General features: G+C 42.4%; 5 protein-coding genes and 1 pseudogene across 11 annotated transcripts in view; 4 read left to right on the top strand and 2 right to left on the bottom strand.

Moving 5' to 3' along the window:
- The first annotated feature begins 54,522 nt into the window (after positions 1-54,522).
- Positions 54,523-139,454, top strand: LYST (lysosomal trafficking regulator). The gene is made up of 51 exons (XM_066617076.1): positions 54,523-54,714; positions 57,369-57,459; positions 58,556-60,647; positions 66,555-67,527; positions 68,271-68,432; positions 68,973-69,129; positions 71,058-71,284; positions 73,260-73,326; positions 74,014-74,123; positions 75,979-76,402; positions 79,303-79,444; positions 81,287-81,460; positions 82,763-82,923; positions 83,410-83,600; positions 85,399-85,644; positions 86,778-86,951; positions 89,268-89,417; positions 91,026-91,163; positions 92,456-92,654; positions 93,220-93,351; positions 95,177-95,813; positions 96,840-97,017; positions 98,101-98,270; positions 99,204-99,434; positions 100,041-100,207; positions 101,949-102,101; positions 103,710-103,901; positions 104,773-104,939; positions 105,468-105,674; positions 106,651-106,827; positions 107,594-107,670; positions 109,581-109,769; positions 111,143-111,288; positions 111,371-111,467; positions 113,757-113,818; positions 115,043-115,098; positions 116,122-116,274; positions 117,549-117,793; positions 117,925-117,991; positions 120,018-120,174; positions 120,791-120,931; positions 122,224-122,441; positions 125,790-126,020; positions 127,287-127,476; positions 128,970-129,106; positions 130,123-130,221; positions 132,940-133,079; positions 133,359-133,456; positions 136,248-136,404; positions 138,001-138,072; positions 138,944-139,454. Exons 1-51 carry the CDS (start codon positions 54,523-54,525, stop codon positions 139,080-139,082), a joined length of 11,352 nt encoding a protein of 3,783 aa, XP_066473173.1. The 3' UTR covers positions 139,083-139,454.
- A 10,224-nt stretch (positions 139,455-149,678) lies between these two features.
- On the top strand, positions 149,679-168,831 carry GNG4 (G protein subunit gamma 4). The gene is made up of 3 exons (XM_066611459.1): positions 149,679-149,924; positions 159,364-159,472; positions 167,622-168,831. Exons 2-3 carry the CDS (start codon positions 159,374-159,376, stop codon positions 167,748-167,750), a joined length of 228 nt encoding a protein of 75 aa, XP_066467556.1. The 5' UTR covers positions 149,679-149,924; positions 159,364-159,373; the 3' UTR covers positions 167,751-168,831.
- Positions 168,832-186,371: 17,540 nt separating this feature from the next.
- B3GALNT2 (beta-1,3-N-acetylgalactosaminyltransferase 2) lies at positions 186,372-222,319 on the top strand. 3 transcript variants are annotated; one of them, XM_066617039.1, is made up of 12 exons: positions 186,372-186,609; positions 194,004-194,151; positions 195,410-195,510; positions 195,974-196,167; positions 200,968-201,063; positions 209,489-209,599; positions 212,081-212,159; positions 213,375-213,558; positions 214,847-214,972; positions 217,698-217,857; positions 218,405-218,461; positions 219,856-222,319. In XM_066617039.1, the coding sequence occupies exons 1-12, from the start codon at positions 186,498-186,500 to the stop codon at positions 219,988-219,990; spliced, it is 1,503 nt and encodes a 500-aa protein (XP_066473136.1). In that variant the 5' UTR covers positions 186,372-186,497; the 3' UTR covers positions 219,991-222,319. The 3 variants fall into 3 exon arrangements, with proteins under 3 accessions (XP_066473136.1, XP_066473120.1, XP_066473129.1); XM_066617023.1 differs by lacking the exon at positions 200,968-201,063 and having other exon boundaries at positions 186,405-186,609; XM_066617032.1 differs by lacking the exons at positions 200,968-201,063; positions 209,489-209,599 and having other exon boundaries at positions 186,405-186,609.
- LOC136637099 (5S ribosomal RNA) lies at positions 196,327-196,439 on the top strand (annotated as a pseudogene).
- Positions 220,926-251,609, bottom strand: TBCE (tubulin folding cofactor E). 3 transcript variants are annotated; one of them, XM_066617012.1, is made up of 17 exons: positions 251,154-251,370; positions 248,787-248,926; positions 245,937-246,021; positions 244,260-244,454; positions 241,688-241,776; positions 240,394-240,493; positions 238,634-238,736; positions 237,798-237,874; positions 233,306-233,401; positions 232,524-232,588; positions 232,379-232,443; positions 231,854-232,006; positions 230,978-231,131; positions 229,507-229,575; positions 228,984-229,043; positions 221,454-221,545; positions 220,926-221,205 (listed from the first exon to the last, which is right to left on the bottom strand). In XM_066617012.1, the coding sequence occupies exons 2-17, from the start codon at positions 248,884-248,886 to the stop codon at positions 221,113-221,115; spliced, it is 1,596 nt and encodes a 531-aa protein (XP_066473109.1). In that variant the 5' UTR covers positions 248,887-248,926; positions 251,154-251,370; the 3' UTR covers positions 220,926-221,112. The 3 variants fall into 3 exon arrangements, with proteins under 3 accessions (XP_066473109.1, XP_066473100.1, XP_066473092.1); XM_066617003.1 differs by lacking the exon at positions 251,154-251,370 and adding an exon at positions 251,539-251,609 and having other exon boundaries at positions 221,126-221,545; XM_066616995.1 differs by having other exon boundaries at positions 221,126-221,545; positions 251,154-251,373.
- Positions 251,610-254,890: 3,281 nt separating this feature from the next.
- LOC136641323 (geranylgeranyl pyrophosphate synthase) overlaps positions 254,891-261,942 on the bottom strand; it is a 15,726-nt gene continuing 8,674 nt past the window's right edge. For all 3 annotated transcript variants that reach the window (XM_066617065.1, XM_066617050.1, XM_066617057.1), the window contains exons 3-4: positions 257,860-257,930; positions 254,891-256,762 (exon numbers count right to left, since the gene is read on the bottom strand). In XM_066617065.1, coding sequence (XP_066473162.1) covers positions 256,001-256,762; positions 257,860-257,930 — 833 coding nt within the window. In that variant the 3' untranslated portion in view covers positions 254,891-256,000. The remainder of the gene's footprint in view (positions 256,763-257,859; positions 257,931-261,942) is intronic.

The following is a 261,942-nucleotide window of genomic DNA, read 5'->3' as shown; positions in this document are numbered from 1 at the left end:
TATCTTTAATAATTTTGTGTATGAAACAAGGTTTGTGCATGAAACGAAGTTTGTGATAATTATTTCTTTAGGTTAAAAAGTTTTAAAAAGTCATGCTGGTGCTCAAAAAAGTTCCATATTTTGGAATATTCTATATTTCAGAATTAGAGAGACTCAACCTGTAGTAATATTTTAATATAAGGAAAAGAAAGTGACAAGACATGCCAGATATGACATTGACAAGAATGCTTGCCTTGGGTTGGAATTACCTAGGGGCAACTGGGTACATAACATAGAAAGGTGCTGGACTATGGAATTGTTTCTGCGTTTGCAGAGCATATTGACCAACATCTAGAACAGAAAGTGGGGAAGAGTCTTCTCCCAACTAGCTGAAGTAGTGTGTGGCAGCATTTAAACTGGGATAAAAAAATGTTGTGAAAGATGGTAATGTGCATTAACTGAAGCAGGGGAAGATTCCTAAGGGGTAATTAAAGAGCTTTAAAATGCACATGTGAGTTTGGCTCTAGTTCTTACATTGCATGATGACTTTTTTTGCATGAATTTTTAATATTTAGAAGCATTTAGCAAGAAATTACATCCTGTCCATAAATAAGACATTGTCTGGGTCTTACAATGTGATTCTAAATACACTGCCATTAGAAATCAGTATGTACCTATTGTGCAGAGCAGACATAAGGCTCATTTTTACCACTTTTGAATTATTCAATAAGACAATATAGTTGTCTGTATAAATGCATTATATCCCCCTTACTTTTGCTTTACTCCACCCCTGTGTGAATGTTCCTTTCGTGCAATGCATACAACAAAGAACCCCTGTGAAATAATAGCAATGCCTTTGAACTTATGCTTAAGTGAATTACCATATACTCAGATTGTGTACAGTATTTGTGTTATGCTCATAAAAAATTATTTTAAAAAAAACACTATGAGTTTTATTTGTATATAAGAACATAAGAACAGCCACACTGGATCAGGCCATAGGCCCATCTAGTCCAGCTTCCTGTATCTCACAGCGGCCCATCAAATGCCCCAGGGAGCACACGAGATAACAAGAGACCCCATCCTGGTGCCCTCCCTTGCATCTGACATAACCCATTTCTAAAATCAGGAGGTTGCACATACACATCATGGCTTGTAACCCATAATGGATTTTTCCTCCAGAAACTTGTCCAATTCCCTTTTAAAGGCATCTAGGCCAGATGCCATAACCACATCCTGTGGCAAGGAGTTCCACAGACCAACTACACGCTGAGTAAAGGAATATTTTCTTTTGTCTGCCCCAACTCATCTTAGTTGCTCTCTTTTGCACCTTTTCCATTTCCACTATGTCTTTTTTGAGATGTGGCAAAGATTCTATCTTTGATGAGGCATTCCACCATCTTACTCAGTATAGATGTTAGGCTGACCGGCCTATAGTTTCCCGGGTCCCCCCTCTTTCCCTTTTTAAAAATCGGTGTAACATTTGCTATCCTCCAATCCTCTGGCACCATGGCCGTTTCAAGGGACAAGTTGCATATTTTAGTCAAGAGATCAGCAACTTCATTCTTCGATTCCTTAATAACTCTTGGGTGGATGCCATCTGGGCCCGGTGACTTATTGATCTTTAACTTATCAATGAGGTCTGAAACATCTTCTCTTTTAACCTCTATCCGACTCAATTCCTTGCTCAGGAGGGGCCATTTGGGCAGCGGAATCTGCCTGAGGTCTTCTGCCATGAAGACAGATGCAAAGAACTCATTTAATTTCTCTGCCATCTCTAAGTCTCCTTTTATCTCCCCTTTCCCTACCTCACCATCTAGAGGGCCAACCACTTTTCTGGCGGGTTTCCTGCTTCTAACATATTTGAAGAAGCTTTTATTATTCCCCTGAATGTTGCTGGCCATGTGTTCCTCATATTCCCTCTTGGCCTCCTGTATCACCTTCTTACATTTCTTTTGCCACAGTTTATGTTCCTTTTTATTCTCCTCATTAGGGCAAGACTTCCATTTACAGAAGGAAGTTTCCTTACCCTTTACAGCCTCTCTAACTTGGCTCATTAGCCATGCGGGCACCCTCCTGGACTTAGTTGAGCCCTTCTTCCTTTGCGGTATACACTTCTGCTGGGCCTCTGTTACTGTTGTTTTAAGCAGCCTCCATGCACGCTGGAGAGATTGAACTCTTTTCACCTTCCCTTTCAACCTCCTTCTAACCAGCCTCCTCATTTGAGAGAAGTCAAGGGTTTTTTGTGACAGATTTGCCCGGTATTCTTCCCCCAACGTGCATGTCGAAACGGATCGCAGCATGATCACTGTTCCCCAATGGCTCTGTAACACTGACATCTCTAACCAGGTCCTGAGTACTGCACAAAATTAAATCCAGAGTCACTTGTCCTCTGGTGGGCTCCATGACTAGCTGCTCTAAGGCACAGTCATTTCGCATGTCAAGGAATCCGATCTCCTTTTCGTGACCAGAACACAAATTGACCCAGTCAATATGAGGATAATTGAAGTCCCCCATGATTACAACCCTGTCCCTTCTTGTCACCTCCCTGATCTGTTTCCTTATTTCAAGGTCCCCTTCCGGTTTCTGGTCTGGAGGACAATAGTATGCCCCCAGTATTTATTTATTTATTATAGAATCATAGAATTGGAAGGGAACTAATAGGTCATCTGGTCCAACCCCCTGCCTATAATCTTCCTAGATAGGTGCTTGTTGAGCCTCTCCTTGAAGATCTCCTGTGAGGGAGAGTCCACCACTTCTCTCGACAACTGTTCCACTGCCAAACCAGCCTTACCATCAGAAATTTTTTCTTGATACCCAATTGGAATCTCTTCTCTTGCAGTTTGTACCTGTTGAATCTAGTTCTGCTTTCAGAGGCAGGAGAACAAACGGGTCCTTTCTTCCATATGACAGCCCCTCAGGTATTTGGAGAGAGCTATCATATCCCCCCTCAACCTTCTCTTCTCCAGGCTAAACATAAGTTCCTTCAACCTTTCCTCGTAGGGCTTGTTCCCCAGCCCTCTGCTCACCCTAGTTGCTCTCCTCTGAACTCACTCCAGGTTGGCTGCATCTTTCTTAAAGTGAGGTGCCCAAAATTGAACACAGTATTCCAGGTGAGGCCTAACAAATGCAGAGTAAAGCAGAACCACAACTTCTCATGACTTGGAAGCTGCAGGTCTACTAATGCAGGCTAAAATTGCATTTGCCTTCTTTGCAGCCACATCACATTGCTGACTCATGTTCATCTTGTGATCCATTGCAATTCCAAGTTCCCTCTCACATGTTGGGCAGCCAAGCCAGGAATCTCCCATTTTATACCTGCATCTTTGGTTATCTTTGTCTAAGTGCAGAACCTTGCATTTGTCCCACTGAGCTTCATCTTATTCATATTCATTATAATATTTTATTGTTTAGCTTTAACACATTTTATGAAACTATTAGATTAATTTTTCCCACCAGGATTTTTCTGTCTTCCAGTAGAGAGCTGGTGCGGTGAGGTTACAGAGCTCTGAGGAGTACAAAGTGAACAACTTATTATTATTATTAGAAGAAGCTTAGTTTGTTTGTGCTTGTATTTGTATTTCACTGTTTAATTTATTTGTCAATTGTTTGTTGCTTCTGACACTAAGATTTAAACCAAAATTTCTGACACTAAGAAAGAAACCAAGATAAAAATCATGCCCTACATATTGTGAACACAGTATACCCTCTTTACTTTGAAGGACAATCCTTAGATTGTAACAGATAATTAGATAATAATAATCAGTGCAAAAGACCAGTGCACACAAAAAAAAGATCAGTGCAAAAATTAGATGATAATAATCAGTTCAAAAGACCACAAATAGTTAATTCATGCTGCATTTTTTTCACATAACTTGGGGTGCACTAAATGTTCTCATTTCCCCATTTTTTGCTTTTTTCCCGTTATGTCAACAAAAACTTTACACTGAAAGCAAAGAAAAATAAAACATTTCTCAAAATAGGACTATCATTTTGTAAAAGGTAGAAAGCCTTTCAACACTTCCAGTTTTGTGATTTGGGTCTTGCAGGACTCAAAACCTGACAGTCTGTTACTGTTGAGATGATCCTACTCAAAGCAGTATGCTATTTTGGGGCTGTCAGCTACTGGACCAATACACCTACAATTTTTTTTTCTTTGGATGGAGTATCTCTTCCCTTGTATTTCATAGCAAAGATTAAAGAAGAGAATAATGCAAGGACAGATTTCTTCTTTCTGGGTTAATAGGGACTGAATATCTTTAAAAATCAGTCATTACTGTGAAATGGGAATGGATGGTGGCAGATTTAGGGCCCAATCCTAATCAGCATGTGCCAGCTCACTGCTGGCACACACTGTCACAAACGTGCCATAAGGCACCAGTGGAGTACCAGTGCTAGCCCAGCTGACCAGTGCTGGGCTAGTACCAGCAGAGCCTCAAACCCCACTGCTCTGCTGTTGCATGGGCCGCTGGGCAGTGGAGAGGTAGGAGGGGGAGGTGGGGAGGAGGCGTTCTGGGCAAGGGAGTGCAGTGGGAGGGAGACGGAACTGGTGGAGCTTTGCGCCACTGGATCCTGAGCCTCTGAGTCAGGCTGTCTGCTCAACACTCAGGCTCAGAATTCTATGCCACCCTTTAGGTCGGAGTTGAGTAGCCCCATTGCGGGACTACTCGCTTTACCTGGGGGAAGGGGATAAAAGTCTGCTTCTCCCAAGGAGGCGTTGGTGGCTGCCTGGGGCACGCTGGATGCAGCTGCAGCCATTTTCAGTGCCGCTGCAGCCCTGTGCTCCGGGCAGCTCAGGATTGGGCTACCTGGCTGCAATCCTATCCATGCTTACCCCAGAGTAAGCCTCACTGAATATAATATGACTTACTTCTGAGTAGACATGCATTTTCTTGGGCTCTTAATTCTTTTTTCTTCCATCTGGATTCCTTTTTGGAGTTTGTGTGTGGAAATGCCACATTTGTTTATGTTGAGCTGGTCACATTCAGCCTTGGATAATGAAGCTTGCTTTTTGAGTAAATACATTTTATGGGGCATAAAAACTATGCAGGCTTAGCTTCCTTCCATACATGATTTATGAGGACAATCATGACAATGGTTATCATGAAAACCAGCATTCAGATCAGCACAAAAACTCAGATTGAGGGCGCCCTCCTATCAAATTTTCCAGGGCCAGTGTAGGGGTGCCAATGGGGCATGTGCTGCATCCTTTGGTGGGGTGGCAGTCACAGAAGCCCCCTCAAGATGTTCCTTACCTCTGGGCTGCATTGCAGCTGCACTGGTGCTGGAAAGTTGGATAGGATTGGACCCTGAATCATGTCCCTTCAAATTGTCTGTTGGCCTCATTGGGACCATCCACGTGACTTGGTGTTACCAATGTAAAGGTATTGAGGTGTTAAAGTAAACAATTAAGGGCAATTATTTTCAAATGTGCAATAAAACAATGCATTTTTTCATAAAAATGAAAACCGTGAGTTGCCTTACCTTACTTATAAAACGTAACAAGACAATTTGCCACTCTCCTTCAGAAATTAATTCAGAAGCATAAGCAGAACTGCAGTGGGTCATAGAACCCAACAGCATCACGCAAGGCTCAAGTTGACGAGATACATTTCACTTGGCCTGCATGAGGCTTAGTGGTGACATCACTGTAGGTCTCCTCAAGCCAGGTTTGACTGACAGTTCTCAACTGGGAATGCTGCCAGCTGGTGAGCAGGCTGGAAGCTTAAATAACCCCTGTGCCAGGAAAGAGAGGCAGGTACCAGGGGAAGCAGGCCTGAGGGGAGGTGGCTTGAAGAGACATCTCTAAGTGGGCACCCTGAGAGTGGAGGCTGTGTCCAGAGTGACACAATCTAGCTTTTGTTATTTCCCAGTGATTTGTAGCCTTTGTTTAAGAATAAAGGAACCAGCCACAAGCCTACGTGCTCTATGTCCTACCCTCAGCCCAGAGATATGGACTTACCCCCTTGGGATGAGGGAGGGGGAAGGAGGGCATGGACCCAACATCAACAAACCCACAGAAGCAGCCCTTCCACTGGTCTAGAACCAGCAGTGTCTGTTGTATTTTGTTTGCAGTCTGGTCAATGACATTGTTGGCTCAGAACCCGATGAAGCCAGCAGAGGCTCATCTTTTTCACAAGGATTCTGCTCTATGGAGCAACTAACAGAACCAGAAAACTGTAAATTGTTAGCACTGGTTATTAGCAATTATTTTGTTAGCAGTTAGGAAGGAGCTGTTTGCACCATCTCATGTCGCCTGTGCAGCTGAATATATCTCTTGTATATCACCTTGTTCCTCATACAAAGGATGCATAATTAATTGTAATTGAAAACTGGCAAACATGACTTCTTGTTCAGTAAGCTCCACCAATCAACACACAATTTACCAGCACATTTGCAGATGAATAATAATTAGTTTAATACAATATTATCAGGCATAAGCCGCAATCAGTGACAAAATTCAGCAAACAAGATCTCAGCTAAATTCAGGTTATGTTTTTCTTTTTATTATCCTACCTTCTGAAGCACAATACTTCAGTAGAAAAGTATGATTGATGAGCAGAGTACTGTTGTTTGCTTCCCTATTTCCCTGTTGTTCAGTGGCATTTATTTTGTCCTTTTACTATCTAATGTGTTTTGGAAGTAGATGTCAGGGGGTTGTGACATCTGATGCAGCTACTGTACTGGAAAGTTCAGAAACTCAATCCAGATGACAAAAGTGATGTCTGATTAGTGGATATACTTACCTGTCTTTGTTACAGTTCTACAGGTCAAATTACAACTCAGAGACACCAGATAACAACATAGACATCAGTAAAATGACATCCAATATAGGTTGAATGCCCATGACAGGTGCAGGCATAAGAGCTGGTGGGTGCTTTTATCTGCTTTCCTGCCTGTACTCTGTAACTTACGAGTCAGAGATTATTATGTTTTGTATGTAGACATGCAAATACAGGCAAAAAAAAAAAAAAAGGCTTCATACCACTTTGTTAAAAAAAATCAACAGTCAGGAGGGCAATTTTGAAGAGAGAAGGAGCAAGGGGTGAGAGTTTACCCTTTTAATTGCCCACTGTTTCTCTGCTCCAAATTGCCCCCCCCCCGCTATCTTCTCAGCAGCATCAAAATAGATTGCTATAAGAAAACATGAGCAAGGTACTTCATGACAGCAGTTACCAATTCCCACCAAAATCTTTTATAGAAACATTAACTTCATGGTTGGCAACCTTCAGTTTTGAAAGACTATGGTATAAGCCTACAGCACCCAGTATTCCCAGGTGGTCTCCCATCCAAGTACTAACCAGGCCTGACCCTGCTTAGCTTCCACGATCAGACGAGATCCGGCATGTGCAGGGTAACAGTTGCTGCATAGTTTGCCCCCAAAGCACATTTGAATATTTAAATGCAGCAAATATTCACTTTTATTCTAGAACAATTCCTGAACTGGAGGAAGAAAGCACCATCATCTTGCCACTAGGGACCACCATCCAATGTGGCAACCTACAGATTCTGAGATTCATTTATTTTCTAAAGTTAATCTCCAGTGTTACTAATATAAGGACTCCACTTTTTATATTATACTTTTGTTTTGTTTCTTACAGAATCTATACATTTTGAACCCACAGACAGATTGACAAATAGCCCAATACATTGGGCTAGTTATGAGCACAGATGTAACAGGCCATTTGGCTGAGCGCACAGAGCACCGCTGGTATTTTGGAGCCACTGCCACAAATGATGGCAGCCTGCTACCACAGCTGACAACCTGCACCAGAATAGGTAAGCTGGGGTATGGTGTGGATTGTGGGTGGGAAGGGGGTGGAACTGGGTGATCTGGGGGAAGATCAAGGGAGTAGGGGGAGGGAGGGGGTGGATCTGGCTGTAATGGTGCATGCAGAATTGTATCCCCTCTTTCAAAAACCTCCCTGCCTTTTTTCCCTCCTCAGACCTATGCCACCAAAATAGATGGCATATGCCTGAGATGACCCATAAGTGGTCTGAGGTCTTACACAGAGCCCATTTGCCTTTGGGCTGCCCCCACCATAAGATGCAACATGCACCTTTTTTTGGATTGGAGCCTTAGTGTTGGTTTTTGTATTCCAAAGGGAGGTTCTCAATTTCTCAGCATGTATTTGTGTTCCTGAGTTGTGCTGCACAAATTACAGTTGTAACCTAATTAGTTTACAAGGCCTTCTATCATTTTGGGACTGGAACAAACTGCTGACAGAGATTAACAACACCATTTCCACCATAAACATATTTTCTCCTTTTTAAAATTTAATACATAGTCTGTGTCAAGGTGTTCTGAATAACTTAAGTGGTTGCAGATGATATTTCCTAATAAAAATATAATTTTATTGCCCCTATGAGTTGCATTTTTACTACTAGCTAGCTTTCATTTAATAGCTTTCATTTACCAAATACCTGCCAAATATCACCAATGTGCACATTCAGAATTTCAAGGCTTAGTATATACTAGCAAAGTGGTATCATAATTCCCAACAATCTCCCTCCCAAACAGGTGCTTTCTATGAATATCGTAATGGGTACAGAAGCTTCCGTTTCTAGCCAAAACACTACATCCTACTTGGGGTCAAAGTGGGGATCAGAGATATTGCAAACACCCCCACAGGTATTGGTTCAGTTTTGAAAAGTGTATCTAATGTTTAGTTTGTCTACTAAGTAATTTTCACCCACTATACTGAGGCACATTGGTATGCTGCAAATGGTGCACAGGTGTGCCACGGGAATTAGGGGCAGGGTCATCTAGTTGTAAGGCTATTGGGGCATGTGAGCCCTCGGTCAGCAGTGTGGTGTGCCTTGTCAATTGCCAAAAGAACTGATGATGTGCCTACAATTTTAGCACCTTCTCAGTGTGCTGTGAGATTAAAAGGTTGAAAATAGCTAGTCTAGACTCAGTCTAGAAGCATACATATACCATTTTTAAAGATAATTGATCTCAATTATAAAAGTGTTCAATATTTTGACATTCTCTTTCATTAACAAAAGAGGTTATTGTTTCAGCTTTCATATGGAAACTACTACAAAAATTTAAGATAACAGATGGTTTATCTTTTTACAGAGTGCCATTTCCAGTAACTTGTCAACAGTCATAATCTAAAAGTGAGAATCAATAAACTGTATAAATATAATTTTCATGCTGGTGGTTTGAATTTCCATGTTGATAAATGTGACCAAAATGCTATTGAGAAATCCTAGCATTTATGCCTGTGATGGATCAGGAGAGAGATCTTGAGGCCCTGGTGAACAACTTGATGAACATATCGACCCAGTGTACAGTGGCTGTGAAGAAGGCCAATTCCATTCATGGGATCATTAAAATAGGAAATGAGAATAAAACAGCCAATATTATTATTATGGTAAGGAACATTTGGAATATTGTACCCTGGTCACCACATCTCAAAAAGAATATAGTTGGAACTGGAAAAGGTGGAAAAGATGCAGAAAGTCATCACAACATCCTGTGGCAAGCTGCATCTGGGGCTCTTTAGTCTAGAAAGAAGGTGCCTGAGGGGAAACATGACTGAGTCATATAAAATTATGTATGGGATGGACAGAGAGAATAGAGGGAAGATTTTTCTCCTCCTGCACAACACCAGAACCAGGGGACATTCACTAAAATTTAGTGGTGAAAAAGTCAGTAGAGACAGAATGAAATATTTCTTTACTCAGAGCGTAATTAATCGGTGGAACTCCTTGCCATGGGATGGTATGATGGTACCAGGCCTAGATGTCTTTAAAATCTACCTTAAAAATTAGATAGATCTATGGAGGAAATGTCTATCATAGTTTACAAGTCATAATGACTGTATGTAACCTCTGGGTCTTAGCGGTAGCCAATCTTTGAATGCCAGAAGCAAGGGAGTGGAATAGGTTACAGGTATCTTGTTGTCTTTTCTGCTCCCTGAGGCATCTGGTGGACCACTGTGAGATACAGGAAGCTGTACTGGATTGGCCCTTGGTTTGCTCCAGCAGAGCTCCACCAGTCCCACCCCCTGCCTTCCCCCCGCTCCAGAATGTCTTCCCCCTGCCCTGACTAACCCAGGGGTGTCAAACTCATTTCATACCAAGGGCCGAATGGCATTCATGATGCCTGCTGAGGGCCGGAAGTGATGTCATTAGGCAGGAAGTGATGTCATTAAACAACTCATAACCAAAAATAAGCCCTTTTTCTCACTTAGGAATTCATTAACTACAAATGACAGAAGAGAAAACACGCAAATCTTTAACATATTTCAAGATATGGGAGAGCCCAATTTTTGTGGGGGCTGCCCTTTTAGCAGTAACACCTCAGCATTGCTCAGCAGTTGAGAGCCTGAGGGCCAGATAAAAAGCTTCTGGGGGCTGCATCCGGCCCCACGGCCTTATGTTTGACACCTCTGGACAAACCTCTCTGCCACTTGGAGCTCATCCCTTGCACTGGGTGACGGGCTTCCGACTGGTACTGAGCTTAGCAGAAGCTGGCGCTGAGCCGGCACCAGCACTGACCTAGTGCTGAGTGTTGCAGGTTCCCCTTGCGGCATATTTACAACACTCAGTCCCTGCATAGGGCTGGCACAAAGAGCTCAGGATTGGGCTCTTTGATTGCTTGTCATATGACCCCCACCTTACTTTACTGTTTTTAAGATTTCCGTGGTTAACTTCTAAGGTAATACAACTGTGTCAAAATATCAGCTGTGAGCTGGACTCTGCATTCACAGACTAGAAACTGCCTTCTTACTTATTACTTTTTCCTCTGTGTTTGGAAATCAGGGTTATGTTGTTTAGGGCTCAATCCTAACCCCTTATGTCAGTGCTTTCCAGCACTGACATAAGGGCAATGCAGCTCTGAGGGAAGGGAACAAACATTCCCTTACTTTGAGGAGGCCTCTGTGAGTGACACTCAACTGCAGGATGCAGCACATGTCCCATTGGCACCACTATGCCAGTGCTGGAAAGCACTGACATAAGGGGTTAGGATTGTGCCCTTAACCTACTAGTCGATTGCTCTACTCCTTACCTCATGGGTTCTCAAAGTTTGTTACTGTGATCCCCTGAAATAATATATAAATGTATGCAAGCCCCATGTTACAGCTTGGCACAACCTATGCTTTGAGAACCCTTGGAGTCAGACAGTTGGACCATCTAGCCCAGTATTGCCCACACTTACTGGTAGTGGCTTTGATGGGGGAGGGGTCTTTCCCAGCCTCAGTTCTTCATAACTTTGCAACCCTCTTCCAAGCTGCTCGTGACATCCCTGGGGGACATGAATACCACAATGAGAACCCCTGCATTACCACAACCAATTTAAGGCCCAATCCTATCCAACGTTCCAGCACTGATGTAGGTATGCCAACAGGCCATATGCTGCACCCTGCAATGGAGGAGCAGACAAGGAGGTCTCCTCAAGATAAGGGAATGTTTGTTCCCTTACCTCAGGGTTGCACTGCAGCTGCATCAGCACTGGAAATTTGGATAGGATTGGGCTCTTAGTCAAGCCATTTTTGTTAAAAGGAAGGTTGACTGCAAAAAATTAGTCAAAGAAGAAGCCATGGAAGAGAAGCAAGCTATTCTGTTCAAACCAGATTACAGGATGACATTCATCTTTGGTGCACTTCTGAAAGCATAAGCTGCATTAAACAGTTGTTGAGTTGTGTATTAAAGCAACTTAAATCCAGCATTGTTCCAATAAGTCATTCAGCAGGGTGCAGTTTCCAACTATTCTTTGTTGTGAGAACAGAGAAGAGGATCCCTTGCTGCCTCTCCTCAGTTATAATCTGGATAGCAGCCATTTGTACTATTTGCATGTTACATGTTGATCCCACTTGGTGTTGATGCAGGGGTTGAATATCCATCTTGTATCTACTCAGAATCTCCTCCAGGCGTGATGTCTCATTGCTGTTGTGCTGGAAGGTGGTTGTGAGTCACATTCATTCTTCCTCACTTGGTGTGAGAGGCCAAAGCTCAGTGTGAAGTACATGTTCTGCATGCAGAAGGACCCTAGGTCAATACCTGGCATTGCCTGTTAAAAAGAAACTCAGGTGACAGTGCTGGGGAGGGAGAAACTCATGACAGGAAACATCAGTAAGCAGCTTTCCCAGTGGTGTCTGAGCAATTACTATCCAACCCCCACCTGAAGCTACTAATAGCCTCCTTGTTGGAAATATAGATACCTGTTATTCCACCCCCCCTCCCCCAAGCTGGGCTAATAAAGGTTTCAGAAGGAAGACTTGCATCAGAGAAGTGGCACAAGGATAAGGGATTAAATACCCCTTCCTGCAGCACTGTTCCCCCATCCATACACACACACACACCAGTCCTCCTGTCACTTTTCATAGAATAAGGAATGTCCCCGCTCCAAAGGGCTTACTTACAGTCTAGAAATTGACACAAGGGAGCTAGAGGGAGGCAATGGGATGAAGCGTAAACAGGGAAACAAATGCCATTGTTTCACTTACATGTTTTTAAGCATAGCTACAGTAGAGAAAGACGATGAAGGCATGTTGCCAAAGATTTCCCGGAAAATAATTAAATTCACCCCTCCCAATCTTTTAGTTTTATAAAAGACATCAGGAGATCTGACCATATGCTTTGACTCTGAGACCTTCCAGAATCTCTTCCAGTCAGAGCACAGAATGGCTTTGCCAGATGGGCCAATGATCTGACTCTCTCACAACTTCTTATTGTATATGCAGTTGTAAAATAAGTATTTGTATCCAAAGCATTACAGGTGATGTTTAGTACTGTACACTCAATGTATCTTGTTGGTAGTTTACACATGCATTCTTCCTTATACTTATATGCCATCCAGTTATACCATGCTCAGGTTAGATCATTACAGAAGTAACCAATTAACCAATTCAAATATTTAGAACATGTCTGTCAATAAAGACGTAGCTAACCATGACTATTAAGCATCAGTGATATCCTGGTGAAAAAGCAATATTTAACAATGCTTTCTAGAGGGCAGTGGGAGTTCTATAGCTCCAAACTTTAAAAGGAGAGCAATTTATGCTGCCGATCACAAGTTTTCTAAAAATCAAAATGATACAATTAAAGTATTAGATTTTGGGGGGAGGAATTTTAACCCATCTTTGGGGGGGATTATGGGTCCCGGTTTCAGTCCCTGAGAGTACAGGGAAAGCGAGTACAGGGAAATCCCCAGCTAAAACCTTGATGATAGGGCTAGCTATCCCTTCAGTGAAGCCAATTGCAGCCAACAGACAGCAGATTGGCAGGGGGAACCCAACTCTGTCCCCATCCATGGGGAGGAGCAGAAGCTGGCACATTCCCTGGTAAGGGCAGGGACAGCATTTGGCACACTGCCTCAGATGCCAGGAGATCTCCGGCCACCCCTGCCTAGTGACCTGCTGCTTCATATGATCGTGACAACAACGTATATACGCTTCTGAATGTCATGCATTCCATTGGTAATTGACTTCGCTTGACCTGTTTTTTAGTGGTAGCAGCAATCCTGCTCATGACTACCATCTGCCCATTCAAATTTATTGTGCACTACATAATATCTGTGAGACCGGAGCTTAGAGTTTTAGCTATCACATGATGCTGAGTCTCATGCCTCTTAATCAGAGCATCAAGTGATTCATTCAATGTGCTTTTTATTTCCTGACAACAGCCTGTTCCCTACAACTTGTGGGAGGCAGCTTGGGCTCACTATAAAGCCCCCCCCCCTCCCACATCTTGGGTAGTTGATTTTTGCTGCCCCGTCTCAGCCTGCTTCATGTTTTTCTGATTAGTGTTTCTACAGGCTGTTATTTGGTAGTAAGACAAGTCATTTATAGTACAGAAGCAGAACCAAAAGATGTTTTCCCCTGAACTTGAAACCAAAGCAGGCACCTACATGTTCAAAGGTTAAAGAAACACAAACCGCAGTATCACAAGACGTAATTGTGTGTGTGTGTGTGTGTGTGTGTGTGTATGTATGTATACGCCCTCAATTATTCTGGTGTCAGATTCCTTAAATTATACTATACCCATAATGGAAAGCAATTACAAAGCTTATGTGCATTTCTAAAAGTATAAAGAGGAGATTTATTGCAATGTCATTATTCAGTATTCCAAATTCCAAGTTTTGTGATATCAGGGCAATTGGCAACTCCTGCTGTATGCTGGGAGAGAAGTCCAACCAGTCCTGCTCATTGGACAATGCAGGATATAAATACACATGTCCTGCTCCCCGTCCTAGCATGCTGTCCTATGGCCACATATTTGTGTATGGGGGGACGGGGGACGGGACGGACTGATTCATTTGGATCACTGCACACATGCAATTTATATACTGTATTAAAAGAGTATAACAGTAGTGGGGGCACTTTATCCAAACCATGTTTCACACAGGATTTAAATCAAAGCAGAATTTCAAATGCATGATCATGGTTATTAGGCTTCAGGACAGGGGCACCTGGAGGGGGAGAGTGGGACTTGTGTAGTCATCTTCCTCATTGCATGTGAACAGAGCTGATTGGATGTATCTTCCAAACTGGACCAATCTTCAAGACCTCAAGAGAATCATTGTAGCAGCTAAAGTGCTGGACTTGGACCAGGGAGATGTGTTTGAATCCCCACTCATCCACTAGATGACCTTCAACCAGTTATAATCTTTCAGCAGAGGCAGAGCCTACCTCTCAGTGTCTAGGGGAGAATAAAATTGAATAATGCAATATATGCTTTTCTGAACTTCTTAGAGGAAGGATGAAGTACAAATGAGATGTTAATTTGCTTCCGCTGCCTTTCAATTTCCTGAGTCCTTAACTTGTAAACTACGCAACTCCCTTGTAAATGTGTATATTTTAAGCCTACCAGCAGGACCTGTTCAAATTTTCATCTTTGTAAAGTGCCTAGTCTCTTTTCTTTTGGTATTTAATAATATTGTGTCTCAGGAAACATCTTGTATTCACTTTCAGCACAATCCTAGCTATGTCTACTTCGACGTTAAACCCATTAAATTCAATGAAACTTACTTCCAATGAATTCAGTAAAACTTACTTTGCTGCCTAAGGTCTACTAAAATGTTACTGAAATAGGGATATGTAAGGGCAGGGCCCTTTCTGTGGTGGTGCCCACATTGTGGAACTCCTAGCCAGAAACTCTTGCCTGGATCTCTCCTTCTCATTCTGTTCTGAGGGCTTTCTGAGGTTTCCTGAGGGCTCTGGGGGATTTTCCCACTGCCGAGACTGGCACCTCATCTGAGGCCCTGGTTGACCTCTGGAACGGGGAAATGTCCAGGGCAGTGGATGAGATTGCTCAGGAGCAACCTCTGCCACGTCGCAGACTCGGAGCAGCTCCTTGGTTCACTGAGGAGCTGCGAATGATGAAGCGGCAGGGCAGGTGTCTAGAGCGATGGTGGCAGAAAACTCGTGATGAATCCGATCGGACACGGAGTAGAGCTCATTATAGAGCCTACTCCGTGGCGGTGGTAGCAGTGAAGAAATCATTCTTCTCTGCTACCATTGCGTCTGCTGATAGCCGTCCGGCAGAGCTGTTCCGTGTGGTGCGGGGCCTCCTCCATCAGGCCCCGCCAGTAGACCAGGAGGAATACACGGTCAGCTGCTGTGACGTGTTTGTGCAACATTTTGCAGATAAAATCGATCGCATTCGTTACGACTTGGATGCCACATTGACAATATCTGATGATGTCCCCCTGGCAACTGCTTGTCCAGTGTTGTGGGATTCTTTTCAGCTTGTGCAGCCTGAGGATGTGGACAGACTCCTTTGGAGTGTGAGGCCGTCTGCCTGCCTGTTTGACCCTTGCCCGGCTTGGCTGATAAGAGCTGCCTGGGGTGGACTGGCTGAGTGGACAGTGAGGGTGGTCAACTCTTCTTTGGGGGAGGGGACATTGCTGCTTGCTTTGAAGCTGGCGGTGGTTCGCCCCCTCCTGAAGAAGCCCTCCCTGGATTCCACTGTGTTGAACAACTATCGGCCAGTCTCCAACATCCCATTTCTGGGCAAGGTAATTGAGCGGGTGGTGGCGGCCCAACTCCAGAGGGTCTTGGATGAAGCGGATTATCTGGATCCTTTTCAATCTGGTTTCAGGCTGGGCTTTGGGACGGAAACTGCCTTGGTCGCCTTGGTGGATGACCTACGCCGGGGACTGGACAGGGGGAGTGCGTCCCTGTTGGTCCTGCTGGACCTCTCGGCGGCTTTCGATACCATCGACCATGGTATCCTTCTGGGCCGATTGGCCGAGTTGGGAGTTGGAGGCACTGTTTTGCGGTGGTTCCGCTCCTACTTGGAAGGTCGGTCCCAGATGGTGGTGCTGGGGGATGCCTGTTCGACACCCTGGCCATTGAGGTGCGGGGTGCTGCAGGGCTCAATTCTGTCCCCCATGCTATTTAACATCTACATGAAACCACTGGGAGAGGTCATCCGAGGGTTTGGAGTGGGGTGTCATCAATATGCTGATGACACCTAGCTTTATCTCTCCTTTCCTCCAGACTCCAGGGTGGCGGTTGAGGGCCTGGAGCGCTGTCTGGAAGCAGTGAGGATCTGGATGGGGGCTAACAAGCTGAAATTAAATCCAGATAAGACAGAGGCTCTCCTGGTTCGGAAATCCTCGATGCAGGTGCTGGATTATCAGCTTGCTCTGAATGGGGTTGCACTCCCTCTGAAGGAGCAGGTCCGCAGCTTGGGGGTCCACCTGGACTCGCAGCTGCTCCTGGATTCCCAGGTGGCGGCTGTGGCTAGGCGGGCCTTTGCTCAGCTTCGGCTGGTGCGCCAGCTGCGTCCGTACTTGGATCGTGCAGACCTGGCCACGGTGATCCATGCTACGGTGACATCGAGGTTAGATTATTGTAACACGCTTTATGTGGGGCTGCCCCTGAAGACGGTTCGGAAACTGCAACTAGTGCAGAATGCGGCGGCCCGTGTGGTCACTGGAGCTAGGCGGTTTGACTCTGTCAGCCTGCTTCTCCGGGGGCTACATTGGCTGCCCATTCGTTTCCGGGCCCAATTCAAGGTGCTGGTTTTGTCCTTTAAAGCCCTATACTGCTCTGGGCCAGGTTATCTTAGAGATCGCCTACTCCCGTACAATCTGGCTCGTCCTCTCAGGTCATCAGAGAAGGCCTTTTTACAAGTGCCGCCGCCTAAGGAGGTACGTGGGGCAGCGGCAAGAAATAGGGCCTTCTCAGTAGTGGCACCAACGTTGTGGAACTCCCTTCCCCTTGACTTGAGAATGGCTCCCTCCCTTGAGACCTTTCGGCGAGGCCTGAAGACCTTGTTGTTTAACCAAGCCTTCTGACGTTATGGCCTTTTTAACATCTTTTATATATCTTTTAGTTTTTTACAGGCCCGATTCCTCTAAGAACTGCTGTTTTATGCTCTTTTATTCTGACTCTTCTGACTACTGTTTTTATGGGTTCTGCTAATGTGTTTTTTAATATGTTTTTATCTGTTTGTGAAATTATGTTTTAATCTGTTTTATATGTTGTTAGCCGCCCTGGGTCCCTTTTTGGGAGAAGGGCGGGATAAAAATAAAGTTTTATTATTATTATTATTATTCTGCTGACAGGTATAGTCATTTAAGAAAACATCAGGAGTCCTCCTTTGCTGTAAACTAACTTTTTTCCTTCTGGGCAGAAAACTATTGTTTTAATGGTTGTTGTTGTTTTGGTACTGTTTTTTAGATTTTATCTTGTACTTTTGTCCCATTTGACTTGCTTGTTATACCTCCCCTATATTACAGAGTGGTGACTCACCAAGTTATAAATATTGCAATGAAACAAACTCCTATTTACTTGAATGGGCTTTGCCTCCTGGATTTTAATTATGCTTCTTCTCCTGCATTAAGTGGAATCTGGCAACGTGAACTTCAATGTCTGCCAGCATTCACCTTGGAAATAAAAATCACATGTTTATTTTCAAAAATTCTGGATTCTGGAAGATCAGACTTCCGTGTAAACAGAGACCTGGCCTACCTCTTTTCTTAGCATGGGTGCAAATGGTATTTTATAGTTTGCCCTTTTGCATTGCATTCTTTACTCCCTTTAATCATGAGCAAATTAATTGTAAAATCTTTGCTGTGAATCAAGAGCAGCATTAGGATTTGTGGGGCCCATTCCAGGAAGGAGGAAGATGGCTAGCTGCTGCTTTTCAGTAGCAGGAAGAAGTTGCAAGTAAGGCTGCTGGAAGCCTCAACACCAGCAATTTTCAACCTTTATCATCTCAAGGCACACTGCCAAGGGCACTAAAATTGTCAAGGCACACCATCAGTTTTTTGACAACTGACAAGGCACACCACACTGCAGGAGAGGGGTCCATATCCCCCAATGGCTCTAATAATAAATGACCGTGCTGCAAACTCCTCAACATTCCTTCGGATAATTCACGGCAAACTGGTTAAAAATCGCTGCTCAACACACTGTTGGCTGACAAGGTGCATGGAGGCTTCAGGAGCTGAGGGACTGCAGGGAAAACTGAGCAAGGTTGCAGAATCCTTATGATCTTTAGCTATCTAGCAGTAGGCAAATGCAGGAAAATCCAACAAATGAAGGTGCAATAATGGCCCAATTCAAAAGCAGCTAGCACTGTCAGAACTAGTGTTCCAGGCGGTGGCGGACCTACCATTAAACGAATGGGGCAAATACCCTGGGCACGGAGCCTTGCGCAGCTCTAAGAACACGCAGGCACTTCCCTGAGGTTCCTGATGCAGTCGGAAACTGTGCTTCTGGTTTCCTGAAAGCAGTTTAAAGCATCAGGGAAGCTTCAGGAGGTTTCTCAGACATGTTAATCGCGCAAGGCTCCGTGTGCTCCAGGTAAGTGGGGGGTAGCATCCGGTGGGGGGTGGCATTGTGGCCTTTTCCCCAGGGTGCCTCCCAGGGCATGGAGCTGGGGAGGTCCGCCACTGGCTTCAGGTGTGGTAGGTGCTTTTCAGCAGTTGCAAAATGTGACACACTGGAGAATGTGGGCTGGCTGCTGCCACAAGTGGCCAATGGCCAGCTTCATGTGCTAATGGCCTCTGGATGCCTACTGGCCCTGGTAAGTAAGCCTAGGGGGTAGAAGGGAGGTGGGGAGAGAGTGGAAAGGGCCAGGTGGCAATGGGGGCAGGGAGGAGTGCAGATTGGCACTGGGAAGGGTGCCATTTTGGAACCGGCAGCATCCAATGAATCCAAACCCCCTTCCTGAACTTGATCCCTTCCACAGATCAATACAGACTTGAGCTAGCAGTATTGTTGCCACAGGTTCAAGCAGACCCAGCAGGTTGCCGTGGGCTTACTCATGTTCCCTTACCTGAGGAGGCAGCTGGAGGCAAAAATTCCACTGCAGAATACAATAGGCGTTGGCACCACTGCATCAGCAAGCAGGGGTTATGAGGGATTGGGCTGCCTGTCTGCAGTCCTGTTCATACTTATCTAGGACTAGCTCCCATTGAACTCAGTGAGACTAACTTCTGAGTAGATATGCCTAGTACTGGGCTCACAGCCCCCTATGTACATACTGGTTCGATTCTGAAGGTTTGTATGGAAGTCAAAACATTCAGCTTTGGCCAGCCCAGCACTATTGCAAATGTGCAAAAGGACTACTGCGCTTGTGTTAATACACCATTGAAGGATGTACTGCACTGGTGCAGAAGCAGTCATCTGTAACTCAGACAACCACTGTATATTAACATTAAAAGAAATGAAAGAACTCACATATAACCATTAACCAACTATATAACTCCACTGGACTCTTCCCTTCCCCTTATATAACTTCTCTTGTTTTGCTTAACCCAACATCCTGGTTAAATATATTAATGTGATGTAATTAAGGCCAAACTCTCTTAAAGCTACAGGACCACAGGATTACTGTATCCAGAAGAGGGTTGATTAGGTGGAAGGATGGGTGGGAAAGAGGGCATTCAATCTCTGGGGAGTTCAGGGGTGCCATTCTGTGCCTGCCCCTAGTACAGTGGCATCGCTAGGGGGGTGTGGGGGGTGCGGGCTGCACCGGGTGACATGCAAGAGGTGGGTAATGCTCTAAGATCGTGGTGGTTAGGAGTAATACTATCATGTTATATACCATTGGATGTGGAATTTCGAGCAGAATGCAATGCAAAAAATGGGAGTGAAATATCTCTTTCTATCAAAAGTTATTGGCAAAAAACTGGAAAACAAAAAATGCATGGAGCCCGGTGGAAAGAGAAATCAAGGGGTATTGCGTGTTTACTCATGAGTAGGTGGACATGCCTTAGTCCATCTGAAAGGGCAGGCTGAGAGGAATCCAACACCAGAATGGTCCTGATCCAATGAATGTAGCCCCAAAAAAACACCTGAGAAGGACGTTCCTCCCTCCAAGCTGTCAAATGTATTGAGCCCTACGGAAAGCAAAACTAAGCCACATGGTCACTTTTACTTATGAGTAAGCAAACGTGCCTTGGCTCCTGGGCAGGTCAGGCAAAGGTCAGGTGAGGCCACCAGAATGGTCCTGATTTGATGCAACTGGAGCTCAACAAATGCTCCAGAAGGCAGCCCCACCCATAAAAAGAATAAAACAGGCTTAACAGGGTAAGGTGAAATTTTTTTCTGTTTTAGGCTGCAGTCCTATCCACACTTCCCTGGGAGTAAGCCCCACTGACTATAATGGGACTTACTTTTGAGTAGACAGGCATAGGATTGGGCTCTCAGACTTGCAAAGCCAGGTGGATCCTGATAGTGATATGCTTGAAATATAAGAACTTAAATTGAACTGGGTACTGGGTAGGGGTGAAAATCTTACTGATTCTTTTGGGGGGAGGTGTTATTGCAGGCAGGCTACAGAGAAAATTCACTTGGTGGAACAGGGCTGGCTTTCCCTTATTTATTGATTTTACTTTAATTTATTTATAATTATTTATTTTAATTTGCTTTATGATGGGTCCTAGATAGATTGTCATTCTAAGAAGTGGGTCCCAGTCCTAAAAGTTTGAGAACTGCTCCAATAAGGTGTTAGTAAGTTGACACCCTGGGTGGAGGTGACACCACTAGTGACCAAAATCACTAAAATCAGAATTTGGAGGAATAATACCATCATGTTATATATCAATCAATGTGTAATTTCATGCAGAATGCAATGAAACAAACTACATTGAAATATCTTTATTCTATCAAAAGGTACAGCCAAAAAACCAGTGGGGGCAGGGTGATGGTAGACCACCACCCTAGAGTGTTGCCCCACCCACTGCAGGGGGGTAACATGCTGGCCTCCCACTCTGGCTGACGCAAACCCTAGTGACGCACTGCCCAAGTATGATGAACCCTGAGGCCAAAGAAACAGAATGGAAGAACTGGGAAAGCTGGAGTTCTTATTGCAAAAATGGAGGTCACTTAAAGGCAGACAAATGATTGTGTATTGATGCCATGTCAACAATCTGCTATGTTGTTTGAGACGTGCTTAAGCAAGTGTCCACATTCATTATTGGGGGGGGGGGTTTTGCTGCACGTTTGCTGAGCTGAGCATATAAAGAACCAGCCAGGAGAATCACCAGAAAAACTGAAGAGGCTGTACAGGTGGCAGCCTTTATGACATCAGCCATAATCTGGGCAAACTGCAGCTGAAAGAAATCAGCATAAACAGGCTGTGCTGGAGGCAGCTGTTCTTTGCAAAGCACAACCACTCTCTGCAAAACACCTCGCTGCAGTCAGGCTGAAGAGGAAGAACAGGCGACAAATTGGTTCATGTGGTCTGCTAGGCATAAGGTAAAGGGCCTAAAGCCCTGGTCCCTGTACACTTCTTTAAAAGCCACTTCCCTATACCAATATCACTCTACCACCCTGACAGGTTTGAAATGATACCCTGTGACATGGGGAAGTGACTTTGGAAAGAAGGGGAGCTTCCAGGGTAAACATAAGGGTGCCACCTCAGTTTCTCTTCTTATATTCACCTCTCTTTCAGAGGGGAAGCACCCTGGCTGGAAGTTCTCTTTCTCACTGTGTGTGTGCATGCAAACATGCAGGCAACAAATGCTTCCCCCTACTGGAGTTCAAGTTTCTCCCCCTTCACTCTCCTTCCCTGGCCTTCTTTGACCTGCCTAATGAGGAACTGGTCAGGATGTATTTCTTGAGGAAGTCAAGGGAAACTGGTGAGTGGATGAGAGGACAAATGGGGAAGCCTTGCTGGTAGCTACTCTAAGCCACCAGATCAGGCCCGCAAGAGATAGTCAGAGCTATTTTTTTTTTTGCCATGTCTTGCTTTCTTTCCCCTTCTACTCTGTTTCCTCCAGCCCAAACTTACCCTTAGAGAGGAGGGACTTGGGGGGATCCAAGGCTGAGGTTGGCGCTGAGGAGAACGATTAAGTCCAAGGGCATCACAGCTCCATGACCTGATTGAAGGAAAGCAGTGGAAAGGGAGATGGACAGGTGGCAAAAGTTGAGGGGTGCTCAGGCAGCTAGAACCCTAGTTTGAACCCAAACAGCTAGTTTGAGCAGCCAACAAGGGTTGTTGTGAAGGTAAAGAGATTATACATTTACAGATACCACCTCAAGTTCCTTGGAGGAAGGGTGAAATAAAAATGAAACAAGCTCTAGCTTCAGATCTCCTTAAAAGATGGCAATACTCCTGATGCCAGCCTTGCCTTCTTTTCCTGACCTGCCTTTGGCTGGACTATTCTTCTTCTCGTAGTACCGCCCAGAATGTTTATGAGCAGGAGAGAGTTAATTTGTATAGCTGTTTGTATAGCTTTGTACAGCTATTGTGAAGACAGTGGAAGGTAATTTTGACTAGAAGAGCAAAGGCTCATTCAGAACCAGAAGGTTCTGTAACTTTGTAACTCTATAGTAGTTACAAAGCCAGATGCTATGGAATCCAAAAGGACTGGGAAGGTTGCAGACCAAAAAGACAGGAAAGAGATGAGTTTCCTCCGCACTGTCTGACCTTTAAAGTCATTTAAAAATGCAGGCTGGGAACCAGGAAGAGGAAGAGAGAGGTGGGAACAGCAGTGGTGGCAGCAGCATGAGCAGGCTGGTTGGTAGAGATAGTTTCATCCCAGCCAAAGTCCTGCCAGGGACTCCAGTGACCACCAAGTTCAATTATTGGGCCAACCCTGAGGGTTGCGGTCCTATGCACACTTATTTGGGTATAAGTCCCAGCAAACAAAGAAGGACTTGTTTCAAAGTACATATGTATGCATAAGCAGGGCCTAGGAGAGGGGGGTAAAGGCGGTAATTTGTACTCGGACCCAGGGTCAAAAAGGGGGCCCAGGAGCCAAAAGAGGGGGCCCAGAACTTTCCTGGGATCTTATATTTTACTGTCTACTCAGACTTTTGCCCACATGGGATGCTGGTGACACTACCACGAGCATGCAGCTGCAGTTATGGCAAGCCATATATGCTGGGCCGAGGAATGCATACATGACACTCCTTAACACAGTGTCAGATCTGGGAGGAAACTGACCTGCTACAGTAGCTCTTGGGCTTGTGGATCTGCTTGCCATGAAGGAGTGTAGAGGAGCTCAGGGACACAGCTGCAGGGCTACAGGTGCTGCAGGAGTATGCTTTGGTGCAATCCTAACAGTTTCCATTCTAGTGTGAGCCTAAATATGATGATGCTATTTTTCTGCATAATTTTCTATATTTAAAAATTTTTAGAGAGAGGAGTGTGTTTGGTTTTCCATATTACCATATCTAGCTGCTGATGTCACACAGGTGGGTAAACCTAGGCTCCAAAGACTTTTCCAGCTGTCTGCACCGCCCCCTTCACCCTGTTTCGCCCCTCCCTGCCCCCATTCTGCTTGCCCGACACCCTTCCCCCTTTGGGAAGGGAACCAAAAGAAACTTTGTAGCCCCTGATAAAATTCCTCTCAGAGGCCCTGTGCATAAGGTTGGCCTGCTCATCTAATGTCCAACAGTGTATTGATAATCAAGTATCAATTACTTGATTGATCATGATGATGATCATGATTGGTAATGGAATGTGTAGGTTCTTGCTATAATTCTACCTATATTTACATAGTGATCAAATCATAGTTCCCTCTCATTAATCGTTTAAAGTGAAATGTGTTGTCTTTCTAGTTCTCTGTGTGACCACTGCCCTGCAGGAACAAAAGGGAGGGTTTTATGCTTCCAAATGTGCTACTAATTTCCATGGATAATTTGATGAATTCAACCTTTAGAGCTGCCAATGCTTGCAGCCAGTGCTAAATACACTGCAGCAATTTAAGTGTTTAGAAATGGCAAAATTGAACAGTTTACAGTGAAGTATGCTGCTGGACAGCTGGGTCCAATGTAAGATGTGATTTGAACTCTTTTGTATCTCCTCTGCTGTTCTTTGGACCAAAACAATAACTGCACCTCAGTACAAATCAAAACATTGAACAAACAATTTCAAGATGATATAGCCCTCGCTGTATGGATAATTGAGTGGCAAATGCTTTTGTTCTGTGCACAATTAGGCAGCTTGAATCTCGATAAAATCAGTGCCTTGTAAGAATCCTAAAGGGATGTAGAATGAGAGTCACCAACATCAATATTGCAATTGCAAGAAAACCTGGAGCTCAATCCAACTGAAATAAATTAGACTTACCAATACTTCTGAATAAACATGATTACAACTGGAGTGTTTTCATTTTAAATTTGAATGTGTCTCTATATAATCCTTAGGGTGCAATCCTAACCAATTTTCCAGCACCGAGATAAGGGCAATGCAACTCTGTGGTAAGGGAACAAACATTACCTTATATTGAGGAGGCCTCCGTGACTGCCCCCCCCAACTGCGGGATGCAGCACATGCCCCACTGGCACAGCTATGCCAGTGCTGGAAAGTTGGTTAGGATTGCGCCCTTAGACAAATAAACACACTTCCCAAACTTTTTAGGTCTATGGCAATTTCAGTCTACCACTCCAGGAAGGGCTCCTCCTCTCCTTGCTCCCTTGTGCTCCCACTGCCTGGCCCACTCAAGCTCTTTTGAAAGTGGGCATGGCTGGTGTGGCAGGGCTGCATGCCTGCATGGGGCTGCAGCCTGCTAAACACTCCTCTGGGTCCACAACCCACCAAAAATTGGCTCACGACCCACTCTTTGGAACCATTGCACAACTGGCTTGTAGGTTCAACCAGTGGTTCACATTTATATCAGACTGTTATCTGAAAGTGAACCCTGTTTGCAGCAAAATGAATACAGCATCAGTGGGGAGAAAGCTATTAGGCCCTAATGTATTCTTCATACGGTCTGAGTAGTAGGATTTGAAGTATGGCCTATGAACATTTAAAATGTACTAGAATTATTGAACACTATTATCTGTAGGTTAGGATCACAGGCAAAAATCCCAGCAAAGTGCAAAATGAGCAATGGATACATGTAACTCCCATTTCAGCTGGAAGAGGATGAGTTTGTCACAATTTCTGTGGGAATCTGCTCCTAATATTGCAGGGCACAGATCACATGAAGACATTTAGAGGACTGTTTTTGCCCATCCCTAGGTTTTTTACATGACTCTTTGCAATCTTCCTCACTATCTGCATTGGCTACTTTAGCTCATTGCACAATAGATAAGAAGAAACTGGTCCTTTGTATGTTGTCCCCCCCCCCAATCTTTCCCTCAGTACTGCCTTTGCATGTTCACTGTCCACATAAAACTGAAAAGGAGCCAGGTAACTTTGACAAGAAACTATGATTTAATTGGTCCAAAGAAATATTGTATAGAAACCCTGCTGCAGAAGGTAGTGCTGTTGTAGCATCAAAGTCAAATAAATGGTCTGTATCAAGTACAGTATATGACTAACAGATGAAGAAAGCTAGGACTCAGATTCTTGCAAGAGGAAGCCAGGACGCCAGGAAGCCTTTAAAATTTCTGATGCCTTATGATTGAGAGTCAAATATGCAGTTAAGTATGACACTGAAAACATAGTGCATATCTTAGTAACAAGTCATAGTCAATCCTGCTATTTCATAGAACTAAATGTTGGTGCAACTCCGTATGCTGTCCAGAGGGGGCAGGAGGCTGTCCAGAAGGGGTCAAGCTATGGCCCAGTGACTCTGACCTTTCTACCTGTTCTCTCTGTGATCCTTGTGGGGTGTGGCCCTAACCCTTTATCCTTCCCTTCTCCTTTGAGCACTTCTTCTTATCCTCTGACCACCAACCTGTTAAGATGCACACACCAAGACTCTGATGCCCAGGCCATCTTGAGCACAAGGCATGCAGGGCGAGGCAGCTCCAGGGCCTTGCTATCTCTTAGTGTTAGCTGAACCTCTGATTTTAATCAGATGCTATAAATATACACTCAATGGAACTGTAAGTAAATAACTTCTTTTTTGCAACTTTAACAAGCCATTGCCTCTTTGTCTTTTTTATTGAATAGCAGTCAGCCGGGTAAGGGAGGTTCCCTGGGGTGATACCCAAAGGGGGGTCCGCTGCTTAAGCTACTCTGCTTCCCCCCAAAGAGGAAACTATTTTTAATTTCCTCCAACACTAAAGATGGACGTGTGCTGGGAGCACTGTTTTCCATGAAGTGCACACTCTTCTCATTATGATTACAGGTTTTGCTGGTTATTGCAGTAATTTCAACATCTATTTGATTAGAAACAACCATTGGACTTGTGGAATGACAATAGGAAACAAGACCTCTGTAGTAACTCTTTAAATGCTTTAAAAAGCAAGAGCCATAGAGATATGTTTCTCCAGGTACAGAAGTTTAGACAGAGTTAGGCTGGTTAAGGCTACAATCCTATGCACACTTACCTGGGAGTATACCCCATTGACTAAAATAGGACTTACTTCTGAGTAGACATGCATAGGCTTGGGCTCTAAGTTAGAGTTGTGATGGAACCACAACTTGATAAAGAGGTTATGATGACTATTATTTAAGCATTTAAGATTCAAAACACTGTATAAATATGTCCCTACCAGACTGAGAGCCCAATCCTAAACCGGACCAGTGCTGGTACTGAGCCTTTGTGCCTGCACTGGGTGCCATAAATGTGCCATAAAGCACCTTTACGGCACCCAATGAATAGGGAGCACTGGCTCTGGGACCGCACCAGTCAAGCGAAGGAAGGAGGATGCACTGCTGCCAGGGATAGGTATGCCTGCTGAGCGGTGGTGCGGCCTCTGGAGGGCATGGGGAGATGGCAGAATGAGGCAGAGAGGGCAGGGGGAGGAATCAGGGCATCTGGCGCCCAGGCTGGGGTTTGGAGACCCCTGCTATAGAGCACGGGTTCCCAACCTATGGTCTGCAGACCACAGATGGTCCGCGAAGCCCTGAGAAGTGGTCCGTGGGGTCTCAGAAAAAGATCACCTTCTATCATTTTCAGTGTCTTGCCAAGTGTGCGCTCCCCCACAGACTACCAGAAAGGGCAGAGAACTGTCTGCCTGCACCTGTCACTGAAGTGCCAACTGTGGCTGTGGGCAGTCAGTTCTTTGCCCTTTATGGTAGTCCTTGGAGGAGCCATTGTCTGGGAGATGCTTCACCACAGACCACCAGAGAGGGCAGAGAATGGACCGCCCACAGCTGACAACAAAAGCAGCAACCGACAAATCTTCACTATAAATAATAAATCTAATAAATATTCTCTAATTATTACAAATTTAATTGCATTATTTTGTGTGCAGGGGTTGGGGTGCATAAGGTGCATAAGGTCCAAGGCAGTACCAGTTTTTGTCTCTGTGGTTCACGTTCTCCTAAAGGTTGGGAATCACTGCTGTAGACAGTTGCCCTACAAACAGAGCCACAGAACCTGGATGAGATTTTCAGTTATTTCATCTGCTGTACTCCGAACTTCCATGGTATACCTGAGGACCTTTCACAGCAAACCAGTTGAAAATTGCTAGTCTAAGCAGACATTAAAGGGGAGGCATGTTGTCATGTCGTCATGCTTAGCTTTTCTCTTCCTACTGAAAACAGCAATCAATGAATTAGAACGGGGTGGGAAATGCTGAATGTAAGGATATTGGGTCTCACATTAAGTTTCTTACATGTTTTCAGGGAGATTTGCAGGGAGAAACTGGCTCAGCGGCAGCCACACCTCCCTATAACTACTAGTTAGTTCCTATTAGACACATCAGAAATACAAGTAAAAGCACAGGTGCATTCATAAATGCGTTTGTATGGAATGTATACTGTCATTCCTTCTTCAAGCGAACTTTTAAATTATGCAGCTGTACAGAACAAGATAATTATTAAATTGGTGGAACAGCAAAAGAAAAATTGCAAAAACATCTTGAGAAAAATGTATATAATGACTTTAAAACGGTTCATGTAATCTTCAGCAATTTAAGAAGGTATCTAAGGAATGGCATAACAGTGACACATTACATCTTACTTAGTACAGTAGTTGCTTTTATATGAGCATGAACCTTGGCCTGCTCTGACACTGACAAAGAGAGCCTCCACTGGTAAAGATACAGCCTGCCCTTTCTTAAATCTCCTAATACCTTTGTTCCCATTCTCCCTCATTCCTTTTATGGTATTTGAGTGGTCCATATACCTTGTAAGGAAATCAAATAAGCCCCAGGTGCCAAGTTCAGTAACCTGTTGTTGACAGCCCACAGGTGTACCCATTTGTGCCCTGTTGTGTATATGCAATGTTGGGCAGAAATTTAAAATGGGTCTGCTTCCCTCCCCATTGTGTTGGCATCCTTCAGTCTCAGACGACTGGTGTCACGCTCTGAATGGTGGTTCTGGAACAGAGTGTCCTCTCCAGTGCGCGAAGCCTGGGTAAAGTAGGTATGGAGGATAGGCTGTTACCCATGCAGCAAATCCCCCCTCTCCACATCGCTGAAATGGTCCAATGGAAAGGCAGAGGCCAATACGGTTGGTTCCAGCGGCATCGCAGGAGTTGCCAGAACGTGACTGTGTTCAGCCATGAACTGCCTCAGGGACTCCGGCTCCAGATTTTGCCCCATCTCTGTTACAGTAATGGACATTTCCTGGCTCAACATTCAAGACAATATGCTATAAAAGCCCCCTCAAAGGTCATATGGAGCACAGAATCCTCTAGTTTCTGGATGTCTGGAGGATGTCTGGCTGCAGTATGCTTTCCAGTATGCTTCTTGGGAAAAGCACACAGTCATTTCTCACCTAATAAACCTCACAGAAATACTCCTGTGTTTCTTATTTTATTTCAGTGCATAGCCTATGTACGTTCAAGGTGATTTGGGGGCAAGTAACCAATGGATAAAGAGCATGAACACTCATGAAATAGAATGAAGCAATGACAATCAGGTACTATAAAAATGAATAGTGACAATCACATACTATATTACAGTACAACTCCCAATTCCTCTTCTAAATTAACCCTGGCCTTTAAAACCTATATGAACCCAAACTAATACTAATAATCTTTTTTATGCTTTCAGATGGTCCTTCTTACATGAATTCATTAGATTCAAAAACTACTACGCAAGAGGTATGATGTGCGAACTCTTTTGTGGCCTTCACACCTTGATGTCTCTCATTATGAATAGCATAAGGCTTCCAAACATGTAATCATGGGAAAACAAAAAGCATACATGACAGCAATGTAACGTATGTGCACATTTTCCCCTATACAAAGATTTCTATTTCTGTGCAGGAGAAATAGCTATGAAGTGACTCTTGGCAATACGGTAGTGCTCAGAAAGCTTATTTTTGTGATGTGAATGGTTAACTTGGACCACCTTGAGAAAGCAAATTGAGTTTAAACGAATACGGTCCCTAACAGATCTTTCTGGATCCTAGCTGAAACTGCTTAGTCACAAAAACCTACCATTCCAGTGGTAACGTCTGTGTAAGAGGCAAGGGACTATTCCTAGGAAAAAGCAAACAAGGTTGCTTATTGTGCAATGATGTACCGTCATAGATTGTCCAAAGATTATGGGTAAACTTGCTCAGTCATACAAGATAGGCAAGATAAACGGTCTGTTCTTGCAAAGCTGGAAAAATCTATATCATTGAGAAAGACAAGAGAGGACAAGTCTGTTTGGAGAAGCAATAGAAATTACGGAACTGCTGCTGGCTTATGGTAAAAAAATAACGTGAAATAATGTATTATCAAACATCCACACATTTACCATTCTTCTTCTTCTTCTTCTACAATGTGTATCGATTTAGTTAAATCTGCCTCAACTAAAGAAAGCTGATTTGCTAACAATGCACCACACAAACAGTTGTGACAATCTAGATAAATTTACAATAAATATATTTGCTACTTGCATACATTAACTTACAATCTTTGATATAGGAATATTAAGGCCCAAATCCTAATCAACTTTTCAGCACTGGCATAGCTGTGCCAATGTGACATGTGCTGCATCCTGCAGTTGCATGGCACTCACAGAGGCCTCCTCAAAGTAAGGGAATGTTTGTTCCCTTACCTCAGAGCTGCATTGCCCTTATGTCAGTGCTGGAAAGTGGGTTAGCATTGTGCCCTGATGGCCCAATCATATCTAATTTTCTATCATATCTAATCAATGCAGCCCTATGATAAGGGAACAAATGTTCCCATACTTTAAGGAGGCCTCTGGGACTGCCTCTCCACCATAGAATGCAGTGCATGCCCCATTGGCACAGCTGCACTGGCACTGGAGATCACTTTAGGAGCCTGTAATTAATTCTTACCACACTTTTGCAAGATCATCAGATATGTTCAATGGATGTGTAAACTTACAGCATGGACCTGTAATTACAATTCAACTGTTTAGATAGGGATTGCTATGTTTAATGTTGGGTCTGTTTAGAATTCTTGAGGCTGGAATCCTTTACACATTTATCTGTGTGTAAGCCTCATTGAACATAATGGGGTTTATTTCTGAATAGAAATGCACAGGATTGGGGAAAAAAATTACTGAAATTATTAGTAATGCACTGCAGAACAGAACTTTACCCCTCCGCTAATTAGAACTTCACAAAATGATGGGATCTTTCCGTTGTAACTTTATCTGTAGCAATTCTTTATGTGGAGATGTTGTTTACAATCTACTTCAAACTGAAGTCAAAGGCTAAACTTCCATTGAGTATAATGGAGCTGGTTTGCTTGTCTCTTTCATAAGACCACCTCTATCAGCTCTTTATCTAAATTCTGTGCAGTAAAGAAACCCACACATTTTGGCACACGGTGAAGAAATTAGTAGGACAAATGCAACAAGAGTCTTCTGGCACTTAGAACAACTTTTCTCAAGCTGTCGGTTGGGACCTACTAGGTGGGTCATGAGCTAATTTCAGGTGAATCTGCATTCATTTCAATATGTATTTTAAATATCAGATGATATTTCGGTGGGTCTTTCTGGTGGGTCCTGACAGATTGTCATTCTAAAAAGTGGGTCCTGGTATGTGATTGCAATTGGGGAAATGTTACAGATTTGTACTTTTCACAGGCTACTGGCTTACTCCCAGGTGAATATGCATAGGACTGCACATCCTTTAGGATGTTCGGGGAATTTTTTTTAACAGATCAGCAATTGCTTAGGAAGGTTAGGAGGGTTCTTTCCTTTAAATAAATTTTTAAACTTTCACTTATTGCAAACTTTTAATTGTCTCACTTAGGGCGCAATCCTAACTTGCAGTTAGGATGGCCGAAGTCGCTTGGGCTGGCCTAAGTGGGTCGCAAATGTGCTATAAAGCACGTTTGTGCCTCCTCGAGGGGAAGCCAGGCCAGCGCTCCAAGAAGCGCTGGCCTGCGGAGGCTAACATAAGACTCTGCGCCTGTTTCCCCTCAGTTGCTTTTGTCGGCCCGCTGTGCCGACACAAGTGGAAAAGGTAGGCATGAGGGAGGCGGGGAGGAGGGAGGGAGATGTTCCTGGGCAGGGAGAGGGCGAGCAATGGACAGCCCTGGGGTGGGTGGGCGGGGAGTGGGAGGTGGGGCGTTCTCCCAGGGAGAATGGAGTGACCAAGCCGCTCTGCTCTCTTGTGACTTGTGCCACCTCCAGAGATGGCGCAAATCTGAGGAGACCCATTGTGGCCAGCAGCCGTTACCCAGGGGTAAGGGAAAACATTTCCCCTTACCTCTGGCTGAGCCGCTTCTGGCTACAATCCTGCACTGGATACAGCGCAAGCCTCCTGGCTTGCCTGTTCCAGCACAGGTTAGGATTGCACCCTTAATTTGATTTTGATGTTGTCCTATGGGGTGGTAAAAATTTTCCTGCTTGATGATGTCATTTCCGGCTATGACATAACTTCCAGATTAATGATATCATTTCCTGTGGGTCCTGACAGATTGTCATTCTAAAAACTGGGTCCCAGTCTAAAATGTTTGACAACCACTGACAGAAGACTCTAAAGACTCTTAAGACTCTAAAGACCTATAAGACATGTTTTTGCTGCATCGGATTAGTGTGACTAGTTCACTGAAGACAGTACAGATGCTAACATTTGTAGGGTTATGTTGACGATCAAAGCAGTAACACAGTGTTGTACTTTTTCTTACATATAGAAATAGTAAAGGAATGGGCAGGAAGTCTGGTCTAGAGGGTAGAGCCTCCATTAGCCCGAAGATAACATCTGAAGGTCACCAGTTTGAGGCCACCGGCAGCTCTGTGATTGGCAAGACCTTGAAGCAACTGACAAGCTGAGTTATTCCACCTGCGCTTTCGTGTGAGTGGCTGCCCTTCAAGTGAGAGATGAAGGAGCTGCTTGTCAGCCAGCATGGGAGGCAACTGGGGGCCAGATGTGATACCAGACCATGAAAGATCCATATAAAATGTTGTGCAGTTCTTGAAAGATACAACCTTTCTGTTATTGTAAAAATCCTCTCGGGGGTTTAGAAATAGCCTACCTATGTGAACCGCCTTGAATAAAGTCAGAGGAGATGACCAGAAAGGTGGTATATAAATACCAGTCTTATTATTATTATTATTACTCCTACTACAGACATGTCACTTGTGTTCTCTTTGTGGCACATTCTTTGTGGACATTTCATGACCAACGGTTTATGACATTATTTACATTTTCTGTCTTCTCACTTGGTAACACACCAGAGTGTGTACAAGTTAAGGTGCATAAAAATCTCTGGCAGGCTGAAAAACAGAATGCAAATGTCAAAGTAAAATAAAGACATTCAACCTGCCACTAAACAACTTTGTTTGTTTTATCTGGAGGTTCAAAGGTGGTTGCTAAACTTTGCTATTTCTTCACTACATAGCTGTATGCTAAATCATTGCTATTGTTTGTGGAAAAGCAACATGCAAGGCAGGGCAAAGCCCTCCTCCATTCTCATAGTTTGTACCTTGATGAAGTCTGAGTCACAACTGAGTCACTGCTGCATTTATGCTATATCAGGATCAACTTCACTAAGCATTGCTCTTTTGGGAAAATATGTTATTGTTTCAGTTACAATAATCAAACTGACAATTCATGAGAGTAAGGGCTCAATCCTAACTTGCGCTGGAACAGGCAAACCAGGAGGCTTGTGCTGTATCTAGCGCAGGATTGTGACCAGAAGCGGTTTAGACAGAGGCAAGGGAAAACTTTTCCCCTTACCTCTGGGTAAGGGTAAGGGCTGGGTATAGATTACCCAGATTTTCCCTGGGTAAGGGCTGCTGGCGCCTAAGGGTCTCCTGGGGCTGGTGCCTATGGTGGCACATGTCCGAGGAGAGAGGAGTGGCTTGAAGCCGCTCTGTTCTCCCTGGGGACGGGGGTTGGGATCCAGCATAACTGCTGGATCCCAGCCCCACCTCTTGCTCCCTGACTGCCTGCCCAGGGGCTGCCATTGCCCTCTCCATGCCCATGAACACCACCAAGACCCACCAGAAGTGATGTCATGGTGGAAATGACATCATCAGGCAAATTAAAATAAATAAGTATAAATAATTAAAGTAACATAAATAATTAAATAAGCAGAGGTCAGCCCTGTTCCACCAAGTGAATTTCCTCTGTAGCCTGCCTGCAAGAACACCCCCCCTCCAAAATCAGTAAAGTTTTCAGCCCTACCCAGTGCCCAGTTAAATTTAAGAACTTCTGTTTAAACCAGATCACTGTCAGGATCCACCTGGCTTTGCAAGTCTTAAAAAAGTTCACCTTATCAGCTGAAGCCTCTGTTTTGATCCTTTTGGGGGGGGGAGCCTGCTTTCTGGAGCATTTGTTGAGTTCCATTTCCATCAGATCAGGACAATTCTGGTGGCTTCACATTCTTCTTTGCCTGGCCTGAACACCAGCCAAGGCACATTTGCTTACTTGCGAGTAAATGCAACCGTGAGGCTTAGTTTTGCTTTCCATAGGGCTCAATACATTACTCTGCTTGGAGGGAGGGACTTCCTTCTCAGGTGTTTTTGGGGGCTGAATTCATGGGATCAGGACCATTCTTGTGTCGTTGGATTTGTCTCAGCCTGCATGACGGACTAAGGTATGTTCATCTACACATGAGTAAGCGCGTGATACGGCTCAGTTTTGCTTTCCATAGGGCTCTATGCATTTTTTGTTCTCCAGTTTTTTGGCCATAACTTTTGATAGAAAGGAGTTTTTTCACTCTGGGTGTTTGCATTGCATTCTGCTGGAAATTCCACATCCAACGGTATATAACATGATGGTATTACTCCTAACCACCGCGATTTTAGTGTGTCACCCCCCATGCGCATCACCTGGTGTGGCCCGCACCACCCACACCTGCTAGCGATGCCACTGGCAGAGGCCTCCGTCGGCTGGCGCTTCTGGGAGTGCTGGCCTGGCTTCCTCCCATGGAGGCACAAACATGCTTTACGGCATGTTTACGATCCTCCCAAGCTGGCCCAAGGGACTTGGGCTAGCCTAATGTCAGGTTAGGATTGCGCCCTAAGTCATTTGAGAACTACAATTTTAAATGAGTACAATTGTACTTAATCCAGATTAGGATATTTTACCATCCTTCCCTAAGCATGTTCATTCAGAAGTCCCACTAAGTTCAAGGATTTACTTGGAGGATTTACTCCTGAGTAGGTATTCATAGGCTTGTTGCCTCAATTGCCTCCAAACCAGTTTTGCTTGTGAGTTTTTTTTTTGCACTGTATGTCTCCCTTATTTTAATGTACCACTAGACACCTTGCCACATTTTCTTTTCTATCTTTCTTGTATCTGTAATTCTTTAAATGATTCAGTGATGTGCTATCTGTGCGCTGTGAATGGTCTGCAGGTGTGCTCTGGGAGTTTGGGAGAGGTTCATACGTACGCTAGTAGGGCCATTGGGAGCCCCCCCCAAAAAATGGCAGCATGATGTGCCTTGTCAATTGCCAAAAAACTGATGGTGTGCCCTGAAAATTTTAGCGCTGTGAGATTGCTGTATAGCAAAGGCCCCAGATCGACCTGGCTAATCTTCTACAATTGCAAAAGTCTTGGATATAACACAGAATTGGTTACCTCCATATCACCACCATATGTTCCTCTACCTCAGTAGGTGGCCCCATTTGGGACACCCTCATCAAAAAAGGACAAGTCTGAATTTCCCAGTCCACAGTTCAAATTCTGCAGAACATCTTGGAGACTGTCAGTTTATCTGGAACCAGGAACCAGGAGCCACCTAGGGCTACGAATAAAAAAGAGGCTACAATCCTATCTACACTTTCCTGGGAGTAAACCCCATTGACTATTGGCTTACCTCTGAGTAGATATGCATGGGTTTGGGCTCTGAGGCTTTGTAGCAAACAGTCCTATGCCTGTCTACTCAGAAGTAAGTTCCATTATAGTCAATGACAAAGATGTACCATAGTCATCGGACCAAGTCTTGAGTCAAGTCCCGAGTCTCTGCCCCCTTGACTTGAGTCACCCATGATGTGTCACAAGTCACCCATCGTGACACATCCAGAGCTATTTTTTGAGTCGAGAAACAAGTCAAGTTGTGGAAGTGGCAAAAAAAGCAAGCAAATTCACACACAAAACAGAGTCATAAGCACTCACAAAAATGAGTCTTGAGTGTATTCAAGTCTATTCATTTTTAGGGTAAAACCCGAGTCAGTGCCCAAGTTTTTGACATGGGACTCAAGTCTGTGCAAATAATGAAAAAGTGTGTTTTTGTGACACCAGTGTGAGTCATCTGAGTTGCCACCTACCTCTGCTCAGTGGGACCTACTTCTAGATAAGTTTGCATAGGATTGCAGCCAAAGTTCAGTCTAATGTTAAATGACTTTAGGAGACAAGAGTCATAAGGAAATACAGCTATGTTCCAACATATTATGCAGAACTAAAGGGCAGGAAGGAGTGGATTGAATGAATGCAGGACGGTTACTATGTGTTCACTGTCAGTAACTGATGCTTGCATGGAAATTTGCAAATTGCACATCCGCAACATAGTTTATTTCAATAGTACACACATCTTTTATGGAAGCAGGAAGCAGGGGTGGGGGAGAGGGAGAAAATGCTGTATCCAAGACATGATGACCATGTAGAACTGGCTGCTTTGAGGGCACTGTGGACAAGTATCATGGATTATAAAATGGGCAGGAGAGAAGCTGAGAAGAATGTGAGAATGTCACGCAGACTAGCAGCCCAATCCTGAGTTGCATGGTGTGCGGGGCTGCTGCGCCGGCAAAATAGCCTGCAGTAAGGCTTGCAAAGGGTTGGGCCCTAAGGCTGCCATCCTGTCCACACTTTCCTGGGAGTAAGCTCCAGTGACTACAATGGAACTCACTTCTGAGTAGACAGGCATAGGACTGGGCTCGAGCACAGAGCAGAAGCTGCCCAAAGAAGTGCTCTGCCCCAGAGGCTGGCAGCACCAGCAGACTCTGCTACCGCACTGCCACGAAGGAAAGGGTTTCCCCAACGCTCAGGCCGAGGCTCGATCTGACGTCACCAGCGGTTCTCGAGGCGCACGTGACCGCACAGGGCTGGTGCGGGGAGTGCGCCTGCGCGGCCTGAGTGGGTCGCTGGTGCGGCTGCTTGCCTGCCTGCCTGCCTCTGCTGGAGGGGGGCGGGCTCTGGGGTTTCCTTAGCGACTGAACGTGGAGCGGGGACGGCTCGAGGCGGCAGGATTCGTCTCTGCTATGCCGCTGCTGTCAGCCAGATAAGCGCAGGGCTGCTGGACTGGAGGAAGGCCGGGCCGGGCCGGGCTGGGCGAGGCGGCTTTGTGCATCCGTGCGGGCGGGCGGAGCAGGTGAGGAAGTGGCGGTGCTCCAGTGGCTGCCCGTGCGGGGCCCAGGAGAGGAGGGAGGGGTGGGTGGTGCAGGGGGGCTCTGCCCCGCCACGCTTCCCCCCCCTTGCACTGCTAGTCGTCCTCCTTCCCGGTGCTTTCCTAAGGCGCGCACCCTTCCTCCTCTCCCCAGCCTCTGTGGCGGGGCGCCTTGCAAGGGGGAGGGGAGTGCCAGCCTTGCCTGGGTGTGGGGTGCAGCTGCTCCCCTTCCTTCCCTTGTGGTGCCCACCTGGGCAGTTCTCCCCTCCCCTTCCTTTCCTCTGCTGTGGCACTAAAGTGCAAGGCTGCAAAATGCCTGACTTGTTTGCAGGAGGTTCTTCCTCTCCTTAAGAAACAAAACTCTTGTTCCCCATGACAAGATGTTCCTCTCCCCCCCCCCAACATGACCCTCCAGGGCTACCAATGATTCATCGCACAGCAGCCTTTGTAGGGTTGGGGGGGGGGGATGGAGGGATGCTCTGATATGGTACCCTGGGGCAGATGCTAACTTTCCCCCCTCCTTTGGCAAAAGGGGAGAGCCAAATTGCTTGTGTCTGCATGGATTGTAGAAAAGGTTCTTTCCCCCCCCCCCAATTCTGTGTCCGCAAAACACTGGTAGACTGTTACCAGCTCCGGTGATTACGGTAGTAGTACATGCCAGGAGGTTGATACTCTAGCCTGGAATCAACTGCGTCTGTCTCTGAGCATCAGGCTGACTGTGGGAGAGTGGACGGGAAGCAGTAATAGTAATTAGCCTACAGCACTAGCACCCAAGTTGTGTACCGAAAGAAAACAACGCATTATAACTCTGGGCATGCATCTCATTAATGCCGCAGCACTATGCCCTTGCCAAGTGCAGGAAGGGACTTCATTATAGTAGAGAGGATAAACAAGCTTTGCTGGAAGCCTTGCATCTGATCTGAAATGTCTCTGTGTTCTGTTTTTTCCAAGCCTTGTTGAACAACTTCCTCATAAAGTTTGTAATTGCCACGGTTGCTGTCAGTTTGGTTACCCTTCATGCCAGACTTGGGTGCTGCAGCAGTGTTTTTCACATGTATGTTCTCCTTGATCAAGAAACACACAGGGAGGCCCAAAGAGTCTAATGTGATAGAGGTGGTTCAGTCTGGGAGGGCTCACCTCTGCTGCTGAACACAGGTGAGTTGGAGGAGATGGTAGGGATTAGGACTAAGGAAGCTTCCCACTCAATTTAGGTGTCAAACAAGAAGTAAATCTACAGCAATACAGGGCTGTCCCAGTGCTGTCAGTTTAATATTAATTGGGACAAGCCTCTCACAGAAAGCAATTGGAAGGGGGGTAGGCTAACATTCCTCTCTCCAGACCCAATCTTGATTCAGCTTCAGAAGAACCAAGCTGAGATAGGGTGAAGAGAAATTTTTAGTTCCCCTGGATAACTCTATGCCAGTGGTTCTCACACATTTAGCACTGGGATCCACCTTTCAGAATGAGAATCTGTCAGAACCCACCAGAAGTGATTTCATGACCAGAAGTGACATCGTGAAACCGGAAAATTTTTAACAGTGGTAGGCTGCAATCCTATCCACATGTACCCAGGAGTAAGTCCCATTGACTTTCATTGTTAAAAGAATATAGATAGTAACTTGTTAAAAGTACCGGTGTGTAACATTTCCCCACATGCAGTTGCATACCATGGTACCATCATGTCTAATATATTAAAAATAAAATATTGACATAAATGGGGACCCACCTGAAATTAGTTCGTGACCCACCTAATGGGTCCCAACACACAGTTTGAGAAACATTGCTCTATGCAGTTGTTCGGGGGAGGCCTGCTTTATAATGAACTCCAGTTCCTTGAGTGACATAATGATAATTCATTGTACACATTTAATGATTTGTCTAAGATTTTATAACTCAGATGTGTAGAAGAAAAGAGATGCTGAAGGAAATCCTTGGAATTTTAACCTTACAAAAGTTGCAGTTAGTTTTGGGATTTATCAGCTTGACAGATTGGTACCATTGTAGTTTGCTCTGTTCTTGCCTCAACTCTGTGTGGTGGGTTAGACTGGGAGATGGTGATTTATGCGAGGCCATCCACGGTTTGTAACTTGTCTTCTTGCTAGAAAGTATCCTACGGGTCCTCAAATTTTACTAGGAACGTTTAATATGTGAGGCATATTGTTATCCAGATAATATCTATCACTGTATGTCAAATGTGTCCTGTAATTTGAGATTCTCTGCACTGATAAAACTGCGTTTAGCCAAGTCCTGGTGTTTCATTTTTTCTTGTGGGAATTCAGTGGGAATTCCTTGCATCATACAAACACACTTAAAAAGAACATGGTTTTGTTTGGTGCCTGCAAATGCCAACACTTAAAAAGTGTTGTTATTATAAAAGTATTATTATAGTCTGTATTATTTGTAAAAGGGACTAAGGGCCAATCCTTTCCAATTTTCCAGTACTGGAGCAGCTGCAATGCAGGCCCAAGATAAGGGAACAAATGTTGCCATACCTTAAGGAAGCCTCTGTGACTGTCTCCCCACCACAGGATGCATGCCCCATTGACACAGCTGCACTGGCACTGGAAAATTGAATATGATTGGGCCCTTAGGCTGTATTCATGTACTGTACAATAACCTGGGAGTAAGTGTCATTAATACTGATGAGCCGCCCTGGGTCCCGTTAGGGAGAAGGACGGGATAAAAATAAAGTTTTATTATTATTATTATTATTGATGAGATTTACTTCTGAGTAGACATGTTTCAGGTTGGTTAGTTGCTTTTAGCACTGTACATTCATAAAAACAGTTGTCTCTGCTTGTAGATGCACATACTAAATAGCACTCAAATAGGATTTTCCAGTACAATTTTTGTTTAATAGATTTTTCTAAGATGACCTGCCGATTTTTGTAAAATTGTATTGGCAACCTTCAGTCTCGAAAGACTATGGTATCGCGCTCTGAAAGGTGGTTCTGGCACAGCGTCTAGTGTGGCTGAAAAGGCCAATCCGGGAGTGACAATCCCTTCCACACCGGGAGCAAGTGCAGTCTGTCCCTGGTCTGTCTCCCTGGCTATGGGCCTTCCTTCTTTGCCTCTTAGCCTCAGACTGTTGGCAAAGTGTCTCTTCAAACTGGGAAAGGCCATGCTGCACAGCCTGCCTCCAAGCGGGCCGCTCAGAGGCCAGGGTTTCCCACTTGTTGAGGTCCATCCCTAAGGCCTTCAGATCCCTCTTGCAGATGTCCTTGTATCGCAGCTGTGGTCTACCTGTAGGGCGCTTTCCTTGCACGAGTTCTCCATAGAGGAGATCCTTTGGGATCCGGCCATCATCCATTCTCACGACATGACCAAGCCAACGCAGGCGTCTCTGTTTCAGCAGTGAATACATGCTAGGGATTCCAGCACGTTCCAGGACTGTGTTGTTTGGAACCTTGTAAAATATGATATTTAATACCTGTATTCACCTTAGTGGCTACTTTTTTATAGTTTCAGTATATATATATGTCATTTTTCAGTTACAGTGGGATGTTACTGATCGCTGCTTCATTGTTAGTATGTTGCAGACAACCAAAGCTGGAAAGGAAAAAAAATGTGCTTCATGTTTTTCTTTCCCCTTATGTTGTTAATGTCAAGTTAGTGTTTCTAACTATATGTTACCCTCACACATTGTTTGTGTAGAATCCTGGGTGGGGTGCTTTAAATTACAGACTTGCTCACTTTTTTATACTAACCTCAGAAATTTTTATTATGTTCCAGTCTGTATGAGGATTGTTGAATCCACATTCTAAGTTAGTAATGGGATGTAGAATATGCTGACGTTTCACCTGGGAACAATGTGAAAGTAGAAGTGAACAGAAAATGTCATTTAATATAACGTGTGCTTATAGTATGTGTCAGTGTTTCTCAAACTAGGTGGGTCATGAGCCAATTTCAGGTGGGTCCCCATTCATTTCAATATTTTATATTTAATATATTAGACTTGACACTACCATGGTCTGTGAATGCATTTCGGGAAAAATTATAGACCTGTACTTTAACAAGCTACTATGTATATTCTTTTAACAATGATAGTCAATGGGACTTAATCCTGGGTAAGTGTGGGTAGGATTGCAGCCTAGGATTGTTAAAAAATTTTCCTTCTTGATGATTTCGCTTCCGGTCATGACATCACTTCTGGTGGGTCCTAACAGATTCTCATTCTAAAAAGTGGTTCCCTGTGCTAAATGTGTGAGAACCACTGGTATGTGTTATAGCAGGGGGAAAAGGTTGAATCAAATACCCCAATATTCAGCAAATGCTGCAGAATAGATTTAAATAGGGGGAAAAGTTTGTCTTTTTTTGCCTGTGTGCTGTTGGTAAGGAAACATTAAATGGAGGTACAGGTATGTGCAACTGAAATGTATAGGTAGGTATAGTAGTTTACTCCAGTCAGGCAGTTCATGAATTTTAACTGCAAAGACTTGAAAATACTTCTGAATTGCTACAGGTGACAAGGCAAGTCATTCTCTCCTGGGTTTCAGAAGAAACAAAACTGTAAGCGTGGTTGGATGCTTGGGTTCAGGTTTGGTTCAGCTCTCTGATTTCATGGAACTGATTGTCTTGTGAGTTGTATGTGGCAATGGAGCAGTAACTTCGGCAGATTTTTTTGTAAGGTGGGTTTATTCCAATGCCATCTTAAAATCTAGTTTAATTTATTTGCTCAGGAGTGAGAGAATGGGGGGGGGGCTGACGACTTTCCAGCTTGTGTTCCTTTTAAAGACAGATGTTCAAAATCATTTTTATCTGCTCTTTTTAGTACAGTATTCATCTTCTGTTACATTTGTGTAGCACTATCTAAGAGTTCATAGCTCTTCACATGTATTATCTTGATGTAATCCTTGCAACGCTCATGTAAAGTGTGCAAATATAATTATTCCCAGTGATTCTCAAGTTCTCAGGGAGAGTTTGTGATGCTGTATGTAATATGTGGAGGAGGAATGACATTGTGGTTGCCGTGATTGCACCACTGCCGGTGACAAAAAGATTTTTTAAAACTTACCTGAAGGGTCCAAGGATCCTGCAACCCCCCTCTGCAGGGCTCCCTGTACCTCCAAACTATCTCCAAACTACTGTGAAAGGCGCAAAATAAAGGGGGCAGTTTTGCGACAAAAAATCAGAAGTGGCATTTTACAACTATTCGGAGGTGTGGGGAGGCCTGCAAAGGGGGTCGCAGGCTCCCCTAATCCTATGGAGACCCATAGTGACCCCCAGGTAAGTTTTTTTTATAAAAAAACCTGTTGTCCCCAGCAGTTGCATGATCATGGCAATAACGTCATCGCTGTTGCCCTGCTCCTTAAGTGGCAGCGACAGAGGTTCCCTGGTTTGGGAACCTTTGCCATCCTGCATCTGGGTTGCTGAGGCTTAGTGCATGGCACAGGCAAGTTTTGAGCAGAAGCACTCTTGAGTTGCAGCTTGAGGGTCATAGCCACTGTGTTACACCAGCTCTCTGGCTGCATCATGGCATAATTCTTATTGCAGTATGGTTTATTTTTGTGTGTGTAAGTGTTGCATTTGAAAGATCCATGCCTTTGGTATCCTAATATTGTCTTCTGGAGCTTGCAAGTGACTGTTCATAGATTTTACATACTTTCAAATTCAGATCTGTTTCCAACTTGTCCAATATAGATTTGCAATGTTCAATGTGCAGTAGCTAATAAATATTATTGATGACCTGTAATTTGACCATAAATTATTAAGCCATCCCTTATGAATGTATCAGAACTACCTTATACGGAATGGCCTCACTGAGCCATCTAGCCCTGTAATGCTACTCTGACAGCAACTCTCTGTCTGAAGCAGAAATAGTTCCCACCTCTGCTGTGTGAGATCCTTTAACATTCAGGTGCCAAGGACAGTTGCATTCAAAGCATATGCTCCATAATGGACCCTCAAACTACATGTACTGGCCTTTGGTTAAACTTGAGTGTGCTTCAATCATGTGTAATAAGGTATGCTGCCTGATTCTTGGCACCCTCATTTGTCCCTTTTGCTCTTATGTTCCCACAGCTTCTCTCCTGATGTTATTTGCTCCCCAGTTGGGCTTCAGTGCTGGAAGTGGGAGGACTCAATCTCCTGAGCACCCCACATGTTTTAAGATCTGAACTCCCTCCTCGCCTGCTTTATAGATAACTGAGGCAGGCCTACATTTAGGTGAGCTGTAGTTGCATGTTATTTGAACCCACTATTGCCTCGTTGTTGTTGTTGAAAATGACACAGCAGTGCAGTTCTCTGAACTATTTAGATACATTTTGAAGGATTTGCTTGCTACTTTTTCTTGTCATCTAGGTGTTTTGCAAGCACTAGAACTTGCTATAACAATTAATAGATGTTTAAATCTGTCTTGGTTCACCATGGTTGAACTGTATGGTCTGTGTTTGATACCAGCAGGTCTGGTATAGCTGATTCAACAGAGGTGACAATGATGGATGACATTATAGATGCTTGTTGTGCTGTTAAATCTTACAGGTTTAGAAGTTACGTGTCTTGGAGGTTGATATGTAGTGTCCTTTGGTATGTTTGGCTTAAGAGAAATGACAGAGCAACCTCCTGATTTTAGAAATGGGCTAAGTCAGAATGCCAGATGCAAGGGAAGGTACCAGGATGAGGTCTCTTGTTATCTGGTGTGCTCCCTGGGGCATTTGGTGGGCCGCTGTGAGATATAGTAAGCTGGACTAGATGGACAGTTACCTAGTTTATTTAGTGTTACTCTGCTTCATGAAAGAAGTCATCAGGAAATCTTTGGGATAAGAGCTCAATTAAACAAACTATTACAATACAATGGTTGTCTATTGTGTGTGAATATTGGCAGTAAGGAGAACTAGAGCTCTGTAAGAATTACACAAGTCCTTTCAAGGGTTGTATAAAGCAGTGATATAAATATAGTAAAATTAAGTTGGCAATGTCTTTTTAATGGAATTTTATAAATAGCTCTATTCTGTCCAGATTGGGTTAATACACACACTGTAGTTCACTTTCTGCTCAAATGGGCTGTCAAGTTATGTGCCTGGGTCTTTAATGATCTTTTTTTATGTTACTGCAGTGTGACTTACCTAAAGGTGTTAATTAGTGCAGAACTACCTCAGCTTCATGAGCAGTGAAGGAAGCCTTATTGCAATCCACTTTGGTGTTCTCTGGTGCCGTGATGGAGTCAAAAGTAATGTTTTCGAGCTGAGTCATAGACTTAAAAATGGTTAGACATCTGGTTGCTTAAGAGTCTGGTTGCTTCATGTGGCATAATGCCACAAATTAGATCAGAGGTCTGCTGAAAGATATTTGAAAGGATGCTGCTGGCAGGGTACTCCACAAAAGTTTTATAGTTTTCTTTGATCCAAAATTTCATCTTATTCTTATATTTTAGGACGAAGTAATATTACACTATAGTTCCTTTTTGAAATTATTTAAGTGGATGGAAAAAATTATTCAAGTCTTCTGGGTATTTAATCATGGAATGCTTGGAACCCCTACTGGCTCTGCAAATGGACATTTTTTTTTAAAGTGCCGAGGGAGAGTTCATATTCAGCTCAGCACAGTGTCCTTTCTAGTGTCTGTCTACCGGTATTTCTTCTTTATCTTTTTAGATTGTGAGCCCTTTTAGGACAGAAACCATTTATTTGATTCTCTGTAAACTTGAAAAACACACTCTGTGTGTGTTTGTGTGTGTTTGTGTGTGTTTGTGTGTGTTTGTGTGTTTGTTTGTTTTTAAATAATTACTCAGACACTGCTTATCTTCATGTAAAATTCAAATCAACATTTTCCTTCGGTTTTCATTTTAAATGTGTATCTTATATGACAATGGCCATTGGTAGATTGTTCCTCTCTGTCTGGTGAGGTCCTTTTCACAGTATTTTTTTTTTTAGGTTGCTCTTCTGGTCAATTAACAGATAGCTTTGGACTACAACTTTTTTTGTGGGGTTTGTAACATTCCCTTGAGGACTATTTTCTAAACTGCATTCTAATTGCCATTACAGGTGGGGCCCCCATATATGTGGATTCTGCATCAGTGGATCTGGCTCAATGCAGGGTCCCCCAGACTCATGTGAAGCCAGATTTGGCCCTGCCTGAATCCTCTGAAGGCAACTAGAGCTATGCTCCGGTCGCCTCCAGAGGTCTTTCAGAAGCCCTCAGAGGCAGTGTATATTTGCACGCTGCCTCTTTTGGGCTTTAGAATGGCCGTTTCTGGCTGAAAAACACAGCTTCCTGGAGGGCTCCTGCATGGCTGCCTGGTGGGCTTCCCCTGATATTAGGCATTCTGGCCTTATATGGTCAAAAAATGTTAGTTTCCTGAGGGAAACCGGAAGTTGTGTTTCTTGCAGCCAGAAACAGCTATTCTGAAGCCCACAGAGGCAGTGGGCATAGGGCTTCAGAAGGCAGAGGGTGGAGGGCAGAAGGCCCTCTGGAGGTGATGGGAACAGAGCTCTGGTGCCCTTCGGCAGCATGAAGGAGCTCATCGTGGATTTGTTTGTCTGCAAATTTCAGCATCTGTGGGGGGTCCAAGAACAGATCCCCTGAGGGTACCAAGGCCCCACTGTATCTCTTCTATGCACTAAGGATGATAATTATTTCATAAGAACATAAGAACAGCCCCACTGGATCAAGCCATAGGCCCATCTAGTCCAGCTTCCTCTATCTCACAGCGGCCCACCAAATGCCCCAGGGAGCACACCAGATAACAAGAGACCTCATCCTGGTGCCCTCCCTTGCATCTGGCATTCTGACATAGCCCATTTCTAAAATCAGGAGGTTGCACATACACATCATGGCTTGTAACCCGTAATGGACTTTTCCTCCAGAAACTTGTCCAATTCCCTTTTAAAGGCATCCAGGCCAGATGCCATCACCACATCCTGTGGCAAGGAGTTCCACAGACCAACCACACGCTGAGTAAAGAAATATTTTCTTTTGTCTGTTCTAACTCTCCCAACACTCAGTTTTAGTGGATGTCCCCTGGTTCTGGTGTTATGTGAGAGTGTAAAGAGCATCTCTCTATCCACTTTATCCTGCCCCTGCATAATTTTGTATGTCTCAATCATGTCCCCCCTCAGGCGCCTCTTTTCTAGGCTGAAGAGGCCCAAACACCGTAGCCTTTCCTCATAAGGACGTAATCATCTTAGTCGCTCTCTTTTGCACCTTTTCCATTTCCACTATGTCTTTTTTGAGATGCGGTGACCCAGAACTGGACACAATACTCCAGGTGTGGCCTTACCATAGATTTGTACAATGGCATTATAATATTAGCTGTTTTGTTCTCAATACCTTTTCTAATGATCCCAAGCATAGAATTGGCCTTCTTCACTTCTGCCGCACATTGGGTCGACACTTTCATCGACCTGTCCACCACCACCCCAAGATCTCTCTCCTGATCTGTCACAGACAGCTCAGAACCCATCAGCCTATATGTAAAGTTTTGATTTTTTGCCCCAATGTGAATGACTTTACACTTACTCTTATAACTCTTGGGTGGATGCCATCCGGGCCCGGTGACTTACTGATCTTTAATTTATCAATGAGGTCTGAAACATCTTCTCTTTTAATCTCTATCTGACTTAACTCCTCAGGGGAGTTAAGGGGAGTTAAGGAGGGGCCATTCGGGCAGTGGTATCTGCCTGAGGTCTTCTGCCATGAAAACATATGCAAAGAAGTCATTCAATTTCTCTGCCATCTCTAAGTCTCCTTTTATCTCCCCTTTCCCTCCCTCACCATCCATAGGGCCAACCGCTTCTCTGGCGTGTTTCCTGCTTCTAACATATTTGAAGAAGCTTTTATTATTCCCCTGAATGTTGCTGGCCATGTGTTCTTCATAGTCTCGCTTGGCCTCCCATATCACCTCCTTACATTTCTTTTGCCACAGTTTATGTTCCTTTTTATTCTCCTCATTAGGGCAAGTCTTCCATTTACGGAAGGAAGCTTCCTTGCCCTTTACAGCCTCTCTAACTTGGCTGGTTAGCCATGCGGGCACCCTCCTGGATTTAGTGGAACCCTTCTTTCTTTGTGGTATGCACCTCTGCTGGGCCCCCATTACTGTTGTTTTAAGCAGCCTCCATGCACTCTGGAGAGACTGGAGTCTTTTTACCTCCCCTTTCAACCTCCTTCTAACCAGCCTCCTCATTTGAGGAAAGTCTGCCCGTTGGAAGTCAAGGGTTTTTGTGAGAAATTTGCCTGGTATTCTTCCCCCGACGTGCATGTTGAAATGGATCGCAGCATGATCACTGTTCCCCAATGGCTCAGTAACATTGACATCTCTAACCAGGTCCTGTGTACCGCACAATATTAAATCCAGAGTTACCTGTCCTCTGGTGGGCTCCATGACTAGCTGCTCTAAACCACAGTCATTTAGCATGTCAAGGAATCTTTTTCATGACTAGAACACAAATTGACCCAGTCAATGTGAGGATAATTGAAGTCCCCCGTGATTACAACCCTGTCCTTTCTTGTCACCTCCCTGATCTGTTTCCTCATTTCAAGGTCCCCTTCCGATTTCTGATCTGGAGGACGATAGTATGTCCCCAGTATTACATTGCTCCACAGGCCTGGTAATTTAACCCACAGAGATTCTACAGTGGAGTCAGACCCACCTTCAAACTCTACTTTGCTGGATTCTAACCCTTCCTTAACATAAATGGCCACCCCACCTCCAACACGCCCCTGCCTGTCCCTCCTGTAGAGTTTATAGCTTGGGATTGCGGTATCCCACTGATTCTCTGCATTCCACCAGGTTTCCTTTATGCCCACTATGTCAATGTTTTCCCTTGTCACCAGACATTCCAGTTCTCCCATCTTTGCTTGTAGACTTCGGGCATTTGCATAAAAGCATTTGTACATGGAACGCCCCAGGATGGGCTGCTTATTTGCTCCTTTGTCTCCACATCCTCTCACTGTGCCAAACCATCTATCACATCCCATCATGCTACCTTTCCCAATTTCTTCTCCTACTCTGCCTTTGTCTTGTTCTCTAACCTCCCCATCCTCATCCCATAGGGATGAGGAGTCCCGAACTCCTGTCGGGACTGCCCCTCGGCTCCTGTCGGCCTTCCCCCAGGGATCAGTTTAAAAGCTGCTCTGCCTCCTTTTTAATGTTATGCGCCAGCAGTCTGGTTCCATTCTGGTTCAAGTGAAGCCCGTCCCTCTTGTACAGGCTCCACTTGTCCCAAAACGTTCCCCAGTGCCTAACGAATCTAAACCCCTCCTCCCTACACCACCGTCTCATCCATGCATTGATGAGACCCCTGCCATGCATCCATGCCTGCCTAGCTGGCCCTGCACGTGGATATCTAGGAAAGATATAGGATTTCCAGTGAAATCTCTGCTATGGTGCTAAACAATGTCTGATCTTTCTCTCAAAATAGATTAAATGTCCATCAATCTATCTTTTTATTTCACACCTTGACCTCTGACCTCTGGTGTCATTTTTGTAAGGTCATGGAAGATACCTTGATCATATCTAGGCTTGACTACTGTAAAGCACTCAACATGGAGCTGCCTTTGGAAAGTGTTCAGAAGCAACAAATGGTCCAAAACACTACATCCAGCCTGTGTTTTTAGGTGCTTAGTATAGGGATTATGTTTGCTGTGTAAAGTTGTAGACCATTTTGAACACACTTCTAGTGGAAAAACCAGATATCATAAATGAGTGTTAGGGTGATCCTGGCTTGGTGGAGCAGTTCTAGTTTTCTTGCTGCTTCTTGGACCTCATCTTCTTTCCAAGATTCATATTCACTATTCTAGCAGCACACAGTTCTGAAGTATTCTGACCTTGAATTGAGCTGTTTGGGGTGATTTCCTTGCTCAGGTTAGATGTGTCCTGGGTGATCCAACTTGGGGCCAGTCCATCCTTGAAACAGATTATGTGGTGATTAGTGGATGGCAGGGGAGCAGCAGGCTCAGGGTGTTACACACCGAGTTTGCTGCTACCTTCCTCTTGCCCTCTACAGACAAAGCAGTAGCAATCCGTTTCCCTACCCACTAACTTCCCTACTTCCTCATGTGGTCTCTTTGAATGGGTTAAAGGAGTGAGGTGAGTGTGTAGGTCAGGTGATCACTGCTGCTTGTGGCCAGGAAACTTGGGCAGCAGCAATCCACTTCCATGTTTTGCCTCTTTCCTTGTGTCTTTAAATAAACAGGAAGTATAGGACTTGATGGGAGCGCCCAACATGATGCTTACTTTCTGTCTTGTGATCTTTTTTTGACATGGGATGGACCAAGGTAAGGGATTTCACTTTCTTTCCTAGTTTTTAGGGGATGCACACATGGCAGTGGTAGCCATGGGGCATCAGGAACAGTGGTTGGGCCATCCCTGGTCTTACAGAAATACATTTTGTGATGTGTTTTTAATATTTTGCCTCAGACTTGATGTAACTGACTGTTTCATCTTGTACACCTTCCCATAAACTGTCATCAAAGAGGAAATAAATTGCATTGTGCACTGATATTTAGGACGGAATGATAGAAACTGCACAACTGAATAAATGTATAACCTGTTGCAGAAGATCCTTAATTTGGCTTTGTTTAGATATGGTGTACCAGAAGGGGAAAAAAAAGTGACTTGGAAGGAGCTGGTCCTTGTAATTCATTAGAGAGTGGCCATGAGAATTCATTGAACGTAGGTCCAGTGGGTCTGCCAGTACCATGGGTGAATGTGCTTTTTCTGAGGTAAAAGTCTTGGAACAGGCAATCCTTCCTTCTGAAGAATGCTTAAGATAAGAGATCCCTGTCAGAGCCATATTCCATATTGATCATATTTTAAAATGACAGTAAGCTAAGCAAAGCCAGCTGAAGAATATTTCTATCATTAACAGATACAAGATAAACATTTACGGCTTGCTTTTAAAAACAGTAATGTTGTGTTAGAGGAGTGAAGGCAGTGTTTATGCTATCTTGCTGTTCCTTGGCAGTCAGAATGAGTGAGTACTTGTTAATGGTATTTATCAGGCAACCTGCTGGGGCTATGGTTTTGCTCTGTTTGCTGCTCCTTATCCCTTTATTCTGACATCTAGCCACCCCCAACTTGCACGCTCACTCTGAGTCATTCTGGTTATAATGATTCCGAACATTGGGTTGTTCTCAGCCGGTAAGTGCTGGTTAAGTGTAATGCCCCCAGTCAGAGTTACTCTAATGCACGTGTATGGAGTTGCTGCATGTATGAGGAATACCAGTTCACTTCAGTGACAAGACCGTATCTGTATGAAGACTGTACCTTGCATAAAGGTCCCACATTATAAGGTGGCACCTTGAGGCAGTTGCTGAGGGACTACTTCTAGTCCCTGTAAAGCCAATCTTCATGTGGCAACAGCGTGTGACTTTTGACTGAGGAAGCTGCTGTATTCTTCTTGCTCCTGTCTGTCCCTTCTGTGCACGGGAGTCTTTTCCCTCACGCTCTTGCGATGATGTAGGGGCCTCTAGGGAAAAGATTCCATTTCAGGATGGAATGGAGAGAGGAGATGGCAGTGACTCTCTTATGCTCCTTTGCTGATGCACAAAAACCACATATCTCATAATGCCTTGAAACCTCCCATGTGAGAAGTGGCCAGTGGAGCACACTTCACTAAGGCACCTGGAAGAACGTGCGTGTATGTTGGGCTTCTCATTTTGAAATGAACAGGAAAGCACTTGAGAAACACGTTACATGATCAGAACTTCATTTCTGTTTATTTTCTTTAATTTTAAGATGTGGACTTGGTGCTAGGTGACTGCCTGGATAGCAGAGGGCCAGTTATGTGTCTGTTTTATAGGACTGATAGCAGGAAGCAACAGATCTGAAGGTCTCATTTTACAATGAAACATCTAATCACTGTTCCCTTAATTGATCCCTGGAGTTCAAATCTGAACAGAGAGTTATTTACTTTGTAAAAGTAAATGAAACTTCATGCCTCCCAAATGTAGATGAGGCTTTCCAGCTCCAAATCTTGCTTGAATAGTGCATTTGGTGTCTTGGGACCCTGGCCCCCTCCCTGGATTCCCGAGTTTGGGAAAAGTAACTTTTGTAGAACAAAGGAAATGTTTCATGCCTTCAGTGGTCCTCACTAGCCCCATGATTGAGCTGTAATCCAGGAGCAAACCAATAGTCCTCCAGATGGATAACCATACCATCATCTGGGTGGGGAAACAAAGGCAGACAAAAGGTGGGGCTCCCTGCACCCTGGGGAGTCTGCAGGAGGCTTGGGTAAGTGCTCCCAAGTCCCTGCAGCCCCCTGAGCGGTGCAATCCTGGGGATCACGCCGCTGCCTTCCACCCACCCCCGCTGCCTTCCCTCCCCCGCAAGAATTTACAGTGGCTCAAACTCTCCTGAAGAGTTTGAAAACCACTGAACTAGCCTTTTGGGTTCCTTCCTTCCTGGCTGCTGCCACATAGGGCTTGCTAAGGGCTTGCTTCATAGCTCTCTTTCTGTCATTGAGATCCCTCTTTGACCAGGGAAATATGCTTGGAAGGGCAGTAGCGAAGGCAGAGGAGGGGCGGAGCTGTAATTGCTAAACGTCTCCGAAACTCACCATGTAAGTTGCCTCTCCCCCTATCTCGGAGCCTATCCGGGGGTGAAAGCAATGTGGAGAAGATGCCTCTGTTTCTTTGACTCCTTGGAATGGCCCTGAGAGCAAGGGGGTGTAGCTTACATGGTGAGTTTCAGAGCTGGGCAGAACTTACAGCTTCAGCCCACTCTGGCTCCACTACTGTGGAAGGGGCAGTTTCTTAAAGGAAATGCAAATAGGAGGCAGTCCTTCTCTGGTGTACTAATATAAGAAAGATTTAAGCTGCTGCTTAGATTTCTGACGGACTGTCTTCTGGCTCAGTAGATGGTAATTCTTCTGTCATTTATAGTGACTTGTTTTCTGTTATTATTGGATGCAACTGCTGGCAAAGGAATGGGTATATTCTGGAGACAAGAATCTGTATTGACTCTCTGCTACCATTTCCTGTGGTCTCTTAAGAATGTCTTTCTAGTGGTGTAAAGATCTGCCAGGAGGCAGTGCCACGCAAGTCCTCGTGATTTGCTAGTTTGTTTGTTGCAGGATACTTTTCATATTGCAAGCCATTTTCTGTAAAATATAAGTACACAGATTAGTCAGATTTTTGACTCATCTTTCATCATCATTTAGAAATCTATTTTATATCTTGTTAAGATATCACATGGCATTCAGTCACCTTCTTTAAGCATAATTCTCTTCATTTGTTTTTTTGGGTCTACTGTTGATTTTATTATGCCCCTATGATCCATCCTTGCAGGAGAAAAATTCTCAGTTTTGGTCTCCAATTTATGAAAACTTTTATCAATGAAATACATAATTGACACCATTTCAATAGAGGATCCTTGAGATTCAATGTGTGTGACTCTCTGCTAGTTTAATAAACCTGGAGTGGAAGAAGAGCGGGGAAAGAATAGCTAAACTGGTTATATTGCATTATTCTGTCTTGTTGGGTCTCTGTGGGTGTTTTCTGTTTTGTGTGATATTTGTCCAGGAAACTTGGTCTGTAAGCAATCTGAACAAATGTGGTTTTAGAAGTAGAAGTGCCAGTAGTGCTGGGCCACATTGTGAGAGAATCAGAGGGCTCAGGAAAAATCTAAGAAGCAGGTGATCACAAACCAAGGACATTAAAGAGGAATTATGCAATCTAGAGCAGTGTTGCAAAACTGACCCATGATCAAAAACTTCTACCATGTTTCCCCGAAAATAAGACACTGTCTTATATTTTTTGGGGGGCTCAAAAAAACACACTAGGTCTTATTTTCAGGGTAGGTCTTATTTTTTTCAGAAGTCAGTCCCTTTGTAGTTAATGGGACTTATTCCCTGGAAAGTGCGGAGAGCCTCAGAGCCTGGTAGGCAGGGTTGCCTCACTTGCTGCTTCCTGTCTCAGCTCCTCCTCAGCGTCCTCTGCCCAAGGTAGCATAGCAGGCGCTTTCTAGGTGGCGTGCAGCATTCCCGGCCACATTGTCCACCCACCCCTGCCCAAGGATCCTTTCCGCCCCGTCCTGTCCCAGCCCTGATCACAACTAGGTGTAATTTTCGGAGTAGGTCTTATATTTCAACAATTCTCAAAAAACACACTAGGTCTTATTTTCAGGGAAACAGGGTGGAGAGCTAAGCAAAACTAACAAATGCTACTTTGGCATCATAAAGAGTAACAAATTTGTTTCAGCTTTCAGTTTTCATGGACTGTAGTCTGCTTCATCAAATAAAATTTATCTGATTGTGTGAATGTTAATTGATTAAATCTGCTCAGTGTTTTTGTGATCCACGCATAGCAGACATAATCTTAGAAGAGGCATTCCCATTTGTAATTTACACAGGAGGGATACCTTTTCCATTTTGGTGCTTGTTGTCTGTGGTCTCTATAGGTACTTGCATTTAAATACATTTAAAAATGAATCTGCTAGCTGGCTGACAATAAGATGTCCGCTTTGATCACTGGCTGAGTCCCAACTGATGAAGCAGTGCGAGCGCATGTATTGAAAATGAGCTCACCCTGTCCCTGACAAGGCAATCCTGCAATGAAGGGCCCCCCTAAAAAACTCACCCCTGTGTGCTGAAAGGGGTGGGACGAAGGGTGACGACACACAAGGGCGCGTCATTGTCAATACTGCGTTGCTTCCTGATCACCTATTTGCTAGCTTTGTATGCTGTCTCTGTCATTTGATGCTGTTTCCTTATCCTCTTTCCCTCCTTTGCTTTGAACTTCAGAAAAGCAAAACAGTTACAAGGGAAGTGTTCAGGAATTACTTTCAAATTTGTAAGCAGGTTTCTATGTTACAAAAGAATTCCTGAAAATGGGATTGGGCATACTCTTTGTATTTTAGTTTGGTTTCTGAATCTGTTTGCCTTGTTCTACATGTCTGTCACAGAAAGGGCGTATTAAGAATAGACCTATTTAACAGTTCGTAAAATATCATCAATGTCAAAAGAAGTGTAATCTCTGGTGAGTATTGGGCACTGTATGTATTACAGATCAAGTTGTTATAACAGGCACAATAGTGTGTCAATACAAGATCACTTTGTCTCGTTTGCACATTTCAGATCATAGGGCAGTCTGCTATGTTCTTAGTGTGCACCATTGTTAATTGTGCCTATATGCTACACCCAGTGCAGACAGGTGATTTGTGTGGCATAATAACCTGCTAATATATGTAAATTCACCTAGTCTTTCATATTGCAGGAATAAATGGGGTTTATAAACGGTTAAGTCATGAATACAGTTTTATACAATAGGTTTCAGATATACCACAGCTATGAACATGGCCCCCAAGACCTGAATTTTAGACCTGAAATTTAGCTTGACTGTGAATTTTAGCTTCAGTTGCACTTACCATGCAACTTGTATTCAGCTTGTAAAGCAGATGTTGTGAACTTTCCGTTGAAAAGCAGTATATAAATACTGTTAATAATAATCCCCTGGCACCTGCATTATACTGAGTTTGCGCTGTACTTTAGCAGCTTTTGTTGGTATTGGTATGTCATAGGAACATGTCCTGTGTTTTGTGTTGATGATATGAAACTTTGATATAAACTTCTTTAGTTTTTTAAAAATTGTGAAAAAATTTAATTTCAGAAAACTTTTTCAATCTTGAACTAACTCTTCTTTATTTTTATAGCTCAGACATGAGCAGTGCTAGTAACTCACTAGCACGTGAATTTTTGTCAGATGTCAGCCGTCTCTGCAATGCAGTGGATCAAAGGGTGGAGGCCAGGGAGGAGGAAGAAGAGAGAACCCACATAGCAGCACTTGGGCAGTACCTTGTACAAGGTCGTGGATTTGTTTTGCTTACTAAACTTAATTCCATCATTGATCAGGTAATTTATTTTTCATAAATGTCAAGATATGGTAGATTAGGTTTGAATTGCACTGGCCTTGATTCAGAGAGCTGCAAGTACTGTGGCGGGCCACATATTATGCACTCTGTTTTCAATGAGTAACCAAAATGAAGACCAGCAGGTTGTCTATCCCCATCAGTTTCAGGTGGGACAGGAAAATTTAGAAGATACTTGGGCTTAGTCTCAGTGTCAGCTTGCTTCTATTAGGTCTCATATTAGATTTTCCCAAGAGCGCATTTCTGACTGTGCCAGTCAAAACCTTTTTTGTTGAGGGAAGTGTTTGTACTGTGACTTGAGTCCAGGTGCTCCCATGCCACATATTGGTTGGCTGTTTCTAGAGTTACTTTATTTGAAAGTACTTCATTATGCCAGTATGATAGAATGGATGCTAAGACTCTGTCTTGCAATAGCTGTGCTAGCAGTACATGCTGTCCTTTTCCTGTTCAACCTTTTAGGGCAGATTCATAAAAGATAATTGATTTCCATGGGGTGTGTATGTGGGGGGGAATACTAACTGGGTATGTCTGTCTTGGTCAGGCTTTTTCCATTTCCTTTTTGGTGATAACTTGTGTACATGATGTGTCTGTAAGTAAATGCTATATGGAAAAACAATGAAACATGATATTTTTTTAACTGTGTAATTGTGGAAACTTCTTGCAGTGTGTTGAGGTTTTTTCTGCATGCAGGAGTTAACAAACATAGATATTTACTCAGGTGGCAGGCAGTGTGTGTTGTGCTTGTATAAATGAATGCAGAACTATATGGAATGATGCAAACTTTTTTTAAAAAATCTGAAATAAAGGCATTTCCCTTAACAAATGTCGCTTTTGTTTCTTATAATGATGCTTCTTTGATTCATGTCTACATCAAATGGTGGACAATTCGAATGTAGTCTCTTTGCCCAGTGACCTCGTTATGTAATTTCAAGTGACAAAGTATTATTGATAGTGTTGATAGTATAATAGTATTGTTTCTGTAAGCTTGTTGCAACTCAAACCCTGAGGTTTTGTGTGGATTATAATAAATTTAGGCACAATGGTGGAGAGTCTTTTTGCTTGCAAAACTCTGAACCTCTTGGGTTAGGATTAAACATTAAAAAAATAAACCGTAATACTTATCTACAAGTTTTTAATGTCAAATCTAAGACTTTGTAAGCTATGCATTATTAACATTGCAAGAAGATGCTGGAAGTAAATGTATTTTTGTTCTTTGCTGTATGCCGATATTGTTCACTTGTAATTGTTAGTATTCTCATATTCGGTTTCTTATTTGGGTAGCTTATTTGGGTAGCTTATTTGAGCCTTGTCCTGAGGCTCAATTCAGAATTAATGCTGAGCCCAGATTGAGGGTTCACTGGATTATGTTGTCCTCCCACACACACTGCTGTCTCTTGCTCTTGTCTGTCTTGTGACCTTGCATGCCTGGGTTCTTATGGAAACCATATATGCTCAGTTTCATTTTAACTTGGGTTGGTGAGGTGTAATACAATCTTGAAAATGGGTAGAAAGAATGAAGGGAATTTGTATGTATGGGTGGGGGATACATTGTGATATCCCCATTCTCTGAAACCATGCAAGTTAAATTTGAAAAGGGCTAAGTTCCGCAGAGTGGAGAGCTGCATTTTACAAACCACATGCACTATGGTAAACACTGAGATTTGGAAAGAATTTCAAAGAACGCCTATAATGACTTAAATTGGCTGGTTACACTTTTAATTATGTCTGCTACCCTTCGTGTAATCTGGCTATGAATAATTTGAGAAAGTAGATTTATTCTATTCTGTGTTGATTTAAAATATTGCAGATGGAAAAGAAATGTTGTACAACTTGAAGTTCTTAGCTCAAGCAGAACTTGAGCTGGGTAACTTGTTGGATCCTGCTTTCCCCTTCGTTGGTAACCCAGCTCAGAACTGTTTTTAAAGACTGGTGTAAAAAGATTTTATTTCTGCCTTTAGACATTTAACTTTCTATAATGCAACAGAACTTGACCTGAATGTGGATGACCTGTTAATTACTCTTTTTCTAAATGGTAACAATAATACAGTATAATAAATATTTCATTTGCTACATGCCACGGTCCTCCAAACCAGCAGGGGTGACATTTATTTCATTGAATATCCTTCTGTAAACAAGGAATTCTTTGAGCATGAAAAAGTTCATTGCTAGATACTTAGGGCGCAATCCTAACCCCTTATGTCAGTGCTTTCCAGCTGTCAACAGAAGAAGCATCATTTGCACAAGTGGACAGCAATAAAGGGACTTTTTTCCAGTCTCTTTTTCCCTGTACACCCTTTGAAAACCTGTTCCTGAGGATCTCCCCTCCAATTCTCAAGAAGAAATATTCAACGGCAAAGAAAGGAAATGAATGAAAATCCCCCCCCCCCGGCATGCAAACAGAACGTCCTTCACAAATGGAAGGTGCACCTGAGGGCTCATCTCTGTCATTGGTAGTTAAGCTTTAAATTTAACATTCTCTGATATGACCAACTAACAGAAATGTTTGAAGCTCTAGAAAAGACATTCAAATGAAAGCAAAGAAATGTTAAATCGAATTAGTTTTGAATCTGTGGTAGATGACAATTGCTAAAAAAATTTTCTATAAAAATATGAAATAAACTTTTGTTTTCTACACAGGAGTTGACCTGTCGAGAAGACCTTCTTACTCTTCTCCTCTCACTTTTGCCACTAGTATGGAAAATACCTGTACAGGAAGACAAGGCAATAGGTAGGTGTCCTACATGTATCATTTAAAATGTGCTTCTGCAGTACTGACACATGAATTTAAAATAAAGACTTAAGATTGTTCTGGATTGTTTTGTCTTAGTTTTCTTTTTTCTGTGCAAAGTATTTGCCATTGCAGTCAGTGCTGTTTATAGCTTTCTATGAACATAAACAGCATTGATTTTATTGCATTAATGTAGTTTTTGCTTTCACATTAAAACAAACTGCAGTTCTATGTTGTTCAGCAGTATTTCTCAACCAGTGGTATGGGTACCACCGGTGGTACTTGAGGTGGTGTCTGGTAGTACAGGTGTGACCCCTGGACACCTGCTGCCCTGCAGTGAGACCCGAAACGCGACACAACAAACAGCAGCAGGAGGTTTGGCTTGAAAAATTCATCCTGTCCACCTGAATCTCTTACTGGTGTTTGTTGCATTGCATCTGGCCTCCCAACCCAGTCAGTGCAGGTTACTTCTGGCGGTACTTCGAATAGGTGGACCATGTGAAGTGGTGCGGCGGAGGATAAACCTTAAGAAACACTTATACAGTAAATGAACTTGTGAGAACGTTTAAGCTGGAATAAACCAAGATATCAGACTACAGACTGTTAGTTAATGAGAAGCATCTCCAAGTAATGGAGAGCGACAGGAACTTTCACTGCTCTTCTCTTGCATGTGAGAGGAGGAGGATGAAAATCTGTGAGTCCATGGATTCTTTAGTGCTGTGTGAAGTAGCGTAAGCTGTGGTTTAGTTACATATAAACTGGGCCCATGTCTTCATGCAGAACATCCAGGAATTTGAAAATGTTTGAAATGTGTGTGTTTCTTTGGGGGGGGGGGTTGACCTATTTGTGCATGACCCTAGCATGTAGATTTTATACAGTGGGGCATTAGAGTAAGTCATGGACATCCATCCTGCACATACACAGATAGACTCGATTCAATTGATCCATCTTCTGATATGAAAGCATTGGGGAGATCATGTGAGCAGAGCCTACTCAATCATTTTGCATGTGTAGATCTCAGTTATTTTTGTGTGTACTGACTCTCAGACCTGGATTAGTCAAAATAATCTAACTGTAAATGTCTATCTTTCAACAGATTTTACTTTACCCTTCTCAGTTGATCTATGCTTCACCAAAGAGACAAATTCAAGCTCTCTTAAACCTACTCAGGAAAAACTAAATCTTGAAGAGACTTTAAATCTGCCCACTCAGGCCTCTGTAAAATTAAATTCTTCTTCCCGAAAAAGTAGACGCCAACGTAAAACAACTCATCGCTATTCTGTGAGAGATGCAAGGAAATCCCAACTATCCACTTCTGATTCAGAAGGTAATTCAGATGAGAAAACAAACATAATGATGAAGCACAGGAGGTCCCAACTCCTGCAGCCTTTCCTACCAAACCCACCTAAAGAACAGAATGTTGCAGGTAGATGTGGCTTTCTAGAAGCTGAAGAGGCCCAGATTTATCATCTTGGTAGGAATGATGTTGAAGACTCCAAACAGGTCATTCCAGTTCAGGAAATCAGTTCTGAGACTTCCAATGAGCCAGCTGTATTGTCTGGCAGTGGCCTAGACAACTCTCCCTTTGATCTATGTCATGTCTTGTTGTCCTTGTTAGAAAAAGTATGTAAATTTGATATTGACTTGAATCACAAATCTGCACTGGCAGCAAATGTGGTATCCACCCTAACAGAACTCCTGTCAAAACTTGGAGACTGTTATAATACAAGCAGTTCTGCAGAAAATGAAGTAGTTTCCTTAACCTGGACAGAGGAACCAGTTGCTCTAGTTCAGAGGATGTTATTTAAGACAGTGTTGCATCTTATGGCTATCGATGTTAACAATGCTGAGACCATGCCAGGCAATTTGAGGAAAAATCTTATTGATTTGCTGAAAGCGGCTTTGAAAACCAAACCTTTGCTGGGGAAACCATATGAACCTTTTGCTGCAAGACAGAAGAGAGCTTTACAGAAGAGGATTCAGGATGACTTTGTGTTCTCAAGCTTCCACCACAGAGTCCTCCTTTTGCCGGAGTTTATCGAAGGAGTTTTGCAAATTCTGATCTGCTGCCTTCAGAGTGCAGCCTCCAATCCGATTTATTTTAGTCAAGCAATTGATCTGGTTCATGAATTCATACAACACCAGGGATTCAAGCTATTTGAAACCACAGTACTGCAGATGGAATGGCTGGTTGCAAGGGACACTGAGAGAAACACAGAAGCATCCGATTATCTCAAAGCCCTTATCAACAGCATTATGAAAATAATCAGCACTATCAAAAAGGTGAAATCAGAACAGCTTCATCAGTCCATGTGTACTAGGAAACGGCACAGGAGATGCGAATATTCTCATTTCATGCATCACCACAGAGACCTCTCAGGGCTACCAGTTTCTACTTTTAAGAATCAAATCTCTAAGAACCCATTTGAGGAAACAGTGGATGGGGAAGTTCAGTATCCTGACCGATGCTGCTGCATTGCTGTTTGCGCTCACCAGTGTTTGCGGTTACTGGGACAAGTTTCTCTTGGCAGCACATGTTTTCAGATCTTATCTGGTATCCACAATGTGGGAATATGTTGTTGCATGGACCCCAAATCTGTAATTATCCCTTTACTTCATTCGTTCAGATCACAGGTGTTAAAAAACTTTCAGCCACACATACTGAGTGTACTTAGTAAGTTTATATTGGACCAACTAGGTGGAGCCCAAGTTTCTCAAAAGCAGACACAGGCATCCTGCAACATTTGTACCATTGACTGTGACCAGATTGCTGAACTGGATGAGGTCCTACATGGCAATGCTACCGATGTCGCTTCTGCATCAAGTTCAACTCCATATAGGTTTCAAGGAATTCTGCCTACCCGAGGATCAGAGGATGTGTTGCTGAAGTGGGATGCCTTGAAGTCTTACCAAAGCCTTGTTTTTGAAGAAGATGACAAACTGCGCTGCATGCAGATAGCTAGTCATGTTTGCAGTTTGATCCAAAAAGGCAATGAAGTCATTCAGTGGAAACTGTACAACTATATATTCAACCCAGTGCTCCAGAGGGGTGTTGAACTGGCTCATCATTCCCAGCAATTAGGTGGCATTGCAACCCCTAGTCAGACTGGCAGCTACCATAAAAGGTGTTTGCCTGAAGAAGTGCTTCAGATCTATTTGCAAACTCTACCTGCACTATTTAAATCCAGGTTTGTTCATTTTCTTTGTTGGAAGATGAAGAAATGTGTATCCCCCTTTTTTATAGCTTGATGAAATCTGAACAGGCTGGTGACCCAATCCTATCCAACTTTCTGGCAGTGGGGCAGCTGCAATGCAGCCCCAAGGTAAGGGAACGAATGTTCCCCTACCTTGAGGAGGCCTCCAAGACTGCTTCCTCAACACAGGAAGCACTGCAAACCCGATAGGCACAGCAACACCAGCACAGGAAAATTGGATAGGATTGGACCCTGGGTCAGAAGCCCATATATGAAATTAAAGGAGATGATGATGATTTATAATGAATAACAGTATTTATATACCACTTTTCGGTATCTGGACCTATAAGTAACTGGCATAGTTCAGAGAGCACTACGCGTCAACAGCATCTTTTCCCACCTTAAATAAGGCATGTATAGAGCTTTCATATAGAGCTTTCATTGAATTGAACAGATTATGCAGAAACAGTTTGATTTTTCTAAGATGTGCCCAATGCCAGAATGCATCTGGACACATGTACGAATTAGGTTGTCTCCAGGATTGTTGCTTCTGCTCTCGTGAGCAGAATTTTCAGTTCTCATCCAACAGCAGCCCCTATGCCTTCCAAGAAGTCTTCACTTGAATGTTGGTGGAGGGGTTCAGCTGAATGGTATCCCATAACTAGAGTATTCCTCAATGTTTTTATATTTTTGCAGATTTTGTTTTTTCTTCGCCCAAGGAGGAAGAGTGCAGAAAGTGGTGTTAGTGTTTTTATTCCAAGAGTGATAAATTATCACTTTAAAAGTGTTCTAAGTAAGCGATATAGGTGGTGTAGTGTCAGCAGGTGCAGCTACAGTCGTTACCCCATCACCCCCCAAGTCCAGACCAACCACTCTACTTTGACCAATATGGAGATGTTTTGTTTTTTTCACAGATTTTAGGGTTTGTTTTTTACAGAAATGAGATGTGCAGAAAGTGATGTAATGTGTTTATTTCATTACCTCCCCAAAACCACACCTCTACCTGTAATATACAAGAAACTGCCACTGAATAGTAGAACTTCTTCCCAGGTCCGTTTGTGTATGGAAGAACTTTCTACTTGCTTCAGAGTGGGGTAGGGGGTGTTGAGTCCAAAAAACACAGTATAATCACTTAAGGTTTCCTTCATCCAGAGACAATATTCCTTAGTATATGACCCTTAGTCTAGAGCAGGGGTGTCCAAACTTTTTGGCAGGAGGGCCATATCATCTCTCTGACACTGTGTTGGGGGCTGAAGAAGAAAAGAAATTTACATTTAAAATTAAAATAAATTTTCATAAATTTACATAAGTGAATATATTAGAGATGGAACACATGAATGAAAGAAGGTCTTGCAGCAGCACACGAACTATAAAAGGCCTTGAACAATGCAATGCCGGCCTTTCTTTTGCTGCCGCTGCTGCATCACAGACGTGAAATAGCAAGCAGTGGAGGGAGCCCTTGTCCCACAGTACACACATGCTGAGAGCAGTTGTGTTGGGCCAGCATGGGCTCCTGCAAGCCTCCGGAGGGTCAGAGGCTTATTTGGAGACTGGGTCTCCATGTGGGCCAGATTGCGATACTCTGAGGGCTGCACGTGGCCCCCAGGCTGGGTTTTGGGCACCCCTGGTCTAGAGTATTCTTATGAGAGCATACATATAGTTATTGCATTCCACAAAGCATCTGTCTACTGTTTTTCATGTATTTTATTGAAAGATTCTATAAACACAGTGATCAGGTAGATGGCCATGGATTGAAAGAAAAGTAATGAAATATTTCTGTCTAATGCAATCATAAGAAAAACAATTTGCCACATGTTTGTTCTCAGTTTGGTGTCCAAGAAAAATTCAGAAATATTTTCTATTCTCTTCTGAGGCAATTAGTTAATTAGTATAATAATCCTTTACATGTCTGTTCAGGCCTCATTGAGTTCAGTGGGTCTTGCTCCCAGGAAAGTGTGTGTAGGGTTACAGCTCTATGCATACAAATGAATTGAAAGAAAAGTTAATAGAGATGCCTTGGAACCTGAACCGATGACTTCCAAGTAGGGGAAAAATAGAAAGAGCAATTCATAAGTAGGCAGTAAGGCAGTGTTATTCAAACTGTGAGGCGGGGCTCTTTAGGGAAGCACCAGGAACTCAAAGGGGAGGCGCCGGATGTCCTCTCGCAGCGATACAGTCACACCCCTGGGCAGAACAGGAGCCCATCTTCTGCCCATCGTCTGCGCTTTTTTAAAGCAGAAGGAATGGGAGTTGCTCAGCTGCTCCCTCCAAGAGGGAATGGCTGCTGCTGTCCCGCCCTCTTCTCCCTCCACTCCGAGGCTGCTGCCTTCTGTGTTCGCTGCATGTTGTTTCCAAAGCTCTTCAACTCCAACCCCCATCTGGCAAGTACCAAGCATGCTCAGCTTGCAGTCCTTAACCCTCACTGATCCTTGTCTGGTTGGTTCCTAGTTCCCAGCCTGGGGTTGCTTTTCATCAAAGTAAAATTTCTCTTTTCAACCCCCTCCCTCTTCCACTCCCCCCTTTCAATCTCCAAACCTTCCTGCTTTCCTCCCCCTCCCCAAATAAAACTCTTCCTATTTTACCAGTCATCACGACTCTTAGTTGCTTCCATAAGAACATAAGAACAGCCCCACTGGATCAGGCCATAGGCCCACCTAGTCCAGCTTCCTGTATCTCACAGCGGCCCACCAAATGCCCCAGGGAGCACACCAGACAACAAGAGACCTCATCCTGGTGCCCTCCCTTGCATCTGGCATTCTGACATAGCCCATTTCTAAAATCAGGAGGTTGCGCATACACATCATGGCTTGTAACCTGTAATGGATTTTTCCTCCAGAAACCTGCCCAATCCCCTTTTAAAGGCATCCAGGCCAGATGCCGTCACCACATCCTGTGGCAAGGAGTTCCACAGACCAACCACACACTGAGTAAAGAAATATTTTCTTTTGTCTGTTCTAACTCTCCCAACACTCAATTTTAGTGGCTGTCCCCTGGTTCTGGTGTTATGTGAGAGTGTAAAGAGAATCTCTCTATCCACTCTGTCCATCCCCTGCATAATTTTATATGTCTCAATCATGTCCCCCCTCAGGCGCCTCTTTTCTAGGCTGAAGAGGCCCAAACGCCGTAGCCTTTCCTCATAAGGAAGGTGCCCCAGCCCAGTAATCATCTTAGTCGCTCTCTTTTGCACCTTTTCCATTTCCACTATGTCTTTTTTGAGATGCGCACTTTTTGAGTGCGACCAGCACTGGACACAATACTCCAGGTGTGGCCTTACCATCGATTTGTACAATGGCATTATAATATTAGCCGTTTTGTTCTCAATACCTTATCTAATGATCTCAAGCATAGAATTGGCCTTCTTCACTGCCGCCGCACATTGGGTCGACACTTTCATTGACCTGTCCACCACCACCCCAAGATCTCTCTCCTGATCTGTCACAGACAGCTCAGAACCCATCAACCTCTAAGTTAAGACAGATGCAAAGAACTCATTTAATTTCTCTGCTATCTCTAAATCTCCTTATATCTGCCCTTTCCCTACCTCACCATCCAGAGGGCCAACCGCTTCTCTGGCGGGTTTCTCTCTCCTGTCAGACAGCTCAGAACCCATCAGCCTATATGTAAAGTTTTGATTTTTTGCCCCAATGTGCATGACCTTACACTCACTGGTGTTGAAGCGCGTCTGCCATTTTGCTGCCCATTCTGCCAGTCTGGAGAGATCCTTCTGGAGCTCCTCAGTCGTCACCACTCGGAAAAGTTTGGTGTCGTCTACAAATTTAGCCACCTCACTGCTCAACCCTGTCTTCCATGCAGTTGGCAAAGGGGGAGGGGAAAGACAAGCACACACTTTACTTGGCCAGGAGCAGAAAAAGGGTACTGTTTTTAAAGTGATTTATTAATCTTGTTGTTTGACTGAAGAGGAGAGGCTGTATTTTTAAAGTGATGACTCTTGCTATTTGAAGGGAATACTTATCAGCCATTGCTGAAGTGATTGCCAGCCCAATCCTATCCACACTTTCCTGGGAGTAAACCCCATTGACGCTAATGAGACTTACTTCTGAGTAGACATGCATAGGCTTGAGCTGTGCATGTCCTAGTATAGGAGACAAATCGGCTTCCTAACCAAACCCTTATCAGCTCTGATATATTTTCATGGTCTATTTTTGTTTTCCCCACCAGCTGCTGGAAAAATTTAATTTCATTAAATTAATAAAGAGTTCAATCCTATCCAAGGAGAATGGGAGAAATAACTAGTTGGATTGGGGTCCACAGGGGTGTGTGTGTGTAATGTTGGTCAGACTGGTGGTTCACAAAGTTCATTTGATAAAACAATTCTATTGGTATGCTTACAAGGTTTTAAAAAAATCCTCCTGGACCAGACAAAATCTACCTACTCCAGCATCCTGTCTCCAACAGTGACCAGCAGCTGATCATTTATAAAGCATGTATATTGCTGTGTATTAATAATATATTTTAAGATCTGCATTTAATTAATGATATGATTAATATAATTAATATTAGTATAGTTAATATTATATTTAATATAGTTAATATTTCTGGCCACTTCCTGTTTAAGGATGTCACTTCCAGCCCACAGAAACATGATGGGGAGTCATGGCCAACAGCCATGGGGGTCAAGGGAGCCACTGGCCGGAAAAGTTTGAGTACCACTGCAGTAAGGCATAGGCGGAGTGGTGGACCAATTTAAAGTCCTTCCAATTGGCTAATGCAAAATGAGGCCATCCCCCCCCCCCGGGTTTGTTTTCAGAATTGTGCCTGGCAGCTGCACCAAAAGCAATGGAGGAGCCAATATGACTGCTTTCTTGTATGTCCTGTGTCTGTATGTTGTTTAAATGTAGTCTAGTTGATGCTATGTAACAGCAATACTCAGTGTATGTTTCTGTTACAGCAATTTATATGGGAAACATTTGATACAGTTTTTCAACCTTTACCCAGTTATCCTCTCTTGTTCCGCTGTGAAATCTCCTCCTGTTTCTTGAGTACTTATTTCCTCTTCTAATGTTGTATTTTATTTTTATTCTCTTTATTGATTTGGTACTAAAAGCATTCTCCCACTAATTTAGAAAGGAAGTATTATGCATGTAATTTCTCATTGAAATAAATGAGATTTAACTGTGCTTTGTTAAGGTCCCAACTCTATCCAGATTTCCAGCGCTGATGCAGCTGTGCCAAAAGGGAACATTAGTTCCCTTACCTTGGTGCTGCTTTGCAGCTGCATCAGCACTGGAAACTTGGATATGACTGAGCCCTAAGATTTATAAAAAAAAATTCATTTCCCGTGGTTTAAAACTTGCCCTAGCCTAATATTTTGAACTGGATGGTTATGGGAGTAAAAACACCAATAAATATATGAAGCTAAATACAGTAATTGAATCCTAATTTCATATGGGCTGCCCAGTGCCAGTTCTAACAGGGAGATTGTGTATTGGTTTCTGTTTCTTGGCTGATTTCATGAGAGGACTTTGGGTAATAATTAGTTTCTTAGGTAGTGTCAAAGTTGTTTAAGTCAGTGTTTCTCAAACTGTGGATCGTGAACCAATTTTAATGTGGGTCTCCATATATTTCAATATTTTATTTTTAATATATTAGACTTGATGCTACCATGGTATGTGACTGCATTTGGGGAAATGTTACAGACCTGTACTTTGAATAAGCTACTATGTATCTTCTTTTAACAATAATAGTAAATGGAACTTACCCCTGGGTTCCTGTGGGTAAGATTGCAACCTAGGATTGTTAAGAATCTTTCTGCTTGGTGATGTCACTTTTGTTCATCACTTCCGGTGGGTCCTGACAGATTCGCATTCTAAAAAGTGGGTCCCGGTGCTAAATGTATGAGAACCACTGTTCTAAGTAACAAGTTAATGCTTTTCTCCACAGAATAATACGTGAGTTGTTCTTAAGCTGCAATGGAGTGAATCAAATGACTGAACTAAATTACTTGGACTGCGCAAGAAGTTATTCCTTGAAAGTCTTTGAAACATTAATATTTTGCCTTGGAGATCAGCAAATGGACCACGTAATGGCAGATGTTGATGGCTTAGACGTTGAAAAGAAGTCTGCAGTAGATCTAGGTTCTTTGGTTAATACACAGCAAGCTCTTTCAGATGTTCCTCAGAGTCTGAGCAAATTTTATGCTGGTCTCAAAGAAGTTTATCCAAAGAAGAAGAAACCAGTCAGTCAAGATGTTCATGTCAACATGATAAACATATTTTTGTGTGTTGCTTTTTTGTGTGTCAGTAAGGAAGCAGATGCTGATCGAGATTCTGCAAATGATTCTGAAGATACCTCAGGTTATGACAGTACAGCTAGTGAACCTTTAAGCCATAGCCTGCCATGTTTGTCTCCAGAAAGCCTTACTCTGCCTTCTTTGGAACATATCCATAGGGCCGCAGACATTTGGTCAATGTGTCGCTGGATCTACTTGTGCAGCTCCATTTTCCAAAGACAGTTCCATAGACTTGGTGGTTTTGAAGTTTGTCATAGATTAATAGCCATGATTATTCAGAAACTTTCTATAAAAGTAGTGGAACAAGGTGAGCAGGAGAGATGTGCTGACATTTCTTTCAAAAGTGATCCATTGCTGTTGGTACAGAGCAATGAGAGAGACCAGTTGGACCATGGTAGTCTTGATGAAAATCTTGACAGTGCAAGAAAACCTGAGTGGGTTTCCTGTGACCATTCCAGTGGGGAACAAATTTCAGTTGATGGCACTGCAGCGTCTAAAGGAGTTTTAATGCAAGAAAATGAATGGTCATTCCAGAGTATAAGACTTTTGGAAGCTATGCTAGCAATTTGTTTACACAGTGCAAATAATTTTCAGCAGAAGATGGAAACAGAGTCTCTTCTCCAGGTAAAGTTCCATTGATACACTTGAAATTATTACCACTGTCAACGGTAGACTAAGAGAAAGCAGTAACTGTCGTGGTTCCTGTTAGTTGCCCTATAACAGTTATACATGCTGGGGACTTCCATTTATGGAAAGAAGTCTCCTGGCCCTTCATAGCCTCTCTGACTTGGCTTGTTAGCCATACCTGGATTTAGTAGAGCTCTTCTCCCTTTGTGGTGTACAGCTGGGTCTCTTTTGTTGTTTAAGGCTGCCTCGGTGCACTCTGTAGCATTGGTTTTATTTTCCCTTTCAGCTTCTTTCTAACTAGTCTCATTTGTGAGAAGTCTTTAGAAACCAAGGATTATCATGTCAGATTTGCTTGGAGTCCCCTTACCCTTGACGTGAATGTCAAAATGGGTTGCAGCATGGTCACTGTTCCCCAGCGGTTCTGTAACATTTACATCCCATTCTAGGTCCTTGCTACCACACCATGTTAAATCCAGAGTTACCTGTTCTCTGCTTGGTTCTTTGACTAGCTGCTCTAAGGCGCAGTCATTTCGCATATCAAGAAAGTCAGTCATTCTTTCATAATGAGAGCATGAATTAGCCCAGTCAATATGAAGATAATGGAAGTTTAGTTCTTGCTTTCAGGTTTGAGAAGGCCAGGAATGGGCCTGGAGAGGAAGCTGTAATTGCTTTTATTGCCTTTTTCATTAATCAATACAAACTTGAGAACATGCCTGACAGTTTCTATTTTCTCATTGCAGAATGTTTGTGTGGAAGACTTATTACTTGAAACAAGGGACCAGCTTGCAAAGTCTAAAATAATGGAAACTGACTTGGTGAAAACCTTGTTTGATGCACTGCTTCGAGTTGCACTGGGAACTTATTTTGCTGATCTTGATCATTCTGAAGAGAAGAAGGAAAAGGTATATTAAGCTAAAGTGTGTGTTTCCTGCTGCATCTGTGACTGACTGAATCTCCCACTGTCATAAGGCTGGAATGATGTTTTGGGATGGTCATAAACATTCTTACAGCTGTAGGTGAAAGAGGGTGGATAAGTAAGGAAACATTTTAGCCTGGAATACTGTGGACCAGACAGGCCACAGAGGCAACAGGATGTGTGTGTGTGGATTTGAGCAAACCAAGCGTATATTGGCTATAAGTATGTAGTATGTCAGCTGAATGTAATGTTTCCTGTGAACTCAGGGTTCTTTTACTGTTTCTGTTTTTGCATGTCACTTCTACATCATGCACAAAAGTTAAATAGCAGTATAAGTGACTAAATGATATAGCAGCTAGAATGCACAGATATTAAAATAAATAAATGAGCAATTGTGGTAGGTGGCCTGTCAAATATTGACAGTTGGCCCTAGTTTGACTGTGGCTAAATATAACATAAAAGCCCAGAATTTTCTGTGAAAGACCTAGTTTATTTATCTGTACTGACGAAAATATGTGTACCACAGATTCATCAGTCTGAAAAAGATCCTGAACCTCAGCCTGGTGATATATCTGAAGAAGCTGAAGAGTCACAATGCAGTAGTTTTAAACTTTTTGCTGAAGAAGAAGGCTATGATGCAGATAGTGAAAGTAATCCTGATGACAGTGAAAGCAAAGATGAGGGTAAGGTTGAACTTGGATTTTACATGATGTACCCATAGCATTCTAGCAGCATTCTCTGCCATGTTGAACTTCCAAGGTAAAGTAGCTTCTGAAAGGAACATTCTTCATGCACAGCGTGGAGTATAATTCTTCAGACAACTGGAAATTCCTTGGCCATGGGGGCTTTGCATTGCACTCTTGTGTGTGGTATTTGCATGAGGTTTGGGGCCTTTTCTCACAGATCTTAATTTTAATTACCTGAAAGAGTTTTGGAGTAGGATTTGGTGGAAAAACTACTTCCTTCACCTCTGGAGGCTTTTCTGAGCCTTGCAGAGGCAGTGTGCATCAGTGCTCTGCCTCTGTGAGGCTCAGAATACCCGAATTGCATGAGAGAAATGACTTCAGGTTTGCTCGGGAAACTAGAAGTTTCATCTTTTGCGCGATTTGGGCATTCTGAGCCTCACAGAGACGGTGCATGGTGATGCACTGCCTCTGCAAGGCTCAGAAAAGCCTCCAGAAGTGAGGGGAGTGCAGCTTCCTCACGTCTTTGGAGGCTTTGTATAGGGTCAAGCCTTGCTTGACAACAGGGGTGCCAGTTTGCATCCCTGTTGCTAAGTGACGCACGATTGTACAATCCACTGGAAGCTAGTGGGCTTCTTAATTCTGGCCGTTTGTACTGATGAATCTTCTTTGGACTTTTCTCAGCTGTTGTTTTGAAGACCCATGGAGTCAGTGTTGGCCCTGAGAGAACTGATTCCATTTTCTTCAGTGTGTGATAAGAAACTTCAGGTTACAAACATGTTAAGGTGTTCTGTTTCAGATTCTTTCTAATGCATTTTCTGAAGGTGATACCCATGTTAACCCTGATTCTTATTTTCTTCTTTCAGCTCATGTTAGTAAGCTGCTTGCATGAGCCAGGAACTGAGGAAAACAATGCCAACAATATGAGCTACAGGATATTATCCTAGTTCACAGAAGTTACTGCTGTTGCTGCTATATTCCCTCAGTTCCTGACTTTCATGTAATCTTGCCAGATAACTTTTAACTCTGCTGATTAGCTCTTGGAGTTGATTTTTTTCTTCTAAAACAGACATCTTGTATGGTATGAGTTTTCTTGGAATAGCTGAGCCCCAGAGTGGCTTGGTGTAATAGTTATGGGGCATCAGTACATCAGTGCTTACAAAAAGTTCAAAAATAAACAATATTGTTTGTCTTGTGTAGATCTTAGAATTTGTGTAGTGGACAGATGTGCATGGACTTGTAAATCTCCCATCGGTTGTTAGATCTGTCTTCTAGCACATGAATGTGCATGTGTTTACATTTTACATTTTTGTAAGATGATTGTGTGCCCAGAGTTAAGCCAAGATCTCAGGCTAGGTCAGGGGTGTCCAAACTCTTTGGCAGGAGAACCACATTATTTCTCTGACAGTGTTGGGGGCTGGGAAAAAGAAATTAATTTACATTTAAAATTTACATAAATGAATGTTTTAGAGATGGCACTTATATGAATGAATGAAGATCTCATGATAGCTCATGGCCTATAAAAGGCCTTGTGCAAAGCAAGGCTGGCCTTTTCTTCACTGCTACTGCTGCTTCACTGACGTGAAACAGCAAGCAGTGGAGGAAGTCCCCGGTCCACAGCTCGTGCAAGTGGTCAAACAGTCCAGTTGTGTCGGGCCAATGTGGGCTCCAGCAAGTGTGTGGCAGGCCAGAGGCTCATTGGAGACTGGGAACTCCTTATGGGCCAGATTAGTGGTCCCTGAGCACCGCACATGGCTCCCAAGCTGGGGTTTGGGCACCCCTGGGCTACGTGGAAGATCCTAATTTTTGATGACGTCATCAGTTTCTGTGTAGCCAAAGGAAAGACACACTGCTTTTTAATCGATAGATTGAGCAGACAACACTTGAATTGTGGATTTAAGGAGATGATCATATGTCTTCTCTTCTAGGAACAGATATCAAGACAGAAAAAGGATACTCTAGTCATTCCAGTTTTCCATGTGACCTAGCTGAAAATTTCACTCAAGAGGAATTAATATATCCAGAAATCTGCATGTTGGAATTGCATTTACTCTCTGTTGGCAACCCAAGCCTAGATGTGCTCATTCATGTCTTCCAGAGTTTCTTGAAAATCGTAAGGCTAAAGGGAAAAAATGCAACATTATTAATGCAACAGGTGAATGAAATTATGCCCATGACAAAGAAACTCGGTGTTTATCATAGTATAAGTTGTGAACTTGAAGAAATCATAGAGTTGGAAGAGATTTATAAGATCATCTAATTCTTGCCTGTAGCAGGAAAGTCTCCTAGAGCATCTCTAGCAGGTGTCTGTCAAGCCTGCTTGAAGATGTCCAGTGAGGGAGAAACCACCACCTATCTCAGCAAACCATTCCACTGCCAGACTACTCTTACCATCAGTTTTTTCCCTGATGTCCAGCTGGAGTCTCTTCTCTTGCAGTTTGAACCCATTTGATCTAGTTCTACTCTCAGAGGCCATTGAATAAATGTGTTTCGTCTTCCATATGACAGCCCTTCAGGTATTTGAGGATGGCTGTCATGTCCTCTTTCAGCCTTCTTTTCTCCAGGCTGAACATAACTAGTTCCCTTAACGTTTCCTCATAGGGTTCGTTCTCCAGCCCTCCGATCATCCTTGTTGCTCTTCTCTGAACTTGTTCCAATTTGGTTCCATCTCTGTGCTGTTACGTGTACATAGCTGTCTAGATCTTCCTGATCTATTCTGCCAATGTGGGTGGGAGAGGTATCATTGGAAAGCAGGAAGGGGAGGGTAACACATGGTTTGAAGAACCTTTAGCTCTTGAGTTTAACCCTTAAATATCTTTCTTTACTTCATAAGTTTGTTTTATGGGAGTCATCAGCGTGTGCAATGTCAGCAGTCCATTATACCAATGTCCAGTCATATCTCAGACCTGTTTCCATACCTGTTGATGGACACACTTCACATGAACACACTTCACCCTAAGGAAGAATCAGTGACTGCCATTCACAATGGTCATGGAAATAAGAATCTAAACTGAATGTGCATAAATAGAACTGAGCAACAGCTAGTATGGCTACTGTCTGGATGTTCAACCAAGTGATAGTATTCAGGCAGCAACCTTACATTTTCCAAGGTGTGATGGGCATCTTCATAATATGACCCTAGGAATGTACCACTTTCTCTTGACAGAAAGAAGGAAATGGACAGGGGGCCAATGAAAGATGTCACCGGGCCCTGGTGCACTGACCAGATCTGGGCTGGTTTGCGTATGCCCCTCTTTCTCATTCCTTCCCCAATCTGGCTTTCTTTTGCCTTCTCTTGCAACTGTTTAACCCAGGGGTGTCAAACTCATTTCATACCAAGGGCCGAACAGCATTCATGGTGCCTGCTGATGGCCGGAAGTGATGTCATTAGGCAGGAAATGATGTCATTAATCAAGTCATAACCAAAAATAAGCACTTTTTCACTTAGAAACTCATTAGCTGCAAATGACAGAAGAGAAACACAAGATCATATTTCAAGTTATGGGAGAGCCCTATTTTCATGTGGGCTGTCCTTAAAGCAGTAACACCTCAGCACTGCTCAGCAGCTGAGAGCCTGAGGGCCAGATGAAAAGCTTCCGCAGGCTCCATCCAGCCCCCAGGCCTTATGTTTGACACCCCTGCTTTAACCGTCTTCCCTTCTCTCTCCCCAGTCTAGCTTCTTTCATTTAAACTGGGTGTGCAGCCCCCCTTCCCTTCCAGCATGCAATTGGGCAGTGGAAAAGAGAAAACGAACTCTCTTCTTCCTACTGTTGCATTGAGTTTTGCCGCAGAGACTGATGCTTATTACCTTTCCACCAAATGAGAAGGTAGAGGTCAGTGGTCTCCCAAATGCGTCCCTCAACATCCTGTAGCACTGAGGAGAGAGCATCTGTACTCCACAAATTGATTTCCTTAGAGGCCCCTCCATCATCACAGGAGGCTCTGACATAGTTGTACTGTGTATGGAGAAGGTGAGAGAAGACAGCATCAGCACAGCTTGTTCAGACAAACCTGTCACACCACCCTGCCTAGTGGCTTCTGCGTCTTTGTGCTTCAGGGGTTGACTGACTCTGTTGCTGACCCTGGAAGAAGGGGCTGAGCTGATTGTTCAATGTGTTTTGGTGTTTTAGGGAGCTGTAAAGAGTCTCTTGGGAGGATTTCTTCACATTTTGACAGAAACGGATTCCAGTTTTCATGGTGGGTAATGGCATTCTTATTGTTCAACATACAGGCAATATCTTAAATGCAATTCTGCAAATGTATAAGTACTGTATATGGGTATTCAGTTTGCCAGCCAAGAACAGTTATGAGCTATTATGAGCTTCTGAAGGTGCCATTTGTTGTTACAGTGCTTTTGAGGCCCACAGCAGCCTGGGAGGGCTTTTTTGTGAAAGCAGCACAGGATTAAATTACTACTTTTGCATCATAGTCCTAATCCAGATTGGACCCTTGCATAGTTATGTTAAGATTTATTTATTTTTTAAATACTCAAACTAGATGATACTTTTAATGTGTCAAGTTTCTACACTGAAATTTCTACCCAGAGAGGTCAGCCAACACTTATTCTAAAGCCATTTCATTGATTTCAGTAGGTTTACTTTTATGTCTAACTGTGTTGGTGTTTAAGAACATTTGATCATATCTGATCTATGTTTTTTCAGCTGCAATTGGCCGACACAAATACTATCCGACGTCATAGGTAACTCCCAGTGCTTGCCTGATTTTCAGGAGAAACTTATCTGGAAATGCAGGGGTTGCTAGTGTGAGGGAAGAGGGGCTTAGAAGTCTTGTTGTGTAGCTACTTGGACTGTAGTCCATCTTAATAGCTTTCACGTAGTTTAGAATTTGTATTAATTTAAAGCAAATCATTATGCTTCTTTTCAGTGTGTCAGGAGGTGTTGGTGGATCTACTGGTGTCTCTGATGAGCTCAAGAACATGTTCAGAAGAGCTAACCCTTCTCTTAAGGATCTTTTTAGAAAAAACTCCATCTACAGTAAGAATGTTGTTGAAATTATGAATCCATTCAAAGTGGATACTGATGACAATATTGTTGTCATTTTGTTCTTGTTATTATGGGTGAAATTTCTTTGAATTTTGGAAATGATTCAGAAAAGTGATTTGTGGCACCTGAGAGATATAAGTGATCTGAAGAAATCTTGGACCTTCTCATTATGTTACCTTTAGAAAATTGAATGCCTTTGAATAAATTGTTGCCTGGTTAAGAGATGTATTTTTAAAAATGCCACAAGAATTCTCATTCAGACCATTGATTTTTAGCATCCAGGCATACTGAATGACAACATCTGTCTATAATGGGGAAGGTTCAGTATGCTTTAGAGAGCCTTTGTATATGGAAGAATCCGCATACAGGTTGTGTCTCGGCATCTGTGGGGGTTCTGTTCCCAGAACCTTCGCAGGTGCCAAAAATCATGCTAAATGAAATCAATTTTTAAAAAATCCTCCCTTTACTCTGGTTTTAAAACAGTCTTACCATTGTAATGTGGGAGAGTGGCATCAGGCAGGCAATCAGTCCATCAACAGCTTACTTTCAGGTCATTCCTAGGCAAGCGACCTCTTCCTTCCCCCTGGAGCATGGAAAAGAATGCAAAGCGGAAGTAATAATTGCTTCTGCTTTGCATTCTTTTACATGCTTGGGGGGGGGAGGGCTTGCTTGCCATGGTGTTAACTGAAACTAAGCCATTCTAAGCCCCTGGACAGAGTTTGATTGCCTGCCTGCCAGCTGCCAGTTTTCCACATTACAATTGGAAGTGAGGCTTAGTGAGGGGACATTTTTCCCTTTAATTTAAAGGGCCCTTCTCAATGCGTTGAGATAAAACTGTGGGTGAAAAATTCATGGATAATTAGGTTATACCTATATAGGAAATTGAATTTGTCTGTCTTAAAATCAGGAGCATCTAACTAGGGGAGACTCTTGATGTTCACTTTTACTCAAGCCAGTTTTCTGTTTGTGCCAGGGAAACATACAACTCCTGGATAAGAGACTGTACAAAAGACTAACATTTTCAGATGCTGGCCAGAATCTAAAGAGCCTCGCATCCTATGATGCTGTGTCTTTTTCCCCGCTGCCCCTTGTGTTGTAGTACCCGATCCCCAAGTTCCTGATCTTCAAGTATGGCTTCATGGGGAAGTGGCTGAAAGGACTAGAAAAGCATCCATGCAGTTATGGTGGGGAATAATTCTATGCAAATTCACTGGCAGGCTGTGAAGTAAAAGAAGTTAGACTGAAGGAATCGATTATGTTTAGCTGTCTTGGACTATATATAGTTTTCAAATGGGGGGTATAATAAGGTATAGTAGGAATCAAATATTGGAAGACATTTCTAAAAATTGGCAAAAGCTTGGCAGTGGAATATGCAACTTGGGGATGGGATGCTACTTCATTGCCTTAAAGAAATAATTACTATCTTCTGTTCAGAATAATGGTTTTGATATTGGATGATCCTTTGAGGAAGGGTTTTGGCTACATGACTGACATAGTGCTAATCTTCAGTCAACAAGAAACAAAATTATTTATGTAAGTAGTAGGTAATTGAACTTCAGCCAAATGTGCTAGCCTATATTTTCTAACCTATTTAAGTTAGCTGTGTTCATTTCAAGTATTTCAATTTTAATGTGAAATGCTCCTCCAATATACTGTCAAAGTTACTGTCTTACGGTCTTCGAATACTGCCTCTAATTAGGAATGACAAAAAAAATTGGGAACCACTTTAGTATTTTCAGAATGGAGCAAATTTAAACCAGTCTTTAATTCTGGTATATTAGGATATACAGTGATGAACTTTAATTGATAATTAATTTTTAATTGTTACCTTGTTCATTTTTTTTAGGGCACACTGCTTAAAGGAGTTTTGAAGATTTTGGAGGCAAATACTGAGATGAGGCCTTTGCAACATATCTCATTTCCTTTCCGTCAAATACCAAATTTAAGTAGCAGCCCTTCACAAAAACCCACTCTCACTCTCAACAGCAAGACCATAGGACTACTAAAAAGAGCAAAGTTTGCACAGACCAAGAAGGAGCCAGAGGGCGAGAGCTTGCCTCACTATCTTCTTTCTTCTTGGCATGTTGCTCCAATTCATTTACCCTTGGTTGGGCAAAACTGTTGGCCCCATATGTCTGAAGGTTTCAGTGTCTCACTGTGGTTTTGTGTGGAACGTTCTTATGAATCAGATAGTTCCTTGGAGAAAGCCAAAAGAATGAAAAGGAGGAGTAAGTCACTAATTTCACATGACAGCAGTTTTGATGATATAGGTAAGTCATATTGTTAGTTCTGTTCTGAAATTCAACGTACTAGTCTGAGTCTAAAAAGTCAGATCCAGAATCATAGGTGCTTATTTGCTTATACTGGTGCATGCCCTAAGACGAAGCTTTTTAGATTTATACCATATGTTTTTAAAAAGCATATGAAAGCAGTGGAAGTCTTTTTGTTAAGACTTTTATATCTTTTGTAAGGAGCATGAGTTAGTAAAACACACCACTGTATTCTGCTATATTAAAGGATCTGCTGCTTGTTAGTAGATGCGAAGAGTTTTCCAAAAATGTTCTCTTCAAAACATTTTGACCCTTTCTGAATAATAATAATAATAATAATAATAATAATAATAATACATGTATTTATATACCGCCTTTCTTGGTCGTCAGATTTCTCCTCAGACTTTATTCAAGGCGGTTTACATGGGCAGGCTGTTCTAAATCCCCATAGGGATTTTTACAATCAAAGAAAGGTTCTATCTTTCAAGAACCACAACATTTCAGACAGATCTTTTTGAACTGGTATCACATTCTGGCCTCCGATTTCCTCCCACGCAAGCTGACAGGCAACTCCTTCATCTCTCACATGGAGGGCAGCCAAGACGCTTCTTCGCTCACACCAAAGAGCAGGTGGAATAACTCGGCTCAGCTTGTCAGCTGCTTCAAGGTCTCACCATTCACAGTGCTGGTGGCCTCGAACTGGCGACCTGTGGATGTTACCTTCAGGCAAACGGAGGCTCTACCCTCTAGACCAGACCTCCTGCCAGAATACTTTTGCCAGTACAAAGAATACTTTGCCAGTATTAGGTTAAAATGATATTGTCTGCTTGGGATTTAGAATGTTTATACAAATAGCCTTCATTCAAACAAGGATTTTATAATACTGTTGTCAGAGAAGTACAGAAGGGGATTTTGTCAATTTACAGCATCTCATTAGGAACCTCTGGGTAACATTAAGTTCTGATAATCTTATCTAATAGCAAGATTAGTGGGTAATGAATGTTGTTCTATTCACAGTGTTCAAAGGATATGACAAAGATCAAGTCTAGATGATATTAGGAAAATGCAGTTGGAGAACTAGCAAATTAATGTACTTGTGAACAAAGTAATGGCAGCTTTAAAATCAAATACAAATAAAAAATTGTGGTATTATATGAAGGATCTTGCATATCTTGTCTGTTTTGGCCCTTTATTAACTGCAACTGCTTCAACAAAGCATAAGAAATAGAAACAAGAATAGCACCACTATGTTGCTGGGGGGGGGGGCAGGATTAGATGCTGTATTGCCACAGAAATAACGGCAGGAACAGGAGAGATAAATTAATCTTTTAAAATATTAAAAAAAAACTGGTTCCAAAATGAACATTTTACCTGAGACAGGTACTGTAATTACCTCAATCGGATGAGGAAATAGAGGCCCAAGGAAATCTGTATGTGTTGAGACTCCCTTAAGCAGCAGTTTGGCAAGTACTACAAATGAGGCCTCCCAGGAGTCTTCAGAGTTCCAGCCCCAGAAGAGCATCGTGTATATGGTGGTGATGGGAGGAAGGGAGGAGCGTTGGTAGTATCCTGTCACAAGTTCCTTGACCTGATATTAAAACGCAAGAGGATGTACAGTTTGTACCTCTACCTTGAAGGGTAGTAACAGCAGTTACTGTTGTTTTTTAGCACGGTTGCCTCCTTACTGTGTCTGACTGCTGGAATTGCTGTTTAAATAACTGGCTGATGTTGCAGAAGCCAGTCATTAGTCTAATTGTCTCTCTTTCCAGCAGGGAAGGCAGATATGAGCAGGAAGAGGAGCTAAATGGAATTAGCAAATCACAAGGGAAAGGCTGTCATGAAGCAAATGTGCCCTTTCTCTCATGCGCCACTTCAGTCTTACCTCCTCCTATTCTTGGGCATTCCTAAAGCAAGCCTTTACATTGTGCTTTCCTTTGACAAAACTGTAATTCAAAGGCCAGCATTTCAAACTGAAGTACTGTACATCTTCTATGTATTCATATTGTTTGGCTTTACTGTAAAGGGGTTAATAATTGATGAAGTTTCCTTGGCACACAAGGAAAATGAGCCATGCTTAACCTATTTACTTATAGCTGTATGTTTCCTTGATATTTGCCAGAGTATAAACTAGGTCAGTGTTTCTCAACCAGTGGTACTTGTACTACCGAAGGTACTTGAGAATGTGCCTGGTAATATTTGTGGGACCCCCAGACCCCAACCACCTGGCAGCAGGACCAGCAAGGCAACACGACAAGCAGTAGTAGGAAGCTTGACTCTGCAGGCACAGCTCCAGTGTCACTTTTGGACTCTCAAAAAACCCCTCATATCTGCCCTGGGCCTCTTACTGGTGTGTGTTGTGTTGCTTCTGGATTCCCAATCTGAATTAACTGAGAATGGCATCGTTGCCAGTTACTTTTGATGGTACTTCCAATAGGTGGACCAGGCAAAGTGGTACAGTGGAGGACAAATGTTGAGAAACACTGATCTAGGTGGAAGGTTTTTATCTTTGCCTTTCTCAGTGTCCCAGATAAGTCTCTTTGGTCATTTTTGTATGTGAGACTTAAATCTGCTTCTTCGTTAACACAGATTGTATGAGAGCAACTCAAGCATAATTTTAGCGCTGTATACAAAAGTACAATTAACCATTCTTACTTTAGTTATAAGAGTACTCTGAATTTGACTCTTCAGCTTTTGGCCCTAATGAATTTGGGCCTAAAGAATTGCAAAATTGAATTTGAAAGCACCTAAATGGGGTATACTTATAATAGTCCAAACCTAACTATGTGTTCAGTCTTATCTGCCTAATGGTGCACTAGCTACTTTTCCATACTTTAGACTAGAGAATGCAACATCTGTTCTGATTCTGTTTTACTATTGAAATAACCAAATTTCTGTTCTAGAAGAAAGCAGGCCTGGTGTAGATTACCTCAGTTTGGGAGACAAAGTTCTTGAAGATGGCTGCCTCCACATTTTTTCACTGGGCTCCAAAGCTTTGATGATACAAATGTGGGCTAATGTGAACACTGGAGCTTTCATATTTCGGTATGCAACTGTTAATTTTACAGAAGGAAGAATGCCTTTCAAAGGATTACATATTCCTTTTCTTATCCTGTTGGATTTGTGGCAATGTTCAGTAGTGTTTCAAAGCTCAGAATTGCATAAGCAATAGCTCAAGGAGTTCTTATCAATGATCTACATTTATATGTGTCATAAATGTAGTTTGACTTATTGCTGTGTTCAGGCTTTGAATGAGATACACAAAATTAGTAAGATTGTTATTATTAGTTGTTGGCAACCTTCAGTCTTGGAAGACTATGGTATCGCGCTCTGGATGGTGGTTCTGGCACAACATCTAGTGTGGCTGAAAAGGCCGATTTGGGAGTGACAATCCCTTCCACACTGGGAGCAAGTGTAGTGTGTCCCTGGTCTGTCTCCCTGGCTGTGGGCCTTCCTTCTTTGCCTCAGCCTGTTGGCCAAGTGTCTCTTCAAACTGGGAAAGGCCATGCTGCACAGCCTGCCTCCAAGCGGGCCGCTCAGAGGCCAGGGTTTCCACCTGTTGAGGTCCACTCCTAAGGCCTTCAGATCCCTCTTGCAGATGTCCTTGTATCTCAGCTGTGGTCTACCTGTAGGGCGCTTTCCTTGCACGAGTTCTCCATAGAGTTCTCCATGTTATTATTATTAACGGTATGTATATACTGCTTTTCAGCTGAAAGTTCACAAAGCGGTTTAAAGAGAAAAATCAAATAAGTAATGGCTCCCTGTCCCAAAAGGGCTCACAATCTAAAAAGATGCAAAAGAACACCAGCAGACAGCCACTAGAAAAGACACTGTTGGGGTGTGGTGGGCCAGTTACTCTCCCCCTGCTAAAAAGAGGAGCACCCACTTGAAAAACCCACAGTTAGCAGGGATTATTACATAAGATTGTATGTTTATTAGGTCTGTTTTAATTGGGAGCAGAATGGTGGCTTTGTGTTTTACAGTCTTCCTGAAGAAGATACAGTATTTGCACAGCTTGGAAGACACTGCTCGCTAGGCCTTTCTGGAAAAAGTCCGCGTATGCATGTCTCTATGCTCTATTGTGCTATTGCCAGCTCATTTTTGAAATGCTGTATCTTTTAAGGTTGAGCTGACGCACGGCCTTTTTCATTACTATATTGGTTGGAGTTCTTGGAACCCCATTTTGGTGACTTTTCAGGCCTTTCAAAAGTTGCAAATGTGTAAGATGGTTAAAATGAACCCTGGTTAGCTAGGACCACCCATACGACCATTATAGTGTCCTATATGTTCTTCACTGTTACTCTAAATGCAGTTAATTTGTCCTTAGTGGCATAGACGCATAGCCAGATCTGACTGTGCAGTGTCTTGACATAATCATGTTCAGTACATGATCCCTGACTGTTGGGGATCATATAAAGAGAAATTAAATGAAGGGGGGAAAGATGCTGCATACAGCTATGAAAATCCATAAAAAAATAAGATAAAGGGGCTTTTCCTCTGAAAATTGCTATTTTTGAGTCAAAAAGTGAATTGTTTGGCTCAACCTCAGTAACTAATCATCAAACTTACGAATGGATGGGTTACTACTGCAAAAGGAAGTCTTTCTACTATGAAAAATTGGTGGCTGGTTGTGCTGTCCTTACGTTCTGTGTGAGCGTTCTATTTCTATAGAACCTTTTATATAAAAAAGCAGTTTTATAAATGTAGCAAGATTAACCATTAGGATTTGGTCTGAATAGGAATCTTTCCGGTTGGCCTTATACCAGCTGGGTTGCACAGAGGGGAATAAAATTAAAACACAAGCAGTGTTTCAGAGTAGAACTTCATTTGAAAATACGTAGTACGTTGGCATCTTCTTATTGGTTTTCCTGTTTCTTGTTTTCATAGTATGTGTATGGATCCAAATGATGAAATGAAAGCTGGGTTACTAGCACAAGCCGAAACACCAGAGAACACTTTTCTTACAGGCAAATGGCAGCATATGGCATTAACCTACCAGCAGCAGCCGGAAAGCAAGAAAAATATTCATGGAACGCTGTCATTGTGGATTTCTGGTCAGAGGTAATTTTACAAAATGGTCAGGATATAAACATATCATTAAAGAGGCCACTTTATTCTTTAAGTTTGAATCTGGTGAAGGAAGACAGGAAACACTGAAGTATGTTTACAGTGGAACCAATGGAATAGTTGTTTAGCCATCCATTTTCAGTAAAGTTTGCTGCTAAAATCCATTGATATCCTTGTACTCTTTAAGTGACTTGTGACCTTAGTTATACTTATGCTCACAGTCATTAATGTCAATGGAAGCTTAATCAGTGTAATGTGTGTTGCACTCTTTAGGGAACTGGTGACAGAACCTGAACACTTATGAAATTACATACTAGAAATCAGAGAAGGCGGCACAGAATTTACACTGGGCATCAGCTTCAGGGCAAAGTTAGTAGGATATGGTGGAAGTGTCCAACATGGGAATCCCTGTTAACTTGCAGCAAAGAAAAGAGATGAGTTCTGTGGTAGCCTTGCTAGTGCTGTTATGTGGGAATCAAGGGGATTTCAGCAATCCTCTTCATAAAGTTCTTGCCACAGAAGAACTTGTTTCTCATTTTTAACATGCTCTTTCTCTTTCTCAGCCAAGAATTTCACAAAGTGGTTCTATGTCCTATAACCTCTTATAATGGATAAATTTATGTCCATTTGCTCTTATGCAGCTTTTAATCTACATTAGTGAGAGAAATTCCTAGGTTGGTCAAAGGAACACCCTCAATATTTGCTAGACCTGGTAGAGGAAGAGGCGAGCACTACATTTAATTAGCTGAGTACATCAGGTAGAGTTGCTGCAGGCACAAATTTATCACAGGCTGAGGTTGGAAGTCCAGAGGTTTCTCAGCCTATAATTGGGCCTAATCATGGGGAAGATTAGAAGCTGCTAACTGCAGAAAGGAATGCTTGAAATACATATTTAAATGATTTTATATCCCCCATTTCCCACAAAATAAACAGGGCACACAAGCCAGTATGCTGTAACTGCTTCATGGGCCCTGTTGGGGTCAAATGTTAAGATATAAATATTTCAATAAAATGATGGTGGCTGCCACTGCTATTACATACTGGACACTTGATTGGAAATACAGTAGTAGAACAGAGTATAACGGAGTTTAGAATAACAGAGAAGGTCTAGGGTTATTGCAGCCACATTTGTTAGACCTTCCAAAGGTGAAAGAACATGGAGCTAATTGTACATAAACAGTTCTGTCTTATTTTAACCCTTTACTATGCAGATTAATTATGGGTAATTAATAAAGAATGAAGTAAATGAAGTGAAATTGATCAGGATATGCTTTAAATAAAACTTTTTTGTTTCAGAAAACCTGAAATTAGTCTAGATTATACTCTCCCAAGGAAAACAAGTTTATCATCTGATAGCAATAAGACCTTCTGTATGACTGGCCATTATGCATCATCCCAAGATGAATTTTTGCGACTGCCTGGGAAGTGGGACCTGGGAAATCTGCTTCTTTTTAATGGTATATTGTTGTGGGGCGGGACATGTTCCCTTTTGCTAGATGTCTTGTTCTGAATGATACCCCGTGGGCAAGGAAATTGTTGAATGTGTAATCCTTACAGAATCAATAATTTTATTTAGTAAAATAATAATAAAACCAATCCTGATGAAACTGGTTAGAGTAATGAAAGAGAGATGGGCAAAATGGTCTTTCGAATGTTTGAATTAACATTTGTGAGTAGCTAATTGCTTGACAATCTCTGGATATATCATCAAGGATTGAGCATAATTTATTTAATCCAGCATCTGATTTCTCATAGTGGCCCTCTGACTGCCTCTGAGAAACCCACAAGCTGGGGAGAGAGAGATGCATTCCCTTTAGCAAGGGCTTTTTGTATATTCATGTGTAATCTGTTAATCCCTCATCTGGTCAGGTTACAGCAGCTGCAATGTAAGTAGTTATTTCATACAAAAGGGCATATACTGAAAACTGTGTCTGTTTTTGTAGGTGCAAAAATTGGCCCAGAAGAAGCATTTTATCTCTATGCTTGTGGACCAGACTTCACCTCTGTAATGCCTTGTAAATATGGGAAAACAATAACGGATTATTCCAAATACATAGATAAAGAGATTCTGCAATGTAAACAGATTAAAGAACTCTTAATGACAAAGAAAGAGGTGGATACTGGGCCCTTAATTGTAAGTTTTTAATCCTAATACTACTTGGTTAAGTGGGAAAGTAAAGAAGGATGAATTATTTTATTTTCATATTTGCAAAACAAAGCACAGTTCTTTCGTCCTGTGCCAAAACTGTGCTTGTTTAATAGTTGCTTCTTGACAGGCTGTGTTACTTCCACTAGGCTTGCTATTCATATTTTATATGCTTATAAAGGTGAATGATTTTGCTGCTTTTGGATTCTCATGTTGGGATTGTTTTATGGAGTCTTATTGCATTAATTTTGGAGCAGTTTTATTATTGTATAATGCATTTTGGAATTAATCTTGTTGAATTTGTTAGCTGCTTTAAGCATTTATTAGAAAGGCAAAGGAAAAGAATAACTTTTTTTTCCCATCGGAAAAAATGAATGAAAAAATTTAAGAACATAAGAACAGCCCCACTGGATCCCAACACTCAATTTTAGTGGATGTTCCCTGGTTCTGGTGTTATGTGAGAGTGTAAAGAGAATCTCTCTATCCACTCTGTCCATCCCCTGCATAATTTTATATGTCTCAATCATGTCCCCCCTCAGGCGCCTCTTTTCTAGGCTGAAGAGGCCCAAACGCCGTAGCCTTTCCTCATAAGGAAGGTGCCCAGTAATCATCTTAGTCGCTCTCTTTTGCAGCTTTTCCATTTCCACTATGTCTTTTTTGGAAAGACAATTTTGACAATTTATGTCATGTGGAGATAAATGCCCCACCTCCATGCTGAAGGCTCTGTCCAAATCATGACCCTGTTACTCACAAGTAAAATTAAATGTATTCTTGTATTAAATGTGTCATTTGGCCTTCTGATGCTCTCTCTTAAAAGATCTTGCTATCATTTAAAGCAGGGGTGCCCAAACCCCGGCCCTGGGGCCACATGCGGCCCTTGAGGCCTCTCAATGCGGCCCTCAGGAAGCCCCCAGTCTCCAATGAGTCTCTGGCCCTCCAGCGATTTGTTGGAGCCTGCACTGGCCCAACGCAACTGCTCGCAGCGTGAGGGCGACTGTTTGACCTCTCACATGAGCTGTGGGATGAGGGCTCCCTCCACTTCTTGCTGTTTCACGTCTGTGATGCAGTAGTGGCAGCAAAGGAAAGGCCAGCCTTGCTTTGTGCAAGACCTTTTATAGGCCTTGAGCTATTGCAAGATCTTCATTCAATCATATAAGTTCGTCTTTAATATATTCACTTATGTAAATTTATGAAAATTTATTCAAATTTTAAATGTAAATTCTTTTTTTCCCCCGGCCCCCGACACAGTGTCAGAGAACTGATGTGGCCCTCTTGCCAAAAACTTTGGACACCCCTGCTTTAAAGCATCAGCGAAATATATTTGTATTGAGAACAGTGGTGTATACAGGTTACCCCATGTTATACTTCCTTCCTGACTTGTGAAATAAACTATGTATTGCCATATTTACTGCCACTCTGGATCTGCTAACACAAAATAATTTGATACCAACAAATGGAGTAGATGGAAAAGGAAGATTAATTTCAAATAACATATGGGATCGTGTGACTATAACTTCCTGTCAAAATCCCTGAAAACGCTGGTTCATTTTATCTCATTACAGAGGAAGCATTTATTTCCTGTAGGCTACTTTTTCTCCTTCCTTGGTAGAAATGCTGTTCTGCTTTTATCTACACAGGTACTCAGAAGACTGCCAAAAAGTAACTAGCATGTTATTTCATAATTATATAGAGGTGAATGAATGGTGACTGCTGTGTGTTTCCTATCGCAACAGATGCTTTATAGAAAAATGAGAATTCAGCGGCAGTACATTGTCTTGTATTTCAGGAAAGTCTTGCGATTGTTTACACCACCTGCCGTCCTGGTCACTACACAATTTATGAGCCAGTAATCAGGCTTAAAGGTCAAGTGAAAACTATACCTTCCCAACGACCTTTCAGTTCAAAGGAAGTACAAAGCAATTTACCAGACCCTCATTACCTGAAAATGTTGCAGCCTACTGAATATAAAGGTCTTCAGGGTATACTGCATGAGAGTGCTGGAACTGGAGCATTTGTCTTCCTTTTTGCCAGGGTAAGGTGCTAAGAATTGCTTTGCCTGTTTCTACACTTGTTATGATACAGGTTTGGATTTTTTTTAAAAAATTGCTAGCATATGAAGAGGCATTTTTATTAAATATAATGCATTAAAACAACACACTATCCTAAACATAAACTTAAAGTAGAAAAGAGAGCTGATGTAAAAGGAGAGCTGCTAAAAGAGGAAGCTACAAAATTAGGAAGTCCCTGCTTTAAATCTGTGGGAGCCAAGTTTCTGGAGGTATTTGGGAAGGAAAGCATCATGTCACCTGGCCAGAGAAGTTCCAAGGCCTTGGAACAAAGCTAGTGGGTAGGGCTTTGAGGGTGAACCGGGGGAAGACTTGGTCCCTCTGATTTGCTCTTGCTTTATATGAAGACCTGGCTTCCTCTCCAATAGCTAGTTTGTTGACTAGCATCATGTTCCATATGTCTTTACCCTTGTCCATCAGTTGTAATCTACACTGTCAGTTGCTGATTGCAGGGCTGAGAAGAAATTTTATGTGTTCTAATTGCCCACAGCGGAGTGAGGTATTCACCTTCTACATAGCAGTGAGATTTTCACTGTACTTGGTGTGTATCTTGATTTGGCATATGCCATTTTTGTAGCTTTGTATTTACCACAACTAAACTCATGAATATTAGTCAGCAGGAATGTTGGGGTTTTGGGCAGGTACCATAAAAAAGGGGGATAGCCTGCTCGCTGACCCATCTCTTAAGCGAGATGGTCCCTGAAAGAGTTGTGGTGGGAGTAAGTGACACATGTTGGGGTTGACCTGTATCACTGTTTGTTCTGGATTGCACCCACAGCAGATGGGCTGGAGTGGTGAACGATGCTAATATTAAAATATCACTCATTGGGGTATCTGCCACTAGTATGACAAGCAATTTCATCTGTAAGCTGTGATGATATAAAGTTGTGGTATGTTCCTCCACATAACATGATGTCACTTTTGCCCTCTTCTTCTGCCTTGTTACATCCTCACACAACAGTACAGTTTATTACTGGTGCTTACAGAGGAAATAGTTCTCCATGTTTCAAGTTAAGAGGGTAAGCTATGTGTAACAGGACAAATAAAGCTGCAGTTTAACTTTGTCACATAATTAACTAACACATTGGCTTATGCTTAGGTTGTAGAGATCTGCAACTGTGAAGAGACACAAGCATTGGCTCTAAAAGTTATCCTTGCTTTAACAAAACATAACCAACAGAGAATTCATGAGTTAGAAAACTGCAATGGATATGCAATGATTCATCAGGTGTTAATAAAACCCAAGTGTATTGTTGGATTTCACATTTTGCAGGTAAGGTACTACGCTGGAATCCTTAACTTCAGTGCCTTATCTTAGGGCGCAATCCTAGAATGCACTTGGGCAACGAAAGTCCCTTGTGCCAGCCCAGGAGTGTTACAAAAGTGCCATAAAGCACTTTTGCACCAGTTGTTGGGGAGATAGGCTGGTACACGTACATGTGCTGGCCTCCCTGCACTGCCGCGAGCCCTGGGGAGAGGGCAAGTTGTGTCGGCTGAGCTCAGCTGATGCAGGGGTCAGGAGGACATGGGGAGGGAGGAGCTAGGCATTTTGGGGCGGGGGAAGGGTGGGTGGTGGGCGGGACCGTGGGCAGGGAGCGGAAGGCGGGACCAGGACCCAGCAGTTATGCCAGATCATGAACCCGTTCCCGGACAGCCCAAGGCAGTCCCAGGCTGTTTGGATTGTGCCTCCTCATCAGGTGGTGCAGATCGAAATAGACCTATTGGGTCCGCTGCAGCGCAACATGGGGGAAGGGCAAATGTTAACCCTTGCCTTGGCCTGCACCTTTAAGGCTTTAGGCCCTTTAGGGCTTTTGGTCCTAAACTTGCACTGTATGCAGTGTAGACCTGCTTGTCTCCAGTGCAAGTTAAGATTGCACCCTTGGATTGTTAATCTAGTTTTCAGAGTTTAACTTCTAGTTAATCCCATTTAGTGCACTTAGGCAGGTAACAGTGGTTTAAAGCATATACTGTCAATTGAAACTAGTTTGCAGCAGATGAAGACCTAACTAAGGAGTTATCAAATTGTTTAAAGCTGGTCATAGTAGTTTGGGTTGTAATATCAGTTTAGTGTTGTCCTTAAACATTATGGACACAATGGGACTTTACTTCTAAGTAGGCATGCATGAGATTGCACTGTTACTTAATTTGATTTTGTTCACTTGCAGCTAGCAACAAATTAATTTGTTGTATGAGAGGTGTTAAAAATTTTCCTGCTTGATGATGTTACTTTTGGTCATTGTGTCAATTCCAGGTTAATGACATCACTTCCGGTGTGTTCTGACAGATTGTCATTCTAAAAAGTGGTTCCTAGTGCTAAAGTTTGAGAACCACTTCTCTATAGGAACTGTATACAGCAGTGGTTCTGGAACTGATGTCATGACCAGAAGTAACATCATAAAGCAAGACATTGTGTTCAGTAGGGCTTACTCCCAGGAAAGTGTGTATGGGATTGCAGCCTAAGTAAATTAAAAGTTTACAGTAAGTATAAGTTTAAACATTTATTTAAATTAAAGAACCACATTCCTAACTCTCCCAAGAAGTTGATCTTTTTTTTAAGAAATTCCCCGAACATCCCATAGGTTGCAATATGCACACTTAACTGGGAGTAAGACCCATTAACTATCATTGTTAAAAGCATATATCTTTGAAAGCTCAGATCTGCAACACTTTTCCAAATGCAGTCATGTACCATCATAGCATCAGGTCTGATAATTTAAAAATGAAATACAGATTGAAATGAATGGGGACCCACCTGAAATTGGCTTGCAACCCACCTAGTGGATCCTGACCCACAGTTTGAGAAACACTGCTTTAGAGCTAAAACTCTCTAATGTTCCGAGATGTCAGCAGTGCTGGTGGGTGGACAAATGATCAGCTGTAGCTAAATAATACAGTTTTGCTAGAGTCTGCCTACCTTGGAAGGAGTTTCAGAGCTGGTGTTGAGAGCATTAGACTCAGGATGTGAGAAGCATTACCATTGCTTTCAACACTAATGCTCTAATCTGGCAGAGCCAAACCATGGTTTATTTTTAAGATTGAATGTCTCAAGCAGTGGTTTGCAGGGGACTGTCAGACCAGAATAATGAACCTCATTTTGAAACTGTGTTGTAAACCATTGTTGCATTTTGGTTTGCTGTTTTATTTATTCAGTTTATACCCTGCTTTTCTCCTAAGTGGGCACCCAAAGTGGCTTACAAAATATAAAACAGTATAATCAATAAGCATAACATAACACACAAAGTATACCACTTTAAAAGTTTAAAGCTATAAAGTAGTATTCAAGAAAACGAGCAGCACTCCCCCAGTAATAAAAATAAAAAGCAACATATAAAATACATAGCAGAAAAACATACTCAGAAAAAGCCAGCAGAAACATCTGACACTAAAAGGGCCATTTTATGTTTGGATTTACAAACTACAGTTGTGGTGATGGGAGTGAAGTTATGAATCCAAGTGCTGAACGGATGGAAAACTAAAGCAGACAAGCTGCTCTAAGCTGTGTTTCACGTTTGTGTACGCTTGAAAGCTCAAATCATGGTTAGAGGTGATGTCTGAACCAAGCCTTAACGTGTGTATTGTCTTTTGAAAGACTCTCCTCTCAGGATGCTGCAGTGAGAAGATGCTTCACCTGAATGAGAATGGGCAATTTATACTTGATACAGAAACTACAGCTGTAATCCAAGATGTAAAGTTGTTGGAAGAGCTGCTGCTTGATTGGAAGATATGGTCTAAAGCTCAGGTGATTTGCAGAGATCAAATAATGATTTGATGCAAGCCATATCCCAATAATCCGAAACTGTCAGTTATTTCTCTTATTGTTTGCATTTTCTAGTAAACTCTTACAGGCTCATTTTAAGTTGGACATACCCATGTGAACCATTTCATCTTGACAGACATTTAAGACTGTTTATGAACAAATCAAATGGCAAATGCCTTCCATATTATTACAACTGTGTGTTGTATTTAGCACAGGTCCCCAAACTACAGCCTGCAGGCCACATCTGACTTACCAACACATTTAACCAGTGCATTAAACTCAGTGGCATTATATTTGCATACACCTCCTGATGCCTTCCTTTTCTCCTGCCCCCCTCTCCACTCCTGCCCACCGTCATGCATCATCTTCCTTCTGCAAGACAAAGTGACTACTGGGCAGTGAGGGAGATGACAAGCAGCCCACAGTGGCAGATATGGCATGTATTTTTCTCCTATTGTGAGGCAGAGGGCAACCAGTGACAGCGGTATTCCCATATGCCCTGATTAACCTTCATGGACCTCACAGACCAGGTAAGGGTGCAACTGACCTGGAAATGAAACACCCCTGGGAAAAATAGTTGTGACCATTTTCAGGCTGCTTCAGATTCAAAGTGCAGGACCATGTTGGTTCTGTATGTAGTTGGGATGTCCAGAGCATCTTTCCTTTTTTGTGGTGATTTCTGAGGCCATCATACACGCCATGCTGGGATCAGTCATTGGGCTTGACTATGTGCAGTCGGAGAGTTTTTGTGCCAAGGTCGTTGTATACTGTGTAGATGCCCTAGATGGAAGTCATATCCCAATTCAGTGTCCAAATGATGGGGCCTCAACCTCAATAGTTACCTCAACCACAAGTTGTATCACTGTGTAGTGCTGCAGGTGGTGGACTCCAGGATTTGTTCCTGGACACTTTTTGAGGGGTGTCCAGAAAATGGCATGATATGAAGCTTCTTCATATGCCCCCTCTGTTCAGAAGAATAGAAAAGGGCTCTTGGGCCAGTGGTGTTGCAATCCTCTCCCGGAGCATCAGGTATGCTGCCTATGCACTAAGCCTGTGGAGAAAGAAGCTCTACCCTTCATCCTCTATACTGGAGCATCAGCACTTCAACTACATTTTCAGCCGCTTCATGATGTCAGTGGAGAGAGCCTTCAGAGAGGAAGGGATGGATGGTGGAGGATTCTACTAAGAAGACTGGGCTGTGACAAGCAGCTAGACCTGGTGGTGACATACTACATCCCGCACAATTTCTGTGTCTTCCCATGTGAAGTTCTGCTGGGGCAGAGAAGGATAATTACATCTGCTGCCTCATATCCACTCTGCATTTGAGGGAGTGTATGAGGAGACTGCCAAAATAATCTAGGATATGCTGTGCAGCTACTTCAACAGATGGGTGGTTCAAACAAAGACAAGAGGTTTGGGGGAACTTTTCTATTCCTACCAAAGGGAGAGTCTTGTTTCTAAGTTTACAGTGTGCCACTGGCTGTAGTTCTTCATCCTACCATCACTGTCAATACAATTTTAAAGATGAGTTTTATGGTAACCTTTTTTTGTGCTGATTTTGTGTGTACTAAAGCTGTTTCTGTTTTTCAGCAAGGTGTTTGGGAAACACTCTTATCAGCTCTAGAAATACTTATCCAAGATAATCATTGGCAACAGACATTTAATATCAAGCAACTTCTTAAAGCTCAAGTTGTGCATCACTTCTTGCTAACATGCCAGGTTCTACAGGTAGTGTGCCATAACTTTTTGTTTTCAGATTGACAGATCTTCATCTTCAGTAGGCAAAAACATGTTCATGATGTCTCGCAATGTTTTATTTTACTTTTTTGGGTATTATGCTTCCTTTGTCTTTCTAGGCCTGTTTAAGGCCATTACAAATAATGATTCAATGGAAATAGGAATAAACTTGAAGCTATAGAACCTGAAATCTCTCTAACATCTCAGTACCCACTGTTGCTATTATATCAATGATATAATCTTGATTAGTTTTTAGATTTCTTTGTACCACTAATGATATGACATGAAAAGTCATGTGCCGAGAACTTTGTAGAACATGCTTTACTGATAATACTTTCATTATATTGGTAAAGCAACTTATGGTGTGCCCTGTGTGTGCATGTGCATGTGGTTAGATCCTCAGAATGGTCTCCCATGATCTTTTCTCCAATAATAAAAAAAACAAAAATGCTTGGGATGGAATGTGCAGCTCTACTGTGCTGCAAAACATGGTGTATACGTTTCAGAACCACAATTATGACCAGCCAAAGCCCTTCAACTGGCTGAACCTCTCTTCCAATTCCTTTGACCCCCATTCTCTGCCATGGGAGTACGCATGCACACCTCTACCACCAATGCGCACGTCACCAATTTCCTGTTCCAACTCCATTGCCACATTTTAGTAAGGTGACTTGGCAAGGAAAGTCTTGGGAACACATTCTCTCATCCATCTACATTACAAGAAGAGGCAGGAGAACTGGAAGAGGAGAAAACCCTCCCCTTTTCTCTTGCACAATCTCGGAGCACCTGAGGCAAGGTTGAGGCAGCCAATAGGCAAGAGATGTGGGACATCCTCAGTGAGCTTGCTGACCCCACCCCCACTGCTTGAAGTGAGGGGTTCAATCAGCCACTTGGCCCCTAGTTATGGCACTGTCAACAGGTACTGAATCAGAAATGTTTAGGATTTGCTTACCAGTCTAATCGCCTAATGGAGATTTTTAAAAATGTAGATCCTTAAATTATTGAAGGGTTATAATCCAACTTCTTGCCGTGAACAAAAAATAACTATTCCTAAGAAGTTTCTTGCCTTTTCTTCTGGAAAAGGTTAAAATTATGCATAAGATTTTGTAATACTTCCTGTTCTATTTAGACAGGTCTCTGAAGAGTGTGATCAATAGGTAAAACTGAAGAATAAAGTTTTATCAGACAGCTTTTTTCTTCTGTACACCCTTGTATAGCACATGGAATGTAACAGTAGTTTTGTAGCAATCTGGTTTTTTAGTGACTTTCCTTTTCTCTCCTAGGAACATAAGGAAGAGCTTCTCACATCTATGCCTACAGAGGTTTGCACGTCATTTGTGAAAATAATTGAAGAAGTGCTTGGGTCTCCTCCAGATTTAGAATTGCTGACATTGATCTTCAACTTCCTCTTAGCAGTCCATCCTGCTACCAATACATATGTTTGTCACAATCCTACAAACTTCTACTTTTCCTTACATATAGGTAGACTAAATATTTTGCTCAAATTAGTTTCGTATTTTATATTTATAGAAAAGCTAATGTCATTTCTACTCTTTTATTTTTTCCTATAGTTTTGTAATTGCTACTCTGATTTTACTCTCCCAAAGCAATCTTGCAGGGGTGAACATTCTCAACATCACTGATGTGGCCATGTTTGGCTATATGGCTGTGTTTCTTAAACAGTGAAACCAGCCGTATGGAAACTCATGATGTTCAAAGTATTTGAAAAGCGTTGGGTAGTTTCAAAAAGCGAATACCTTATCTCATTTCTACCTCAGAGATTTTGTTTTGTTTTGCTTTTTATAAAAGTGTTTTACTACCCTTCTCAGCTGTGCTGTTGAGCTCCCAAAACACTTTTAGGATCAATAGATTAATTGTTGGCAGTCAGCTAAAATTTTTTACAGGTTTGTTCCAGAAGATCCTGATGGATCACAGTGCTAGAAAAGGTTTGATAATGAGCGCAGTGAAGGTTGTGTTAAAATATAAAAAAAATTTGTTGCTGAGTGTGAAGTATTTTGATTATGTTGTCATGTTCTTTTTGTTCTAGATGGCAAATTTTTCCAAGAAAAAGTCCAATCAATCATGTATCTGAGAAATACCAGCAGTGGTGGAAAATCTATTGACAGCCCAGCAATTACAATTACAAGTCCAACTGGATTTTCTGCTGCACATCAAGAAGGTAAGTCCTCAGTGTATATTATAAATAACCTACTAGCTCAGTGGTTCCCAAACTTTTGGGTTGTGACCCACTAGGAGAACTGGGCCATTTCCCCTTAAGTGGAGCGGCCTACAAATGAGTGCCCTGATGGCGCAGCAGCAGTCACAGCAGCACTGAAAGCAAGAGGCCTTTAAACTTACCTGGAGGGAAGTGCTACTCTTCTGCAGGGTCTGGGAGGCTCTTAGTCCTCTCTGTGGGCCTCCATGCTGCACTTATGAGCAATGATCCAGCACTTGTCTCGATCAGAACCCACTTCTGATTTTCATGCCAAATTGCATGATTCAGTTGCTAACCAATCACCATTATAACCATAGAAGCTTGAGCAGCAGGTAAAGTGAAACTATTTTTGAGGTGGATCCCAATGCTAAAAAATTTGGGAACCACTGCTCTGCCATATCCCCATAACAGTGACCACTGGTGTGCTCCGGCATTGGCAGAAGCAAGGTCATCTGGGCCAAGGCTCTCACTAATGTCTGGCATGAGGAACCTCCCAGGAGATGTAGGAACTTCTTTAGCAATACAGGGGCATGTGATAGCCCTTTATGATCATGAGGTATTTTGACCCCATGGCAGTGGGATTAAGTTAAAAGAAGGGTAGTGGATGAGGCATGTATATGCTTGTAACTGTGCCAATATGCATGTGTAAACTTGGGAAGCTTTGAGGGGTAAGATGTTTCGCTTTAATTTTTTGCCTTTGAAATGTCATGGACACTGTCCTGGAACATTTTGTAATTAGCACTCCTGAAATATTTATGAAATCTCTGGTGCTGGTTGCCTAGTGGATTGAAACATGACTTGGAGGACTCGGGTGACGTCTGTCACTTGGAGACATGTTATGAAAATGCTGTACTTGTATAAACACTTACTTGCTAAACCAATTAACAGTCTATTTTTAGTTGAAATTAATTATAGCTCTGTAGAACACTTTCTTGCTGAGGAAATGTTCTTTAGTAGCTTGTGGCAGGTAAATGTTATGAACCACAGTCTTCCTGAAGGCGAGGGAAGTGCATGTCTGGTTGTGTTGGAAATTTCTGTAATGGCCCCCATTGATTTCAGGCATTGTGGTTGGCAGCCTTCAGTCTCGAAAGAATATGGTATAAGCCTACAGCACCCAGTATTCCCAGGCAGTCTCCCATCCAAGTACTAACCAGGTCTGACCCTGCTTAGCTTCCAAGATCAGACGAGATCGGGCATGTGCAGGGTAACAGTTGCTGCCATAATCTAATTATTCACGGATTTTTCACCCACAGTTTTATCTCAATGCGATGACAAGGACCCTTTAAATTAAAGGAAAAAAGACATTTAACAATAGCCTTGTTAATGTGGGAGAGGGTAGCCGGCAGACAATCCATCAATCATTCTCTCTCCAGGTGCTTAGAACAGCTTCACTCTGAAACAAGTGACTCTCTTCTCCCTGAGCACATGAAAGAATGCTAAGTGGAAGTGATTATCACCACCTCCATTCTTTTTCCCCGCACTGCAAATCTTGGTTAAGCCTTTCTAAGCACCTGGAGAGAAACGGCTTGATGCCTGTGCATTACAAAGGTCAGCAAGATTGTTTTTAAATCGATGAGCAAAGGGTCATTGTTTTTTAAATGGATTTGATTTAACATGATTTTTGCTATCCACATGAGTTCTGGGAGCAGAACCCTTGTGGATACTGAGCGTCAACCTGTATTTAGGGTCTAAATACACATTATGTGCAAATGCTTAGATTGGAGCTGCAGTGCTTTGTTGTACACATGCACACATTGTGAAAATCATTTGCCATGGTTGTCTTTCTTAGGACATGAGTCTTCTGAAGTAAGGAAACCACAGACAACAGTTGCTCAGGCACCTGAACGGCACTGTAAGAGTTTACCTACATCTCCTACTTCATCTCCACAAGTGCCTCAGAAATGGTTAAGTGGGAGTGTAGGTAGAAGTGTGGAGAATTTACAAGTAATTATCGAGACTGACCCAGCTGAACCACGGAAGAAAAATAATTTGGTGAAGGGCTTGGAGGTCTTTAAACGGGTGCAGGAGGAGCATTTGGTCAGTAGCTGCGAGTCTACAAAGACAGTTGTTGGTTTGGAAGAGTTCAGTTCCACGGAGGCATTCGATATTCCAAAAGATGAGGTGGAAATATTGGCCCAAATCTCCGAGAACCCAGAAGCAAATGCAGAAGTGAAACCTGGTGAAGATGGTGCTGCTCCTGAATCATCCCTGAGGCGTCCTGACAATCTGAAAGGGTTGTCTCCCTTTCAGAAAAGTCATGGAAGTTTTGCAGGCTTGGGATTAGCCTTTTCTGCCCAAAGTGGATCAGCTATTGCTCGTTGGCCAAGCCTGGCTGATAAGAGTGTGCCTTTGGAAGACTGGGAAAATCTCACCTTTTCTTCAGCCAGTGAAAGAGCTGCTCAAAAATCTGAAAGCCCTACAGATGGGTATGTAGATGTGTGAGTTTTTAATTGCAGTAGCAGCATTCAGGCAGCAGTGCTCTTTTATTCATTGAATTCTCACTTCTGTAGGGTCTATAGGATTTATTTTGCGAACGGTGTGCTTCTTTCTCTCTTTTGAAAATTACCTGTTGGGTTGTGTTCCAAGCTTCTCAGATAATTTATCCCCTATTTGTGTCCATACAATCTGCTTTTATTTTGAGAAATTTATATCCCGCCTTTCCCATGTTGAAGCAAATGCCCAAGGCAGCTTACAAAGCTATTGTAGAGTACAAATGAGTTTTTATGGTAATTGTTCTACAGGCAACTAGTAGAACTCTACTTTTCCGGATGGAATCCTCACATCTGGGTATGCCTTCTGAGCTTCCAGCAGGAGTAGTTTCAGGTCAGCCAAGCTGTAAACAGCAACTCCTCCTGAAGTCTCCCATCCAAAATTCAACCAAGATAGTTTCTGCTTAGCATTTTTCCAGCAGCCTTCTGTTCAACTACCAGATCTGCTGCAATCACATAGAGCAAACTTCTTGTATTTAACCAGCAATACGTAAATATACTCAGGTATTTCTGCAATTGCAGAAATTTTTTCTCTGGAGCCACTGGAATTGCAGAAATAACAACAGAATATATCCTTAGTTCTATCTGTCTGTATCTACTTCCGCCTTATGAGATATGAACTCTTCCTAAGTTTCTTCAGTACAGTATAAGGTAGGTATTTAAAAGTTAAAGAAATAATCATGCTTGTAGCTTAGCATAAACATCTAAGTGCTGCTGCAGTAAAGCATGGTCTCTAAGCATTTAATTAATGGAAGCAAAATTATTTGTATGTGTGTCTCTGCAAAAATGGAATGTTGAAGTGGCATTGTGGAGAAACACAGGGAAACAGTCTTTTGTCAGAAAGTCCTTTTATTGTTGGATGTTCCCCACCTCCTCCAAAAATCCTGGCTACTGATGCCACTCCTACAGAACATTGATACAAATCTAGAACATTCTAGTAATAAACTCTCTCCTCCCCATCAGTTCAACAGAAGACTCTCTTGTACTTATATGCTGTGGCCTGTATCGGCTCTTACGTGGAGTTCTGCTCATTTTGCCGGATGCCATGCTTCAGGATGTGATGGACAAGCTTATTCAGCCAGATGTTCTTGTAGTTCTTGTGAACCATCCATCTGCTCTTATACAACAAGGAGTCATAAAAGTAGGAAAAAGTGTGTCTGTGCCTGTATATCTGATATATAAATTTGCATCCTAGATAAATTGTGTGAACTACAGGCATACCCTGGTGCCTGTGGATTCAGCACCCGCAGTTTCCGTTAGCTGCAGTTCTGCGAATATGGGGGGGGCACCCTTTAAAAAGGATGGAAAAAGTAAAGAAAAAAGCTAAAAATAGCTCTGCCTAATTTTGTGCATCCAAACCGCTGCATTTTGAGGGCTGCCTGCAGTCTCTTCCTGGTTGTGCCAAGGCTCCTCCCTTCACCCATTGCTGCCCCAGAATTCATTGCAAATAAATGTGTGCCTTCCAGGCGGGTCTGAGAGGTGGGAAATGCTTCTCATAAGCCTCTGGGAGGCCTTGTGAGTTGTGTGGATTAGCTTGATCTCTGTGCACCTCAGATTACAGAAGGCACTTCTAGTCACATCCAGAGGTCCTCTGAGGGCATCCTCCCCCCCCCATGGATCTCAATAACCTTGGGTTTGGTATCTGCAGGGGTACAGGAATGGATCCCTTGCGGATACAGTGGGTTGGCTAATATTGTTTGTTAGGGCTGTATTAAATTCTCCCTTTTTAAAAATTATTCTAAACAATTTAAAGATAATAGAAAATAGTTGTGTAATGGTCAGACTAAGGGTGCAATCCTAACCCCTTATGTCAGTGCTTTCCAACACTGGCATATCGGTGCCAGTGGGACGTGTGCTGCATCCTGCAGTTGTGTGTCACTCACGGATGCCTCCTCAAAGTAAGGGATTGTTTGTTCCCTTACCTCGGATCTGCTTTGCCCTTATGTCAGTGCTGGAAAGTACTGACATAAGGGGTTAGGATCGCACCCTAAGTTAATGTAATTACAGTTGTATTGCAAACCAACAGTTGTATTGTAAACCAAAAATAGCACTTCCATGGGGTGGGGTTCCTTCATATTTTTTAAAATACTTTTATTTCAGTAGAGTACTTTATGAAAGCTAACAGGGCAATAGAGCAATGACAGATGGTATACCAAGAAAAAGGGCATAGACCAGGTCTTTTTTTAGTGTTCAATTCTGAACCATTCTTCTTTTCTTCATTCAGCTTTTGGATACGTATTTCAGCAGAGCAACGAGGGAGCAAAAGGAGAAGTTCTTGAAGAATCGAGGTTTTTCCTTGTTAGCTAACCAGTTGTATCTTCACCAAGGCACCCAGGAACTTGTGGAATGCTTTATGGAAATGCTGTTTGGTCGATCCGTTGGCCTTGATGAAGAGTAACTATTCTTGTTGTGTTTTCCCTCGTCTTCGGTCTGCAGTTTTCAGCTAAAATAAAGAGAACTTGTTGTTGGCAAATATACATTGTTTGTCAAGGCCTGTCCTCTGCCCGGGAAGAACCTTTAAAGTGAATCAGTTCATGCTGTGAACTGTCCTTTCAGTTCCTTTACTGGTCCTCCAAGAAAATTATTATGTATTGATTTTTTGTTTACTTTTGAAGATGCGCTCATTGCATCTGATACACTGATGGTTATTGGCTCACCCCAAAGCAAGATTATTTACACCCGCTAGAAAAGGACAGAAGGAGATAGTATAGGTCAGTTTTTCTCAACCAGTGATACTTGAGGTGGTACTCCCAGGAGACATCTGCGAGGTGGTACTCCCAGGAGACTCAGTAGCGAGACCAGGAACACGATGCAACGAACAGTGGTAGGAGGCTCAGCCTGGTGGGCAGAACTTCAAAGCATGGTTTTCTTTGCTCACAAAAGCCTTCCTGAGCCTCTTACTGGTGTTGATCATGTCATATCTGGCATCCCAACCCAGAAGTAACTGGCACCATTGCCAGTTACTTCTGGTGATACTTTGACTAGGTGGACCATGTGAAGTGGTACAGTGGAGGACAGACCTTGAGAAACACTGGTATAGGCAAAAGCAACTCTCTTGGATATTAATAATGATATTAATCATGATAGAATGAAGTGTAAGACTCTGTGATGGTTGAGGGGAGGGACCTTCACCTAGAATTCTACTTTCCCCCACCATTATTTTAATTTAGTATGAGTACATTATAACTGAACTAAAGTTATTGCATATGAGCTTGTGAATACACATTCCATCTTAAGTAATGCGTTCTCTGATTTTGTGTGTGTGTGTGTGTGTGTGATATGTTTAAGAACACATTGCAGATTTCTGTGTTTGTTTTTTATTTATAGCTTTAATCCTGAAGATGTAAAAAGTGCTGGCCTTTTTCAGAAGTGGTGCGTGATCCCTGTTTTGGGGCTTATAGAGAATTCGCTCTATGACAGCATCTTGCTGCATAATTCCTTGTGTTTTCTGCTGCAAATCATAAATTCCTGCTCTAAGATGGCAGACATGTTGCTAGACAATGGCTTGCTGTATGCACTCTGTAATACTTTAGCAGCTCTTAATGGACTAGAAGCCAAGTAAGTACTGTTTATTTGTAGAATTTTAGAATTGCTACAGAATCTGTAAACCATGGGGGGGTGGTGGTAAGCCATCACTCAGTGGTAGAGCACATGCTTTGCAGTACAGAACATTGCAGGTTGAATCCCTGGCATCGCTAGGTAGTAAGACCCCCATTTGAAAACTTGTAGAGATAATACCAGTCAGTGATGCCTGAACTGAGCTACATGGACCATTGATCTGGTTCGGTGTAAGGCAGCTTTTCTATTACTTTTGGTTTCTCAAGTGGGAGGTGAATTTCTCTAGGAAGGAAGGAATGACTGACTGAAAAATATGTTAGAGAGAGGTTTGTAGCCTAATCTCATCTCTGAGGTTGTCAATGCTGGGCAGGATTTTCATTTGGAGAATTTTCAATAAAATTGCTTTTCATTCCATATTGTCCATATTGTTTAGGTTTGAACACTGTCACTATATTTTATGGATTCTTCACAGAAAATGTACAAACTATATTAGATGTATAAATCAACAGGTGAAGGGAGAATAGGTGGAGTGTTTTGGAGAGGTGGTCAGAAGGCATTGGGTATCAATGTTGTTTTATAAAAATATGGAATTAACTTCCTTCACAGCATCCTCTCGGATGACTACAGGCTACTTGTATGTGATATACAACAGTTACTTATAGCAGTGGCAATCCATGCTTGCAGCAGCTCAGGTTCCCAGTATTTTCGGATTATTGAAGATCTCATGGTGTTACTTGGATACCTTCAAAAGAGCAAGAATGAAAGAACGCAATGTAAGTACTGGGTTCCTGTTTTGCCATGATTATAGAATGTGTTAGAAGGTGTATTTGGCAGTACTATTTGTCTCTATTATCCTGTTTTAAAAATGGTGGCATGAATAACGTCAAGAATTTAAGTTATGCAGAGTCTTAAACATTAGAATAATGTTCTGGTTTTGACCTGCAAAATGGTTTGGGGCTGGGGTATGTGAAGGCAATAGACTTGATGCTACCATGGTATGTGACTGCAGTTGGGGAAATGTTACAGACCTGTACTTTTAACAAGCTACTATGAATATTCTTTTAACAACGATAGTAAATGGGGCTTACTCCTTGGTAAGTGTGGGTAGAATTGCAGCCTAGGATTGTTAAAAATTTTCTGCTTGATGATGTCACTTCCAGTCATGACATCACTTCCAGTGGGTCCTGCCAGATTTTCATTCTAAAAAGTGGGTCCCAGTGCTAAATGTGTGAGAACCACTGCTCTAGAAATTAGGGGTGTGATTACCAGTTAGAAGGGGGTGCCCAGCTATGAAACTTGTTTTCCAGGTATCCCTGTCTGATGGTGGAGTTACTCGTTTCCAGGCTGGAGGTCTTGAACAAGTAGTTAGAGATCCAGATGTAGGTCAGAATTTACCTGTGGGATATAGCAGTTCTACCACCATTGTTTCCATAGAATCAGAATTGAAGGGTGTCTTAGAGGCCATCTAGTCGAACCTCCTGAGGTTCAGATCTATGCAGTTGGAACAATAGGTAGGGCCTGAGATATGGGGATCTGATAGATAGGGCTCTGAGATATGTAAATTCCAGCAGAGGCTTTGACTTTGGAGAGATTGCTTAGGCCAAGCTCTTCTGTCTTCAGCAGGCCCTTTGGTTGCATTTTCATCTACCTACTGTCTCCTCCCACTGCTCTGCCTTCCATTGCTCCTTGTTTCTCTCCATCTGCCTTTCAAAATTCAATTGTATATTATGACCACATACTGTTCATACTGCCCTTCTTGGCAGTCTCTTCCAGTTGGCCTGGAAGAAAAGAGGGTAGAATGATACAGTAGAAATGCATGCTGATTGACTGCCATTGAGTGAGAAAGGAAGGCGAATCATGTTCACTCAGTTGCCTACCACTCACCCACTGGCATCTTGAATGTGGGTCCCATGTCACAGGTTTGGGTTTGAGGTGGGTCACGTGTCTGATAAGTTGAAAACCGCTTGGTGTTTTAGGCACCAAGCACAATCTGCCTGTTGATGTGTACTTTTAATACTGCTGCAGTTGTGTTAATGTTTTAGAGTGCTATTTTTAATTATATTGTCATTTTAACTTTTGATAAGATTCCTTTCCAAGTGGAAAACTAGAACATTTTCAGAATTCATAATGGACCTTTTACATTCATGGTTAATCGGTGCAAGATTAAAGTTATGTTACTGTTTGGCTGAAATAATAATTAGCTGCTTCATATGGATAGGAAGTACTTTAAATCTTATGTTGAAAGTCAGGGTTCTAATTGGCATGAAGACTAGTTTTCAGTATTGTTATACTATGTGACAAGGTGTTTTGCCACGAATGTTTTTTTCCAGCTGTCCCTCATCAGGAAGTGGTGGAAAGGTAGTGCGTTCTAGAAGACTCTTCTGAAGTCTTGGTTGCATATGCCATTTTAGTTATTTATGTGGCTGTACTGAGAAATAAATTTTGGAATTGCTGCATCCCTGGAATAGTTTGCAAATGATGCTTGTTTGTTCATTTGATCACAATTGTTTTCAGGTATGGCAGTTGCTTTGCAATTCAGAGTCCTACAAGCAGCTATTGAGTTCATTAAAATGGCAGCAAATCAAGATTTGGATAATGTGAGCAGTTCATTCCATGTACCAGCCTCACGTCATCAGGCTATATTTCAAAAACGTCAAAGTATTGCTGGTGAGTAAGAAAGGTCTAGCAGGTTTTGTGAGAATGTGTAGCTATTACTGACCATTATTTGTAATGAAGCTTGTTCTCTTGGTGGTGCCTTTTAAATTTTATTTTAAGCTTTTTGTAGCGTACTTGGATTTTGAACATAGATCTCACCAGTCGAAGTCAAACACTTCTCCTGGCTATCCTTTAAAAACCACGAGGCAGTTTTTAAAACATATGACCCCTTGGAAGCCCGTTGCCTATTATCTGCCCAGTTTTAAAAATCATCCTGTTCTTGTGGGAGCTGTACACCCAGAGGTCTCAGCCTGCAATGTTGCAGGTTCTGATGGGTCAAGCTCATATTTTGGTTTGGAACAAATGTAAATGGCTTTCAAAAAAATAAGAGCCCTTAACTAGACATGCATGTCCTGGTTGAGACATCATATTCCCCCAAATCAGCACCTTTTCTCCCAAGGTGGATTGATGCGAGGTGTGTGTGTTACCCAGATGAAGATGGTGGTAGGGTCAAAGACCCTCCTCCTGCTACACTACTGCCCTAATTTAGAGTGGAGGCTATTGTAGCTGCTATTTGGGGGGGGGGGAGTGAGCTTAAAAGTGCCAATGATGTGCTTGATGCAAGATGTCACCTAGCTGTTAACTGGTGTAATAACTAGATTGATCCTAGATCAGTGTTTCTCAGCCAGAGGTATTTGTACCACTGGTGGCAGCTGAGTTGGTGTTTGGTGGTACTTGTGGATGCCTCAGACCCCTCCCACCTGGTGCTTGAAAAAGCCCTCCCATCAGCCCTGAGCCTCTTACCGCCTTTGTCACATTGCATCTGGTCTCCCAATTCAGAAGTAACTGGTGTCAACATCAGCACCAGTTACTTCTGTTGGTACTTCCAATAGGTGGAAGATGTGAAGTGGTACAGCAAGGACCAAATATTGAGAAACACTGTCCTAAACCACTGGCCCCCTCAAGCCTAGTGAGCCAGTCTGCCTTCTCCCTTTCTAGTTTGTGGATTGTTTTTATAAAATGACTTGCAGCAAAATATCATGTACACATTTAGATTAGTGATGACACAGAACTGATGTGTTTTCTTAATTGTTTAAAATGAAGGTTCAGTTGCAGTGAAAGACACCATTATTCCTCATCTACCAAGACATTTCCGTTCCTACAGTCAATTTCAGATGCTTTCTTCCTTCAGTCTGTTAAACTTGGAGTCACCCCTCCAGTCCCCTCCTGGATCTACTTTCTGTTCATTCTCTACAGAAACAGGTGCAGTAATGGTAGCTATGCCTACCAGAGCATTCTGGAAAAACATTTCTCATGAAATGTTTTTGCAGGATTAGATTTGGAACAACAAATCATCAAAACAATTTGATGATACTTCAGTCCATTAGAATTATCAAACCTTTATTGACAGTCACCTGATTCATGTTTTTTACTGTTTAGTTTATTTTGTTAAATAAATCTAACTTTTAGCATTGTGTTCCCTTTAAAAGAAAATAAATTGAAAGTTTTTCCCTTTTAACTACCTCTAGTTCTTTTTATTAAATGAGAATTATTAGTAAATTAAAAATTCAGCATGATTATTTTTAGTAGCGATTTCATGTATATCTTTCACCTTTGAAGCATCAAGAAAAGGGTCTCTTGCACAGTCGGACACACTGCAAATGAGAATGCGGACTGTGGCCAGTGATGATCTCATTGTGATGATGCAGCACAGAATGAGTCAAGAGAATCCTCTTCGTGCCACCGAGGCAGAGCTCATACAGAGGTTTCAAAGAATTACTGTTCTGGCAACCAACAGGTTTATGTACCAAGGTAGCAATATTTCTGAAAACACATCAATTTTGCCAACAGGTTGTGTTAAATGCCGGTCTTCTTAGTTTAAACATTTTACAGTTGAATAAGTCATAATTTTGGTTCTGTCCCCCTGGAAAAGTCTTATTTCTGGCTTATTAAATTTGAGAAGCATTTATGGTAACTTTTAGATTTTGGAATGAGTGTGTGTGCAAGAGCTGATCACAGGTTTTGCAAAGCAGAATTCAGTAGTTCATTTATGATTAACAGTTGTCAACACTGTAATAATATATCCTAAAAATAGACTCAAGCTATCAATATATTAACATTATTAATTATTAACAATATATTAACATTATTGACATCAGATAATATATCCATCAGCAGGAAGACCCATATATTTGTATTTTATCACTGAACAATGTCTTCAAAATTATCCTAAATTATTACATCTTCTGTCTAGCACAGTTAGTAATCTCATTCCAACAGGTTGGCTTGACTGCCCAATCTGTAGAAACATGCCAGTATCTATAGAAGACTTAGTTAGGAGCTATTGTCTCTGGAGAAAAAAAAACACACACACACACACACACACACACACACACACACACAGGGGCCTATCCCAAAGTCCTCTTGAGGGATAGTAAGTAAGAAAAGTAATCCAAAAGTTAAAGAAAATGGGGCATCTATCACAGAGCCTTGCATATTTTGATAACGTGTTGGGTCATGGATACATTTTCATGTCATAACCAGACCTTGCAAAGGGCAGATGGGTAGATAAGTATGAAACTTACTGTAGTATAGTGGGCATTTGACTTGTGCAACTTAGATGTGATAAACTTGGCACTGGATTAGAATAATCTGAAGTGATGTTGCTGATATTGTTTTAAAGAGCTTTCTGAAGATTGCTTAGACATGCTGGATATGTTGGAGGAAGGACCTTCAGTTTTGCAGATGGAAGAAACTGAGGAAGATCACCTGCAGGAATCACCTGGCCGTAAAAATAATTTCCTGAAAGAAATGTTTAAAATAATGATTGAAGGAATTGGACTATCTGTGGTATGTAGCTATGCTTAATATCGCCTAACATTAGCAATTAAACTACGTATGTATCCTCATGCTTGTTTCTCACTGTTGACACCCTTCATGCTTGTTTCTCATTGTTGAGACTGGGTTTCTTTCTTTCTGTGTTATCTCCTAGATCTCAAATACTTATCTCCTTTTACCTCTGGTCCCGTTTTATACTTAGGCAGTATACTTAGGGCATTGACTAATTGTTTTTCTTCTTTCTTACAGTTCTTGTTTTATCCTTAACTTGTAAACCAACATTTTCAAGTTTTCCAACATCCCAAATAAGATTTTATTTTTTTGCTTTAAGTCCTTCCAAAGTCTTTTAGTAAAGCTTTTGTTGCCTTTCTTCCTGCGTGTGTTCCATATCTGAAATCAGTATTCACAAAAAATCAGGAAAATTAGATTTTGTTAAGGTGCTTGCCCTACATTCCACGTGCAAATTCTAACTTGATAAATTCAGGCTCTGTATAGGAAGGTGATTGAGCAAGAATACTTAATATTTTCTTTCTGTTTTAGGGTACAAGCAAAATAAGCACCCCAAAAGAGCAATGGAAGAGAATTATCTGGTCGTGCAAGGATACATTTAGAGTGCAGCTGGGAAGACTACTTGTTCATGATTTGTCTCCCGCGCGATCTTTGCAAGAAAGGAAGCAGATTTTGGAAATCGCATCTGAAATAAACCACCAGGAAATTTTGCGAGACTGTCTTAGTCCCACTTTGCAAGTAGGCATTGTGGTACTTTTAACAATGAATGTAAAATCACTGTTGTTCCCCTTAACGAATTAGCCAAAAAGTGTTAGGAGTATTATACTGAACACTCTTAGAGTAAAACTACTGCCAAGATAGAGAGAAGCTCTTCTTCTCAATTTCTGAGCCTGGGAATGAACTAGTAACTAACACAAGCATTTCAGAACAGTTATAATATGTTCCTATCAATCCACTATCTTTAAATTGATGGCCAGCACCATTCCAAGCCACCTGTAGCTTCTGGAAGATGTTCAGCAACAGTCCACATAGAATACATTAGTCTAATCTGGAAGCCACCAAAACATGGAGGAGAGTAACTACATCTCTGTCTTTTCTGACATAGCTGGCAAGGCACTCCAGCTATGGTAAAGGCCTTGGTAAAAGTCACTCCAGATTATACCTACGACTTGGAAGTTGAGGAATACCCCTAAAGCTGTGGAACTGTCCCTTAAAGGGTGTGATTCCATCAAGGACAGGCATTTTCCCAATGCCTGTCAACCAAGGAATCTACCAAGTCCCTCAACATCACTTCTTTTTAGGTTCATGGTGATGTCACAGTTAGACCAGTTGTATGTGCAAAATTATCAGATACTTTTTGACAATGATTTTGTGATACAGCGTTCTTGTCATCTTGGCCAGTTTTATATAATGGTCTAAAACTATGTTTAGGCTTGTCTAAGGCTTTGGGACTATTTGATAAGATTTTTTTTTTTTATTTCAAAGAACAGCAGAGCAGTAAGCCTTATTACAAATCACCTATTTTTCCTCAACTTTAGAAATGATTTGTTTTATTTCTATATGTAAAACTGTTCAAAAAACGCATGCCCAAAGCCTGCTTGGACGCATGCAAGACATTTTGTAAGTAGCTGTAGTTATTCATTAGATCTATTAAATATGTACATAAATTATCTCAAAAATCCTAAAATTGTAACTTTCAATTATTTTATTTTAGCATGGGCCCAAGTTGTCACTGTATTTATTTGAATTAATGCATGATCACAAGGATGAACTGACTAAAGAAGATCAATTAGCAGTGGGAGTATTTATGAATGCATTAAAACTTTGTGGCTACAAATATATTCCACTCAATGCACCACCAAAGCCAGACCTCATGAAAGCTATGAAAGAGGTGCGTAAACCCATATAATTGCTTTCCATGCTGGTCCTCATTCAATTGAACTGATGTCATTGAAATATTCAATTGTAGTCATTATTTCACACCATTATAGTTCACACATTTATCTGGTTTTGCATTTGTGAATTGATACCTTCAAGGATTAATGTTCCCAATGTCTTAATTATACACTACAGGTTTGGTGCCATGATGGTGTCTTAAACTGTTTATAATATGCACCTGAGGCCAATAAAAATGAGGGTTTTAATATTTACTTATTGTGTCAAGATCTACCCACTGGGTAGATGGAACTCGTTAGCCTGGGAAGGCAGCTCATCTGAGAGAAGGAAAACTCTGATCCCAAACCTCCTCTGCCTTGTGGCTACATCTAGTTATGGAAAAGGCTTCAGGAGTCAACCTCAAGGCAAAATCCAGAGCCGGAGTCCCTGAGGCAGTTCATGGCTGAACACAGTCACATTCTGGCAACTCCTGCAATGCTGCAGGAACCAACCGTATTGGCCTCTACCTTTCCATTGGACCATTTCAGCGACGTGGAGAGGGGGAATTTGTTGCATGGGAAACAGTCTATCCTCCATATCTACTTTACCCAGGCTTCGCACACTGGAGAGGACACTGTTCCAGAACCACCATTCAGAGCTCAATATCATAGTCTTCCGAGACTGAAGAATGCCAACAACATGTGTCAAGATTAATTTTTGTTATGAACAGAGTAGTCACTCATTTAAAAAGAGAAACCCATTTAAGCATCTATTTTTTCCAGGACCAAAAAAAGTATGAGGCAGAAGAAGATGTGAACAAAGCTGCTTGGGAGAAGACCATGGCTAATAACAGGCAAACGTAAGTTGTTACTACTTTCAGAGCGGATAGAAGCAGATATTGCCCAAAACTTGGGTCTCCACCTGATGGAGTTCTTACTGAAAATAAGCACATAAGCAAGGGGGGGAAAGGTCATGGCATGATGTCATTATTACAGTTATAGACAGAGGTGTGTGTGTGTCTGGTGAATTCAAAATATTGCAATATAATGCAATATTAGCCACATTCCATGAAATGCAGCAATTTTTAGTTAAACTTCAAAATAACCCAAAAATTACCCAAATACGTGCCTCCTCCTTGACTTTCCTCCTCCTCCGTGTTAGCTCAAAGTATGGTCCTTAGGTCTCCTGATGGCTGTAGGCTTCCTGGGGAGGGCTTCTGGTTGCAGCTGTAACCCAGAAGTTCTGAATATAGCCTTTGTTCAATTCATGATGTCATGCTACAGCAACATAGTTGGCTGTCATCTCCCTGATTGGGAGTCAGCTGGGGAGCAGGAGAATTCAAAATGGCAAGTGGTAGGCACAGCAAGAGGAGAGTCAAGGGGAGGGAAACAAAGCGGAGGAGAAGGATGGAGAAAAGGAAAAGGAGAGGCAGAAAGAAGAGTAGTTAGGAAAGTGAAAGTAGGGCTTAGAAACTGGACTGAGCAAAGTGGAAGAGGCAGAGGGGCGAGTTGGAAAGTGTGGAGAAGGAATCTGGAGAAGGAGGGTTTGGGCAAGAAAGAAGCTTAGAAGAAAGATAGGAAAGACAGAACCAGCTGGCACGAAAGACTTTCTGGGAATGAAGGAAGGAAGAAACTGGACTCAAGGAGAGCAAACAGATTTCTCATGTGCTACCCCAAGGGAATCAACTTATCCCGAGAGGGGACCATCACTGTCTCCCTGCCAAGGCAGTCTAGGTTCTGGGGCCAGGAGGTCCAAAGGGCAACCATGTAAGCTCCAATGAAGACTTTCCTCTAACCTGCAGCAAGGGGGGTGAATGGGGGGGGCAGTAAATAGCAGAGAGTGACCAGAATGGCAGAGAGTAGCCTCTCTGTATTACAGGACTGGTTTTCCTGTGTGTTAAAAGAGCGATTTTCATAGCTTTTTTACTGGTTTCTTTTGTAAAAGGATCCTATTTTAATATAGCCTTGTAGTGTTCTTGTACTTCTGTACCATCCAGCTCATCTTCTCAGATCATTGGAAAAGGCGTTTTTACAAGTGCCTGGACCAGGCGGTGACCAGAAATTGGGCCTTTTCAGTAGTGGCACTAACTCTTTGGAATGCCCTCCCTTTCGAGTTAAACTGCTGCCTCCTTGCAGACCTTCTGGCAAGGCCTGAAAACTTTTTTTTTTTCCTGACAAGTCTTCTGACTCTTGGCCTTTTTAATTAACATCTAGTTCTAAGAGGCTTGTCCTTTTTAGGTGTTGCTCTTCTGTTATAACTATGTTTTATGGTTGGTTTTTAAGTTTATTTTTAACATTTTATGGATTATTAGGGCCTAGTAAATTGCTTTTAACTGTGATTTTCACTTTTTTGTACCTGCATTTTTGTAAGCCGCCTTAGGTTCCTTTGGGGAGAAAGATGGGTTAAAAATATAATAAATAAATAAATAATGGGTCCAAGTCCGTTCGTGCATGAGTGGAAAATGTTTTCTCATGCATCCAAGGAGGGATTGAATGACTTTGCATTACCATCTGTGTCCTTACACACCATTTTGAATCACGTTCTAGGGTATCCTCCAACAGAGAAACATTTTGGGTTCCTTTTGGCAGCTACAGTGGAATGTGGCAGCAGCAGAAAAACCAGGGTGCATGCAAACACTTTTGGATCTCAGCCTTGGGTTGTTCATTTTGCTGGCAGGATTTGTGTATATTTATTGTAGACCAGTTTTATTCTTGTGGAATGGACTCTTGAACCTTTTATAGACTCTTTTAATTTGGTTTCTCCACTCAGTCTTTTTCAGCGTCTGGATGCAAAGTCAAAGGACATTTCTAAAATAGCCGGGGATATCACCCAGGCTGTGAGTCTCTCGCAAGGATTAGAAAGAAAGAAGGTGATGCAACACATCAGAAGAATGTATAAAACAGACTTAAGTGCCAGCAGACACTGGCAGGAGCTTATTCAGCAGCTTACACATGATAGGTAAGCAACTTCACAGCCATGATCTTGCCCACAAGACATGAGTTACTATTTTTATTCTTGCCTCCTAAAGCTTCAAAAGAACAAAAAAAGCTTAAATACATCCAGATAACATTTGTGAAGAACTGAACATGTTCTGTTGTGCTGAATATATAAAAAGGATAGTTTAGGCTATTTGACTTGATCACTATGTATCTGTAAAGTCAAATTGTGAGCCCTTTGGGACAGGGGACATGTCATCTCACCTGTTGTAAACAGCCATACACATGAATGGCATTGTATGATAGCTACCAGCCCCAGAGAGCTTGAGACACAGTATAATTGAAAAGTGTTTGTGGATATCCACAACCCTTTTTCCTTTTCAGATAAGAGGAACCTGCTACAAATGTAAAATATTTTGAAACTTAAGGGATTTTAATAAGAGTTACTATAATTCTAGAAAACACTTTAAATGCAGTATATAATTGTTGATTGAACAGAATTCAAACTCTGTTCAAAGTTTGAAAAATGTGTGGGAGACTACTCATTCCAACTTAATACTGTACTAGATTTATTTGCTAGTGCTTGAAAATTACTGCAATCTCCAACTCCAGTTTTCTTTACAAATTGTAGATCTTTAGAGTCATCCTTCCACTTTCTAAAAATGACTGCTGTATGGGTAGGGTTCTTCCCCCTGTCTGGATCAGGACTCAGGGCAGAGGAAATGATGGGGTTTAACTTTTTTCCCCAATGCCGCTGTCCTGATGAAGATCTTCCCCTAGTTCCTCCCTGGAGGGAAACTCCTATGGAGCAGCTTTGGGAAGATTATTGTAAGAGAGTAGCTTGACATGGTGGTTATCACTGAGTCTACAGCATAGAGCAAGGATTCACCTCCCTCCCTCCCCATCAGTCTACAGTACACCCTGGTCCTCATCCAGATTGTACCCCCTCATAGCTTTTTTCACATCATGTCTAGTTTATGTATGTGCTGTATAGTACTATATTTGTCACTTACATGGTAATATTTTAAGGCTGTTTGGAACTGATGTCTTGGGTCAAGAGTAGTGATTTTCAACCTTTTTCATCTCATGGCACGCTGACAAGGCACTAAAATGGTCAAGGCGCACCACCAGGTTTTTGACGATTGACAAGGCACACCATGCTGCCAGTGGGGGCTCACATCTCCCATTGGCCCTATTAATAAATGACCTTCCCCCAAATTCCTATGGCACACCTGTGGACCACTCGTGGCACACCAGTGTGCCACGGCACATTGGTTGAAAATGGCTGGTCTAGAGAGACATTAGGAAGTTTTGGACTTTCTGTGTGTTACATCAAGATCTTAAACTAGCAGTGAGGATAGTGCCTGAACCTTAGGAAAATGTTTTTATTTTCAGAACACTCTGGTATGACCCTGCCTCCTACCCAACATCTTGGCAACTGGACCCAACAGAAGGTCCTAACAGAGAAAGGCGCCGATTGCAGAGGTGCTACTTAACTATTCCAAATAAATACCTTCTCAAAGACAGACAGAAACCAGAAGGTAATTTTTAAAAATATCTTCTATGGATTCGGTTGCTCTCTAAAAAGAAGATATAATAATATGGTGTTTTTTTCTTTAATAGAGGTTATTAAACCCCCTCTGGCTTATCTGTTTGAAGACAAAACACATTCATCTCACTCTTCCACTGTAAAAGACAAAGCAGCCAGTGAGCATATAAGGTTAGTCTGTATGAAACATTAAACATTTAAATCCCATTTGATTTTTGGGCTTGTGGGAAAACAAGTAAAAGTGACATGGGAGCTATATTTAAGGAAGCATTAACATAATACAGGCTTGAAAATAGCAATTTACCTGTTTGCCCATGGCAGATAAGAATCCTTTCCATGTATCCAGAAATCTATTTGCTTGCCTTTTTTCCTTTTGCCAAGTAGAATATATGCTGTAGATTGCTTTGAATATATGAACCAAAGCAAACATCAGAAGACACTTTCGGCACCTTGAGGAATGACTACTTTATTCTGGCATAGGTTTTCATAGCTTACAACCCACTTTAGCAGATGCACAGGTGTTATCTTCAGCTGGAGTTATAAATGTGTGCATATATAAAATGGTAGGCAGTGAGGTCAGAAGGCCGCAAAGTTTAAATAAAGAGTACAGTCTGTGGCATTTCTATGTGAAGGTCAAATAGTCACAGTGACTATTCACAACAGCAGTGACTGGCCATAGCAAAGCAAAGTTAGAAAGTCGGTGTTCTCCTCACCAATTACTGCTATTGTGCATAGTCACTGTGCTTTTCTTATGTACCTCCAACTTTTGTATTAAAAATAGCACAGGCTGTATCTCTTGCATTTCAGTTGGCAGTGTTTACCATTTCTTCCTCTACATTTATATATCAAATATCTGTATCTAAATCTTCCAATTGTAGTCAGCGTGTAACTGAGAAGTGGATACTAGTCTATAAAAATTTGTCACAAATAATTTTTAGAGCTGAATAGAAAGAAGTCCCAGAGTGAACAAAAGGCACTTCCACTTGCACCTGTGGGGGAAGCCATGATTTCTGCTGACTTTTCCCTCCAGTGGCAGTGACTTGTGCTACTTTCTGCACTGTGTTCTGAACTCTTAACTTTAAGAGTTACATGGGGCTTCAGCAAGAGGGGGAAATGGAACATTCTTGCTCCACAAGTGGAACTCTGCTCACAGTTGTTTTAAGGCGCCATAACACACGTTTGGTTTGCTACAAAAAACTAACGTAACTACACCTCTGGAATATAACAAAGGAGAAGGTATGAAAGAGTTTGTAGTGCTTTCTAAACCAACCCTTCTATTTTATCAGTACAGACTTTTACTACCTTGAGCATTAAGGTACTCAAAGTTTGAATAAAAATTAAATCTAGAATTTACAGGGTCATGGACCCTGCATCAGTAGTCAAGGAGAATATTATAACATAGTGACTTTCAACTTTTTTTAATAATATGGCACACTGAGAAGGTGATAAAATTGTCAAGGCACACCATCAGTTTTTTGACAATTAACAAGGCACCCCAAACTGCTGATGGGGGGCTCACATACCCCAATGACCCTGCTAATGTATGGCCCTTCCCACAGTACAGTGGTTGAAAATGGCTGCTATAGCAGAATGTGCTATCCCTCAAGTATCTGACAAATACTTAAACAATTTCCTTTTGAATACCTCTGAAAAAGGTGTTCCACAGCTCCCTAGGCCAATGGTTCCCAAACTCGTGGGCCATGGCTCACCAGCCTAGGAAGTACTTGTTACTGGCCCCTTAAGGTGCGGAGGGAGAAGGCAGCAATGCAGTCCCCATGATCACACCACTACTTACCTCCCCCTGATTTTTCAGCTTACATCCCCCTGTTCTGGCCTCCAGGAGGAGGGGTGTGGAGAGCCCTGCAGGTGCCTCTGCATAGCTTCCCAAGACTTAGAAACATTAAAAATACCAATTGGAAATCGCTTCTGATTTTCGATCATGAAACCAGAAGTGGTTTCTGATCGGTGTATTTAACATTTCTAAGGCTTGGGGACCCCTGCAGAGGTATCTTTGGGGCTCGCTCATCCCCCAGAGGCCAGTACCAGGAAAGATAAGTTGAACCCCCTCCCCCTGTCCCCATAAGTTATGCGATCCTGGGGATCGCATCGCTGCCATCTCCCTGCCCCTGCAAAGACTTAGTGCTTCCCAAACTTCCAAGGAGAAGTTTGGGAACCATTGTCCTAGGCAATCTGTTTCATTGCTAGACTGTTCCTGTAGGTACAGTATTTCTGCTAGAATCTGTCTTATAACTTAAACAAAACGTAAATGTTTCCACCTTCCTGTTCTTAATTATATCAACTTCCCTCAAAATGAAACTAGAGAATATAATAAAATATGCATTACTAACGTATTTGAAATCTTGGAATATGTTGTTAGACATGTATTTGTCAGTAGTAGTCTTAAACAAGTCCAGGAGACCATAAAAACAAATGCTTGGTACTCGCTCTATACCTTTGCAGAGTGAATCGAAGATGCATCAATGTGGCACCATCTAGAGAGACGCCTGGTGAATTGCTCCTAGGTAATGCAAATTATTTTCAAAACCTCACAGTTCAGCTGTTGTGTAGCTTTTTATATACAGTTGTAGTTCTGTGAAACATTTTTTTGATTCCCTGGAGAATGTTGGAAAGAGAACTTCCAAGAGAAGACTATTTTTCTTGGGGCCCAATCCTATCCACATTTCCATCGCTGATGCAGCCCTGTCAGCTGAGTGTGTGCTGCATATTGCAGTGGAGGGGCAGTCATGGAGACCTCCTCAAGGTAAGGGAACATTTATTTCTCTTGGGGCTGCATTGTAGCAGCAGCAGCGCTGAAAAGTTGGATAGGACTGGGCCCTCAGTATGTCAACTACATTTCTGAAGGTTACGCTTTGAATGTGTCATTGCAATCTGTAAGCAAAGGAGATGGCACAATTTGCTTAAAGGCCACTGGTCTTTGTAACTCAGATTAGTTTGACAGAAGCAACACCCTGCTTTAACTTGGGAATCTTCTGTTCTGGGTTAGTAATCTGTCTAATACTGTCTATCTGACTCTCCCCTGCCTTCTACTTTTTTTTCTTTTCCTTCCCTGTAGTAATAAGCCTCAACATCCAACTCCCCACTCTGTTCCTCTTGCCTTATTTCTCTGTTTGCTTGTGACTCCTTACATGGGCTTCTCTAATTTCATATTTTATTAAACAAATTTCTATGCCTGCATTCATCCAATGTGAAATTAAAACATTAAAATGAAAATACAATCAATGAGAAACAAAATTGTTGCAATTAAAAGATCAGGAAAAGCAGGAGCTTTTAAAAAACTAAAACCATTCACAGAAGCTAAAAACTAGCTTTGAAAATTAAAGTTATAAAGAGACATTAAAAAGTCAGACAGCAGGAATGTCTTGACCTGGTGCATTTAAAAAAAAAAAAAGGCAGAGGTACCAGGAGAGTTACTTCAGGCAGGAAGTTCCACTTTAGTCTTACTGGGACCCACGGTACCTGAGGCTGATCCCTTATCCAGGATTGCTCGTTGCTTGTAAAACATATTCTCAGTTGCCCTGTAGTATCTCTGTACCTTGAGGGAGGGGGAAATGGAGTAAGCACTGTACTGCTTGGGTATTTGTCCAAACAGCTGTGATGGTAAGACTATTTTCTTATCAATTTGCTGACCGCAGGGACGTTCTTCCAGTATTGATACTTAGCACAATAAACTTGCTAAATACAAACTAGGCTAAAATTGTATATTTCATAACGATTCTTATGTACAGGCAAATGTGGAATGTATTTTGTGGAAGATAATGCTTCTGATACAGTTGAAAACTCGGTAAGTAAAACTGCAAATTTATCCTATATTTTCTAAACCGGATTTTTTTTTCCTAATCAGTTTATACTCAATAATTCCAGAGATAATCTGTAATCTGATAATGTTAGTCCTGGGATATCCATGCATATTGATGGTATGCATACATCCATGCATGTATAGATGCATATCTATATGATAGATCTATAGATAGGTCTATCTGTATGATAGATGCATATCTATATGCATACATCCATGCATATAGATGTATCAATTTGAGTTGTGATTTTTTATTAAGAACATTCAAATTTTTCTTTGTAAATATTTCAAAAGTAGCCTTCTTGGGTACAAAAATATATTGAAAACACAAATCTAGCCAAGAAAATTCAATTTTAAGTATTTGTGGATTTTTGTTTCTATTTTCAAGGTCTAGAACCTCTAGTCAGTGTTTTGTTTTCATGAACTGCAATGTATAAATTGATTCAGAAATCAGTTTCTAAAGTCTTTGGAAATTTTGAATGCTGTTTGGCTAATATGAGCCTTAAAAAATAAAAATACAGGTTGACTCAGTATCTGAGAGGGTTCTATTCCTGAAACTACTGCAGATACCAAAATCTGTGAATTGTTGAATCCACTGATTTTTAGCCCCTGGAAACCTCAAAATCTAACCTTATCTGTCCACCCATGGCTTCTGCGGGCCACAGGAAAACGGCAATGGCATTTTTTTTGCCCTAAATGGGTTTTCTGAGGCCTGCAAAGGCTGTGGGTGGGCGCGCAAGCCTCGAAACACCCTCCAGAGGTGACCTGCTCTGGTCACCTTCAGAAGATTCTGGTAGGCCATCCCGTGGAGGTTTGGAACTCTTGAATTATGAAATTCACAAATACTGAATCAGCAGATAGCGAGGGCCAACCTGTATGGCTAAAACTATCTGGATATTTAAACACACCACAGATATGTGCTGTGTTACTAGCACATCAAAGAAATGTGTTTTAAATTTTTAACTTTTTAAAATGGATAATAACCATAATATGCTGCATTTTCTTTAGAGTTTTCATGGAGAAACTGAACCAGCATCATTTTCTTGGACATATGAAGAAATCAAAGAAGTTCACAAGCGTTGGTGGCAATTAAGAGACAATGCTGTGGAAATATTTCTAACCAATGGCAGAACTTTACTTTTAGCTTTTGACAACACAAAGGTAAATTCAACGGTTTGAGTACAGGTGGATCCTGACTTAAGGCGATCCAACATACAGACGTCCCTACTTAAGGACAGCCATGTTGAGCTTTCATGCAGGTGCAATCTGTCCACTCCAACATTTCTGTGCAGTCAAAATAATGCTAGTTTGTGAGGGGGAGAAAGACATTCATTTAGGGGCTATGAAAGAGGGTGCATTTTGGAAATGCAAAAGTGGTGGATAAAGAAGAGCCAGTTCAGTATTTAATAGAACTGTACTTGTGTTCCTCTCCAGCTAATACAAATGCAAATTATAACTTGTAAAATGTAAACTGCAAGTTGTAAAGTGCAACTAGTACAAATGCAGTCCCCCCAATCTAAGGTGGTCTAAGGTCCATTTTGTACATTTCAGGGTTACTTTCTCTAGGGAGTGAATCATTATATCTTTTTTAGATAATAATGTATTTTGTAGAAATAAATATTTTTGTACTGTTTTTCAACCACTACAGAAAATTGTTCACAATTTCTCTTACTTTGCATAAATAAAAATGTTTCAACTTCAGTATGGACCTCCAGAATGTAAACTGTACTTATGTAGGGGACTACCTGTATATAGCAAAAGTGAGAATAGTTTTGCCTAAAATGTCTTTAGAACATATAAAAATAAAATTAAAGATTATTTTTATTGCTTTTTTTTAAGAGCTTGTTTTTCAGTAAGGGGAAATTAGTAGCATATGACTGAAAATGATTGATTTCTTTTTATCAGGCATGTGTTCAATCACAACAATGTCTGTTGTTGCAATTAGTTTGATTCCTAATAAGAGGAGAAATAATTAGTTTTGAAACTTGAAGTTTTACTGTAGAAGGTAAATAAAATTTGACAGAAATGATATTCAGTTTCATTTTAATTGACTTGCAGTGAAGGTTGGATATCTATTCGTTGTCTTGTGAGAATCTTCCCCCACAACCCTGACAGTAATGATGTCATACTAAAATTGCTATAGTGGCATATTAGCATATGAAACATTCATTTCAATCCTCCATATAGGAATTGAATAACTACTTGAGACGATTGCTATCCTTTGAAGGGTATCATATAAAATGGCATGAAAAATTGCATGTGCCCATGTGAAACTAATATTTACCAAGACATCAATGGTGCATGTAGATACCTGTGTTAATCTGGCTAGAATCCTGAAATGTATGAATTTTTTTAGAATGCGGAAAATTTAGCATGCTTTGAGAGACTATATCACTTGAGGTTTGGTAAAAGCTTCCTGTTTTGATCCTTTTTAGGTGCGTGATGATGTGTACCACAACATCCTAACAAACAGCCTTCCTAATCTATTGGAATATGGCAACATTACTGCATTAACTCACCTGTGGTATACGGGACAGATCACTAATTTTGAATACCTAACTCATTTAAACAAACATGCTGGCCGTTCCTTCAACGATCTTATGCAGTATCCAGTTTTCCCCTTTATACTTTCCGACTATACTAGTGAAACACTGGACCTAAATGATCCATCTGTTTATAGGTAATGAGTAGTGTCCTTTAACTGTAAAGATTATTTACTTTTATTAGAACTTGTCCATTTAATCTGTATTCGTCTTCACAGTAACAATAGTCTGTGAAAATGACAAGCCTCTAATATTTGTCTAATTTCAGAAATTTGGTCAAACCAATAGCTGTACAATCAAAAGAAAAGGAAGATCGTTATGTGGATACTTATAAGGTATTAAAATATATTGGCCCTTCTTGTTTAGTGCCAAATTGGTAAGGAAGCGAAGTTCTATCTAACTCTTGCAAGATCAGCTTATATTCTGCAACCCTATAAATGTTTTTTGGCTGCTGATTTAAAATGAGTGATGGGAAAATAGAATACTCGTAACCAAACATTCTTATTCATGCTGGCTTCTTTTAAGAAGCAATTGCGTGTATCTTATCCATGAACCTCAAAGATACTTTAAGGGTGGTGAGGGATACCTTTCTTAGCTGCTGCTATTCATCCTCCCAGCCTCTCTGAGGTTCTTTGATCCAGTCAGTCCTGAGCTGCTTTTGTGTTGGACTAAATATTATGAGGTAAACTGTAAAGAGGTTGTGGTTGCTCAACTTGGTAAAACACCTTAGCCAAGTTGGGATAAACTTGGTGACTAGACTTGTGTTACATGATCATATTGTTCTTAAAAAGATACTACATGTTTGAACCTACTTATCTTCAGATTTTCTGTCAGCAGATTTGGCTCAACACGGGTCCCCCAGACCCGTGTTGAGCCAGACTTAGCTCAGTTTGAACTCTCTGAAGGCAACCAGAGCTGTGCTCCGGTCACCTCTGGAGGGTTTCCTGAAGCCTGCAGAGCCTCTGGGGCTTCCCTAGCCCTCCTAATGCCTTTTAAAAGCATAAAAAGTCACTTCTGGTTTTCCTTTGAAAACTGGAAGTCATGTTTTTTTCACCTCTAAGAGGTGTTCTGAAGCCCTCGGGATGTGGGCAGACGCAAGCGGCCTCTGCAGGCTTTAGAAAGCTCCCCAGAGGTGACCAGAGCACAGCTCCAGGCACCTTCAGAGGGCTTAATGGGATGAAAATAACAATTTGCTTATCCACAGTTTTTGGTGTCTGCAGGGGTTCTGAAAATAGATTCTCTGTGGGCACTGAGGCCCCACCTATATTAGTCACTTCTCTCACTACTTTTAATAAAACTCATTTGTCTAGTTTCTACAGGCTTCGTGGACTATACATATTGTATAATCATCACCTGTTCATTGAAAAGAGACCCAGGTCTGTAGCTTAGATAACACAAGTGAAAGCCAATCAGTATGGTGTGTCTGGCAATACTGGAGGTAGAGAAGTAGTTTGGGGAGCAATTTTGTGCCAAAAGAATTGTGGATGGAGAAAAAATAAAAACTCAAAATTTCAATTTGCTGCTGCTGCTAGTTGTTGTTTTCCTCCCAGCTTGCTCAGTATTTTCTCATAAGAATGATGGGGGGAGGGGGGAGATTACACTTCTTATCTTATGACAAATATACCCTAGGAGGAAGCATCACCTGAATAGGACATGGCGGATACTCATCAAAATCAACTTGGTGAATTGACTCATTTGTTATCAATAAGGGCAATATCATATACAAACATAAGGCCTTTATTGGCATGGATAAAGGAAATACAGAGCAACAAACAAACATCCAGAACGCGCGCACACACACAAAAACAACAAAAACAGAAACAATAAACCAATAATAATCACCCAATACCCCTCCCCCCATTCACCATAATATAGCAGAAGACCCAGAATTCCGTCCTGCCAGTATCCCAGAAACAAAGTTGGCAACCTTGTCAAGAGAGTCAGTTTCCTCTATAGAAAGAAGGGTTTGTAATTTAAATGAGTCCTCCCAACCCTGCATTTTGTTCAGCAGTGGAGCCAGATAGTTCTTAACCCCTTTGTTTATAGCAATGGGGTGTGTTGAGGCTACCACTCCTGGTATATCTGACTTTACATGATGTGTTGGAGTATAAGATCTTAATTAACATCAATAGTCTTTTATCAACCCCCATGCTGGCTAATTTAGACCAAAGAAGATCTCTATCAATGGAATCAAACGCAGCTCTTAGATCAAAAAAAGCCAGGTAGAGTCTTGCCTTGGCTTTCTTAATCTGTTTATGGACTAGGTGAGATAAAATTAAACAGTTATCCATTGTTGATTAAGGGCAATATCAGTGTGCTATCTCGGATAGAAATTTACTCACCTGTGTTTTCCCATTACAGTACCTAGAGGAAGAATACCGTAAAGGAGCTCGAGAAGATGATCCGATGCCACCTGTGCAGCCTTATCACTACGGCTCTCATTACTCCAATAGTGGAACAGTTCTTCACTTTCTGGTTAGAATGCCTCCTTTTACAAAGATGTTTTTAGCATATCAAGGTAAGATTTTGATTTTTCATTATATAGCTGTATGTGTATGAACTTTCATACAAAAGAATAATGGGTTATCTAGCTATAAAATACAGAAAAAGCAGCTGAAACATTGTGTTGGTCTGTGGAACTTGTTCAGTGTAGGAATAAAATTATGTACAGGTATGTGCCACTTAATAATGGGGGTGCATTCTCTTGTCATATGATCAGGTTGTTAAGTGAACATTCAGCCCAATCTCTTGCCTTTGTTGTGTAAAGAGACACTCCTTGCTAGATATGTAACCTGGCTGCGCAGGTTACTGGTGATAGATAGCCTCTCCTTTGCATTAAGAACCAATTTGTTGTGTAAACGGAAACTCTGCTGCAGGCTATGGGAGTCCTGACTGTCTCATTAAGAGTCTTTGTTGTGCTTTGATCACCATTGTATTTGCGGTCCGTCATTAAGCAGAAAGTTGTTAAGCGTTGCACGCCTGTATGTTTAATATGAATAAAGTGTGTCTATTTTATATAATAGTATATATAGTATAGTATATAATAGTATTATAACTGATGAACAAGTACAACTGTGTAATTAGCATATGTTCCTCTTTGCGATGTAACTGAATTTATTTGCTTTATTTTGTAGATCAGAGTTTTGATATTCCAGACAGAACTTTCCACTCTACTAACACGACCTGGCGTCTTTCGTCATATGAATCTATGACAGATGTAAAGGAGCTCATTCCAGAATTTTTCTATCTTCCTGAGTTTTTGGTTAATCGAGAAGGTATATTGAGAAATAGTCTGTAAAAAAAAATCATTATATATTTATTTGATTTCCAATTAATAAGCTAATTTTTTTTATCTGGAAGAGGTGGACATAGACAATAAACAACAACACTGTTGCAGAGAGGGCAGTACAAACAGTCTGAATTTTTGGTCTCACAGATTATATATGTTTACGCTTGCAAACTAAATAAGCAGTAAAAGAACATTGGTAACACTGTGTTTTTGAACCAACAAAGAGTTTTGTGGCATTTAAGGATTAACCTACTTTGTAAGAGTCCACTTCATCAGATGTCTTCAACTGTAATCCTCAGTAGGCAGGTACAGTATATATGTGCACATTGGTATACACCTTTTTAGGTGGCGTAGATCCAAGTAGCCCCATTCCGGCCACTGCCACACAAAATGAGGTAAGGGGAAGTGATTCCCCGTGCCATGGGTTGCACCACAGCCAACCCCAAACCTGCGCTGCATACAGCTCAGGTTAGGTTTGGGCTGCCCGTTAACTAACTCTGGATTTTTATTTTTTTTTAAAGGCAAACAAAACATTGTCTGGATTAACTCCTGCAGTGATTGAGTTTACCCTTGTAAATTCTAATTTACGTTTTTTAAAGATTTTTTGTTGAAAAATTCTCTTCTTTCAAGACAATGTGTGCCTTTCCTTGAAACCTTTCCTGAAGAAATAAGGTTTTTAACATTTAAACTTTCCTTGGACAGTGCTCAGTGGGTATTGATTTACCTACCATCTTGGTACTGATACCTGAAGTGTTAAATTTAACTGCAGCTAGGACTTAGGTGAAAACTTTTGTTCGTTACATTCTGAACTTAGTAAAAGAGTGGTTTTCTTATTTGAAAAATCATTCATCCAAATCTTTCATGTAATGAAGGATGTTCTAGGAACATAGACTGCAATGAGCAGTATCCTAAGTAGCAGTAGTACAAGGCATCTTCACTGCTTTCTCCTCAATACTGAATCTGCACTTTGAACAGCCACCTTGAGGGTTGCAGGGTCCCTACCCTCTGTGCAGAATGCAGCATAGCGGCTGCAGGAAAAACTTGGAACTGCAAGTGGAGCTGAACCTCGGCTCCTGGAATCAGCTGTTTCTAGGTATTTTTCCCCTCACTGAGTACAGTCACATTCTCAGCCTGACTTACCCCACAGGGTTCTTGTGAGGATAAAATTAGGAGTGGGGGATGGTAGGAGGAAATACAATACATTACTCTGATAATCAGTTCTCGTAATGGCTATTCAAACCAAAGTCAACTAAAATAAATCACTGTTTATTTTTATAGGATTTGATTTTGGGGTGCGTCAAAATGGGGAAAGAGTGAACAATGTCAACCTCCCACCATGGGCTCGGAATGATCCCCGGCTATTTATCCTGATCCACCGTCAAGCTTTAGAGTCTGATCATGTTTCCCAGACAATCTGTCACTGGATTGATTTAGTGTTTGGGTATAAACAAAAGGGCAAGGCTTCAGTACAAGCTATCAATGTCTTTCATCCTGCTGTAAGTACCTCTTCATGAGTCATTTTGTCCATGGATAAATTATATACAGAATTACTGGGGGGGGGGGGAGGTTGTGTTAAAGAAAGGTTTTTATGTGACTTTCTTTCAAATATTTTGCCATCTAAAGAACCTTAGAATAAAGAGAGGCTGCAATCCTAACCACACTTTTCTGAGAGTTAGCCCCGTTGAACACAATAGGACTTACTTCTGAGTAGACCCGGTTAGGATTGTGCCCTCAGTTGCTCATTGTTCTCTCTAAGGTGCGCAGCTGAGTGGCTGCGCACCTCCCTGCTGAGCACTGAACAGCGCAGACCTCTGCAACCCAGAGGTCCAATGATTATGTTATTCCTGAATGCCTAGAAGCGGCATTGGAGTGAGTTGTGACACCACATGGCTGTGGGAAAGGTCCATGCATGAGTCAGCATGAGGATGCCTCACAGGAGAATATTGGTTAGAGTGCAATTTTGATTGATGCCCTATTGATATTTCATACATGACCCTATTGACTTCTTCAGAGGCTGTTACTACAGTGTTAGTCCACTGTCATTTGCACTGTAGAATCTGAGTTACTCAGAAAAACCAAGAACATGCAAATTTCTTTATTTAAAATATTTGTCCTGCATTTCCAGATTGGGGTATTAAATTGATACAATTGAAATACTACAATGATTAATTAATGAATGAAAAATTCATTATGTCAACCCACCAGGAGTTAAGAGCCCAGACAGCAGTAAAATTGCAGCAAGTCAGGTTGTGTCACTTTTGCTGATTTCAAGATTACCTACTACAGATACTCAAGTATAAGTCGACCCCACAGATAAGTTGAGGGCAGGTTTTGAGCCACAAATCATGGAATTTTCTGTGACCGTTGGATAAGCCGGGGGTTAAACTTAGGGGGGTGTCTGACTCAGTGGCATGTGAGGGTCATTTGGCACCCAGGGCCCATAAATTTTTGGCACGTCCCATAGAATGAAATAAAAATTAAATAGTATATTCTACAATTAATTCAAGTATATTATTAAGAAGCATTAATACACTGTCAATCTCTTGCTATGAAATTCAGCATGCTCTGACACTTTTGACTATTGAAAGAGGATGAGGTGAAGGAAGACCACTGGAAATAAGGCAAGAATTAGCAGCTATCAAAGCACCTATTCCACCTAAAGGAATTATTCTCTCTCCTGACCCTTTCAAAATTTAATGTATTACTAGTAAGGATCAAGAAAATACTCAGAGATAATTTCTCAAGCATAAGATTATTCACATGCACCCCCAGTGGTTAATGTAGCATCAAAAGCCTCTAGGAACACATATACAAGAATTTAATTTAAAATATCCATATCATAATAAACAACAGACAACTAGCAAGGCTGCAAGAACACAACTAGTAAAAAGCCAAAGTGTGAAGTAGAATAGAACAAGCCAATAAGATTATTCACACACAACCCCAAGTGGGGGGTGGGGACCTCAGGGATGGCAATTAATCCCTTACTTCTCCCCCAAGACGGTTTCAGTGGCTCCTGCATGGGCGAAGTACATTGCAATGGGATCTCAGGCAGCTAAACTTTGCTGCATAAATGCCAGATTGCCTGGGGATACTGCAGAAGCAAGCATGCTCTCTTAAGCAGCAGTTGCTTCAGAGCTCCTGCCAGCATACAGCTAAGATCTCTGGCTAAAATACCTGTTGCTGCAGAATAATTCTACTTTAAATTCTACTCTCTGCTTTTCCTGTGTTTTTCATCTTTGTAAGGTCTCCAGGACTCTTCCAGTGAAAAGAACACACACACAGGGAGACTGCTTTTCTCTCTCTTTCACAGATGCTCCCCCACATACACAAATGCAGGGACTTTTCCCCTCCAGTCCAGCTTCATTGGTGAGGGTGGGGGGAAAGGAGGTTAGGAAGGAGGTTTGCAAAAAGCTTTGGAAGGGAGAGATTGAAGTGTGACTGTATACAGTTGGGGGGGGGAGGTGGAGAGAAAACAAGAAGAGGGAATAGACTGGGAGCCCAATCCTACGCATGCCTACTCAGAAGCAAGTCCCTTAATAGTCAATGGGGCTTACTCCCATGAAAGTGAGGATAGGATTGTAGCCTTAATTGCGCGTGCGTTTGCGCTCGCTCTCTCTCTCGCTCTCTCTCTCTCTCTCTCTCTCTCTCTCTGACACACACACGCTCTTATCCTTTTATAAAAGTTAACGCCCTCCAGCACAACTTCATAGTGGTGAATGATTACGGGGAGAGGGGTTGAGAAACAAGGTGCAGCCTTCTGCAGGCTGCCTCTCTCTTCAATTTTTTTAAAAAGATCACTCTTCCCCCTTCCCTCACCCTGTCCAGCTTCATCTGTGGGGAGATGAGAAGGGGGTTAGCAAGTTGGGCTTTCCAAGGGAGTGCTTGAAGTTTATATACAGTAGGAAGGGGGGGAAAGGGGAACAAGACGGAAAGAGGAGATGGACTCAGCCCTTTCAAATGACTGCTTCTCCCTCGCTCAGACGCCCCCCTCCCGCACATGCACGCACACACACACAGCTCATTGTCTCCTGCGCTCCTACTCTGTCTTCGGTGTCTGATGCCTCCGTGGACACTGGTGCTGAGAGAGGGGGGGCTGCTGATGGCTGCAGTGGCAGATGCCCCTGCCCTGCAGGCTCCTGCAGCTGGGCAACAGCCTGAAGGAGCACGTGGAGCGCACCAGCAGGCAGCTGTGAATGCTCAGCAGCAGCCCCAGCCTGCACAACGCCTCCTCTCCGAAGAGATCACTTTCTTTCTCATCCCACATAGAGATTGGCTGGCTCACTCACCTCCCCCCACCCTCACTGCTTGCATGCCCCGGAGATAATGCAAGGCAATGATTCAGGCTTCATTTCTGGGAAGAAATTTTTCGCCTTATAGGCGAGTATCTACAGTAATCAAATTTTACATTCAGATTTAAAGCAGTTTCTTTCTAAAATGATGGCTAAATGTTAGATGGTTGTTCCACAATGCAAATACTATAACAATGGGGAGATGGGTGAAATAGCATTCTCTTTGTGGCAGTAGTTTTTAATTTGTTCAGAGTTACAGACAGTAGAAGTAACAAATAGGAGAGATGTCATGGACCATTTACAAATAAGATCAGAAAACAGTGGTTGGAAAAAGCATTTCCCCCTTGCTCGTTTCTCTTCCAGGCTTTGGAACTGTCTTTCTTTTGTTTGTTCTGTATACTTTACTTTGGCCAAATTGAAAACAAAGAGAGGGTTGTTTGTACGAATAGTACTTTCCAGTCTGAAATCTTGGTATTGGACAAGTGCATCAGACTATGCAGTGAGAAATCCTTTTGTTTTTTTTAATAGATCTTTGTTTGGCTCACATTTTAGACATACTTTGGAATGGACGTATCTGCTGTTGAAGATCCAGTTCAAAGAAGAGCCCTAGAAACAATGATAAAAACATATGGACAAACCCCTCGCCAGCTCTTCCACACTGCACATGTCAGCAGACCCGGATCTAGACTCCTTATGGAAGGAGAGCTCCCCGCTGCAATGGGATTGTTGGTGCAATTTGCTTTCAGAGAAACAAGGGAACATACTAGAGAGATTGTGTATCCGGTATGTCACTGTGAGGCTACTCCATTTTAGGCTGTGTTCGTTTTTCAGCTTCTAGCACTAGAGAGCTATTCTTCTTTCTCCTTCCAGCATGCTCAGGTCATGTTCTTGGGTGCCCTCCAGGGAGAAAGGTGGATTACAAATCAAATAAATAAATGTTCTTTCTTTCAGATTCTAGCATGACTGCCATGCGATTTGAATTGTGAGCTCAGAGCTAGAAAAGATAGCCACCTCAATGCATTTATTTCTGTGGGTAGCAACATGGCTGCCTCCATACATTATGGTAATGATGTGGCAGCCTCCATGTGTTTGATTTTAGTAGCTCCTCAAGGTTGGATGCCATTTTGTCATTTTTTAAATGAACTACTCTAGAGGCATGCTAGAAACTTCACTTCCTCCTGTTTGAAAAATGAACATAGCCTAAGTACAACTTTTCACTCTGGTATGACTGTCTGTATGTTTTGTTTTGTTTTAAAGTGTGCACTGCATTCATTTGCTTTTAGCCAAAGTTTGTCAGCTATGTACTCATTTGGGAGGAGGTTTTTATTTTGAAGAAAATTGTTACAAGTGCTCGTGATTTGAACTCTTGCTTAAATGTTTAGGAGTTAAAATGGGTATAGAATGGAAGTTGTCAAATGGCACATGTTGATTTAAGTGAGAATTAGTAAAACATGAATCCTGTATCTCCAAGGGTACCCTCATACCTCACACTTCAGTAAGTTGTATTCCCTCTCCATCATCCACTCTTTCGTTCCTTAGTAGGACTTTATTGTAATTTTGTTCCTTTTCAGCCTTCTGAGATAGAAATGGAGTCTCAGGTACATCTGTATGGCCATACTGCAGAAATCACCAGCTTGTTTGTTTGTAAACCCTACAGCATAATGATAAGCGTGAGCAAAGATGGAACTTGTATCATAGCTGACTTTAATTGTGTCTATAAATACAAAGACTTTTGCACAGAAAAAGCTGCATGAACATTGGTGGCAAGGCCAGCTGGAATGGTACCAGTCTTACCCAGTTTGACCATCTGCATAGGAATCAGAGCTGCAGATCTGCTTTTGGAAACTCTTACTGTCTTACACTTATGTGTTTTTCTTCTCAAACTCTCACCTTTTAATATTTTAAAGTCCTACCTATCACTGAAGTTAACTTTATCTACTGATAAATATCTATTTAATCTATTTCAAATAACATTCAATAACATATGTAAAAGGCTTAAGTATATTGAGATACATATTTGTTGACAATCATTTTATTTCTTTGTACTAGAGTCCTTTGCCTTGGATTAAAGGCTTAAAATGGGGGGAATATGTAGGTTCCCCCAGTGCCCCAGATCCTGTTGTCTGCTTCAGCCAGCCGCATGGAGAAAGGTTTGGTTCCCTGCAAGCTCTGCCAACGAGAGCAATTTGTGGTCTGTCCCGAAAATTCTGCCTTCTGATGATATATAGCAAAGAACAAGGTAAGGATGCTAACTTTGTCATGGGAATGCTGGGATTGCTGTGATGAAATTTAATTGGATAAATTACCTCTTGCCCGCTGAAGTTTGTGCTTCCAGTGGATTTCTGTGTTGCCTTTTGCATTTCTCTTATAATCTGATTGTATGTGAAAATAAAACTGAGCTGAATTTGATCATGAAGCACTGGAAAAAGAAATCATGAAGTTGGCCTCTGTTTAACTGTTCAGTGGTCTAGCCTTCATCAGCTGAATATTATAGATAATGTAATACGAGATGTGATTGATGTGTTACCTGAGTGGCCTAATTGCTGTTCAGATCTGAAACTGCATGAGAGCAGAACTGCGTGGGAAGCAGTTTGGGTGAAGTGGCTCCCATATGAGTTGAAGCAATTTTTAATCACAGCTACAGAACTATCCAAAATGAAGTGATAATGCAGATGTTAAAACTTATTTCAGTCTTTATGGAAGTTATAGCATACATTCAGATTTCTACATGTTTTGGAATCTCCATAGAAATCGTACAGCTCTGGCCATGTATGATTTTGTCCTAGATTGACATACAACTGGGTGGGTGAGTAGGGGGTCGCAGTGCTAAGCAATCTGATAATTTTGCAAGTTTCTGTTTTATGATAGTTTGATGTTTTGTGTATGGATACACTGGATGTTTGAGTCTGGATACACTGGAAACAAACTGTCCAGATTACTAAAATTAAAAACAGTTTATGCTTTAAATTGATTTATAAAAGACACCTTTATTGCTTAAACATTTCAGCAACAATTTTCAAAACTAAATGCAAAAATATGACATATGCCTTTTGTTGTAGGTTAGTACAGCTTTCTACTTAATATGAGTCAGTTGTATCCTAAGGTTTTGCAGAGCACAGCTCCATCAGCTGAAGTTGCTGCTTCAAGTAGAAGGAGCAGTGCACTCTTGCAGGGACTCTTTCTGTGTAAGGAAGAATGCCTGGTGCGAGCACAACCCTTTTTGCTTGGTGCAAAAGGTTCTAACGCAGGGGTGTTCAGACTTTTTGGCAGGAGGGCCACATCATCTCTCTGACACTGTGTCAGGGGCTGGGGGGAAAAAAAGAATTAATTTACATTTCAAATTTGAATAAATTTACATAAATGAATGTATTATATATGGAACTGATGAATGAATGAAGGTCTTTCAATAGCCCAAGGCCTATAAAAAGCCTTGCACAAAGCTGGGCCAGCCTTCCTTTGCTGCCACTTCTGCATCACAGATGTGAAACAGCAAGCAGTGGAGGGAGCTCTCCTCCCACAGCTCATGTAAGAGGTTGAACAGTTGGTCGTCATGCTGAGAGCAGTTGTATCAGTCCATGGAGGGCCAGAGGCTCATTGGAGACTGGGGGTTCCCTGAGGGCTGGATTGGGAGTCCTCAAGGGCCGGGGTTTGGACACCCCATTCTAACGTAACAAATTGTGCTCTGCAAAACTTTAGGATATATCCCAATAACTTGGCTGCTGTTTGTTGCAGGTGTTAGAAGCATGCACAGCACAGATATCCAGTGGTCTGCCATTCTCAGTTGGGGTTATGCTGACAACATCTTAAGGTTAAAAAGCAAGCAGAGTGAACCTCCAGTTAACTTTATACAAAGTTCGCCGTTTCACCAGGTAAAACTTTGACTCCTCTTACAAATAACTATGCTTCTAAAAAACATTATGACTGAAGCATATGAAAATGTTAGTTTATTGCAGCAAAGGCAATAGTTTTCTGGCATTTTAGGAACTATTAGCCTGGTTGCGGTATAAGCTTTCATGGACCAGAGCCCACTTTGTCAGGTGCATCCAATATTTTCCTCAGTTTGCAAATATATACACATAGATTTGTAAGCACCAAGAACAAAGGGCCTGGGCATCTTTTCATGACTTTTTGACTCCACTGTTCTCAGGTTTTCTCTTTACCAGTGAATATGCATACATACTAGTGTATCTAATGAAGTGGGCTAGGTGCTACAAGACTTCTTAATCAATGTCCCATTTTCCTGGATCCTTCTGCCTCTTGATTATATAAATGCAAACAAAGCTGCCAGCTCAGATGTAGATGTCTTTCTGCTAGTATCAAGTGAGGGGAAGCACAAATCACTTGTGCAAGGCTGTCAAAAAACGATTGGTCCAAAAGGCAACTGTTGCCATGCTAATACTAGTTAATAATTCACTGTGAATTAAAGATTCAGAACAATTAAGTTAATGGGCCCAGATTCTGTTACTGTAGTTACACATGTGTACTGCTGTGCACACATGGGCTTTCCATTTTCATGTTCAGACTGCAGCTTCGCCTTTACTGCTCTGGAAGCTTGTTCTGGCATCCTTTCAAATTTGACACTTCTTCCTATGTTGCATAAGATAGATGCTTTCCAATTTGAAAGCAAGGAGTCCTGCTGTGCACATGAATCGCTTGCTTGGAGAATTTCCACCCTAATTAACCACTTGTAGGTTTCTCTGTGGTTAAGAGATCTTTAACTATTGCATTCCCAAGTAATTGAGTAAACAGTTAAAAAAAATGTACAGAGAAGTTTGTTTAAAATGTGTCATATAAGCCTCCTTAAAAGTTCTTTGAGCCAAACAGTAGATTAAATGTAATAGGACTAAAAAGTAATATTGGATACTATTTTAATTTTTATCCTAAGGTAACCAGTTGTGCCTGGGTTCCAGACAGCTGTCAACTTTTCACAGGCAGTAAGTGTGGAGTCATCACCGCATACATGAACAGGTTCACTAGTAGTACGGTAAGTAAATAAGAGAGAAACCATCTGTTTAAAAACCTGCCTATAGTAGCTGTTTAATGATTTCCCTTTGGGGTCAGCTGTGTTGGATACTTCTAGTCCAGGTCCAGCCCCACATGTTCAAAGAAGTGAGTGCTCATGGCATTCGTGTGTCCTGACCTTTTGTCATTTGAGTGTTTCTAATCACATGGGGCAGGCAGTTCATCCAAGTTGCCCCTTTTTGTTCACTGCTAAAAGTAAGTTTAGTAGCATGCATAGAGGGGTGATTAGGTGAAACTCTCCCATACAATTGAGGAAAGTCCCAATGAAATGGGAAGTCGCCAGAATATACATGTTCTATGCATGTGCATGTCTGTACTTGTGTGGAGCTGGTCAGAAAGGATAGGTATCTTAAACCAGTCTTTTGTATTTTTGTTTTTCAAATCCTATAGAGGCAGCCTCTATTAGTGTGATTTCCTGCCCCCTCCCCCCACTTTTTAATCAAGTTGAATTTCTGAATGGACTTTGCATTCTAAAAACATTGAATGTTTTTCTTATAATTGCTTGACTTGCAAAAAATTCTTCTGATGTTCCTGGGTTTGTTCAATGAAAGTTTACAGTCAGACTACATATGTGGGGGGAGTATTGTGATTGATTGAAATTTCTGATGCTTTCATTTTTACTACAAAGCAGCTGTAGGGAAGTTTCAAATTTGATGAAGGGGATAGAATACTTCCTGGTATTTATACAGGTATCTGAATTTTTTGTGCTTCAGTTAGTAGCATTTAGGAATGTACCTAGATCAGGAAAACTGTGAGGGGAAGAGTTAACTCACCCATACATGCCGGTACTCTGAACAAATTTGGAGCATCCTCCCTCCCCCCCCCCACCCCACCATGGCTGCTTTATAGTAAAAATGGAAATGTCGTTCAGTCCATTCACAGTATTGCCACAACTCTGTGGTTTGGCCTTTTATTTGAACCTTGAGCACTCTTACTTCTAGGGGTTGTGTGGACAGAAACAGAGTTATTCTTTTCATGCATAGCAAACATATGAGTGTTAGATGGGCTGTTTTGGGGGAGACATTTGCCAAGTCTGGATTTTTTTTCTTTATTGAAACTGCCAGAAAAATAATGCTTTAAAGTGCTCAAAATAAAAGATTGCCATCTGGACTTGTATTCAATCTATAAATATGCTCTGTATAAATGTGAGCGTTTCTCTCATTGCTGCTCAGGTGTGCTGCTGTAGAATTGCACCATCTTTATGGGAGCCCCATAGCTCTGGCACTTCCAAAAACTGCAGACTGCCTGTAGTGCAGCTTCTCAGTCTAGTCAGCTGCTTAAGACAAAGCCATATGGCATGATAACGTTCACATCTGTTGTGGATTCTGTTCCCAGCTGAGAACAGGTTTAGAGGAACAATTTGAGGCATTATAGGAAGTATAAAGTTAAGTGTACATCCTTATGTTTGAACTACTTACACTGCAGTTTTAAACACTTTGCATGGATGTTTCTATCCCTACTGACAGTGCAATGGTTCTAAAGAGCTGATGTAAAGCTGTGATTTGTGACACAGTGCAACAGACAATTCACATACCCAATCACTTATGTACTGGCACAGAAAACTTTAGGATTGAAAGAGACTCAGGTCTGTCTGTCAAATTTCTGTTGAAGTCTAGCAAACCATATTTCTGGAATCCTAACAAAACACTGCTGTGACTAGCATATCTGGGAAAACTGTTGGTTTTTGTCTGTCACCTTGGTCTTCTTTTTTATTATGATGATTCTGCATCTTAATTAGCTCCCTGGCTTTTGAGAGAGGAAACATTGAAGTCCTACCTATCACTGAGAGGAAACATTGAAATGAAATAGTAGCATTGGATAAAGTTTGTACCTACATAAGAACATAAGAACAGCCCCACTGGATCAGGCCATAGGCCCATCTAGTCCAGCTTCCTGTATCTCACAGTGGCCCACCAAATGCCCCAGGGAGCACACCAGATAACAAGAGACCTCATCCTGGTGCCCTCCCCTGCATCTGCATTCTGACATAACCCATTTCTAAAATCAGGAGGTTGCGCATACACATCAAGGGCAGCTTTTCGTACCTAAATCAAGGGCAGCTTTTCTTCTCTATACAATTCTTAGGTATGGCAGCATAAATGGCACATCCACCTAGAACTTACTCAAGAAACATTAGTATCAGTATTTATATACCACTTTTCAGTGAAAAGTTCACAAAGTGGTTTATAGAAAAAAATCAAATAAGTAACGGCTCCCTGTCCCGAAAGAGCTCACAATCTAAAAAGATGCCAAAGAACACCAGCAGACAGCCACTGCTGGGGCAATACAATGTGTGTTGCCAAACAAGCCAGCTGTATAGATCTGCTCTCAGTTCCTAATAACTATGGGAGAGAGATGAAGAAACTAGCTTTCATAGCTAATGCCATATGACCAAGTGTTTGTCAGCTATGTACTCATTTGGGAGGAGGTTTTTATTTTGAAGAAAATTGTTACAAGTGCTCGTGATTTGAACTCTTGCTTAAATGTTTAGGAGTTAAAATGGGTATAGAATGGAAGTTGTCAAATGGCACATGTTGATTTAAGTGAGAATTAGTAAAACATGAATCCTGTATCTCCAAGGGTACCCTCATACCTCACACTTCAGTAAGTTGTATTCCCTCTCCATCATCCACTCTTTCGTTCCTTAGTAGGACTTTATTGTAATTTTGTTCCTTTTCAGCCTTCTGAGATAGAAATGGAGTCTCAGGTACATCTGTATGGCCATACTGCAGAAATCACCAGCTTGTTTGTTTGTAAACCCTACAGCATAATGATAAGCGTGAGCAAAGATGGAACTTGTATCATATGGGATTTGAACAGGTACAAATACATTTAGATAATTTTTTTTGCTATTTCAACTAATTCTCACTTCTGCATTTTAAAGATTGAAAAATATAATTTAGGATTGTTTTTGTGTGATTCATTTATCTTAAGTATGATGAAGATGCTTAAGGCATTTACTTATCCCGCCTATACAGCATCTGGCACATTGTGTGTTGTATTATCTGTTGTTCAAATTGAAGCTGGCAATATGTGTGTTAAAGGAACTGCCATTAATGTTGAAAGCTAATATTTGTATCATTAAATTGATTGTTACAGGCTCTGCTACGTGCAAAGTCTTGCTGGGCACAAGAGTCCTGTAACAGCAGTGTCTGCTAGTGAAACAACAGGTGACATTGCAACAATTTGTGATTCAGGTATGTTGAATTGGGTAGGATTCAATACCTGTTTACTGAACTAGCTTCTGATGGTGTCAGGATATGCAGGCTTTAGAATCTCAGTTGGATCTCCACTGGACTAAATGTTTAAAATTGCAAAACCGTTAGTGTTACAAATACTCCATCGTCCCTCTTCTAATCACTATATTGGCTAGGATAGGATCTGATCATTATAATGACCCAAACCTGTCCAGTACACTATCCGTATACAGTCCACTCTTCTCAGCTGCATGTTTGGCACCCACAGACGTTGCAGGTACTGACCCTGCATCAGAAGGGATTCAGGGTGTTCTGAGGCATTGGGGAGGCTGCATGCAGCTTCCCCTGGCCTCTGAAAAGCACTTTGGAATTTTGCCAAAACCGGAAGTGCCTTTCAGAGGCCTCCAGGGAGGCCGTGCATGACTAGAAGGTACTTCCAGTCACAAACAGGAAGTCCTTTAATGGCTTTCCACATGCATGGAAATTGGTATCCTTTGGGGGGGAGGGTCTAGGAACAGGTCCCTCACAAATACCAAGGGCCCACTGTATTCATAAAGGTATGCATAGATGTAGATAGATCATTACAGCTTTCCATAAGTATCAGGATGTCCAAGTTGCATTGCAAACCATTCTAAAGGGATGATGGCTCTCAGTTCTAATGAGAGTCAGCAAATCTCCACTGTGTGCCTGAAGAACACCATGCATTCCTTTGGATCCCAGTCATATTTACTATGCAAGCTGATGGGTGAAATGGGGGAAATATTGTAAGCACTCGCATATGTGTACATTCCCATTGTGACCTCTCTAGCATTTAACAGTAACTACATCTTAAGGAAGTTGACTTCTCTGCAGTTATGGCCCTGATTTCAGATTTGTTATCCAACATACTGCATCTCAAAAATTCCTAAGGGGTGGATACAAGCCAGAATTACTTTTGTTAAAATTATCTCTCATTCTTGCCTCCTGATACTAAATAATAGGCAGCATGGAAACAGTTTTAAAGTGTTCATTAACTACAGATGCAAAATAAAGATGGATAACAGTGATGTTCCACTGTGCCTGAAAGAAATTAAATATGCAGTATAGGTTGTGGTCCTAAAGGAGACAGATTTAGAAGAAAGCATGGAATATCTGTATCTATTTGCAGGTTAGTGCAGATCTCTAGAGACTTAAAATGATGTATCAGCAGGTCTCTAAAACTCTAGAGACAGATTAATAAAACATTTGTTCTGTTATGCCTTTGTTCACTTGTTCTTCAGCACAGAACTAAAGATAAGCACTTCAATCATTGGTGCACTTAAAAGTAAATAAGGGGGAATGGGCAGCGGGATGCTATCTTAGCTTGCTAGTTTTCAGTTTTAACCCATTCCTTTCCCCTTTTGGGATTCATATTTAATAATCAGCAGTTCCAACTGCTTTGATAAATGTGTACTGGGGTTAGATTTTCTAGATGTTCTGACAACTTTTATGGCAGTCAACAAAGAACACTGCCATAAAACCCACCGATCAATAAATCATGTCCAGAGCCCTGTGAAGACTTGATTATTAAAATAACAAGAACAAAAAATTGCATACCTGATGCAAATGCTTATTTTTTCCTTTTACGTTATTTGTTTTCCTCCTTAACTCATGGAAAGGAGACATGAGCTATGGAAAATAATTCCTTTGCCTGACCTATTATTGTAACATTTCTACCTCACCTTTCTCTTTTTGTGAGACTCAAGGTGGCTTGCAATATCAATTACAATGCACAAACACAATAATCAATTGTACCATTGATACAATTACCAAACAATGCACAAATTCAATAAGACAACAATAGCAGTTACAACAAAATCCTAAGGAGCAATAACAAAATAAGCCAACTCAGAAAAAGCCTCCCGGAAGCCTGTTTCTGGTTCATTTCCTGAGCTACTGCAAAATATCTGCAAAAAATGTAATTGCTTTTGCTGTATCAGACCAAAGATCAATCAAGTTCTGCACTCTGTCTTCAACCACACGTATCTGGAAAATTCACAACTGATTCATGGTGGTGATAGCTCTTCTCTGCTGTGTGCTCCCAGTATCTGATAACCAGAGTTGTATTGTTCTGGGTATGGAGATTCAATTCGGTCTTCTAAATTGGTGAAATTATAAAAATAATTTACATTGTTAATCTGTGTACTTCGGAATAAGATTTGGATAGGCTATATAATCTTTTTGGGATGTTTTGAGGAAAGCATAACAGGAGGTTCCCTCTGCTTGGCACTCAAGTATGATTGTGGAATGTGGCTTGATAAGTCCTCCTTTTGAGGGTCCCCTGTTTATACTGGGCTAGAATTTCCTGCATTCACATTTGAGCCAAAAGACATTTCCCAAAAAAATCAGATTCCTTTTCCTTATGCATACCCTAGGAAACAGCAGTGTGGACTGGTTCAGTGGTGATTGATTGCAGAATAGGCTGACACATCTTGCAGTTCTTGAAATTAGGAGCATTGAAAATATTTGAGATGTCTCAAGTTAGGGGTAGCTTTACAGTCTTCTGGAACCCTCAGTCTTTTGCATTGCTTGATAAGAATACTGTAGCCTTTATGTTGTAGATTCTATTTCATGTGGTCCCGTCCCGCCCTGGCATTTTTACTACCAGAAAACACAATTTTAATTCAGTGCCTATATTGTATATGATTTGATGAAAGTTCTTCATTCTTTCTATCCTTTTACCTGCGTGGCTCCTTGGGTAGTATATATTGTTTACATCTTAGCTGTATTCTGATCTTCCTAATGCAGAGGTTCTGTTGTGTTTTTGTTGCAGTTGGAGGTGGCAGTGATCTCAGACTTTGGACCGTGAATGGTGATCTTGTGGGACATGTGCATTGCAGGGAAATTATATGCTCTGTTGCTTTCTCTAACCAGCCTGAAGGCGTCTCCATCAATGTGATTGCTGGAGGGCTAGAAAATGGAGTTGTAAGGTGGGAGGATATAAAAATGCATTTGTTATTGTGTGTGTGTATATATGCTGCTTGACAAAAAAGAATGTTACAGCGCATTCCTTTTGAAACTGTGCAGCACACATTTTCTTTGTAAAGTTGTGTAGCAACAATTTTCTGTGAAGCAATGGAATCAATTCCCCTCATACTGCCACAGCTTTCCTGCTTCTGTAGCTTGATAACTGTACAGGAGTAATGAAGGGGAGAGAGTGCTCTTGCTTCAGGGGGAGATAGTGTGGCTGCAAATGAAAAAGCCTTTTTGCTGTTGAAAGAAAAACATCAGGGCACGTTTCATCAAATTGTGCAAAGAGGAACTGCACACTGTACAAAAAAAACTGAATTTTTAAAAATGGTATCTGTAAAGAGGAAACATAATAGAGGTTCATAAAATAGTTCATGGCATAGAGAAAAATGGAAAGAGGGTTTTTTTTTTCTCCCTCATACAATGCCAGAACTCGGCCTTATCTGCATAGTTTGGTGGAAGAATCATGACAGGAGAAAAAGAGCAGTTTGTCACACAGGGTATAGTTAGCTTAAGCAATTTACTACAAGAAACGTGATGGTCACTGGTTTAGAAATTCATTGAGAGGGCACATCTGTCATTGGCCATTAGTCATGATAGCTACACAGAACCTCTTGATATCAGTTGCTTGTGGGAGGTGGCAAACAGTGGGGTGGGCCTGCTTGTGGACTGCTTGGCCACACTCAGTGGGCCACTGTTGGTAATAGTGTATCTAGTATCTAAACCAGGGGTGCTCAATAGGTGGATCGCGATCTACCGGTAGATCGCAAGGCAAAATGAGTAGATCACGGAGTGCTGACCCCCCCCTTCAGGTGCCTCTGGGAGGAAACGCCGGAAGTAAGGCCCATTTGTACTCAATGGGGCTTACTCCCAGGTAAGTGTGGCTAGGATTGCAGCCTCACAGCCTAATCCTAGGCATGTCTACTCAGGAGTAAGTCCTGTTATACTCAGTGGGGCTCAAGGTACACCAACATACATTGTACACATAAATGTTATATGTTATGATGGCGCGAACATTGTAAAAAAAACTCTGGTAGATCTCCGGACCTTGCTGGGTTTCAAAGTAGCTCTCGAGCCAAAAAAGTGTGAGCACCCCTGATCTAAACAGTGTATCTAGTATCTAAACACTGTATTTAGTATCTAAACTAGATAGACCTCTAGTCTGATCCATCAAGCTGGTTCTTGGATACTTATATAAAGTATACATAAGAACACACATCCCAGAGCAGTACAGGCCATACTTTTAAGGGCTAGGTTTGGTTTTTCCAGGGTACAGCTAAAAACCTGCAACACTAGTTTTCCCAGAGCTCATAGAAGGGCATAGAAATAAAATGAATGTCTGTGCTGTGATCCGTGATAGTTCTGCATTACTGCCTCTAAGTTTCTAGACAGCTATTTCTGTCTGTGGGCTGTGTCTTATCACATCCATTCATCTGTGTCTGTTGTGTTTATACTGATTTGGTTTTGTGGTGATGTGAACCACCTGGGGGATGTTAAACTGAAGGGTGAAATACAAGTATTTTAAATAAAACAAAATATCTTTATCTTTTTCTTAGACTATGGAGCACGTGGGATTTGAAACCTGTACGGGAAATTACTTTTCCTAAATCAAATAAACCTATTGTGAGGTAAGCATTTCTTCATTTGTAGTATATCGCAACTGTTCTTTTACTTTTTTTGAATTATATTTCAGCACACCTTGCAATCTTTAACCTTCTTTGCTTAGAGTTTCTTTTGCACATATCTTAGATTGCTGTTTTTGTATTTCATAATCCAGTAGAAACACTTAAAGTAATTTTTATATTAGTGTTTGTTGCCTAACACCTTGACCCTATATGAGAGTAAGCAATCTCTTCCTTATTATAGTACTTGGTTGATGTTTCTGCTGCGTAGATCTGGAAGTAACAGCCTCCTCCTTCTTGCCTAAGGCAACACTATGATTTATCTCTTCATAAAGCAGAACAGGGCTGAACCTTACATCTTCATAACAGCATTACAGCTTCAGTTTAACTGAGCTATGCCACACTGGTAATATTTGAATGGAAAGCTCACATGGTTGCAGCAGAGGATAGGTTTCTTCCATTCTCTTGAGCAAGAGAGAGAGAAATTAGTTTTGTTGTAAATATTGACACTCAACTGAAAACATCTTTAAAATTGGATTAAATATGTACCGTGTTACAAGGGGGAGGAAGAATATTGGGTTGCATACAAATTCCAAAGAATTAAAATTAAAATATAGCAAGACTGAGAATTAAGTTTGATGTGTGCCAGATCTTCTATGGGCATATTCTGAAGGGGGGGATCTTGTGCAGACCTCCCTTGTATTTATTCATTGGGTTCTACACTAAATTCAAGATGATTTCTGAACTGACCCAGGTTTATCTTATCTTGTTCCTCTGCCCCATGTGCCCACTGGATTAAGATATCTGCCTCCATATTTTTAAAAAGTTCTATATTTTAGGATGTGTGACAAGTTTGATTTTTAAAAATTCTTTACAGCCTTACATTTTCCTGTGATGGCCATCACTTGTACACGGCAAACAATGAAGGCACAGTCATTGCTTGGTGTCGGAAGGACCAGCAACGCTTGAAGCTCCCCATGTTCTACTCATTCCTTAGCAGCTATGCAGCTGGCTGATGACTCCTCATGCTCCTTGGCTGTGATTGACTTTTGAAGCACTTTCCATCCAGAGTAGATTATAGGGCCTCTCTGGTTTAACTGGATTTTGAAATGCATCACATCCTCAACAAGTGAGTAGACCAGAGATGCATCAGTGAAAGGCTGCTGTGCATGCTTATGCACCAAATTTATAAATCATATCATGGTTATGAGAAACTTCTGGTCTACCTTCTTTGGTACCAGCACAGTGATAGAAGCACTAACCAAGAGGTTTAAATGCTGCAGTGTATAATGTAAAAATATTTTTACAGATCATTTCATGGATCCATATGTTGTAAATCTTGAAGCACTAGTGGTAATCTTGCTCCTTTTGGTGTTGTAAAAAATAAAATAGCATTAAAATACTTAAAAGGTTTATTAAAAAGTTGGTGTTTGTGTGTAACTTATTAGTAGACTGTGGTACACCATGCTCTAGGACAGGGGTGTCCAAAGTTTTTGGCAGGAGGGCCACATCATCTCTCTGACACTGGGTTGGGGGCCGGGGGAAAAAAGAATTAATTTATATTTAAAAATTTGAATAAATTTACATACGTTTACATAAATGTGTATATTAAAGATGAACTTATATGAATGAATGAAGGTCTTGCAATAGCTCAAGGCCTATAAAAGGCCTTGCACAAAGCAAGACTGGCCGTTCCTTCGCTGCCGCTACTGCATCACAAATGTGAAACAGCAAGCAGTGGAGGGAGCCCTCATCCCACAACTCATGCAAGAAGTCAAACAGTCGCCCTCACGCTGAGAGCAGTTGCGTTGGGCCAGTGCGGGCTCCAGCACATCTCCGGAGGGCCAGAGGCTCATTGGAGACTGGGGGCTCCTTGAGGGCTGCATTGGGAGTCCTTGAGGGTCGCAAGTGGCCCCAGGGCCGGGGTTTGGGCACCCCTGCTCTAGGATAAATGCAGCCATTGCCACAGCCAGTTTAAAAGCTGAGAAATCAAAATAACTTTTTGAAGAAGCAAATTAATGCCGTAGGTGTTTCTTGCACAAATAATTGTTTTCTATCTTTCATGTGGGTATTATGAAAACTGTATGAGAGAGGAATTAAGACTATGACTAACATTTTGAGCAAGTTAGTTCTGAGTTAGTACTATGTAGATACATATATGAAATAAAAACAAGTTAAAAAAATAATTCTATTGAAAAACAGCATATTTTTAAAACATGAGCCCATGTATAGGTGAACATCGTTTAGCGATGTTCCAACCACCAACAGCCCACGTATGGGATGGCTGCCACTGGTCCCTGTCCTCCTCTCCCCCAAGTTTCCTAAGCAAAGGGGAGCTTGCTCTCCTCATTTCTGAAGGCTTTTCTGAGCTCTTCAGAGGCAGCGCGCATCTGTGAGGTGCAGAATGACTGTTTCAGCCATAAAAACATGACTTCCAGGAGGCCCAGGGAAGCCCCTGGAGGATGCTTTATTAGGCAAAAAAAGTCACTCCCGGTTTCCATCGGGACACTGGAAGTCAAGCCTTCTCACCCGAAACGGGCATTCTGAGCCTCGTAGAGGCAGCGTGTAGATGCATGCTGCCTCTGCGGGGTTCAGAAAAGCCTCCGGAGACCAGGGGAGTACAGCTCCCCTCAGCTTCAGAGGCTTTAACATCATAAGAACATAAGAACATAAGAACAGCCCCACTGGATCAGGCCATAGGCCCATCTAGTCCAGCTTCCTGTATCTCACAGCGGCCCACCAAATGCCCCAGGGAGCACACCAGATAACAAGAGACCTCATCCTGGTGCCCTCCCCTACATCTGGCATTCTGACTTAACCCATTCCTAAAATCAGGAGGTTGCGCATACACATCATGGCTTGTACCCCATAATGGATTTTTCCTCCAGAAACTCGTCCAATCCCCTTTTAAAGGCGTCTAGGCTAGACGCCAGCACCACATCCTGTGGCAAGGAGTTCCACAGACCGACCACACACTGAGTAAAGAAATATTTTCTTTTGTCTGTCCTAACCCGCCCAACACTCAATTTTAGTGGATGTCCCCTGGTTCTGGTATTATGTGAGAGTGTAAAGAGCATCTCCCTATCCACTCTGTCCATCCCCTGCATAATTTTGTATGTCTCAATCATGTCCCCCCTCAAGCGTCTCTTTTCTAGGCTGAAGAGGCCCAAACGCCGTAGCCTTTCCTCATAAGGAAGGTGCCCCAGCCCCGTAATCATCTTAGTCGCTCTCTTTTGCACCTTTTCCATTTCCACTATGTCTTTTTTGAGATGCGGCGACCAGAACTGGACACAATACTCCAGGTGTGGCCTTACCATCGATTTGTACAACGGCATTATAATACTAACCGTTTTGTTCTCAATACCCTTCCTAATGATCCCAAGCATTGCCCATTGACACCCACTCTCTGCTTCCTGGCCTCCAACCAGTTCTCAATCCACGAGAGGACCTGTCCTCTAATTCCCTGACTGTGGAGTTTTTTCAGTAGCCTTTGGTGAGGGGCCGTGTCAAACGCCTTCTGAAAGTCCAGATATATAATGTCCACGGGTTCTCCCGCATCCACATGCCTGCTGACCTTTTCAAAGAATTCTATAAGGTTTGTGAGGCAAGACTTACCCTTACAGAAGCCATGCTGACTCTCCCTCAGCAAGGCCTGTTCGTCTATGTGTTTTGAGATTCTATCTTTGATGAGGCATTCCACCATCTTACCCGGTATGGATGTTAGGCTGACCGGCCTATAGTTTCCCGGGTTCCCCCTCTTTCCCTTTTTAAAAATAGGCGTGACATTTGCTATCCTCCAATCTTCTGGTACCGTGGCCGTTTTGAGGGACAAGTTGCATACCTTAGTCAAGAGATCTGCAACTTCATTCTTCAATTCCTTAATAACCCTTGGGTGGATGCCATCAGGGCCCGGTGACTTATTGATCTTTAATTTATCAATGAGGTCTGAAACATCTTCTCTTTTAACCTCTATCTGACTTAACTCCACGGTTAGGAGGGGCCGTTCGGGCAGCGGTATCTGCCCGAGGTCTTCTGCCGTGAAGACAGATGCAAAGAACTCATTTAATTTCTCTGCCATCTCTAAGTCTCCTTTTATCTCCCCTTTCCCTCCCTCACCATCCAGAGGGCCAACCGCTTCTCTGGCGGGTTTCCTGCTTCTAACATATTTGAAGAAGCTTTTATTATTCCCCTTAATGTTGCCGGCCATGCGTTCCTCATAGTCTCGCTTGGCCTCCCCTATCACCTTCTTACATTTCTTTTGCCACAGTTTGTTCCTTTTTATTCTCTTCATTAGGGCAAGGGCTTAACAACAAGGGTGCTGATCCGTATCCCTGTCGTTAAGCAATGCACGACTGTACTTGCCTAACCCAGATTTTAACAATAGTTTTTGTACAGGTTAAAAATTTACAGCCAATAGGAGGGGTCTCCAAACTTTTCAGTCATATATTTTACATTTTTATGGCCAAAAAATTCAGCTTTATATAGGCAAAGATAAGTGATGCACGACACACCATCTCTGCCTGATCTGTTGCCAAAACATGGATTGTTATGATTTGTTTACATGTGTACAAAAATGACGCTATTTTTGACCTCTATTTTTGACACTAAAATGACCATCACGATAGTTTTATGGTAGTGTTGAAAAGTCAACATGCAGAAACTCGACTTGTTTTATTGACAGGGGTGAGACTAACATTAAATATGGTTTGAGTGTCTTAAACCATATGGCCAAGGTGACTGAAATTAGGTTAGCCAGGCTGACATCACTCTGGCCATAGGGATAGGAGTGTGGCTGACAGAACTGCACGTGTTAACTTTCCCAACACGCGGTTGGGAAAAAATATTTTAAGTTGCTGTGGGCTGGATAAAATCATGTGGCAGGCTGTATATGCTCTTGGTTGTAGTTTGGAGACCCATGGCACATAGGATTCTGAATATTTCTGGCTGCCTTGTATGACAAATTAAATTAATTCCATTATTTAAAGGGTTTATATATATTGTGCTATTTTGCTGAGTAAACTTATAGAATTTTAAACACACACACACACACACACACACACACACACACACACACACACACTTTTCAGTTGTGGAAATATACTCTACCTTTTTAGGTTAGGCCTTTCCTTTCAATGTCAAGTTGAATGTGAATAATTGAAAAGAGAACCATAAGAACTGTAGCTGTTTAACTATAAACAGGCAGTCACTTCCTAGCTCCCCATAATTCTAATATAAAATGATAGATGATGTGTAACTTTCAACTTTAAAAAAAAACTTTCATTAAGATATGGAAATCTTCCAATTAATCTAAAATCCAAAAGCACACCAAGTATGGAAAAACTTCTATGTGAACACATGCACATGAATTCCCAATCCTCCATGGTCCTGCATAAAGTTCCATTAAAGCTTCTGGGTTTCCACTTGTAAGACTTGAAAGAAGAAGAGCTTTTCGGTGCATGGGTTTACCATGACCTAAAAAACTTAGGAAAAGACGTATGAACTCCTGCTTTTTCCCCATTGTTTTGGGAACATTTTTAATTACTCCTACATTGGAGTGTAAGTCTTAAGTATGCAACATTCCTGACTTTAATAAAAGCACAGTGTTTTTATGTAGATATGCCTTTTTTGAACAGAAGGATATTTATCTGGCATTATGGCTTTGTTCTGGAAATTTTAAAAACACCTAGTGAGTTATGCATATCATATTGAATATTCTTGTAAATCATATGTGTTCTCATATTGTTGGTTAATATTTGTTTATATAACTAACAATACATTAATTTTATATAGATTAAAACTAGAAACTGTTTAGAGTCACAACACATAATGTCTTAGGCATGTATTGAAGAGAAAATTGTTCCCCTCTTGAAGCTGCCTTGCTTTATCCAATACACACACAGAAACACACACCACTTATATAGATAATCTTAGTTCATTTTGCCTATGTTTGCTCCAGGGCCATTTTAAAGATCAGTTCAATGCATAAAAACATTCTGTCAGAGAGAAACAACTGGAAAACTATTAATCTTGTTAGTTCTATAAGTAGTTTTTACTTTTGAGAAATTCTTGATAACTGTGAGAGAAGGACGGCTGTCAGCTATCCGTACTGTCTGAAGTCCATTATTCAACAAGATTAATTTTTGTAATTGTCAAGCATCTTTTGCATCTCTATAGTTGATTTGGAAATGTGTCTCCTGTAACTAATTAATACTGTGCTGGGATTGTCAGATCATAACCAAAACATCATACCTAGATGTCTTATATATGCACAGAGAAACTGAGGGCATGGAACCATATCTTAATCCATCATTTCTCCACTGTGCAGGTTTCTCCTCCCAAAGCAATATTGCTTAAAAGGGGGGCATGGGGGCAAAACTACCTAGTATGTACTGGTGTGTAAGGGGTAGCTAACTCTCTCTGAACAACTCATCCTTATGTTTGCCCCGCAAAGAATGTTAGTTTTGCACCAGCTCTGGAAAGAGACTTGGTTTGGCATGTGGTTTATCAGTTGTGCCCAGGTTAATTTCCCTTTGCCTAAATCATAGACTCTCAAAATAAAAGCAAAAGTAAAATTAAGAAATCTTAAATTGCTGGGCTAGAACTTGGCATAAACAGTTGCTTGCAAGACTTTTTGATAACACTAGTTAAAAATAAAAATGCTTTCAGACTGACACTTCTAAAATGTTTCATCTTTTTATAGCACGAGTGACTTCAACCAAAAAAGATTTACAGATAATCACTACTGAGAATGTGTTTAAAATAAAAATGTGTGGATGGTTGCACATTTAAAAATAATTTACACTTCCAAAGATGCACAGTAAAAAGCTCTGAATCACAGTTTCTTATAGTATTATAATGACTCAAGATAAATATCCTTGGTCTTCACGTGATACGTAGAAGCTATTGTCTTAGTTTTGAATACCTGTTTCAGCAAAGCTACTGATAGAAAAATTGAAGAAAAATTAAATGCAAAATATATATTAGCTTTTGTTGCACCGGAGTTAGGAGTATCACTGTTAGGAGTATGCAAAATTTAGGGTATGTGGAAACATATACAGTGCAATTTGGAAGAACATACCCCATAACCTATATATATATATTCTTATATATATATATAACCTTATTCCGTTTTGGACTGAACTTGGGGGAAAAAACCAATTCTGCAGGTTAAGAAATTTGTACACAGCTGATTGGCCAGAAGCTGCAATGTCAAAATCCCACTTCCCCTACAGTAGTTCTATAATCTTTTTACAATTGATTGTGCTTCTTTTAAAATAAGAAACCAAATGTGCTTTTAATTAGAGTAGCAGCTTTTAATCAATCAGTTGATTATCTAATTTTTAAATCAACTAAAAGTTGCCCTGATTGACTGAGCTGCAGGGCTTTAGATTTTTTAATGTATGAATAAAAATATCTATTTAAAGAAATGCAGTGTCCAAATGCAGCTTACACTAGGCATTCTCCCTTCTATGTTACATGCATTAGAGGATGCTTCTTCTAAGATGATGCATGCTAAAACACATCCTCTTAAAACAAAGAATGCTTTTTGCTTCAGAACTGTTAGTGTAAATTTAATCGGTTGACATGCAGCACAATTCTATACACGTTTGCTTAGGGACAGCCCAACTGGGTCTCCTGCCCAACGACACTCCTGACTCACCACTTCTTCCTTCCCTAGAATGCAAGTACCCCCTCCAAAATGTCCCTTGCCTCAATTCAATTTTAATTTCAAAAACGTTTATTAGGCATTAGGGGCCCAATCCTATCTAATTTTCTACTGCCAGTGCAGCTGTGCCAATGGGGCATGCACTGCATCCTGTGATGGAGGGGCAATCACAGAGGCCTCCTCAAGGTAAGGGGACATTTGAAAATATGGAGGTGGATCATCATCCTGTTCACTGAATCAAGTATACTGATGTGTCTCCATCTGCAATGGGCTGGAGGGAAGTGATGGTAGACTTAGGGTAAAAGGCAGCCTGAATCTATCATTCCCCCCCACCATCCACCACTGAAAAAATTGTGGTAAGTATCCTTTTGATATACATTTTGCTCTTCTGGGATCAAGATTATTATCTAGACTGTATACCATGTAAAAGTAATGCCTCTATCTAGGAAACTATAGGCTTATTAGCTTAGTTTTAGTGTCAGGAAAAAAAATAGAATAAATATGAAAAAGTGCTTGAAGATAAGCAGGACAATAACAAATGCCAATATAATACCATGTCAGATTATTGCCCTTTTTAAAGAAATTGACTGGGTTTGTTAATACATGCTATGAAGTATCATCTCCCTTTTGGGTTTTCATTTTAGTAATTATTTGATGCACCACCAGATAGTATACTGTTGTTCTGTAAGATGGGGTGGAGGGGATGGGATGGAAATGCCATCCCATTTCCATCCCATCCCAAAATGAAAAAGTTAAGAGAAACTTACACAGTAGTGAATTGGTGTTCTTCCTTATGAATATTTTTATTAGCAGTGGGGGGGGGGGAATAGTGATGGTGGCAGTCACTCCAATTCAGCTGGAAGCTGGTGAGTTTCATCAGGGCATGACCCAGCAAATAGAAAAATATTATTCAAAAAAATTATTCCTCCAACTCTGTAAACTTGTAAACAGAAAGCAAAGACTGCAGCAGGTGGAGTTGGAGGAATATTTTTTCCCCTGAATACAGTAATTTTTGATTCACAGCACGTCAAATCAGTGGGTGCGAAGCCCACAGCTAGGGCAGGCCCACTGTACATCCAGAAGTGACCTGCTCTTTAAAAAAGGTTTGAACCTATGGAACTGCCTTTTGCATGGTCCACCTAGGTCAATACTAGGTGAACCATGGTCTGACTTAGTGAAAGGTTTTGGCAGGGCTGGCACCTAACCTCGTCACCTGAGCTGGCATGCCAAATGCTATCCCCTTTTACTTGAGGTTGTCAGCCTCTGCTCTTCCCATTTTGTAACATTCTAGTTCAGCACTTCTCCCCTCCACATTTCAAATAGCAGTGATCTTGTAAACTGCAGTTCAGCTATTTGCAGGGCAGTTAACAGCTATCTGATTTTTGAATAGCCTCAGGGCTTGAGAAAATAATTATCTCTTTGGTTCTCAAACTTTTGGGTCCCACCTAAAAAAAAGTTTCACTTCACTTAAGCCTCTGTGACTATAATGGTTGCTGGGGGGGGGGGAGTAGCTGGTTGTTTAACCCTTGATGCACATAGCTTAATCTACTCTGTCAATTTTGTGAACCACCCAAAATTGACCCACTGGTGAGCCATGGACCCACAGTTTGAGAACCATTGATATCTGATCTTTCTGTCATCAATGTTTTCATTGGAGGCTCTGTGGGACCCACTAGAAATGGGACTGTGATCCACCAGGTGGGTCCCAAGCCACAGTGTGAGAAATACTGCTGTAGAAATAAAGTGGTACTTTCTCCCAGTAGTGTTTCTCACACTGCTAACTTGCCTTTGCACATATAACATGGGCTTTTTCACTGAATTATGCCTGACATAAGGTGACCCAACTAACCGTACCAATTAGAGAATATTTCTGGATTTTTTTTTCTGTTAAGCTTACCAGTCTGCAATAAACCCTTCTGCCAAGTTCTAGAATCCTGACTTTCAAAATGAGACATGTAAGTTGCAGTCCTATACACAATTAAATGGAAGTAAATCCTATTGAATATGGCGAGACTTACTTCTGAGTAAATGTGTTGTGCTGTAAATTCTGTAATCTCTACCAATGTAAGAGATTCACCCTGAATGTATCTGTGGGGGGGAGGGTAACTTTGGAGAAAGAGTTATGGTTTAATAGTAACAAATACTTCAAAGCTATCTGGATTAGAGTCAGGGGCAAGGAGACTTGATTGGGTTACCTGGAAAAATGACCTGGACAAGAGTGTGCCAAGTGTCACTGGGCTATTAAACAATACTGTATAAGAAGAAAAAAGACAGGATTGATAACAATCCCACAATTGAGACAAATCTTCAAAAAGTGCTATGAAAATGTTTATTGACTTAAGGAAAAGCGCTACTGCTTAAACATTTCAAGTATAATAGAATACTTTTAAAGGCAGTGGTCATTTTGTATCTTCTGTGGCTGAGGTTATATGCTTGAAAGAGCACTTGGCAGGTAGAGGGCTTAGAACTGTATAATGTCCTGTGCTTATAATGTGCTGTTCCCAGCTGCTGGAGCCCAACACATCTTGGTGCTGGAGGTGCAAAACTGAAATAGCAGCTGCCACTAAGGTGGAGCACAGCCTACTGCTCCTATGCCATTTCTATTCACTTCAGTAGGTCTAACCCCAGATAACTTCATTTTAGATTGTATCCCAGAGTCTTGCTGTGCTCTCCTTAACATTCAAATTCTGCCATTGCTTGGTTTCATGCTGCCTCTTGCATTTCAGGCTACCTTTTAAGGCAGTAACCTCATAGTTTCTTTGCTAGTGTCAGTATCACACTGTAAAGAATAATATAAATGATCAGCAATGGAATAGTGTAGCGACTGATGTTTAACAAGCTCTACTATAATGTTAATGTGCGTTTGATAGATCTGATGGGCTGTTTTGTCAAAGCCTCCTTTTGCCCATCGGAAATTGTCCTCACAGCAGTCCTTCTTCCCTGTAGCCATATACTTAAGCTGCAGAGGTTTGCAAAGTGACACATGACCCTCTTTATGGGTTCAATTGCAATTAAGCCACTTCTGCCCAACATTGCATACATGTAAAAGGAACCCAATGTGGCAGAAAAAGCTTAAGCATGTGAAACCTGAGGTAACTGTGTTTGCTGCAGTCACATGCAGTTTTCTTTCTGTAGAAAGTGTGAAGCTGAGCCACCTTACTGTAAACATGTGCTGGGCCAGGCTCTCTGCTTGGTGTAGTGTTGAGGAACATTCCCCTATCCTTCACTTTCTTTGTGCTTGCTGTGGGAACCATCTGTGGCACCATGGCAAACGTTATATTTTTTCCCCCCCTGTACTTGTGAAGCAGCTCTTACTCACCCCTCACTTGTCATGTTAAATTGCATATGGAGAGTGGATGACCTTTCCTTATTAATCCCATCTCAATGTGTTGGTGACATAGCGTGGGCAAGTCTTTCTATTCAGAAATGTGAAATGAATTCCACCCAGCTGCAGTTGCTTTTCTCAAATTAACCCATTTCTGCCCAGCCCCCAGGTGTACACATTAAATCCCTGTTGTGCAAACGTGGACTGATGATGATGGTGAGCAGCCTTCAGGGGCTGAATTGGTGCTCCAAGCCACTCAGACAGGCAGGAGGAATTGGTGCTCCAAGCCACTCAGACAGGCAGGAGCTTGGGAGGGAGACCTGTCCTTACCATCATCTTGGAGAAGGTGTGGTAAATGCAGATGCATGCTGTTCTGAGCTGAGCAGTGGTTTTTGAGGACAGGCAACATCTGCACTGAGCGGCCCCACTTAAAACAAATAGCAGGCAATAAAAACCTCCCCCTGCTCCCCTCCGCAGCAGGAGGAGCGCGAGGACTGGAGGCGCGCGCTTTCGCCTCCATTGACGTCACAAGCTGGAATTCCCCTCCCTTGGAGAGCGTAAGAGTGCGCGCGCCCCCCAACATTGGCGCGAGCTGCAGGTGCAGCAGCAGCCGCCGCCGCCTTGGTGGCAGTCAGGGCTGGGTTCGCTGCGAGCTCCAGGGTCCCAGGCGCCTCCTCGGAGCGGGACGCGTCCAGGGGACGGGGTGTGGCGAGCGCGCCTTGCCGGTGCTCTCCAGCCGCCTTGTCCCTCGTGTTGCCAGGGCTCAGGCATGTGCCGCCTCAGCACGGTCCGGGCTGCAGCCGGGGCGTGAGCGTGGCTGCTGCTGCTGCTGCGGAGCCTCTGGAGCCGCCTCTTCTGCCTGCAGGGGTGAGTTTTGGCGCAAACAGCAGGGACGCGTCTCCATCAGTGGAAGCTCCGTGCCGGCGCTGGCTTGGGCTGAGCTGGGCGTCGTGCCTCCAAGCCCGGGGTGGGCTTCAGGGAGTTGCGGGGGGGAAGCTCGGACTCCTATCGGTTTCCTCCCTCCCCAGAATGCGTTGCTACCCAGTTCGCACTACTTGGGTTCCCTGTAACGCGTGGGTGAGCAAAACACAGTCTCTCTCCTTCTCCTTGGAGAGCCTTCGTGTTCGTACACGTCTGTTAGCCCCGCGCCCTCCTTTCATACGTGACGGGGATGCTTTGGGGGGCAGTGGCTTACCCGCAGATGCTCCAACCTGCTTCGCAACTCTGGAGTCGTGGGAGCAGTGGAATGCTTCCCTGGAGAGAACAGCGTCGCCTCCATGTCCTCTTCTGATAATCTCGCATCAAATGTGGCACCTGCTTGCAAGCAGCCCAGAGGGCTTGGTAGGACATCTCCCTACCCCAAGCCGGGGGTGGGATGGATGCCTGTGGTTCAGAAGCGGCATCCCCTGCGCTCAGAGGCTTGTGGAAATGTACTCTGTATTTACTCAGAGGTGTTCTTGTCTGTTCCTCACAGGCCCTTGGCTGAATTCTGCTGAGCCTGACTCGGATTAAGCCCTGTGTGTAGCAACTGTCGGATTTTAGGAGGAAAGGACTAGGGAGGTGTTCCAAGGTCATGTAAGAAGTGCCAGTGTGATTGGTACTTGAATGGACCTCATTGGGCAAAATAATCAAAAGCATAGACCTCGCTTAGTATGGTCCTAAGGATCCACAGAGAAAGTCTGTTGATCCAGTCTGTATTTCTAGAATATCCTCTGTTTCCTTAGATGGGGAGGGGGAGGGTTCTTTGAGTCTAGATCAATGGTTCCCACACATTTAGCACTGGGACCCTCTTTTTAGGATGATAATTTGTTGGGACCCACCGGAAGTGATGTCATGACTGAGTGTGACATCATCAAGTAAGAAATTTTTTTTAACAATCCTAGGCTGCAATCCTACCCACACTTACCCAAGAGTAAATCTCATTTATAATCCTTGTTGAAAGCAAATACATAGTAACTTGTTAAAAATACAGTTCTGAAACATTTCCCTAAATGCAGTCACATACCATGGTAGCATCAAGTCTAAAATATTAAAAATAAAATATTGAAATGAATGGGGACCCACCTGAAATTTGTTCACGACCCACCTAGTGGGTCTTGACCCACAGTTTGAGAAACACTGGTCTAGATACTATTGTAATGTTAGTTGGAGAGGGTTTTTAAGTAAAATGCATTACTTCTTCTGAATAAGTTCAGTGAGATGACTGTGGAAGAAACCAAAGGCATAAGTTGTCAAATGTACAACAGACTAATTTTGCCATATGTTTCTCAGAATTGTTTAGGTATGTTGAGTTCGGATGCTCACCTTCATACTGGACACCTTCACATTGAACAGTGATGTTGCTTGGCTTGTAATTTGAAAGATTTGTTCAAATGAGCTTTAATATTTTTAAGAGGCAGTTTGTTACTACTTCCTTTGGTAATTGCTGGAATGCAAACAGAAGTTGGCATTTTCATAGATATTATAGAGTCCTGGCAAGGTACGCAGGGCAGAATAGACATGAAAGCATAATCGCAATGGGTGGAAAGAATGGACCTGACTTTGTTATCAAAGTAAGAATTTTGGGATTTGGAATTTTTGGCTTGTGCCACTAAACATTCTCCCCCCCCCCTTTAGTGCAAAAGTAACATCTAATATTTGAGGTAGGTGTTTTGAGTAAATTAAAGAAAATAACGTTCACCGTGCCCACCTACCTGTCCATTTATTGGGCAATACAGAAATGAATTTAAAGGGGGGGGGGGAAATCCTAGATAATAACTACACATAAAAAGGACACCTGGAGAGGGATATAATATGTAAGTGTTTATGTGCCTGAATACTTAAGAACAGGATGGGAGAAACTTGATTGGTACTAAAACAGGGCATAGATACAGGAGGCATATCAGAGACCTAGCAAAATAGTGAGAATCAGCGGGTAATGGCTAGAGGTGTTTGAAAATGGTGTTATTTGTTTTACTTGAAAGTAAGCCCATTGTGTTCAGTAAGTCTTAGGCTATAATCCTGTCTTACTCACTGGAAACAAACACCTCTAGTTATGGCTATTCCTGGCTACGAGAGCTATAGAAAGCATAAGGAAGGACAGAGAGAGTGTGTGTTGGGGGGGGTGCTGCTATGTGTCTTGGAGGGCATTGACTCCAATCACAGAATTGCTTTATTAAAAACTTAGCTTAGTACCAAAATTCTGAGGGTGACAGTGAGATGGAGAAAGAAATCAGGGAGGCAGCCAAAAGAAAGTACCATACATTGTAAAGTACCATGCAATGGAGACTACAACTACCCTATGTTGACTGGTTAAATGTACTCTCAGACTGTAACAAAGACATATTTCTAGATGCAATAAATGACTGTGAGCCCAAGCCTATGCATGTCTATTCAGAAGTACGTCCCATTATAGTCAATGGAATTTACTCCCAGGAAAATATGGATAGGATTGCAGCCCGTGTTAGGGCCACGCTACTTATTACATTGTGTTTAATGTTGTGTGTTCAGGACCCCTTTGTCCCCAAAAGGTGATTTTTGGCAGTAAAATAACCCGTCTCCTCATGTCAATTTACCTTTTTCGTATGTGCAAACATTGCAACTGTCTCATTTTGATATTTTGTGCCCCCCTGCAGCCCCCAACCCCATTCCACATTTTTCAAAGGATCCCTTGACTCTCAGGAGTGACTTCTCAGGGGTTGTGGTAGTGGAAGAAAAGGAGGAGGGAAAATAATGTACTCTTGTGCTATCTTCCTTTCACTCACGTCAGTCAGGATTTAACTTAAACTTTACATATACCGCGAAGACACTCAAGTATAAATCAATCTCACAGATAAGTTGAGGGCAGGATTTGAGCTAAAGTCATGGAATTTTCTATGGCCCTTGGATAAATTGGGTGGGGGGTTAAACTTAGAGGGGATGTCTGACTATAGTTTTGTCTGATTTTACCTGAGGTCATATCCTGAAAAATAACCTACCAGTTATTGTTACCTAGGAACTGCACAGTCTCTAATTAGATACATTTTTATTCATTAACTTTTTAAATTCTGCTCTTCACAACCTTTTTGTAAACACTATTGGAGTAAGTGCATTGTAAACAACATACCAGTAAAACCATTAATCAAATCCTTTTTTAAGGTGCCTGGTATGTAAAGCCAGAGGCTCTACGAATAACACACATTACAACTTATGACACATAACTGGGGGTGTGCAATTCAGTTCACTGCAGAGAGAGTAGCAACAAGGAATGAGCATGAGCACATGCAGTTACACATAGTTGCAACCCTGTTTATAGACATAGACCCATTGCTTTCCATGGGTGTTATTCTTAAGAAATGGAGGACTGAATTGTAGCCTTGGACTTTGTTTCAAATGGAAATGAGAATTACATCCTGGTGTTTAAAAAAACCAGACCTCTGCCAAACATTTGCAAAATGGAACAAGGGTGCAGAAGGGTATGCTAAAGAGAACAAGGCTTGCCTGATTTAAATGGAAGCTTTCAGCCTAGGTTTGGTTTTTAACCTCAGGAAGAGCATAAAAGGTTAACTTTGGCTGTAGCTTGCAGAGACTAATGCCCTGGTTGCCCTGGAGACAAATAACTCTCTATCTCTATATTGTCCTCTTGGTGCCATGACCCCTGAGTGACCTTGTAGATAAGATGAGACTATCCAAACTTGATTTATTGGCAGAAATTTCTTGCCTTATAGGGGAGTATCTGTGGTTTGTACTGACACAGTCTAAATACACTGTTCTCAGCAGAAAGGATATTTAGGGGTCATAGTGGAAAATGGCAACTTGGTGTGTAGCAGTGGTGCAAAAAACAGTTTCTGTGCTAGAAATAACTGGAAAAGACTGAAAATAAAATGGTTTGTATTATAAGACCATTCCATAAATAGATTTCTACATTTGGACTACAGTGTGCAGTTCTGACTGCTGCATATCAGAAAGATGATCACAGGGCAGGAAAAGGTGCAGAATATGGCAACTAAAATGATTAAGGCAGTGATTTTCAACCTTTTACATCTCACAGCACGCTGACAAGGCACTAAAATGGTCAAGGCACACCACCAAATTCTTGACAATTGACAAGGCACACCATGCTGCCAGTGGGGGCTTGCATCTCCCGTTGGCCCTATTAATAAATTACCTTCCCCCAAATTCCTATGGCACACCTGTGGACCACTCGTGGCACACCAGTGTGCCGTGGCACAGTGGTTGAAAATGACTGGATTAAGGGATTGGAATATGTTCATTGCAAGGAAAGGCTAAAGCATATGGGAATTTTTTTTCATTTAAATACTGACAATAGAGGTTTATAAAATACTAGCAGGACATGGGGTCACCAATTGAAATTGATTGGCAGTAGATTCAGTACAAGCACTTCCCACCTTACCTGAAGGCTCCATTCTGGACACACTATGTTGAGTGTTCCATATGTCAACTATGTTGATCTATGTTGAGTGTTCCATATGTCAGAAATGGTCTGTGCAAGAGGAGCTACCCACACTTGCTGCTCGCTTTGCTCTGTGACCTGGGATCATTCCCAGCTTGCCCCATGTTTCCTCTTTTATTTAAAGAACTTGCACAGAGAAAGAAGTGAAATTGCTGCATTCCAATCCTCATTCTGATTTTTTTTTGTCTGCTTATCTAATGGCAGAGTGGCAAAATTCATATGGTAAGATGGTCATTTGTATTGACTGGTCATTTATTTAAACATTCATATCCTCTTTCTTATTGGCTGAGAAATATAAAATATAAAACCACACAGAAAAAAAACAAAAGCAGCAGTAGATAAAAGTTAACACAATTGCAGCAGCATCAGATCATATCTAAGGTAGGAGAGAAAAGCAGCACTTTTAAATTCTTCTTAAAAGTTAGCAGTGAGAGATCCTGACAAATTGATAGTGGGAATGTTTTTCAGCAGTGAAGCACTATAACCTAGAAGGCCCTGTTTCTCATTGTTACCCACCTCACTTCAAAAGATGGAGGTACTGTGAGCAGGACCTCTGAAGTTCAGGTAGGTTCATATGGCTTATCCCCTGGGGGCTGGGGATAAGAATAGGCCCTCAGTTTGGCTGTACTTGTCGTAAGAGGTGACTGAACAGCCACCGGGTAGATGGGACTCATCAGCCTGGGAAGGCAGCTCATCTGAGAGAAGGAAAACTCTGATCCCAAACCTCCACTGCCTTGTGGCTACATCCAGTTATGGAAAAGGCTTCAGGAGTCAACCTCGAGGCAAAATCCGGAGCCAGAGTCCCTGAAGCAGTTCGTGGCTGAACACAGTCACGTTCTGGCAACTCCTGCGACGCCGCTGGAACCAACCATATTGGCCTCTGCCTTTCCATTGGACAATTTCAGCGACGTGGAGAGGGGGGATTTGCTGCATGGGTAACAGCCTATCCTCCATACCTAATTTACCCAGGCTTCGCGCACTAGAGAGGACACTCTGTTCCAGAACCACCATTCAGAGCGTGACACCATAGTCTTCCGAGACTGAAGGATGCCAACTCAATATGGCTTTGAAGTTTCTCCAGGCCATCCAGTATATAGGAACCCTTATGTGGTAAAAAATAAGATAGCTAACGTCTGTGAATGAACTTTCCTATAGAACGGCTGTTATCAGATTTACTGTGATCACGATGCCTTGTCTTGGCGGCGCATTTGCCTGGATTTCCCATATGCTGCCATCTTGAATTGTGCATTCAAGATGGTGGTGACCAGGACAGCCAATAATAAGAGGCCGCCAGGGACATTCCACCCTCACCCCCAAGTTTGCCATGGTGCCCAGTTCAGGAACCACTGCCATAGAGTGAAAGCTCTTCCTACTTTTATCATGGTTCTTATTGTAACTCCTCTGCTTGTGAGGCTGGGATAGCAAATGAGTTGGGTTCAGTTTATAGAATCATAGAAGGTATCTGCAAGACCTTCTAGTCCAACCCCTTACCAATGCAGGCTGTCCACAAATATAACATCTCCTTTCTAGCTTCAACTTAAAGATTTCTGGTGATGGAGAGTCTACCCCATTCCAAGGCAGATTGTTCCAGTGCCAAAACATATCATACTGCAGGCAGGTCTTTGTAATATTTTAAATGAAGTGTCCCTTGTTGTAGGGCCAGTTGTCCTGATCTTACCCTCTGGAGCAGCCAAGAACAAATTCATTCCATCTTCCACATGACAGTCCTTCAGATATTTATAGATAATTATGTCACTGTTATACTTTTCTCCAAATGAAACATGCTCAGTTCCTTCAACTTGCCTTCATAGGACATGGTCTTCAACCTCCTTGCCATCCTAGCTACCCTCCTTTGGACCAGTGCCAGCTTTTCAATAAAATGCAGTGCCCAGAACATACCCAGACATACTACAGTTTGGCCTTTGGTATCTGTGCGGGGATCTGTTCCTGGACCCCCCACAGATACCAAAACACACAGATAATTGAATCTGTAGGTTTGGACAATGGAGACCTTCTGGTGTCTTCTGGTTGTGTCTTGAGTTGTTCTGAGGTCTGGAGAGATGCTTCCAGTTGCGTCTGGGAGTTCCTTTGTGTGCGCAAAGAGTGTGCACAGTTTCTGTGCTTCTACCACACATTTAGATATGTGCCTACTCTTTATTATTCAAAGAAACACTGAGCATATTGTCTGCACAGCTCCTTAGAAGACGGAAATGCTCTTAGTACCAATGAAAAAATTGTCCTTGGCTTCTGAAATTTTATAGATAGACAAAACACTTCTGTGGAGGAACTGGAGTTGCATTTGTTGGTGGGGCATTTCCATTCTTGGATCCCCTGCAGATGCTGAAAACCCTGTATAAGCAAATCCAAGGTTTTGGCACTTTAAACCCTCTGAAGGCGACTGGAGCTGTGCTCTGGTTGCCTCCAAAGGGCTTTGTGAAGCCCGCAGAGGCCGCATGTGTCTGCCAACAGCCTTTGTGGGCTTCAGAATGGCTGTTACGGCAGCATAAAAAAATGCTTCTTCCGAAAGTAATATTTTTATGCCTTTGAAGGCATTCTGAGGCCTGAGGAATGCCTTAAAAGGTTTAAAAATGTTGCTTCCAGTTTCCTAAGAGAAACCAGAAGTAGCATTTTTTGGCTATAATAGCCATTCTGAAGCCTGCAGAGGCTTAAGCCTACGGAGGTTTCAGAATAGGCCAAGTCTGGCTCAGTGCAGGTCCGGGGTACTCAGGTTGAGCCAGATATGGAGGCCCCAGCTGTATATAAAATTCTAAGCTCAGCATGGTTCACCACCATTGGCCTAGTGATGTGAAAGATAAATCTCTCCTGAAAAATGGGTAAGTTCTTAAGTACTGTGTGTGTGTGGGGGGGGGGAGTTCCTCTAAAGGAAACTTCCCCAGAGCAGCTTCCTGTGTTTCCTGAAAAGCTTCTCTTAGGGGTCAAGGGACCCCTGGGAAGAGGTTGTTGTGGGGCAAAGGGGAGCTGAAGGGAGAGAAAGAAATTGTTCCCAGGCACTTTTAGACCTCCCCCCGTGAGTGATAATTTTAGAATTCTCCCCCCCCCCCCCGTGAGTTTACAGTTCTGCATCCCTGTGCCAAGAGCCAATGAGATTGATTGTTCAAAGAACCAATGAGATGTTATTATGACACAGCATGGAACTAATAAAGTGTTAGTAATAAGGGGATACAGGGAGGGGGAGGGGGTGGAACGCCACTAGTGACCAAAATTGCAGTTTGTAGGAATAATACCATCATGTTATATACCATTCAATGTGTAATTTACAGCAGAATGTAATGAAAGAAACAACTTTGAAATATCTCTATTCTATCAAAAGGTATGGCCAAAAAACCAGCATGGGTGGAGTGATGGTACATCACTGTGCCAACCATCTAGGTTGTTGCACTGCCCACTGCATGGGAGGATCCATAATAGGGGTGACACGCTGGCTTCCTGCACAAGATGATGCGACCCTAGTGATGTCACTGGTCCAGAATTCAGGTGCTATGAAAATGAACAAAAGCTTATCCAAATTGGTTAACTAGTTAATTCAGTGTAATTTACAGCACAATCCTATGCATGTCTTGAGAGTGTATATAGCAGTGGTCCCCAAACTCTTTGCACTGTGACCCACCTAATCCTCCACGGTGGGTAGAAACACTTCTGGTGGTGTCGGAATGACTTACTGGAACTTCTGGAGGCCTCTGTCGGGCTGCAGCCCCACTCTTTCCACCTCCATGGGCCTCAGAATGGCCTGCAGAAGCCTCAGGAAGCCACTTCCGGTTTGCTTCCGAAAACTGCAAGTTGCTCCCGGAAGCTTCTGCAGGCCTTTTTGAGGGCTACGGAGGCCGATAGTGTGGGTCTGCTGTCTGGCAGAAGCCTCTGGAGGCTTCGGTAAGTAGCTCAGTTTCCAGACTGACTCCTATTTGGAGCCAAACCAGCACAAGGGAGGGTAGGAGGTCTGCGCTCTGCAACCCACTGCACATCTGCTTGTCATGACCCTCACTTTGGAAACGGCTGGTATATAGGATTGCAGCCTTAGCCTGCATTAACGCTAAGACTCTAAAACCAAGGTTAGTACTTCTGAATAGAAGGAGCAGAGATGCAAATGACAGAATCTGTTCCTAATCAAAGACTTGACTCAGAAAGACCAATGCAGAGACAAAGTCATGAGATGACTCCCTCTCTCTCAAATGCCTCAGTGAGTGACTGGATATTTCAGTTGTTTTTATTATACTGTTGTAAGCTGCCTTTAGTGTGTTAGAAATTGGGGTTATAAATATTTTAATTAATAAGTAGCACCTGCAGTGCATGTGCTTCTGGTGAGATTAGGTCATGTATGCCAGAGCTCAAGGAAATGGATATTGCATTGTGCTGCTCCAAGTTGGAAATCTGGTGGCAAATTCAGAAGATAGCCTGCCAAGATCTCTGTGTACTTGCACCAAGTGCTGCCCAGGGGGTAAGCAATTGCCTATACAGGATTATAACAGGTCAAAACATTCTTACTTTGAGATACAACCTACCTTGTGCTCCTTCTTGCATGCAGAAATGGCAGCAGCTCATAGGTGCAAATGCAGTGTGGTAACTAACAAATATTTAGATGAACATGGCGTATTGCTGCTAAGGTGACAAACTGGATACTGGATGAACCAAAAGGTTTTGAAGAAGAGAGGTGGTAGAGGTAAGCTCTGACGCTTTGGAAGTGTAATAGAACATGCTTTTTTACTGGAACAAGTTGTTACAAAGAACATGCTCAGTTCAGTTGTCTGTTTAGCTAGATAGTTAAAGGAAGAAAATGTGGCTAGAAAGTAAAGACATGCTTACATTTTATTTACATTTTGAAAAACAGTTTTCCCAATGCTTTAATTTTGAATTTTCTAGGAAAAACAGAATGAAGGAACTAATGCCCAATAACAGTACAACAAGTATATCTCAGGCAAGAAAAGCAGTGGAACAATTAAAAATGGAGGCATATCTGGACAGGATAAAGGTAAATTTAATATCAGAGTTATGTTTTAAATATCAGATAACTTTATGATGTATGTTTTTACGATACAGAAATGTTTGGTCCGGTAATGCTGAAATGAGGACATATTTATAGGATATATCACACATGCTTTTAAATCAATTGACCATTCACTGGAGACGCCTTGGGATTACACCTGAATTATTTCTTGACAAACGTTATAGCCACCTCTCTCAACTGATAAAACCCCTTCTCTTTTGAGACAGACCATCTCTCCTCTCAAGTTAAGAAAGAGGTAGGCTATTTCCATTCCCACAGGAGTCAGTAGACTTATTAAATGTCAAACTTGATGTGTCCTTTTCAGAGTGCAAATTACTTTAGCTACATTGAAGAAAATGGTGTTTGAAGACCTTCCAAAGCCTTGATGCAGGGTTCTTTAGATGTCCAGTTTTGCACACAAAGGGCTCCTTGCTTGCAATAATAAACTAAATAATTGCATAAGTTGAATCAATGATTGTCCAACAGGAGTGGAGAAAAACACAAACCCCTCCACATTTGCTGATTTTCCCCTTGTAGATTTGTTACATTTTAGAAACAAACTGGAATAGTTCAAGTATAAGACAGAAATAGGCTCCAAAATTGCCTTCATAAACATATAGTCGCTGAAAATCTCAAGGCTTTTACTTGAGGGATCTGCACTTGAGGTTTTACTATATTGTTACTTGCCCCAAACATTTGGCATTGAATGTGCTGAAAGTTTAAACCAGGGGTGCTCAAACCCCGGCCCTGGGGCCACATGTGGCCCTCGAGGCCTCTCAGTGCAGCCCTCAGAGATACCCCAGTCTCCAATGAGCCTCTGGCCCTCTGGAGATTTGTTGGAGCCCGCACTGGCCCGACGCAACTGCTCTCAGCATGAGGGCGGCTGTTTGACCTCTCACTTGAGCTGTGGGATGAGGGCTTCCTCCACTGCTTGCTTTCACATCTGTGATGCAGTAGCAGCAGCAAAGGAAAGACCAGCCTTGCTTTGTGCAAGGCCTTTTATAGGCCTTGAACTATTGCAAGACCTTCATTTATTCATATAAGTTCATCTTTAATATATTCATTATGTATACTTATGTAAATGTGTTCAAATTTTAAATGTAAATTAATTCTTTTTTTCCCCCGACACAGTGTCAGAGAGATGATGTGACCCTCCTGCCAAAAACTTTGGACACCCCGGTTTAAACAAATCACTAAGTGAAGTAGCAGTTGGACATACATTCAGTTTTAAATTGACTTAAGGGCCATGTAAAATCTTACATGCACCATGCCTTTTCCACAAAAATCACATGAACATGTATATTTTCACGTGCGCGCGCACAAGCATAGGCATATATCCTTCCCCAATACATTTTCAGAATAAGGAGGTGTTTAAGACAATTTCTGCAAAAGCTACGAATGGGTGGGATACAAAATTACTTCAGGTTTCTGAGGGTATTCTTGATCCTTTTTTAAAGGATAGTTGCTCTTCCTGGGTCCTTGATCAGCAATGTGATTTCAAGAGGTCCCCTATCCAAAATGGACCTCCTTAGGACAAACAGTTCTGTCAGGTCAGCAGGGGAGGATAGGCCTTGCTTTCCCAATAGCAGAATGGCTCAGGAGCATAGGGAGATAGCAAAAGAAGCAGGCGATCCCAAACAGAGCCAGAGAAGCAGACACAGGCTTGTTTGTTGCAGAAGCATGTATTGGTAAAAGGAGCAGGCAGAAGAGTAGTCAGTCAAATGGTCCAGAAGTCAGGGATACAGCAGGTCACAGTCACGAGAAGGCAGTCCAAAATCAGTACAGAAACCAGCAGCACAGCATGTAGAAACTCCACCACAACAACCCACACCTTGGTGTCTGCGCTTGCCCCATATATACCGGGGCCAGCCAATCAGAGTAGGGCGGCCTCACAGTCACAAGACAGTCTTGTGACACACTCTGATTGGCTGTCCAGTGGTGCATTGCACCACTCCACCATAGCCTCCGTGACTCTGCACACATCTTCCCAGAGTCACGTGACTCCCACCTGCAACAGGTGCAGCTGATTGCATCAGCAGTGCTGCCTTGCTGATTGCTTCACACCAGGCCCAGATATCAGAACCTCTTGCCACATCCTGGCTAAGAACAATCTCAAGCCTGGGATGCCAAAAACCTGACACCCCTCCATTGTTTTACCCAGGATGCGGCTCACAATCTAACATGTTTAGCATGTTGACCATTTTCGAGTGTCTCAGCACCCCTAGTGGCTTTGTCATGATATCAGCCACATTCTGTTCAGTAGGGCAATACACAAGTTCAGTCAGTCCCTCTGTTATACACTGTTTCACGTTCTGGTATCTGATATCTGTGTGTTTGGATCGGGTCCTTGCCCTTTGGGACTTCGCCATGGCGATACAGGCCTCATTGTCCTCATTAACTACAATGGGTCCCTGCATCACCACCCCCATGTCACATACCAGCTGTTTGTACCATGTTAATTCACTACACAGCAGTGACAGGGCCCCATACTCTGCCTCAGCAGAGGAGAGACACATACTTTTGCCTTATCAACCTCCAGCCTATGACCACACCTCCCAGGCAAATGACAAGTCCAGATGTGGACTGCCTGGTGGTGATGCCGGACGCCCAGTCCGCATCCATGTAGGCTGTTAACTTCAAACCATTCTCCAGCTTTATAGTAAGGCACCGGTCCATTGACCCTTTTAAATACCTCAGTATCCTTTTGGCTGCTTGCCAATGCCTCTGAGTCAATGCTGCCAAAATGTCAGGTCTACCCCAATTTCCAAGATACTGTAGACTCCCAATTAGGGATCTGTAAATCTCCTTGCTGAATTCTGGGCTTTCAGCATCACCCTCTTTCTGGTAGCTGAGTTCCATCAGGGCTTTTACTGGCTTGCAGCCTTCCATTTTATACCTCTGAACCAGCTGCTCTATTTTCGCCTTTTGCAACAGTTTGTAGCCCCCTCCTGGTAAACGTACTACTTCCTCTCCCAGGTAATTTTTGATTTTTCCCAGATCTCTCAATTTGAACTCTTTTCTTAGTTCTTTGATTGTTTGCTCAATTCGCCCCTTCTCTTTGCATTTTATGCAGAGATCATTCACAAAAACCAACAGCAACATTTTATTGTCACCCGACCCTTTGGTGTATAGGCAGGGGTCTGTGGCAGCTTTGAAACCCATTTTGGACAGGGCAGTGTCCAGCCAATGATACCATTGGTGGCAGCTTGGTGTAGACCATAAATTGCTTTCTTCAGGCATCACACCATTTGGGGCTTGTTGCTCCCGCTCCCTGGAGGTTCTTGCATATAAATAGTTTTATCCAGTGGAGCATTAAGAAACACAGTTTCAATGTCAAGATGATGAATTTGGCAACTGTTAAATGCCGCCCAGGCAAGGCAGGCACTCTGGCCTTAGTGTTGGGGCAAATATTTCATCGTAGTCCTGTCCTGGAATCTGAGCAAAGCCTCTGGCACAAAGCCTAGCCTTAAAAATCGGCTCTCCGGAGGTTGGTTGTTTAACCTTGTAAACCCACGGTGAATCTATCACATGCCCATCTTTGGGCACTGGGACTCTGGAGGACACCCCCAAGTCCTCCATGCTCTGAAGCTCCTTTCTCATTGCTGCCTTCCACTTAGCTTGTTCTGCAGGGGCCAGTCTCAACACTTCTCTGTAGTTTTGTGGAACCCTTACATTGCACACAACAACATTTGGCGTAAACCTCTCAGGAGCTTTGCCCTTTGTAGCCCTTTCAGGTCTCCTGGGGATCACAGGGCTTTGCCTTTCAGGTGTTTCTGTTTTTGGCAGTTCTAGGGTTAACTCTTCTCCCTCTGTCTTGGGCTGACCTGTCTTATCAGGTTTCCCTGGAGACTCATCAGCACCTGCATTCTCTGGCTGAGTGCCCTCAGCACTCACAGTGACAAACTGATCTTTTAGCAGATGCTTCTAACCCTCTGCATAGCAGAAAGTTGCACTTTGGCTGGTAACCAATGAAAAACATTTTCTTGGCTTTCTCCTTCCCCTTTTTTCTCAAAATCCCAGGGATATGAACAAAGGCCTGCGAGCCAAAGGGGTGCATGTGACCCAAATGGGAGGCTTTTCCATGTAGCCACTCGTAGAGAATTACCCAGATGCCAGAATATATACCGGGGGCCAGCCAATCAGAGTAGGGCGACCTCACAGTCACAAGACAGTCTTGTGACCCACTCTGATTGGCTGTCAAGTGGTGCATTGCACCACTCCACCATAGCCTCCGTGACTCTGCACACATCTTCCCAGAGTCCCACCTGCAGCAGGCACCGTTGATTGCATCAGCAGTGCTGCCTTGCTGATTGCTTCACACCAGGCCCAGATATCAGGACCTCCTGCCACATCCTGGCTAATAACAATCTCAAGCCTGGGATGCCAAAAACCTGACAGGTTCTTTCCATGTCTCTTGGAAATGCCACCGTAGTTGACAAAACCTGCTTAGAGGACAGTAAGGTCAGATGGCAAGCAGGCTAACATTAATAATAATGGCTAATATTAATTCATGAACAAATTGTGTTGAAATGGTTAAAGGGAATATTTAGTTTGTTGACCTGACAGCCACCTCTTCTGTGGGAAAGAATGGTATCAAGGCACATGATACTGTTCAGTTAAAATGAAATAGGTTTGGCTTTATATGCCGCTTAAATGGGAGGTCACTTAGGAAACATATTTATTCTGAACCACTTTAGAGGAAAATCAAAGTATAGGTGTAATAAGTTTAATAACACAGTACTGTCTACTACAAGATGTAATTAAAGAGCAGTGGTACTAAGACAGAAGATCAATAGATATGATTCAGATATCAATACTATTTAGTTATTTGATTTTTTTCTGTAAACCACTTTGTGAACTTTTTTGTTGAAAAGAAGTATATATATACTTTGTTGTTTGTTGTTGTAATACATCTGTGCCAAATATTGGGGCGGGGGGGAGATGCCTGTTTTAGAAAGGTTAGTGACATTTGAATGAATTTGGATGCACAAGTGGTATAAATAAATTGCATAACTAGAGGTATCTTGTGGGATCAAAACTGTTGCTGTTCTTATTTGCCTTCCTAAGAAGAAACACTGATTTTTACACTTGTCAGTTCATGGACGATTACTTGCAGCAACTATTGTTTCTCTCTTTTTTGAAGAGGCAGAAAGTATTGTTAACTATTTCTAAAACAATGTTGTGAGATCAACAGTGGTGTTAGTGAGATGTTTGTGGATGTGCTCATTTTAGACACAAAGCAAAAGCAGAGTGGGTATCGTTGCAAGAATAGTAATTATGTCTGTCTTGTCATGGAAGGTGACTGTAGTAATTGCAGCATTTTCTCTTGTCACTGAATCTCATAATTATAGTGTATCTAACAGGATTATGTTCTAACTTGGGCTGCTTTTAATTGCCTCCTTTATGCTGAAATGTAATGGTAAAATTCCACAGTTCTTCCAAAGCCTGCTAATTCTCCCTTAAATCACAAATGTTTGATAACTTGAATCTCTGGGTAGCCATTTCATCATGAGAAGTGGAGATTGTGCTAATATACATGTACAGTATATAAAAGGGAGGAGTTGTCTTTCAGGTGATAAAGAATTGTGGATGTGGAAAGTGCCAAGCAAAATCTTGCCCTCCTACCCCCTTTGCTAAGGCAGAAGTCTTTGCACCCAACTACTTTCACCCAACTATAAAAAGTCTTTGATTTATCTAGCTTCTGATGGCACAGCTAGAGAACCAAAGAACTCTCATTCAAGAAGTTATCAACAGGCAAGGATTAAATTGAGTAAATTGAGTAATACCAATTGAGTAAATTGAGTAATACCAATGTTCTTAGCAAACTTCCTCTGGCATACTCTTCAGCAAAAAATAAAAATCATTGCACTACTAGTCCATTCTTTGTCAGGAAGTTTATTTAGATCAATAATTGACTTCCAGAATTTACACTGTGGTGGAACACAGAGCTCTGGAAACCAACATAAGCACCACAAAAAACTGTTCCTATGTGCTTCCAAGTTGCATTCTTTGTGATGGGCCTATATCCCAGCTATTTTTTTTTAATAACTATTTATTGCTAACTCATTGGAAAATCTAATTTAAAAAACTCAGATTGGTAAGAAAACAAGCACAATTTATCTGCAAATTACCTAGTTTCTAGTTCATACTAATAATGATAATAAATGCTTACCATTTACGTAATGTTTTCTGAGTACACAAAATACTTCACAAGTATTTTGATGTCCTTACAGCAATCCTTACCAGCAATAAGGTAAGTGAGTTGTATTATCCCCAAATTGCCACTAAAGTTAAGAGAGATAATGACAGATGAGTTCAAGGTAGAGGTGAGATTCAAACTGGGCAGGGTTTTGATTCACTTTCTTAGCCACTGCGTATGCTATCTCTTCACCTAATCAGCTTCAAAAAAGTGAGGAAAATACCTTGAACCCAAAGGGAATCCATATTGAGGCCCCAAAGTAGATCAGATGGGTCTAACCACTTACACAACCTTCTACTGAAAAACCAAAACTGTTTCCCTATCTCTCTCACATGGTTTTTTTTGTGTCTTGTTCCTGGTAAGAAAGGCGCAGCAGGGCAAGCGAGACTTGGACACCAATGCTTTTTTATCCTTGGAATCTGTTGCAACTTCCTTTCCTCTCCACTTAATTCTTTCTTACTCATCTTCCTTAGTTCAAGCTGAAAATTAACCGTGTTAAGTGGATGAGCTGTTAAGTGGATGAGCTTGTTTTTCTTTGTGGTATCTTTGTGTTTTTTCTTGCTACCCTTGTTCATTCCACTAGTGCAAATGATGACTGGTGAATTTTTTTGGACTTTATGCAGCTGTTCCAGTCTGAAGCATGGGTTTGTGAATCTATACAGTGTCACTAGAGTGGGAATGCACTATTTGATGTGTTTCCTTGAGACTTAAGTAAAAAAAAAAAGTTCAACGTAGAGGGATGATATATAGATAAAGCCTTTGGCAATGCATCTTCTGGATAGCATTAGAAGATGAAAAAAACCATACCCACAAATCCTAGGGTATGGATTATCCTATGGCACTGAGAACAAATAGGTTTCTTATTTGGCAGTAGATGTCCAGATGATAAACATTGCATGCAGTTGACTTGGGATAAGCTGTTATGTGGATAAGCACAGAGCCAGCGCTCATTGCAGGTATCACAGTTAATTAGCTTGTGAGCAAACTATCCTGCCATGCTCTTTTAGCATTTTAGAAAGCAAAGGATGCAATCCTCTGACACTTTCCTAAGAGTAAATTCTATTGAACACTCCTTAAATATTGTGCTGAACTGCTAACAGAGATCCCAAGTGTTGGCGCCACAGATATTCTGAGGAGAGATGGCTGGCACCACCACAAAATGACCATGGGGTGGAGGTGGCCAGGCACAGAAAGGCTGCCAAGGGGATGGGGCCAGCAGAGAACAAGATTTTTCACACACGCACACACCTTCCTTCTTCTGCTGCTGCCTCCATCTTCTGATCTTTTCACCACTGTGCTGCTGCCATCTCCCTGCTGCTTTTTTGAAACTCTACTTGGCTCGGCATAAAACTGTGTTTCTAAGGAAAGAGGAGCAGAGATGCTCTGCCTTCCACTACATCTTTCACCCCGTAGAGGACCAGGGCTAGAGGCTAAATGGCAATGGTGGCAACAACAGATGGTCAAGTGGACATGTTGTGAACCCCTGTTTTAATAAAGGCCTTCTCTTGCTTTCCTTAACCATCTTGATTTTAATGAAACTTCTCTTAATATTCTCTTCATGATCATTTTAAAATGTCAGATGAAGGCTATGGCAAAACAGGTTATTCATGTGGGAATATATGAAACAGGTCATACAAATACAAGTCCATCCACCTCGGCTGCACTAACTGGCAGCAGTTCTCCAGGTTTTAAGGCAGGCGTCTTTCTCAGCCCTTTGTGGAGTTGACAAGGAGTGAACATGTGACCTTCTCTGTGGAAAGCATATGATTCCCAGCTGAGCCAAGACTCCTGTGACAATGTGCTTGAGCTGCTTTTGTTGGTGCAAACTAATACTTTATGGAAATGTTCCAATTATTAGTTTGATTCCATTACCACTGCAACAGTTGTCCTGATGCTTAGATTTGTGTCTTGTCTTTTTTCCCCCACCTTGTCTAGGTATCTAAGGCTGCTGCTGATTTATTGGCATACTGTGATGCTCATATGGGAGAAGACCCCCTTATTATACCAGTGCCTGCATCTGAAAATCCCTTCAGGGAGAAGAAACTCTTGTGTACTATCCTTTGAATTGCCTTGCAATTAAAAATGTCCATTGTGAACATATGTTACAAATGGTGCATGCTTTTCTTGAAAACTTGGTTTGTTACAATAGTCTAGTCCAACTATTTCTAAGATCACAATAAATTTTTAGGTTAATATGTATTTTACATGAACGTCTAGAATTATGTTGATTTTTCTATCGATTAAGTATTCTGTTGGGTGTTAGTTTTTTTGGTAATGAAAGAATCCTGTTTGATCTCAGATACGTGATAGTGAGATTTTGCTAGTTAGATTTTTGTGTGTCTTTGTTTGTGAGAGAGACTGATGCCAAGAAGAGCAATACCTACTTTCAGCTTTTAAAAATCTTTTATTTTAGTATTAAGAAAAGCAGACTCGGCAAGTAGAGTTGTGCTTGTTGACTTCATTTTAAATACTGGAGCTTTTAAAAATCTAGTTTTACCTGACTATCTTGTGGATAGCTGTTTAATCTGCCAAGTCACTACACTTCATTTTTGACTGCATCAAGGCAATTCCAAAATGAAATGGCTGAGTGGGTTTTTTTTTAATTTCAGTACAGGTATTTTCAGAATGTGCAAGTCAAATTGACTGCTGATTTCACCTTGATTGGTCAGAACAGCAGATTGGAAGGTTAGCAGTGTCGATGCAGGAGGCGTAGTCTTAATGAAGAATTGTTGCCTAGAATTCCACACACCTTGTTGGGCACTCTTGCAGGTTCTGATTCCTATACTTAGCACCATAAACCATGAAGCCAGCAGTGCAGGATGGTGTCAAGTGAACATATCTTTAGTCATTGCTTTTATTGAAGCTTGGATAACAAATGTCACTGTCTCCTAACAACCTGCATGCCTTCACTACAGTTCTGAACACATTGAGCAACTATGTTTTCTATATTCTGTATGTTGGCTCTTATCTTTAATCTTTTGGCCCCAATTTAGAAGGCATAAGGAAATGCTTAACATATTTTCCTTTCCTACCAACCAGGTAGTACCTCTATAATAAACTTGCTTCTTCCTAAGTGATAAACAGTGTTCTTATGTGACATGTATCTTTTTCTTCTCACTTATGTTTTCAAGTTTTTGATATTTAATAAAGAGAATTTTGATTTGTGAGTATCGACTTTGTAATGGTTTCTCTGCCTGTTTGAATAATACTGTCATAACAGGGCAGAAGGTCTGGCTCAGTTGGTAGAGCTGCCGCCTTATATGCCTGAAGATCTGAGGCTGCCAGTTTGAAACAACCGGAAGTACCCGAGAACTGACAACACACTGATATACTGATGAGCTGACCCTAGGTGGCAGAGAGGAGTTGCCGTCAAGTGGAGCTTGGGAGGCGAAGGGCCAGAGAGAGGCCAGACTGGGAAGGAATCCAACTGGAAGGAGGAGTTCTATGAAAGACTAGAACTATTCAATTGTAAAAATCCCTACGGGGGTTTAGAACAGCCTGCCTATGTAAACCGCCTTGGATTAAAGTCTGAAGAGAAATCTGACGACCAAAGAAAGGCAGTATATAAATACCTGTATAAATAACAGCCAGTAAATTGAAAGGTTGAGTGGTTCTGGCAGAAACTGGGAGCAAGTTGCACTACTAGAGCAATGGATTTATTGGGCTGTTTCAGATGGTCAATTAAACCATAATTTGACTGGAAAAATGAGTTGAACCTGGAGTTTGCATATTCACACCACTGCCCTCTACCTCAGGGCAAATAAAGGCAAATCTTTCTCCCAAGTGACTTCCAAATTTTTCATTCTTGCATACACTATTCTCAACATGTGACTGTGAGTTGAGATTTTCAGGAAAACAGTCATAGGATCAAATCCTATCCAACTTTCCAGAGCTAATGCGGCCACAGTGCAGACCTGAGATAAAGGAACAAACATTCCCTTACCTTGAGGAGGCCTCCGTGACTACAGTGCATACCTTGTTGGTATGGCTGCATTGGCATTGGAAAGTTGGATAGGATTGGGCCCCCTGTGTCTCTACAGGGTTGGTGGGACATAGCTAGCACACTAAATGATTATTCCACAGTATGCCATTTTCCCAACCCAGTACGACGTAGTAAAATCACATTAGCTACCTTTTTATTAAATGTTTGCTTCTGTGTCAGGCTTTGAATCTTGAATATGTGTTCATGTCAAGAACTTACAGATGTTTCAGTCCTCAGAACCTTGTACTGCATCTCTATCTGTGATGTAGTATTCTGTGCATCCAGACGTATAATTTAAAAGGCATTTTAGCTGATATGGCAATTTTTAATAAGCTTTCAGAAAGCAAGCAAAACAATTAGTTGCTTTCTTCTTAATAAGCTCCACTAGGGAACTCTTTCTACATCATAATGGATTTGTTAATTTTATCAAGGCTGCATCCGTCACCATGGCAACACATTTACTTGTCCCTTTCCCATTGACTTTCATCTTAAAAAAACGAGACAGAGAACTTGGAAAATGTATTCCATAGTGCTTTACTCACTGATTTTTTAATTTAAGATTTTTCAGATGTTAGAAACTAAGTACATCCAAGTTTAAACTAATACCATCTCAATTCATAAAAATACCAAACAAAGGCCATTTTTGTAAAAGGTTGCAGCCATTTGTGTTAAAGGTTAAGGAACAGATCAGAGAGAGTAAAAAAAGAATTGCATCCTACCAGGCTATTGTGACTACACTATCCTGAACCTTTTGTTGTTGACTGTATAGGTTGAATTTGTTGCTTGTGTCTACATCTTCAAGGCAAAACCATGATCAGAGTGAGTGAGGCCATCTATTGAGTTGATTGGATGATATTTTAATCAGAAACTTGCCAGTTTCTGCTTCTAATCACTACATCATATCTATTGAACTGCTATTTTATGGAATGTTTTAAATTAATTCTGGTAGACTAGAGTCAAAGGATTATACAGGCCTGTGAAACAGGGTCAGAAAAAACTTTTAAAAATTTATGGTGGTTTATATGAATTTGGGCTGCTGATTCAAAAAACGGAATCAGTCATGCCCTATTACATCTAATTTCTAGATATGGCATAGCCTCATTAGTGAATGGTTCAGGCAGCTTTTCCATGAGGAAGCCATGGCACAGGCTTCTTCACGAGGAAGCTGCTTGAACTGTTTGCTAATGAGGCTATACCACATCTCTGATATTATATGTGATAGGGCGTAAGTGATACCATTCTTTGAATTAGTGGCCAAAATATATCCAGGAATAGGTCTAAGGCTAAAAAGGTGTGTTGGCCTATCTTATAGCTACCTGGTATGTGTACTCACAGTAAAGTAAGTTCTCAGAGTATGCTACGCGTGCACACATACACACACACGAGGTGTGTACATGCTTCTTCTATCCTTGGCAGTTATTTCTATCTGGTTGAAAAAACACTACCCCCCAAAGAACCTTCCACAGCCACCCTATTTTCCCTAAAATTGTGCTTTCAGATGTTCAGTAGGTTGATTTCTTGCTGCCACCTGCTGGAAAAAAATTGTGCATCCTTTAAGAGAAGAGGGAAAGAGAAGGTTAGATCATTCAGCTCTATGGTGAGAAATGTCTGAGAAAAGATTAAAGCATTCAGTAGAAGAGCATCTAAATACAGAATATCTAACTACATGGACTGTAATCTAGTAATAATCACAGTGCAAAGGTACCAAATAATCTTGCAAAATGTTATTCCTGGGCTAGGCCTGTGGTTCAGGGGAAAAAAATAATGGTGGGCTTATTCAGCTGGATTTCATCCTGTGTGATTCCAAAATATTACAAATCCAAAAATGCATATTTACCACTTTAAAGCAATGTCTTTCCTACATAGAAAGTGTTTCTGTCTGGGAAAAGTGTACCAAAAAAAGTAGGTGGTCACAGGTGATGATTACACCAGATCTTTCCAATGTATGTTATGTGTGCTGGAAGATTATGATTAGCCAAGGCTTCTCCATTAGGTGCTTGTGGGGTGAAACTATTCCATGTGCAATCAGTAGCCAAGTTTGTGAGGGTCAGGTTCTCATGACTGGGTCAAAGTTGAATATAACAGAGATGGGTGGCAATATTGATGGGTGCAGACTTACAGGTTGGATGGGGTAAGTTTGCTCTGGGCGGTGCAGAGGGTGGGAGAGTACAGCAGGAGGACATTCCATGGTGGGAAGGGAGCATTTTTGGGCAGGGGACAGCAGATTGTGCCCAGAAGGGGGTGGGATTGGCAGCTGCAGCACATGATAGATCCTAACTCCTGGCCCTGGCAGCCTTACGTGGGCTGCTGGGATTTGTGCCAGCGAATAGCCAGCTAAATTTGCGCCATGGGATGGGAAGGAAAAAATCTCCATACCCAGAAGTGACCTCCAGCCTACAAGTAACCTGTGCTGGATAGACTGCAGGCCATTTAGCCTGGCTATACCAGCACTGGTTAGAATTGCGCCCTCGGATAGTAGGCAACTACAAAAAACTACTGCCACCATCCCAGCCCAGCAAGATGGTCTTTTAGGATATTGTAATCAATGCTTGCAGGCCACTGATATAGCCAAGTAAAACAACAGGGTCATACTGCTAACTGGGCCAAGAGGAACCTTTTAAAGTAGTGGTGAAGGGAAGAGCAACTGCCGCTCCTCACCTTAGTATGGCGTCTTTGACAGTAGTTGTTTGTTGGTGTCTCTTTGGCAGTAGCATATCTAGCCGGGGGTGTGGGGTCCACTGGGTTCCACCCTGAAATGTCATGTGGGAGAGAGGTTCCAAGGCAGCCCAGTCAAGATAGAGGCCACCACCGCTTTGTGAGGAAGCCACTTGGGCCAACTCCAGGAGGCAGCATCTTTGCTCATCTGCTTCTGCCCCCAATTCTGACGGAGAGCAAGAAGGGAGTGCACGAAGAAGCGGCCGCTTGGAGCTGAGTCAAGCAGCTTCTTCCTCGTCTGGAGGAAACATGTGGTGGCAGCTTTGCAAAGTGCCCATTGCTACCTTTCTCCTCCTCCTTTTGGAGGCTCAGAGAGGAGGAGGAAGGTGGTGGCAGGCCCACTGGAAATAGGAAGAATGAAGTGGTGATTGGATTATAAACACACATCCAGTGGCGTAGCTAACGAAGTGCAGGGGGTAGCAGTTGCACTGGGCATCAGGCTTTAGGGGGCAACAAGCTGAGCTTGACACTAGTGATCAAAATTATGAAAATCTTGGTATGTATGAATAATATCATCATGTTATATATCATTGGAAAGGTAATTTAATGCAAAGTGCAATGAAACAAACTGCATTGGAATATCTGTATTCTATCAAAAGTTATGGCCAATTCAGCAGAAAATGAAAACACAATTGCCTTATGGAACAAAAAGTGGATTTTCTTAACTCAGAACTGACCTATGAGACTGATTGTTCTGAGAGCCAGTAACATATTATCATGTTATTGACATGTTGCAGTGACATGTTATCTCAATACAGCATGAAACCAATAAGGTGTTAATATGAGTCAGCTCTCATTTCCATGTATCATAATACAGTGATCCCTGCTAATTGGGTAAAAGGCACTTTTTCAAGTGGCGCCCCTTTTATATTTAACAAGGGGAGAATAACCATCCCTCTTCACCCCAGCATGGTGTCTCGAACCTATCAGGGGCACACTTTTTATTTACTTAATTAATTAACTTTTTTTGGTCGGGGGGGGGGGGTCTACAAATCTTCTTTGACCCCAGGTAGTAGATATATGCCTTAGCTATGCCAGTGACTGGGGGGAGGCAGCAAGTGGCAAGCTGCTGGAGGGAGGAGGTGGGTTCCTCCAAATTTTCATTTTTTAAAAAGCCCGGGTGTGTCGAAACTTCTGGTTGTGACATCGCTTCCAGGGCAACATTTTGACCTTGGCCCTGGGCTACATGATTATTAGCTACGCTACTGCAGAGATCCTACCCACATCCTCATTCTTCTGAGCCTCCAGAGGAGGACGAAGGCAGCGACAGGCACATTGCGAAACTGCTACTCCTGCTTTCTTTTCCAGGGAGAACCCGGAAGCAATTGCTGTACATATGTTGGGAACTTAGTGTATAAATATTCTTAATAACCTTTGTCACAAGACAGTGGTTATCCTAAGGGTGATAACCTAATCTTGATATACTAATCTTGAGCTGGGCCAGCACAAGCACTGACCTTCAGCACAGTGCCGGGTGTCGCAAATGTGCTATAAAGGTGGAAGAGGGACCTGGGTGGGCATTCTGGCCCAACACATAGTCTCTTAAGTTTGTGCTGGCAAAATAGCTGGTGCAGACTTGAGAAGCCCCATTGCAGGGCTTGGGGCTTCCCCCAAGGAGACCTCTGGTGACTGCTGCTATGCTGCTATGGGTGCAGCAGCACTGCCTTTGGGACTGGACTGAAAAGCAGTTTCCGTTCCAAATCAGCTCAGAAACTAACTGAAGAGGCTCAAGATAATCAGTGTAATTTATAATAATAATAATAATAATAATAATAATGCCCTCTCCAAAGTCCTGAGGCACCCCAGGTGTGCCACGGTACAGTGGTTGAAAATCGCTGGGCTATAGAGATTCATTAAGCATCATAGTAACATGAATATGAGAGAGGAGACTCTGAGACTCAGTCATGCTTGGATCCCATAAAAATGTTGGAGGAATCTTAAAAAGTGGTTTCCTCTTTTGGGGGGAAGCAGAGTAGCTTCAGCAGCAGACCCCCCCTTTGCTGGGTATCAACCCAGGGAAGCTCCCACACTCGGCTGACTGCTAAGCAATAAAGACAAACGACAATGGCTGGTTGAAGTTGCAAAAGCAGTCATTTATTCACGGTTCCATAGAAGCATGCTTACAGCATCTGATTATGATCAGAGGTTCACTAAACTTGAGATAGCAAGGCCCTAAAGCTGCCTCGCCCTATGTGCCATGTGGTCAAGATGGCGGCGCCAGCAGAGCCCTGCTGGGTGCCATCTCAACAGGTCAGTGGTCAGTGAGGAAGAGAGCAAGAGAGGGCATGCTCAGAGCAGAAGGGAAGGTTATAGGGTCTGGGCCATACCCGCACATAGGTCACCAAAAGGGTACAGGTAAAGTGTAGGGTCACTGGGCCATGGCTTAACCCTTTCAGGACAGTATCCTGCCACCTGTGGACAGACAGCAGACGGAGTTGCTCCAAACTCCAACAAAAAAACACCAGGATTATAAGGTTTAATGGAGAACAGGGAGGAACAACAGGTGTCTTTAAGAAGTATGGAACTGGACAGCAGTTAGATGGAACAGGTGGTTGACTAGGTAATTGGGGGTATGAGGATAACAATCAGAACATAAGAACAGCCCCATTGGATCAGGCCATAGGCCCATCTAGTCCAGCTTCCTGTAATTCACAGCGGCCCACCAAATGCCCCAGGGAGCACACCAGTTAACAAGAGAGCTCATCCTGATGCCCTCCCTTGCATCTGGCATTCTGACATAACCCATTTCTATAATCAGGAGGTTGCGCATACACATCATGGCTTGTAACCCATAATGGATCTTTCCTCCAGAAACTTGTCCAATCCCCTTTTAAAGGCATCCAGGCCAGATGTCGTCACCACATCCTGCGGCAAGGAGTTCCACAGACCAACCAAAAGCTTATTAAAGAAATATTTTCTTTTCTCTGTCCTAACTCTCAATTTTAGTGGCTGTCCCCTGGTTCTGGTGTTAAGTGAGAGTGTAAAGAGAATCTTTACTCAGCGTGCGGTCAGTCTGTGGAACTCCTTGCCACAGGATGTGGTGCTGGCATTTAACCTAGACGCCTTTAAAAGGGGATTGGACAAGTTTCTGGAGGAAAAATCCATTACGGGGTACAAGCCATGATGTGTATGCGGAACCTCCTGATTTTAGAAATGGGTTATGTCAGAATGCCAGATGCAAGGAAGGGCACCAGGATGAGGTCTCTTGTTATCTGGTGTGCTCCCTGGGGCATTTGGTGGGCCGCTGTGAATTACAGGAAGCTGGACTAGATGGGCCTATGGCCTGATCCAATGGGGCTGTTCTTATGTTCTTATGTACTGATTGTTATCCTCATACCCCCAATTACCTAGTCAACCACCTGTTCCATCTAACTGCTGTTAGATCTAGCCGTTTTGTTCTCAATACCCTTCCTAATGATCCCAAGCATAGAATTGGCCTTCTTCACTGCCGCCGCACATTGGGTCGACACTTTCATCGACCTGTCCACTACCACCCCAAGATCTCTCTCCTGATCTGTCACAGACAGCTCAGAACCCATCAGCCTATATCTAAAGTTTTGATTTTTTGCCCCAATGTGCATGACTTTACACTTACTGACATTGAAGCGCATCTGCCATTTTGCCAGTCTGGAGAGATCCTTCTGGAGCTCCTCACAATCACTTCTGGTCTTCACCACTCTGAAAAGTTTGGTGTTGTCTGCAAACTTAGCCACCTCACTGCTCAACCCTGTCTCCAGGTCATTTATGAACAAGTTGAAAAGCACCGGTCCCAGGACAGATCCTTGGGGCACACCGCTTTTCACCTCTCTCCATTGTGAAAATTGCCCATTGACACCCACTCTCTGTTTCCTGGTCTTCAACCAGTTCTCAATCCATGAGAGGACCTGTTCTCTAATTCCTTGACTGTGGAGATTTTTCAGTAGCCTTTGGTGAGGGACCGTGTCGAACGCCTTCTGAAAGTCCAGATATATAATGTCTATGGGTTCTCCTGCATCCACATGCCTGTTGACCTTTTCAGGTTTGTTGACCTTATAGGGTTCGTGAGGCAAGACTTCCCCTTACAGAAGCCATGCTGCTTCTCCCTCAGCAAGGCCTGTTCGTCTATGTGATATCCTATCTTTGATGAGGCATTCCACCATCTTACCCGGTATAGATGTTAGGCTGACCGGCCTATAGTTTCCCGGGTCCCCCCTCTTTCCCTTTTTAAAGATCGGTGTGACATTTGCTATCTTCCAATCTTCTGCCACCGTGGCCGTTTTGAGGGACAAGTTGCATATTTTAGTTAAGAGATCAGCAACTTCATTCTTCAATTCCTTAATAACTCTTGGGTGGATGCCATCAGGGCCTGGTGACTTATTGATCTTTAATTTATCAATGAGGTCTGAAACATCTTCTCTTTTAACCTTTATCTTGCTTAATTTCTTGGTCAGGAGGGGCCGTTCGGGCAGCGGTATCTGCCCGAGGTCTTCTGCCGTGAAGACAGATGCAAAGAACTCATTTAATTTCTCTGCCATCTCTAAGTCTCCTTTTATCTCCTCTTTCTCTCCCTGACCATCCAGAGGGCCAACCGCTTCTCTGGCGGGTGTCCTGCTTCTAACATATTTGAAGAAGCTTTTATTATTCCCCTTAATGTTGCTGGGCATGAGTTCCTCATAGTCTCGCTTGGCCTCCCGTATCACCTTCTTACATTTCTTTTACCACAGTTTATGTTCCTTTTTATTCTCCTCATTAGGGCAAGACTTCCATTTACGGAAGGAAGCTTCCTTGCCCTTTATAGCCTCTCTAACTTGGCTCATTAGCCATGCGGGCACCCTCCTGGATTTAGTGGAACCCTTCTTTCTTAGTGGTATACACCTCTGCTGGGCCTCTATTACTGTTGTTTTAAGCAGCCTCCATGCACTCTGGAGAGATTGGACTCTTTTTACCTTCCCTTTCAACATCCTTCTAACCAGCCTCCTCATTTGAGGGAAGTCCACTTGAGGGAAGTCAAGGGTTTTTGTGAGAGATTTGCCTGGTATTCTTCCCCCAACGTGCATGTCGAAACGGATCGCAGCATGATCACTGTTCCCCAACGGCTCCATAACTTTGACATCTCTAACCAGGTCCTGAGTACCGCACAATTTTAAATCCAGAGTCACCTGTTCTCTGGTGGGCTCCATGACTAGCTGCTCCAAAGCACAGTCATTTTGCATGTCAAGGAATCCGGTCTCCTTTTCGTGACCAGAACACAAATTGACCCAGTCAATACGAGGATAATTGAAGCCCCCATGATTACAACCCTGTCCCTCCTTGTCACCTCCCTGATTGGTTTCCTCATTTCAAGGTCCCTTTCCGATTTCTGGCCTGGAGGACGATAGTACGCCCCCAGTATTACATCGCTCCTCAGGCCTGGTACTTTAACCCACAGAGATTCTGCGGTGGAGTCGGACCCACCTTCAATCTCTACTTTGCTGGATTCTATCCCTTCCTTAACATAAACGGCCACCCCACCTCCAACACGCCCCTGCCTGTCCCTCCTGTAGAGTTTATAGCCCGGGATTGTGGTATCCCACTGATTCTCCGCATTCCACCAGGTTTCCGTTATGCCCGCTATGTCAATGTTTTCCCTTGTCACCAGACATTCCAGTTCTCCCATCTTTGCTCAGATACTTCAGGCATTTGCATAAAAGCATTTGTACATGGAATGCCCCAGGATGGGCTGCTTATTCGCTTCTTTGTCTCCACATCCTCTCACTGTGTCAAACCTTCTATCACATCCCATCATGCTACCATTCCCAATTTCTTCTCCTACTCTGCCTTTGTCTTGTTGTTCTCTAACCTCTCCATCCTCATCCCATAGGGATGAGGAGTCCCAAACCGGATGCCCCTCGGCTCCTGTCAGCCTTCCCCCAGGGATCAGTTTAAAAGCTGCTCTGCCACCTTCTTAATGTTATGCGCCGGCAGTCTGGTTCCATTCTGGTTCAAGTGAAGCCCATCCCTCTTGTATAGGCCCTGCTTGTCCCAAAATGTTCCCCAGTGCCTAACGAATCTAAACCCCTCCTCCCTACACCACCGTATCATCCACGCATTGAGACCCCTGATCTCCGCCTGCCTAGCTGGCCCAGTGAGCTGATTAGCTAGGACTTTCTGGGTGAGCAAGTCTTTGGGTGTATAGCTGCCTTTTTCTCTCTGTATTCAAATGGGACTGGGCTTTTATAGAAGCCAGATTTTAACCAGATTTTCTCAAAGCCCAATCCTGTGGTTGGCGGCATGGCTCTGTGCTGCCGAGCACAGTCGCAAACGTGCTGTAAGAATAGAATAGAAAATTTATTTGTCACTGTACCCGTGTACACAAGTACAACGAAATTAGGTGCTTTTGCAAGGTAAAACAAGACAAGACCAAAACAAAACAACAATACAACAAGGTCAGGCAGACTACATATACAATCACCACATTGCTAAAACTCTGTTCAGTATATCACTGTAGCCCCGCATTTAATCTAGACACTGCACTGGGATAGAAACTTTTATTTAATCTACTCGTTCTTGTTCTTATCACCCTGTATCTTCTTCCTGATGGCAATAATTCAAAAAACTGGTAACCAGGATGCGAGGAATCTCTCAGAATTTTTGAGGTTTTCGACATACACCTTGTACTGTAAAGCTCCTCCAAAGAAGGAAGGGGACAGCCAATAATCCTCTGAGCAGTGTTGATAACCCTCTGGAGCTCTTTTCTCTCCACCACTGTACAACTCGCAAACCAAACTCAGAGACAATAAGATAGAATGCTCTCTATGTAGCTGCGATAAAAAGTTACCAGCAATGCCTCAGACAATTTTTGTCTGCTGAGGAGTCTCAAAAAGTCTCACGTTCGCAGGGCTTACTGCCGGGCTCCTGCCCGTGCTAGCCCAGCACCGGCTGGTGCTGGGCTAGCGTTGGGTGGTTGCACAGCTCTCACGACTTGGTGGTCTCCCAGACCGCCGAGGTGCGGAGCGGTAGGCAGGGGCAGGGGCAGGGAGGAGGCGTTCCAGGGAGGGGGGTGGCCAGCGGGGCTGGAGAGAGGGCGGGGAGGAGGTGTGACAGGCAGGTGTGATGCGGGGAGGGGTGTGTGTGGGAAGCATGCCTGGGGCAGGGATGGGAGGTGGATCCACGGAGCTCCACTGCACAGGATCCAGGGTGCTCATGCAGGGCTGCAAGCCCTATATGAGTGTCTTTTCCTTACTGCTGACCTTTTGGTCAGCGGTAAAGTGAGTAGCCCCATTGCGGGGCTGCTTACCTTACTCGGGAAAGGGGATAAACGTCCCCTTCTCCCAAGGTGCTGTCAGGAATATGTACAGCTTAGGCCTAATAGCATTGCAAAGCCTGAACCAAAGTAACCCAGTAACAGAATAACAGAGAAGTGGCTTGCAGTCCTAGCTGCAAGGAATTTACAACTCCATGGAAGGTGATGATGTAGCACCTTAGCAGACAGAGAGGCGCCCATGAGTCTCCAGTGGGGAGGGGGAGAACTAGGAGGACTAGCACCCAGCCCCACTTCGAGAAGATTCTGTCCCCAAGAGTTCTGATTGGGCAGTTTGGAATGAGTACAGAATCACCCCATCCTGTTGGCATGAGAAGTATAAGAACAGAGCCCAGAGGGGTGTCTGGGGCCTTTGTCTTTTGGCGTGGGTGCAACATCCTGCCCCGCCAGGTCCATGTGGCCTCATAGGTAACTGGGAGCTGAAGACCTAGAAAAGGAAGCTGACCAGGTGAGAGTTAGGGAATAATAGAGATAGCCAGTTAGCTTTGTTATTTTTAATGCTGATATGTTTCCTTTAAGTTTTATGTCTCTAGCATTTGCTGCCTTTTGTAACTTTATGTAACCCTATGTACTTAATAAAGTAAAAATCCTTAACTGAGTTGTTTCATTGTCTGTTGGGGACAAAGGTTCAGAATCCTGCCTAGCCGTTCAGCAAGCTACCAAATCCTCAGTGAGGACTAGTAACTTGAGGGTTGAGACTTTAAGTAAAGAAAGTGCTCAGTGCCTGCAAGGGATAGAATTAAGCCTAGAGGGTCTCAGTGTCCCTGGACTGAGATACTGGCACATACAGGGTGGTGGCAGTACTACCGAACAGGGGTCCTTGAGGGCTCTAGGGTTCAAGAACCAAGAACTCTGAGCACCCCAAAACCCTGGGAGTGTACGACAAGTCTACAACAGGTGCCTCCCGCAGTAGCATGGGAGGTGCAGGATCCTTGGCAGCCCTCCTAGGTACCGCTGAGCCTGGGCGCCCCAGGCAGCTCAGGATTGAGCTGTCAGGCTCTTAGTAACTTTTGACTGGGATAATTTATTTTAGTCTTCATTGTCTGTATTTTAGAGCTTTTACATTTTTCCTCCTAGTGTTTTCATTATTACAGATGCCCAGTGGTATAGCTAGCGAGGGGTGGAAGGACGGTCTGCCCTAGGTGTCAGCCGGGGGGGTGACACCACAAGTGATCAAAATAGCTAAAATCACGGTTTTTAGGAATAATGGCATATACCATGCAATGTGGGATTTACAGTAGAATTTAAAAAACTCAAATGAAGTACTGTATCTCCATTCTGTCACATGTTATATCCAAAAAAACCAGAAAACAAAAATGCATGGAGCCTTATGGAAAGTGAAACTGAACCATATTGTGTGTTTACTTGTGAGTGAGCAAACTTGCCTTAGTCCATCAGAAAGGGCAGACTGAGCGGAATCCAATGACACCAGAATGGTCCTGATCCGATGAATGCAGCCCCCCAAAAACACCTAAGACGGAAGTCCCTCCCTCAAGCTGATGAATGTATTGAGTACTGTGGAAAGTGAAACAGCCACAGGGTCACGTTTACTCATGAGTAAGCAAACATGCCTTGGCTTGTGGTCAGGTCAGGCAAAGGGGAATGTGAGGATGCAAGAATGGTCCAAATCTGATAAACATGGAACTCAACAAATGCTCCAGAAGACAGCCTCTCCCCCATCAAAAAGAAAACAGAGGCTTGAGCTGGTAAGGTGAATTTTTTCTGTTTTAGACTTGTAAAGCTGGGTGGGTCCTGATAGTGATATGGTTTAAATATAAGAACTTAAATTGAACTGAGCACTAGGTAGGGCTGAGTATCTTACTGATTTTTTTTCATAAGGGGGGTGTTTTTGCAGGCAGGCCACTTGGTGGAACAGGGCTGGTTTCCCCTTATTTATTTGCTTTTCTTTATTTATAATTATTTACTTTAATTTGCTTGGTGATGTCACTTCTAGCTATGACATTACTTCCAGTGGGCCCTGGGCAGGTTGTCATTCTAAAAAGTGGGTCCTGGTGCTAAAAGTTTGAGAACCACTGCCTTAACTCAAAACGGACCAATGAGACATCCTTGGGGGGGGGGGGCTGACACCCTAATGACAAAAATTGCGGTTTATAGGAATAATACCATCTTGTTATATACCATTTGATGCAGAATTTCACCCATTGTTTGTGGGGAAATATTCACTGCGTTTATTTTCTGGCCATTATTATTCATTTTATGTACTGACTATTACTATCTCCCTGTCTCGCCTACCTCACATGCTTGTTGTGATGACAAAATAATGGGAGGAGCCATGCACACCACCCTGAGCTCCTTGGAGGAAGAGTTGTATAAAAATGTAAAAAAAAATATTTATTTATTTATTTATTATGTCATATGGGGTGACAAAAATATATGGCCCCAGGTGTCACACGACCTAGCTATGCCATTGCAGGTGCCATCTCAGTGCTTTGATAATGCCCTTCATGTATCAAGACCAAAATGTTAGAGAGAGCTGAACTAGTTCAATGTGGTCTTAAAGCCTGTGGAAAGGGATTTTTTTTACTCCATGGTGAAGCAATACTTTACCAAAATGAGGTGTTTCTCTCTTAAAAAAAAAAAATCTTTAGTAGCCTAATCAAGTCTATTTCTGCATTTTTGAATAGAAATACTTTATCAGAAATTAGTTTTGTCAGATTCATTTTAAGCAACAGTTAAGGGGTAGTGGGTCACAGCTTCAGTTCCTTACTCCCCAAATGGTCTGCCATGTAGGTAAAAAATCCTATTAACACAAAAAGCACTACTGCATCTGTTTCATTAGTTTCTTGATTATCCCACTTCTTCTTGACCTAAGAAAGAAGAGAAGTGACTGGATTAAAAGCTCACTTGGGTCTTGATACGGCTGGGATTAGCATCCTGACACACAGCAAAGTTGATCTGAGCATGGCAGCACATAACTGTAGGGGTGGCAGTTCAATATTTTGTCTAAGAACTGTGGTGGACTTCGCCCTTGTGCCAACCTCGTGTGCAACATGCTCCCCCCCCCCCCGCAACACACCGTCCTCCCAGGGGATACTTTACCCAACCTACAGAGCCTCACGCGACATTTGTGAGCACTCCGAAAGCCTTCTGGAGTGCCGCTAATAGTACTTCGGTTTTCTGAAGAAAACCAGAAGTACTGTTTAAGGGTGCTCCAGAGGCCCCAAAAGGCTTTTGGAGCACCTGTGGATGCAGTGTGGGGCTTTGCCTCCTGTGGAACGGCTCCGGAGGGCAGGCAGAAGTGGCAGCAGTGGCGCCTGAGGCTTTTGCCCCCCTGACCTCCCCAGGACTGCCCACTGTCTCAGAATGCTAAAAATCAGCTGCAAGTGGCAGTAATCTTATCTGAAATAAAATTAATTTTAGCCTAGGGCAGCAGAATGCTTGAGGCTATCCTGTACAGAAACCTTTGATGCTCATAAGTCAATAAATAAAAGTCCTTAACATGCCACTTTCCTAAAACAGAAAAAAGCCAACAAACAAGGTGCCTGTGACCCACTAATTGCATGGATGTGGTCTGGGAAGACCAAGGAGCTGTTCAGCCTGCTTCTGCGTACATAAGTTGCAGTGTGAACTGACCAGTGCTGTATATGGGTGCATAGCAAAAAGATCCCCCAAAGTAGTGGGACTTCCATGTAGCTGTTTCTGATTAGAAACACAAACTGAATTAACAGGTATAAATGTCATCTGTTTTTGATGGTGTGACTTTTCTGAAGTTTTTCTTCACACAAGAACCTTATTTCTGCTTATTAAAACACTGAAAAGGGTTTTCACAGTCCCTTTTCAAATGGTGTTACAAGGGAGTCACACGACCTATGCACATGGCAGGCCCTGCACAGTGGCTGCCACACCACCATCCTGCACACTTCTGGAAGGCAGTCAGCCCCTTGAAGGGAGCAACGGACTTCTGGGTGAAGTTGCTTCCCTCGCCCGCCCTGAGAGTGGCACCCTCAGCCGGCATCTCCTGGAAAGAAGCAGGCAGAGGCTTGACGAGGCACCTGCTTCGGGGCTGCTGCTGCTGCTGCACACTCCGCACTGCCACATGGAAAGCTGAGCGTTGAGCTGTGGCCGGGAGCTCCAGAGGGACAGTGCTGGATGAACATCTGGGCAGTGGAAACGGCATCACCACCCCCTTAGATGGAAAGCCATAGACTAGTTTCTTTAAAAGTCTCTCTCTCTATAAAAGAGATACATACACACAGAGAATATAAAAGATACACACACACACACACACACACACACACATACAGAGAGAGAGAGAGAGAGAGAGAGGTATACTGTATTCTCCGTGTGTATATATTATATATATGAATATGGATATATATCCTCTCTATGTATACACACAGAACATATATATGTTTATATAGGAGTATGTATATATATCCTCTCTCTATATATATACTCATACACACAGAACATATATATGTTTATATAGGAGTATGTATATATATCCTCTGTCTATATAGTGAACTATATACCTCAGCTCATCTGAGAAAAGGAAAACTCTGATCCCAAACCTCCACTGCCTTGTGGCTACATCAAGTTATGGAAAAGGCTTCAGGAGTCAACCTTGAGGCAAAATCCAGAGCTGGAGTCCCTGAAGGCAGTTCATGGCTGAACACAGTCACGTGCTGGCAACTCCTGCGACGCCGCTGGAACCAAACGTATTGGCTTCTGCCTTTCCATTGGACCATTTCAGCAACGTGGAGAGGGGGGATAACAGTCTATCCTCCATATCTACTTTACCCGGCTTCGAGCACTGGAGAGGACACTGTTACAGAACCACTATTCAGAGCGCAATACCATAGTCTTCTGAGACTGAAGGATGCCAACATGATGTATATATATCTTCTCTCTATATATATACACACATACACACAGAACATATACAGTAGAACCTCTTTAAGTTGACCACCCAAGGGACTGGAGGAATTGGTCAACATAGGGAGGTGGTCAACATACGGAAAATATGTAATACTGTACTTATAATATTTTTAGAGTCTTTATTACAGATATCATACCTAAATATATACAGTGAAGATATAGAAAAAATGCATTCAGAATTGCATACATACAGTACATATACTGTATGTGAATTATTATTCTTTTTTTTTTAAAAAGAGTCAGTCCTGGTTTGCTGCTTCTTTTTGTGTAAAGATAAGAAGAGAATGTACTATCAATGCTGGCTATCCCATTCAACATGCCTGGATATTTATTCACGGCATATGACTTCAACTGTTTTATCAGATGCCCAACATCCCCTTCCTTTGGAATCTCTGCGTCCATGTCGTCCTTTCTTCTTCCCAGGGTGCGTCCTTCACTTCTCTGCTGGGTTGTATTTCAGACACTATTGCTTGGAATATTGTTTCTGGATCAGGTTCATTGCAGATTCTGCTCTTACATTTGTTACCTTTCATGATAAGGCTTCTATCAGGCATTGCTTTGAAAAAGAGTCTGCACTCATCAGCATTTAAAATGTCATCATCTTTGAAGCCTCTTGCAAAGTCCTGGAACTTAGTAATGAATTCTTCAACAACTTCTTTTGACTCACCACACAAGACTTTCTGGGAAATCTCATGTCACAGTTTAAATTTTTCAAGCCAACCACTTGATGCTTGGAAATCTTCTACCCTAAATTCCTGCGCAAACTTCTTAGCAATTTCTTGGATCATTGGCCCTGAGGTTCTGGCGTTCACTGCTCTCATTTGTTTGAACCAGCATAGTAGCTTCATTTACTTCATCAAGTGAAGTTTTTTTTCTTTTCGGCTGTAGACTCCGTTTTCCTTACTGTATCTCTCAAAATACTCATCTTTGTTTTTTTTGATGTTGCTAACTGTGGTCTTGCTTCCTTGTTCAGTGGGCAGCTTACAGAGTAAATTAATACTCTGTGCAATGGTCGAAGTGGTCAAGATATAACTTATGGAAGTGTTCAATATAGAGAGGTTGGTCTCCCATAGTGTATATGCAGTGTCTGTCCATACTGAGAAAATTAGATCAACTTAAGGAGGTGGTAAATATAGAGAGGTGGTCAACTTTGGAGGTTCTACTGTATATGTTTATATAGGTATATGTATATATATCCTCTCTCTATATATATACTCATACACACAGAACATATATGTTTATATAGGAGTATATATATATATCCTCTATATATATACACACACATATATATGTAGGAGTATGTATGTATATCCTCTCTCTCTCTATACACATACACAGAACGTATATATGTTTATATAGGAGTATGTACTGTATATATATCCTCTCTCTATACATGCATATATGAGGTATGTGTGTATATTCTCTCTCTCCCTATACACAGGCACACGTAGGGAGAGAATGCACGTGTATCCTCTGCGTGTGGAGAGTTCGTGGGTGTCTGGGGCGTGCGGCCCTGCAGGGAGCCACTCCGGGCAGGAGCCCCAGGAGCGCTTGGCGCCCGGGACTGCCGGCACGTGAGCGCTGCACCGCAGCGGCCTCGGAGGGGACGGTGCAGGAAGAGGCTCCGCGGTTCCCTTCGCGCGCCAGGGCTCCCCGCGCCTCCCGGCCGGCTAGGACATCCCCGAGGGAGGAGCCTCGCCGACCCTCCCCTCTCCTCCGCGGCCGATGCATTGTGGGGACTGTAGTCTGGAGCCGGGCTCTGCGCACACGCTTTCACCGCTTGCTCGCTCGTTCGTAGGCGCGGGGCGGGCTCTGGCTCCGGGCCGGCCGCGGGTGGCGCGCGCCGCGGTCCGAGGGGGACGGGGGAGCCCGTCGGTCGGTGCCGCCTGTCCCTCCGGGTCGCCCCAGCGCAGCCGAGAGGGGCGGCCGGCGGCCAATGCGAAATTGGCTGGTGCTTCTGTGCCCGTGTGCGGTGGGGGTCGCGCTGCACCTCTGGCTGCTGCTGCTCAGCTGCCCGGCGGGGGGCCCCGGCAAGCAGCCCCCGGCAGGTAGGTGGGCGCGGGGCGGGCCTCGCCTCGCAGGAAGGGCACACGCCCGCTCGGGCGGGAAGGCGTCGCACCCCGCGCGTGTGCGGGCTCCGTAGGCGGGAAGCGCGGCTCTTCCTTCGCCCCCGCGCTGAGAGGAGGCTCCGCCCTTCCCAGTCCGCGCTGCGCTGCGGGAGAAGGGCGAGGGGCCCCGGAGGACGGGCTGCACTCCTTGCCTCACGCCTGGAGCAGCACTTGCACTGTGGGGCGGGGCAGCCGGAGTCCAGGCCCCTCAGGCTGGAGTGGTGCTCGAGCCCTTGCTGTGATATAGGTGGACGCACACGCACAATGGGAGCCCGGGGCGTGGACAGGGAGCCCCCCGGAACCCTGTCCTCTCACCCCTGCCCCGTAGTGCCCTCCCAGCACTCTTCACTGTAACCTCATTTTTGTTAGGCGGGGGCAGAAAAAGTTCCCCTGAAACCTGGCACTGGTCAAAGCTATTTTAGTGCAATTGCCAAGAACCTGAGCAGGACTGGGACACAGTCTCCAGGCACCAGGGGCAGATCCCATGTTTGTGTTGGGGGGGGGGGAGCATGAGCACTACCAACTCCAAAGCCCAGGTCAACCATGCGGGTAGACCTGGGCTCCTGGCTGAACTTGATGGCCTATGTGGTCAAGGTTTGCTGGGTGGGTTCACTCCTACTTGAGCGTGGAGCCCAGGTCTATCTGGTGGGTAGACCTGGCCTCCCGTCTGGACTTGGAGCCCGGGTCTGCCAGCTCAATGGACCCGGGCCCCCCTCTGGACTTGGAGGCCAGGTCTACCGGCTCAATAGACTCAGGCTCCCGTCTGGACTTGGAGCCCAGGTCTGCAAGCTCAGTAGACCTGGGCTCCCACCTGGACTTTGAGCCAGGTCTACTGGCTCAGTAGACCTGGGTTCCCATTCCAGTCAATCTCACCAGCGCCTGCCCAGTGGGCATTCCCCTGGCACCAAATTTTGCTTCCCAGTCTGGCGGGTGCCCTGCTGGCAGACAGTTTGGGGGGACACGCACCCATGGCCCCCCCTTGGATCCGCCCCTGCCTGGCACCTGACGGGGGACCCCAAATGCCTCTCCCTTTACCTGGTGGTGTTCTGGTCTAGTGGTGGTCAACCTTTTTCATTCTTGAAAGTTGCTGCAACCCCACAACTGAGACTTTGAAATCACATTGGGATCCTGACACCAGTGAAGCACACTGGTCTAGAGTACTGGAAAGAGGGAAATGGCTAAGTTACGCTTTAAACCGAAAAGCAAGGGCACGTGAGAGATGATGGATTGGCTGAAAAAATGGCCCCTCAGGTTGGGGAGACCCTAGGAGAGAAGGATGTGGGGAGACTGAGCCCAGGAGCTGATCAGGACTGTAGAGCTTGTAGTTGTGGCTGAAGAGGCATGGGAAAGGGGATCTTCAACCAGAGGGTAGGAGGACAGCTGTAGGAACGAAGGCTTGAAGACATATTGGATACAGGTTTTCCAGTCTGTTATCACAGAATAAGAGAATGGAGAATCTATGGGAGGAAGGAAGCTGATAAATTGTCTGTCTAGTATTGTAGGACAAGAGAATGGGGAGTAAAAAGGCCCCTCAACCAGAATAAGAAAAAGGTGTTGGGAAAAGTCGGTGTAGAATGTATTTATGAAGAAGTAAGTCCTTGAATTTAGTGAGATTGATTTCTTATGTATATTTTAGAGTTAGAAGGTGATATGTGACTTGTGGCCCTGTTAAGAGGAATCAAGCTAACAGCCACAATATTTAGTATAGGAGAGGAGGGCACAGGTGTGGGAATGGGTCAGTTCTGGGCATTGGAAAGAAGGGTTGGAGATGTTTACATAAAGACTGATCAGCTTGCTAGGCAACTATACTAGACACTGTACGCAATCTTTTCTTATAACGTAGTTTTTTCTTTTTTCAATATGCTTATGGGTCAGAGAGTTAGTGGGATCTCTACAGGCTTGATTCCTCGGTGATCTGCTCTTTTACTCTTTTAATCTGACTACTGTTTTTATGGCCCTGTAGTGTGTTTTTAAATGTTTTTATCTGTTTGTATTAATGTTTTTTAAATTCTATTGTTTTTTAATATGTTGTTAGCCGCCCTGGGTCCCGTTAGGGAGAAGGGCGGGATAAAAATAAAGTTTTATTATTATTATTATTATTATTATTATTATTATTATTATTATTATTATTATTATCTCTAAGGTTCCAATCCTACCCAACTTTCTAGTACTGGTGCAACTGCAATGTAGCCCCAAGGCAAGGGAACAAATGTTCCATACCTTGAGAAGGCTTCAGTAACTGCCCTTCCACTGAAGGGTGCAACGCATGCCCCATTGGCACAGCTGCACCAGCGCTGGAAAATTGGATAGGATTGGACCCTCAGTCCATTGATAAGCAAAGAGTAAGGGAACAGTAAGGCTATGTGACTAAGGGAATAAAAAATGCACTGACAAATTCAGAAAGGACAGGGAGGGGGAGGATTGCAAACTGAGTTATTGACAGAATATCATTTGGTCACCTGCAGGGCTGATCACAAGGAACAGGTTCAGTAAAATTGAGTGCTATAATTATTTGGAAGAAATTTGCCATTAGTCAGTGAACTAATATGTTTGTGTGTCTCTAAGGGCTGTAGGAAGAAAATGGCACAATAAATTAGGTTTCTGCCTTGATAATCCTTTTGCTCTCTTAAGCAACTGTGACACTGTCTTCAAGATCAGGGTCACCCAAGCCAAGGTGGCATGAAATTTAACTGCTTATACCGCAAAATCCATAGTCCACCCCTGCCAGCACTCCACTAACACCCCATCTTCTTTCTCATTCCTTTCTGAATGTCACACACTTTCTTTGTCTTTGGTTTTGCTCTCCTCCTTGGAGATGTGCATCCCCTCCATACACTTCCTGAAGAAGCAGGAAGAGAAGTGAAAGAAAGTGCATGCTTCTCTCTCTTGGCCAGACTGGGCTTGTCTGAGAAAGAGAGCATGGCAATTGCCCAACCTGGAACAGGCTGTTTGCAGGGAAGGAGATGGTGGCAGAAAGATCTCTAGAGGGAGAATGATCCAAATTGCTGCCAATTGCTGCCAACAGTGTTGCTATAGGAAGAGGTGAGTCACTGTTGCTCTGATCCCCTCTTCTCACTCACGTTCAGCAAGCAGGTAGAGGACTGGAATACTGGGTGAGGTGGGTGGGCAAACACAGGGGTACCTCCATCAGTTCGTTGCTCCCTTGAACAGGTGCTCAAGTAGCTGATTCAACTAAGCCTCATGGCTGGCCCAGCCCTGATAAAAAGAATTGCAGAACAAGAGCTGTATGTGTGTGTGTTCACTTTTTTTTTCTGCTGTTTTGAATGTTATTGTTAGTTGCTCTGAGAAATTTATGCCTAACAGGATAGACATTTAAAAATAATGTTCCTTAGAGTGCTGGTGAAATGGTTAGTTTCTGTCATGGAATTGAAGGGATCTGAAAAGGTCTGTGATATCTATTCTCAGACCATGTTTTACCTGGTTCCCCTTCACAAATATAGTTCCTTCTGCCAAGAGCGTAGAAGACTTACCTCCATGATTTGTGCATGCTTAGCTGGGATCTCAGCTGCCTGATCTTGTTTCACTTCCTTTACAGTGATGCACCAAGGCTGACAAGCTGAATATCACCTATAGCCCCACCCTATTGAAATTCCCTGTACAGATGCAGCAGGGCCAGCACAGCTTGTGCTATATCCTGCAGGGGAATTGTGCAGTATGGAGGTACGCCACCACCCGCTCAATTACCTTGCCCAGGAATGGGATATTCGAGACCGACCGAAAGTTATTTAAATTAGTGGGATCCAGGGAGGGCTTCTTCAGGAGGGGGCGAACCATCGCCTGCTTCAAGGCAGGCAGGAGCACCCCCTCCCTCAGAGATGAGTTCACCACCCTCCCCATCCACTTGGCCAGCCCTTCCCGGGCAGCCCTAATTAACCATGCTGGGCACGGGTCGAGCGGGCAAGCAGCAGGTCTCACACTCCAGAGAATCCTGTCCACATCCTCAGGCTCTACAAGCTGAAAAAATCCCAAATAGCAGGATAGACAGGTGCCCCGGGGATATCACTAGACATGCCCACAGCGGCGTCCAAGTCATGCCGAATCTGATCGACCTCTGCAAAATGTTTTGCGAACTCGTCACAGCGAGCCTCCGTGTGCTCCTCCCCACCAGTAGGGGGGGCCAGATGTAAAAGGCTACGGACCACACGAAAGAGCTCAGCTGGATGGTTCTCTGCAGATGCAATGGTGGCAGAGAGGTGCGCCCTCTTAGCTGCCACCACCGCCTTAGAATACGCTCTCAACTGGGCCCTAGCCCATGTACGGTCAGATTCGGTACGAGTCTTTCGCCACTGACGCTCTAGACGTCTGCCTTGCCGCTTCATCATCCGCAGCTCCTCAGAAAACCAAGGAGCTGCTCTGACTCTGCGACTGGGCAGAGGACGCTCGGGAGCGATCTCATCCAGGGCCCTGGCCATCTCCGTATTCCAGAGATTGACCAGAGCGCCGGGTGGATCTCCAGCTCTGTTGCATTACATCAGTGTTGAATTACATCAGGATAATACATGTTAAGTGCTCTGCACTCTCAGAAAGTGCTTACAAATGCAAAACTTTCTTTCTTTCTTTCTTTCTTTCTTTCTTTCTTTCTTTCTTTCTTTCTTTCTTTCTTTCTTTCTTTCTTTCTTTCTTTCTTTCTTTCTTTCTTCATACATTCATACATACATACCCCATCTTTCCTTTGCTGAAAGCAGATACCCAAGGTGGCTTACAATTAAAGATTGTATATTGTCTAATTACAATATAGATTTAAAAAATACAATATACAGAAGAGTAAAAAATAGAAAATATAATACAACAAAAGAAAAAAGAAATACAATGGGGGAACACCAGTGGAGGAGGGCAAAAATAAGGAGCTCAAGGAACTGCTATAGAGGCACAGGAGGTAGACAACCCAAAAGCAAAACGAAACAAAAATGTTTTAAGCATTAAATATCTGCCTCCTGTGCCTCTGTAGCAGCACCTTGAGTTAAAACACATTTTAAAGTGGCTTTACAGTTCTGTATTTAAATTATTCATTCCCATAGTAACCTATAAAGTATAAAAATGATCCGTTTTCACAGATTTTGGATAGCTGAATAAGTTTTGGGTAGCTGAATAAGGGCAGGAATTGCTTCATCAGGAGCCAGATTGGTCTCTTTCAGTTTTGATCCTGTCCCCTGTGCCGCTTGGGGCCAGGACTGCAAAATGCCCCCACCCCAGGCCTGAAACATCACTTCTGGTTTTCAGAGAAAATCAGCCTTCTGAGAGCCGGAGAGGCTGCACACGGCCTCCCTGGACCCCAGTAGGCCTTCTGAGGCTTTCCGGAGGCCTCAGAATGCCTTCTAAGTTCCTATAAAGTGACCTTAAGCAGGGAAAAAACAGGTGGTGAGGGAGGGGGTTGTGGTGGCACCCCCATTGGATGGATCTCCCAGGGCATTTGTTCCTCCAGATCCACCCCAGATACGCCAGTGTTTTCTTTATTGTCTCTGTTCCAGTGGAAAATAAAATCTTATTTCATCTAGCCTTTAATGTTTAAGTTCTGCTTTGTAGGTATGTGTTTTTTTTTAATTGCTATCTTACGTTGGCTTTTGTTCTGCTGGATTTTGCTGTTCTGAGCTAGCTTCAGTATATACATGTGTTTTGTTGTAAGCTGCTTTCATGTTCTGGTGTGTTCCATATTTTATTGATTTTTTTAGCCTTCCTGGGTTCCTCTTCAGGTGGGGAAAAGCAGGATTCAAATGTTGGGCAACCCACTTCTAACCTGTGCTGGCGCAGCCAGGCCACATGGCCTACACTGAATCCTACGCAGGTTAAGAGGTGACTGGAGGTAACCTAAGACTAAGGGGATATTTTCCCTCTTACCCCAAATAAAGCCCCAGCCATACCTATAGGGGATCTGCACCAAGTATTTAGCTGACGCAAATCCAGAAAGCCTGGTGTAACATTGTGCCGGCCAGGAGGGGGTTTAGGTTACAGCGTGTGCTGCCGCCACCTATTCCACCCCCTTCTTGGACCCAATTCCTCCCCATTCCACCCTCCTGCCTAATCCCCCCTGCCTCCAAACTGCCACCCTCTCCTACCCTCTGCACCGACTGGCGCACACTTACCTATGCTGGCCGATGCTGGGGTGGGATGTAGCTCCAGCAGGCCACTGCATGCCTTAGGGCCGCCACTGCTGGCTCTCAAGTAGCCACAAATGTGCTTTATGGCATGTTTGCAACACTTGGAGTTTGCACAAGGAGGGCTGTGTTGGCCCAACCTAAGTTTAGGATTGTGCATATAAGGAATTCTTGCCCCTAAGCAAAGCAAGATAGCCATGTTACTGTGGAGCATCACCTAAGCCATTATATCTAGAATATACAATGTACATTTCTGGATCTTTGGGGACGAACTAAAATTAGACTTCTGAAATTACCTCTTCTGCCTTACGTGCAGCAGTTGTTCTAAACTATCCTGGCATTTACTGGATTTATCATCTTAAATTTTTGGATTTGTTCTCAAATTAAGCAAACTGAAATGAAATGGATCCCTTGCCAATGCTAAATATAGATCTGAGTCTTTCCTGTTGTAGAATGGTTGATTGGAAATAGATCTTGGATATGTAGTGTCCATCTTTCCCTATTGAGCTTGGGATTCATGTTTCATCTGGGAAATTGTCTTGGTTTAACGGAAATACTGTTTACTGGTTGGCTTATTTTTAGTGAGCTTCTTGCCATTAATAATTGGATACATATATGCATAGCTAAGAATATGTAAAAAGTGAACCCAGTATTTAAATCTCACAGTCTCCTTGAAATGTTCAGAAGACAGTCTGCCTGTACTGTGCCAGTAGACTGAATGAATGATTATCCTGATCATGTTATATATGCTTTGAATCATATGTAAGGCATACCAATCATTCTAGGATGCAGTTTTTTTAAATTTATAAAATCTGAGAAATATTTTGTTGAAAAGTAGTATAAAAATATAGTAAATAAAGTGTTTTTTTAAAGAGAGGAAAGCATGCCATGCTATACTGCAATAAAATCAATTGATGTGCACCCAAAGTCTTTCTGTTGGTGCCATTTAAGCTATACCTGTGCCAGTCTTTCAGCTCGCCAAATCTGTGAAATTGCATTTCCAAATTCATTCCCACTCAAAATTTTGAAAATGATTTTCTCCACAAATAATTTTATAATTCATGCAACTTTTAGTTTTTAAAGAAACAACTGCTCCAGTTCTGTTTCTGTTTCTTTACCATTTGCTCTTTCTCCATGTGGTTTTGAATGCCCTGCTTACAGTTCTGACCAGGGTACTTGTTTGTTTGCTTTTCTAATAAGGCATTAATTTATACTTCCTAGGTCTACTGGCTTTTTTTCCTCACTGGAAACCAAAACATTATGATGTCATCGTAGGGGTTCTGTCTGCACGACACAATGATGGATTGCGGAATGCTATAAGGAACACTTGGTTCAGGCATTTGAAGCAACATCAAGGACTGAGCCAACGGTAATTCCTAGTACTTATTTGCCCCTCTCCCACAAAGCCCCCAACCTAGTATCAGTGTGTTTATGAAAAGCTGCCACTGGCTTAATTGGAATTCGTTCAAAGTATTTTTAGAATCAGTTGGGGTGGGGGAAAGTTCTATGAGCGTTCTGGACTTCTAGTGCATCCCCCTGAATGCTGTTAAAAGAAATGTTCTGACCTAAATTAAAAATATTCATCTGCTTGACAATGCTTTCTTGATCTTTATAATGAACGTCTCACTGTACTGTTCTGTAGTTGGGAATATTCCAAGATGACACTTTGTTAAACATTAATGTTGAAGAAGAAATCTGGCAAATACCCTTGTTTTGTGCTAATGTTACTGACTTTTAATCAACAATGCTAATGATTACTAATCCTTTATTATGTGGAAGACCTTAGAGGATCACTTCTCTTATCTTGCTATTAATCTGTAACAAAGGTTGCTGTGTGTTTTCATCTCCAAATAAGTGACGGGCATTAGAGAAGTACCATTCCATACAGAAACAAAATACAGGTATGCATTGCTTGATGAAGGGGATATGTTTCCTGAAGATAACTGACTGTCGGTAACCGATGGTGTTGAGCAACATACAAGCCAGATAAGCCTGCCAAAAGCTCTCCAAAATTGCACAGCCTCCCCGCTCATGTACCTCAAAGTGCTACTGAAAGTGCTCAGAAAGTCTTCCCTGCTGCTCTCTGGCTGGAAATTGCCCCAGCAGGCATCGCGATGGGCTGACAACAAACTGGAATGCTGCCCTTCAGCTGGCTCTGCACAAAGCCTGTTGGAGCCATTTCTGGCTAGCAAGTAGCAGGGAAAGCTTTTGGAGGGCTTTTGGGTGTGTGAATGGTGGCAGCGGGGTAGTTTTGGACCATTAAGTAACTGTTGTATATGCAGTCCATCAGTGATCGGCACGCCACTAAGCGATGCACACCAGTACTAAAAGAGAGGTCTTGAGAATCCTCCTGTTTCCCCTTGTAGCCTTTTGTAAAGGACAGAGGTATTCAGGTGTGCTGTGATGATGATCCTAACTGTGGTGTTTGCTCTTCCAAACAAATCCCAGATTACCTGATATATGGAAAACAGATGTTTGCCCTTAGAATTCTGAAGGTGGTGGTATGGATATCAATAAGTGTTGTTCATAGCATTTTAGTGGCCTTGTAAAGTTTATTAATTTTAGTGCCCTTAGAATTCTGAAGGTGGTGGTATCGATATCAATAAGTGTTGTTCATAACATTTTAGTGTCCTTGTAAAGTTTATAATTGGTGCACATGGATGTGATGTACCTCTGGAGGATAGAGAAGATCCTTACTCTTGCAGACTTCTGAACATCACTAACCCAGGTATGAATTTAAAGCCTTAAAAATATTTTTGCACGTTGCTTATATCTGCTAATGGTTAATAAGTCTTGTACTGTAGTTGCCACAATTCATTACCCATTGGGGTACAATAACAATAAAAAATGATGAAAGGGAGAGCCAGATATTTTTCAGGCAGAAGGACAGGTTTAGTAATTTGATCACTTCCTTATTTGTAGACTTTTCCAGAAGTAGTCTACAATCCCACCCTCCCCTTTTATTTAATACAATGCAAGAAATAAGTTGGATGTACTTCCATGTAAATGTGTAGAGGATTAAGGTGTGTTTCTAAGTATATCATTTAGAAGCACGTCACTGTGCTTGCCAGTTGTGATAATTAATATGAAGACATTCCATGCCTTGTGTATTCCACAGTGATTTGATCTTGATTGTTTTCTTCTCACTATAGATGAGTTTGTGTTGCACTCTTTGTTAATTTTCTTAATAGTTCTGAATCAAGAAATTGAAGCATTCACTTTGCCTGAGGATGATACTTCAATGCTCTCTGAAGACAAAGTTGTCAGTGTGCATTTCAAAGTCCTTTACCCGATTGTCATCACCAGTCTTGGGGTGTTCTACGATGCTAAGGGTGTAGGATTCCAGAGAAACATCACAGTGAAACTATACCAGGCAGAACAGGAGGTATGCTGCTGTAGTTTTCTTAATGTACTGTACTAAATTTGTGGACATTTTAGGCAAGTGGAAGATGCACATGGATTGAAGGAGACTCAACTGATCTCTATGAAAAATGAACATGTGACCTGGGCCATAGTACTGTAGTATGCAATCTTTTTGGCAGTTGTCAACTGTTACCCTGCACATGCCTGATCTCATCTGATCTCGGAAGCTAAGCAGGGTGAGGCCTGGTTAGTACTTGGATGGGAGACCGCCTGGGAATACTGGTGCTGTAGGCTTATACCATAGTCTTTCAAGACTGAAGGTTGCTAACCATTTTTCTTAAAGCCTGTTTGATATTCTTGGGTTGGGGGTATTGGATGATTATGATTGTTTTATTTTATTGTTTTGTGTGTGTTTGTGTGTTCTGGATGTTTGTTTGTTTGTTGTTCTGTATTTCCGTTATCTATGCCAATAAAGGTCTTATGTATGTCTGTATTCTTGGGCAATTAGAAATTATCAGATAGTATTGCTGGGGATGGATGCAAGTTAAAGAAGTAAAGAGGAAAAACAAATATTGCATAACGATGGTGCACAGTATATTGAGGGAGTTGATTAAGATATGCATTAATGTCAAAGAAGAAATTTTGGTAGCAAAACAAGGGAGGTAAATTGAGTAGGGTTGTCTGCTAATTTTATTGACTCTTAAAGTAATATTTCTTCATCTTTTATTCTGAAGTAAGCCTTTAGAAGAATATTCTTCTGTGATCTTTTAGCAGCCTCATGTCTTTGCTATAAAACAGAGGTGTCCAAAGTTTTTGGCAGGAGGGCCACATCATCTCTCTGACACTGTGCTGTGGCCGGGGGGGGGGGGGAAATTAATTTACATTTAAATTTTGAATAAATTTACATAAATGAATATATTAAAGATGAACTTATATGAATAAATGAACGTCTTGCAATAGCTCAAGGCCTATAAAAGGCCTTGCACAAAGCAAAGCTGGCATTTTCTTTGCTGCCGCTACTGCATCACAGACGTGAAACAGCAAGCAGTGGAGGGAGCCCTCATCCCACAGCTCACAGGAGAGGTCAAACAGTCGCCCTCATGCCGAGAGCAGTTGCGTCGGGCTGGAGTGGGCTCCAACAAATCTCTGGAGGGCCAGAGGCTTATTGTAGACTGGGGGCATTGAGAGGCCTCGAGGGCCACAAGTGGCCCCAGGGCTAGGGTTTGGGCACCCCTGCTATAAAAGAAAGAGACTCTTGACACAATTACATAATTAGACAGGTGTAAGGTGTTTTGCTGACCTCCATATCACAGAGAAAGGGGGGATCTTTAAGTTGCTGCTGCTCCAAGGTTGTGGTGGTACTTGAGTGCTTGCCTGCCTGCTCTTCCTCGCATTGGGCAGCATGTGCTGCTGCCCGCCCACCCACCCTCCCTCCCTCCCTCCCTCCCTCCTGCGGGCGGCATGTGCCCCTGCCCTGTTGCCCTCCAGCGGCAGGTGCTGCTGCTGCTTCCTGCCTGCCTGCGTGCCCACCCCCCTTTGTGCGCGCTCTCCTGCTTCCTACTGTCCAGTCTTCCCCTGCTGCCTGCATGCTGCTCATGGACCAGGCAAGGAAAGTCGGGCCCGCTATAAAAGGCCCTGCGCATGTGCTGGGCTCATCTTTCATTCACTACTGCTGAGCTTTGCAAGTGCGAAGCTCAAGGCAGCGAGGGAAAGCCAGACACAGAGCTCGTGCATTGGGCCAGTGCAGGCTGCGGTGAATTTTGAGTGCCCATTGGAGATGGGGGAGTCCCCCAGGGGATGGGCAGTGCCCCTGGGCCATAAGTGGTCCACTGGCTGGAGTTTGAGCAGCCCTAGAGGTCTGGCGCTGTCCCCGCTAAATGTAAAGATACCCTTTTTTGCCGTTGGCATCACAATCCTGGAGGTACTGCCATGACATTGTGATGCCCCATAAGGGGGCAGTGACTGGACTTCCCTGGTTGCGGAATTGTGATGTCCCTGTTAGGGAACCTCTGCTGTAGCCAAATCAACCATGGTGAATGTGCCAAGAGGGAGTGTGTGACCGCCCTTAGGCCATTTATGCCCAATGTTGCATATACGGAACAGGGTTCAAATGTGTTCAACTGTGGGCTGGACAGAAATGGGTTCATAACCTGAGGTTGTTAGCCAGGCTTTACCTTAGGATTTGGATGCTAGGTGTTAGTATCGCTGGAGCTCTTGGGGAGGGCTTCATGGCCCAGTGCGCTAGCTCAAAGTCATGTCCTTTGTTTACCAGTCTGAAGAAGGTCAACCACAAAAGTAGCAAGGTTACAGTGACTTAGCAGTCTCTTCAAGTTGCTGAGGCATCACAGCAGCTCCTGAGGTGATAGAAAGGTCCATTCCAGGGGAAAATATGTGGAAAAATGAGGGAATAATGGGGATTTTCATGCAATACAGGAAAGGGGCTTCCAAACTTAAATTTTTTATGTAGATTGCAATCTTTTTCACAATTTTTATGTAGATCAGTCTACATCAGGGGTGTCCAAACTTTTTGGCAGGAGGGCCACATCTCTCTGACACTGTGTTGGGTGCTGAATTAATTTACGTTTCCAATTTGAATAAATTTACATAAATGAATATATTAGAGATGGAACTTGTATAAATGAATGAAGGTCTTGCAATAGCTCAAGGCCTATAAAAATACTTGCACAAAGCAACGCTAGCCTTTCCTTCACTGCCACTGCTGCATCACAGATGTGAAACAGCAAGCAGTGGAGGGAACCCTTGTCCCACAGCTCATGAGAGAGGTCAAACAGTCATCTTCACACTGAGAGCAGTTGTGTCAGGCCAGCATGGGCTCCAGCAAGTCTCCGGAGGGCCAGATGCTCATTGGAGACTGGGGGCTCCCTGCAGGCCAGATTGTGAGTCCCTAAGGGCTGCGAGTGGCCCCCGGGCCGGGGTTTGGGCACCCCTGGTCTACATAATCTACAATCTACATTGTGTAGATCAATCTAAGGCTCCCGGGTGAGTTGCTTGTTCTCCTCTAGTGCAGGGCTTTGTTTCCATGCTTGCTTCATCTGGAGCTATTGCTTTACTGCAGTGGTTCCCAACCTTTAGGAGCCCATGAACCACTCAGAAAAAAATTAATTGGAATTGTTGTGGACCACATACAGCCTAACTGTGGGTGGGTGGTCCATTCTCTGTCCTCTCTGGTGGTCCATATGGGAGCACTCTCTCAGTGAGACACTGGAGGTGATAGAACATGATCTTTTTTTCCCTGAGACCTAACATCAATCTCCTAGTTAAGGCATGCACGCGCACACATTCTCTGACCTATTCCAAGCCATTCTTGAATTTTTGGCCAAACCGATTCAACTGTTTTCTTACTTTCACTTTTGCTTGTATTGTCAAAAAGCACCTCCTTGATTTTTTTGTGTGCAATTTGCTTAGCTGTTCAACAGTTAGTCTCATCACATATTTAAGTTTCAGCATAAATATTGAAGACTGCAAAAAATAATTTTCCATCTAATTTTTAGCATACCAGTATATTTCTAAAAAGTAGATAAATGTATGTTTCCTGGTTGAGACATAATGCAAAATTATGCTTTTCTGTTATGTCTGAACTAGCCCATAATAGCTTTGATATTTGGGAAAGTTTTGTGAGAGTACTTCTGTGTCATAAATGTGGAAAGCAACTTGTCACACAACTTTGTAATTTCACAGTGCAAATGTTTGAGGCTAAAGCTTAATGAACTTGAACTGAACTATTTTCATTAGCAGAGGGTGTTCATTGCATATCATAGTTAAACTATTGGAGTCTGTGGCATGGTACTTGGCTGAACCACTTGATATATTTCTTTCACATCTCAAGAATGTCACGCCATTTTTGCCCAACATTGCATATACACAACAGGAATGAAATGTGTACACCTGTGGGCTGGGCAGAAATAGGTTGATTCAGTATGGGTGGGTGTCCACGAATCTACATCTCTACCTTCTGGGGTGAGAGCTCCTGGTACGTTGCTGAATGATGCACTCAGCAGCACACAGATCTCGATCCACCAAGCTCTCTTCTATTCTGGTTTGGAAAAGTTAAGAAACAGTAGGAGGCATTTCTGAGCAGTGGGAGGGACTCCTGCTGTTCTTACATGTCCATAACTCAGAACAAATGAGGGGAGAAGCCTCTGCATGTGCCAGAGAAGTTAGAAAGGGGCAGTGGCAACCTCAAAGAACAGTTGGCTAGCAAGTCAAGCCAGCATTTGTGGGCCCTTGAGTGTGATTGCTTGCCACTCACTACCACAGCCAGTTTCAGAATGTTGAAGTGAAATAAAAGGCTGTGTGTTGTTGGATTAAAGATTGGTATTATGGCAACATATTCTAAATGAAAGGGTAGACTATTTCCCTCAAGTTGCACTCAAAATATATCCTGAACTGGAGGGCCATGGGTAATTTGCATGCATTTAATTTGGTTTAGATATCTATACCATGGACCTTGCAGATGTCCCTATGCTTCTTATCATACGTGGCCTGTCATATTTTTATTCCCAAATTGGTTCCCTTAAGTGTGGAAGGAGTTGGATGAAGTCCTGAAATCTTAATATAGGAGCTTGTAAACATAATGGAGCTTGATATAGGAGGTTGTAAACATAAAGTGTTTTCCTTGCCTCTTTGTTTTCTGTTCTTCAGCAACTGTGAGGTAAGGAATCTTTAAAAGCTGGAATTTTATCAAAAGCATGCAAGTGATTGCATGTTCTCCCTTGTCCTTTAAAACTCTTGTATCTTTTGCAAACCAGCAAATGTTGTTGACTTGTATGGCTTACAAATGTGTTGCTTGTTGTTTTCATAGGAGGCACTCTTCAGTGCTCGTTTTAGTCCACCTAGCTGTGGAGTGCAAGTGAACAGACTTTGGTACAAACCTGTAGAACAGTTCATTCTGCCTGAGGTATGTGTAGCATCTAAATTGGGCGTATATAAAACTTAAATCTTTCCAATGGATTGTTTTTCATCTATTCAAATTGGTTCAGTCTTTTCTTGTGGTTATTAATGGCTTTGAGATTGTGATATATAATATCTTGAATATTAGGCACTAGCATACATTTATTTTTGCTGTTTAAAGCTTTCATCCAGCTGTTCTGTCAGTAGCTAAGATCTTCTTAAGATCATAATGATGTATGTGTGTGTGTGGGGGGGGTAGCATTGCAAGCTTTCATGAGAATTGTCCTCAGGTCTTGGTGTAGAGGCAAAAGCTTAAACTGGTAAAGACAACCTTTGTTCATGGGATGAAAAGAGGAAGCATTAGCAGATCTTTATATTGCATATCGTAATTTTCTGGATCTGTATTGCTAATACATTGGAGAGTGGATAGACTGGTCCAGAGAATAGCATGAGAACCTTAGAACCTTCAAAATTCTAGCACTACGGAGAGTCCTAGAGCAGAGTTCCATGTATTTTTTATCTGTAAAATTGGAATATTAGCCCTAAGATGAGCATCAGAAGTGAGAATGAACAAGATCAGAAGCAGTAATGTTGTTTTCTTAACACTGTGTAAGTGAGTTTTCAGTGAATAGAGATGTGTTCAAGAAAAGGGAAACGGACATGTAATTTCACTATTAGGGCCATACATTACCAAGTTCTGTGTCCAAGTTAACATGAAATCAGAAGTAGAGTATGGGTTTTTATTATATTGCTGTGAAATCAGAATTACTTGGCATCTTGTTTGCATGCACATTGCTGTGTTTGTAGGAAGACACTCAAGTGTAGGCTCATTACACATTCTGGTTTCTTGTTAATTCCTCCATAGTAGTGCCACTGAAATCCCGATTGTGAACTACTCATGGAGAAAGAAAGCAAGTTATAACCTTTACAAAGAGAACAGCACTAATGTGTTCTTAGGTTGTGAGAAGGTAGAAAGGGTTATCCACTGACTAAAACAAGGTTTCTTCTACATGTGTAAGGATTCATTGTTTTATTTATCTTGCTATTTGTCTCCCACACAACCACCTCTCTTCCTGAAATTCCTGTGGAATTATCTCCTTCATTTGCACTCTAACTTTATTACTAAGGGCGCAATCTAAACCTGTGCTGGAGCAGGCAAGCCAGGAGGCTTGCGCTGCATCCAACATACGTTTGTTGGCTGTAGCGGCTCAGCCAGAGGCAAGGGGAAGGTCTTCCCCTTACCCCTGGGTAAGGGCTGCGGGCCCCAATGGGTCTCCTCGGACCTGCGCCACCTCCAGAGGTAGCGCAAGTCAGAGGAGAGCTGAGCGGCTGGAAGCCGCTCCATTCACCCTGGGGACAGGGGTTGGGCTCTGGCATAACTGCCCATGTGCGCCCGCCCCCAGGGCCACCCATCCCCCGCCCAGAAACGCCCCCTCCCGCCTCCTCTCCACTCCCCACCACGCCTACATTTGAGCCTTGTGTCGGCGTGGGCGTCTGTCAGCCTCCACACGTCGGCGCATCTACATGCGCTGATGCGGCTCCCTCCCATGGAGGTGCAAACGTGCTTTACGGCTCGTTTGCGACCCTCCAGGGCCACCTATGCCGGCATAACTGCCAGTTAGGATTGTGCCCTAAACTGGTGTAATAGAAAAGCTCTTAATACAATATGTTTTTACAATAATTGATGTGTATTAGTGGCATTCCAATATGTTAGTACAGTACATTTGTACATGTTTTGAATATAGAAACATGAAAATCTTTTAAATTAAAAACTATTTTAAATGTGTGCCAGGGTTTTTGAGAACAGCAACATTAATTTTCCTGTGGAAAACTATATTCTATTGAGTAGAAATTTGCCTTACAGAGTACCAGTTCTGGACACAAAAGGCATTGTTGTAAATGGACAGCTTCAAAGCTTTCTCATTGGTCGGAGGAGTGACAACTGCTGTGCTTCAGTGGTATAGTAGGTGTTGGATTCTGAGAATGGGGGTTAGAGAGAGGATAGCAGATGAGAACATGGTAGAGGGAAGGCATATGTTTGAGGTTTTAATTTAGTAACATGATGAATGGTAAATATTTATATCAATAGGGTGATATTTAATATTTTCCTATATGACAGAGCCCAGTAGAGAATGTGTGCGTTTGATTAAATCAAACATAGTTAAATATATTTATGTAATTCAGATTTTTGAAAAGGAGCTGAGAATAGTGATACATGTTTTAAAAAATGATTTGAATTACTGGGTTTAAATACCTTGAGCTTTTATTTAAAAGATGGTTTATAGATTTTTTAAAAATACCAGTCAATTGTAATAAATAGCATGCTGTCTACTTCAGACTGCTTCACACATCACATATTTATGAATAATACACACAGTCTTTAACATCTACCTGCAAAACATGTTATGTGCAAGTGGCAAATGCATAAATCTTACAGACATACATGCGAGAGACTTGGGATTGTCTGTGGCTCCCTTTCATGTATGCACAAATTGGCAAACACGTACACAATATTTGTCTCTGTGTAAATTAGGAAGAGGTCCTGCTAGTCACTGGAATTAATCTAGAAAATAATCTGAAGAGTGGGAATCTGGCAGTTACCACCCTTGTCTTGAACTCCTTCATGAGATTTTAATGGGGCTGATCAGAAATTACAGAATATAGTCAGAGGTGGGCCGCTATCTGTGCTTGGGTGTGCATTTGGGGAAGATCACATTCTGCCTGTGAGCATCTTGTTGCAGTTAAGGATGCTGATTACCCACAAACAGGTATGGCCCAAGGTCTTTGGGCACCTAAAGTGAGGTGCCAAGTGCTGCCCGTGCAACCTCTTGCCTGCCAGCACACAGTGGCAGTTTGATGCTCCCACTCCCCTTCATCCTGCAGGATTTTTGTTGGTTACTCCTCTTCCTTTTCCTCTTCAAATACAAGATGAGGAAGAGGAGTAGATATTTGCACTGCTGAGTATATGAGATCACTGTAAGGCAGAGGTTTTCAGACTGGGGCATCACTATGCCCCAGCCTGTGGGTCCTGGCCTCTTTACCCTTAAGGGATGGGGGCAACCAGGAGGCAGGGAGGAGGCAGCGGCGCGATCCCCAGGATCGCGCCACTCAGGGGGCTGCAGGGGCTTGGCTGTACTTACCACAGCCTCCTGCAGCCTCCTGGGGGTGCAGGGAGCCCTGCACAACTGTCTGCAGGGCTCCCCGATGCTTCCGAAGTGAAAGTGGGGCGATCACACCCCGCCTTCGCTAAACTGAAAGTGGAGCATGATCACTCCACTTTCACTTCTGATGGGGCTGCAGGGACTGGGGTGCACCCACCAGTCCCTGCAGCAGCCTTTCCGGGGTGCGGGGAGCCCTGCGCAAGCCTCTGCAGGGCTTCCCAGGCCAGGGAAAGTGAAAGTTGAGCGATTGAGCTCTGCTTCCAGTTTTGCGGAGGCAGAGCACAATAGCTCCACTTCCACTTTCCTAACCTGGGGAGCCCTGCAGGCACTTGCGCAGGGCTCCCTGCATCCCAGGAAGGCTGCTGCAGGGACTGGTGGGTGCACCCCTGTCCCTGCAGCCCCCCTGAGCGGCACGATCCTGGGGATCGCATCGCTGCCTTCCTCCCGCCCCCACTACCTCCCTCCCCTCCCTTGCAAGAACTTACTGCGGGTTTCAAACTCCTGGAGAGTTTGAAAACCATCGCTGTAAGGTAAGCCAGGTAGGGTGGTGGTGAGGTAGCCACTGCCCTGATGATCTGCTCTCTGAGATGACTGCCTCAATTCACCTCATTGCAAGACTGTCTGAAAGGCCTGGCTTAACATACTTTAGGTTTGCTCCTCCCTGCCTTCTAAGAGTAGGCCATGGAGACCTTGCTTAGGCTTTCTTTTGTGAACAATGAAGTGACTGGGTGGTGGGGCTGTCAGTCCTTTTGTACCTTCACGCTGTTGGAATCAACTTTTTGTGGATGTCCATGTCAGCCCACCATCCCAGGTATTCAGAAGATACTACAAAAACGTTTTTATTCAGATAATTAGTGCATCATGTAAATTGTCAATATTTTATCTGTCTGTGAATCTTTATTTATGAACTTTATTGAGGCTAACTGAAATTTTGAGAGAAATAGATGAAAGAAAAATTGCAAAATAAATTGATCACTCTGTGGATAATGACCATGTATTTTCTGGGTTGAAATACAGCTTTCCTTTTGATACCCTTAAGAATTATGGGGAGTGGGATTTGGGATCACTTCATTGTCAGACCAGATTGATTCTGTTCTTGAAAGCTTCACAATGATTACGAATGGGAGCTTGCAACAAAATAGCTGAAGACATAAAATTTCTGAGTTCAGGTTTCAGCAAGAATTTATTTGTCCCTGACTCAGCCATGTTTATTGTGCATTTATTTATGAGAAATAGGCAGGTGAGGCTTGGAACTCCTGGACATTTTAAAGAGAATTGCACAATGTCAATACACCTGTTCAATTGCATCTATAAATGTAAAGTATCTTGGGTTGCAATAAGCATGGCATTTAACCTCATTAATCTCATAGTTATGATATAGTCTTGGATGAATCCCAAATGCGTTTTTTTCAGCGCTTTTAGGTGGGAGGTTTTATTGATCAGCTTGGAAAAAGAAGACCAGTGGCATTGGTCTTCAACTAAACTTGCTTATATGCTTTTCAGTCGGAAAAGGAACACTTCATTTCAATGGAAGCTTGCATACAATGTTTAAAATCACAGATCTGTTAAGTTTCACAAAAAACATTTGAAGTTGTCCCAGTTCCTCTCTCTTCTTCCTCTCCGAGTCCTCTCTGGTTTTTTACAGATGAAGAAAAAACCAGGTTGAAATAAAATCTTTTAAACCAGTGTTTCCCAAACTCCTACAGGGGAGTTGGGAATCTTGTAAGTTTTATGGGGGAAGTGGCAGCAGTACTGCAGCAATTGTGCCACTGGAGCGAAGAAGGAACTTTTTAAACGTTTGTGATCGTGAACCCGGAAGTTGGTCGCAAGTGGAGATAAGAGCCTTTCGGAGCAGTGGGGAGGCATGCAAAGGGGGCTCTGAGCCCCCTACACCCTCCAGATGGCCCGTACTACCTTCAGGTACATTAAAAGTCCCTTCTTCGTGGTGGCAGCGTGATTGTTGCAATGCCATCACAACAGTCATTTCATGGCTTTAAAACATTTCATGTTTTAAACAATTATGAAATACATTAATATACAGATTTTCTAGTAGTCTCATGTTAGAATCTTACAGCCAGAGAAAAAAGAGTTGGAGGAAATTGGGATATAATTTAGAACAGTGGTTGCCAAACTGTGGATCTGAACCCACGAGTGGGTAGGATTTTCATGACGAGTGGGTCATGAAACTGACAATCGGATACTATAGCTGAAAAGGAAAATGTATTGAGCCTTATGAAAAGCAAAACCGAGCCACATATGCTCATTTACTCACCAATATTTATTTATTTATTTATTTATTTATTTATGCAGGTATTTATATACCACCTTTCTTTGGTTGTCAGATTTCTCCTCAGACTTTAATCCAAGGTGGTTTACATAGACAGGCTGTTCTAAACCCCCATAGGGATTTTTACAATTGAATAGTTCTAGTCTTTCATAGAACTCCTCTTTCCAGTTGGATTCCTTCACGGTCTGGCCTCTCTCTGGCCCTTCGCCTCCCACGCTCCTCATCATGGCAACTCCTCTCTGCCACCTAGGGTCAGCTCATCAGTATATCAGCATGTTGTCAGTAGGCAAACTCGCTTCTGTTCTTATTGAAGGCCAGGCAAAGGGGAATGCGAGCCACCAGAATGGTCCCATCTGATGAACATGGATGCTCCAGAACATCCCCCCACCATAGTAAAAAGTATAAAAACAGAGGCTTGAGCAGCTGGTAAACTTATTTTTTTAGTTTCATATAGCTAGTTGGGTCCAAATAGAGTGTCATTTTGAAAAGTGGGTTCTGATGGTAAAAAGTTTGGGAACCACTGATCTTGAATACTTTGATTACTTAGCTATGGTAGCCAGGTAGAATGTGCTATTCTTGAGCAAAATACTGCAGAGGCACAGTGAGGAGTTTTGCTAGCCTTTCTGATACTGCTCTATTAACAGCAAGTTCATGTAGTTTATTTTTCAATGTAAAAATGCTTCTTGAAGTATATATTCTTTGCCTTGCTTTTTAAAAACACTATATAACAACTACATAAAACAGAAGAAACTGTTTTCATATGCACAAAACAGAAATGTGCTCTAATGTGTAGGTCAATTAGTTTAAGATTTAAATGGAGCAAGACTTTCGGAAGAGACTATTGAAATCCCGTGATTTATACATGTCATTTTGAAAGAACAGGGTTATAGACAGCAGTGAAAAAATTTCCACGGTAACACCTTTATATCCAATTCCTTAAAAATGTCTGAGTTCCAACAGTTTGCATTTTTGATATTTATCTGATTCAGATGTAATGTTATACCTAGGTTTAAGGAAACCATAGGCTTCTGTGATTCCCCCTCCTCTCTTATGTATGAGAGGAGGAGAGTCAAAGCTTTTGTTCAACCCCATTGGTATGAACTCAAATAGATTTTGATTTCATATCCTGTTCTGTTCTAACTATAATTAGCAAACCCAAAATTAATTGGGTCCCTTTGGGGAGAAGGGCGGGGTATAAATAAAGTTATTATTATTATTTTTTATTAAGCCTCAGTTTTCCTGAGTTTGTACATAGTGCAGAAATAGTTTGTTTTAAAGGGAAAATAAAAGCGCTTGTACTCCTTCTCTTGTATGTAAGAGGAGGAGTCAGGACTATAAGCCTGTGACTCCCTTAGACTCATTCATGTCCTACTAAATCCTAGCTTTGTATTGTGTATGTACCTGGAGTACACTTTGTGTATATATAGGGAAGCTCTGTTTACCACGTTAATATTCTCAGAAGTCTCACTGAGTGCAGTTGATCTTACTCCCAGGCAAATGCATTTCATTCTCATGTACTTTGCCACTAGCAAAATACAGATTTCCAGTATTTTGCCATTTGTCTCAGTTTAAACTTATATAACAGTCTTTAAAAAACTTTATCTAATCAAAACTTTCAGAAGAACAGTGTTTTCCAAACTGTGAGTTGTGATCCACCAGTGAGTGGGTCATGATGTGATGTGTGGTGGGTCATGACTCAGTGCTCAGTGCCGCCCTCAAAAGCCTTACCTGGAGTCCCTGGAGGCCACTTCTGGATTGTGCCAGCCTATTACCCACTCCGCTGGCCTCAGAATGCCTTCAGGGCGTGACCAGAAGCTTCTTCTAGTTTATGTCCTCTTTGTTTCTGCAACTTCCTGTCATGTTCAGGAGGCATTCTGAGGCCAGCCTCCAGGGACTTCAGGTAAGGCTTTTTGGGACAGCACTGAGCATTGCATCAAACCCATCATGGAGCATAAAGTGGGTCATGGCACTCCAAAGTTTGAGAGTCACTGCAGTAGAAGATTATGTTAATGATCCCTGGTAAAGAACATATGTTAGGCTAAAAATATTGAATTTGCTAAGTTTCATCTTACCCATGGTTTTTCTGTACTCTGTTATAAATACAATATTTGTGTTATGAAGTTGTTGGCATTGATAATGGTATATACATTAAAATTAAACTGTAATACTTCAAGTTTAATTTGTATACTCCGTTATACATAATCGTTATACATATAACGTTATACAAATCGATGTTAAGGCCACACCTGGAGTATTGTGTCCAGTTCTGGTCCCCGCATCTCAAAAAGGATATAGTGGAAATGGAAAAGGTGCAAAAGAGAGCGACTAAGATGATTACTGGGCTGGGGCACCTTCCTTATGAGGAAAGGCTACGGCGTTTGGGCCTCTTCAGCCTAGAAAAGAGGCGCCTCAGGGGGGACATGATTGAGACATACAAAATTATGCAGGGGATGGACAGAGTGGATAGAGAGATGCTCTTTACACTCTCACATAACCAGGGGACATCCACTAAAATTGAGTGCTGGGAGAGTTAGAACACACAAAAGAAAATCTCTTTACTCAGCGTGTGCTTGGTCTGTGGAACTCCTTGCCACAGGATAGGGTGACGGCATCTGGCCTGGATGCCTTTAAAAGGGAATTGGACAAGTTTCTGGAAGAAAAATCCATCACAGGTTACAAGCCATGATGTGCATGTGCAACCTACTGATTATAGAAATGGGCTATGTCAGAATGCCAGATGCAAGGGAGGGCACTAGGATGAGGTCTCTTGTTATCTGGTGTGCTCCCTGGGGCATTTGGTGGGCCGCTGTGAGATAAAGGAAGCTGGACTAGATGGGCCTATGGCCTGATCCAGTGGGGCTGTTCTTATGTTCTTAAGTTCGTTCTGCCCTCTTGAGAGTCTTAAAAGATTTGGAAAATCCAGTTGTATGATGTGTGCTCACATAGATATGAAGTTAATGATAAGTGATGAACTATTTTGACAGAGTTTTGAAGGCACTATTGTGTGGGAAAGCCAGGATCTGCAAGGACTTGTTTCTAGAAATCTTCACAAAGTGATGGTGAATGATGGTGGAGGTGTCTTCAGAATTACTACGGTCTGTCTTTTGTTCCCACATCTTAATGTTTATAATAATGCAGTACTTTGGTAAACCTTTAAGCATGCCCTATTTTTAACTAAGGGCCCAATCCTATCCAACTTTCCAGCACTGGTGCAGCTGCAATGCAGTCCCAGGGTAAGGGAACAAATTTTCCCATACCTTGAAGAGGCCTCTGTGACTGCCTCCCCACCACAAGATGCAGCACGTACCTCATTGGCATGGTTGCACCGGCATTGAAAAATTGGATAGGATTTGGCTCTTAGTTATCAAACGTATTGTTTTATTCTTTTGAAATCAAACTTTGCCTTGGGGTCATTTTTTTTTCTTCAAGAATGTTGTGTAGTTCTTATAATACATAATTATTATTATAATAATTATAATATTATAATACATAATTATACAATTATGAATTAACAATTTTAAATAATCTCTACCAGTGAAATGCTAATGTTTATAATCCCTTGTGGCTTCTTATCAATTCTTTCAAAGGCACTTTTGGGGCTTTTGGAACATCATCTTGAACTAAGAATAAAACTTTTAAAAAACACCTTATAGAGTCACATTTTTACCTCATAACAAATTGTTCTGAACTATACCAAAGTTTTGAGTATTATGGCGGCTGCTGATTGCCCATTCTGAAAATGATAAGTAGAAGAGTAGCAAATTGTCATGGACAATTTTCTCTGAGTTGAAGACCAAGAAGAACCTGGTAGAGGTAAATTAAAATGGTATTTGATAAAATGGGAGACAAATGTTTTCCTTTTTAAAAAAATACAATGTATTTGTAACTTCTGAGAACAAAATGTTTGTAGTTATATAATTGTGTGGGCTCCATTCCCCTTCCCCAGTACAGTGTCAACTGTGTTAGAGTCTATGTTCTGTAGTTGTCCTGATTTCTTTTTTTTTTTTTTAGTGTGGCTAATTCCTCACATTCATACTTCCTACACAGTCTTTGTCTTTTAATAGTATTTGGTGGGTGGGGGGTGGGAAGAGGGAATAGGCTTTTCTAGCAATTAGTAATCAATATGTATTAATTACAGTGCAATAAACTGTCTCATCGCAATTATCATGACAACCCCAAATTCAGTCCTGTCATTGCAACAGGATGGCAAAAACCTCTTAACAAGCTGCCAGGTTTGAAGTTTTTAAATGGAAATGCCCTCAAAATGGCATTGGTTTGACTTAAAGGGAGATCATTTTGGGGGTGATCTTGTTTAAACTCTTCTTAGGACCCAGTTTCCACAGTGGCTCCTAGCAAAAATGACAGCCATGTTTTTAGCTTTACTGGTCCCTGCATACTTTATAATCCCTAGTTGAACCTGCCTGTGCGCTGATCAAGATGATCTGAGTTTCCCTACCAGTGGCAACCTTATGCAAAGGTAGAGAAATGCAAAATAGTGTGACATTAGGATGGAGGTAGCAATTCTATCTGTTTCAGAGGGTGGGTGCAAGCTAGATCTGCAGCTAGTGCTTTCAGCAGCACATTACTTTAGTGTAGCATCTAGGTGTTTGTTGGGAGAAAAAAGGCCAAAGTTACATGGATAAAGGATATCTACTTTTTTTTGTATTTAAGACAATGGAATCTTCCTCCTAGTCTGTCTCTTGAGCAGCAAATCCATTTGGATAACTAGAAGCTTTTCAAGACTCTGCCTTTGGTACTAGATTCAAAAATAATTCAGTCATAAACACCCAGCAGTTCATCCTTTCTTGCTGATAGTAGAGCCATCTATCATTTCTCTCTAAGTTTAGAAGTCCTGGATTAAATTGACTTCTGGGGGAATTCAACATTGCTAGAAGAATGGCTATCCTGGCATAATTCAGTCTTTATGGCATTAATGTAATGATTCACAAACTACTTGGATCAATTGTGTTTGCATCACATAGGCTGCACTTCTGAAGACAGAGTGCCTGAGTGGCTTGTGAAACTAAATTTAGGGTACCAGGAACATGTAGACTATACATTCATGTAGGAATGCTATACATACAGGATCATGAAACATGAACCATCCTAGTCCTCTTAGGCATGGCTGTTAGTGCACAGACTCTCACCTGCACACCTCTCATTCTTCTAACAGGGCTTTCCATTTACTTCAGTGGAGAGACAGTTCTGTCTGTGCATCCACCTTGAGCTGAAATGAACAAGATAGTCTTTGCAAACAGCTGTGTTGAAGAGCTGCTGTGCCCCCAAAGAATTGCTGGATAAGGAATAGTGCTGATTTGCAATAGTAGTAATTTGTATAAGGCACATATGATGTTTGTCCATTATAAAAGGCCATTAGTCAAATATTAACAGTGTAGGTTTGTACCGTTTAATTGGTTTGAGGGTTGCCAGCCTGCTGAGTTGTCTGGAGTATTTTCTGAATCATTTAATGGGAGGAAATTATGATGGTAAAACCAGTTTCAAAACATAAGTTTTGTACTGTAAATATGCTTGTTAAAAATTGAATTTTTTTTCTTTTTCATCATGTTATGCAATAGGCTGGGGAAGGGTCATTGCCACATGAGTTTACGCAAGGTGTGGAGGGGATAGCTGGAGGCTTTATTTACACCATTCAAGGTAAGTATGTAAAACTTCAGTGAAGCACCTAAATGTAAAATCCATATATGGCTGTGCTGATGTTTCTAAATTTACACAGGTAGTTGAGCCTACCTGCATAAATTTGGTACCCTTTATATCTCATTGACTGTGTACCTTGCAGTTGGCTACCAAATGTGTGGAGGACCTGGGTCCTCTAGGTTCCCTGGTAGCTGATGCAGTTGTCCTTACCAGCTGGAAATAGCACTGGCTAAATAAGTGAAGGGGCTGAAGACTGTGTTCTGCTGTGTTCTATGAGAAAATGAGTTAGACCTGTTTATGTTGGAGAAGAGATTATTAAGAGGTGACATAACTATATACAAATATCTGACAGCTGCTATGTGGTGGATGGAGCAGATTTGTTCTCAGTTGTGCTGGAGGGTAGGACCAGGACAAATGGGTTTAAACTACAATAAGGGAGTTTTCAGTTAAACATTAAGAACTTCCTGATGTTAAGAACTGTTCAGCCGTGGAAAAAGTCTGCCTTGGAAGGGGCAGACTCTTCATTGAAGGTCTTTAATCAGAGGCTGGATAGCAATTTATCAGTAGTTGTGAACTGCCTATGTCAGCAGGGGATTTGATGCAAAGATTCCTTCCGTCCCAAAAAGCGTGTAGTATCCCAGCTCCCAAGTGTGCCTGTGATTACCAAGATTAAGTTGCCAGCATTCACAATGGAGAAAGGAAACTTCAGAACTGGCTTTTGTGGCCTCAGTGTGGCAAGGTAATTGCTTCCCATATGTAGGGAAGTAAAGTGAAAATTGCTATATATTAAGAATTTCAACTGTTTATTTTTCAGAATATTTTTTCTTTTCTTAGTTCTCAGGAGATCATTATTGCAAAGTAATTTAAAAAATGCAAACCTAGTATTTCTCCAATGTGTCAAATTGCTTGGCTGCTGCCTAATTAGCACTGATGTTCAGTTAAGTGCTTTTGAAAATTACAGCACAATCCTATGCATCTAGCCATAAGTTGAGTTTCGTTGTGTTCAGTGGGACTTAATTTCAGATAAGAGTGTATAGATCATAGGCTGCAATCCTAACCACACTTTCCTGAGTAAGCCCCATTGAACAAAATAGGACTTACTTTTGAGTAGACCTGGTTAGGATTGTGCTCATAGTGAATAAGGTCTCTATATCACTGTCATATAGACATGCATGCGATTAAAACACTTAAGAGTTTCTCCTGCTTTCCTTTTAGAAGGAGAGGCTCTTTTACAAAACCTGCAGAGTCGCCCTGAAAGGCTTGTGTATCATATAAGGAAACTTGAAGAGGAGGATGCCTTATTGAAGGAAGAAAGCAACACTTTTGATGATATTGTTTTTGTTGACGTTGTTGACACCTACAGAAATGTTCCATCCAAATTACTAAATTTCTATCGGTGGTAGGTTGGGGGAAATGTGCCTGGCTTATTTCTGGTGTACAGTTATCAATGCCTTGATATTGTGGATATTTGCAAGTCTGAAAGAAATGTGATTTGAAATATGAGGCCCTTTCTGTGCAATTCAGTTCAGTGGATGTGTGTCTTTCTTCCTGGTTGCACTCCTCCATCTGGAGTCATACTTTTCCCAGCAATTGATGAACATTTTATACTTCAGAGGAAATATAATTCTTCCCCCAAATTAATGCATCTCTTGCTTTCATGATTGCCGTGTGGCAGTGTCACAAGTGCCAATTGAATATTATCTGTAATATCAGCAGAGATGAGCAATTTCTTCTTCTCCTAAACCCCTCATACTTTCATCACTCTGAATTTTGATGCTGTTATTTTTTTCTCAGTCTTTCTACGTGCTTAGTAGCTGTTTACTCCTTGCTGTGCAATTCTAGTGCATGTTCAAGCCCCTGTACATTTTAACAGGCAGTCTCTAAGCACCTTTTAAAGATTATTTTGTTTTCTTAAAATTCTTTAAAGATTGAAGGCTTGTTTTGTCCCATGCACCTCTATTTACACTTGAAAAAGAGACAAATAGCATCAGAGCTGTATGCAAGAATACCACCTTCTTCTTCCCAACATCAGGATGGGTTACTCACTGTTGTTGCTGTATCACTGCTTACAGAAATATTAAAATATAGTTGGGATTCTTTATATTTGGGATTGTTTGCTAGCTAAAGCCTTTGCTTTTTATACTGCTAAGAGGCTATTGCTCAGTTGTATCACATTGTTAATATTAAAGGTTCTGTAATCTTGGGACTGATCTTTTATCCTAAAAAACTTTCTCCAGAAATGGATTTTGATGATGTGTGCTTGAGTCTGATTGCTCATCCTTTTGGGATGTGTACATAGCTCTTGGCACATGCATGATCCAGCAGTATGGTCAGCCTTTTTGGGCAGATACTCACAGATGACTGAAGGTTAGCTTCCTGTGTGTTAACCTTGTTTGTGTTTTTGTGGATTTGTTTGATTTTAGTTACTGTTTAGTTCCTGTACTTTTAGCAGTTGTATAAAACAAGGTCTTTCAGCCAGTGTAGCTTTTCATGCCACAGGGAACTCAAAAGCTGCATCTGCCAACATTCATCTAAGACAGCTGTCAAAAGTGAACAGAGCTCTAAAATTGTAATCTGGGTCATACCTGTATCAACTCTTTACAGTGGAGATTTCGGAGCAAACCAATATAATGCATATTAAGAGAGACTTCTCTGGTATAGCCTCGTTGTTTTTGATTTGGTTCCAGGACAGTAGAAGCAGCAAGTTTCAATGTATTACTGAAGACAGATGATGACTGCTACATAGACTTGGAGGCTGTCTTCAACAGAATAGAGCTGAAAAACTTGGGCAGACCAAATACTTGGTGGGGAAAGTAAGTTTTTGTGTAGTTGTTAAGAAGAATAAAAACCAGTGAAGAAGCCAATTCCTTTGCTAAATATGTTTAAAATATACTTTTCAAAGGATGAAGCAAGAATCACCATTGGTCTGAATTTTTAGTGTTAACCACAACATACAGCTGCTTGGGAAACATATCTCTAAGAACATGCATTTGTGCACATGTGCAGTATGGTTCTTGAATTCTTCCATTAGCACTGAAGAGGATCCCAAAGAGGGGGAAAATGTAATCCTAACTCTCCAGACATATCTAATGTAACCGACAGCCCAATCCCAAAGGGCCTTTAAACCACTGAAACAAGTGTTCAACTGGTGTAAACCCCTTATGGCTGTCCAATTTGACAGTACCAGTGCTTTGCAAGCAGTGAGTGGCAAGATCTGCATGGCAGTGGATAGTGGATGCCTGCTGTAGCAGGTAAGCCCACACAAAGGTTAAGAACATAAGAACAGCTCCACTGGATCAGGCCATAGGCCCACCCAGTCCAGCCTCCTGTATCTCACAGCGGCCCACCAAATGCCCCAGGGAGCACACCAGATAACAAGAGACCTCATCCTGGTGCCCTCCCTTGCACCTGGCATTCTGACATAACCCATTTCTAAAATCAGGAGGTTGCGCATCATGGCTTGTACCCCATAATGGATTTTTCCTCCAGAAACTTGTCCAATCCCCTTTTAAAGGCGTCTAGGCCAGACGCCAGCACCACATCCTGTGGCAAGGAGTTCCACAGACCGACCACACGCTGAGTAAAGAAATATTTTCTTTTGTCCTAACCCGCCCAACACTCAATTTTAGTGGATGTCCCCTGGTTCTGGTATTATGTGAGAGTGTAAAGAGCATCTCCCTATCCACTCGGTCCATCCCCTGCATAATTTTGTATGTCTCAATCATGTCCCCCCTCAGGCGTCTCTTTTCTAGGCTGAAGAGGCCCAAACGCCGTAGCCTTTCCTCATAAGGAAGGTGCCCCAGCCCCGTAATCATCTTAGTCGCTCTCTTTTGCACCTTTTCCATTTCCACTATGTCTTTTTTGAGATGCGGCAACCAGAACTGGACACAATACTCCAGGTGTGGCCTTACCATAGATTTGTACAACGGCATTATAATACTAGCCGTTTTGTTCTCAATACCCTTCCTAATGATCCCAAGCATAGAATTGGCCTTCTTCACTGCCGCCGCACATTGGGTTGACACTTTCATCGACCTGTCCACCACCACCCCAAGATCTCTCTCCTGATCTGTCACAGACAGCTCAGAACCCATCAGCCTATATCTAAAGTTTTGATTTTTTGCCCCATTGTGCATGACTTTACACTTATTGACATTGAAGAGCATCTGCCATTTTGCTGCCCATTCTGCCAGTCTGGAGAGATCCTTCTAGAGCTCCTCACAATCACTTCTGGTCTTCACCACTCGGAAAAGTTTGGTGTCGTCTGCAAACTTAGCCACTTCACTGCTCAACCCTGTCTCCAGATCATTTATGAAGACGTTGAAAAGCACCGGTCCCAGGACAGATCCTTGGGGCACACCGCTTTTCACCTCTCTCCATTGTGAAAATTGCCCATTGACACTCACTCTCTGCTTCCTGGCCTCCAACCAGTTCTCAATCCATGAGAGGACCTGTCCTCTAATTCCCTGACTGGAGTTTTTTTCAGTAGCCATTGGTGAGGGACCGTGTCAAACGCCTTCTGAAAGTCCAGATATATAATGTCTACGGGTTCTCCCACATCCACATGCCTGTTGACCTTTTCAAAGAATTCTATAAGGTTCGTGAGGCAAGACTTACCCTTACAGAAGCTATGCTGCTTCTCCCTCAGCAAGGCCTGTTCATCTATGTGTTTTGAGATTCTATTTTTGATGAGGCATTCCACCATCTTACCCAGTATGGATGTTAGGCTGACCGGCCTATAGTTTCCCGGGTTCCCCCTTTCCCTTTTTAAAAATAGGCGTGACATTTGCTATCCTCCAATCTTCTGGCACCGTGGCCGTTTTGAGGGACAAGTTGCATACCTTAGTCAAGAAATCTGCAACTTCATTCTTCAATTCCTTAATAACTCTTGGGTGGATGCCATCAGGGCCCAGAGACTTATTGATCTTTAATTTATCAATGAGGTCTGAAACATCTTCTCTTTAGATGAAGAAGGAGGAGAAGATGAAGAAGGAGGAGATGCAACAGGGCAGCAAGGGTGGATTGAACCCAGGAAGGGGGCAGGTCAGTAGCAGTGGTACCCACTGAATCCTAACCCCCTTCCTGGGTCTGATCCACCTGCCAGCTAATTGAGTGGCACAGGTCCAAGTTGACTGACCTATAGTGGCTGCTGGACTTACCTCAGGGCAATTGAACAAATGTTCCCTTACCCCAAGGAGACCTCCAGGCTGCCTGGATAGTCAAGTATGCATGGTGTAATGTTAGTATAAAATGGTGTTCTGATAGAATACTTTTAAAATATCCCAGGTGGCATGGTATGGATATATCGATTCAGATGAAGTTAATGTTGCTTTATTAGTGTAGCTTGGAACTTGACCCCCGTGAAGAAGAGATGCTGAAATAGTGAAATAGTCTTGTATATTCTAGGGTACAGGAGAAAGAAGAAAAAAAATCAAGGGGTGACAGCAGGGTCAGAAATACCAGCAAATACATGTGGCCTCTATGAAGATACTACAATATCATTTTCAAAAAACTTTACTTGATAATTTTGGTTTTCAGTTTCAGATTGAATTGGGCAGTCGACCGGACTGGAAAGTGGCAAGAACTGGAATATCCAAGTCCTGCATACCCAGCCTTTGCTTGTGGGTCTGGTTATGTTATTTCCAAAGACATTGTAGAATGGCTTGCAAGCAATTCAGAAAGACTGAAGATATATCAGGTACTCGAAGTACTGTACTTTGTCAGGAGGGATGACAATGGGGTGGAGGAAAATTGCATTTCATCTTCAGTAATTGGACTACACATGCTTACCATTCTAGTATTAAGACTGAGAGGAGCTGGCTGGAGATAGGTAGCCCAGTCCCAGAGCTCCTTATGTTATGTGTAAATTAGGCACACGCAAAATTTGCAAGAACATCCCCATTGATATAAATATTAACAGGAGTTCTATCCAAAATTGACATGTGGAGACCCTCACACATGTGGAAGGAAGCAAGCATGTGGGGCTTTAAATTGAACCTCCACAGTATTACATTCAGTTTGTGCTTTCTAATTTTACAGAAATTTCTCCAATTCTGCTTCTGTTACCCTGCCATCCATGTTTTAAGTATCTGACTTCAGCAGGTTGGCTAGCTTATAAATAACAGTGCAAATAGAATTTGTGAAGCAGGTGGGCAGCTAGTTTTATTTCCAACTTTGAGTTGACTTTGAGATTTTCTGAATTTTTTCTCCTTGTGCCTTCTGTTTTTTTTATTGCATGCACATAGGGTGAAGATGTGAGTATGGGTATTTGGATGGCAGCCATTGGGCCAAAACGATATCAGGTATGTTTTTACCAAAATAACTTTTATTCTATTGTCTAATTCAGTGCTATTCAAACTGGGGGCCCTGGCCTCTTTCCCCTTAAGGGGTGGGGGCAGGGGGGAAGGCAGCACAGGGGGCTGCAGGGACTGGGATGCACCCGCCCGTCCCTGCAGCAGCCTGTTGGGGGTGTGGGGAGCCCTGCGCAAGTGTCTGCAGGGCTCCCCAGCCTTCTAAAAGTGAAAGTGGAGTGATCATGCTCCACCTCTGCAAAACCGAAAGTGATCGCTCCCCTTTCACTTTTAGAAGTCTGGGAAGCCCTGAATACACTCATGCAGGGCTCCCTGCACTCCTGACAGGCTGCTGCAGGGACTGGCGCATGCATCCCAGTCTACAGCCCCCTGAGCGATGCTATCCTGTGGATCATGTCTCTGCCTTCCCCCCGCCCCCGCTGCCTCCTTCCCCTGCAAGGACTTACTGCGGTTTCCAAACTCTTCTTTCAGCCTTATTCCACTTAACTTAATCTTTAGCTTAGCCTCCAAAAAACTATGAAACCAAATTTTTTACTTCCAAATGGTTGTGTTTTTTTCTTTTAATAAAAATGAAATGTGTTGCTACATGTAGTTCCTCCTCAAAAATTGAGAAACTCCAATGAGACTGGAAAAGCACTGTGTCAGGCTTTTCAGCCTGACAGAGACGATGGACCTGGGAATGCCTCTCCCCCCAAAAAAGCTGGGGTGCTACTTAACCCTAGGTGGCATCCTCTTGGCACTGGCTGGGTCCTTTTTGGCATGTGACACCTAGTGCTGGTCTCCAGAATTGGGCCACTAGAGAGGTCTGTTTTGCCCTCTAATGCTATCATGTTAAGGTTGAGGAGATCTTAACTGGTGAAGATAGTTAAGTTACTTTCCAGGTAGTGCCAAGAGCTCTTATTTTGAAACTGTGGAGAATAGCTGCTAGTTAGTGCAAACAATATTAACTAAAGATGAACTACTGAAAAATTGTCACTCTCCAAAAGAACCTCCCTAACCTGACATGGGTTTGTAGAGAAAAGTCAGCCAAACGTCCCATGTGCCTGTCTTGCTGACTAAATACATGGGAGTGTGGGAAGCCGATCTGTATTTTCAAAGGAGCCAGTGCAAAATGCATTTCCGGTATTAGTATGACTGACAATGTTGAAAACAGGTAAACTAAGTCTGCACAAATCAAGAGCTACCAGTACTGTAATGTTTGATAATGTTTCCTGGGAAATGCCAACCCAAAAATCTTGTAAGAAAATCTTTTCTACTTGTGGCTGTCCAGGAGTCCAAATGTTTCATTCTCTTGTCATCAGGGAGGGAGGCACCAGCCTTAAAGTAACTTAGTGGAGAAATCTCCCTTTCCTTAAAGAACCACTGAAATAATTTATTTTAAACAGGATAATCTCTGGTTGTGTGAGAAGTCATGCGAGAGTGGTATGCTGTCCTCTCCTCAGTATTCTCCAGAGGAACTCACAGAACTCTGGAGAATTAAGGAACTGTGTGGAGATCCCTGTAAATGTGAAGAAAGATGACGAAGACAGACTATAGTGTCATCAGAAGACTGAACAACTGTACAGAAAACACTTTGGAGAAGTTTTCAGTTATGCATTAGAAGTCGAAGAGAAAAAGCAGCTTCTCCCATGACATTTCTACATACCTTCCCATGTAGTTTGTTACTTATCATGGGTAGTGAGGAATGTATGGGAATCACACATTTTTCACAGGAGTATCTTCAATGTAGGTAATTTGTCCTCTATAAAGTAGCCCTTAGAGCAATGTTTGCACATCCCTTTACCTTTTTAAAAGGGATTCTGACCATTTTCAGCATTCTAATAGTTTTACAAAGCCAAATGTCTAAAGCAATTTCCTTATCAAGGAGTTGGTTATTTAAGTTAACTACAAATGTAGACAAACTTGACCTCTTATGCAGTAATGTAAAAAAGAGGAAGGACTTGGGACTAGGCTCAGGAAGGCAGCTATGCTACTGTAAAAACCCTGCAGTTCTATGATACCATGCTTTCACTACAGAGGTCAATCAGGTGGGGCAGATAAGATACATGGGGCTTGTTTATGGAATCTGAGTGATGCTACTCTGCAGTGCAGTGTAGCTTGTGTGCCAGATTCAGGCAAGGTGCTGAATGCTGGTCTCATGAACATTCTAATAGCCTTGAAACACAGTAGGGTGAGGGCAGCACATCTTTTCTTGCAGGAAATGATGAGCAAAGGAGCAGTCTGCGTCTCTTTCTAATAAAGCAGTCGCATCATACTTGCTTGTAAAAGCCAATTGCTGGTTGGGTCACCAGTAAGAATACCTCAGTTTTTAATGTTCTAGCTTTTTTGTTGTGATTATCTGTATAATGAGATGGGGGTTAGTGAAAACCCCACTGGCTTCTATACATTACCAGTGTAGCACAAACCACGGAATAAACTGGTTACCTTAAAGCTTTCCTTTTTTCAATGAGGCATGTCATTTTCAAAAAAAAATTTATTAATTCAAAGTGCAGGAAGTAGGAGTTTGTCTAGGCAGGAGCTTTTCTGCTTTTTTGAAATCAAGGTTCTTCCAGATTATATATACAGTGTTTTTTAAAAAGTCCACTCTTAATGGTCTTCTAGCAGCCTGTAGTACTCTTCCAGAGCCACGTTAAAAGCAACAGTTACCATCTTACTAGAATACAGTCATTGTTTTCAACAGAGTAAAACTGCAAGGGCTTTAGGTCATTGTCCAGTTCAAATTCTTTGCCTTTCATCTAGGATAAGAAAGATTAAGACATAAGGCATTTTAAACTTGTATATCTTTTACCAAGATTTAGGGCCAAACCCATCTATTCAAAGGGAGCTGAACAATGCCCAAAATGGTGTTGCCCACCTTCCTTTAAATGAATCAATTCATTCAATAGTGTGGTAGAGTGCAATGTTGATCTTTAGCAACATGACAAGTTGTATTCTGAATTAAGTCTGAATTAATGTATTGTTGCATAACTGAACTTGAGCTTACTTTAGCACTTTCATAGGATAATTTCAGTTCTGAACCTGGGATTTTAAGTAGCCGATACAGCAATCCTTTGACCTTCTGAATAGTCATAGAATCTGTACAGAATGAAGAAAACAGTTCAACCACAAGTTATCATTTGATGCATTTACACCTTAAGTTCCAGCACACAACACTGACATCAAAGTAGATTTGGTTGAGGCTCTTGCAACTCGCATCCCTTCAATTTGATATTAAGGTAGTAATAATAAATAAAGCAAGACAACAAAATTATAACTCTAAACCAAATTGGAGGTGTTTCCAGTTCATGTATACAACATGCTGACTGACCTAAGTGACCTTCAGGACTTAGTCTGTGGAATTTACCCTTTTGTAATTTAACACTAGGAGTAAAGCCCTTTCCTCTAGAGAAAATGAATGTCAATTCTAGGACTTCATAAATTGAAGTCCCCGAATCTGCAAATGGTAGTTAGTTCCAGATTGCCAGTAGCTTTATGTGCTTGTATTATGAACCAATACATGTGAACAGGGAAGGTGTATTTTTATAATGAGATTTGAATGAGTAAGGGCACAATCCTAACCAGTTCTACTCAGAAGTAAGTCCTATTTTGTTCAGTGGAGCTTACTCTCAGGAAAGTGTGGTTAGGATTGCAGCCTAAGTTATTGTACACAAAATCTCTATTTGAAAGTTAAGCAATCCAAGTTATTGGCTGTTTGGGGTAATTCTCTCCCCCTCCCCCCCATTTATTTTAAAGCTTTATCTGAAGGCACAGCAATAGTGAGTTACTCCTCTATTGTCATGAAATGTACCTAGGTAACTATTTTTCTATTAACTTTTTGGAAAAGCTGTATCATTTTATGCAACTTGTGATAAATGTGATTTTTATTTTAGAATAAATCCTTTCTAAAATACAATTTTCATGTGCTTCATTCAAGAAATTTGATTATACTACAAATCTTAATGTAAGAATGAACTAGATGGCATCACGTTTCTCTAAGAACTCCAATGTAAAATATGATGGGCTTTGCATCTATTACAGGTCCAACCTTGTCATACATGGATTTTTTTTACATGGATTTGACTCAACATGAATGGCCACTGCAAATGGGAAGGAATGTGCTGAACCCTGGAGAAGGGGAAAATACATCTCTTTAAAATCAGTTTTAAAAACTGCTTTTCTTACTGTTGAAGAGAGACAGTCATGCAAGTGATCATTCCATTCTTCAGCTGAGCCAGGCAAAGCCAAGCGGTCCTTTGCATTTCTAATTGCTGACTGTCTCTCTACAACAGTAAGAAAAGCTGTTTTTAAACTATAATTGCAAAGGGATGCACGTGTTAAATTTTTTTGAAACGGCTTTTATTTAACACATTTTATGGTACCAGCAGGGAATCCCAGAATCAAACCCCTGTAGATGTTGAGACACGACCTTATTAGGAGCAATGGAGGGGCAAGAAACCTGGAAGTGGGTCTTTAAATCTATTTTTCCACTTATTTTTTTATCCACTAGGGGTTCTGGAATGGAACCCTAGGGGATAAGGAGAAATGACCTGTATTTGCATCTATAGAATAAAAGCTATGTACCACTAAATAAGATTCCTCCCTCCCATACTTAGCATCTGCAAGCCAGAAGCAAACAAGTTCTCACAAAAACCCCTGACATCCGACTAGCGGACTACCCTCAAATGAGGAGGCTGGTTAGAAGGAGGTTGAAAGGGAAGGTAAAAAGAGTCCAATCTCTCCAGAGTGCATGGAGGCTGCTTAAAACAACAGTAACAGAGGCCCAGCGGAAGTGTATACTGCAAAGGAAGAAGGGTTCCACTAAGTCCAGGAGGGTGCCCGCATGGCTAACGAGCCAAGTTAGAGAGGCCGTAAAGGGCAAGGAAGCTTCCTTCCGTAAATGGAAGTCTTGCCCTAATGAGGAGAATAAAAAGGAACATAAACTGTGGCAAAAGAAATGTAAGAAGGTGATACGGGAGGCCAAGCGAGACTATGAGGAACACATGGCCAGCAACATTCAGGGGAATAATAAAAGCTTCTTCAAATATGTTAGAAGCAGGAAACCCGCCAGAGAAGTGGTTGGCCCTCTGGATGGTCAGGGAGAGAAAGAGGAGATAAAAGGAGACTTAGAGATGGCAGAGAAATTAAATGAGTTCTTTGCATCTGTCTTCAAGGCAGAAGACCTCAGGCAGATACCGCTGCCCGAACGGCGCCTCTTGACCAAGGAATTAAGTTAGATAGAAATTAAAAGAGATGTTTCAGACCTCATTGACAAATTAAAGATCAATAAGTCACTGGGCCCTGATGGCATCCACCCAAGAGTTATTAAGGAATTGAAGAATGAAGTTGCTGATCTCTTGACTAAAATATGCAACTTGTCCCTCAAAACTGCCACAGTGCCAGAGGATTGGAGGATAGCAAATGTCACACCAATCTTTAAAAAGGGAAAGTGGGGGGACCTGGGAAACTATAGGTCACTCAGCCTAACATCTATACCGGGTAAGATGGTGGAATGCCTCATCAAAGATAGAATCTCAAAACACATGAACAAGCTTTCCTGAGGGAGAATCAGCATGGCTTCTGTAAGGGTAAGTCTTGCCTCATGAACCTTTTAGAATTCTTTGAAAAGGTCAACAGGCATGTGGATGCGGGAGAACCCATGGACATTATATATCTGGACTTTCAGAAGGCGTTCAACACGGTCACTCTGTCCCACGGCACTCTGGAGAGATTGGCTGCTGAAAAAACTCCACAGTCAGGGAATTAGAGGGCAGGTCCTCTCCTGGACTGAGACCTGGTTGAAGAGCAGGAAACAGAGAGTGGGTGTCAATGGGCAATTTTCACAATGGAGAGAGGTGAAAAGCAGTGTGCCTCAAGGATCTGTCCTGGGACCGGTGCTTTTCAACCTGTTCATAAATGACCTGGAGACAGGGTTGAGCAGAGAGGTGGCTAAGTTTGCAGACGACACCAAACTTTTCAGAGTGGTGAAGACCAGACATGATTGTGAGGAGCTCCAGAAGGATCTCTCCAAACTGGCAGAATGGGCAGCAAAATGGCAGATGCATTTCAATGTAAGTAAGTGTAAAGTCTTGCACATTGGGGCAAAAAATCAAAACTTCACATATAGACTGATGGGTTCTGAGCTGTCTGTGACAGATCAGGAGAGAGGTATTGGGGTGGTGGTGGACAAGTCGATGAAAGTGTCGAACCAATGTGCTGCGGCAGTAAAAAAGCCAATTCTATGCTGGGGATCATTAGAAAAGGTATTGAGAACAAAACAGCTAATATTATAATGCCATTGTACAAATCAATGGTAAGGCCACACCTGGAGTATTGTGTCCAGTTCTGGTCGCCACATCTCAAAAAAGACATAGTGGAAATGGAAAAGGTGCAAAAGAGAGCAACTAAGATGATTGCTGGGCTGGGGCACCTTCCTTATGAGGAAAGGCTACGGCATTTGGGCCTCTTCAGCCTAGAAAAGAGGCGCCTGAGGGGGGACATGACTGAGACATACAAAATTATGCAGGGAATGGACAGAGTGGATAGAGAGATGCTCTTTACACTCTCACATAACACCAGAACCAGGGGACATTCACTAAAATTGTGTGTTGGGAGAGTTAGGACAGACAAAAGAAAATATTTCTTTACTCAGCGTGTGGTTGGTCTGTGGAACTCCTTGCCACAGGATAGGGTGACGGCATCTGGCCTGGATGCCTTTAAAAGGGGATTGGACAAGTTTCTGGAGGAAAAATCCATTATGGGTTACGGGTTACATGTGTATGTGCAACCTCCTGATTTTAGAAATGGTCTATGTCAAATGCAAGGAAGGGCACCAGGATGCAGGTCTCTTGTTATCTGGTGTGCTCCCTGGGGCATTTGGAGTGCCGCTGTGAGATACAGGAAGCTGGACTAGATGGGCCTATGGCCTGATCCAGTGGGGCTGTTCTTATGTTCTTAGTTTTAAGAGAGACTTTAAAGGGTGTAGATTTTTACTTGCTTGGTCAGCTTGCTAGTCCTTTTATATAGATAATTATTTTTCCATACTGAGACCTCACTCCTGGCTGTTAGCATCAGTAAGATTAGTGGCCAAGAAGCTGAGGAAGAATTTAAACCAATCTCTTACCAAGGATTAGGAGCAGAGTTCCATGGCTTATCTGGTGTGCTCCCTGGGGCATTTGGTGGGCCGCTGTGAGATACAGGAAGCTGGACTAGATGGGCCTATGGCCTGATCCAGTGGGGCTGTTCTTATGTTCTTATGGCAGAGGCAAAAGTTTTTTTTAATGCCAAGTTTATTTATTTATTACAGATACAGGTGAGGAAAATGGTTTAGACTTAGGGCTGGGACTACATAGGTTACACATGGGGGTATTGGCCATAGAGTACAACGTGCATTGTTCCAAAAGAAATCAGCAACGACTGAAAAAAATACTCATCAATACCAAAGTTATCGTATTTGTCATTATAATAGTAAATGATTTATCTAAACAGTCAATACTGTTTATCCAGTCATAAAAAGGCTTCCAATATCTTCTTACTCTACCTAAATCTCTTTCATTCTTTCTGTTCATTCTTTGTTAAAACTTCCATTTCTGCTATTTCATAAATTTTATCTATTAAATTTTCTTTAGTTGAAACATCTGTAGATTTCCACTTTTGCGCATACAATATTCTAGGCAGAGGTAAAAGTTGCTAGGCTGAGCCTACAGCCAACATATCCTTCAAAGTTTTCACTCAAAGATGACTTTGAGTTGGGGAGGGAAGACAAAGGCTATGAGGGAGGGAGGTGCCTCCTAATCTAATACACACACCTAGAACTATGTCTATTTTCTACTTAGAAATTGTGCTTTTTAGTGAGTGGAGAATACCCAGCATTATTGGCATTTGTCAGTGGTAGGTCATTATTATTATTGGTATTGGTAGGTGCCAAATAGGGAGGAAAAGGTTGGCAAAATAAAGCAGGCATGTTATATTTACACACACACACCAAATAGATATATTTGTACATATACTGTACAAATGCACACGTTGATCAGGTTTAATATTATCCTGTCAACATGCTTCATCAACTGACAGAGGCCTAGTTCTCATGACAAACTAATATGTCTCTGAAATCTAGTTTGCTGTGTAGTGAAATTTTTTTCCTATGGAAGAACAATCATGTGAGCTGTCACCACCTCTAGCAATACAACCCAGATGCAGGTTTTAGCTGTTCAGTGATATTAAGCCTTAGGCAAGACCATCGGGCAGGCAGCATGTAAAAAATGACAATGCACTAGCAGCTGCTGATTGCATTTTTCCTGCCTTTTATGCAGTATTAATCAAAGAATAAGAACTGAAATTAAAGCAAGCAAGTGGCAGCAATAAAAATATCTGATAATTGCTAAGCAAATCAGCATTCACTAGTCTAAAGCTGCAATGCTATACACCAGTGGTTCTCAAACTTTTCTGGTGAGCGGCTCCCCTGATCCTTGTGGGCATTGGCCACGGCTCCCCATTACATCACCTCACCTCAGTTACCCCCAAAATGGGGATGAAGGTGCTATAATTATACACTGGAAACAAAAAACCAAGAGAAGCCAAATCTGCAGCAGAGCTGCCAGCACTCTGAGTTTGTTAGCAGCACACCTGGAGGGTTTTGGAAAGGGATGTTTTTTCTTTCTTGTAAGGGGGGAAAGAAGTGATGAAATTTGCTGGGGGAGGGGAAGACTTTGCTTTGTGTGAATATGCCGCTTTCAAACTGATGTGAAACTGAGATCCAGAGACTGTTTGGCTGCAATCCTAACCTCACTTTCCTGGGAGTAAGTCCCATTGAACACAATAGGACTTACTTCTGAGTAGACCTAGCTAGGATTGTGCCCTTTGTCTTATAGTAGCAGCCAACTTGGGAAGTTCTGCCCCCCCAGGAGACAGGAGGAAAAAGGGGGATGACAGAAAAAGAATGCGTATTTTTATTTTTTAATCAATTTTTTGAGACAAAGCTTGACTGATCAAGAGCAACTTTTTTTCCTCTGTTGAAGGGGGAGGAAAAAGAGAAAGGTGAAGATCCTTGGTTAAGCTGACACAGAGCCCAAGCCTATGTAGGTCTACTCGGAAGTAAGTCCCATTTGAGTCAATAGGGCTTACTCCCAGGAAAGTGTGGATAGGATTGCAGCCATACAGAGCAAGATTACAACTCACCCCCAAAGCAGATGGGGACATACTCATACACGTACATCCAAACATGCAGATGCCACCCCTATTCCCCCCAGGCAAGACGGAGGAATGCAGGCTGTGGCATCTGGACACCCCCTTCCCCACTAAGAGCAGGCTGGGCTCCCTCCTTCCCAAGCGGAGGGAAGCACTGTGCTGCCTGCACTTACTGGTGGAGCTCTCCCTAGGTGAGGCTTCCCTCCTAGTTTGAAGCCTGCCAGGAGCACGCCCTGCACAGATGAGATGGTTTGGCTTCTCTCCTGCTCCAGGGAGGACGCGGCCAGCAAGAAGCCCTGTGCTGAGCATGCTTGCTGGCCGCGTCCTCCCTGGAACATGAGAGAAGTTCGAACCTAGAGAGGGCTGACAGGCAATGAGATTCAGTGACGCTGCATGCTTTCCATCCTAGCCTTCTCTAATGTTGGAGGACACTGGAGAGGGCTTGGCTGGTAAGCACACGCAGCACCGCCAGGGTTTCTCCAAACCAAGAGGGAAGCCTGGGACAGCAGTCCCACTCTGCACAGCACTCAATGCAATCGTGGGCCGAGCCTTCTCCAGACGGGGAGTGAAGCCCAAGTGCGTGCAGCGCAGGAAGCTGGAATGGCCAGGCTGGCAACCTGGAGGTAAGCTATATGCCAGGGAGGCTCCACCACCTCCCCCCCACCATGTTTCATACACCCTCCCCAACTCACACTGCCCCACCCCCCTCGTTCAGAGCCACAGAAAAGCAGCAAGAAGGGAGGCAGTGCATGCAGCTGAGCAGAGCAGCAATGGCTACCTCTCTCCCCAAGATGCCTCACGACACCCCTGAGGGCTTTCTCCACCTCCCAAGGGAGTCCCGACGCACAGATTGAATACCTCCGTTATACACTCTTACCTGGGAGTAAGTTCCAATAAATCTTGTGGGACATACTACTGAGTAGATATGCATAAAATTGTACTGTAAGTTGCTTTGACTTCAATTTGATGACATGTTATCTTTGTTACTGGACAACTGAAACTGGTAAGTGTGGGATGGTGGAAACACCACACACAGTGTAGAGAAATATAAACCAATAAGATTACAGTAACTAAAGCATTCCACACTTTAATTTCTTTTGTTCTGCTCTTCAGCCCAACTCAGAGATACTGTTTTCAAAATAATGCAAGAAGCAAATATAAGAATACAACACACACTGCTGGCTGCTCACTTATTTAAATGCCATTTAACAACTACAAGATGGGAAAAATGAATGTGTGCTTTTGAACAGCTTCATCCACCTTGTCATGTGAAGGAGCCTCAAACGAAGTAGTCATACAGTATATAATAATTCCCTGACAAACAATGAAACAGACAGATTCCTGCCCTTACCTGGTAGCTTCTTCTCTACTGGCTTCTGGTCAGGTTTGTCAGGACATTTAAAGGTCAAAGCTTAAGGAAATTAAAGAAACATGGAATGAGAAGTCTATGTAATTCATCAATTTAAAAATCATCTATACACACTAGACATCATTAATCTGTAGCTTTATCCTGCTGTAGTTTGTTAGGAATGGCTTTAGTTTTTATATTGGTACAGCGTGTTATTCTTCATTTTGTAAACCAGCTTGAATATTCCAGTAAAAATAGACAAGCGGGAAAACTATGTAGGTAATCCTCAAGCTCTTTTGGTATAGAAATTTGGCACTGAAAACTAGACAAGGAGAAACATTAACTGTCACCCATCTTTGCTGGTTTTAAGTTGACACAGGAAAAAGCAACATCACCAGCTGTATACTTTGGTAAGGATGTGTGGAAAATCTTTACTTGGAAAATCTACTAAAAATACAGCCACTTGTACAATTGCATTCTTCTAGAAAATAATAGAAAGTACAATTAGCATAGTTTCTTATCTTACTCAACAGCTGATTTTTTAAGGAGAAAGGCTGTTCTCTTTTCAGCTCCCCTTCTTCAGGGGCACCGTATTCTGTTAAGGGAAAAACCAAAAAGTGTATCAGCAATACATTCTTATTATGCGTAAAAAATATTCATCCTAGGTTCAAGATTGCTTCACATAACAGATAAGGGAGGTCTCATAACTCATACAACTGAAAGCTCTCTCTAGAGGTGCAGGCACCACATCCATAAATGGCTGCAAAGACAGCATGAAAAAGTGATATGAAGCATAGTGTTTTCTTCTAACATTGTACTTCTGTTCCACTTCTGCATGCAGATAGATACAGGTAGATGGATCAGGACAAAATATTTCAGAAATGGCAAGGCCATGTTCTAACTTGCATATCTCAGGAGCACACCAACTTCCTGACCAAGACTCTGAAAAGTCTTCATGTAGAAGTGGCTATAGGCTGAAAAGAATAGCTGCATAGTTGTCTACTAATGACAGAGTACACCTCACAAGAGGAACAGACAAGCTTAGGTCAGCCAAATCCTGCCCAACTCAGAACGGTCATAGCCAAGGAAAAGAGCATCCATTTCATATGCAGAACATCTCATCTCCAGGTAGGACACTGTTGCCTGAAACCTTGGAGTTGCTGCAAGTTAGTGTTGACAGATGGATCAACAGTCTGATTCAGTATAAGGCAGCTTCATACATTCCTTTATTCATTACTCAGCCTTTCAAGAATATTTTCTCTCATCTTTCAATTCAGAGAATGCTCAGGACAGCTTACATAAAAACACAATGAACTCACACAAAAAAGTTATAAATAAAACAGCAAAGGATGGCAGGTTGTGTACTTGTAACTATAGTTCAAAAGAGGGGATCTGCAGAGACACATGCTTTGTGCATGACCTCAGAAGTTGACCTCCAAAGCTTCTAGGGCTCTCTCAAGTGAGCTGGAAAGTTACTTTCCATTCAAAAGTTTCAACGTGTGGAAACTTCTGGTATCTGGTAAGAAAGCCACATATCTTCTCAGAAAGTGGACCTTGTCATGAGTTTAAAAGAACATTTATGTTTCATTATGTTAGTTTGTTGCTTGGTCACTTTACAGATACCTCAAATACAGAAATACACTCTTCTCCAATGTTCACAATGTTTTGAGAACAATATCATTCGTATAATGACCATCCAATTGCCATTTGCTAGAATGGCAGATTAATGCTTCAGAAAAATCACTTACAAAGGGAATTATCAGTGAAGGGCTTATGTTTGGCATACAGTGGTTACCCAAACACATAAGAAAACTGTACATGTGTATACTACAGTGACTTGACTGCCTCCCTGGACTTTCTTTAGTTGTTAAATTACTTTAATTTCAAGGCAAACCAAAGCCAAAGCCTACTAGCAAAAGGAATAAAGACAAGCATGTTGTTTTGACAACAAGTCAAAATGCTTAAAGAAAAAAATCTTTGTCCAGACATATACTTACTATCACAGAGTAACTGAAATCTGGGATGGGCAGCAAGGAATTCCTCATTTGGATTGTTTTTGCTTGAATCTTGATTCCCACCAGCCTTCAGCCAGTCAATGCCATACTTTTTCCTATAGTCGAGTTCTGCTCCCTTCCTTTCTTCAGGAAAGATCTGTGAAAAAGCAAGGACTTATGAACGTGCTACATCACCATGATGGTGAAGTCAGTTATATAAACAGGAATATATTCAGTATTCTAAATGTTAGCAGTAGCATATCTGTAACAATAGTGTGCTGTCATGGGCTAGGAAAAAAGAAGAAAATAGTACCACTGTCCAAGGGGGCACCAGACTTGTGTTTCTATGGTAACCTGTTTTTGAAACTGATGGAACCTTCAAAAGTAGTTTGCTATGTGGCATGGGGATCTCCTACATCTTTAAAGTAGACTCAAAAGTCTCACACATTCAAACCACAGATTCCAAACCAGCCTATCTTGTCCCAAAACTAGAAAACATGCCTACTAATCTCCTTTGGGTATCTTCAAACAGCAACTGCTTACTACAGAACACAGATCTTGAAATAAGATTTACATACCCCAATTCGAAGTATCATCAGAAAAAATAGTGGCCAGTTAGGCTATAGATGCTGAACAAGAAAAATATCATAAACAAGGTAATTTATGCTAGTTTGCTCAAGCCAAATTCAGTGCCGTGCTGAAATGTACAGAATTAGAAATATACAAGAGGACTGCAAGAGAATGTTGCAGCATTTAACTAGCTCCTTCAACAAAATTCCACACCACATTAATGTTTTTGTGATTGGAGTTCTCAGAAAACATTGTCCTTTCTGCCCTTTCTGTCTTCCTAGTGTTACTAATTGAAAATGAATTACATACCTGACACTTGTTTATAAATGCTAACCGGCCTATTTTGGCAATAATGAGCTGCTTCACAGTTTCTGTGTTTTTGTCCGAGTCCATTAAAGGGTTATTCCGACAATCAAATGATTCAAGCTTTTGTAGTTTATCAAGTTCATTGATAACCGACCACTGAAATAAGAATATGGAAACATGGTAACACTGATCCACCAATATCTGAAACAAGGCAACATTTCCCTTTACTCAGGGGTCTACAAACCTTGGCTGACCTTGCTAGGCAACCAAACATTTGTGGTTATTAGAACCCTGTCCTACCCCTTGGGAGAGAGGTAGGCTATTTTCCCTGACCTTGTCACTGTGCCTGGAAAGTCCAGCAGAAATGTGGGGTTTATCCCTGCAATCTAGCTCCAAACTGGAGAGGACAACTGGTGCTGGGCAACTGAGCAATTCAGTAGCCTAGCACCAAAACAAAAAACTCTAGCTTTTCTCACAGGCTTCAAACTCCAAATACCTCCAATGTCACAGTAATGAAATTTTACCTACCTCTGCTATTTTGTTGTTGTTTACTACAAGGTGTGTTAGGGAAGGAAACATTCTAGTCTTGCAGCCTGTTAAAGAGGAGAATACATTGATGAAACAATAGAGAAGACTAAATGTAAAAGAATGTAACAGTTCCCAGTTTACATACCATATTGGACATCAGGAAAATGTATAGAAGTGATCCCATTGTTTGAAAGTATTAGTCTTTCTAACCTGAAATTTAAAAGTCAGAGCACGGCTATTAAAATATGGATTTTATGTGGAGCATTCTGTAATAAGTTGTTAACACAGCAGACACTGTGATTTGGTAAATACAATTCTACAAGGCTGTATGCCACTAAATAAGACCCTTCACAATGGAAGAATACAATAAAATTTTCTAAGGTTTGAACAATGGTGAGCTGTTTGAAGGGACTACTCTTCAATATGTCTTGAACACACACAAATCAAGGAAAAAGGTTCTTTGAATAATTGAAAGGAAAAGTATCCGATGCATCAATAGATAAGACGACATCAGGGTGACTGATAAGAGAGCAGCAAACAGGGCTGTGGAGTCAGTACTCTATACCTCCAGTTCTACCCAAATTGCTTATAACTTTGACAGCCCTGAACGGGAGAAATGGAATACTGAAACTAAAACTTGTTTGCATCTCATGTTGAAAATTGTATCCACTTTTGGTCAATTGCTGCCCACCCCACTGCAGTCTTCCTAAGTTTTTCCTGAAAGTCTTTGGACCCTGAAGAACAATGCAAAGAAACACTACTGTTGACACTTGGAAGGCAATTTCCCTTCAAGCAAACTTCTTTTCACTCATATTACTCAGGATCTAACCCATTATATTTAAATATATACAATACACGCAGATTAAGTGAATTTACAGAATCATGCAATATAAATTTCAATTTACAGTACTGTTATGTAACATTTACTTGGGAAGCTCTGCGAGTAGCTGAAGTTGATCTCCACTGGTTAACAGATTGCCTGAAAGGTCTAACCTTTTCAAGGTATGTAGAACATCAATAGGTCTGGAAAAAAACAGATTGCATTTAAAGTGGTTTTAGAATTTAAGCATTATATTAACAGTGCCTGCCTGTGCTGGAAGAGCTTGACAGTGAACCAACCCTAGAAGAACTTCACGTGGCCCTGGACTCCCTTGCCTTTGGCAAGGCACCTGGAAAAGACAGCATCCCTGCTGAAGTCCTAAAATGCTGCAAAGAGATCATCGTCACTGAGCTGCATGAAATCCTCTGTCTCTGCTGGAGAGAAGGTGGAGTACCTCAAGACATGAGGGATGCAAACATCATCACGCTGTACAAGAACAAAGGTGACAGGGGTGACTGCAACAACTACCGCGGCATCTCTCTCCTTAGCGTTGTAGGAAAGCTGTTTGCCCGAGTTGTACTAAAGAGGCTCCAGGTACTTGCAGAGAGCGTCTATCCAGAATCGCAGTGTGGATTCCGAGCCAACAGGTCCACCACTGATATGGTATTCTCCCTTAGACAACTGCAGGAGAAATGCAGGGAACAACGACAGCCACTCTTTATAGCCTTCATAGATCTCACAAAGGCTTTCGACCTGGTCAGCAGAGACGGCCTCTTCAAGATTCTCCCCAAGATTGGATGTCCACCCAGGCTCCTCAGCATCATCAGATCTTTCCACAAGGACATGAAGGGCACTGTTGTCTTCGATGGCTCCACATCAGACCCTTTTGACATCCGAAGCGGAGTGAAGCAGGGCTGTGTTCTTGCACCAACCTTGTTTGGGATTTTCTTCGCTGTCCTGCTGAAGCAGGCCTTTGGAACTGCAACAGAAGGCATCTATCTCCGGACCAGATCAGACGGAAAGCTCTTCAACCTCTCCAGACTGAGAGCAAAATCCAAAGTCCAGCTGAAATGTCTGCGTGACTTCCTCTTTGCCGACGATGCAGCTGTCACTACCCACTCTGCCAAAGATCTCCAGCAGCTCATGGATCGTTTTAGCAAGGCCTGCCAAGATTTTGGACTGACAATCAGCCTGAAGAAAACACAGGTCATGGTTCAGGATGTGGACTCACCTCCCTGCATTACAATCTCTGAGCATGAACTGGAGGTTGTCCATGACTTTGTGTACCTTGGCTCAACGATCTCCGACACTCATTCTCTCGATACCGAGCTAAACAAGCGCATCGGTAAAGCAGCTACCACGTTTTCCAGACTCACAAAGAGAGTCTGGTCCAACAAGAAGCTGACGGAACATACCAAGATCCAGGTCTACAGAGCTTGCGTCCTGAGTACACTTCTGTACTGCAGCGAGTCATGGACTCTTCACTCACAACAGGAGAGGAAACTGAGCGCTTTCCACATGCGCTGCCTCCGACGCATCCTCGGCATCACCTGGCAGGACAAAGTTCCAAACAACACAGTCCTGGAACGTGCTGGAATCCCTAGCATGTATTCACTGCTGAAACAGAGACGCCTGCGTTGGCTTGGTCATGTCGTGAGAATGGATGATGGCCGGATCCCAAAGGATCTCCTCTATGGAGAACTCGTGCAAGGAAAGCGCCCTACAGGCAGACCACAGCTGCGATACAAGGACATCTGCAAGAGGGATCTGAAGGCCTTAGGGATGGACCTCAACAAGTGGGAAACCCTGGCCTCTGAGCGGCCCGCTTGGAGGCAGGCTGTGCAGCATGGCCTTTCCCAGTTTGAAGAGACACTTTGCCAACAGTCTGAGGCTAAGAGGCAAAGAAGGAAGGCCCATAGCCAGGGAGACAGACCAGGGACAGACTGCACTTGCTCCCGGTGTGGAAGGGATTGTCACTCCCGGATTGGCCTTTTCAGCCACACTAGACGCTGTGCCAGAACCACCATTCAGAGCGCGATACCATAGTCTTTCGAGACTGAAGGTTGCCAATACAATAATACAATATATCACTTTTCAACAGCAGAAGAAACGTAATTCTTCTACAATAAAATATGAATATAAGGAACCTAGGTGGCAGCTTCATGTCCTTTTGCCACATTACACCACAGGGGAATTAATAAGTTTCTGATCTACTCATTTTGGTGCACTATATGGTTGGATGTTGAAACTGCTCTGTTTTGTCTAACACAGATCATACTCACAGTATTAATCAGGATTATCTCCACAAATCCACTGTGTCCAATAAAAAGCCACCAGTTTTCACCAGCACCTAGGGAACTTGTTTCTCAAGATGCTAGGAAAAAGACAGTATGAAGGTACCTCCTGAGTTAAATAACTGATTGATCTAACCTTGTATTGTCTACTCCTTATGGCAGAAGCTCTTCAGTCTCAGGCAGCAAGAGTAAGACTGTTGAACTACTCAAAATTGTGGAGGGAGTAACTCTGTGATGACTCTGTACTTCCTTGTGGTGGGACTCTTACCTGCCTGTAGGGAGAATGTCACTCATTCCCACCCCCCCCACCCCTGCCTGCTAGGTGCTGTGTCATCTTCCTGCTATTGTTGCTACAGCCCAACTTTTTAGCATAAGTTGGTCACTTTCTTATGTACAACAGACAGGGTTGCAATAACCCAGTCAAGACAAGCAGCCCTCTCAGCCCAGCCTGCGCAACATGGGACAGAGCCAACTGCTGCTGCTGCAGTGCTCTTCTCATCGTCTTGTGCTGGGTGACATGGCTGCTACTTTGGTAGTGGTTCATAGGTGCAGCATTGGGTTGTGCTACAATGGGCAGTGAAAGAGTCCAGGGGCATTCTCATTCCCTCCAACTCCCAGTTCCAGCACCACTTAAGCCTAAATAATTTGGCCAAGACTGCTGGGCCAGGAAACAATGGGAGGGCATACACTGTACAGGCAGATCAGGGGTTGGAGTAGGCCCGAGGACAAGATGTCCACCTCCAACACTGGCCTTGTGCTCAGAAGTAAGAAAAAAACTTTTTCCCCCTCAAAGAAGGCAAATACCTTTCCCAAACCCCTTTTTTGGCTATATGATTGTTTGATCATCAAGTATTGTTAATGTGGTAAAAAGTTCAACAATTTCTGTTTAATCAATTTGAATACAATGGCACTTACTCCTGAGAAGACTATACGTTTGTGCTGTTACTTTCAAGCTTATAAAAGCTAACAAATATTTTTGGATTTACGAGGATTCTGGTGTAGTCCTGGAAGTTCCATAAAAGCCACTAATACACTGAGTAATAAATAAGAAGCGGGTTTAGACTGAAAATATTTTACTCCGGAGAAACCAAAAAAATACATTCACTCTCAACCATTATTGATGGTTATTGAAATTATTATTGAAATATCATTACTGATATTTCTTTCTAGATCGTTTTTTGTCTAGAGCCAGAGGCTGGGAGAAGGAAGGAGGAAGAGACTCCACTGCAAACCACTACACAGGAGCAGCAGCCAGCAGCAAGATTGCTGGGAGGTGCTGTTGCCAGGGGAATTAATTGCTCTCCCTTCTCCACCTGTGGCCAAGTAACTTCCCTCACAGAGGCAGAGCCTTTCTCCTGTGGATAGGAACCTGTAAACTCTAGGACAGAACATCTGGAGACAGTAAGCATCTGGTAAGGAAGCTTTAAGCTTTCTAAGGATCTATAGATCACTACATAAGAAACAAGCTATGCAGTCAGGCAGCCAAAAGCAGGGTGGGGGCTATCCAGTGTTCTGGATAAGTTCAGTGTTCTGGAAAAGTTCATTACAGGTTACAAGTCATTGTAGGTATGTGCAGGTTGTTGGTTTTAGAGGCAGGCTGCCTCTGACTGCCAGATGCAGGAGGGCACTGGGACGCAGATTGTGACTGTTGTCTTGTGTGCTCCCTGGGGCATTTGGTGGGCCACTGTGAGATACAGGAAGCTGGACTAGATGGGCCTTTGGCCTGATCCAGCAGGGTTCTTCTCATGTTCTAGTAAAGCTAGGTGGGTCCCGATAGATTGCTGTTTTAAAATGTGGGTCACAGTGCTAAAATGTTTGGGAAGCACTGCGTGAACTTATACGCTGCTTTTGTAGGATGGACTTGCAACTGACTAGAATAAAGTTGTTATATCTGTAGAAGACATTTTTATCAAAATGTTTTACTATCCAAAAGACTCTTATTACATTGTGTGGTGCTCAATTATTATGAACAGCCAACCAATGATTCTCTAAATGTGAGAACACTGGACTGGTCAATTCATGTATTTTTAACCAGATTCATTACTCAGGGGGGATACTTCTGTGGGAGATGTGAACAGTCACATCAAAGGTGGAAAAGTTCTTTTACTCTCAGGCTACAGTATTTATACATACAAAATTTTACACATGAAGAGTTATACACATCTCTAATGTTTCTGTATCTACATAAATCACCTCTCATAACAATTAGTATGAATGAATACTAAAATTACATTTGGTACTTCAATACCTTAATAAGCAACATCACAATTATGAAAGATTAGCTGTAGAATTTGCAGTATCATACCTTGTTAAAACTGAAATATCATTGAAAGCAAGGTACAGTTCTTCAAGAGCAGGCCACCCTGAAGCACATAAAAGAACCTAATGGAAAAACATCATTTAGTACAAAGATAGCACTTCACATGCCTTGGTTAGACACAAAAGCACAGCAACAAAGTTTTATTTTTTATGAATACTCACAGCTGACTCATAGTATGCCCCAAGGATTAGGAAATCATTTTCCCAATCTGAAGGTCTTTCCCAGCCCTACTGCCAACCACTTACTGCTGCTATCCCAGTAAACAATAGCTGCTATAGGATTTAATCTTCAACCAAACGCAAGAAATGGCCACTATAAAAACGGATAGAAGGGAATGTTTTTTGGATTAGAATTTCAGGCTACTTTTGATATATGGTTGCAAACCCTTGGTGTAAAAATCCTCTTGCCTCAAGGGTCTTCTGTGGTGGATTGCTGTTTTAAAATCTGCTCTTGAAATCAACAGAAACATCATGTCTCCTTTGACTAATAAGCTGATTTAAGGGGGATGTATACCAGGCAGTTTGTGTATGTGAATCCCTTGAGGTTTAGTAGAATGTCTTATAATTTCAAGTCAACTGGATGAAACAAATGGAAATCACAGGCAGCAGAAGCTCCCATTGAAAGCAATAGGAATAGCAAAAGCAATTTTAACACAACAATAATGCAAATGAAGTTTTTAATAATGAAAACAAATGCAGTAAATAAGACAGAAAAAACACTGAGCATTCCTAATGAATAACGCATTTTGAAAGTGTCTTGTCATAATTATGAAATCATATGATTAACCGCTAAACTCATTGAGAAAAAGCTGAGTACATTACCTCAGTCCATGTTACTCCTGTCTGAGTAAGTGCTAGAACCCTCAGGTTACAAAATGCTCTTGAAGCAGGTGGTGATGTAGGTGGAAATTTCATTTTGTTTTTACTATCCAAAATAGAGAGGGAAAGTGTCACAATTTCACTTAAAAGAACAAGTTCAACTCAATGATCTTGGTGGTTAATTTACATTGCATGGCTGGCCTAAAGAAATAGTTTCCTTTCATAAAACACCTGTCCAATACACTCTTACCTTGCTTACATTGGTGTCATATTAAAGATGGTATTTTAAGTACAAATATGGAAATGGTTAGATTACATTTTGAACTTTCTTGTGCAAATGTTGCTTTGCAAAAATAAACCAGAATATTTTTAGATATAGCTAAACATTACTAAAATGTCAAAGATTTAAAGCCACAAGTGTCAACAAAGATCCTCAATCAAAGACCAAATGACAGGCAAAATGAAGAACAGTTATTCCATCTCCCACCATTTTTATTTGAGTTAAACGTAGCTGCCAAAAAGTCTGATTTGAACAGCAAAACAGTAGTGAGGGGTGATGTGTTAACCCTTTCTTTGTGCTGGGTTTTCATGATTTCTCTCCTGTCCCCCATGTTTTTTCCAGCAGAGCAGACAGCAATCTGGGCTGTGAAAAGATTCAGTTCAGAGAAACAGCACTGGAGAAGTGTTTAACATCCCCACCCCCCTTGATGGTTGATTTTATTAAAAACCAGTGTTGTAGTGGCTATTGTCAAACTCAGATGTGAGAGACTTGGGTTCAATTTTCCACTCAGTTATGAATATCCTTGGATGAACTTGGGCTACCTCACATGGTTGTTAGGAGTAAAGGGGGGGGACACAACATTCACCACAGTGATGCTTCTTGGAGGAAGGATATAAATGCAATAATTAAAGCCCATATGTCTCACATAGCTTGGTCCTTCATTTAGAAATCCTGGCTCCCTGAGCTAGAAATATCTAAAGAACTGTTATTCTTTCCTCCACTAATCCTCATCAAATTATTGCAATGCTTCACATTTTCAAATTGAATGAATAGTTATTTTAAGCTTAAGTTATTTTAAGGCAGTGGTTCTCGGTGGGTTTCGAAACTGACAAGAAAAATATATTGAGCCCTATGGGAAGTGAAACTGAGCCACACATGCACATTTACCTGTGAGGTGACTATGCCTCAGATCCTATCAAAGGGGAAGGGGAACATTACACCACCCTAAATGTCCTGATTCTATTAACGCGGAGTTCAACAAATGCTCCAGATAGCACCCCAGCCCCAATAGTTAAAAGGATAAAACAGAAAATTAAACGGCTGGTAATTTGAAACTTTGTTTTAGTCTCACAAAGCTAGGTGAGTCCCGATAGAGCGTTGTTTTAAAAAGTGGGTTTCAGTGATAAAAAGTTTGGGAATCACTGCTTTAAGGGATTTTTATTTCTTTGCTGCTAAGTTAATAAGCTCCAAACTATCTATATCTGAATTAGAAATATCATACTTGTTGTATCATCCAATATGACAATCATTCAAATAATTGATAATTGAAAAGAATCTCACTGTACCTGGAAGAAAGGGAATTTCATAAGTACTCCAAGTACTGTCAGACCTATAATGAGTCACTGGTTCCCATTCATAGCTACTGGGAAACAGTAATATTCACAAATAGCATTTTTAAGAGGCTCTTTCCTTGAATTCTGATGCAATTAGTCTACCCCACATAGACAAAAGAAGAGGCTTATTGGGAAACATTCAAAAGTACCTGACATCAAGAGTTTCTAGACCTTCAACTTGGCAGACAATATCTATCACTTCCTTCCAAGAAGACAGGAGATTGTGTGAGAGACTTATTTCTGTGATATCTTGGCAAGTATATTAAGAAAAAATTTATTAGAATTGTGAAACAGTTCGTTTGAAAGCTAGAAGTTCTTTCAGAGATAACATTTAAAGTAGAATGCTGTATATAATTCTTCATATCCTGAAATATGGTACTGCTTAAAATGTGACTCTTCCCATAACAGAGGTCAGTAAAAGTAAAACTATCAATTTATATTCTTTGCATTCATTTTATCATTTATTACAAAAACTTTTACTGACATTAGGGAACATCCTATTTCAGATCAGATATAAAAATCAGCAGGTGGGAACCCAGTAACAACAGATTCATTTATCCATGGATCACATCACTTCTACTAAACCGGAAGTGGAGCACAATTGCTCTACTTTCATTTGTGAAGCATCGGGGAGCCCTGGGGACAGCCACGCAGGGCTCCCCACACCCCTGGGAGGCTGCAGGAGGCTCAGTTAAGTGCACCCAAGCCCCTGCAGCTCCTGAGTGGTGCGATCCTGGGGGTTGCGCTGTTGCCTTCCCCCCCTTCTGCCTCCCTCCCACCCTCACAAAAACTTACTGCACCTTTCAAACTTCCTGGGAGATTGAAAACTGCAGCTTATAAGGCATTAAAAAGTCATTTCTGGTTTTTCAAAAAACCAGAAGTCACGTGTTTGACTCTGTCTGAGCCCAGCAGAGGCCATGGATGGAAGTGTGCACAAGGGGGCAAGGAGAGGTGTTCACTCATATCCATGGTTTCATTTAAATGTGGCGGGTTCTGAAACAGAACCCCCATGGATACAGGGGCACACCTATATTAGTTTTATCCAGTCGTTTCCAAGATGACACCCAATCCTGTCATTAAATTTAGCAGAGGTGCACTTTCAACAAGTCAGACAAAAACCACCTTTAAACCATGATTGGATTTGAGAGACTCAAGTATTAGTCCCCATCAGATCCTTGTCGTAATTCACCTAACTAGAATTGGAAATCCGTTGCTAAATCTGCGGTTCTTAAAGGCAACTGTTTCTATATAGAAATAGAATTGTTATATAACAAAACACTTCATTATGGCTGCTTGCTGCAACCACCTCCTGCAACACTTGAAAATGCCAAGCTGCATATGGTATGGGATTCTTAGGACATAATTCCAAAATAAAAGCTACCCATAAACATTAAATGGCACCTAATTCAGCATTTCGCCCCTTTTTCTTTTTTTTAAAGATACTAGGACACACCCTTCTGATTTCTTCTTCTTTACCAGCACAGCTCACTGCACATTCATCTACTACAATGCGGCTCAATTTGTTCAATTGCCTGCAAGAAATAAATTGTATTAGGTTGAAGCACAGAGAAAACGTATACAAGTATGAAAGCAATGAAACTACTAAATCCAATCACAATCCTCTCAGAACATGTGAATTAACTAAAGAGTACAGTGGGCCCTCCAAATCCACAAGGGTTTTGTTCTGGGATCCCACATGAATTCCAAAATGCACAGATGCTCAAGTCCCTTATATAAAATGGTGTAGGTGAGCGATCTTGTAATCTAACAACGGACTTGTCAGTCTTGTACATTTGTGGTCTAAGTCAACGACACTCAGAGCAGACAGTGACTGGTTTTGAGAATGGCCAACGGGTATACTAGGGGAAGAAAGAAGTTATCCAATAAGGTAGTAGTGTAAAACCCAATATAGATAAGCATCACTTAGCGACATTCCAACCAGCAACAGACCGCATATGCGGTTCCTGTTTAACCCCCCCAGCCTCTGAAGCCAAAGGGAGCCAAAATCCCCTCGCCTCAAGAAGCCTTTCTGAGCTTCGCAGAGGCTCAGAATGGTCATTTTGGGTGAAAACACGTGACTATGGGTTTCCCATGAGCCTCTGTGATGTTCAGAAAAGCCTCCAGAGGTAAGGGCAGCACGGCTTCCCTCGCTTTTGGAGGCTTCGCATAACATCAAGCCTCGCTTGGCAAAGGGGGTGCTGGTCTGCATCCCTGTAACAAAACACACGACTGTATTCTGAGGTACGTACTGTGTGCTCTCTTCTGTATCTGTGGTGGAGGAAAATAAGCAGAGGAGGACCAGCAAGATGAAAAATGTGACTGCCTGGAATAGATGGTTCTTATGGGGAAGGATGATCAAAGACTGGGGATGGCTAGGAGTATTATCAATTTTCCCCCCCATATATTTTTCAATTCACTATTGGTTGAATCCGTAAATGCAGATACCACAGATACAGCAGGCCCACTGTACTGAAGGACAAAATGACACAAATTCTCAGTGACATACAGATACTGCTGTCACATATGAACATACCAAGAGCATAATTTCATATGTGGCATGAGAGAAGCAAAGTAGGCAGAAATACAGCTACCCAGAGTGGAAGGATAGCTGGACAAGCAAGACCAGTTCAACCTGTGTTCCAAAAATTTAAGTTACTACAAACAGAATTATTTAAAACTATTTTTTTCCTAGGATTAAGGACTTAATATTTTGGAAATTCCATTTTAAAAAGAAATGAAAATGAACAGCACAAAATTAAGTTTTTGTTAAAATTACAAGGTGTTATACTAAGAAATATAGTCCTAAATAAGTCCAATTGACATTAAGGAGACAAGTTAGTCAACGTCTCCTTGATTGTGACAAGTGCTTAGTCATGACTAATTTTTAGGAAAAAGTCATAGAATTCATCACTGCTTATAGGCCTGATGCTCTTCCCAAAACTTCAGATGGGCAGCCCAATCCTGAGCTGCCTGGAGCTGCGGGACCCGGCGGCTACACAAAGGGCTGCCACTGGATCCCAATGAAGGGAAGCAGTCCCGCAAGGGGACTACTCACTTTAGCGGCGACTGTTTGGTTGCTGCTAAAGTGAAGGTAGTGCAATGTAGGGCGCGCAGCCGTGACCGAGTGCCCTGGATCCTGCGGAGCTCAGCTCAGCTGATTCGCCTCCCTTTCCCTGAAACCCCTCCCCCATGCCCCTGGACACGCCCCCATTTCCCGTTCCACAGCCCGGTGGTCACAGACACTACCGAGCTGCAGAACGCGGGCGCCTGCCGTGCGCTGGCTCAGTGCCAGCCAGCACTGAGTCAGCTCCGGCGGAAGCCCGGCAGTAAGCCCTGCAAATGTGCCTTATGGCACGTCTGCGACTGTGGTCCACGCCGCGGAGGCGAGGCGCAGACCACAGGATTGGGCTCTCAGTCAGTCCATGGTTTTGACCTCTTAATTACAGGCACCTTACTGATAAAATGTTGGACTTCCCAATACTGCAAATCAACAATGAGAAATTCTATTTTTTGAAAGCTGAAAAACTTATAAAACTGTATCAAATTTGGACACTGATTTTTCAAATCTGAGATAATAGAATGTGGCAGCCTCTTCACTTTCAGAAAGGTGTCTCCTTTTGGCTGCAGGTAAGTCTGTTGCAAATACACTAAAGGGGGGAGGGCTTTCTCCTGACTTCCAGATTATGCCTTAAGCTTCAAATACATTTTTGATTGCATGCTTCTAGCCTGGATTAGAATACTAAGGCTGCAATCTTATGCACATTTTGTGAGCAAGTCACACTGAACTCAGTGGGATCTACTTCTTCGCAAACATGTAGGATCCAATCTAATTTTCTTCTCTATACTCACAACGCTTGCTGCACCATCAGGATATAAATTATCAAATGTATGTACAGTCACATGAAAACCACAGAAGACATCTCTACAAATATGTACATTTCTAAAAATGGAAATATTGAGTCAGAAGCACATTCATTGCTAAGATGCTCCTTATTTGCACTAAAAGTCAACTTGCTTTTGTTTTTCTTTAACAGAATCAAACCCAACGGTTTCCACTGTTTTCTTTCCAATTACTAGTAGTGATTTTTGCTTTCCACTATCAGCATCCTGTTCATCTTCATTCAAGCCATATTTCTTCTTTACTGCAGAAAGGAAATCAACTCCAAAATTTGCCTTGTTTGGACGGATAAAGGATCCCCCTAAAGGGTGCCTGAAACAAATGCAATACAGAGAACTGAAGAATTAGAATCCTGACCTCCAAAAATGATCTTGGGTTTTAAAACAGTATTGTAACTTTTAAAAACTATATTCAAGAACCACATACTCCCAACTGAGAGCTCTTTGGAAAAAGGGTGGAACAAACATGTACTAAGGAATGTTGAAAGTGCTGAAGATTGTTCAAAGAGCTTCATATGCATTCTTAGAAGAGATTATCAATCCCTACATTAGCCCTGTAAGGCAGATCAGTACCATTTTACAGGCCGGGGTGAAGAAAAACCAAGACAGTGATTCCTCGTAACACTTTTGACTTCGAAACAGAAACCAGCTTTGAATTAAGAACATACATATTTCAGGTTCGGTCTTAGTCACTGGATTACAGAAGTGCTCATCCTCTCCCCTAGCCACCATAACAGGAACAGCGTTCTGCAGGCAATGGATATGACCCACAACAGGAAAGGCTTTCCCTGTGCACAGCGGTCCCGTGGTTTGGAGACAGCTGTTCTAGAAATTGCTCTAGGAGTTATAGTTATAAGACTTTCTGCACTTATTTGCATTATTACAACATTCTACCTCTAACTAGGACAAGCTTTAGGGGGGCTTTTTAACTGTGCCACCAGTGACTGAGGTGAGGGGGATGGTGGCGAGGAATAGAGCCTTCTTGCTGGTGGCAACCCAACCGGAATTTCCACCCCCTGGAGTTTAGACCAGCTCCTTCCTTGGAGACCTTTTGGTGGGGCCTTAACATCGTTTTATTTAGGATGGCATTCAATGTATGATATGACAGGGCTGGTGTTATAATTTTAAGCAGCAGATATTTCCCATACAAACCCAACCAAAGGTGAGCACCTTGCTAGCTTTTGATAATCTATTAATAACTAGTACTTGCTAATAATTACTCAAAATGGATTAATCCATTTTTGCCCAGCCCACAGGTGTACACATTTGGTCCCTGTTGCATATATGCAAGATTGGGCAGAAATTGTTTAATGGAGGAAGTTTCCATTTGCAGAGAGAGATCCCAATGGCAGGCGCTCTACACAGGATGCTGTTTGCTATAAATTGCTGTATAAAACTATAAATGAATAAAAAATTATTTGCCTTGCATTTAATAGCTAGCCTTGGATTAATCATCTCTCACTCTCAGTATTCATCGTCTGAAAAATATTTAGAAAGTTGTCTGTGACCAGGTCTTTCTGTAGCTTTTCCGTTTCAGAATTCCTAGTGTCATAATTCAACAGCAAACTTGAAGTGGCCAGGCAACGCAAAGCATGGCTCATATGGCAGAGCAGTGAGTTGTGACTTGCTGCACCCCAGGACCACCATTTTGCAACTGGTATATCCTGGAGTTCAAAATACTATGTGCTACATACAGATTCAGAATTCTTGATGCGGTGTTACAAAATAAGAAGTGTTCCAATAGAACAGTTGGTGACTTGTTCAAATAGAAGTATGAATTTTAAGATGAACTCACCTGCATTTGAAATACTGTATTCCTTCATGGCTACCATTATGTTTCCCTCTTTGACTGTTGTCCCATTCTACTCCAAGCCAAAGTCCTAACAATTATAAACATTTATTTTACAAATGCAAGAAGTAATTTTTCCCTGCTGATCTATTTTATACATATTATATGAAAGAACATCTGCCACAAGCAGAGAAAAGCAACACTTAAAATTAGTTAATTAAAATTAATTTTTAAAAAATTAAAATTTTCACACTGCCTTGCTGTTGCCATTTTTATTCTGTTGTACACTGGAATATAATTATTGTGAAGACTATTAGAATTTAGTAAGCCAAGAGCAACACAATGCAGCAGCCTCTAGACCTTGTCATGGAAATCCCATGTACATATCTTGAGTTCCATGGAAGGAAGGTAAAATATAAACGAAACAAACTTCTGGAGGAATCAGTCAGTCACAAGCAACTTGTTATTAACATGTTTCCAATAATGGTTAGTAAAAAAAACCCTCCTGGAAGAAGAAGTTGGTGTGAGTATTGAAAAGGGCATAATGTTTACTTTTGCACAAGGTCTAAATATTTAAATTCTAAAATTCAATCATTCTATAAGTATTTCTAACTTTGGTGTGACAAGCAACTGACTAAAGGACCAGTCCTATCCAACTTTCCAGTACTGATGCAGCAATGCCAATGGGGCATGTGCTGCATCTTGCAGTGCAGGGGTCAGTCATGGAGGCCTCCTCAAGGCAAGGGATCATTTGTTCCCTTACCTCGGTACAAGAAAGTTGGATAGGATTGGATCTTAATTCTATTAAGCATTACTGATCGTACAAAAGAACTGTGCAAGAAACAGAAAGATTTGCTTTCTACTGAAAGTCTCCTATATGGCAGAAAAGGAGATCATGAGCACAAACCTATTACCCATAACCACTCATGCACTCATTTATTAACATAAGGAAGAATGGAAAGAAGCAGCTTCTAAATGCATCTACAGATGGGGCCTCTTTATCCGCAGGTTCAGCACCCACAGATTTGACTCAGTGCGGGTGCTGCACCAGCTCTGGAGAACCTCACCTGACCTCCAGGACGCAACCAAAAGAAACTGGAAGGCACTTCTGGTCTCATCCGAAGGTCCTCCAACGGCCCCCACCCTCTGATGTCTGCAGGTTTTGATATCCTCAGGATATCCAGAAGAATGTGCTGGTTTCATACCACAACCCAATTTGCGTTCGCAATTTTTTGCAATTAATATGGTCAATCTTCCCATGCACTCTCATACGTTCATCTGTGAAACTGTTTTTCCTATCAATTATGCCTGAAAATGTCCAGATGCCTTGTCTAGCGAGCCTAAAGCTAAAAAGGCACAAAAACTAAATTAAAAGGCACAAAAAGCTATCATAATTGATATGAAACTAGATGTGATGAACTGCCTTTAGAGAAGAGAGCGTGTACCGGATATCTGCTGCATGCTTGATTTAAGTGAGAGCAGTGTTTATACCAGGGGTGCTCAATAGGTGGATCGCGATCTACCGGTAGATCACGAGGCAAAATGAGTAGATCGCGGAGTCCTGTCTCTCCAAACTGTTAACATGTCAGTTTCATCTAGTGACTAGACGAAACTGACATATTTAGCTGACACTAAACTGACACTGAAACTGACACTTTAGCTGCTCTTCAGGCAGGCAGCAACAAAACTGACAAAACTGACTAGACTCCAGCAGGGGCTCCATACATTAAAGGGGGTGTCTGTCAGATGCTTCCTTCCCCCCTGGTAGATCTCCGGGCCTTGCTGGGTTTCAAAGTAGCTCTCGAGCCAAAAAAGTGTGAGCACCCCTGGTTTATACCATTCAAGACAATGCTGAGAGGATAAAGAAAAATTTTCATGGGTTTGGTAGAGTGGGTTAGAGGGAAGTTTTTTTTCCATCACACACACCAGAATCAGGGGACACCCACTAAAACTGAGTGCGGGAGACTTAGATCAGATAAAAGGAAATATTTATTTACACAGTGAATATTGACCTGTGAACTCCTTGCTACAGCATGTTGTGACGGCACCTGACCTACGTGCCTTTAAAAGTGGATAGGACAAATTTATGGAGGAAAACGTCCATCACAGATTACAAACCATGATGGCTATATATAACCTTCAGGTTTTAGAAGCAGCCTATCACTGAATGCCAGATGCAAGCGAGTGGCAGCAAGAGACAAGTATTTCGTGTCTTGCATGCTTCTAGAGGCACCTGGTGGGCCACTGTGAGATACAGAAAATTGGACTAGATGGGTCTTGGCCTGAACCTGCAAAGCTCTTTGCAAGTGGAAAGAAAGCCTCTTATGCTCAGAATTCCATAATGCAGTGTTTCTCAAACTGTGGGTCGGGACCCACTGGGTGGGTCGCGAGCCAATTTCAAGAGGATCCACATTCATTTCAATATTTTATTTTTAAAATATTAGACTTGATGCTACCATGGTATGTGACTGCATTTGGGGAAATGTTACAGACCTGTACTTTGAACAAGCTACTATGTATATTCTTTTAACAATGATAGTCAATGGGACTTACTCCTGGGTAAGTGTGGGTAGACTGTAGCCTAGGATTGTAAAAATTTTTCCTGCTTGATGATGTCACTTTCAGTCATGACATTACTTCCAGTGGGTCCTGACAGTTTCTCATTCTAAAAAGTGGGTCCTGGTGCTAAATGTGTGAGAACCACTGCCATAATGGAACACACAGAGGAGATACCTTTAACCTGTACCATTACATACATTTTTAGGATTTAATTATTTTTAATGTATACATGAAGTATTCGTTCTTTTGCCTTGCCACCCAGTGATATGTGATGAGGCAAAAAAATTAATTCCCTACCTGTTGTAGGAGGGACACTGCCAACATAGAGTACAGTTCCATACTCTCCATTACAAAGAATTCTTCTACCAACTGCATCAGGAGGAATGCTGGTAGTCATTGTGAGAAAACTGGAATTCAAGACACTTTATTAAAAGAACCTAGGGAATGAAAAACAATGTTGCTTTTATGAGTTACCATGCAGACATGAGAGATCTAGACAAAAACAGTAAGACTACATTATTGACAAGCAGCACAGTACACAAATATATGCTTACGTGTGTACACACACAAACTCAGTGGATGGGATCTCTACTAGTGCCTCCACTGTTGAGAGCTCCCTCTGCAAATGGAAGCTTCCTCCATTAACAGAAGAAGCGTTATGCTCATTGAAGAATCTTACATGAACAGAACTCTCCTTCTATTCACAAAGACAGCACAATCAGTAGTTGGGTTGCCACTCAACACATGCACAAAGTGAACACCAGCAAGAATGCACAGTCTTTGGTCTCAAGATTTACTGCTCCAGTACTATGAAACATTGTCAAACATCAATATATTGGAAGATACATGCAAAACTGTACTTTTATAGGGCAACAAGAGATAGGATTGGGTAGCACTGGCTCTTCCCCATCCATTACCCCTCCTGTGCCTTTAATACTACTGTATATAATTAGAGAAATTCAGTTATTTGTTTCTTGTGCAGGGAGATGAAATGATTCAGAAATAGCTTTTGAATTTCTGCATAACAGACAGTTATTAAAATGATACAAGTAACCCTTGCAAATAATAACAGTAGACAATAAAAATACTATTATAGCACTTTTGGAGCAAGCAAAGTGCTTCACGTGTCTTATGTTGATGCTGTGCCAACAATCACCATGTCAGGTGAGTATTATTATTCCCATATTGTGTTTGGGGAGTTGAGATTGCGGGTGAAAGGCTTACCTCCACCAGAAGTGGCAAAGATACAAAGCCAGCAAGTTCTGTGATCTTTAGAAAAGCAGAAGTGTCAATAGCCCTAATAGGATCTCACATATATGGGCATGAGAGAGTGCCTGCAGAAGGGCAGACAGAAGATAGAGTTTTTCATCCCCTGCTGCATCACTACCAAAGCTGAAATAGAGCCAAAAGCACTACAAAGCAGGAACAAAAAGGACCAAGAAGCTTATTCATTTGGATGTTCAGAAGAAGAGAAGTCAGGGTTTTAAACTACCTGAAAAGACTTTTAAGGTTTGTTTTTAAATCCTATATAAGCCTCAGAAAAAGCCAGGAAGGGATTTCTAGCCACCTTTGTTATAAATGCAACCTAAAGGTAAAGCTAGAATGCCCAGATGCTTGGGGCAGTTTTGCCATGATGTCACGTAACACTGTGATGCCACTTCCAGGTTTTCCTGGAGAAGGAGGTAGTGCTGACAGCTTTGTGACCCTTCTCCTGTAGAGGCTCCCCAAAAGGGTGGGGGCGCAAAGCCACCAGCATCTCCTCCTCCAGGGAGAACCCAGAAGCGGCACCACAATGTTGTGACATAATGGCACGGGGGGGGGGTGCGCATCGTGTAAGGCAGTCACTTCCAGTTCTCCCTGAAGGAGATGCTGGTGGCTTTGCACCTCTTCTCCTGAGCCCCTTCTCAAGTAGAGGATACCCACAGGGGAGGGGTCATGAAGCCACCAACACCTCCTCCAGGGAGAACCTGGAAGCAAAGTCACAATATTGTGCGACATCATGACACCAAGGGGGGGCACATTGTGTAAGGCAGTCACTTTTGGGTTCTCCCTGGAAGAGGTGATGGTGCTAGTGGCTTTGTGCCTCTTCTGTGCCCGTTCTCTTGTGGAGTCTCCCAAAGTGGAGGGGATGCGAAGCTACCAGTACCTCCCCCTTGCTCAGGGAGAACCCAAAAGCAACACAACAACATGCAACATGATGACACAGGGGGTGCATCCTGTAAGGCACTCACTTCCGGGTTCTCCTTGGAGGAGGTGCTAGTGGTTTCTTACCCCTTCTCCTGTGGAGGCTCCCTAAAGGGGAGTGGGCATGAAGCCCCCAGCACCTCCTCCTCCTCCAGGGAGAACCCAGAAGTTAGTACCTTACACAATGTTCCCCCCCTTGGTGTAATGATGTTGCAGAACATGGTGTCGCTTCCAGGTTCTCCCTGGAGGAGGGGGAGATGCTGGGGGCTTTGCACCCCTTCCCTCCACAGGAGCAGAGGCACGAAGCCACCGGCACCTCCTCCTCCGGGGAACCTGGAAGTGACTGCCGCACACCATGCGCCCCCTTGGTGCAGCGCCCGGGCAGGTGCCCCACAGGCGCCACCCTAGTTACACCTCCGAGTACAGCTCCTCCTCTTCCCCCAGCAAGCCACGCTTCTCTCCCGCAGGCAGGCGACTTACTCCTTCCTCCCAAGAGCTTCTCTCGCCTCCTCCAGGTAGAAGTTCTTGCCTTGAGTGCCAGCTCTGGGGGCGGGGGGAGAGCAAGAGCCCTTGCCCAGCAGAACTGCACCAAGCAAGCCCGGCAGGCCTGGAGACCGGAGCCCGCCTGCGTCACTGCTGCGCAGGGGAAGGACAAGCGCGCCTCAGGCGCTGGGAACGTCATGGCCCTTCCCAGTCAGCTGAAGGCGCGAGAGCCGCCGCACAAGAGGGGCGGAGCCTTCCTTTTCCTGCCCCACTCCTGGAAGGGGGCAGAAAAGCCGGCAGGCTGACTCCTGGCCGCGCGAGAAAGCAGCACGGCGCCTGCAACGGTTTTTTTTAAAAAGCGAAGTAGAAACAGTGACGTCACCTTCCATTGTTCTAGAGCGCGAGCAGGCAACAGTCGTTCTCCTTTCGGCGCTCGTGACGACTGGCTCCGCGGCGCCCCCGCCTCCTCTGCCCCCGCTTTCCATGGTGGGCGGGCCTTCAGAGAGCCCCGCCCCTTTCCCACGCCTCTGGAGTTCGAACGTTCTGTTTACCATTGGAAGGTCTGCAGTCATTGTGATCCTGCTAGCTTTCGGGCGGCAGTGTAGTGAGAAGCGTTCTCCGCAACCTGTAGACCTCATACAACTAAGTTCTATGCAAGTCCCAACTATGAGGAACTATTTAGGTTCCTCGGGAGGGTGGGGCGGACTAGGGCTGCAATCCTACGCACACTTACCCAGGAGTAAGCCCCATTGGCTATAATGGTTCTTACTGCTGAGAAGACATGCATGAGATGAGGCTAAAAAAAAAATAATTACAGCCACAGAAGTGAGCGTTAGTGGGACAAAAGTTAGTTAACGTGGATGGCAGGGAAAGTTAATTTACAGCACAATATAATCTTATGCTGGTCTACTCAAAAGTCCCATTGTGTTCAGTGGTGCTTACTCCCAGGAAAGTGTGCATGGGATTGCAGCCTGTGTTCTGTTTGCTTAGAATGTTTTTTTTGGAAGCCTGAACAAATGATGATCAAGTGTTGGATAAGGGAGTAGCCACCACTATGGCATTTTTCCTGCTACCTTAGACCTTCTGTTTCTATAAGAAGGGGACTACTACATAGTAGAAGCTCCCAATTGATCAGGATTATAGCCCTGTTATATCCCAATTGATCAGGATTATATTGATATATTCACTTTAAACCATAATGCAGCTTTGTGTGTGCCGGTCTACCTGAATATTCTCTCCTTCCATCCTTATAGACTTACTACTACAGTAATTTAACTATTACTTTTAGAGCATTTTCTAAGTTGAACAGGTATAATGTATTTGCTATGCAATAATCATAGTTTTCAGCAGAGGTATGGTTTCTGGGTAATTTAGAAAATGAACACTTAAACATCTGTTTAGTGCTTGTTTATCTTGCTAAAACAGGGGTGTCAAACATAAAGCTAGGGGCCAGATGCAGCCAGCAGAAGCTTTTTATCTGGCTCTTAGCTGCTGAGCAATACTGAAAGGGTGGCTCACATGATAATTGGACTCTCCCCTATCTTGACATGATCAAGATCTGTGTATTTTCTGCTCCATTATTTGCAGCCAATGAGTTCTTACAGGAGAAGAATACTTATTTCTGTTTTTGACCTGTTTAATGACATCACTTCTGGCCCTCAGTAGGCATTGTGAGTGCTTTTCAGCCAGCTGTATGAAATGAGTTTGACATCAGTAGAGTTCTGGCCACTACTTAGTCAATGGATACATAGTGGCTCTGAGCTCTAGCAATAGACCAGATGGACTGTGAATCATCCATCTATAGTGAATGCTACAGAAAGAAGCTACCAGAGGCTCTGCTAAATGACAGTCTGCAATACAGACTTCATTATAGGGTTGTTGTGAGCTACCTTGTACTGCTCCCTCCTTCCCCCCAACAGTACACTTGCCTCAAATTTTGTTCAGCATGACTTACACTCAACCTATAGACTACTTACCTTTATTGTAAAATTTGCACTACCCACCAGTGTGATTGTCATGGTAGGAATGCAAGCCTATAACCATCTTCACAAACACTCCTGAAGACATCAGAATCCTAGCACACTGAAGGTCCAACTTCAGGCATCGCAAGGCTGCATGATGCTTGTGTGATCCCTGGCTGTGCAACCCAAAATAAATGTTAGTGACTGATGACATGAAGCCATTCTGCAGGCTCAGGATGCAAGCAGTGGAGCTTTTCAAGACACAGCAGGGAAACTGAAAATCTAGTGAAATGGGAACTGGTGGGGGGCTGTAGCTGGGCCACAAATCTTGGATTGCCTGATGACTATCATGTACTATCATGTACTAAAGTGTCTTTGGGTTGTCCAGTATTCCATTAGAACTATGAAATAGACTCACTTGTCAGCCAAGATCCTTGCAGTTCAAAAGGCACCAGCATGCAACTGATATGTACCTGCATCAATCTAACAGTATGAGAATCAAACTAATGCCATGAGATTAGTTTGGCTATTGTTCAACATTGGCATACCCACCTGCTACAGGCACTTTAATCAGTATTTCAACATACAGTATATCCAAAAGAACACTTTTGGCTTAATACATTAGGACAAGTCACTTATCAGGTAACAGTATGCTATCATGATAGCGTACAGGATATCTTACAGGATAGAAAGGCTTGAATCCAAATATCCTGGTGTGACTCTTCTGTGCCTACATCTGTTTTTGTTTTGCATCATTTCCATCTCTTTACCCAATTCCCCCCAGCCACTATGGAAGGTCCCTATACCCCCATGGACTTTGTTCTCACCACACTGCAGAAACCAGTGCAGATATATCTGCTTGTGTAGTGGGATCCTTGGCTTCCATCTCACATGGGACTTGCCCTTATGCAATTTTCAAAACTAAATGAGGTTATACAGAAAGTGTATATCAGCAATGTTCAACCTTTCACATAGTACAGTACAAACTTCCCCACGTTGCAGCACATCCCATCTGTAGCTCAGTTGTGAGGTTCTGGTTGCCATTATTTATTACAGCTTATGCCCTAGAACAGAGGTGCCCAAATCCCGGCCCTGGGACCACTTGCGGCCCTTGAAGCCTCTCAATGCAGCCCTCAGGGAGCCCCCAGTCTCCAATGATCCTCTGGCCCTCCAGAGATTTGTTGAAGCCCACACTGGCCCGACGCAACTGCTCTCAGTATGAGGGCGATTGTTTGACCTCTCACATGAGCTGGGGGATGAGGGCTCCCTCCACTGCTTGCTGTTTCATGTCTATGATGCAGTAGTGGCAGCAAAGGAAAGGCCAACCTTGCTTTGGGCAAGGCCTTTTATAGGCCTTGAGCTATTCCAAGACCTTCATTCATTCATGTAAGTTCATCTTGAATATATTCATTTATGTAAATATATGTAAATTTATTCAAATTTTAAATGCAAATTAATTCTTTTTTTGCCCTGGCCCCCGACACAGTGTCAGAGAGATGATGTGGCCCTCCTGCTAAAAACTTTGGACACCACTGCCCTAGAAGATTCAGCTGGCTCCCTGTCCCACTCAAATAATTCATGTTAAGACATACATTAATCCCTTGCCCCATGGTTAAGGGGAAGGAAATGAAAAAGTGTTGCATATACATGTCTAGACAAACCAAAACAAATTAAAAGCAAGTTTAATAAAGCAATAAAGCAAGAACTTCATGTCATGTTATTTAAAATTTATCTTGTGGCCAAAAGAAAACTGAAATAAATCAATTTGAAAAAGATAATAAAAAGGATATGGCAAAAAAACTATACAATTTAATGAATAAAGATAAAGACTTTATGATTAGGTTAATACAAATTAAATGGGAAAGAGAAGTGGGAATGTCAGTACAGGAGATAGAGAGATTAATGAAAGGAATATTGGAGATTGGAAAAATTTAGAGAATCTGAGATGAAATTAATACTGAAATGGTATAGGACACCTGCCCAACTATGATTAAGGGAAGGAATTCAAATTGTTGGCACTGTAGGAGGGCAAAGGGTTATTATGCCCATCTTTGGTGGGAATGTTCTAAGGTTTTTTGGCAATTTTTATTTTTGCCAATTGATTTTGCCAGAAGATTTTTGGCAATTGATATTTGAAAAGGTGGAGGAATTATGTAACCTTAAGCTGGAGCTCTCTGGGAAAATGTTATTTATGGGAGTTTTGGGAAATAAAGAAAAAAACATAATCAGGATTTATTCAAAGCTATGATTTTAGCTATCCATGCAGTTATAGCATATGGGTGGAAAGAGGCATCAAAATGGATTGTAGAAAAATGGAATTGGTATCTATATGAATGGATACAATCAGACATAGTATCAATATTGAAATAGGATAAGACACGGGAAGATAAGAAAACCGAGATAAAAAAGAAATGGTTGAGATATATAAGATGAGTAAGGGAAGGGTGGGCAATACTGTTATAATGGATAAAATCCAAAAGGTGTGCTTTTGGTTGCAGATAAAAATACTTAATGTTAATGGTCGCTCTTCAAGGGGGGAGGGAAAAAAGGAATTGTTGAAGTATGATTATGTAAATATAAATGGAATGCATATGTTATTATGCATTAATTAAAAAAAACCTGAAATAAATCCACGTCTAAATGAAAGGGATTATAGATCAAAGTACTTGGAGTAAGCTTTGGTAGCTTTATTTTAATGAATGCCTCTAGCACTATGCAGTATTGCATAAGCAGGTGAAAGCAAGAAGCCCAAAAGATCATTTAGACCACATACAAAACCCCACAACTCCCCTTAAGATGGTTGAGAACAGTTCGTACAGCAATGGCAGAATACTGTAAACTTTAATCCTAGCAATTCATTTTCAAACAATTATTGGCAACTGCTCAGTTTTCACTGTCCTTGAACATTTTGCTCAAATGTTCAACTAATGCTACAAGATCAGGGTTTCCTCCAAGTGCTTCAATTTGTTTATACGCTTCAGCCTCCAGTTCTTTTAATGTTTTCCGAGTGTATTCAAAGGAACCTACATTCTCAAGGTAATGCACACAATACTTTTTTATGTCCACGTTTTCTGTCCTCTGTCGCAGAATATTTTGCACCTGTGTGCTTTCTGGCCTGGACCATATGGCATGGATAGTTGGGAAGGAGAACTTCCCTTCAGTCAAGTCTTCACAAAAACTTTTGTTCTCGCTGTATTCTTTGGAGTGCAAGTTTGCATAGTCGTCTCTAATTTGGAAGAAGAGCCCAAGAGTGTTGAGCAGTGGTTTTAAATCTTTTTTACAACTGGAGAACAACTGCATGAGGCCCACAGCTAATCCAAAAAGGCCACCTGTCTTTTGCAGGACCATGGCTCTGTACTCTGCTTCTGTAGGACAGGTATATGTATCCCTCCAATAAATATCCAAACCTTGGCCCTTATGGAGTTCCAGCAACTGGCGAGTGAACACTCCTACAGCTTCGGGATGATCAAGTGTTAGGACTTTTTCCAGGCCAAGGAAATACACAAAGTTTGCACAGTTTATTACAGATGGTATTCCATAGATGCTGTGGGCCACTGGAAAACCTCGTCGGAGTTTTGAATTGTCTTCTATGTCATCGATAAGTAAACTGGCATTGTGCAACATATCTGTTATTTCAATGATAACCTGAGGAAAAAAACCACAGTAATTATGTTCTGCATTTCACTTTATGCTACTTTTGTTGCTACCAAGTTAACTAGATAGTTTTCACTTTGAGAATGTGCATTACTGAGAAGCCTTTTAACCAAAGGACTTGGGGCCATTTATCCCAGTGGGATAAGTCATTTGTGGATCAGCGGCTTAAATGTCCTCCTATTCCTATAAGTAAGACCCAACAACCATCTTCCCTGCCTGGCAGTCATCTTCTGTGCATCTCTCATCTCCTTGGGACTGTCTGCTTTCCCACTGGGCTGTTCCCACAGGAAGCCAGACTCAAACAATGGCCTCAGCAGCTGCATCTGTCCAGTGTTATGAGAATGGGGTGACAGAGATGAATTCCTGAATGCTTATCCCAAAAGCTCAAGGCCATGTTTATTCTTCATGTGTATCAACTTAGTCACACCTGTTTGATAGCTCTTCTCTGAAGTGATGGAAACATGTCTTGTTGTACTACTTTAGTAGTAAATGCTTAAGTCTATATAAGCCCATGTATCCAGCCATTGCTTTGCTCCCAGGTCTTGCTGATGATGCTAGCAGGCTGTGCAGCCTGGTTGGTCACCTGGTAAAGCTGCAAGTTTTAGGCCTAGATGTGCCTCTGCAAGTTAATGCTCTTAGATTTTAGACAAAAAATTCTTTTATGACAACCTTGAACTAGACTTTCTTCTTCCTTGGAACCCAAAAAACCCCCAGCCAGAGTCAGGGCCCAGATCATATCAGCCCGCATGTTAATTAGGATAACCCTCTGTGGCCATTTTTCAAGTGCCTTTCTAAAGCTGGCACAAATGGGAACTTCCCTTCAAACAGATGCATGGGGAAGATTTAGTATACCTGTTTCAAATCAGATCAGGATGGGAATTAAGCATCTCCAAGGCCCCCCCTGATTCGGGCCCCCCCATGCCACAACTGTTTAATAAAATAACCAAGTACATCGAGCCCAATGATACGCTTTGACATATACATGTTATATTTTGCCCCTTCTATACTACTACGACTGCTATTTACAAAGACACATATGATTCTTGCTGTTAAATAGCATGTGAAGTTAAGTGAAGAAGGCAACTTACCTGTAATTTATCTTCAGGAACATTCAGCCAGTGATTAAAAGCTTGAGAGAGTTTGGTTCTGACTTGCTTACCTATAATTAAGAAGAGGTATTACTGGTTGGAGAAAGCATAGAATTCCACACTACTACTATCACCTGGTAGCAGTAGTTCACTAGGAACCTGAGTGTTGTGCAAGTTATTCAGGTTCTGGAACACACTTAGGGAAGCAAATTAACAGTGAATAGTTTAAAAGTTTAAAAAGGAATATTTCTACAATATGACAATGCCATGGATACATGCTGTCTGGGGATGAGTATACTTCTGGAATGCTTCTTATGGATCTGTACCAGGACACACTGGTGCATAGATGTGCAAGGGATTTAAGAAGCCTCACAAAAAACCACGTTTTATATTGCTCTACAATGTTACCATCACTTGAATTTTAACATTGCTAATCCTGAAACTTTTATACATATAGTTGGATTATAGTATTAAAATATTACGGTGCGATTTTAATTTGGTATGCTCAGAGACAGAGTTGTAGGCTGACTATCAAATTAATCAAAATACCACACTGATATACAAAACCCTCTAGGACCATTTGTTCAGTACCTGTTTACATCACATGGTTGCATCTGTTATTATATGCCAGAGACATATAGTTAACACATTTCACGTGCATAGCAACTGGACATTTTCATGACATGGTTTAACCCAGGGGTGTCAAACTTGTTTCTTACAGTGGGCTGAAGTTAGAATTCTTGGTGCCTGCTGAGGGCCAGAAGTGATGCCATTAAGCAGGTAAAAACCTACACTTAAATAAGCACTTTGTTCTCACTTAGGAACTCATTAGCTGCAAATCACAGAAGAGAAAATATACAAATCATGATTGTATTTTGAAGATATGGGAGAGGTAAATTCTCACATGTGCTGCCCTTTTAGCACCACTTCTGCCGAGCAATGTTTCCTCTAATACGTTTTCTCAAGCTGTGGAACAGGACCCACTGGGGGATTGAGAGCCACTTTCAGGTGGGTTCCCATTTATTTCAATGTGTATTTTATTTTTCATCTATTAGACTTGATGCTACCATGCTATGTGACTGCATTTTCCCAAATGTTACAGATCTATACTTTTAATAGATTACTATGTATATATATATTTTTAACAATGATAGTCAATGGGGTTTACTCCCAGGTAAGTGTGGATAAGACTGTAGCCTTTGGGATGTTTGGGGATTTAAAAAACGAAAAACAAAAAAACAGATCAGTAACTGCTTGTGAGGATTAGGAGGGTTCTTTATTTTAAATTTTTTTTAAACTTATGCTTACTGTAAACTTTTAATTTACTTAATTTGATTTTGTAATTTGGGAAGTGTTAAATTTTCTGCTTGATTAAGTTACTTCCAGGTTAATGACATCACTTCCAGTGGATTCTGCCAGAAAAGTCATTCTAAAAAGTGGGTCCTGGTGCTAGAAGTTTGAGAACCACTGCTCTAAAATTTTACCTATCTTAGGGATCAGTACATAACCAAACAGAATACATGGAATGGCAGGTAGAGTTGCCTGCACTATTTACAGTGTTTTTCCTCTGTCTCATCTAGGGGAATAATGTTATTGTAGTTCTACTGGTTTTTGTAGGTCTACTTATTGTTAGTTACCTTGTGCTTTTTTGTAAAGGTGGCATACAGTTTGCATATTAGGAGGCATACCAACACTAGAACTGGAGGTAGTGCACAGCCATGGAGGCTAATCATTCATAAGCCTCTCCTCCATGAAAGCCACATTTAAAGCAATCCAAGTTGGGTGGCCATGATCACATCCTAGGGCAAAAAGTTCTACAGGCTAATAATGCACTTTGTGAAATATAGTTGGCCTGCATCTTATGTTCCAAGATTCGGCACATAAAGCCAAAACAGAATACAGTACAAATTCCCTTAAAGCAAACAAATGCATATATAGTGGGCCCTCCTTATCTGTGGGTTAGGCACCCACAAATTTGACTCAACACGTGTACCAACCCATGCTGTAAGGTCTCATTTGATCTACTGGACACAGCCAGAAGATGCTCCTGGTTGCAACCAGGAGGTCCTTTGAGGGCTTTCCATGGATTTAATTATCAGAAATTGGTATTTTCAAGGGCCCACTGTATGACTTTTAAGAACTAAAACCATAAATGACATGCATGGGAACTGAGATGACTAAGGAAACGGCTTCATTCTCTCATTTCGGGCTTGCTCTGGAGCACAAAACAGTAAGTCAAATGGCAGAGGGAATCTTCTGTACCATTTAAACCAGGGGTGTCAAACATAAGGCCTGGGGCCGGATGCGGCCCCCGGAAGCTTTTTATCTGGCCCTCAGGTTCTCAGCTGCTGAGGTGTTACAGCTGAAATGGCAGCCCACATGAAAACTGGGCTTTCCCAAAACTTGAAATATGATCATGATTTGGGTACTTTCTCCTCTGTAATTTGCAGTTAATTACAGTTTCTATATGAGAATAGGGTCTGATTTCTGGTCATTAGCTGCTTAATGATGTCACTTTCTGCTTAATGACATCACTTCCAGCCCTTAGCTGGAGCCCTGAATGCTAACTTCAGCCCTCTGTATGAAATGAGTTTGATACCCCTGATTTAAACATTTTGTCCTTTGGCCCCTCCCCCTCAAGACAATCTCATATGCAGGTATGCTCCACTTAACAGGGAGCAATGTTCTTATGTTCTGCAAACCCTATCATTAGGCACAACAGTGGCTGCCTCAACAACCAGTAATGGCTGCTGGGTCACACACCCCAGAACGCCTTGTGGAACTGGGGAAAGCAGAAGGTAACTAGCTGCTGAAAGTGCAATGGAAAGTGTGGGAAGCACTAGTTAGCTGGCTCAAGGAGAGAAAGAAGCTAGCCTGGTGAGTTTGGCAAGACCACTGTCACATGACAGAGTTTGTTTGTTCACTGGAATGTTGCTCTGCGGCTTTTACCTGTACTTGAATTTGTGCAAATCAATTGCATGTATGATTCGGGCCAACGGTATTATCTCCATTTCTCATTTTAACTCTCCCACCAATCACTTTTGTTGGTGACTCCTGGTTCTACAGGCGGCTCTCGAGAAACAGTCTTAACTTGCATGTTTTTGAAACAGATTTTCTGCATTAATTGGCAAATCACCTAATGTACACTGGCAATTTTTAAAATAATGTGAAAAATTAGCTGCTAATGAGCAACTCCCTTAGATGCCAGCAGCTTCCTGTGAGGGGAGGGGCTAATCTCCTCAAAAGACAGAAGAGTAAAAAAGGGACAAAGAAAATACGTTCACAGAGCTGCTGCTTACTGCTTTTTCAGTATCCTTACTGGCATCTTTGTTTTTCTCTTTGCTTTCTCAGCCATCAACATCTGTACCCACTCCCAGTAGTCTTTCGCCTCAACCCTATGCCATCTTGGAAAAGCAAAAGCCACCAGTCAATGAAAGAGAGAGCTGAATGACTCCTCCCAACAAGTAATCCTCAGCAATCACCATCCCACTCCTAGGAGCCTCCATTCACAATTGCCAGTCATTAATTTCAATAGCTTTTCCTCGAACCCATACCAGTTATATTAGTACCTATGGGGAAAAATAACTTTGAATATATGTACCAATTTCCAGAATTTAATCCCTACGTAAATTAAGAGCTGCATGTATTGTGATGGAGGGAGAAACAACTCTGTACATAATTTTATATCTCAAAACATGTCCTCCCTTAATCTTTTAAAAATAAAGCAGCCTAAATGCTGTAGAGTTTCCTCAAAAGGAGGGGCTTCAGGTTCTGATAATTTTGGTTGTCTTGTTTTCAGCTCTATAATGCCATTCTCAGTGTGGCAATCAGAACTGTAAAGAGTATTGCAATGTAGCTGCACCAAATTTATGGACAATACTAGCAGTCGTATTCTAATATCCAACATGTCCAAATATGCATAATGGAAAAAAAATTATTCAAAGAGTCTCAGCAAAATGGAAAGTCAAAGGGCCAAGAGACAAAGTAAAATTGAATTTTTGTTTTTAAAAGGTGATAGATCCATCACAAACAAGACCAACAAAGCAATCCTAAGCAGGTTTACTTAGAGATAGCCTACCAAAC

This window comes from Tiliqua scincoides, chromosome 1 (genome assembly GCF_035046505.1).
Source record: "Tiliqua scincoides isolate rTilSci1 chromosome 1, rTilSci1.hap2, whole genome shotgun sequence".
Classification (NCBI taxonomy): Eukaryota; Metazoa; Chordata; class Lepidosauria; order Squamata; family Scincidae; genus Tiliqua; species Tiliqua scincoides.
This window is presented reverse-complemented; position numbering and strand designations above follow the sequence as displayed.

Bases quoted from the DNA above. Each gene is read 5' to 3' on its own strand.
- LYST (XM_066617076.1), top strand. From the start codon at position 54,523: ATGAGCAGTGCTAGTAACTCACTAGCACGTGAATTTTTGTCAGATGTC. The intron at 99,435-100,040 runs GTAAGTACTGTT...CTTCCTTCACAG, and splicing joins CTTAATGGACTAGAAGCCAA to CATCCTCTCGGATGACTACA. The intron at 133,457-136,247 runs GTATGTTGAATT...TTTTTGTTGCAG, and splicing joins TGCAACAATTTGTGATTCAG to TTGGAGGTGGCAGTGATCTC.
- GNG4 (XM_066611459.1), top strand. From the start codon at position 159,374: ATGAAGGAACTAATGCCCAATAACAGTACAACAAGTATATCTCAGGCA. The intron at 159,473-167,621 runs GTAAATTTAATA...CACCTTGTCTAG, and splicing joins CATATCTGGACAGGATAAAG to GTATCTAAGGCTGCTGCTGA.
- B3GALNT2 (XM_066617039.1), top strand. From the start codon at position 186,498: ATGCGAAATTGGCTGGTGCTTCTGTGCCCGTGTGCGGTGGGGGTCGCG. The intron at 196,168-200,967 runs GTATGCTGCTGT...TTGTTTTCATAG, and splicing joins TATACCAGGCAGAACAGGAG to GAGGCACTCTTCAGTGCTCG. The intron at 217,858-218,404 runs GTACTCGAAGTA...GCATGCACATAG, and splicing joins AAAGACTGAAGATATATCAG to GGTGAAGATGTGAGTATGGG.
- TBCE (XM_066617003.1), bottom strand. From the start codon at position 248,886: ATGACTACCAGCATTCCTCCTGATGCAGTTGGTAGAAGAATTCTTTGT. The intron at 244,455-245,936 runs GTGAGTTCATCT...CATTTGTTTCAG, and splicing joins ATACAGTATTTCAAATGCAG to GCACCCTTTAGGGGGATCCT. The intron at 240,494-241,687 runs GTATCTTTAAAA...ATACTTGCCAAG, and splicing joins AATCAGAAGGGTGTGTCCTA to ATATCACAGAAATAAGTCTC.